This window comes from Phoca vitulina, unplaced genomic scaffold (genome assembly GCF_004348235.1).
Source record: "Phoca vitulina isolate PV1807 unplaced genomic scaffold, GSC_HSeal_1.0 scaffold1, whole genome shotgun sequence".
In the NCBI taxonomy this organism is placed as follows: Eukaryota; Metazoa; Chordata; class Mammalia; order Carnivora; family Phocidae; genus Phoca; species Phoca vitulina.
In genome coordinates, this window is record NW_022589704.1 from 33,722,891 (window position 1) to 33,985,826 (window position 262,936).

The 262,936-nt window shown below is 40.4% G+C and overlaps 5 protein-coding genes and 1 long non-coding RNA gene across 8 annotated transcripts; 2 read left to right on the top strand and 4 right to left on the bottom strand.

Moving 5' to 3' along the window:
- Positions 1 to 4,953: 4,953 nt before the first annotated feature.
- Positions 4,954 to 48,205, bottom strand: STRADB (STE20 related adaptor beta). Its single transcript, XM_032404616.1, has 12 exons — positions 47,948 to 48,205; positions 44,671 to 44,766; positions 39,680 to 39,760; positions 21,425 to 21,524; positions 18,433 to 18,554; positions 17,179 to 17,287; positions 9,126 to 9,249; positions 7,730 to 7,901; positions 7,328 to 7,432; positions 6,932 to 7,176; positions 6,280 to 6,322; positions 4,954 to 5,782 (listed from the first exon to the last, which is right to left on the bottom strand). The coding sequence occupies exons 2-12, from the start codon at positions 44,680 to 44,682 to the stop codon at positions 5,648 to 5,650; spliced, it is 1,248 nt and encodes a 415-aa protein (XP_032260507.1). The 5' UTR covers positions 44,683 to 44,766; positions 47,948 to 48,205; the 3' UTR covers positions 4,954 to 5,647.
- Positions 48,206 to 48,311: 106 nt separating this feature from the next.
- Positions 48,312 to 115,411, top strand: TRAK2 (trafficking kinesin protein 2). Its single transcript, XM_032404625.1, has 16 exons — positions 48,312 to 48,561; positions 75,667 to 75,950; positions 84,024 to 84,218; positions 91,215 to 91,291; positions 92,775 to 92,891; positions 93,901 to 94,110; positions 94,764 to 94,842; positions 96,752 to 96,882; positions 97,330 to 97,404; positions 98,969 to 99,106; positions 101,839 to 101,918; positions 102,219 to 102,422; positions 104,289 to 104,587; positions 105,920 to 106,168; positions 107,996 to 108,101; positions 111,070 to 115,411. The coding sequence occupies exons 2-16, from the start codon at positions 75,860 to 75,862 to the stop codon at positions 111,746 to 111,748; spliced, it is 2,730 nt and encodes a 909-aa protein (XP_032260516.1). The 5' UTR covers positions 48,312 to 48,561; positions 75,667 to 75,859; the 3' UTR covers positions 111,749 to 115,411.
- A 7,940-nt stretch (positions 115,412 to 123,351) lies between these two features.
- On the top strand, positions 123,352 to 155,428 carry FLACC1 (flagellum associated containing coiled-coil domains 1). Its single transcript, XM_032404663.1, has 15 exons — positions 123,352 to 123,413; positions 130,116 to 130,275; positions 130,813 to 130,887; positions 136,702 to 136,828; positions 138,282 to 138,415; positions 139,648 to 139,741; positions 140,485 to 140,546; positions 142,260 to 142,357; positions 143,376 to 143,428; positions 145,404 to 145,503; positions 147,124 to 147,227; positions 150,758 to 150,820; positions 153,494 to 153,583; positions 153,716 to 153,825; positions 155,204 to 155,428. The coding sequence occupies exons 2-15, from the start codon at positions 130,163 to 130,165 to the stop codon at positions 155,322 to 155,324; spliced, it is 1,344 nt and encodes a 447-aa protein (XP_032260554.1). The 5' UTR covers positions 123,352 to 123,413; positions 130,116 to 130,162; the 3' UTR covers positions 155,325 to 155,428.
- A 2,483-nt stretch (positions 155,429 to 157,911) lies between these two features.
- On the bottom strand, positions 157,912 to 182,359 carry CASP8 (caspase 8). Of its 3 annotated transcripts, XM_032404639.1 has the most exons (11): positions 182,167 to 182,359; positions 181,496 to 181,567; positions 179,866 to 179,935; positions 171,006 to 171,343; positions 167,069 to 167,174; positions 166,093 to 166,231; positions 165,940 to 165,984; positions 165,467 to 165,552; positions 163,492 to 163,633; positions 160,076 to 160,577; positions 157,912 to 158,760 (listed from the first exon to the last, which is right to left on the bottom strand). In XM_032404639.1, the coding sequence occupies exons 4-11, from the start codon at positions 171,308 to 171,310 to the stop codon at positions 158,625 to 158,627; spliced, it is 1,461 nt and encodes a 486-aa protein (XP_032260530.1). In that variant the 5' UTR covers positions 171,311 to 171,343; positions 179,866 to 179,935; positions 181,496 to 181,567; positions 182,167 to 182,359; the 3' UTR covers positions 157,912 to 158,624. The 3 variants fall into 3 exon arrangements, with proteins under 3 accessions (XP_032260530.1, XP_032260537.1, XP_032260524.1); XM_032404646.1 differs by lacking the exon at positions 179,866 to 179,935; XM_032404633.1 differs by lacking the exons at positions 181,496 to 181,567; positions 182,167 to 182,359 and having other exon boundaries at positions 179,866 to 179,982.
- Positions 182,360 to 193,336: 10,977 nt separating this feature from the next.
- On the bottom strand, positions 193,337 to 200,669 carry LOC116647111. The gene is made up of 4 exons (XR_004302285.1): positions 200,620 to 200,669; positions 195,475 to 195,522; positions 195,227 to 195,348; positions 193,337 to 193,362 (listed from the first exon to the last, which is right to left on the bottom strand). It is a non-coding gene; the product is annotated as an uncharacterized LOC116647111 (long non-coding RNA).
- Positions 200,670 to 215,559: 14,890 nt separating this feature from the next.
- Positions 215,560 to 248,118, bottom strand: CASP10 (caspase 10). The gene is made up of 8 exons (XM_032404656.1): positions 247,968 to 248,118; positions 246,163 to 246,516; positions 244,528 to 244,621; positions 238,378 to 238,513; positions 234,066 to 234,190; positions 226,232 to 226,340; positions 223,608 to 224,100; positions 215,560 to 220,180 (listed from the first exon to the last, which is right to left on the bottom strand). Exons 2-8 carry the CDS (start codon positions 246,507 to 246,509, stop codon positions 220,033 to 220,035), a joined length of 1,452 nt encoding a protein of 483 aa, XP_032260547.1. The 5' UTR covers positions 246,510 to 246,516; positions 247,968 to 248,118; the 3' UTR covers positions 215,560 to 220,032.
- Positions 248,119 to 262,936: the final 14,818 nt, after the last annotated feature.

Sequence of the window (262,936 nt, forward strand, 5' to 3'; positions counted from 1 at the left end):
TATTCTCCCAGTCTTTGGGTCATTTTCTGGGTTATACTGATGTGAGTGTCATCTAGTTGAATCCATGGGAAGAGGTGAGTTTAGGGCCTTCGTACTCCACCATCTTTGCTGGAAGTCCCCTGTATTGGACTTATAAGTGATTTATCTACTACCTTTATTATGTTTGTATGTACCTGTGAAGTTTTTTCCTTTTCTAATTTTCTTACTCCTGTCTATGGTTTTTTCTTTTCACTGAAAGAATTAATTCCTTTTAACATTTCTTATAAGGCTGGTTTAGTGGTGAGAATTCCTTTATCTCTCTGTCTATTCTGAATGATAATCTTACTGGATAGAGTATTTTTGGTTGCAGGTTTTTTTCTTTCAGCACTTTGAATATATCATTCCACTCCCTTGTGGCCTGTGAAGTTCCTGCTGAAAAATCAGAAGATAGCCTTATGGAGTTTCCCTTGTATATAACTTTTCTTTTCTCTTGCTGCTTTTAAAATTCTCTATAACTACTTTACCATTTTATTGTGTCTTGGTGTGGACCTCCTCAGGTTGATTTTATAGGGGGCTCATTGTGCCTCATTGTGCCTCCTGTTTCTGGATGTGTTTCCTTCCCTAGATTAGGGAAGTTTTCAGCAATTTTTCAAATTTTCTTCCCTCTTTTTCTTCTTCTGGGAACCCTACAATACAAATGTTATTATTATACTAGATGGTGTTGCTGAGTTCCTTAACCTATTTTCATTTTTCTGATTCTATTTTCTTTTTGTTATTCAGCTTGATCACTTTCCATTACTTTGTCTCCCAACTTGCTGATCTGTTTTGCATCCTCTAGTCTACTATTTATTTCCTCTAGTGTATTTTTTAGTTTTTGAGTTCATCTCTGGTTTTTTATATTTTCTACCTCTTTGTTGAGGGTCTCACTGAGATCCTCCTCTTTTTTCTCATGTCAATTATCTTAATGACCATTACTTTGAATTCTTTATCTGGCATATTGCTTATATCCATCTCATTTAGCTCTTTGGTTGTGATTTTGTCCTGTTCCTTCATCTGGGGCATAGTCCTCTCCCCCCGCCCCCGGCCCCATTTTGTCTATGTATTGGGAAAGTCAGCTACATCTCCTGATCTTAAAAGTAGTGGCCTTTTGGGGCGCCTGGGTGGCTCAGTTGGTTAAGCGACTGCCTTCGGCTCAGGTCATGATCCTGGAGTCCCGGGATCGAGTCCCGCATCGGGCTCCCTGCTCGGCAGGGAGTCTGCTTCTCCCTCTGACCCTCCTCCCTCTCATGCTCTCTGTCTCTCATTCTCTCTCTCAAATAAATAAATAAAATCTTAAAAAAAAAAAAAAAAAGTAGTGGCCTTTTGAAGAGGTCCTGTAGTGCAATGTCCCCTGTTCACCAGAACGAGGAGCTTCAAGGGTGTCTCCTCTGTGTGGTTGCATGCACTGTTGTGATTGAGTCACATTTGCCTTCTGCAATGGCTCTCTTTGCCTGTTGTGGGCAGGGTTTGGTCCCTGTTCTGTTAAGGGGCCCATCTGGGGCTGTGTTGGGCATAATAGTTGGGTTGGACCAGATGCCTGCCTTCAGCCCATTTGCTGGGGTTAAGGGTTGCATGAAACTGTGGGGCATTTTCCCTGAGTTGTCCCTTATTGGTGGGTGGTGATGGCATTCAGATTAGATGTCTGGCTCCAACTCACCCTCTCACTCTCCTAGGTCTAAGCCCACTGATCTTTAAAGTACCAGGAGTTAAGCCCTGCTGATTGTAAACTCATCAAGTTAATCCCCATTGCTTTTCAAATCCAGATGTTGTGGTAACTCATCTTCCCAGTGCAGGCACCCCGTGTCTGCGGTGCCTGAAGTGTGGTCTGTTCCTCTCCTTTCTCTATTCTTGTGGTGTCCATCCCTTTTCTGGTTAGTCTTGCTGAGAGTTTGGGTACTGACTGCATCTCTGCCCCTCCTACCATTTTCCTTGTGGCCTCCTCTCAACAATTAACTATGGAGGGCCTGTTCTGCCAGTCTGGGTTGTTTTGGGGGTTAGGTGCACTGATGTGGCTGTTATCTAGATGTATCCATGGGACAAGCTGAGCTTAGGATCCTCCTACTCCACCATCTTCCCAGGCTCCTATATGTTCTATTCTTATCAAGTACAATATTTGGATCTTGTCAGACTTTGGTTTGCTCTTGAGAAAAACTTCAATTTACAGAATATTGGTCAATTTTTCTACCATAAATCATAAAGACTATGGGGGGGCTTAAATAGAATTGGAAAATGGATTCTTGATCATTCATTTAATGGTATAATCAATAGGTAGTAATTTTTTTTTTTTGGAGACCAAGAATTTCTAGTAATCTTCAAGGTTGTCAGTATGTGTATCAATCAGGGAATTGGGAAAGTAACTCTGGATCTGTCAAGTTAGAAGGAACACAGGGAACTGGTTTCATTGGTGATGGAACTAAGGCTAAGAAACCAAAAGGGATAGTGAGGCAATCCAAAGATTAGCAAGAGCAGGAAGTGATACCAGCCCTAGGATGGAAGGGACAGCAAGAAGTGGTGTTACCTGAGTCCTAAAGCCAGAAGATGAAGAAGGTACAGCTGCTGCCAGAGACACCACAAAAAACAGGGAAGTGGGACAAAAGGTGAGCAAGAAATACATTTCTTCTGTCTCCTCTTATACTCTGATCTTCCACTGGTGCCTCCCTGGAAACCAGAGAGTGAGGGTGCATGGGAAATGTAGTTCCCAATGAAGCAGAGCAGGGGAAGAGTGAATAAGTGGATTTGAGAACAGGCAATTGACCAGTAGTACTTAAGAGGAAAACCACTGACCTAGCTTATAGTAGAGGAGATATTTACTAAATGAAAACTGAAATCCCTTTACCTCACTAAACTTCTAGAGGCAATCTTATAACATAGTATCAATATTGTAACATATCGTCAAAATTTTCCATAGAAATCAAAATTACCATAGACATCTCTCAAATTTTTTCAAGTCCTTTTTTTAAAAAACAAAAAACCCTCATAACCTTTATTCAAGGAAGAATTCCGTAAATATTTATTAAATGTCTACAATATGCCAAACACTTTGCCAAACACTAGGAATATAGTAGTGAATAAGACAATATTTCCAAGGAGTCCACAGTCTACTGGGGACATAAATACACAAGTATAGAGTTGTGTAAGTGCTGTTTGGGGAAAGTACTACAGCAGCTCATAGGAGGGCATTTTGCTAAGGTGACTGTATTAGTTTGGTTCTTTAGAAAGACACCAAGATGAGATCAGACATGTGTGGTAAGGCAGAATAATGACTCTCCTCCCCCTTCACCCCAAATATATCCACATCCTAATTCCCGGAACCTGTGATTATGTTGCCTTACATGGCAACAGAGACTTTGAAGCTGTGGTTGAATTAAGGATCTTGAGTTGGGGAGATTATCTTGCATTTTCGGGGTAGGCCCAAGAGTCCTTACAAGAGAGAGGCGGAAGGGTCAGTCAGAGGTGTGATCACTTGAAACAGAAGCTGGAATAATATTGGTCCACAAAGGCAGGCAGGTAGTTTCTAGAAATTGGCAAAGGCAGATTTCTCCCTAGGGGCCCTAGAAGGAATATAGCCCTCTCAACCCATTTGAAATTTCTGACCTTTAGAACTGTAAGAAAATAAATCTGTATTGTTTTATGCCACTAAATTTGTGGTAATTTGTTACATCAGCGATAGAAAATTAATACAGCAAGCCAGGAGCCTATGGTGCAAAATTTAAGGCAAGTGATCTCAGGATGAAGCTATCAATATCTATCAATCATGATGGTTAATTTTATGTGTCGATTTAACTGAGCCACAGGGAGTCCATTTATTTGGTCAAACATTATTCTGGCTATTTCTGTAAGGAAGTTTTTTGAGGAAATTAACTAAATCTATAGACTGAATAAAGCAGACTGCCTTCCTTGATGTGGGTCGGCCTCATCAGTTGAAGACCTGAATAGAACAAAGACATTGACTAGGCTGACTCTCCCTTGAGTAAGAGATAATTCCTTCTGCCTAACTGCCTTCAAACAGGAGCATCAGCTTTTTCCTGCCTTTGGACTGGAACTACATCATTAATTCTCCCGGGTCTCCAGGTTGCCCACTCACCTTGCAAATCTTGGGACTTGTTAGTCTCCATAATAGTATAAGCCATATTTATTCCTTATAATAAATATCCTATTGGTTCTGTTTCTCTGGAGAACTCTAATACTCCTCTAATACACAGGAGATCTGAGAAGCACTGCTTCATGGCTTCCAGAGTCCACCTTTTGCACTAACATCAACTCTCACCCAGGCTCTATGGTTCCTGTTAGCCTCTCTTACCTAGTGGAAATAGGAGGAGGTTAGTGGAATGAACTACAGCCCCCACCACTACAGGTGATCTCAGGGCCTCAACTGGTATTTATGTCCTCTCTCTTCCACCTTGGCAGGTCTTCATGGCTTACTTGATGGAGTAACTTAAACATTCTTGAGGAGAGCTGGCCAATAAACATGAAAAGGTTTGTGTTTCAAATTGTCTATTCATTTTTGCATTATTTGTCCAATTGGTTTTAATTCTTTAGTCTTAAGACAATCATCTGAATTTTTAATGTAATGTTAAATAAGATTAAGACAATCCATTAACTGAGGTAGGTCCCAATTTACCACAGTTTAAACTATATACTCTTTGAGACACATCTCTCTTTTTTGCTAATAAGGTAAAACCATTCATTAAGATCTCTATGTCCTTAAATGTTGTATCCCCTACAGGAGCAAGAATGATTATTCTTGCTCCTGTAGGGGATACAACATTTAAGGACATAAAGGGCCAGAACATCTTCTGCCTCATTGAATAAATACCAGGTTGTCCCCAATTCATGTATGTTATGTAAATAAATCCATTTGAGAAGGGGCTTTCCTTGGCAAAACAAATTAGAATCTGTGTTTTAGCTTTATCAAATCACAAAAATAAAAACAAATTCAATTCAATAAATCTTTATTGAGCTCCCACAGGGTGCAGGAATTTAGAATCTATAATTTACAGAAGTAGAAAAGTGTCACTTTAGCCTCTTAAAAATGAAAAAAACAAAGCAAATTACAATTTCTCTATATATTTCAAGTGAATCATTTAACGTGAGGCTCAGTTTGATATTACCATAAGTATTAACAGAATAAAATGGGAAAGTATAAACATTTTCCCTTCTATCAAAAAAGGGTTTTGATGCCAGGATAAACTAGCCTGTTGGTCTAAAACAGCTGATCAAAAAGGCTAGAGAATCTGGAAGTAAAAAATGTACTTGGAAGCACTGTCCTCTGAGGGCTCATTCCCCTGAGGGGGGAACAACAAAATGCTGAAAACTGGCTCAAAAATTATATTGAAAGATCAAGAAGGGGCGTTAGTCACAGCTTGGGGAAAAACAATGGAGAACAGATGACACTAAATGTAGCTAGATTCATAATTCTGAAGTTTTCCTGGTGTTATACTAGAACTCTGAGTTAACCAAATAAGGCTATGAACTCATGCTCCTTTGAAGAGAGTGGTTTTAAGAAATAGACTCTCCAGTGCACCAACTGTATTTTCAAGTATAATTCTAGTGTTTGTACCTAGCAATACAGAAGAAAAGCAGCAGGGAGAAAGTGTCAAGTATCTAGGACATAAAGGATGTGGTAGTCCTAGAATTCCCAGTTTAAGTCTTTTTCATCAGGAAAATCACATTCCGGCTCAGTCCAAGGTGACACCGGAGACAGTGCTATTGATGGCTTAGGAGGCAACAGTGAAAGTATTGAATCCTGGCTTTCTTCTTTCATCTGTTAAAGAAACTCAAAATAAGGCTGTTGGTACATAAATTCAGTACATTAGCTATGTTAGCAATAAATGACTTTTTAAAATGTAAAAAGTGTTTAAAGTTGTTTGTTTTTAGGTATTTTCACTAAAAATGCCTTTGATCATCTGAAAACAGGAAGAAGTAATAACCAAATGAACTAATTTTTATCAGAATTATTTTGCCCCTTCATCATCTCTAGCCAATATAGAAAATTAAAATGTCTCTAATCAAAATATAAATTGAGGGCATAGTAACATTTAATGATACTTTGTTTTTACTCATTTTGTTTTGCAGAATGGAAATATTTTAGAAAGTCTGTAATTGAACTACCAAAAAAGTTTTCTTGTTTTTAACTTTACTTTGTAAGGAAGTCATTATTAAGAATCTTGGTTACCAAACTGTCCCATTAAGCCAACAAAATGAAATGAATTTTTAATAGTATTTAAAAACATCTAGGCAACAGAAGATAGATCAGCTTACCTGTTTGAAGAAAACATGAGACAATAAACTGCTTGCAGATGGTCTGAAATTTTTTTAAAAGTTATAAGAAAAAAAGAGCCTTGTGTTAGAATGTGTATTTTTAGGTGTAAAAATATATTAGAAATTAGGTTTAGAGCTATAAAATTCAATACTAAAAAATTGAAGCCCAATTCTTAGCTTCAGCCTTGACTAATGGGAAAAATTAATTTGAGAAATAACATTTATTGGGCACTTACTAATTTTAAGGAAGTATTCTAGGCATTAAGAGGCTAAAAAAAGATACACCTTATTTCTGAAATACTAACACATATGTAGTTACGATAATAATTTATGCTATAGCAACATTTTTGTACTGCTTGGAAGTTTCTAAAATGTATCAACAAAAATGCAGTAATTAATGTTCAGAAAGATGAACTGATTTTTACAAAGTAACTTGGTTAAGAAGGGATACAGCTGAGACCAGACCCAGTACTCGTCCCACTTGCTCACTGCCTCTGCTTGTTCTTAGCACTGATATTTTCTGGATTAGACTAATTTTTTGATCAAAAGACTGATAGAAGAGATTTGAATTTTGTGGGAAGGGAGTATCACAAAGCTTCTATAAAATATAAAACACGTAAGTTTGATGCTATTTACAAGTGGCCAATATTACCTTTTCTCAGGATCTTGTTGCAAACAGAGCTGAACCAAGCTAAAGAAGGCAGGAGAGAAAGTTTTTGAGGATGGAGTTTGCAATCTGTCACTATTTCCTGTGTGAGTTCCACTGGAGACAAGTACACTTTCTCCAATCCCAGAGTCTACACCTGATCGGGAATTCTTCATTCTGGATTCTGACTGAGGGAAGATACTAACATCCAATGGGCTATAAGGAGGACCTTTCAGTTTCTGTAACAACATCTAAAAGAAAGAAAATTTCCTTCAACCCTTTTCAGAGAAAACATTAAAATAACAATAAAGATTCTAAGAGCAAAGATGTTTAACAAATTATCTAGAATATAAGGGATCTTATGAAAAAAAAAAGTAGTTTGGGGCTCTTAATAGCATTTACCTGAGTCCTATGCATGTCCTGGAAAGGTACCTGCCCACTGGCCAATTCGCATGCTGTAATCCCAACACTGTAAATATCTGACTTTACATTATATCCATGTAAATCCTGTAGAACAATTAATTTGAAGTCCTTTAGTGAAAATAACTTAAAAAGTTATATAAATGTGCTTTTTTGAGAAAGGATGTGGGAATAATGGAAAAAACTCATAAGTGAGAAATCAAGATATACCTAATATGTGGTATAAACATTTTAAAATCCCTAACATAATTTTGACAAGAAAGAGGAAAAAAGTCTTGCAGTAGGCCATTCACCAATCCAAATCTAAGGGCACAATTGTCCTTTAGTCAAGCTCAGAAGACACTCAAGATGCACAGACAACCCAATACGAAGGCCACACCTGACCTGTCTCAGTAGTTCTGGGCTCAGCCACGGCTGCACTGATGTGCTGAACTGTGGGAAATCATACACAGCCCTATGCCTCTGTCCGTGCTTAACCAAACTATGCAGGTGGGACAGGCCAGAGAGGGTCACTAGGCCATCACCAGAAATGAGGATATGGCTGGCTTTAATACTCCTAGAACAAAAAGAAACAATCCTAAATACTAGGAAATTGGCCAAGGAAGAATAAAAATCTGGTCAGAACAAATCCATGTATTCTCTTGGAAATTAAATACTCTTTATAAAATTATAAAATAGCACACTTATATATAAGTGTGCTTATACAAACACATATATACATATATATGTATACATACACATATGAAAAGTTTGAGGAATTAAGGAATCCTTTCAAGTATTTAATATAGCATTAGAACAAGGGAAAATACAACTGACAGCTACATTTGGAAGGGATAATATCTTTTTCAAACTAGGAATGGAATCAAATTATTAATTTCATTATTTTAGGATACTGTTGCAATATACCCAAAGAGAAGTCTAAAAAGTCAAGTAATATTTGAATTATAAAGTTAGAATTTAAAGTTAAATGCAGTATTATCCAATAAAAGGCAGCCTAGCCTCTCATGGTATTAACATCATTTACAAAGATGTTTTATATAAAAATTTCCTTTGTCAGATAAATTATACAAGAGCCTTGTTTTTCATCCAAAATACTGAATTTGGAAACTAACAGAAGTAGGATGGCCAACAGTCCGGTTAACTATATTAAAACCTTGATTAATTAGAATACAGTATGTTAGAACTCCTCTGTTAACCAGAATGTTCCTAAAAATGAATAGTAAGAAGCTTTAAAGATATTGAAATGAACAGTAAAAAAACAAGCTTATTTAAAAATAATTAAAAGGGAAAAAGTCCCAGTATATCATAGAACAACGTTGTTTTTAACATTCAGCCAATTACTTCTGCATCTATAGTTTAAAAATAAGAGAACTGATATTTAATATGATAGTTTTAAGGTGCTACAAAATATTTAAGAAATCAAAGGTTTAGTTCCAATTTGTACATGATATAAATACACAGAGCTGAAAAGCAGATAAGAAAAACAAACAAAACACAATCAGAATCACTACCTACAGCTCACACCCTAGAGTTCCACGAAGGCAGGCGCTCCACCAGAACACTGAGCACAGCATTTGGTAAACAGGATGTGGTCTGAACATTTTTGGTGAATGAACACAAAATGTAAACAATTACTGTACCTACTGACCCGTTCCTCCCTCAATTTTCACTTACGAGTTTCCTATCTCTCCTAACACTCAACTGCTCTTTCCTAAAAGCTCCTTACATTATTTCTTCCACTTAAATCCTTTCATTCTATAAAATACAAGTAAGTAAATACCTGTGAATACAGCCATTTTGATGCAGATAGCTCAACCCTCTCACTGCTCCAAAGAGAATGTTTCTTATTAAAGTTTCATTCATTCCTTCAGGAAAGTAAGTCTTCAAGAGTTGACTTGCTGATCCTGAAAGAAACACCTGAAATCTTCAATTGAACATTGAAAGTGATTTTGCTTCTAGCTATGTTTTTGTTTTTTTTTAATTTTTTTATTGTTATGTTAATCCCCATACATTACATCATTAGTTTTAGATATAGTGTTCCATGATTCATTGTTTGTGCATAACACCCAGTGCTCCATGCAGAATGTGCCCTCTTTAATACCCATCACCAGGCTAACCCATCCTCCCCCCCGCCCCAGAACCCTGTTTGTTTTTCAGAGTCCATTGTCTCTCATGGTTCGTCTACCCCTCCGATTTCCCCCCCTTCATTCTTCCCTTCCAGCTATCCTCTTCTTTTTTTTTTTCTTAACATATATTGCATTATTTGTTTCATAGGTACGATCTGAGATTCAACAGTCTTGCACAATTCACAGCGCTTACCAGAGCACACACCCTCCCCAGTGTCTATCACCCAGTCAGCCCATCCCTCCCACCCCACCCCCACTCCAGCAACCCTGTTTCTTTCCTGAGATTAAGAATTCCTCATATCAGTGAGGTCCTATGATACATGTCTTTCTCTGATTGACTTATTTCGCTCAGCATAATACCCTCCAGTTCCATCCATGTTGTTGCAAATGGCAAGATCTCATTCCTTTTGATGGCTGCATAATATTCCATTGTATATATATACAACATCTTCTTTATCCATTCATCTGTTGATGGACATCTTGGCTCTTTCCACAGTTTGGCTATTGTGGACATTGCTGCTATAAACATCGGGGTGCACGTACCCTTTCTGATCCCTACTTTTGTATCTTTGGGGTAAATACCCAGTAGTGCAATTGCTGGATCATATGGTAGCTCTATTTTCAACTTTTTGAGGAACCTCCATACTGTTTTCCAGAGTGGCTGCGCCAGCTTGCATTCCCACCAACAGTGTAGGAGGGTTTCCCTTTCTCCGCATCCCCGCCAACATCTGTCATTTCCTGACTTGTTAATTTTAGCCATTCTGACTGGTGTGAGGTGGTGCCTCTTTGAGGTTTTGATTTGGATTTCCCTGATGCCGAGCGATGTTGAGTGCTTTTTCATGTGTCTGTGGGCCAGTTGGATGTCTTCTTTGGAAAAATGTCTGTTCATGTCTTCTGCCCATTTCTTGATTGGATTATTTGTTCGCTGGGTGTTGAGTTTGATAAGTTCTTTATAGATTTTGGATACTAGCCCTTTATCTGATATGTCATTTGCAAATATCTTCTCCCATTCTGTCGGTTGTCTTTTGGTTTTGTTGACTGTTTCTTTTGCTATGCAAAAGCTTTTTATCTTGATGAAGTCCCAATAGTTCATTTCTGCCCTTGCTTCCCTTGCCTTTGGCGATGTTTCTAGGAAGAAGTTGCTGCGGCTGAGGTCAAAGAGGCTGCTGCCTGTGTTCTCCTTTAGGATTTTGATGGACTCCTGTCTCACATTGAGGTCTTTCAACCATTTTGAGTCTATTTTTGTGTGTGGTGTAAGGAAATGGTCCAGTTTCATTCTTCTGCATGTGGCTATCCAGTTTTCCCAACACCATTTGTTGAAGAGACTGTCTTTTTTCCATTGGACATTCTTTCCTGCTTTGTCAAAGATTAGTTGACCATAGAGTTGAGGGTCCATTTCTGGGCTCTCTACTCTGTTCCATTGATCTATGTGTCTGTTTTTGTGCCAGTACCATACTGTCTTGATGATGACAGCTTTGTAATAGAGCTGGAAGTCCGGAATTGTGATGCCGCCAGCTTTGCTTTTCTTTTTCAACATTCCTCTGGCTATTCGGGGTCTTTTCTGGTTCCATACAAATTTTAGGATTATTTGTTCCATTTCTTTGAAAAAAGTGGACGGTATTTTGATGGGGATTGCATTGAATGTGTAGATTGCTCTAGGTAGCATTGACATCTTCACAACATTTGTTCTTCCAATCCATGAGCATGGAACATTTTTCCATTTCTTTGTGCCTTCCTCAATTTCTTTCATGAGTATTTTATAGTTTTCTGAGTACAGATCCTTTGCCTCTTTGGTTAGATTTATTCCTAGGGATCTTATGGTTTTGGGTGCAATTGTAAATGGGATCGACTCCTTAATTTCTCTTTCTTCTGTCTTGTTGTTGGTGTATAGGAATGCCACTGACTTCTGTGCATTGATTTTATATCCTGCCACTTTACTGAATTCCTGTATGAGTTCTAGAAGTTTTGGGGTGGAGTCTTTGGGGTTTTCCACATAAAGTATCATATCATCTGCAGAGTGAGAGTTTGACTTCTTCTTTGCCAATTTGGATGCCTTTTATTTATTTTTGTTGTCTGATTGCTGTGGCTAGGACTTCTAATACTATGTTGAATAGCAGTGGTGATAGTGGACATCCCTGCCGCGTTCCTGACCTTAGGGGGAAAGCTCTCAGTTTTTCCCCATTGAGAATGATATTCGCTGTGGGTTTTTCATAGATGGCTTTTATGATATTGAGGTATGTACCCTCTATGCCTATACTCTGAAGAGTTTTGATCAAGAAAGGATGCTGTACTTTATCAAATGCTTTTTCTGCATCTATTGAGAGGATCGTATGGTTCTTGTTCTTTCTTTTGTTAATGTATTGTATCACGTTGATTGATTTGCGCATGTTGAACCAACCTTGCAGCCCAGGGATAAATCCCACTTGGTCGTGGTGAATAATCCTTTTAATGTACTGTTGGATCCTATTGGCTAGTATTTTGGTGAGAATTTTTGCATCCATGTTCATCAGGGATATTTGTCTGTAATTCTCCTTTTTGATGGGGTCTTTGTCTGGTTTTGGGATCAAGGTAATGGTGGCCTCATAAAATGAGTTTGGAAGTTTTCCTTCCATTTCTATTTTTTGGAACAGTTTCAGAAGAATAGGTATTAATTCTTCTTTAAATGTTTGGTAGAATTCCCCTGGGAAGCCATCTGGCCCTGGGCTTTGGTTTTTTGGGAGATTTTTGATTACTGCTTCAATTTCCTTAGTGGTTATAGGTCTGTTCAGGTTTTCTATTTCTTCCTGGTTCAGTTTTGGTAGTTGATACATCTCTAGGAATGCATCCATTTCTTCCAGGTTATCTAATTTGCTGGCATAGAGTTGCTCATAATATGTTCTTATAATTGTTTGTATTTCTTTGGTGTTGGTTGTGATTTCTCCTCTTTCATTCATGATTTTGTTGATTTGGGTCTTTTCTCTTTTCTTTTTGATAAGTCTGGCCAGGGGTTTATCAATCTTGTTAATTCTTTCAAAGAACCAGCTCCTAGTTTCGTTGATCTGTTCTACTGTTCTTTTGGTTTCTATTTCATTGATTTCTGCTCTGATCTTTATTATTTCTCTTCTCCTGCTGGTTTTAGGCTTTATTTGCTGTTCTTTCTCCAGCTCCTTTAGGTGTAGGGTTAGGTTGTGTACTTGAGACCTTTCTTGTTTCTTGAGAAAGGCTTGTATTGCTATATACTTTCCTCTTAGGACTGCCTTTGCTGTATCCCAAAGATTTTGAATAGTTGTGTTTTCATTTTCATTGGTTTCCATGAATTTTTTTAATTCTTCTTTAATTTCCTGGTTGACCCATTCATTCTTCAGTAGGATGCTCTTTAGCCTCCATGTATTTGAGTTCTTTCCGACTTTCCTCTTGTGATTGAGTTCTAGTTTCAAAGCATTGTGGTCTGACAATATGCAGGGAATGATCCCAATCTTTTGGTACCGGTTGAGACCTGATTTATGACCTAGGATGTGATCTATTCTGGAGAATGTTCCATGGGCACTAGAGAAGAATGTGTATTCCTTTGCTTTGGGATGGAATGTTCTGAATATGTCTGTGAAGTCCATTTGGTCCAGTGTGTCATTTAAAGTCTTTATTTCCTTGTTGATCTTTTGCTTAGACGATCTGTCCATTTCAGTGAGGGGGGTGTTAAAGTCCCCCACTATTATTGTATTGTTGTCGATGTGTTTCTTTGCTTTTGTTATCAATTGCCTTATATAATTGGCTGCTCCCATGTTAGGGGCATAGATATTTACAATTGTTAGATCTTCTTGTTGGATAGACCCTTTAAGTAGGATATAGTGTCCTTCCTCATCTCTTATTACGGTCTTTGGTTTAAAATCTAATTTGTCTGATATAAGGATTGCCACACCAGCTTTCTTTTGGTGTCCATTAGCATGGTAAATGGTTTTCCACGCCCTCACTTTCAATCTGGGGGTGTCTTTGGGTCTAAAATGAGTCTCTTGCAGACAGCATATCGATGGGTCTTGTTTTTTAATCCAGTCTGACAGCCTGTGTCTTTTGATTGGGGCATTTAGCCCATTTACATTCAGGGTAACTATTGAAAGATAGGAATTTAGTGCCATTGTATTGCCTGTAAGGTGACTGTTACTGTATATTGTTTGTGTTCCTTTCTGGTCTATGTTGCCTTTAGGGTCTCTCTTTGCTTAGAGGACCCCTTTCAAGATTTCTTGTAGGGCTGGTTTCGTGTTCACAAATTCCTTTAGTTTTTGTTTGTCCTGGAAGCTTTTTATCTCTCCTTCTATTTTCAATGACAGCCTAGCTGGATATAGTATTCTCGGCTGCATATTTTTCTCATTTAGTGCTCTGAATATATCCTGCCAGTCCTTTCTGGCCTGCCAGGTCTCTGTGGATAGGTCTGTTGCCAATCTAATGTTTCTACCATTGTAGGTTACATATCTCTTCTCCCGAGCTGCCTTCAGGATTTTCTCTTTATCTCTGAGACTCGTAAGTTTTACTATTAGATGTTGGGGTGTTGACCTATTTTTATTGATTTTTGAGAGGGGTTCTCTGTGCTTCCTCGATTTTGATGCCTGTTTCCTTCCCCAAATTAGGGAAGTTCTCTGCTATAATTTGCTCCATTATACCTTCTGCCCCTCTCTCTTTCTTCTTCTTCTGGGATCCCAATTATTCTAATGTTGTTTCGTCTTATGGTATCGCTTATCTCTCAAATTCTGCCCTCGTGATCCAGTAGTTGTTTATCTTTTTCTCAGCTTCTTTATTTTCCATCATTTGGTCTTCCATATCACTGATTCTCTCTTCTGCCTCATTTATCCTAGCAGTTAGCGCCCCCATATTTGATTGCACCTCATTAATAGCCTTTTTGATTTCGACTTGGTTAGATTTTAGTTCTTTTACTTCTCCAGAAAGGGTTTCTCTAATAACTTCCATGTTTTTTTCAAGCCCAGCCAGTATCTTTAAAGTGATGATTCTGAACTCTAGATCGTACTAATGTCCGTATTGAGTAGGTCCCTGGCAGTCGGTACTACCTCTTGTTCTTTTTGTTGAGGTGATTTTTTCCGTCTTGTCATTTTGTCCAGAGGAGAATAGATTAATAAGAGAACAAAATGCTAACAGGGTAACAACGTCCCCAGAAAATATACTCTAAACAAATCAGAAAAGACCTGAAGCAGGGGGAAAAGAAAGGGAAAGAGAGAAAAAAGGAAAAAGAAAAAAAGATAAAGATAAAAACAAACAAAAACAGAACAAAACAAAACAAAAAAAACAGAATATGATCAAATATGATCAGGCTGGTATATAGATCAGTGCCACACACTAGATTTTGGGTGTATTTTGGTCTGTTAGAAGAAAGTGCCTCCCAAAATTTTAAAGAAAGAAAAACTTATATATGTACAAAAATAAGGGTTGATATGATGAAGGGATGGAATATGTAAAGATGGAAATTATAAAAAATTTTATAAAAGGAATTGATAAGAAGTTTGAAAAAAGAAAGAAGAGGATTTTAAAAAAAAAGAAAAGAAAAAGGAGAGAATGTGATCAGGCAGGGGAGTAGAAAAAAACCATACACTAGAGATTTAGGGTATATTTTGATCTGTTAGAAGAAACTCTCTCAAAATTTTAAAGAGAGAACAACTTACTTATATATATATGCCAAAAATACAGGTAACCACTATGAAGGGATAGGATATGACTCAAAATGAAAAATAAAAATGTTTTTTTAAAAAAGGGATTGATAAGATGTTGGTTGAAAAAGGGAAAAAGAAAAATTAAAAAAAAAAAGTTAAAAAAAAAATTAACTTTGAAAGACTAAAGAATCATGGTAAAAAAGCCATGGATTCTATGTGCAGTATTCCCCTAGCGCTGGAGTTCTGCCGTTCTCATTGATGGGTAAACTTGGTCTTGGCTGGCTGTTCTCGCTGATCTTCGGGGGGGAGGGGCCTGTTGCCGTGGTTCCCAAATGTCTTTGCGGGAGGCGGAATTGCCCCGCCCCTGCCAGGAGTCAGGCTAAGTAATCTGCTCGGGTTTGCTCTCCGGAGCTTTTGTTCCCTGCAAGCTTTCCGTACAGCTTTGGAGGCGGAGAGTGAAAATGGTGGCCTCCCAATCTCCGCCTCGGAGGAGCCAAGAACTCAGGGCCCCACTCCTCAGTGCGCCCCCAGAGAAAAGCCGTCAGTCACTCCCGTCTCCCCCGTCTCCGGCCTCACTCGGTGCTCACGCAGCCTGTGACCCCACGTTTCTATCTCTGGCACACGACCCGTGTGGAGTCTCCAAACCCCGCAGATCCCTGTGGTGCGCTCCCGCGCTGCTCCGCCCGGGGGAAGAAGGTCAGTCTCCACGGATCTGCCGCTTGTTGGGTCCCTGCTGGAGGAGCAGTGGCCCGAATGTGCTGCGGATCACGGTTTATGGCAACCCCGAGCTGAGAGCCCTCGCCTCGGCTCCGTCTCTGCAGCCGGCTTCCCCGCTCCGATACCTGGGAGCTCTGCCACACTCAGGCACCCCCGGTCTTTCTGTGACCCCGAGGGTCCCGAGACCACACTGTCCCACAAGGGTTCCACCCCCCGCTTAGCCACTGGAGTGACGTCCCTCAGCGGAGCCGACTTCTAAAAGTTCCGATTTTATGCTCCGCGGCTCTATCACTTGCCAGAAGCGGCCTACGGAGGCCCCTCCCCCGTCGTCTATCCTCCCGAATATTGAATATCACCTCAGATTCACTTCTCCGCACGTCCTACCTTCCAGAAAGTGGTCGCTTTTATGTTCAGAGAGTTGTTGCTATTCTTTTCTCCAATCTCCTGTTGAGTTTGTGGGTGTTCAGAATGGTTTGATCCCCATCCAGCTGAATTCCTGAGACCAGACGAAATCCAGGTCTCCTACTCCTCCACCATCTTGCTCGGTTTGTTTCGCTTCTAGCTATGTTTTAAATGTTCTTTCAACCATAAACTCACACACACACACACACACACACACACACACACACACACACATTATGTTTTAAAGTCTAACCACTATCCTATGATGCAAAGGTAATTTTCCTTCAAGAATCTTCAAAAAGACCTTTCTAATGATACTCTAGAGATTAGAAAATTAACAATTTTCAGTATTACCGAAAAAATACTGTGTGGATGTATTTATTTTTCAATCCAGAGGCAATTCACAAAAGTTGTCCTAAAAATCAAAGCTCTAGAATCCATTAATTTATTTATTCAATACACTTATTGAACACTTTGTGTGAGGGACTATATGAGCACCAAAATGAAAAATACATGATCCTGGCCTCAAGAAGTTCAAGCCCAGTGAAAGGAGACAGGTACACACACAGATGTTTACCATACAGTAAAATAAGTTTACAATGAGAGAAATTGGGACAGAGATAGTGTGCATAGGTGAAGAAACATTCTGCTTGAAGACCTATAGCAGCTCTCCATTGATAGAGGGGCAGGAAACTGAAGGGAAGAGACAGTTTGTTCAAAGGCTTGGACTTTTAGGGAAGCAGTAGTAGTTTCACTGATGATCAGACCCATTCTGCCTTTTTCCAAAGACTAAAATTCAACATGAACCAGATACAGAAATTTATCATGAAATCTAGTCTTGGCCACCAGATCTATAAATTAAAAGTAGGGACTCATAAATCTAAGATCCCACCCATCCTTATAATTGTAGCTTCCAGGCTAAACCATGAGTTACTTTATCTAAGATGAGTTTTCTTACCATAAGCCATAAACGGAGAAATAACCCAAAGCCAGCTGCCAACAGTGAAAACAGTCCAATAAGTTGTAATATTGGGGTGCCGGAAAAAGTGGGATAGAATCACTGCTTTCTAGGATAAACACACAAGAGACAAGACATTTAAAAACAACTTTTTTCCCCCTTATGATGAAAATAACAGCAGAGGTGGCAGCTAACACTCAGCATAGCTTATTAGTACTAAGCACTGTTCTCGGGGCTGCCATCTCTTTAAATGTCACCACCACGACACAAAGCATGTCATATGATCATTCCTATTTTACAGGAGAGAAACAGGAAATAAGAAACTTAGAAATAAGTCAGAAAGCTTGTTCAAAAGCACATAATCAATAAAAGGAGTGGAAGATGTGAATTGAGTCTGACTCCTGACGTCATTCTTTTAATAACTATAGTATGTTCTTATTACAGAAACATTTAAAAATACATAAAACTATGAAGATAATCACTTCTAACACTAAATCAGAGACAACCACTGTTAACATTTCACTGTACTTTTTTTTTAAAGATTTTACTTATTTATTTGAGAAAGAGAGTGAGAGAGAGATCATGAGCAGGGGGCACAGGTAGAGGGAGAAGCAGACTCCCCACTGAGCAGGGAGCCCGATGCGGGGCTCAGTCCCAGGACCCTGAGATCATGACCTGAGCCGAAGGCAGACGTTTTAACTGACTGAACCACCCAGGTGCTCCTTCACTGTAATTTCTTTGTCTTTTTTTTTCTGTGCAAAAACATGTGCACATGTAAATACTTTAAAAATTCGGACAATATCAAAACAAAATGCTTTCCCTCTTTATATCAAAAATGATTAGTGACAATGAAAATGGTATTACAATATTCCCGAAATGCAATTCTGTTAAAATTTATCAATTCAGAAGTTGATTTTACTTAGCTGGATGAAAAGGAAACTATTTGTTTTTGTTTTTTTCTATTACCATATATGACTATTTGGGATTGGACTAGGAGCACTGTAAATCTCCAGACCAGCATTTTGAATAGGATATTCATTTGAGGGAATTTATAGTAGTTACCAAAGTTTGAATATATTTGTTCTTTCATGGATCTGGCTTCCAAGCATTATTTCCAATTCTGTTATTGCATGTTTATTAGAAGAAAGAAACAACTTTCTCTAACAGAAAGAACTATAATTTGGGAAAAAGAATTCTTACAGATGTAATCTCATCAAATAGACATTAAATATATCATTTTTCTCATATTGGTACCTGTAAAGCGTTCAGGCGTTCATCAGTGCAGTTTTCTAGATTTGTAATTTTTATAGTCACCAGTGTTCCTGTAGGAGTATGACGGGCAAGATGGACAGTCGTCAAGTTGTCAAATCCTCTTCCTATAATCAGATGTAAAACTCATGTTAGCAACCAAAGAAGAAAAAAACTGATAATTTGGACATCATCAAAATTTAAACCTTCTGCTCTTCAAGAAAACACTGTTAAGAAAATGAAAAGATAAGCCACTAATAGAAAGCATTAATGATACTTATATCTGACAAGACTTATATCCAGCATATATAAAAAATTTTTTACAACTCTATAGAATTCTATGCTACCCTATACTAAATTTAAAAATATGCAGATTAAATAGGCAATCCACAAAAGAAGATATAGGAATGTCTAATAAGCACATGAAAAAATGCTCAAGATAGAGAAATGCAAATTAAAACCACAATGATATACCATTACATATCTATTATAATGGCTCAAATTGTGACTTGATAAACAAATTATGACAAATTCAAACAATGGAGTATTATTCAGCAATCCCTGAACCATTGATGTGATTTCTGTTTGTCACATAAATGGTATCATACTTTGTGTCTGGCTTCTTTCACTTAGCATAATGCTTTTGAGACTTTTTTTTTTTTTTTTAAAGATTTTGTTTATTTATTTGACATAGACACCGCGAGAGAGGGAACACAAGCAGGGGGAGTGGGAGAGGGAGAAGCAGGCTTCCCGTGGAGTGGGGAGCCTGATGCGGGCCTCAATCCCAGGACCCTGGGATCATGACCTGAGCCGAAGGCAGACGCTTAACGACTGAGCCACCCAGGTGCCACCGCTTTTGAGACTGTTCCATGTTGTTGTGTTTCAGTAGTTTCTTTTTATTGCTGAGTAACAATCCATTGTATGAATATACCACAATTTATCCATTCACAAGCTGATAGATACTTGGGTTGTTTTCAGTTTTTGGTGACTATAAATAAAGCTTCCAAAACATTCTTTAAGTAGACATATGTTTTCATTTCTCTTTGGCAAATACTTACAAATGGGAGGGCTGGGTCATGCATATTTAACCTTATAACCTTATATTTAACCTAATTTGAAAGTGGCTGAACCACTTTTATTCCCACATGCAATGTATAAGAGCTACAACATACTTACCAGCATTTGGTGTCATCAATTTTTAAAATTTAAAACACCTGGAGTGGCACCTATCAATAGGCACCTAATAAATGTTAGTCCCTCCCTCTCTCCACAGTCACCAAATTATGCCATTTATCTTTGAAATGAAGTTAATCATAAGTTCATCCCTTCCACTCCAGTGTCAGCATGACTGCCTTAGTTCAAGTCCTGTCCTCTCTCACTGGTCGCATGCAGTGACTTCCTCACTATGCCCTGCATTCTCAACTAAGGCATGTTCCAAAATTACTTCGGAAACAATACTTTAAAAGTCTATACCTAGGTCCCACTCACCAGAAATTTTGATTCAGTAGGTCTGTGATGGGATATAGGCACTGCAATTTTTAAAGACTCAGGTGATATGGATGATCCTTCCAGTTGTAAATCACTGATGTACATCTTCCAGACTGCTGCCTGGAACTGCTGCCAGTTATCTATTGATAAAATTCAACATTTTATCAATAGAAAGGTACTAGAGTGCAGCATCTCTCCAGTCAGAAAGGTTTGCTTTCAAATCACTAGCTGTAGGGCTGTCACTTAAATTCTCAGAGCCTCACTATCCTCATCAGACAAATGGGAGTGGTAAAAGGCTGACATGAAAACATACACATGAAATGTTCAGCACAGTGCCTATTAGATGGTATTATTACTACTGTCACCATTCCACAATGTATCTCAAACACGGAGAGGATAAATTCCAAACTTGTGCCTTAAGTGCTTTGAGAAATGAAGTGGGTAAGTTGTGAGGGATGACAGAGTATGAACTTCTAAATACATCATATGAAATCTTTCACAGTGTGTTACAAACTTCCCTCTCCAGATTTGTCTCCTGCCACTGCCTACTCTCCCTCTGTTCCCACTTGTAGGCAAAGAGCATCTATGGGGTAGTTCCCCTCTAACCATCTTTCCTTAGTCATCTACCGAAGTAATTTTTTTTTTTAACCTTTTTTTAAATTGACACCATCTGAACATCCTTTCTAATTTGGGGGCATTTTCCACCAGTGCTATTTAGAAATGTCAGATCCTTATCTTCTCTTGGTATCCTTGACACTGGCATGGGAAGGTCAATGACTTAAGCTTAGCCAAATGATGGATGGCGTTAGTGACAAACAGAAGCAGAGGCAGCAGAACTCACTGCAGTGGGTTCCAATATCTGGGATATAAGTACTCTAACAGGTAGTACACGAACCAGGCTGTTCCTATGCCATGGCCCTGACTCTGGTTCTAGTTACACAGCTTTTCTTAGTTTCTTCCAAGTCTCTCTCTCTAGCCAACAACTGTGTCAGTTAGCAATACTGTTCAAAAAATTCTCCTCTTAAGTTAGGATTGTTTTCTGTTGTAACAAAAACCCTGAGTAGAACATTTAGCAAACTTTTCCTCATTCTTCAGGATCCCACTTATTTTTGTGACCTTTATTAACTCTCAGAGTAGTCAAGATGGATGGTCAGATGTTCCATCTTTTCTGTTCCCATAACAACATACCTCTACTATAGTGCCCTCTAGTACATAAACAAGACTACCTTACGAGTTCATCTTCCCAGAGAGAATACGGATTCCCCAAGTGTTTTACATGGGTTTATATCCCTAGCACCTAACATAGTAAATCTGTTTGTACTGTTTAATAGATATTTCTGAATATTCACAGCAAATGTTTCACAAGTGTACGGCTATTAATAGATCTCTCTGACACAATTAACATCTAGTTTTATGCTACAGGTGACAACAGAAAAAGACCTGCCCACAAAATAATCTTTTTGTCATCAATTTCATTTCTAACGATGAAGGGTCAATTCAGGATAATTACCTATTTCCACTTGGAGTTCATAGTGAGAAACATTGGTGGAACAGATCACATCCTTGGCTCTAGTGGAAGGAGGCAATTGGGAAAAGGTTGGCGCATCAACCTGCATTATTTTAAAAAGATGAAAACAAAATAAACTTTTTTGGTCCCCCATTTTAGTCCCCTACCCTAATATAAAATACTGATATTTTATTTTCAAACACAAAAGTGCTCATTAGGAAGGCACTGGAAGGTAGCTTACAACACCGTTTCAAGATCTAAAAAGAGTTTAAAATTGCTAATAAGTGGTTAGTTAAAAAGCTATCAGCATGTAAAGGCGGAGAGGATGGGAAAAGCAGATTTATAGGTAGCAAAGAATACTTTCCTGCACTATTTCCAGTAAGCATTTTTAGGAGTTGCTAGAAACAGCTATTAATTCTTCAGGGTATCTAATAAATACATGAAGGGAAGAAACGCAGGGACCTGTGAGGAATCTTCTGTACTTTTGCTCTTGCTTCAAGTGGTTGCCAGTTATATCTATTACACATATAAGTCCCTGCTCAGCTAATGGAGATGTTAACAAATCAAGGAAAAATTTCCACATTGCAGCCTATTAAAATTGCTGAAGTTTTTCACAAGATGAATCAGAAGGAAGGTAAGAAAGAAAAACCTCAAGAGATGGGAGAATAGGGTACAGACTTCCTGAGTTAATGACTATGTGCCAATATGAGGTCTCATGGGGGTGCTTTAGGTCAGAGTCTTAGGTTTGCACCAGATCCCAGTCACAGTGAAATAAGATGCACACAGAAGAAAGAAGAGGCCAAAACCACTGGTGTCATACAATAGCCAAGAAGACCTCCCAAAAGACAGCCGTACTCTAAAAGACACTTGGGAGATTTCACAGGCATCAGCAGGTGGCACGAACCTAGTTACTGCCTCCAAGGTACAGAGAAGGAAGAAAGGGATTAGAAATGACATTACTGTAGTAAGAGTTGTGCTGCTTTTTACATCCTTGATTCTACATGTTCCCTAAACTTTTAAAAGAGCAGAAAAAATATAAGCTCACAATTAAAGATGAATAAAGGTCAATACTGTTCAAGAGGGGTGAAAGACTGTAAAAAGAAATCCTACTATTACAATTGGAAATAATCCCAATGAAGAAATCTAAATAAATCATTTCTTCAAAACAGGTAGTCTTCTAATTACATTAGATTTAAAGAACACAAATAAGAGACAGAAAGAAGAACATATTAACAATTTTTTAAAATTTTCAAGTGATAACCTATAAGCCTGTCAGGAAGGCTAGAGCACCCAATGAACTGAGGTTTATAGCTCACTGCTAGAGAAAAATGGAATAGGTTACCAGACGATGGACTGAAATCAGGCTAATCAACCTCTTCTTTGCTTCCATCTTCTCCATTAGGGAAATAGTCGTCTTTTTTTTTTTTTTTTTTTAAATAGGCTCCATGCCCAACATGGGGCTTAAACTCACAACCCTGAGATTAAGAGTTGTATGCCCTACCAACTGAGCCAGCCAGGTGCCCCAGGAAATAGTTTTCTTTAAAATAGAAGGTGTGGGGCACCTGTGTAGATCAGCTGGTTGGGCATCTGACTCTTGGTTTTGGCTCAGGTCATGATCTCAGGGTCGTGGGATCAAGCCCCGTGCTGGGCTCTGTGCTCAGCGCAGAGTCTACTTGGGATTCTTTTCCTCTTCCTCCCCCTCTGCCCCTCCCCCCACTTGCACATGGGCACACGTTCTCTCTCTCTCTCTCTCTCAAATAAAATCTAAAATAGAAGGGGCACATATATTGTAAATATGTAGCTGAAGTCCAAAACAAAGTGTTTTAAATAGGTTTAAAGTTACAGGCCAAAGAAAATTATATCTAGAATATTATATCTAGAATATTAAGTTTGCAGATGTAGTAGAACTGAGAAGAGAAACCAGAATGAAAATAGTCAAATACTGACCCAATTTTCAAAACTGCCCGGCCCCCACATTCTCCTGCAGACCTGCCCTCAGCAGAAGTCCATCCAAGGCAAGTCACAGAATGGCATTGTGCAAGCAGTCTAGACAGTTGCCAGTACCATTCCACAGTGACTCTTGCCATAGGGAGAGGGGAATATAGCCATATACACCAATCTGACTCTGACCCCAGCAGTGGCTGGGGGCAAACGTCTGGTCTGACTATAGGTGGCCCCACCCACCAATAAAAGCTTCTCAGGAGACCATACAGGGAGAGCACACTGCAGTTGGGTATGACCCTAGCACTGGCAAATGCCTGGTCTGACCCACCTTAAGCCCAAGGCAACCCCAAACTGGCCATTCACAACACAGGGACCAAAAGCTGCCAACAATCGGCAAAGAGAACCACTGCAGATCACTGGACTGAAGGCAAACACTGCTCAGCCACAACAGGGCACATACAACACACATAGGAGACACCCCGGAAGCACTTGGTTCTGGCACAGTGCGTGGTACTACAGAAGCTCTTCTTCAGAAGGCCATTACTTTTAAGAGCAGAAGTAGCTGACTTTTCTAACATAGGGAAACAGAGAAAGTTAGACAAAATGAGGAGACACAGAAATATGTCTCAAATGAAAAAGCAGGACAAAATCACAGCAAAAGAGCTAAACAAAACAGAGATAATATGCCTGATAGAGAATTTAAAGTAATGGTCATAAAGATACTCACTGAACTTGAGAAAAGAGTGGAGGATCTCAGTGAGACCCTCAACAAAGAGATAGAAAATATAAACAAGAACTAAGCAGAGATGAAGAATACAATAACTCAAAAATATACTAGAGGTAATAAATAGTAGACTAGAGGAAGCAGAAGACAGGATCAGTGACCTATAAGAGTAATAAAAAAGCCATCAAGCTGAACAGCAAAAAGATGAGAACAGATTAAGGGAACTCAGCAACACCATCAAGCCCAGTAACATTTGCATTATGGGGATCCCAGAAAGAGAAGAAAAGGGAAGCAGAAAATTTATTTGAAGAAATAATAGCTGAAAACATCCTGAATCTGGGGAAGGAAACAGAAATCCAGATCCAGCAGGCACAGAGAGCCCCCAACAAAATCAATCCAAGGAGGTCACAGCAAAGACATAATTATTAAAATGGCAAAAGGTAGTGATAAAAAGAGAATTTTATTTTTTAAGATTTTATTTATTCATCAGAAGGAGAGAGAGCACAAGCAAGGGGAGCGGCAGGCAGAGGGAGAGGGAGAAGCAGGCTCCCTGCTGAGCAAGGAGTCTGATGTGGGACTCGATCCCACGACCCCGGGATCATGACCCGAGCCAAAGGCAGATGCCCAACTGAATGAGCCACCCAGGTGTCCCCCCAAAAAGAGAATTTTAAAAGCAGCAAGAAAACAGTTACATACAAGAGAAACTTGGGGCACCTGGGTGGTTCAGTCGGTTAAGCATCTGCCTTCAACTCAGGTCATGATCCCGGAGGCCCAGCATGGAGCCCTGTGTCGGGCTCTCCTCTCAGCAGGGAGTCTGCTTTTCCCTCTGTCCCTTCCCCCACTTGTGCAGTCTCTCTCTCTCTCTCTAATAAATAAAATCTTTAAACAGAGAGAGAAAGAGAGAGAAACTCCATAAGACCATCAACTGATTTTTCAGCAGAAACTTCACAAGCCAGAAGAAAGTGGCACATATCCTAAGTGCTGAAGGAAAAAACCTGCAACCAAGAATACTCTATCCAGCAAGGCTATCATTCAGAATAGAATAAAGAGTTTCCCAAACAAAAGTTAAAGGAATTCATCAACACTAAACCTGTCTTACCAGAAATGTTAAAGGGGATTCTTTGAGTAGAAAGGAAAGGCCATGAGCCAGAGTTTAAAAAGTAGGAAGCACAAAAGCAGTAAAATTAAGTATATCTATAAAAATCAGTCAAGGGATTCACAAAATAAAAATATGTAAATTATGAGACCATATACATAAAAGGTGGGGGAAGGAGGAGAGTAAAACTTTAGTGCTTTTAGAAGGGTTCAAATTTAAGCAACCATCAACTTAATATAAACTGCTATATGCGTAAGATATCATATATAAACCTAAGAGTAATGACAATTCAAAAACCTGTAATAAATATGCAGAAAGTAAACAAAGGAATCCAAGCATAGAAAAAAAGCCATCAAACCACGAGAGAAGAGAGCAAGAGAAGAAAGAACAGAGAACTACAAAATCAACCGTGAAACAACAAAATGGCAATAAGTGCATACCTATCAGTAATTACTTTGAATGTAAATGGACTAAATGGTACAATCAAAAGACACAGGGTGGACCAGAGAGTTTTGCAGGGTCTCAGTTCTGGTAGAGGTCGTGACAGGTCTCATTTCACAAGCAGACCAGGGCACACCTAGTTAGAACTCACCACATTCAGGCCAAGGACCAAACACTGCCCACGGCAGACAAGAAGAGCCTCTACAGAAGACTGGCCTGAAGTACAGAGCAGCCAGAACACAACAGCAGAGTGCAGGCAGCACACACCTAAGATACTCCAAGAAGCACCAGGCCTGGGCACTACATGACCTCTCCTTCATATGGCCATTACCTTTAGGAGCAGGAGACATAACTGGCTTTTCTAACACACATAAACAGGCACAGACTTAGACAAAATGAGAAGAAAGAGGAATTAATCTCAAATGAAAGAACAAGATAAGGCCATGGCCAGAGACCTAAGCAAAACTAATATAAGTAACATGCCTGATGGAGAATTTAAAGCAATCCTCATTCATAAGGATACTCACTAGGCTTGAGGAGAGTGGAAGACATGAGTGAGACCCTTACCACAGAGATTAAAGAGTTAAAAAAGAATCAATCAGAGATGAAGAGTGCAATAAATGAGATTAGAAACATGCTTGCTGCAATGAACATCAGGCTGGAAGATGCAGAGGAACAAATTAATGACATAAAAGACAGTGTAATGGAAAGCAATTAAGGTAAACAAGAGAGAGAATTATGCAACACAAGAATAGACTTAGGGAACTCAGTGACTCTATCAAATGTAATAACATTCATATTATAGGAATCCCAAAAGAAGAGAGAAATGGGGGCAGAAAATTTATTTGAAGAAGTAAAGTTGAAAATGTCCCTAATCTGGGGAAGGAAACAGACATCCAGATCCAGGAAGCACAGAGAACTCCTATCAAAATCAACAAAAGACGGCCAACACCAAGACATATTGTAATTAAATTTACAAAATACAGTGATAAAGAAAAGCAGCAAGACCAAAGAAGTCAGTAACTCACAGGAGAAAACCCATAAAGCTAGCAGATTTTTCAACAGAAACTTTGCAAGCTGGAGGGAGTGGCAGGACATATTCAAAGTGCTGAATGGGAAAAATCTGCAGCCAAGATATTCTATCCAGCAAGGCTAACATTCAGAATAGAAGAAGAGATAAAGAGTTTCCCAGACAAAAACTAAAGGAGTTTGGGACCACTAAACCAGCCCTGCAAGAAGTATTAAAGGGGACTCTTTAAGCGGAAAGAAGAGACCAACAGTGACAATATAAAGGTAGGAAACACAAAAGCAGTAAAAATGAATATTTCTGTAAAAAAATCAGTCAAGGAGCCCACACAAAAAAGATATAAAATAACATATACCTAAAATGTGGGGAGGAGAGAAGAAAAGAATGGGTTCAAACTTAAATGACCATCAACTTAATATAGACAGCTATATGCCAATGAGTTATAAATAAACCTAATGGTAACCATAGATCAGAAACCACTAATAAACACGCAAAGAATAAAGAAAAGAAATCCAAATATATCACTACAGAAAATCAACAAACACAAAAGAGAAAAAGACAAGAAAGGATCAGAGAAAAGCTCCAGGAACAACCACAAAACAAGTAATAAAATTCCAATAAATTCATAGCTATCAATAATTATTTTGACTATAAATGGACTAAACATTCCAATCAAAAGACATTGGGTGTCAAAATAGACAAAAATACAAGACCCATCTGTATGCTGCCTACAAAAGACTAACATTAGACCTAAAGTCACCTGCCGAATGAAAGTGATGGGATGGAGAAACAATTATCATGCAAATGAATGTCAAAAGAATGCCAGAGTAGCAATACTTGTATCAGACACACTAGACTTTAAAACAAAGACCGTAAGAGACAAAGAAGAATACTACATAATAAAAATAAAGGGGGATACTCCAACAAGAAGATATAACAATTGTAAATATTTATGCAAACAACAAGGGAGCACCCAAATACATAAAACAGTTAATAATACTAAGGAATTAACTGACAGTAATACAATAATAGTGGAGAACTTTAACACCCCACTTACATCAATGGACAGATCATCTAAACAGAAAAGCAACAAGGAAACAGTGGCTTTAGATGACACACTGGACCAGCTGGACTGAACAGATATATTCAAAACATTCCATCCTCAACAGCAGAATATACATTCTTTTCAAGTGCACATGAAACATTCTCCAGAATAGATCACGTATTAGGCCACAAAACAGGCTTCTACAAATACAAGAAGATCAAAGTCACACCATTGACCTTTTCTAACCACAACACTATGAAACTACAAGTCAAGCACAAGAAAGTATCTGGAAAGAACACAAGTATATGGAGATTAATTTAACATGCTACTAAACAATGAGTGGATCAATAAGGAAATCAAAGAGGAAATAAAAAAATACATGGAGACAAAAAAAATACATGGACACAAATGAAAATGATAACATACTGGGTCAAAAATCTTGGGGATGCAGCAACAGCAGTCTAAGAGGGAAGTTTATAGCAATACAAGCCGACCTCAAGAAGCAAGAAAAATCTCAAATAACCTAACCTTACACCTAAAGGAGCTAGAAAAAGAAGAACAAACAAAACCCAAATCCAGCAGAAGGAAGGAAATAATAAAGATTAGAGCAGAAATAAATTATATAGAAACTAAAAAAATAATAGAACAGATCAGCAAAACCGGGAGCTGGTTCTTTGAAAAGTCAACAAAGTTGATAAACCTCTAGCCAGATTTATCAAAAAGAGAAAGGACCCAAATAAAAAAATCACAAATGAGACAGGAGAAAGGATAACCAATACCAAGGAAATACAACTAGAGGAAATATGAAAAACTATATGCCAAAAAACTGAACAACCTGTAAGAAATGGATAAATTTCTAGAAACATATAACCTACCAAAACAAAACCAGGAAGAAATATAAAATTTGAACAGACCAATTACCAGCAAAGAAATTATCAAAAAACTCTCAACAAACAAAAGTCTAGGGCCAGATGGCTTCACAGATGAATTCTACCAAACATTTAAAGAAGAGTTAATGACCATTCTTCTCAAATTATCCCCCCCCAAAAGAAACATTTGACAAAGTACAAAATCCATTCATGATAAAAAATCCTCAACAAAGTAGGTGTAGAGGAAACATACCTCGACATAACAAAGGCCATAATAAAGACTCATTGCTAATATCATCCTCAATGGGGAAAAACTGAGAGATTTTCCTGTGTGGTCAGGAACAAGATAGGGATGTCCACTCTCAGCACTTTTATTCATCATAGTACTGGAAGTCCTAGCCACAGCAATTAGACAAGATAAAAGAAATAAAAGGCATCCAAATCAGTAAGAAAGAAATAAAACTTTCACTATTTGCAGATGACATGATACTATATATAGGAAAGCCAAAAAATTCCACAAAAAAACTGGTAGAACTGATAAATGAAATCATTAAAGTTGCAGGATATAAAATCAACATACAGAAACCTGTTGCATTTCTATACACCAATAATGAAGCAGCAGAAAGAGAAAATTAAGGACTCAATCCCATTTACAATTGCACCAAAAATAGTAAGATACCTAGGAATAAATCTAACCAAAGAGGTGAAAGACCTGTACTCTGAAAACTATAAAATACTGATGAAAGAAATTGAAGATGACACAAAGAAATGGAAAGACATTCCATGATTATGGATTGGAAAAACAAATATTGTTAAAATGTCTGTACTATCCAAAGCAATCTATACATTTAATGCAATCCCTATCAAAATATCAACAGCATTTTTCACAAAACTAGAACAATCCTCAAATTTGTATGGAACCACAAAAGACCCCCAAATAGCCAAAGCAATCTTGATAAAGAAAAGTAAAGCTGGAGGCATCACAATTCTGGACTTCAAGTTATATTACAAAGCTGCAGTGATCAAGAGAGTATGGTACTGGCACAAAAACACACACATAGAACAAGAGAACAGAATAGAAAACCCAGAAATGAACCCACAAATATATAGTCAATTAATCTGTGACAAAGCAGGAAAGAATATCCAAAGAGAAAAATACTGTCTCTTCAACAAATGGTGCTGGGAAAACCAGACAGTGGCATACAAAAGAATGAAACGGAATGACTTTCTTACACCATACAGAAAAATAAACTCAAAATGAATGAAAGACCTAAATGTGAGACCTGAAGCCATAAAAATCCTAGAAGAGAACACACACAGTAACTTCTTTGACATTGTCCATAACAACTTCTTTCTAGGTATGTCTCCTGAGCAAGGGAAACAAAAGCAAAAATACACTATTGGGACTACATCAAAATAAAAAGCTTCTGTACAGTGAAGGAAACAATCAACAAAATTAAAAGGCAATCTAAAGGAATGGGAGAAGATATTTGCAAATGACATATCTAATAAAGGGTTAGTATCCAAAATATGTAAAGAACTTATACAACCCAACACCCAAAAAACAAATATTCTAATTTTAAAATGGGCATAAGACATGAACAGACATTTTTCTAAAGAAAACAGATGACCAACACACAATTGAAAAGACGTTCGTCATTAATCATCAGAGAAATGCCCAATCAAAACTACAATGAGGCATCACCTCACACCTGTCAGAATGGCTAAAATCAACACAAGAAACAACAGGTGTCGGGGAGGATGTGGAGAAAAAGGAACACTTGTGCACTCTTGGTGGGAATGCAAACTGGTGCAGCCACTCTGGAAAACAGTATGGAGGTTTCTCAAAAAGTTAAATATAGAACTACCTTACGACCCAGCAATTGCACTATTACCCAAAGGACACAAAAATACTAATTCAAAGGGATACATGCACCCCAATGTTTATAGCAGCATTATCAACAATAGCCAAATTATGGAAACAGCCCAAGTGTCCATCAACTGATGAACAGATATAGAAGATGGTGGTGTACACACACACACACACACACACACAATGGAATGTTATTCAGCCATAAAAAAGAATGAAATCTTGACATTTGCACTGAACATGGATGGAGCTAGAGTATTATGCTAAGTAAAATAAGTCAGTCAGAGAAAGATAAATACCGTATGATTTCACTCATATGTGGAATTTAAGAAACAAAACAATCAAGCAAAGGGAAAAAAAGAGAGAGGCAAATCAAGAAACAGACTCTTAACTATAGAGAATAGACTGAAGGGAGGTGGGTGGGACGATGGCTTTAATAGGTAATGGGGATTAAGGAGTGTACTAGTTGTGATGAGCGCTGGGTAATGTCTGGAGTTGTTGAATCACTATATTGTACACCTGAAACTAATATTACACTATGTGTTAACTAATGTGAATTTAAATAAAAACTTTAAAAAAAAGAAATAGAGTGACTGAATGGATAAAAAAGCAAGATCCATCTATATGCTCCCCATAAGAGACTCATTTCAGAACTAAAGACACATGCATATTGAAAGTGAAGGGATGGGAAAATATCATGCAAAAAGAAGTGAAAAGAAACCTGGTGTAGCAATACTTATATTAAACAAAATAGACTTTAAGACAAAAAGTGTAACAAGAGACAAAGGACACTACATAATAATAAAGGAAACAATCCAACATGAAGATATACAATTGTAAATATTTATGCACCCAACAGGGGAACACTCAAATACATAAGGCAACTATTAACAGACACAAAGGGAAAAAAATCAATAGTACTACAATACAATAATAGTAGAGAACTTTTTTTTTTTTTTTAATATTTTATTTATTTATTTGACAGAGAGAGACACAGCGAGAGAGGGAACACAAGCAGGGGGAGTAGGAGAGGGAGAAGCAGGCCTCCCGCTGAGCAGGGAGCCCGATGCGGGGCTCGATCCCAGGACCCTGAGATCATGACCCGAGCCGAAGGCAAACGCTTAACGACTGAGCCACCCAGGCGCCCCAATAGTAGAGAACTTTACACTGCACTTTCTTCAATACATAGATGATCCAAAGAAAATCAACATGAAAAGAGTGACTTTTTTTTTTTTTTTTTTTTTTTTAAGAGAAGGAGAAAGAGAGAGAGTGGAGAGTGGGGAGAGGCAGAGGGAAAGGGAGAGAGAGAATTTTTTTTTTAAGATTTTATTTATTTATTTGACAGAGAGAGACACAGTGAGAGAGGGAACACAAGCAGGGGCAGTGGGAGAGGGAGAAGTAGGCTTCCCACTGAGCAGGGAGCCTGATGAGGGGCTCGATCTCAGGACCCTGGGATCATGACCTGAGCCGAAGGCAGATGCTTAATGACTGAGCCACCCAGGCACCCCAGGAGACAGAGAATTTTAAGCAGGCTCCACACCCAGCATGGAACCCAACACGGGCTCTGAGATGATGACCTGAGATCATGACCTAAGCAGAAATCAAGAGTTAACTAATGTTAATGCTTAACTGACTGAGCCACCCAGGTGCCCCAAGAGTGACTTTGAATGACATACTGGACCAGATGTTTCTAAGAGATATATTCAGATCATTCCATCCTAACACAGCAGAATACACATTCTTTTCAAGTTCACATGGAACATTCTCCAGAATACATCACGTTAGGCCACAAAACATGCCTCAACAAATTCAAAAAGACTGAAATCATATCATATGCATCTTTCTGACCACAACGTTATGAAACTAGAAATCAACCACAAGAAAAAATCTGGAAAGAAACCAAATACATGGAGGTTAATTAACATGCTACTAAGCAATGAATGAGTCAACAAAGAAATCATAGAGGAAATGAAAATATACATGGAGACAAATGAAAATGAAAATACAATGGTCCAAAATCTTTGGAATGCAGCAAAAGCTGCTCTAAGAGGAAAGAATACAGCAATACAGGCCGACCTCAAGCAGCAAGAAAAATCTCCAATAAACAACCTAACCTTACACCTAAAGGAGCTAGAAAAAGAAAACACAAAACCCAAAGCCAGTAGAAGGAAGGAAATAATAAACATTAGAGGAGAAATAAATTAATTAGAAACTAAAAAAACAATAGAACAGATCAATGAAACCAGGGACTGGTTCTTTGAAAAGATCAACAAAATAGATAAAGCTTTAGCCAGATTCAAAAGAAAAAAGAGAAATACCAACCAAAACCACAGAAATACAATTATAAGAGGATATTATGAAAAATTATATGCCAACAAATCGAACAACCTATAAGAAATGGATAAATTCCTCGAATCAAATAAATTACCAAAATTTAATCAGGAAGAAATATAAAATTTGAACAGACCAATTACCAGCAATGAAATTGAATCAGTAATCAAAAAAACTCCCAACAAATACAAGGCCGGGACCAGAAGGCTTCACAGGTGAATTCTACGAAACATTTAAAGAAGAGTTCATACTGGGGCGCCTGGGTGGCTCAGTTGTTAAGCATCTGCCTTTGGCTCAGGTCATGATCCCAGGGTCCTGAGATCGAGCCCCACATCAGGCTCCCTGCTCGGCAGGAAGCCTGCTTCTCCCTCTCCCACTCCCCCTGCTGTGTTCCCTCTCTCACTGTCTCTCTCTGTCAAATAAATAAATAAAATCTTTAAAAAAAAAAAAAAGAGTGAATGCTTATTCTCTCAAACTATTTAAAAAAAAAAAAAAAGAGCAAGGAAAGCACCCAAATTCATTCTATGAGGCCAGCATTACCCTGATACCAAAACCAGATAAAGACACCACAAAAAAGAGAACTATAGGCCAGGATCTCTGATGATCTTTGAATGTAAGATGCAAAAAATCAACAAAATATCAGCAAATGGAATCCAACAATACCTTAAAAAAATCATTCACTCAATCAAGTGGGATTTATTCCTGGGATGCAAGGGTTGCTCAGTATTCACAAATCAATCATGTGATATATTCCATCAATAAGAGCAAGGATAAAAACCATATGATCGCTTCAACAGATGCAGAAAAGCATTTGACAAGTACAACATCCATTCATGATAAAAACCCTCAACAAAGTAGTTTTAGAGAAACACCTCAACATAATAAAACCGTATATTAAGAATCCACACCTAACATCATACTCAATGGTGACAAACTGGGAGTTTTTCCTATAAGATCAGGAGCAAGATAAGGATGTCCACTTCCACCGCTTTTATTCAACATAGTACTGAAAGTCCTAGCCACAGCAATCAGATGACAAAAAGAAATAAAAGGTATTCAGGGGTGCCTGGGTGGCCTCAGTCGGTTAAGTGTCTGCCTTCGGCTCAGGTCATGATCCCAGGGTACTGGGATCAAGCCCTGCATCAGGCTCCTGGCTCAGCAGGGAGTCAGCTTCTCCCTCTCCCTCTGCTGCTCCCCCTGCTTGTGCTCTCTTTCTCTCTCTCTGTCAAAATCTTAAAAAAAAAAAAAGAACGAAAGAAAGAAAAGGTATCCAAATTGGTAAGGAAAAAGATAACCTTTCACTATTTGCAGATGACATGATACTACATATAGAAAACCCCATAAACCACCAAAAAACTACTAGAACTGATAAAGAAATTTTAAAAACTCACAGAATACAAAATCAATATAGAGAAATCTGCTGCATTTCTATACACTAATAACATAGAGAAACAGAAATTTAAAAAATAACACCATATACAATTGCACCAAAAAGAACCAAATACCTAGAAATAAAGAGGTGAAAGACCCATACTCGGAAAACTATAAAACACTGATGAGAGAAACTGAAGATGATACAAACAAATGGAAACATATTCCATGTTCATGGACTGGGAGAACCAATATTGTTAAAATGTCCATACTACTAAAAGGAATCTACAGATTTAATGCAATTCCTATCAAAATTCTAACAGCATTTTTCATAGAAGTAGAATATCCTAAAATCTGTATGGAAACACAAAAGATCTCAAATAGTCAAAGTAATCTTGAAAAAGAAAAACAAAACTGGAAGTATCACAGTCTCAGATATCCAGATACACTACAACGCTGTAGTAATCAAAACAATATGGTACTAGTATAAAAACGGATACATAGGTCAATGAAACAGAATAGAGAGCCCAGAAATAAAGTCATAATTATATGGTCAGTTAATCTATGAGAAAGGAGGCAAGCATATGTAATGGGAAAAAGAGTCTCTTCAACAGTGTTGGGAAATTGGACAGCTACATGCAAAAAAGAATGAAACTGGACCACTTCCTCATACCATACACAAAAACAAACTCAAAATGGATTAAGGACTTAAGGACTTAAATGTGTTACAGATAGTAATTTCTCTGACATCAGCCATAGCAACATTTTTCTAGATATGTCTCCAGAGGCAAGGGAAACAAACAAAAAAATAAATTATTGAGACTACATCCAAATAAAAAGCTTCTGCATGGCAAAGGTACTAATCAACAAAACAAAAAAGCAACCTACTGAATGGGAAAATATATTTGCAAAAGATGTATCTGTTAAGGGGCTAATATCCAAAAATATAAAGAACTTATACAACTCAACACCCAAAAAACAAATAATCCAATTAAAAAATGGGCAGAAGACATGAACAGACATTTCTCCAAAGAAGACCTAAGATAGCCAACAGACACATGAGAAGATGCTCAACATCACTAATCATCAGGGAACTGCAAGTCAAAACCACAGTAAGATATCACCTCATTATCTGTCAGAATGGCTAAAATCAAAAACACAAGAAATGACAAGTGTTGACAAGGTTGTGGAGAAAAAGGAACCCTCTTGCACTCTCGGTAGGAATGCAAACTGTACAGCCACTGTGGAAAACAGTATGGAGGTTCCTCAAAAAATTAACAAAGAATTACCATATGATCCAATAATTCCACTACTGGGTATTTACCCAAGAGCATGAAAACACTAATTTGAAAAGATATATGCACCCCTGTGTTTATTGCAGCATTATTTACAATACCCAAAATATGGAAGCAACCCAAGTGTCCATCGACAGATGAATGGATAAAGAAGATGTGGTATATATACCCAATACAATATTATCCAGTCATAAGAAATAATGAAATCCTGCCATTTGCAAGATTGATGGATCTGGAGGGAATGATGCTAAGTGAAATAAGTCAGAGAAGGACTAATACCATACTATTTCACTCATATGTGGAATATAAGAAACAAAACAAATGAACAAAGAAGAAGAGACAAACAAAAAACCAAACTTAAATATAGAGAACATATTGGTGTTTACCAGAGGGGTAGTGGGTAGGGGGTGGGGACGGGTGAAATATGTAAAGGGGATTAGAAGCACACTTATCATGATGAACACTGAGTAATGTATAGAATTGCTGAATCACTACACTGTACACCTGAAACTAATATAACACTTTATTTTAAATATACTGGAATTTAAAAAAATTCATGGCACACTCCTTGTTCCTGTTAAACTTTTTATTAGCCCTAAAAATTCAGAAGACCTGCTTAATGAATAATCTGCAAAAGTAATCATTAAAACATCAATAAAATACTTAGAAATTAAACTAACCAAGGAAGTGAAAGAGTTGTACAATGAAAACTATAAAACATTGCTAACAGAAATTTAGGAAGACATAAATAAATGGAGACACATTTCATGTTCATTGATTGGAAGACTTAATATTGTTAAAAGCTCAAAGGACATTGAGTAATTCAATTAATCTTGAAAAAGAACAAAATTGGAGGACTCACTCTTCCTGATTTTGAAACCTATTACAAAGCAACAGTAATCAAACAACATGGCACCAAAATAAAGACAGAAATATAGACCAATGGAAGAGAACAGAGAGCCCAGAAATAAACTATCACATATATGGTCAAATGGCATTTGACAAGGGTGTCAAGACCATTCAATAGGGGCACCTAGGTGGCTCAGTCGTTAAGCATCTGCCTTCGGCTCAGGTCATGATCCCAGAGTCCTAGGATCGAGCCCCGCATCAGGCTCCCTGCTCAGCAGGAAGCCCGCTTCTCCCTCTCCTACTCCCCCTGCTTGTGTTCCCTCTCCCACTGTGTCTCTCTCCAAATAAATAAAATCTTTAAAAAAAAAAAAAAAAAAGACCATTCAATAAAGCAAGGACAGTATATTCAGCAAATGGTGCTAGGAAAAGTGTATATCCACATGCAAAAGAATGAAGTTGGACTCTTATCAAACACCATATACAAAAATTAACTCAAAATGTATCAAGGGCCTAAATTTAATACCTAAAACAATAAAACTCTTGGAAGAAAAAATAGGACAAAAGCTTTATGACGTTGGATTTAGAGAGGATTTCTTGGATATGACAGCAGAAGTATAAGAAACAAAAGAAAAACAAAGTAGACTTCATGTAAATTTTTAAATTTTGTGCATCAAAAAATACTATCAACAAAGTTAAAAGGCAACCCATAGAATGGGAGAAAACATCTGTAAATATCTGGTAAGGTGTTAATATCCAGAAAATATACAGAACTCTTAAAACTCAACAACAAAAAAAGCAAACAACCCAATTTTAAAAAGGGCAAAGGACTTGAATAGACATTTCTCCACAGAAGACATACAGTGTCCAATAAGCACATGAAAAGATGCCCAACATCACTAGTCATTAGGGAAATGTAAATCAAAATTACAATATCACCTTACACCCATTAGGTTGGCTGCTATCAAAAAACAGAAAATAGAGAGGTGTTGGCTAGGATGTAGAGAAACTGGAATTCTTGTGCACTACTGGTGGGAATACAAAATGGTATAGCCAGTGTAGAAAACAGTCTGGTGGTTTCCCCCCAAATTAAAATATCATTACCATATGATGCAGTAATTCCACTTCTGGGTATACCCAAAGAAATGAAATCAGGTCTTGAGATATTTGCACACCTATGTTCATAGCAGCATTATTCACAATAGCCACAAAGTGAAAGCAACCCAAGCGTCCATCAACAGATGAATGGAGAAGCAAAATGTGGTATATACATATAATGGAACATTTTCAGCCCTAAAAAATAAGGAAATTCTGTGGAGCGCCTGGGTGGCTCAGTCGGTTAAGCATCTGCCTTCAGCTCAGGTCATGATCCCAGGGTCCTGGGATGCAGCCCCATGTTGGGGGGGGGGTCCCTGCTCAGCGGGGAGTCTGCTTCTCCTTCTCCCTCTGCCCCTACCCACACGTGTGCACTCTCTCTCTCTCTAATAAAATCTTAAAAAAAAGGAAATTCTGCAAAATGCTACAACACAAATGGACCTGAACATTAAATGAAATATAACTCAGTCACAAAAAAGACAAATACAGTATGATTCCACTTATATGAGGTACTTAGAGTAGTCAAAAATCATAGAAAGTAGAATGGTGGTTGACAGAGGCTAGGGAGGGAGGGAGAATGGGGAGTTATTGTTTAAGGGATACACAGTTTCAGTTTTACAAGAGGAGAAGAGTTACAGAGATGGATGGTGGTAACAGCTGCATAACACTTATGAATGTATTTGATATCACTGAACTGTACACTTAAAAATGGCTAAGATGGTAAATTTTATGTATATTTTAGCACAAGGCCAAACAAAACAAAACAGAAAAACACACACACAGCAGCATGTGTGGAAGTTTCCTGAAGTTTAAGACCTCTCTCTTGGCAATAGCAAGGAGACAACAGCAGACACTTTACCTCAATCTGAAGGGTAATACTTGAATGAAAACTAGGATTGGATAATATATTCTATTACACAAAAGGGCAGAAGACTAAAAGACTTTAGAATATTAGTGAGTAAAAAGTAAAATGAGAAAAATGAAGACAACTGAATAGAGGATCAAGATAAACTTATAAACAGGAGCAACTGGGATTACCTTATTTTGTAGGAAACAAGGCATTTGCAAGGCAGGTTCTGTTTTGTAGTAAGAATTGAAGAATAAAGTAAGGATTAAGGAAGGGAGGACCCCAGAGAAATATTTATTCCCAAGCATGTTTTTCAATATATCAGGCATTGCCCAGGGGAAATACAGATGAAAAAGGCAGGATGCCTATTTTATGGGAATCATGTTATAGTTAGAGAGACACGTATATCAATCATTGTGAAATAATATAATAAATACCATTTTCTGGGAATGTCTAAGATTTGTAGGTCCATAATGGAACAAAAAATACAAGACGAAAAGCTTCAGATATGCAATATTTGAGCCAACTCTTCACAAATGAGGAAGGATTTGGGAGGCAGAAAAAGGGTATTTCAATCAGAAAAAAAGAGTATATGCTAAGACTCAGTAGCAAGAAATGAAACTCAAAAATTAGACCTATTCTACACCAGTAAGAGTCCTTATACTATGCTAAGAAGTTTCAGCTTTAATCCCATAGGCTGCAGGAAACCAAAGAAAGTTTTAAAGCTGGAAAGTAACACAAACAGGCCTGTACTGGTAACAGGGTTGAATTCTGATCTGAGTGTGAGAGGACGTTTACCTAGGAAACTAGAGGCAATGTGTCTACCTGCAATTGTCCAGGCAAGAAATGATGAGATCTGGGTAGTAGCAGTGATGAGGTGAAGGAGGGTATGCACTCAATGGCATTTCAGAGACAGAGACAAAAGACTTGGTGTATAACTAGATGTGGGGGGTAGAGGCAACTGTTAGGATAACTTCAAAGTTTCTAGTTAGGGTGACTTAGTAGATGAGTTTTCATTAGCCAAAGAAAAAAATACAAGGGCTCAGAGAAGTTTGAGAGATTAAGGTTTTACTCAAACTGCATAGAAATGCCTTTGAAAAGTCTAACTGGAGGCATTCTATAGACACTTCCAGTGCTCAGGAAAGAGTGTGGGGTTATAGGTAAAAATCTGAGAATCACCAGTCCTGCTTGATGCCAGAGTTCCCTCATGCCCTGAAGGAAAACCTGAGGTAGCTACAGGACAGTCTGAAATTTGAGCAACTGAAACCTAGGGGGAGCCTATTTAGGCAGAAGAGGTCAACTGTAGACTTCTGGAGAATAACAGAAGTAGAGGAAAAAGAAACAGTAAAAGATACTGTAAAGAAAAAGAGATATGGAAGAACCAGAAATTACATTCTATACTATGATACTACAGAAAGCAAAGGAGGAATATTAACTGTACTTAACCATTTTCTTACCAAGTGTTGATGGATACTGGTTTCAGACTGTTTTTCAGGTCTGAGTGATTCAACTTGTGTTCGTGAAGTGCAGAAACAATCCTGGGAATTCAGAAATGCATTAAGTTAAAAAATAAGTCACAAGGTAAGGATGTGGATACAAAGGTCTGGTGACTGTGGTGAGGAACAGAGAAAGGGCAGCCTGCAGAACCCTGGAATTGCCAGGATTCATAGCATGCAGGTTCTCAGTATGGGAGAGAAGGGAGAAGCAGCTGGGTATGAAGAAGACAAATTTCATATCTGGTAGAATTTACTTGGTGCTATCTCTGATCCTTATCCTATCCTCTGGAAGTCATAATATCAATTCATTTTCACTGCTGGTGTTAATTTTCAACCCTTTCATCATCTTTGCAGTTTTGTTTTGAATATTTAGCTATAGATTATTCTGCTGTACTCATTATAATCAATTTTATTTTAATCCTCAGATTCTCTGTTTCTTAAATGTAGGAACCATGTTTATCCACATTAAACTACACAATGAGTGTATCTGGAACCAATTTTGTTTCTTAAGGTGATAAACATCTTACTTCAACTGGAAAGCAAATTAAAAGTAGGAGACTTGGGATGCCTGGGTGGCTCAGTTGATTAAGCATCTGCCTTTGGCTCAGCTCATGATCCCAGGGTCCTGGATCGAGCCCCATGTCTCCTGCTCAGTGGGGAGTCTGCTTCTCCCTCTCCCTCTCTCTCTCAAATAAATACAATCTTTAAAAAAAAAAAAAAAAAGGTAGGAGACTTAGTTCCATTATCACAATTTACATTTTCCTGCATTTTAACCCATGGTCCTATTACCACATATTGCCAATAAAGAAATGTAATACTGCCATGTGATTTATCATGTGGGGTAAAGCTGACCTCATTCTACTTAGGAAGAAAAGGTGTGTCGAAAGTATAAACAAATTGTATGAAAGAGATTTTTGTAATAAATTTTTTGAAGCATCTCATGAACATTTACTTGTGTATGAACAGTAAAGTACTAATATCAAATGAGTCTTCAAGATAAGCTCACCCATATCTACCTAACACTTTGTAGTCACTTAAAAGTAATCACACTTCCTTTCATTTAAAATAATGCCAGAATTTCTCACTAATCTGTCATTTTTTCAACGTAAATTACTGATTATTTTAAGATGAATTCCTGCAGTTTGTATACCTTATCAATCTTATCACAATAATTTGATCTAAATCTCCCGTCTTATGTAAAACTTGCCCCTGAAGAACAGAAGCTAACAATGTCATGATAGCTATAGAATCATTTCCTTTGCAAAGTTTCTAATGGTTTGTCTAAAGTGAGTAAAATGAAAAGTTTTTGAAGATACTTATTACTGTTCCTCATGGTGGTTGAAAATAACCATCAGTTAGGTCACTTACATATTGTATTTGATATTTACCTATATTTTGTAACATTTACTCTGAATCATTCTATACAATGGTATTGTACAGAAGAGTTAACATAGCAGGCCTAAAACTGCTACGCTTAGAAAAGGCTTGCTTGCAAAGTTGACTCTTGGCTGGTATCTGGGAACTTGGATTTGGGGAGGGTTCTCACCCTTCCTGATAAGAACAGATCATGTGCCTAAACTGTGTAAACAATATAGTTTCTGCTGAATTACTGCTTTTTTCCTGGAAGTCTGAAATTTGTTACCTGCTAGCAGAAGGTACCTACATGACCAATCCCCATAAAAAAGCCTGAGAATGAGTCTCTAATGAGCTTCATTGGTAGGCAACATTTACGCATGTTGTCATTACCCTGGGAGAATTAAGCACATCCTATGTGACTCCACTCGGAGAGGATTCTTGGAAGTTTGAATCTGGTTTCCTCTGAACTTTACTCCATATATCCTTTTCCCTTGCTGATTTTGCTTTGTGTTCTTTGGCTATGAGAAATCTTAGTTATGACTACATGACTAAGTTTTGCAAGTCCTAGCAAATCATCAAACCTGGAGGTGGTCTTGGGGGGACCTCTACTACAGTTATCAAAATATATTCAAACACATAAAAAAGTCTTTCTAAAAAAATGTCCATAACTTTTTGTTTTTTTTTGATGGAAGAAAAGTTAATTTAAGACATATTGGGCGTATTTTTAGAGACGCCAGGGTGGTGCAGTCGTTGAGCATCCGACTCAGGTTTCGGCTCAGGTTGTGGTCTCAGCGTCTATGGGACTGAGCCCTGCAACGGGTTCCACATTCAGCTCACAGTCTGCTTAGGGCTCTCTCTCCCTCTGCCCCTCCCCCCTGTGCACACACACACACTCTCTCCCTCTCAAATAAATAAATAAATCTTTTTTAAAAACTTATATTGACCCTAACTTATTCTCAAAATAAGAGTATTGATCCATGTTTTTGGTTTATAGAAATAAAGAAAACACTTTATAAAATAATATGGTAGACTTCCATTTCATTTTCTTTATATAGAATTTTCACAGTTCAAGAAAGTGATCACTAATGTGAAGACAGCTAAAACCAGCCAATGTTATAAGGCAAAATGTCTTTGCTGACCTCTCCTAAAAAATGTTGGCATGTTCATTAGCTGCCCAAGTTATAAAAATCATAAAACACTCATAGCTTATCCTTCAAAACATTTTTTATATCCACATTGAATCAATTAGATGCTGGTGAATAATAGCTTATGAAAAATGCACACATTAAGGTCTTTTAGGCAGCACAAATGATTTCAAACCATCCAGAAGCTGCCCCAAAATATTTTTAACGTATTTTTTTAATCCACTACCATAATAGCCAAATGAAAAGCAGTTATACCTAAAAGAGAATCTAAAGGAAAATATTTTATTTATGCTGCTCTTTGAACACACCATTTCTTAACTCTCCAATAGAGGGTAAAACTTGAATGGGGAGGAATCCTTCATAAGTATAAACATCAACTTTATCTCAGTTGTACAAATATCTCATTTAAGAAAATATTCAAAGAATTCCAAATCTTTCATCATTACAGGAAGAATATATTTAAAAGTAAAATTATTAGCAAACTGAATAAACTTATTTCACCCATTATTAAATTCTATTATTTTTCACAAAACCAATAATTATAGAATAATAGAATAAATAAGATATTCTTTTTCCAAAATTCAGAAGCTCTGGGAATCCACACAGCCCTCTAAATCTTAGGATCTTCATCTGTCAAATGCCCTTTTACAGCTCAACCAATTTACAAACTGATGTAAAATTGTTAATCTTAAGTAATCCTTTAGAACAGGGGTCCACAAACTATACGGTCCACAAGTCAGTCTGACCCACCACCTGTTTTAGTGAATAAGGTTTTACTTGAACACTAACACATTCATTTTTATTCGTTTACATATTGTCTACGACTGCTTTCACACACAACAGAAGAGTGATTTGTTACAGGGACCACAGAGCACACAAATACTATCTGACCCTTTATAGAAAATGTTTGTTCATCTCTGCGTTAGAAAATGAGGTATTTCATAACAACTTTCCAGATAGATAAATAAAGCTACCCACCTTTTTTTTTTAAGGTTTTATTTTTATGTAATGTCTACACCTGACATGGGGCTTGAACTTACAACCCCGAGATTAAGAGTCACATGCTCTACTGACTGAGCCAGCCAGGTGCCCCCAAAGCTCCCCTTTTAAGTAGAAAAGCTTTACTTTAAAAATAAAGTGAATGCATTCTGTATTTTCCATATACCAAACAAATCATACAATAAATCCAACAAATGCATTCTGTATTTCCTCACTTCATAGTTCTGCCTCTCAGACTTGGCAAATGATGGAGTGGATTGGCAGATATGAGTTTGAGCCCTGGCAATTCTTTGCCATCTTGGGCCAAACTCAAAATAAGGATTAAACCACCTGCCCTGCGATCACTTATAATTTTGAAGACTGGAAGAGATATAAGATATGAAAGTATTTATAAACTGCAAATCATCATACAAATGCACCCATCACTTTTTAAAAGATCACTACTTTAATAAAGTCAGATATTGTATTATGTTCTATACAAGACATGATGAAAGACCTGAAACTACTTAATCTAAATAATATTTTCTGTAGGTTGAATATTTTTTACCATATGATTTCTGGTTCTCAATCTAGATACCATGGATCTAATATAAACAAAAAACAAGTTAGAATCTATACATATATTATACGTTGATCCAAATATTTTTTGTCTTGTTAAGAGGCTTATTTTTAATATTATTTTGCTTGCTTTTGGTCTAATGGAAATTTGTAAAAGGGATTTTTGAAAGATTTAAGGATGAGGCATAGCTAACTAGATGGGAGAGGCATATATAAGTACAGCAAATGTATGAAAACAAGTGGGTATGGGACAAAGGAAAAGAATAATGAATATATCAGAAAAGTAAAGGAGAAGCTCTTTTTTAAAAGCAACAAAAACTCAATGAGAATTTAACTCATTTCTTAAGACCAGAAGCCATTCAGGTCAAAATAACATCTCAGCATAACAATATCATCAGAATATGCCTTCAATTATGGCTCTGCACTAACATCTAACTACTCTGATGGCACAAAATTAGACCTATGCTTTTTTTTTTTTACAGATTTATTTATGTTATTTCATTTTATATATTTTATTTATTTATTTGAGAAAGAGAGAGAGAGCACAGAGGGAGAATGAGAGGGAGAAGCAGACTCCCCACTGAGCAGGGAGCCCGATGTGGGACTCGATCCCAGGACCCTGAGATCATAACCTGACCTGAAGGCAGACACTTAACCAACTGAGCCACCCGGGCGCCCCTTACTTATTTGAGAGAGACTGAGAGAGAGACAGAGCGCACAGGGAGAGAGGGAGGGTGGAGAGAATCCCAAGCCAACTCCTCGCAGAGCATGGAGCCTGACCTGCGGCTCGATCTCACGACCCTGAGATTATGACCTGAGCCGAAACCAGGAGTCAGAGGTTTAACAGACTGTGACACCCAGGTGCCCCGAAATTAAATGTTAATACAAACTTACCAAGAGAGACATTGAATCGTTTTAGTTCACAGAAAGTGTCAAAAATCCATCTACTCCAAAAAAGATTTTCCTTTATCTTCAAGATGAAGAAATATCCTATTATAAAAAACAAAAGCAAAATAATTTAGATTTAGATAAAAGTTCCCTGAACTAGTTGCTATAAACCCTTATGATATTTAGGCAGTTATCCTTTGATGCAAGGACTAGAGACATTTCTGAAAAGTGTCTTTACAGAGCATTTCTGTTTACAGAACACAATTTGGGATCTGACGTCGCAACAGAAAGGCAGAGTTAAGTTGAAGGAAGATTCTGAGTATTTCCAAAGGCCAATATACCTGCATCTCTCCTTCCCCATCTTTTCTGTACTTTTTTTAAAGAAACTTAAGCAAATGTGAAAGCAGTATAGAAAATCAATGTTGGACCCACTTACAAATATGCCCCAATAATTTCCAATGATTCCAGTTATAAGTAAATGTTGAAGGTTCCAAAGCTTCCTGATTGGATTAGTTACCTATTAAATCATTTGGGGTCCATGACTAGCAAATTTGGGAAAGAATCTGGATTAGTAACACACTAGGAATAACATTTTCTTGTTGCCATACGTTGTTGTTTTTTAAGATTTTATTTATTTGAGATAGAGCAAGCATGCACGACTTGGGGGAGGGGCAGGGGGAGAGGGGGAAGCAGACACCCCACCCCACCCCCAGCAGGGAGCCAGACTTGGGCTTGATCCCAGGATCATGACCTGAGCAGAAGGCAGACGCTTAACCCACTGAGCCACCTAGGTGCCCCTCCTTGTCATGTGTTTTTAAAAAAAAGAAATTTCTTTTCAGTTCCACATAAAAATAATATTTTTAGGCTGAATATTTTTTACCTTATGATTCTTAGTTCTCAATTCTATTCTTCCTAGAATTTGACAAGTATGAAAGATATGAGGATTATACAAATAATTCCTGTCCACTTTCACCAGTAGAGTATTAATCTCAATAGTTTATGAAGACGCTGCAACAGATTCAGAAGTTTAAAATAGCAACTTCTTCAGATTCAAGGAACTACAAAGGCACCACCAAAACTTTCCAGATTTTTCCTAACAGAAAGGGTGGCAATGTTCTAAACTTTCTAGTGTTGGGTGTTTTGTTACACCTAACCAATATCATCTCTTTCTTCTTAATTGTGGTTTGTTATTTTAATGAGATCCCCAAGTTTAATCAAGATAAATATCTAAGCAAAATGAAAGAGAAAAGGAAGACTGTGTAAACAATAGATATTATAGAGCAGTATCCAATTTTACTGCTAAGGAAAGATATGAATTTATTCAGGATATTCACTACAAACCAGAAGTAGAGAACAGGAGGAAGAAAAACCTGAAAGGGTATGATTATTTTGTCACCTGCCATTCATTATCATCAATTTAAGGCAGTGCAGTGTCATTTGCTGTATTACAAAAGGGGGAAAGCAATACTTGCTCTGCCCACCTTCCAGGGTGATTGAGATCAAATGAGATACTTCATCTGAAAGGGCTCATAACTACCAAACACTGTACCAATATAAGAACTTGAGTGGATGCTCTGAAAGGTACACTCAAATATTACCAGTGGCAGCTCAAAATGGTAAGGCTCATTTGGAAAGCAAGTTGGCAATGTTTCAATGACCATGAAAATACTCATACCTTTTGATCCAGTAAAATTCTCACCTCCCCTAATCAACTCTAAGGAAATGTCTAAAGAAATGAAGAAACCATACACCTGTAGAAAGTCATTACACTGTTAATCTGAAGCAGCCAAGTATTCATTCCACGTGTGTTTAATGAATGGCTACCATGGTCAGGCACTGAGGACACCCACTGATGATCAGGGCAGACAAGGCAGTTTACATTCCCACAGACAGAAGGATTAGGGATGTCGTGATTAACTCAGTTTTCTGGTTATCAGGATTTCGTTTCTTTCTTTTTCCACTCCGTATCAGTAAGTTAAGTAACAACAAAAGACTTTAAATTCCATTACATTATCTATATTTCAGAAAAACTCAGAAGAAACTGACCGATTTATGAGAATTGCTAGTAAAGGAGTTGTCCCACGGGGGTGATTTAATCCCACAGATTTCTGCTTTAGATATGCCAGACTAATAAGAGATGATTTTACAAGACATTTTGAGGTCAAGGCAGCAGCTGCACCTGGTCAAGAGGGTGGTGGGGTGGGAGGGATAGATTCGCGGTCATAATTTTCTCCTGCATGCTCTTTCACTAGATACGGATACAAATCCTTCTTAAAGAAATCATACTTCAGACCTATAGTTTTAAATATATTACATTAGTGTGGTCCCTTGCATTTGTGTCTAACAAGCTAATTAGGGTATAGCTTTATAAATAATTTAAATTTGCTCCATTATACAATGGTTCGTCCAAAGGCTTTAATATCAAAGGTTAACAATTTCTGTGAAAATCATAGGGCGCATTTATTTACAGAACTCGGATTTTGAGTTAATTTAGGCATCCAACAGAGGCTATTGTTAGAGGGAATGCAAAAAAAAAAAAAACTTAACTCTGCTGAGCCTTAAAATTACTATAATTTTCAAAGAGATCTTGAGAAGCCATAAAATCTTAAAAAATTATAGCGACGCACAACTCCGTAAGATTTTCCAAACTTAGTATCGTGACTCATGCTTTCAAAAAATATTTCCTGAGTGCCTACTGTGCGCCAGACGGACTCTGTGCTAGGCAGACGCTGTGTCACAAAATCCTGACCAAGTTCTGAGGAAAAAGGTATTCGACACAACAAAGCCACGAGGAAAAAACACAACGCTGAATTTAAATACTGAGAACAAAACGAAGCTGGAGCATTTAATTGTGTAAGAGGTTCTTTCCGAGTCCTGCTTTGGGGGATCGCGACAGCGAACTCGCCGAAGGTGGTACACAGAACCTCGGCCAGAGGGTGTCTTCTGTTTGGAAACTCCTCCAGGCTCGGGAGCGCTGCCAAAGGTGAGAGGTGGGGGAAGAGAGCACTTCGGGCAGCTCGCGCCCCGCGCACCTGGCAAGCACCGCCTACACCGAACGCAGGTGCCTCCGCCACGGGGCGGCCGGGTACTTAGGGGCCGCTCGCCTCGCCACGCCACGCTGACTCCAGCCACCGCTCCGCCGGCTGCCCGGGCTTGGGTTCGAGGCAGGGGGGCGAGTTCTAGCCTCGGGCTTCCCGAGGCGTGCGCGGTACAAGCCGCGCTCCCTCAGGTCCCCGACCCAGCCCTCCCCTTTCCCCTCCCCGGCCCGGCCTCCCCTCATTACCCTGGCGGCGACCACGACCAGCGACTCTCCTCAGGCGGCCAACGGCGCGGGGCCTATGGGCCCCGGGAGCCCAGCCCGCCGTGGGGCACCTCGAGCGCACAAGACCCGCTCCTAGCGCGGGCCGCGGGGCGCAGCAAGGCGGCGCGACCCGGACTGGGGCTGTGGGCCTGGAACTCTGCCCCAGCCCCAGGCAGTCCGCCCGGAGTGCATTCGCCCCAGGGTCGCGGCCCCGCCTCCCGCCCCAGGGCCAGGCTGCTAGGGGGCGGGGCCTTCTAGCTTGGGGGCGGGACAAACGCGCAACAGCTCCGAAGGGTGAGGGGGCGGGCGGACAGGAAACCACAATTCCCGGCAGGTCGCGCGCTGGCGCCGTAGAGGCTGCCGGGAGAGTGGGTCTTCGCTCTTCTCCAATGTGTGGGGCTGCTAGAGAGCCGGCCTCGCTGCAAAACCGAAGTCGCCGAATGATGATGTTGTGAAGTCGCCCGCCCGTCCCTGCCACGCCCGGGCGGTTACTGGCAGCGGCGGCCGCTTCGGCTGCAGCTCTCAGGCTGACACCGCTTTAGATCCTATTCCCTGAGGGAGCGCGGGCGGAGGACGGAGGACGTCGAGCCATGCCAGTGAGTAACATTCCCGCGCGTGACTCGAATTTGCCCTTGCCAACTTCTCCTGAAAGCGGAGGAGCCTCCCCGCCCCGAGCTCTTCCCGGTCCTCGGAGGTGACGCGCGGACATCAGAGCCGGAGGCTGGGTATCGCAGGCCCGGGTCTTCGTCCGGTCCCCGCCCCGCGGTGGGAAGTGGTTTGTTTCCCAAGTGTGGGTGCGAAGTGATAGGCGCTGGGCTCTGGTCTGCGGGTTCATCCCAGCTGCGCCTCTGAGGATTGGCAGTATCTCATTCTCTGCCGGAGAGCATCCACCTGGAACCCCATCCTTGAGCGATGAGCGGCTTTCGTGTCTGGACGTTAAACCTTTAGCCTCGGTCACCATGTGTGATGTCAGCGAAAGGAGAGGATATTGCAAAGAGCTCTTTCTATGCTGAATTGGGCTTTTCTTGCGATTGATTTTGAGCCAGATACCAAATATGCTTTAAAAGAAACGGTTAACTTTAGTTTCAAGCGTAAATAATAGATGTTGGCAGATGTCCTTTTTAGTACCAGCGTAAAGATAATCTCCCAAACACTTAAAAGAGTTCTGGGTCATAATAATAACGGTGAATTCAGCTCATTGCTGCAATTTCTGAGCCAGAAAAGAAAGAAAGAGAAAATCCCGAAGCAGTAACTTTTCACTGGAAATTCATCAAGCTAGAATAGACCATAGAAATAAAATGACATGTACTCTTCCAGTTTTTTAAAAAATATATTTCAGGAAAATTTGTCCTGACCTTCATATCTTTGCTGTAGAATTGGAAGTCTGAGTTACAGTGATCTCCAAATAGCATGTTAATAGCGTTGACGTGACACTTCAGAACAAACTGTGAAGGACATTTGGTGGTGGGAAAGGGCAGGGATGAAGACACTTTATCATCTCAGCAGCTTTTCCAGCTTTCTGTTTTTAAAATTAATGTTCAACAAAGTCTCAAACATTCAGCAATCACATGTATAAAAGACAGTGTTTTGTTACTTTACAGATTTTTATTCATATGTTGAAAGAGTTATAAGAAAGAACAAACATTTGAGTACATTTGACCCTTGAACAACAGGGGGTTAGGGGCACCAACCCTCCTGTACAGTTGAAAATCCGTATATAATTTTTGACACTCTAGAAACTTTACTAATAGCCTGTTTGACCAGAAGCCTTATTGATAACATAAACAGTTGACTAACATATTTTGTGTTATACGTATTACATTCTGTATTCTTACAATAAAGTAAGCTAGAAAAAAGAAAAAGTTAAGAAAATTATAAGGAAAAGAAAATACAATTATTACTGCATCGAAAAAAATCTGTGTATAAGTGGACCCTTACAGTTCAAACACATGTTCAAGTCAGCTGTACTTTTAATCAGCCAGGCACACCAGTCATGAGCTCTATATACGTTCACTCAATCACTAAAATAACCCTGTTGTGCTAATTTGAGGCTCATAGGGTTTGCTTACGTTACAAGTGGAGATTCAAACCTAGATCTGCCTTGCGTCAAAGTTACAGGTCAGGTAAGTTGTACCTACATCAGAAATTACCTTAAAGTTTGGATGATTCAAAACTATTTTCCAGCATTATTTCCTAATACTGGTTCCTTATACACCTTGAATATCTAGAAGAAGTTCTGAACCCCTGCTTTAGTACTTTTGAACAAAGTGTTCTCTCTGCTTGCCATTCCTGTACCCCACAGAGCTGCTCATTTCGACCCCAAAAGCCATTCCAAATCCACCACAGTTTACTTGTGTAAGGCATGATAGGATTGGATTTTCATCTCAAAGGTCCTTTCTAGTTCAAAGGTTTATTGATTCTACAATTGAAAATATGAGCCAAAGAGTATTATTTTTCCACTGGAAACTGGAAATCATGGTTAACATCAGTAGTCACAAAGAGTAGAAAAACCAGTTTCTTAAAAATTTTACATCAATATCCAAAATATGTTAAACACCAATATAAGGAATGAGACAGATAGTAATATATTATTTCATGATTATTATTATCTGTAAGTTTTTGAACCTCTTTAGTTACCATCTTGTTTAGTTATTAAGAAATCTGAGGCATTAAGGTAATACATTTAAAATGACTTAGTAAATAAAGGGACTAAATTATTCATGGCTTCCAGTCATATTTGCTCAGACCTGCAGTGTTCATGTAGTAATAGGAAACATTTATGTAATACTTCCTATGTGTTAGATACCTATCTTAACGTTTTACCTATATTATCCTCACAATAGCACTACGAGGTGTTTTTGTAGATAGGCAAATGAAGCAGAGGGTAAGTTAACATACCCAAGGTCATTCATCTTCTATCATTCATCTACTAAGTGGTGGAACTGGGTGTCAAACCCAGGCAAGCTCAGAATCTTTAGCATTTACTGAGCACCTACTGTGAACCAACCCCACAACTGGGTGTTTTTATTATAATTAGATCATTTATCAGTACAACTACCTTAAATAGAACATAAGTTCAGCATTTGGTGACTACCCAAAGCTACAAGATAAGTAAATGGTTGAACCAAAATTTGAACCCACTCTTGCCTTTCTTCAAAGCCCTTCTTCTTTCTTCTACTTTCCCTTAATAATCAAATCTTTATTAAATACCTTTGATGGGCCAGAGACTGTGCTAAGTGCTAGGGATTTAGCCCCTGCTTTTAAGAAACACAGTCTGAAGAGGGAAAGACACAATTGTTATAGTGTATTAATAGGATAGCAGCATACAGAATGCAGCATACAGAGGTTCTATAGAAACAGAGAGAAAGGGTAGTGAACTCTGCCTGTGGGGTGAGAAGGCTTGGTCCAGTCTTAGAAAAACATATGGGAATTAGCCTGGGCAAAGAAGAGGAAAAGGGATTGTTTGGGGCTGAATTTTGCCCCACCGAAATTTGTGTGTTAAAGTCCTAACCCCTGTAACTTCAGAGTGTGACTGTATTTGGAGATGGGGCCTTTGAGGAGGTGATCGACTTAAATGGGGCATTTAGGGTGGGTCATAATTCATTTTGACTTGTGTCCTTATAAAAAGAACTTTAGAAAGAAAAAGAGACACCAAGGATGTGTGCACAGAGGAAAAAAAATATGTGAGAACACATTGAGAAGGTGGGCATCTGCAAGCCTCAGGAGAAACCAAGCCTGCCAACACTTTGAGATTTGATTTCTAGCCTCCAGAACTGTGAGGAAATACATTTCTCTCATTTAAGCTACTCAGTCTGTGGTATTTTGTTATGGCATCTATGCTATTTTGTTATGGCAGTCCTAGCAAACTAATTCAGGGATGTTCTAGCAAAAGGAATGACATACAAAAAGCCTTTGAGGTGTGCCAGGTGATTAGGTTTCATGGTAAGAAGCGTTGAGAGATGAAGCTGGAGATTAGGCTGGGGCCATATTAGGACAATTTGTATGAAATGCTAAGGAGCTGAACTTTATCCTAAAGGGGATGGCATGGAGAGGGTTTCTAGCAGAGGAAAAACATTGAATATTGATTTTAGAAAGACTACTCTGACCTTTGTGGAGGATGGATTAAAGGGGATAAGACGGGAAGCAAGAAAATTAGGTGGAAGCTGTACTAAATATTTTCTCAGAATATTGAAATGTCAAACTAAAACAGAACTATTGTTAACATAAGGGAGATTTTAAAGGGCGCAGCTAACCCTTAGGGCAAACATGGAGGATTTAGGAAGAATTTGTATGTACCTCTTAGTACCTAGAAACTGGCTTTACTTTTGACATTTTGCTTTGCATGAATAAATAAAGCTTTACTCAACTATCACAGAATATTCAGTATTTTCCCACTAATAGACACTTTTATGGTGCTTACACCGTTCTAAGCCAAGTCCTTTGACAACCTTATGAAATATCTACTATTACTATTTCCATTTTATACATAAAGATATCGAAGCACAGAGAGGTTAAGTAACTTGCCCATGGTCGCATAGCTAATGGCAGTGTTAGATTCAAACTCAAGCAGTCTGTCTTCAGAGTCTGTGCTCCTAGCCATTATACTACATGTTGCCATATATTATTTATCAAGATCTTCAACTACCTATGAAAGGAGGAGGAAGTAATACAAAAATAAATTGAGTATGTATGCTGTAGTGAGTATATAGTTTATCAGAGGAGATGAGGAATAATTATATGGTTAAAAAATGTCTTAGAGAAAAGTGGAGAGTATTGGGAAGTAATCTTACTTCAAGTTGGGGCTTCTGGGAAATCTAGCATTGGGAAAAAGTGGCATTTGAACGGGGATGTGAAGAATGGCTACACTTCGAATATGTAGAAGGAGGGAGAGATATTAAAGGTAGAAGAAATCACATGAACAAAGTTATAGGATTGGGAATTTCCTGGTGTTTTTAAGGAGCTAGTAAATACAATCCTTTGTTTTGGCTGGGATATATTGTGTGGTTGGAGAATCTAGTTTGGGGGTCATGGGGAAACAAATGTCTGGGAAAGAGAGGTCTTAGGGATTGAGGGGCAACAAAAATTGTGAAGTTTGAAGTCAAATGATTGAGGTATATGCCAGATGTAATTATCTTTTAGGAGAGGATAAAGCTCATCTAGTCCCAACTTGTAAGTTAACAAGTCCTATCTTCACTGTCTCACAGATCCCTCTTATTGTTTCCATTCAACTCTTTTATGCCTTTGTTACAATGATCCAGGCATAATGTGATAAAAATTTTTAATTATTTTTGTCTCTAATCTTTCCATTGTTGAAATTTATCCTATATTCTGACTCCAGTTTTATTTCTCAAATGTCACTTTTTAAAAAAAGATTTTATTTTTAAGTAATCTCCACTGCTTAGAGTAGAAGCACCTAATGTGGGACTCGAACTACAGCCCTGAGATTAAGAGTTGCATGCTCTCCCGACTGAGTTAGCCAGGTGCCCCTCAGATGTCACTTTCCATTTAGAAACTTGTTTCCTGTGGGATCAAGTTCAGACTTCTTAATCTGAACTTGTCAAATTCAAAGCTCCAAGTACTTTCCCAGTAATAATTCCCACTTAAATTGGTCTGTATACTGCTGCCAAACTGGCTCTGTCTGCTGTTGGCTCTGGGGCTTCTTTTTTTTCTTTGTCCTTTACCTACTGGATACGCCTCTTCTCACTATCCAAATCTTTCCATCCTTGAGGAACCCACTTAAATCTTACTCCTATATGAAACCAGACCACTTCAGCTAGAAAAGAGCTTTCCCTCCACCTGACTGTATAATTTAATACTCATTAAATATTTATTATCTGGTGGTGTTATCTTCTCTTTGATATCCTAGACCATTAGATCTTAGGTTTAATCTAGATCATAGAACTCATTACAGCTCTCCCTAATAGATCTTAAATTTCTTAGATCTTTAACCTCCCTTAGGGCAGATTGTATACTGTTGTATACTGTTGTATGCTGTTGTATACTTTTTTTTTAAATCTCTTTTCAGTCTTTCAGTTTAATTCAAGAGGCATTTATTGAAAACTGTCCAATAAGCAGCTGATTGACCAGTTGTTAGCTCAGGTAATTTTATTGACATTTCTTATGTAACAGGCTTCTTAATATGTAATGTTCCTAGCTATACTACTGACTCACATAACCTTGTGGATATCCGGTTTAACCACACTATATTATGATTTATTTGTGCTAGAAAATGAGCATACTCGTGGTATAGAGGTGTTAACTAATTCATGTTGTAAAGATCATTGAGGTCTTTGAAGCTTATCCATATACCTCTGTCAGTTTTGCCAAAGTTCAAGTTTTTTCTCTTTAGAAAGCTTTCTGACATGGGGCGCCTGGGTGGCTCAGTCATTAAGCGTCTGCCTTCGGCTCAGGTCATGATCCCAGGGTCCTGGGATTGAGCCCCGCATCGGGCTCCCTGCTCGGCCAGGAGCCTGCTTCTCCCTCTCCCACTCCGCCTGCTTGTGTTCCCTCTCTAACTGTCTCTCTCTCTCTGTCAAATAAATAAAATAAAATCTTTAAAAAAAAAAAAAAAAAAGAAAGAAAGCTTTCTGACAATAAAGAAGGAATAGCTCAAATAAAATAGGGTCTAATTTAAGAGCATTACACTATTTTGTGTTACAGTAGAGTTGATATATGCATTAATGGTGAAAGAATTCACCCACCAGTTCAGTTAATAGTTCATTTAACAACAAATATGTAATGAGTTGCTTAAGCTCCTGCCATTATACTCTCATTCTGATCAGCAAGGAAGAAGAAAGGGAGAAGGTAGGCACTTCCCCTTCCTTCCTGGAAGTAAGTTGTAATATATGTTGTGAAAGAAACAATTTAGATGCTGAGTTAGAAAATAAAGATGGCAGGGGAGGCTACTTTGGATCAGGTGGACTAGTAACTTCTCCCTGAGGATAATTTTTCAGCTGAGATTAGAAGGGTGAGAAGTAGTTACCATATAAAGAACAAGAGGGAAGAATATTCCAGGTACAGTGAACAGTTACAAAGATCCAGAGATAGGAGAGAGTGTGATGAGGAAGTAAAAAAGCCTGATACAAGGCTGTGTCTCTTTGGCTGAGTCTGAGCAAGGAGAGTGGTGCAAGATGAAGAAAGAGAAGTAGTCAGGGGCTAGACTACACCAGATGTGTGGATTTTATTCTAGGTTTTTTGTTTTTGTTTTTTAAGGAGTTTAGCTTTTAAAACATTTTTCTTGTCTTACAGAGAAGAGAGAAACCAAGAAATTGAGCATGGAGGCCTGTTAAGAGGTTGGTTTGTAGACTAAGAGATAATGATGGGTAGAATTAGGATGATAGAAGAGGGGATGAAGAGAAATGGGTAAATTTGAGGTATTAGTCTATACAGGATTGGTAATGGATTGGATGTGGAAGGTGAAAGAAAGGAGGTATCTATGGTTCAGTGGATCAGTTCAAGAATTACAGTCAGCCTGTGAGAAATTTGGATATCAGAAGAAGTCTGGTCCGAAGAGCCAGATTGGGAGTTATTAACAGTAAAGAGGTAGTTTAATCTGTGGTAGTGGTTGGTTTACACAAAGGTAAATGAAAAACAGCAGTAATAAAGAACACAGTCACGGTTGGAACTTTAGGAAATATCAACATTTAAGGATCAAGGGAATGGAGCTGGGTGATCCAATGAAGGGATTTGAGAAAGTGCATTCATTGTAAGATGTAGGCTTCAGGAGAGCCATAGGAAAATTGAAGTAGGGAGTAGTCAACAGTATTGAACCAGAGATACTTAAAATAACAACTAAGAAAGTACCATTGGATTGGTTAGCAGGGCCTCTTGGTGACTGAAGGGAAGGCGGTTTCAGGAAAACTCAGATTGTAGTAGGATTGAGGTATGAATAAAAGATGAGGAAAAGGGAAAGTAAATACTCTGAAGAAGGTTGACTGAAGACAGAAGGCAGTAGCTAGAGGGGAACCCAGAGTTTTGAGGAAGGGAGATTTTTAAATTTTAATTTTATCTGTTTTTAATCAAGTGGAAGATTTTGAGCATTATAATAGGCCAAGGAGGAGGGTGTGGCTAGTGGATAGGGATAACTGGTAGAGCAAAGTTTAGAGAAGTCAGGAGTAGAGACTTAAGTAACATATATTTCATTGTTTTTTCACTGGGTGGACATATACATATGGTAGACAAATTGAAAGGTGTATGATGAAAAATAAGTTTCTCTCCCCCTTCTGTCTTCCAGCCACCCAGTTCTTCTAAGAGGATTGCTAATTTACGCTCACATTAACGAGTGTGCAAGTACATGATTGAGGTTATGCTTATACTTAATTCTCAGAGTTTGGAGAAAAAGCTAGCTATAGATTATGTGGATTTATTGGTGTGAGGAATAAAAGTAAGAGAGATGGAGAACAGATGGGGGTTCAGAGATGAGTATAAAAGACATCTCATCTCAGAAAAGAACATTTAAGAGGGTAATGGAGGGCATGCCTATGGTGTGAGGCCCACAGGTGATGACTGAATTTACAGCAGCCCCATTTCCCATGGTTTTGTGACCTTTCCAGGAGAACTTAACTACTTCTTTATATTTAAAATGCATGTCAGCTTAGAAAATGAACTTCTCAAAAATTCATCGCTTAAGTAAAGTAAACACATGTTCGGGGTCCAAGTGCCAAAGCTCTGCTTCTATTCTTACTGCTTTGAGTCATAGGCATGTTGTGTGTGGTACTTTGAGGTTATTCAGGCCAGTGGTATAAATCAAAACAAAGGGAAACTTGTTGGTTAAGAAAGAGCATTCTCTGTCTGAAGGAAGAAAGGAAGAGGAGGAGACTAGAAACCAACTAAAATGTCTCTGAGATGGTACTACTGTTCCTAAAGCACATAATCGAACAACTTAAAATTTTTTTTTCAAATACTTTTATCTCTTTAGCTAGTACTAAGCTAAATCACTCTCTTTTCCTTTGTTTTATTTTTAGTCACAAATTAAGAAGACTACAGAGGAGACTTAGCAGTTGTGAGGTTTTTAAGAAGATATTTGATCATTTTCATTTGATGTGGGTCTATTTTTTATTAGCTTTATTTTGTCACTTAATTTTTTTTCCAAGTTTTTGTTTAAATTCAAGTTAGTTAACATATAATGTAGTATTGGTTGCAGGAGTAGAATTTAGTGATTCATCACTTAACATATAACACCCAGTGCTCATCCCAACAAGTGCCCTCCTTAATGCCTATCACCCATTTAGCCCATCCCCCCACCCACCTCCCCTCCAACAACCCTCAGTTTGTTCTCTATAGTTAAGAGTCTCTTGAGGCACCTGGGTGGCTCAGTTGGTTAAGCGACTGCCTTCGGTTTGGGTCAAGATCTCGGGGTCCTGGGATCAAGTCCCACATCAGGCTCCCCCTGCTCTGTGGGGAGCCTGCTTCTCCCACTCCCTCTGCCTGCCACGCCCCCTCAGGAACTCATAAGCGAGCTTGTGCTCTCTCTCTGTCAAATAAATAAATGAAAACAAACAAACAAAAAAGTCTCTTAAGTTTGCCTCTCTGTCTCTTTTTTTATCTTATTTTATTTTTCCTTCCCTTTCCCTATGTTCATCTGTTTTGTTTCTTAAATGGATGTGGGGCTTATTTTAAATGCATCCATAAACAGCTACAAATGCTGCTAGTGGAAAACATGATAAAACTAAGCAATGAGCCAAAGATTCCGATTTAGCCTTCCTATGACACTGAAAACTAGTTCTTTTTAGTTTTTACAAGAAAAGTGGGTACTGTGTTATTGCTATAAAAATGATAAAGCACCCTTTTAACAACCAACTCATAGTTTTTCATAAAGCAAATAAGTGTTTTCTTTCAAATGTTCAATCTTTGCTTAATTTTTCAAGGCAATTCATTTAATTGATGTTGGACTGAAATGTATTAGTAGTCAGTTTTGTTCATTAAACTATTTCTGTAATTCAGTTTATTGACATTTTTCATCTTTAAGCTTATAGTTAGGCATGTATTGCGAACCTACTATGCACCCGTTGCTTTTAGCTCTGGGGCATACAAAAATAAAATACCTTCATTTAAAGAGCTTATAGTGTTGTAGCAAGAAAGAAAGTGAGCACATAGTCTTCTGGTAACACCCAAGATGAGGAGTCAGTAAATACTGATTAAGGAGTAAATCATAATGAAAAATTTTACGATTTCCTAAACCATTTTTCCCATGTTTGTAATCCACTCTGTATTTCTCTATAGCAATTAACATTAAAATTCTCACAAAAGAGAGAAGAACCTATACTTTTCTTAGGAGACAGTAAAGAAGGGACAGAGTGTATTCTCATAGCCAGCCTACGGAAGAGAAAAAAGAACAGGTGAGAAAAGCACTTGACAAAATTGCTAAAGGAAGAGAAGCAAGCCAACTAAATCCCTAGTGCTGGAGAGATGAAAGAAAGAGGTACTTGAAGAACCAGTCAAGGGCAGAAAAGCAGGTCCTAGGGTTCAGTCTCATGCAGACATCTTCTGGGTTCTCTGATAACCTGGTTATCTGGTTTCTCAGCCAACAGCAGGTTGGAAAGCAGAGAGGCACACTGCAACAGCAAAGTGTAATGGTTGATAGCCTCCCGGTAAGGGGGCAGAACAAAATGAGAAGTAGACTTAAAATCTCCAAAAAATTAGCATTTCACACCATTTATTGTAGGAAGAAAGTGCTCTTTAAGAATTTATAATCCTGGAGGTTATAGCTGTAGTCACTATGTTATAATGCAGTGATGGCTAGTCATAGTAATGACCCTGAGTCATTAGATTCTTTTCAGTCTGTCCTATCTAAGGACTTTTTTTCCCCCTCCCATGCAGTTGGACTTTTCTCATTCGGTGTTTTAACTTTAGGGGGAAAATATCTTACTACCAACGTTTTTAAAATAAGAAACCTGGGGGGGGGGGGTTGCTATTAAATATTTTGTGGGTTTTGCCAGTGTGTCAAACCCATCTCTAGGGAATGTTTGCAACTTCCTTGTAACTGGTGGGCTTAATTGATATAGCTCTGCCCATAACTAACATCTCTTATAGAAACTCTTAAGAAGCCTATATAGATTTTTATAAATTGGGCTAAGAAACCCGTCAATTTTCAAATACTCTGACAGTCTTAGGTTTCTAATGTAGTTTCATTTTTCTCCCTACTATAGATTACAAGGATGTAACTTGACTAGAGGTTGATTCATTCATTCAATAAGTATTGAATACCTGGCATTTGTAAGATATTAAGATACAGGTGGACTTAATTTATTGGAATAAGGATTTATTTTGGTCTATATTGCACTAATTTTAGCAGCTCTGAATACATAACAGAATTATTCCCAATTTATGGTAATACATCTGCATTATTTTCTTGATACTGTAAAACAGCCCTTTTTTTTTTTTTTTTTTTTTTTTTTTTTTTAAAGCCTGGGTAGCTGAGGTCATGATCCTAGAATCCTGGGATCAAATCCTGCATCCAGCTCCCTGCTCACCAGGGAGTCTGCTTCTCCCTCTCCCTCCTCCCCTCCCCCCTGCTCCTGTGTGCGCACTCTCTCTTTCAAATAAATAAATAAAATCTTTTTAAAAAAAGACAAAATCAAACTCAGATTTGGAGTTTTATGGCATATGATATACATAACACAGATCATTCTGCTTCATTGTTAATACAGCCAACTTTGATATCAGATGACTTATTTCTAAAAATAAATTATAAAGCACTTAAGAAAAAATTGGAGACTGAAAAAGAAATTTGGAGGCTTGTTGTTTTTCTTTATTCATTAATCAATATGTGTTTTTACGAAGTGGAGTGGAGATGTAGAATTTCTCAAACCACATACACTCACTGTCCTTCACACTCCTAGTCTCTTGCTAGTAGAGCCCAGAGGTTGGAGGTCCCAGCTTTGGAAAAACATAGTCGTGGGTTTGATTCTGGGCTCTTCCTAGCTTGGGCAAGTTAATTAACCTCTAAGCTTTAGTTTTCTTATCTATAAAATGATGACAATAATAATAATCACATCTTGGGGTTGTTGTGAGAATTAAAAAGGATCATGTGCATAAAGCATTTATTCCAGTACCTAGCACATAGTAAGTGCTCTGTGAGTGTTAGCTATTATTATTAGAAAAGACTGAATTTGGAACAGAATTGAAAATACATTTCTCTATCATGCATTTTTCATTTGAAACACAGAAGGTTCTTGTGTCTTTATTATCAATTGTTTAACATAAACTGATTTTAGAAAACTTCTGTAGTGCTAGTTTCACTTGTTATATTCTACAGTAAAGTCATGAATTTAACAAGGAAGTTTTGGATTGTTTTCATTGTCAAAAGAAGTAGTTTCTGCTCAGGGAAAGTTTCACAGAACAGTGAGGTCTCCTATTAAATTGTTCACATCTAGAAACTGAAGTTTTCTCAGTATACTCTGAGTTGATAGGTCTGGAGGAAAAGACACACTAAGCAAACTCACTGAAGAAGAATCAATATGCCAGGATGTCTGCTCTTAATATACAATAGAACAATCAAGTAAACTGTCTGTTTTGGTTTCCATAGTTACTATATTTTTCCCTTATAGAAAAATCTTCAGGAGAAACCAAGTTAACAAAAGTTGTGTGTGTGTGTTTGCACGCGCGCACCCATGCGTGCTCACATTTAGACTTGGAGGACATCTGAAGCATAAGGAGCAGTACCCTAAGGGAATGGGGAGGAGTGGGCTGAGTAGCAGTAGGCATTCCAAGAGACTCACTAGCTCTTCTACATGTCTAGATATGTAGAAGAGGGCTGAGGCTGGCGGACCAGGTAGCCAGACAGAAGGGCTTGGACTAAGGCCATAGCAACAAGCTTGGAGGACAGGAATAGGTGACTACATGGAAAGCAAGTATTGAGGAGAAGAAAGATGTCTCTTAGATTTTTGGCTCTGCTGATCAGGTGACTTGATAATATTAACTAATTAGTAAAGCAGGAAAAAACATTTCATGGGAGGATATAATTTCAGTTTGGAAAGTGATGAATTTATGGTATTGATTATAAGCTGATACTGAGAGTTCCAGTTTAAAGTCATATGCCAATTTGGGATAAAGGTAGAGACTTGGGAAGTAATTATAATATAATTGGAAATTAAGGCCTTTGAAGTAGATGAGATTCCTTAGGAGAGAAAGGAGAAGGCCCATGATAAAATCCTGAAGAACTGGGGCTACTAGCTATTAATAAGGCAGGTGGTAAAAGAGGGTTCCTAAATGTTCGCAGCGGCCTACTTACTGTGCCCATCGAGCTCACTCTAATTGTCTCCTGAGTGGCAGATAATAGCCATAGCTCAAAAAATTGATCTGTTCTTACTTGGTTCCTGAATTTCATTGGCAAACCAGAATCATCCATTTCATGTCAGTTCTCCCCTTTATCTTGAAGTGCTGGAGTTGTGACAACTGGTTTGGAAAACAATGACTAATATTTAAACCTCAATGTAATTTGAACATCTCTTTGTAGAATTACAGTACTGAAATGGTTATATGTCTAGATATGCAGAATTCTAGAAATCATTCTAGAGGGCTCCTGGATGGTTCAGTCCGTTAAGTGTCTGCCTTCGGCTCAGTCATAATCTCAGGGTCCTGGGATCCAGTCCCACATCAGGCTCTGCTCAGCTTCTCCCTCACTCTCCCTCTGTGTGTGCACTCTCTCTCTCTCTCAAGTAAATAAATAAAATCTTTTTTTAAAAAAGAAATTATTCTAGAAGTATATATGTTTATAAATATGTTTATAATATTCTGTCCTGACCACTCACCCCCATTTTAAGTTACACCCTGTTCCTGGTCATATAAGATTGCACGTCCTGTTGCCACTGATTACTTTGTTGATCTGAAGAGCTGTAGTGCTTACAGTTTTTCTTTTGGCATTTTTTGGAAACTTCTACTTTGGAAGGCTTTTAAGTATTATAAGTTTAAAATAACTGAAGGATTTAGGATTATCTTAAGCCACCAAAAGCAAGTTTACATTTGATTGTTAGAGGGGACAAAAAGAAAGGAAGACATGGGTTTTCTGCCTTTTATTTAATTATTTCTGTTTTTAAAATTTGTATTTACCTATCCTGCTGTGTTAAAGTGGTGTTTCAAGGGGTCTTCTTAGCTATTTTACTTGAAAGTAAGCTCTGAAGAGCAGATTATACAGTAATACTCTTAAGTCTGCCAGCATGATTACATCTGTTCAGTTTCTTAATCTTTTGTGAACTCTTTATAGGTTTTCAGGTGATGATGTCTCTTGATTTAATCTAATACCTAAATTTTACCAGTCAACATTGAAAGAAAATACTTTCTGATTTGTTGGGGAAGGATTTATTTGATTCTAGAAATAGAGTACATATTCTTTTGTGGAATCTGTTGTATAAAATGTCTCTGCTCAAGGTGTTTCCCCCCATTTTTGGTTAAGAGAACAGAAAATCCCAAACTCTGTAATGCCATTTACTCTGCATTACTCACTTTTGAAGACCTATAATGTTTTTTCCTTTTTTTTTTAATCAAAAGGACATAGATTTCTGTTTAAAAAAAAAGATTTTTAAAATATAATAGCTATGGTGATTTTATTAATATCCCAGAATATAAATTCTTGACACCAACTGCTGTTGTGAACAAATATTTTAATATGTCTATAACCCAGATGTCAGCTGAGTGTCCAGACAGACCCTTTAAAACCTAAATGATTGGTTTGAACCTTCAGTTTCGTGTCATGGGGAAACCAAAACCCTCCCTAAGATTTCTGCAAATTGCTGATGTTCTTCTGGCCTCTGAGCTCCTGCCATCTGGATGGGGCTTCTTTCCCTTGCCTTCTCTCTCCCTCTCCAGAGAAAGAAGAAGCAGTTATTTCCCTAATCTCATGCAGAGCAGCTTAGCCTTCCTTTTGGTGCTGCAAGGCCTCACCTTCCACAAGTGGCTTTTCTGTGTATTTTCCCAAACAAAAAGCTCCTAAGAGGAGCTCTGCTGTCGTATGTTAAGATGATGAAGTGTGTACCTTATTAGGCATAATGTAATAATAATAACCCTTTTAGTAAATCTTATTTTTTCCATTTATCAAACTTTCAAATATTTAAGTAACTCATACTAAACTCAGTCTCCACTCTTTAGAAATTCTAAAAAAACCCTATCTTGAAAAGGCTTTTGGGGCGCCTGGGTGGCTCAGTCGTTAAGCGTCTGCCTTCGGCTCAGGTCATGATCCCAGGGTTCTGGGATCGAGCCCGGCATTGGGCTCCCTGCTCCGGGAAGCCTGCTTCTCCCTGTCCCACTCCGCCTGCTTGTGTTCCCTCTCTTGCTGTGTCTCTCTCTGTCAAATAAATAAATAAAATCTTAAAAAAAAAAAAAAGAAAAGGCTTTTGCAATATTAGAATTGAATATACTATATAACATCATGTAGCTCTTTTGCCAGATCATACAGAGAAGAGAGTGCTCTCTTAAAAGGTTATAGGATTCCAGATAGAGTTTAAGTGTCAAGTTGTTCTTTCTCTTGGAGAAATAAATCAACATGATTTTGTGAACGTGAGACTGAAGTGTACCCTTTTGAGGTTTGAGTTTATTTAGTATCTGAGGTATTTTCTATCCCATTTTCTTTGACTAAACTGCCATATGATATCACTAAATTATTTTTGACTGCCAGATAATAATTTGCTTTGTTTTTCATATTTCTAAGCCAATCATGATTTTTTATAGAAACAAGTTTGAAAAAAATGGGTGATAGAAAAAGGCATAAAACTAGGGATGTGTAATTAGTAGGCAATTCTATCTTAAGGATTTTACATCTGTACTATTTCTTCCAATACTTACTATCATCCTGGAATGTCAAGTAAAAGATGGAATTCCTGTCTAGTAGTAGAGTTTTGAAAAGATGACGTTGTTAATACTTATTCAGCTGTTTATTGCATTTTCTGTAAAAGTTTGGTGTCATTGCTGTTTTTTATATTCTGTGGTGCAAAATACCATGATTTGAGGTATAGACCAGAGGTCAACCAACTATAGCCTATGGATTCAGCCAGTTATGCGAGCTAAAAATGGTTTTTACATTGTTAAAGGGTTGAAAAAAACAACAAAGATAATTGGTGATAGAAGCCTTATATGTCTGCAAAGCCTAAAATATTTACTACCTGGCTTTTTACAAAAAAGTTTGCTGACCCATGTTGTGGATTCTTGAGTTTTAAAGTGGATGAATAGGGGCGCCTGGGTGGCTCAGTTAAGCATCCAACTGTTGATTTCAGCTCAAGTCATGATCTCAGCGTCCTGGGATCAAGCCCCAAGTCGGGCTCCATGCTCAGTGGGGAGTCTGCTTGAGGATATTCTCTCTCTTTCTCTCTCTCTCCCCCTCTACCTCTCCCCCACCACACTCACACACATTCTCTCTCTCTAAAATAAATGAATAAATCCTTAAAAAATAAATAAAGTGGATGAATGACCTGTTAATTGTTAGGAAGTCACTGATGGAAACTGTCAGTGCTTATATAATTGTATATTTTGAGTACTGTGTAATTCACATTAAAATAATGGCATAGATTGATAATATGTTGACATGGGAAGATGAATGAGTAGGTTGCTAAACAGCATGTTAACATTATGTCTCCTAGTGAAAGATGGTAAAAGATTACAAGTAGCTTTCATTTGATTCTTCACATTTCTCTACTGCCTGGAATTTTTTTGAATTAATATATTACTTTATAATGAGAAACAAAGGTGTACATATGCATATTTTGTGTGTTGTGTTTGTGTGTTTTGAAGAGAGAGAAACTGAATGGAAATTTCCAGGGTGGCTTATGGCTGATTTTCATCAGATAAGAAAGAAGTTTAAGAAATGTAGCTTATTCACTACTTTTAAATTCTTATCGTCTTTGAACTTAAACATTTTTCCCTTCAAAGTTTTACTAGATAACCAAGCACTTGAAAATGCCACTATTGAGGCCCAATCTCACTTTTTTTTTTTTTAATATTTCCTTAGTTGAAATCTAATTACACTGCTTTAGAGTAGGTAGGTGTAATATATAAAGCAAATGTTTCCTGTTCAGGCACATGTTCAAATTTTAAGAATTGAAGAGACACAAGAATAATTATATGAGAAGCAGTCTGCCAGAAGAACAGTAGGGTTTCCATAGGTTTTTTTTAAATTTCCCTTTTATCCCATACCTTGCTCCAAATTTCCCCCACTTTCCAGCCCACAAGGCAAGCATTTTAATATCCTTATAAATTTAATGCAGAAAAAAATTTAATTTATTGTGTAAATATCATTATGGTAGCTCTCTAATTTTGCTTCTTGCTTTATTCACTCAGCGCTGTATTTCTGGGGCTGTGTTGCTCCATGCATGTATCCACTGCATTCTACCAATCTGCTCTCTAGCAAGTAGGCCCTCACCTTACTATCACTAATAGCAATACAGGAGACAGTCTCCGACATGTCTCTTTATAGGGTGATATGAGAATTTCTTTGAGATAGGTAATTACCACGGGCAAAATTGCTGGATCTTAGGGGACATATATACTTAATTTGACTACATAGTTTCTGTTGGTTCCTTTGAATGGCTATACTCCCATCATGCATTCTCACCATGGGCTTTTTATTTGGGGAAATTTTTGTAAGAGTTTCCCTAACACCAGTAGTTAGTGACAAGAAACGATTACCCTAGGTAAGAATAATTGTTAGAACTCCTGAATTACTGCTAGGTGGCAGTGCCAGGTGAGATATATAGCCATGCTTTTTATAAGAGCATGTGCTTTTTGAGAGTAGAGCTGTTAACAATGTGGGAGGGTAGGAACTGATCTGAATCCTGAATCTTCTATGTCCAGATAACCAGGTATCATGAAATGGTATTGTTTGTATTTTTTTTTAATTAATTAATTTATTTATTTATTTGAGGGGGGGGAGGGGGCAGGGACAGAGGGAGATGGAGAGCGAGAATCTCAAGCAGACTCCCCACTAAGCGCGGAGCCCAAATGATCTTACGACCCTGAGTTCATGACCTGAGCTGAAATCAAGAGTAAGACACTTAACTGAGCTGCCCAGGCACCCTGATATGGTTTGTATTTTATAATTCTACCTCTTTATTTAACTTTTAAATTATATTTAACACATAAATAATGTTTACTGTTCAAGCACTGTTATATATGCTTTATAAATATTAACTCATTTAATCCCCATAACCTAGGAGAAAGGTACTATGATTGTCCCTATTTTATAAATGAGGAAACTGAGGCATAGAGGGATTAAGTTATCTAAGCATAGGTTTCTCAATTTTAGTATTACTAATTAGGGAATATGGAGAACTAAATAAGAATCTGTAAAAAATAAATGAGTTGTATAGTATGTGTTACTTCATAGTCCATTACAAATACAAAGGTGCTATTTAACTTTTGAATACCAATATATGTAATTCATCGTAAGGTCAGATTGGAAAGGGAAACACATCTACTAACGTGTTTAATATTGTTAATATTGTACTTCTAAGATTTGAAAATAAAATCCAGTGATAATGATAACCTTTTATTAGATGCCATAGTTGGTACTCCAGCACATTGGATGTGTGAATTTTCCAGATGGGTAAAATTTATCTTTTGATATTTTCTTTTAAATCCTGTTTTCATAACTTCTTAAAGAGTAGTTATGGAAGTATGATTTAACCTTTTCCTCATAATTGGGATACTATTTTGTTAACGGTCATTGTACTTTGATGAGGATATAAATGTGAAATATGAAACAAAATGGCTTTTGATAATGACTAGACCTTGCTTTCTTGAAAAAGTCTAATATTTTTTTGCTTTTGGATTATTTGCCTAACTTTATAAAAGGTGAAGTAGGGAATGTGCAGCCACAGTTGTATAATGTGGCTGCTCTTCTGTAAAATTGATCATTGACTCACAAGTGGTTCCTTATCTAGAAAACCTTCTTCAGTATTGGCTGTGGTGGTTTTAGTTCTTAGTGATTTGAAGACCGTGATGAATCACAAATACTTATTAGCTGTCACACATTCTTTTGCTACTCACTATTTGTTGAGGAAAGTACAGAGAAACAGTGTCCCTTTCCACTTCAGTAGTTTGGGCCAGATTACTTTGGGCTAGATGAATGTAAATTCATTATCCTTTGCAAACAAGACATCGGGCTGAAATTTTCTTTAGACCTTTAATATTTGGCTTGAAATGAAATGTCAAGCACAAGACATCTAAAATTATTATCTTTAAATGTATAGGACAAAAAGCCCTGTTCTTGCATGGTAGGTTTACTTTCTTATAAATCTTTTTAAATGCAAACTCATCTGCTTAAAATGTATAATTTAGGAACTTTCTGGCTAGGGACAGAGTATGCTCCAGAGCAGATTCAGCTCTGCTGATCATCATCAGATGGTCATTTTCAATTCAGCCATTATTGTTATTTGTAGCATGTTTGTCTTATATATATATAGTTTTGAGGTATTTTATAAATATTACAAACCCCGTTTTGTCCCTAAAAGAAATGCTAGTGATTGATTAATGGACACAAAAGTAGAAATAGTGTAAAAAATTGAAAGTGAGAAAATGACACCTGTTAAATATATGGTTAGACAATAAGAATGATTATGAAGGCCATGAAAAACAACGTACCTGTGCAATTGACAGCCAAAGGTGAAGAAATGTGAATGTTTGAAATGGTTTTGGCAGAGGATCATTGTTAAAGTGGGATGCCTATTTAGTCAAAGATTCAGTTAAAGTTAGGAGTTCAAGAATTTAAAGATTAAGCATGGTGAGTGCAAGTGCTGTTGTGGAAACTTATCAAAAACCACAGATGGCACCATGCGTTCACCGTTTGTCCTTATCTGCAGGTGAAGCTCTGGTGTGGATTCCTTAGCTGCCAGAGGTTCACTCCCTTCTCATGTTGGTAGAGATTGTGGCAGGGAGGGGTTGCCTTCCTCAGCAAATGTTCATTGTAAACAAAACAGGACAGTTTTTAAAAATGCCCAAACTATATAGTTAGGAGGCAATGTGGAGCCCGTAAGCCTAAATCTCACTCATGGTTTTGGACTTTGAAACTCATGGATTTAACAGCCTTTTGGAATCCAATTTGTTTGTAAGTAGAGTTGTCTCCATATATTTCATATTCTGAAACCCTACTGATCTTTTTTTTTAAGGTGTATGTATGTATGTATGTATGTATGTGTTTGAGAGAGAGAGCAAGGAGGAGGGACAGAGGGAGAGAGAACCTCAAGCAGATGCCACGCTGATCACGGAGGCCAGCGGGTTGATCTCATGCCCCTGAGATCATGACCTGAGCGGAAACCAAAAGTTGGACGCTTAACTGACTGTGCCACCCAGATGCCCCAACCCTACTGATCTTTAAATCTAAAAAAGATCACTAAAAAAGAGGGACAAAGTATTTGCTGGGCACAATTCCTTTTTCCTAAGGGTGAACTTTATAACTGCTGGTAGAACAGCTGTGCTGAATATAGCCAATGTAATATACTGGGGCACATTAGTGCAGCTAGACTTGGTGTTGGTATGTGGTCTCTGCCGTTGTGAGCTCTGCTGCTCACTCCTCAGGTTGGATTTTGGTAGTGACACCACCCCCCGCTTTTTTTTCCAACTCTTTTTTTTTTTTAAGATTTTATTTAGGGACACCTGGGTGGCTCAGTCGGTTAAGCATCTGCCTTTGGCTCAGGTCATGATCCCAGGGTCCTGGGATCAAGTCCCACATCGGGCTCCTTGCTCAGCAGGGAGCCTACTTCCCCCTCTGCCTGCCGCTCCCCCTGTTTGTGCTCGCTCGCTCTCTCTGACAAATAAATAAAATCTTTTTAAAAAGTCTTTTATGTTTACTTTAATTCTAGGCTCTGTGCTTCTGTTAAGATGAAGTTTCTCTGAATTGTTTTAGCCTTTTCTATAAGGCTGTTTTGGCCATAATATGCTGTTTTAAGGAAGTAGTTAAGATTTTTTTTTTAAGGCACAGGACCTATATTTTGGTATACACTGTTGACCATTTTGTTTCCATGGCTAGGCTAAACTAAATCATTAGCCATGTTGTTTTCTTCAGCAATATTTGTATCAATGACATGTTTTGGTTGTTCTTTTTAAGTCTTATTCTTGTTTAAATAAGTCACTTGGCTGTTTTACTCTGTTTTCTCCTACGTGTGCATTAATTAGAAAGGCTGGCTTCTTGTTAAATAATGCATGCTTGGTTGATTGAAGAAAAGCAGTGAAGTTGTTCCTGAAAAGAATGAATAAAGATCGAGCATAGAAAACGGTTGGTGCTCAAGGAAGTACTAAGAATATGTTGTACAAACTAGGAAGGGCACTGAAAATGTGCTGTTTGTGCTTGCCAGAGTTTGCCAGAAGTTTCTACTACATTTAGGACTCTGGCTCTGCAAGCTTTCTGTTTTATTCATGCATCGAGAGGTAGAAAGAAAAATGATTAATGGCACTAAACTAACATCACTTGTTACAGGACAGGAAGTAAATGGGATTTCTTATGTTAAGAGAAGATGACCATTTAGTGGTCAAGAGTAGGGTTTACATTGTTCCCAACTTTGTATAAGGCACAATAACAGTAAAGACAATAAAATAGTACTATTTGGTGATGATAGAAATAAAAATTAATATTTGCATAGCATTTACTGTAATCTAAGGCATTGTTCTAAGAGCTTTACATGTATTAACTCTTGTAATGCCCTCTTGTAATAGGTGTTCCTATTATCCTCTCATAACTCACTAATCCCCATAGCAACCAAATAAGTAGACCTCGTTATTAGGCCCGTTTTGCAGATGAAAAAACAAGATTAAGTAATTTGTCCATCCTACAACTAGTAAGTGGTGGAATTGGGACTCAACTATAAGCAGTCTAGCTCCAGTATCCATGTTCTTAACCACTGTAGTAGGCTAACTAATGGCTGCTGAAGACACCCAGATCCTAATCCGCTGGAACCTATGAATATTACCTTCTATGGCATAAGGGATTTTGCAGAAGGGATTTTGAGATGGGGAGATTATCCTGGATTATCTAGTTGGGCCTTAAATGTAATCATAGGTGTCCTTATATGAAGGAGGTAGAGGGTGATTTGTCCGAAGAAGGTTACGTAGCAGTGGAGGCAGAGAGATTTGACGATGCTGTGCTGCTGGCTTTGAAGGTGCAGGCAGGGCCACTGAGCCGAGGAATGCAGAAGCTAGAAGCTAGAAGAGACAAGGAAACGGATTCTTCCCTAGAGCCTTCAGAGGAAGCACAGCCCTGCCAATACCTTGGTTTTGGTCCATTGAAATCACTCCATCCTTTGATGTCCAGAACTGTAAGATAATGAATTGGTGTTGGTTTAAACCACTAAATTTGTGGTAGTTTGTTGCAGCAGCAATAGGAAACTAATATAGCTACTGTGCTATGAGTAAATGTACTAGTTATAGTTAAGGCTTTTATTATAACAGCCCTTCCCCAGAATCCTTGAAGGAATGAGCTTCAGTAGTAATCTCCCTCAGTAGTTTTCTTGCTTTATAAGGCACTTGTCACTTTATTGCTTAGTCCTTTTCTCTTTCTATATGAAGACTATTCAATCTTTAAACTGCATCTATTACATAAACAGGGTAGCTATTCTGAGCTTAGAGTTGGCTGTTGAGCCAGAAATTTAATATTAGGCAGAAGACATCATCTTTTGTTCAGGCCCAAACAGAAGGGGGAAGCTGAAGGGAATGAGCATGTTAGTGTCTACTGTATGTCAAGTACCAAACTAGGAATTTCTATTTTTTATTTAGTTCTCATACCTGACCCTCCCTATAAAGAGTAGTTAATTATCACTCTCACCTTTACAATGAAGAACTGTTAAATAATGTGCCAGAGTCAGAAAACCAGTAAATAAGATGAAAATTCAGGCTTGTCTAATGCCAAGGTGCATACATTGTTTTATACTCAGCATTGCTACTCCACGCTAATCCTACTGAGGAGCTCGGATCTAGACCAAGGCATACCCAAAGGGTTTACTTAGTTCTAAAGAGTCATTGGGAAGAACATAGCATGTGCAGATCATCCCTGACCTGGTGCACACTCTTCATGTTAGGCAGGTTCCTGGATTACCCTGGAGGTCTAGATTCTTCCTGCATGACTCTGAAGATGGACTTAGTTCTATATTCAACTTGGTTTTCTTTATTTTTGTATTTAGAGTTAACACTAAACAATTAACACTACCTCCAAAACTAATTAAAAAGCGATCCTCTAGAGTAAAGATCTAGAGTCCATAGTTGAAACTTACACAGTTTATTTTCTATTTCTGTGTAATACATATAAATATTTAAAAAAAGAAAAAATATGAATGCTAATGTAAATATTAAAGATTAAACCAGCTAGTGGGTAAGTGTCTGGCAGGTAGAATGTCCCAAGGTTATCATTAGATTTTCACAATGTTCTTTGATTAAAATATGGTTAAGAACCATAGTTCTGTTTAAAAACCAGTTTGGACCAGTATGAGAAGCACTTGCTTCTGTTCTCTCCCTTTTCATCCCCTTCCTCCTCCCTCTCTTCTTTCTTCCTTATCTTCCTCTCTCTACTTCTTTCTTCACAAGCAAATTTGTAACTTACTATGTTTTAAAAAATGCTTTCTTAGAAATTGAAATAACTTTAAATACACTTGTAAGGGTAGAAAGTAGAAGTCTGTTCATTACTGAAATTCTTCTAGAGGTAGTGATCTAATTATAAGTATCTAAATATAGGGGGAATTCCCTGTTTAAGAAGTTGATCAAGGAAATCATTGATTTAGACAGATGATTATTTGATGCTTGAATTATTTTACTACTAGATCAGTTGGCAAACTTTTTCTATAAAGGGTCAGATAGTAAATATGTTAGGCTTTGCCTGACTGTAAGTTCTCTATTACAATTACTAAGCTCAGCCATTGTAGCATGAAAACAACCAAATTGACAGTGTATCAACAAATGAGTCCGGCTGTGTTTCAGTAAAACTCTATTTATGACACTGAAATTTGAATTTCATATAATTGTCACATATTATGAAACATTTTAACTGAGATTTTTCCAACTATTTAAAGATATAAAAACTATTCTTAGCTCACAGGTTATACAGGAACAGGTGGCAGGCCAAATTCAGCTTTCAGGCAGTAGTTTGCTGACCATGCACTAGGCCTCTTATACACTACCGTGTTTATTCTTATATTTGTATTGCCATTCTATTTTTAAAAATATACTGCTGGGTTTATAATCTAAAATCGGGGTCTCTGGAGTATTATAATTTAAAAGACTTTGGTAAAGATCATAGGTGACATAAAGACTTATGTAGTAGATGGTTTTGGTTGCCTACTCAAGAATCATCATCTCCTCCCTCACTTCTTTGGTGGCGGAACCCTAGTTGAGATTTTGTTCAAATACCTGGTGGTCATATACTTCAGGGGAGGTTGTTTTCTTCCTCCTCCCAATTTCTGGGTGTGGGGGTGGGCAGATAAATTTTTATTGGTTTCATCCAATTTTAGTTCCATTCCCCTTGCAGTGATTGATTTAAGAATGGCAATTTGGACAATAAGGTACACGGGGAAGAATTCAGTTGCATACAGTAGACTGATCCTGGATATGAAAATGAATTTTTGACAACTGGAGTTAAAGTACCTAAAAAAAATACTTTTGAGTATTAACTTCATTTTGCACGGGCTAGTGCAGATTGCTGTATTGACAGACATATTTCAAGAAAACAGTTACATGTAGAATAGAATTTTTTGAAAGTTTTTATTTATATTCTAGTTAGTTAACATGCAGTGTTATATTAGTTTCAGATGTACAATATAGTGATTCAACACTTCCATACAACGCCCCGTGTTCATTACTAGTGCACTCCTTAATCCCCATCACCTATTTCACACATTCCCCCCACCCCACTTCCCTCTGGTAACCATCAGTTTGTTCTCTATAGTTAAGAGTCTGTTTCTTGGTTTGCCTCTCTCTCCCTCTCTCTCTCTCTCTCTTTTCCCCATTGTTCATTTGTTTTGTTTCTTAAATTCCACATATAAATGAAATCATATGGTATTTGTCTTTCTCTGATGTATTTTGCTTAGCATAATGCTCTAGATCCATCCATGTCATTGCAAATGACAAGATTTCAGTCTTTTTTATGGCTGAGTAATATTACTGTGTGTGTGTGTGTGTGTGTGTGTGTGTGTGTGTACCACATCTTTATCCAACCATCAGTCCATCGATGGACACTTAGGCTGTTTCCATAATTTGGCTATTGTAGATAATGCTGCTACAAACATTGGGGTGCATGTATCCCTTTGAATTAATATTTTTGTATTCTTTGGGTAAATACTTAGTAAGGCGATTGCTGGATCGTAAGATTTTTAACTTTTCAAGGAACCTCCATACTGTTTTCCACAGTGGCCACACCAGTTTGTATTCCCACCAACAGTGCAAGAAAGTTCCTTTCTCTCCACATCCATGCTAACACCTATTGTTTCTTGTGTTGTTGATTTTAGCCATTTTGATAGGTGTGAGGTGATACCTCATTATAATTTTGGTTTGCATTTACCTGATGATGAGTGATGTTGAGCATCCGTTCATGTGTCTACTGGTCATCTGTATGTCTTCTTTGGAAAAATGTCTGTTTATGTCTTCTGCCCACTTTTTAATTGGATTATTTGGGTTTTTTGAGTATTGAGTTTTATAAGTTCTTTATATATTTTGGCTATTAACCCTTTATCAGATATGTCATTTGCAAATATCTTCTCCTATTCCTTAAGTTGCCTTTTAGTATAGAATTTAAAATTTTTTATTAAAATTTTCTGAATTCAAATATAGAAAAATTAAATTTTTGTTATGTCGACATAAAATTATAAACTCCTTTTTTGGGAAGAACTGTTGTTTATTCCATTTTATCTTTTTTCCTTACAAAATGTATTTTTAAAAAAGGCAACCCTATGCCAATAACCACAGAAGTTTTTGAAATTTTACTGGTCCATGTAAACCTGAAAGTTGGTAATGGAAATCCTGGTCTGTACTCAGTAAATTCCATTCTTACCATCTCACTTCCTTACTCCTTGCAGCCTAGCTTTGGGCCCAACTTCTTGGCTGAATTGGTTTCTAGAAGGTTAATATTGATTTTATGGTCCTAGTACCCCCTTTTTTAAACCAAATCTCTCCTTTGCCTTTTCTGTAATGTTTAATTCTGTTGCTCATTTCATCTCTGAAACTCTCTTTCCTAGTATTTACTAAGAATGCTTTTCTGTTCTACCTCAGTGACCATTTTTCAGTCTCTTTTAATGCCTTTATGTTCCTTTCCATTTTGGGGGGTAATGCTTGTAAAACACTGAATGTTTACAATGCCTAAAAATAGTATGCATGAGAATGAATTAGCCACAAATAGAAGCTGCAAGTTGCTAAGTAGAGACTATTTGGTAGAGACGGTCTTTTGATATAAAGCCAGGCTTATAATTAGTATTGAACAGTTTTCCTAACTGATAACAAGTACACACACATATTTAATGCATTACATTCGTTTGTGTACCATTATTAAACCATTTCTTTATGGATATTTTCATTCCAGTTGTGTGTTTATGCTTTAAAAAAATACCATATGGGCATTCTTGTGCCTATATTTTGTCATACTTAATGAGTATATCCATATTATAAATTCCTAGTGGTAGAATTGTTGAATTATGGTGTATGTGCATTTAAAAGTTTGGTAGACATTGCCAAATAGCCTTTCAGAAAGCTTGTACCAGTTTGCACTTTTATCAACATTATGAGTGCTGCTTTTCCAACCTCTCCAACAATGAATATAATAAAACAATGTTTGCTAATCTAATAGGTGAAAAATAATTTCTTTACATTTTGATTTAGTTGTGAAGCTGAGCATCTTTTATATCAGTAGTTTTCAACTGGGAGTGATTTTGCCTACCAGGGGAGATTTGGCAATGTCTGGAGACGTTTTTGGTTTTACAGCTGGGAGAGGGTCTGGGGAGAGTATTTTGCTGGCATACTGCTAAACATCCTGCAATGCACATGACCAGGTATTATCCCCAAATATCAGTAGTGCCAGAGTTGAGAAACTCTATATATTATTCTATATCATCTCCCTTGTTGGTTTTATTATCTGTAAATCTTGAGTTATTTTATTGGTTACTTTAGGGTTTATAGTATACAGCTTTAACTTATCACAGTTTACCTTCAAGAGATATTTTACTATTTCATGTATAATATAAAAGCCTTTTAACAGTATATTTCCATTTTTCTCTTCCTGCTCTTTGTGCTATTATTGTAATACATTTTACTTCTGCATATGTTGTAGACCCCATAATACATTTATTATTATTATTATTTTACTTTAAACAGTTGATTATCTTTAAATTTTTTTAAACAACATTAATATAATTTATTATTAGATTGCATGTATTTCAAATGAACAATTTGATATGTTTTGACATGTGTGTATAATTGTGAAACCTCACCGTACACCACAATAATGAATATATTCATCATCCCCAAAACTTTTCTCCTGCCCCTTTGTAATCCCTTCCCCAGCCCCAGGAAGCCACTGATCAGCTTTCTTTTACTGTAGGTAGGTGTACATTTTTAGAATTTTAGGTAGATGGAATCATATATATTTTCTTCTTGTCTGACTTCCTTCATCCAACATAATTATTTTGAGATTTATCCATGTTGTATGAATCACTAGGAAAACATTCTTAATGACAGAGATTCCAGGTAATTGGACTGCAGTTATTAAAAAGTATGCTGAATTCTGAAGTAACTTGATGTGTTCTTTGTTTTAGGTCATGACTCCCCAGGGTATGATAATCACATGAGAGCACTCATTGCTGCAGATGTCATTTGACTCATCAGAAAAAAGCTGTTTAAAAGAAAATATCTGTACAACCAGATCCATTTTGAATGGCTTAATGGATTTCCTTTACTCTGATTCATACCAAAGCTGTCCTTGTCAACCAAAGCAAGAAAGGATCCTGCATGAGTCAATCACAGAATGCCATTTTTACATCACCAATAGGTGAAGAAAACCTCATGAATATCAATCACAGAGACTCAGAGAGTATCACTGGTAAGTCCAGTTTAATAAATATTGAAAAGCTATTCCTAGCATGTAAAATCTGCCATGATGAAATCCTGGCCTCACTTTCCAGCCTGATCTCCTGAAAGACCAACCGAATTAATCTTTCCTTCTCCTGGTCTCCTACTGAATTATCAAAATCTGCGTTGTGTGTTATGTGTTGTCTATGTTGGATTCTTCTGTACCGTGTGAGCCCTGGTCAGCTGGACCTGCTTCATACTTACCTTCCCTTCTTGTCTTTCTATTCATATCTTCCACAAGGACAGAGTTGCTTTTTTATATACCCTGCAAACACCTGACAACAGTTTGTGACACTTAAGAAGCTCTCAGGACATATAGGTTATTCAAACAACTATAGGCCCGTAAGCCCTTATCTGTAAGACCAAGTCAAAAAAACTCTGAACACCCAAAGTTATTTCTAAACTTTGGTTCTAAAATTCATTGGTGCACAAAACCTGACCTTTGTAGCTATTTCTAGACTTATTTCACTTAGTGTGAATATTTGTTTGCTGACAATGTATTAATGTATTTAAATATGGGGTGCTGCTACAAAACCAGTTGGAGTTGTTATATATCATACAGTACACACATAGCATTACTTTTCTAAAACTCCAAAAAATTCTGAAATCCATCCAAACCCAAAGTTTTTTCCATTTTTTATTCAGCTTTATTGTAACCTCTTTATTAAGATACAATAAAATGTGTCCATTTTAAGTGCACAGTTTGGTTTTCACAAATACATAATACACTCGTGTAACCATTAGTACAGTCAAGTTGTAGAACATTTTTATTGTGCCCCCAAAAGTTCCCTTGTACCCAGAGCCCCCCTCTCTCAACCACTGGCCCCTGGCAACCATTGATCCACTCTCTGTCACCATAGATAAAATTTGCTTGTTCTAGAATTTCATATAAATTAATCTGTGTCTTTCATGTCTGGCTTTTTTGTACAGCAAAATGTTTTTGAGATTTATTCACATTATGGTATGTATCAGTAGTTCAGTCATTTTTATTGCTGAAGTGCCAACTACTCACCTCTGCTGTTGTAGCAGAAAAACAGCCATAGACAATATATAAAAGAACAAATGTGATTGTGGTCCAGTAAAACTTGATTTACAAAATCAGGCAGAGGCAGCAGGCTAGAGCCTGCTCTGCTGACCTCTATTCTACAGCACCAACACTTGGTAATGTCAGTGTTTTTGATTGAAGCCATTCTAGTAGGTACGTCCTGGTATCTCTTTGTGGGTTTATTTTTCCCTGATGACTAATGATGTTGAGCATCTATTCATGTGCTTATTTGGCCATTTCAAGATCTTATTTTGAATTGTCTATTCAAATCATTTGCTTATTATAAAGTTTTTCTTACATTGAATTGTAAATGTCTTTATTATATATCCTAGATGTAAATCCTTTGTTAGATAAATGGGTTGCAGATATTTTCTCCCATATCTGCTTGCCTTTTCATCTTTGTTGTTGTTTTTAAGTAATCTCCACACCCAGTGTAGAGCTCCAACTCACAACCCTGAGTCCTATGCTCTACCGACTGAGCCAGCCAGGGGCTCCTGCCTTTTCATCTTCTTAATAATGCTTTTTGAAGAGCAAAAGTTTTACATTTTGGTGGAGTCTAGTTTTCAATTTTTTGCTTTCATAATAGTTTAAAGTTTTTTGTGTTGTGTCTAAAAAATCTTCACATACTTCAAGATCACAAAGATATTCTCCTTTGTTCTCTTTTATTTATTTTTTTAATAAAGATTTTTTATTTATTTCTTGAAAGAGTGAGAGGGCACAGAGGGAGAAGGAGAAGCAGACCCCCTGCTGAGGAGGGAGCCCGACAGATGGCGGGGCTTGATCCCAGGACCCTGCGATTTTATTTATTTATTTGAGAGAGAGAGTAAGAGAGAGAGAACATGAGCAGGGGGAGGGCAGAGGGAATGGAGAGAGAAATCTAAGCAGACTCCCCGCTGAGCAGGGAGCCCCACACAGGGCTCGATCCCAGGACCCTGAGTACATGACCTGAGCTGAAGGCAGACACTCAACCAACTGAGCCACCCAGGCACCCTCCTTTGTTTTCTTTAAAAGTTTTATAGTTTTTGTTTTAGCATTTAGGTGAGTGGTCCATTTTATACTTAATTTTGCATATGGAATGAGGTTAGGGTCCAAATTTTTTTTCTCAGTTGAATGTTTAGTTGTTTCTATACCACTTATTGAAAACACTGTCTTTCACCCTATCTTGGTAATTACTGTCTTGGTAATTTCATTGAAAAATCACTTGCATATGCATGTGTGGTTCTATTTCTGGATGCTTCACTGTGTTCCTTTAATCCTTAAGTCTGTCTTTACATAAATACGACATTGTCTTGATTTCTGTAACTCCAGTAAATCTTGAAATCAGGTAGTATAAACTCTCTTTGCTCTTTTTTCTTTTTCCAAAAATTATTTTGGCCATTCAAGGTCTTTCACATCTTTACATAAAGATGAGTCAGCTTGTCAATTTCCAATTGAATGGTAAATTACATAGACTCCAGAGAATTGACATCTTAAGACAATTTAGTCTTCCAGTCCATGAACACGATATATTTCTCCATTTATTTAGGTCTTATTTAATTTCTTTTAACAGTATTTTATAGTTTTTATTTTACAGGTCTTACACATTTTATTTAATTTAATCTTAAAAATTGTATTTATTTCTGCTACTGTAAATGGCATTTTTTATTTCATTTCATTCTCCAGGTGTTTACTGCTGGTGTATAAAAATGAAATTGATTATATATTGACCTTGTATTCTGCAACTTTGCTTTACTTAGTTTTATTTTTTTATTTAAAAAAAATTTTTTTTTATAGAGAGAGAGAGAGAACACGCCAATGGGGGGGGGTTAGGGGAGGGGCAGAGGGAGAGAGAGAGAGAATCTTAAGAAGTCTCCATGTTTAGCACAGAGCCCAGTGTGGGGCTCGATCTCATGACCCTGAGATCATGACCTGAGCCGAAATCAAGAGTCAGATGCTTAACTGACTGAGCCACCTGGGTAGCCCAGCTTAGTTTTATTAACTTTCTTATAGATTCCTTAGAATTCCCTACGTAAACCATAATGTTGTGTACAAATGGAGACAGTTTTGCATGTTCCTTTTCATTCTGGATGTGTTTTATTTCTTTTCCTTGCCTTCTTGAATAGTACAGGATCTCAGTATATTTTTTAATAAAAGTGATGAGAATAAACATCCTTGCCATATTTCCAATATTAGAGAAAAGTTACAGTCTCACCATTAATTTTCTTTAGAATGGCCTTTTTCAAATTGGAGAATTGTTTTTCTTCTCCCAGTTGGATAAGAGGTTTTTGTCATGAATGGGTGCTGAATTTTGTCAAATGCCTGTTCTCCATTACTGAGATGGTTTTTCTTTCTTAATCTGTTAAATGTGAATTCTGTTGATTTTTAATTTTTTCTATTTTTGAATTTTTAAGCCAACCTTGTGGGGAAAACCCGCACTTGGTCTTGATATGTTATCCTTCTGATAGATTGTGGATTTGATTTATTAATGTTTTGTGTGTATGTGTCCCATTCATGAAAACTATTGGTTTGTACTTTTTTTTTGCAAGTCTGTTTGATTTTGGTATTGCGGTAATGCCGGCCTCATAAAATGAGTTGTAAAATATTCCTGCCTCTATTTTTCAAAAGAGTTGGTGTAGAATTAGTATGATAGCATTTTTCATCCTTTTACTTTTAACTTACCTGAATATTTAAAGAACATCTCCTATAGAGAGCTTATGGTTAGATCGTTGTTTTTTTTTAATTCAGTTTGACGATCTCTACTTTATAATTGGGGTGTTTAGACGATTTGCATTTAATATAATTATCAGTTTGGTTGAGTCAGTAGACTCTGTACTATCATTTGTTTTCTCTTTGTTCCACTTAGTGGTTCTTTGTTTTTCCCCCATTCCTTCACTCTTTTGAACTGAGTTTTAGATTTTTGTTTTGTTTTGTTTTGTTTTGTTTAGGATTCCATTTTAATTCCACTATTGACTTCGTAGGTATACCTCTCATTTTTCTAGGTGGTTGCTCTGTGTTTGCAATATGCATTTTTAACTTATTGCAGTACATCCTCAAATAACATTATACTATTTCATAAAGTGACATCCTTACAACAGTAATCTTCTGTTTCCCTCATCATCCTATGTATTATTGTTGCTGTGTCTTTTACATCTACATGTTATATACATAATTAATTGTTATTTTTACTTTAAACAGTCAATTATAAATTAAATGAGAATAAAAGTTTTATGTAGTTACATACAGATTTGCCAGTTTTGTCAGTTTTTACTTCTTTTTGTAGATTGAACTTTGCATTTTGTATCTTTTTTCCGGAAGTTTAACATTTCTTGTAATATAGGTCAGCTGGCAATGAATAGTTGCACTTTTATGCTTGTCTGAAGAAAGTCTTTGTTACACCTTTTATGAAAGGTGTTTTCACTGGTACAGAATTCTGAGTTGACTATGCACTTCAGTGGCATCTCTTGTCATCCACTTTGCCTTGCTTCTGATGAGATTATTCTTGTCTTTGTTCCCTCAAATGTAAAGTGTCCTTTTTTCTCTCTCTCTGCTTTTAAGATTTTCTCTTTGGGGGGCGCCTGGGTGGCTCAGTCGTTAAGCGTCTGCCTTCGGCTCGGGTCATGATCCCAGGGTCCTGGGATTGAGCCCCGCATCGGGCTCCCTGCTCAGCGGGAAGCCTGCTTCTCCCTCTCCCACTCCCCCTGCTTGTGTTCCCTCTCTCACTGTCAAATAAATAAATAAAATCTTTAAAAAAAAAAAAAAGATTTTCTCTTTGGATTTTCTTTGTGTTATTCTGCTTAGAGTTGAGCTTCTTTGAACTACGGATCTATAGTTTTAATTAAATTTGCAAGATTTCAGCCGTTATTTCTTCAAATATCTTTCTGCTCTGCCTTTCTCCTCTTCTGTGACTCCAATTGCATGTATGTTAGACAGTTTGATACTATGACAGAAATCACTAATGATCTGTTCATTTTTTCCCCAGTTTTTTTTTTTTTCTTTATGCTTCATTTTAGATAGTTTCCATTACTATGCCTTCAAATCTATTACTGTTTTTTTCTTCTGGAGAATGTCTAATCTGTTAATGTTATCCAGTGAGTTTTTCAATTTAGATATTATACTTTAGTTCTACTTGGGTTTTATAAAGATTGATATAGCTTCTGTTTCTCTTTTCATCAAGTTTATATTTTCCTTTTAAATCTTTGGGCGTATTAATAATAGCTGTTTTTAAATTGTTTACGAATTTTATCACCTTTGTCATTACTGGGCCTGTTTCTATTCACTCATTTTTCAACTGGTAATGGATTACAATTTGCTTATTCTTTGCATATCTAATAATCTTTTATCAAATGCTATTTTGAATGTTACATTGTTAGATGTTTAGATTTTGTTGTCTTCCTTGGAAGACTGTTAAAATTTGTTCTGATGGGTCCTTAAGTTACTTTCTAATAAGGTCCATCCTTTTGAGGCTTGTTTTTAATTTTTGTTTGGTGAGCCTCTAGATCACACTTTAGATCATACTGTAGTATGCTTTATTCTAGCATTAATTTAATCCTACTAAGAGTAAGCATGGCCTTTCTAAGATCTTTACTGATTATCCCAACTGTTCATAAGGTTTTTCTCCAATGGCTAGATGAGATTCAGACCTCTTTTAGCCTGTGTAGGAGAGTGACATAATGTGGATATGAAGATATGGAGGAAAATTTGAGTGTAAGAGGGCAGACCAGTTTTGAGGCTCTTCAAGAGAAACAAAAGGAGTCCTTGAATCTAAATGGCCACAACGTGGCTAAAACAAAGTGGGCATATGGAGGGGACATTTGGAAGATAAAATGTTAGCAAGAGGGTTGTTAAGACTGGATAATCAGGAGAGTAGTAAATAGTACATTATCAGAAATACAGAAGGAGGGGTTCCTGGGTGGCTCAGTCTTAAGCGTCTGCCTTAGGTCGTGATCCCTGCTGGGCAGGAGGCCTGCTTCTCCCTCTCCCACTCCCCCTGCTTGTGTTCCCTCTCCCGCTGTCTCTCTCTGTCAAATAAATACATAAAATCTTTAAAAAAAAAAAAAAAGAAAAAGAAAGAAATACAGAAGCAAATAGAGGGAGCGAGTCAAGGATATTTAATCTACTAAACCTTGATTGTATACGCATTTTTAAAAGTACCTTTTGGAAGTAGGGAATTGGTAACCTTGAATTTTCACAGAATTTCATTAATGCGTATTAAAAGACAATTTCTAATTTAGATGGTTAGCGATTTTGTTAAATATGTTGTGGGGTGAAGAGGAGGTGACAGAGAAGGAATTGCAGTAAAGATTTTAAAATGTCATTTACACTAAAGATTTGCTAAGCAATTAAAATGAAAGAGCTGTCCTCTAAAATAAAATAAAATAAAATAAAAGTTTATAGGGAATAAAAGTTCTTTTAATGAATGTTAAATTTTTGTTGTTGTTGTTCGATTTTTTTTATTTATTTGACAGAGAGAGACACAGCGAGAGAGGGAACACAAGCAGGGGGAGTGGCAGAGGGAGAAGCAGGCTTCCCGCCGAGCAGGGAGCCTGATGTGGGGCTCGATCCCAGGACCCTGGGATCATGACCTGAGCCGAAGGCAGCCGCTTAACTGACTGAGCCACCCAGGCGCCCCTAATGAATGTTAAATTTTGTTCTTCATTTCCTGAATTGCCCACAAGCCTGTTTATAGCTCGGCATGTGTTTATAGTCAACTTCTTTTCTTTCAAGTATTAAACTGACAATCTGTATGTGATATATTTATGGCAGGACAAATTTGGATGATCGCATAGAATTTGTAGTAATAAAATTTGGTTGTATTTTTAGGGCTTTTAAAAAGACCTGCTAAGGGTTGAGAGCTTCTTTAGAACTATTTAAAATTTTTAATGTACCTTATCTCTGTGATTATGTAACTCATCTTTGTGATTATGAAGCCACTGCTTGTCCTAGGTAAAGAGGGGTATGTGATCTTGTCAGTTTACTCGTATTTGATTTATTAAAATGTCATTGTTAAGGTCAAGTAGTAGAAATTTACTCTTTTAAAATATGCTTTCTTAAAATGAACTTTGTTGTTCTTTGCCAGGGTAAGGATATGTTTCTTTATACCACCCACAAAGGAAATACCAGATCTCTTTATAAAGTGTGAGGGTTGATATGACATCCTGTATTTTCTCTATTTTAAGCATGTTAAAAGGGATAAATTTACTTTTTCTGTAAACTGCTAAATTTGGGAAGTGTTAAATGGGGGGCAGTATTTGGAACAGGAAGCCAAGAGCAAACACATAAAGGCAGAGAAGCCAAGTGTGTTCAGAGATGTATGCAGAAGGTAGCTAGAGGTGTGTAGGTGAGAGTATGATGTGAAGGGTATTCAGGACTTCATATGTACCACATCTTTCAAAATAAAAATGATGAAGTACTTATTCCAGTACTTGTGCTGGAACACGGTGCTGAAATGTTAACATTACTAGTTAACATTTAACCAATAAATGTTAATTTTTTGATATCTAGCTACTGTAAGAATATACTGAAATGTAATTTTTCCAAATTTTGAAGAATCCTCCCACAGCGTTCAAATTTTGTTATTAAAGAACATGTCATTTTATTCCTTTTGAACTAGCTATTTTCTGCTCATTGTTTTGTGTTGCCTTTTTCCCCCAAGCATATATGTTATTTGAGATCAGCTCTCTTTTAAGCAACACTGAAGAGACTGATAAGGAGGAAATAAGATATTTGTTCAAATTCATTTTAGTTTTTAAAAACATAGTTATATTCACCAAGCAATATATTTTTAAATAGGGTGTAATTAAAATTCATGGTATTATTTTTACATAGAAGTTTTCATATTAAAGAAACCTAGAGAAAGACCAATTATAGTACCAACATATATTAATAAAAATCACTGGAGAAATTATCCTGGCTAGTGTTTCTTTGGTTATCCTACTTTGCAAACTAATTTCACTGATGTTTTCTCTGTAGCCTAGTAAATTGGAATATATTGGCTTCATTTACATGGAATCTCCTTTTTAGATGTCTGCTCCAATGAGGATCTCCCTGAAGTTGAGCTGGTGAGTCTGCTGGAAGAACAGCTACCCCAGTATAAGCTAAGAGTAGACTCTCTCTTTCTGTATGAAAATCAAGACTGGACTCAGTCCCCACACCAGCAGCAGCATGCGTCTGATGCCCTCTCTCCCGTCCTTGCTGAAGAGACTTTCCATTATATGAGTGAGTATTTTTTTACCCTTTTAGAGTTTGTCCATTGAAATAAAGATCATAAGTATCTTGGTGTTGACTTTTAAAACATTTGGCATCCCTAGGCATTGTTAATTGTGTACCTACTTTAACTCAAACTGATTTCACAACAGAAAGAGATGATTCTGTGTTATGTCTGAATGCAGCGAGTTTGTCATTCTTATGACTCTGAGTGTCTGGGGTTACAAGCAATACTCAGATGTTTCCATTTCTCCTTTCTTTTATTTGATACTTTCCTCAAACTGAGTAGAGAAAGGAACTTAAAAAAAAGTAGTTGAAATTTTAATTTAAAATTTTAATATCCTTTATATCTCAAAACATTTATTATCCCAGTAGTTTGATATCCTGAGCCATCAGCTATCTTACTTTATACTTTCTGTTAAACACTGTCACAGGAACAAGGTCAGTCATTAAGAAGCATGGTTTTGGGATACATAAGTAGTTTTAATAATTAAACTATGGAGACCTTTTCGCTTTTGACCTCATTCCAAACATCTGCTTCAGGCTGAGCTGACTTTTTTTTATTCATTCACTATAAAAATGTCGTGTGCATAGTAGCTATTACGATATATAAAAGTCTGTAAGTTCAACATTGATATGTTTGTAAAATTCTTCTCATTTGAGTTAGATATGACATTGCATCAGTTCCTAGACATTTTCCCAGTGAGTGCTTCAGTGTCTTTAGTGATTGTTGTGAAATACTAATTTTCATAGTAATCATTAACTTCTAATGGTAGTTTTCCTAGAACCAGGTTACTTACTGCTCAGGAAAAAAAAATTGTAAACGTTTAAACTTGAATTAGAATATCAAGGGACTTAAATAAAACTGTTTCTTCCTCAATAATTCTTGTAAGTAGCTGAATATTAAATTAAAGCTCTTAAGGTTTTCTTAACTTTCAAGTTGGAGAAGTTGCTTGCTTGAGATTTTCTGAGAAGTGCTTGTTTTTTATTTCCATCTGTCTTTGTCCCATGCATTTTTAGATTTGTGAAAAGAAACTTCACATTGAAATTTCATCAGGATAAGTTTAGTTTCTGTCATTATTTTGATAAAGTAGCACAGAAAGTGCCCCTTAGTTTACCTCTTTGTCATATATGCCAGTAGAGGATGGAACTGTAGCTAGAAATCTGTCTTAGATCATAATTTCATGGAGTTACTTTTAGGAAGAATTTAAATAAAAATAAACTTCTTTGGAAAATAAATGATAATCAAATTCTAAAATACTTGGTTTTCAGGACCCCATACAAAGTAAATCATAATGTTCAAGAGAGCAACTTAAAACTTAAGATTAATAGGATGTTACAGATCCATACTTCCAGGGTCCAGAAAACTATCCTAGTCCTTTAGTCTAAAGGTACTATTTTCATTTCAACAATTTGAAAATTGAACTATATATGATATACTTAAGATCATGAAGCAAATAAGCTAGGATTATCATTGGTCCACTAATACTTTATCTCTGTATTATACCTCAATTTCACTGTTATTTTAAAGATATCAATTCTTTGGGTTAACAGTTCACTCAAATATAAGTAAACTTCATTTTGAATTTGCATCTTATGAGTGTAAAAGATAAGTGATTTACTTTATTTAGCAAATTGATCAATGTTTTAAAAAGCCAAGATACAAAACATTCTCTGAGCCTTTCCAACAGTTTTCTGTCCCTTTGAGATGTCAAGATCTGTGGTTGTGAATAATTATTATGTACCCTCACAGGCCATCCTAGGGTTTAGCTCCCTGGTACAACTTCAGCCTCTTCTTATCCCTACTTCCCTCACATACCAGTAGATACTCCTGCTCCTTAAAATGAATTTTAACAACTAATGAAAAGAGGTGGCGCAGGCGAGGCACTTTCTCTCTTTTGTAACACAAAGAAGTTGGAACGGTTGTGAGAAGAAAAATAAATTTGGAAGGAAGCATGGGCAGAGTTTTGGGTTGGGAGCCTACCTCAAGTGGATGAAAGGAGACTGGATGTTCTCAGAAGGCCCCACCAAACCAGAAAGAGATTGTTTACTTTTAAAATAGAACACTTGAGAGCAATGGGTGGGTCCAAAAAAATAATTCCATCCTAGTCCCTGCCATATATAAAATTTAAGATACTCACGGAATATTTTGCATGCAGAACAAGTCATTTCAGGATTTCCTTAATCTTACTGAGAGACCCAGAGTGAGCTGTGGGTGGGCAGTGCAGTCATAGCACATCATAACAGAAAGTACCATTTGTTCGTGGAAAGGCTAAAAATAGAAAGAAACCTCATCTGCCTTTCAGGGTATTTTTTATTTGGGCATAAGGGATCACCTTGCATAATAATGCATAAGAAAAAAGGGTTAGGGGGAAATGATTAGTCTTATAAGTTTTAGTTAGGAGCTCAACATCACTTGGGAACTTGTTAGAAATGCAAATTCTTGGGCCCCTGCCCCAGATCTACAGAATCAGAAATTCTGGAAGTGGAGCACAGCAGTTTGTGTTTTAACAAGTCCTCCTGAGTGTACTGATGCACACTAAGATCTGAGAACCACCAGTACAAAGCATTGTCAACCAAAGCTATATGGCCATTTCATAGTGATGTTCATTGGAGAGTTTAAGGAATTAGGGAGGGTGTACAATTTTGTAGAGAAATACAGTTGTAGAAATAATTACTTCTGCTTAGACTTTTCCTCAAGGTCTGCCCTCCAAAATTATTAATCTATACTGGCAGGAAAAGAAATATAACTGATAATGTTCAGGAAGCAGTAACTGTAAGTCAGATCATGGAGGTTAGCATATTTATATTTCCTCTCAACCAATTCCACAAAATAATTAAGTCATATGCCCCAAGACACCTATTGAGTATTATCTGTGGGAGAATTGAGAAAATTGTCTCACTCAAATCATTATATGTAGGGCTTAATTCTCCCCTGGAACCCTGTTGAGAAAGGCTGTCCTAGATGGTATATATCATCAGACACCTTCTTTTTGTTCTCAGTGCTTTTGAAGGCAGTTTTTTGTATTACAGAAACGTTCTCCATATTCTAGCAGCAAGAGCAGTGGTCACTTCTTTGGGATTAAAACCAGAAGACCTGTCTGTAGTTACCAGGAGCTCTTGCGGCTTTGACTATGCCACGTGGGTGGTTTGTCTTTCATTTCTGTTTTTTGTTGCTTGTTTTTGATTTTTTTGCTGCGAGAGGGTTGGAGAGATTAGAAGTCTTCTTAAATTTCAGTAATTGTGGTAAAAACTCTAGATCTCACCGATATGAGGAATTCTCAATCTCAGGAAACAAACTGAGGGTTGCTGGAGTGGTGGGGGGTGGGAGGGATGGGGTGACTGGGTGATGGACATTGGGGAGGGTATGTGCTATGGTGAGCGCTGTGAATTGTGTAGGACTGTTGAATCACACACCTGTACCTCTGAGACAAATAATACATTATATGTTAAAAAAAAGAAGAAGATAGTAGGAAGGGAAAAATGAAGGGGGGAATCGGAGGGGGAGACGAACCATGAGAGACTATGGACTCTGAGAAACAAACTGAGGGTTCTAGAGGGGAGGGGGGTGGGGGGATGGGTTAGCCTAGTGATGGGTATTAAAGAGGGCACGTATTGAATGGAGCACTGGGTGTTATATGCAAACAATGAATCATGGAACACTACATCAAAAACTAATGATGTAATGTATGGTGATTAACATAACATAATAAAATAAAAATTTTTTTTTTTTTAAAGATTTATTTATTTATTTGAGAGAGAGAGTACATGAGAGGGGGGAGGGTTAGAGGGAGAAGCAGGCTCCTCGCTGAGCAGGGAGCCCGATGCAGGACTCGATCCAGGGACTCCAGGATCATGACCTGAGCCGAAGGCAGTCGCTTAACCAACTGAGCCACCCAGGCGCCCCAAGATTATATTTATTTATTTGACAGAGAGAGACACAGTGAGAGAGGGAACACAAGCAGGGGGAGTGGGAGAGGGAGAAGCAGGCTCCCAGCTGAGCAGGGAGCCCGATGCGGGGCTCGATCCCAGGACCCTGGGATCATGACCTGAACCGAAGGCAGATGCTTAACGACTGAGCCACCCAGGCGCCCCTAAAATAAAATTTTAAAAAAATGAGAGAACTATCAAGCACCATCTCATATAAATTACAGAGATGTCAAAATGGATTAACATTGGCCCTTCCCATCCTCAAAAAATGTGAGGTTGAGTGGTCGATGTGAAATTATGCAGAATTAGAACTTAAAGTAAGAATTGGTAAAGTACTTAAGTATATCCCCCCCCATATTTTTTCAGGAACATAAGATTCTCCAAATCTTACACCAAAAATGTTGAACATTAATTAACAACCTTTGAAAACCAACTTGCAAAATTGTTCTGTAAAAATGTTTAAGCATTTGAAAATTCATTTTTGCTCTCTGAACGAGAGCTGCTGTTTTTTGATTGCAAAGATAACATTTATTCTTCCTGGAAAATTAGTAAAAGATTAAAAAGAAAACAAGAGATCAGCCTAATCCCTACCCAGAGATAACCACTATAACATTTTAATGTGTATCCTTCCAGCCTCTCTTCTGTATCCATATGTAGAAGATATGCTCACAATTTTAAAACAAAATTGGGATCTGTGTTTTGATAACCTGCATTCACAGATGGATACTGGTTATTTCATCAGATGAAGGCCTTCTGATCTTGGTGGCACTGTGACAGGAACAGCAGCATGGTGCAAAGAGCCCATTACTGAGAATGAGCGGACCCAAGTTTTTTTTATGACCTTGTGAGATGGAAGTTGTTATCACCTCATTATTATCCTATCATTAGTTTCTCCTCCCTAAAACATGTTTTATTCTAAACATCTCTTTTCTGTCTTACTGTGTCCTTTATTTTCTCTTCCCCTTTCTTCATGCGTGACTTGTAGCTAAGCTCTTTATTATAGCCTTAACTTACTGGTTTTACTTCAAAATAAATTTACCACTTCACCTTCAACTCTGGTCAATCATGTAATATAAACTATATCATATATTGTTTCAGTTAGTTTTATAAAAACTGTTTTTAACGGAGTCTCTAGGATTCCTGGTTCTTGCTTCAAGTGTTACTTCTGAATTGGCAGTTTTCATTGCTAGCTCCATGTCTGAACACCTGGGCATCTTTTACTTACTGCGTGTGCCCTGGGGCTTCTTCAAATCAATTAAACTAGACTCTAGAGATGAGACCCACCACCCTAGGTTGCATTTAGGTTTGTAACCATTGGCTGGTTTCCTGTAATTAATTTAGAACATAGATATGATTTGATTTTTTGTCTCATTATTGAGGCCAGAAATAGTGGAGACCTCACACTGGAAGTAAATTATGAAGATTCCTTTGGCCCAAAGGCCTGTTTCTCTTATCCCTGTGGTTAAATTATGGAGCCAGTTTTTCTACTTATAAATATAGATCCTTTTGGAGTAAAATTGTTTCTATCCAGATCTTTTTAGTTTTCTATCTCCTATTACTATTAATCCAGCACTTTGTTTTACTTTTAGCTAGGAATAAGATGTCATTAATAATTAAGTTCTAGGTAATTCCCAGATTCATTTTAAGCAGTTTTACCAGAAAGGAAAATAAAAAGCTCAAATAACAGTAAAACATGTCCTGGGGTGCCTGGGTGGCTCAGTCGGTTAAGCATCTGCCTTTGGCTTGGGTCATGATCCCAGGGTCCTGGGATCGAGCCGCGCATCAGGCTCCCTGCTCAGCTGGGAGCATGCTTCTCCCTCTCCCGCTCCCCCCGCTTGTGCTCTCTCTCTAATAAATAAATAAAATCTTTAAAAAAAAAAAAGTAAACATGTCCCATGGTGTCTTTTGGGCAACCTCAAGGAGAAGATGGGACTAAGGAACTACAAGTGACTTAAATCATAGTATCTGCTGCCAACACAGTGCATTATTTACAGAGAATTTTAAATCAGTGCTATTTCATACATACCAGCTGTGTTTAAAGAGTAGTAACTATACACACTTGTATGACACTTAGCAGTAGATTAATACCGCTCATTAAATGATCCTGTTTCATCCTCCTAATGACCCTGTGAGATGAGTGTTATCACCTACATATTGTAAAGAAGGAAGGTGAATTTCAGAAGTGTTAAGTTCACTCAGATAGCGTGAGTTCAGCTTTTCTGCTTCTAAAGCCTCTTATTTTTCCACACTTCACAGCAAACTAATTATAAAATCAGTCTCAGTCAAACACAGATCTGTTTCATGTAATGCACTCCAAAGTCAAAAGATCCCTCTTTTAGGATGCATCATTAGCTTAAAAGGGTATTGCTTATTGTGACTGTGGAATCACTGGGGTCATACTTGTCTTTCTCTTTGGAGCTATATTATTCAATGCCCTGACAGTTCCTGAATTTAATGCAGAAATCCTGGACTTAAATTATGCAAATAATAGTATAATATACAGTTTATCTTATAGCAGAGGCCTAGATATGGTAGAGATTTTCATAAAGAGTTTTTAATTATGCTTCGTAACAGAGTTACAGAAGGTCCTACAAGTCCTATTCCTTGTTTATTGGTATTAGCTCACATGATAGGTGATCACAGATATTGAAGATAATCACAACAGAATTCTAATTAAATATATTTCCCCTCACTAACTTGCCCCTCAGGAACTTTAATTGAGATTAGGGCATAAAACAATCGGTGATTTAATGCATTCTTCAGGCCCACAGTCTCTAGTGTGAGTGGACTAAAGTTCTGATCTTACTGAGGGAGGGGGAGATAGTCAGGAAGTGGCTGCCTTATGATCATTTGATAACTTTCTTAATTCATTGTATGATGTACATTTTGTTTGTAATAATTGGTCCATTTCTCGGGTGTCTAATACATAAGCATTTCTTTTCTTCTTTCACATATATTTTTATTCTCCTGAATGGCATTTCGTAAAAGCCTGGGTTTGTTGTTGTTATCTTTCAACTCTTATGAATATTTAAAACTTTATTTCTAAATACTATAAACAGTTGTTTTTAACTGTCTTAGTTCTAGGCACAGACAGGGTGGAGCAGATGACCAAAACTTACAATGATATTGACATGGTTACACACCTCCTGGCAGAGGTAAGAATGTATCTTTTCTTTCTCCAGGACTAAAACTTGACAGTCATTTAAAATCTATCAAGTTTGCAGATCAAATGAAAAACAGTGATGTCTTTGTTCTGGGTTATTTTGTATAAGGTTGTTATAAGTGGACCGGCATACCAACTGGCATTCCAAAATAGAATGGCTCCTGAAGTTTATTGTTAGGAAGTTGCAGAGGGTTTAATTTTTGTTGTTGTCGTTATAATGGTGCTAGCTTCCCTATCCTAGAAAAGCTATGTTAAAAAAAGAAAAGTGTTGTTTTGTTTTGTTTAATAAATCCTTGCTGTTACCCTGGAGCAGATTTACCCATTCAAGAAGCAGCTCCATTGCAAATCAATACCAGCAGTTTGCAGCATCTTCCTTTCTTTACTTTCGGTTTGGACTATTATTTCAGCTCAGTTTGTCCATGACATTTTTAATATGTGCAGTGTATCTCTTCCAGTTGGCATTCTTAGAGTTGTCTCCTTATACGTCAACTTCAGTTGATCTTATAGAAACTGTCTTTCTCTTTGAAGTACCCTTCTCCCCTCTCCCCACAGCTCCCTAGAATGATGTTGTGTATGCCACTTAGCCTATATTGAAAATGAGGAGAGTGGGCCTTGAAAATTTGGAGATAATTCATCTACCTGTTTTCATATGTAAGGATAGAAGCTTAATTTTATTTACAGTGATTAATATAAATGGAATCCATGCTTGTATATAAGGCAGCTAGATGTATATTGACAGTTTTCATCCTACAGAATACAATCACCACCACCACCACATAGGTGGGATTCCTACATGCTTGCTAAGTATCACCATCTACGTAGGAGTAACTCTTGCTTTGCTTGGCTTTTCTATAGGCCTCCTTGCATCATTACCACTGACTTCTTTAGACTCCTTTATGCTTTAGCAGAACCTGTAGCCTCAAAACTTCTAGTCTTCTATCTCCTCTTTTATCTCACATTATCATTTTTGCAGCAATTGACAGTAGGGCTCTTGATTATGCTTTCCTTTAAGCCTCTGGCTCTGAATACATAGAAACTTTGCCTTAATTGGAACTGTTTTCAACACACGTACTGTATCATTACCATGCATAATAGGCAAATGCATGCAACAAATATTTGTTGGGCTTTCACTGTGTGCCAGGCCCTATCTTCGTTTTTTAAAGACCCTGTTGATTTTTTAATTCCCCCAAATCATAAGTTTAAAGGTTGGGTTGTTTGATTCAATTAATAGGGTGATCAAAAAATCTCACTTGAAAAGAAATACCCCCTTTATAACTATGGTGGCCATCCATTTGACCAACATATATTAAACACCACCCGTGTGTCAGGCCCTGTGTTTATTTGTGATATCTGAACATTAAAATGAATCTTGATGCTTTCTAGGACATTGCTTTTGAGTTTAGGGAAACTGAAGAATTTCTAAACTACCATTTAATTTTGTTTGTTCTCAAAAGATGTGTTTGGTATTTTAACAGAGAGATCGTGATCTGGAGCTAGCTGCTCGAATTGGACAAGCTCTCTTAAAACGGAACCATGTCTTATCTGAGCAGAATGAAGCCCTGGAGGAGCAACTGGGACAAGCCTTTGATCAAGTAAGTCTTTGATCAAGTATTTGTAGCATGAAATAATTACTTCTTGGGCAATGAAGAAATTTATTTTTCTGGGTGCCCCTGAAGTGTTAACAATAGGTAGGTAAATAACACCAGCACATGTTGACTTTGTTGGCAGCCATTGAACTAACCAGTAGAGAAATGAAATGTTATTGTACAGAGGAGTGCTCATGGGACTCCACCTTAGTCGGTATAAAAGCCTATGTTCAGGACCTACCAAACATAAGGCACCCTGCTTAGATTCTAACGCTTTTCCTTCATCCCTTTATGTAGACTTTCTGTGTGATCTTATCTTAAATTTATTTTGAAAAAATAACCCTAAATTATAGATACCCAAATGAGGTATCTTTATTCAAAAACCCAAACAGAAGGAAAAGGTAAAGAAATTTATTTCGTGCAATAAATATTTTTTAGTGAGAACTGATTGATTATTAACTTGAATGGTTGCGTTTAAAACTTCCTGTAATTTGTTATTATCTGGTTTCATTTATATTTTATAAATGCATTATGTTTAATAACATTTGAACCTTTGCATTGGAAATATTTATTTTCTAAAACTAAAGTTAGGAAGTCATGCAGAGTTATACTTAAAAGCTTAAAAGTATAAGCCTTTATTTAGGATGAGACTTTGAAGGAGGGGTCTATTCTGACACTTTGAAGATTCTTCAGTTTTGTTTTGTTTTTAAGTGTGAATGTATCATTATCTTATGTTAAATTTTCTTCCTACATTCCTATTATATAGAATATAAGAATTGGCTTTTCATCTAGTACAGAAAAAGCTATATTGGTTGAGTTAACGCTCTTAACATATCTTAGGAAGTATCTGAAATTTGTTATTCTCTTTTTAAAACTTTAGTCAGTAAAATCTAGCAACTGATTTTATGATTTTATTTTATGGTAAGAAACAGTTGTTCCATGAATTAAAAGCAGTATTACATGGAAATAATGCAAAAGAAAGACCATCTTATCAATCAAGCCCTTTGATGTGCAGGTTAATCAACTGCAGCATGAGCTGTCCAAGAAAGATGAATTACTTCGAATTGTCTCTATTGCTTCTGAAGAGAGTGAAACTGACTCCAGTTGTTCTACACCTCTCCGGTTCAATGAGTCCTTTAGCTTATCTCAAGGTTTGCTGCAGTTGGACATGCTGCAAGAAAAACTCAAGGAACTGGAAGAGGAGAATATGGCTCTTCGATCCAAGGTACATTCCCACTTTCCCACTAATTCCCACTTTCCTTTTCCTTGAAGGCCATAGATTCAGGTCCATGTAGCATTGAGGTAAAATAGGACATAACTAAGGATTTGCTATTGACATTCCAATTAGGGGGTGACAGCCAAGGCATGTGTATTTGCCTTTCATTGTCACTTAGATCCCATTCATTGACAAGTAGATAATAGCAAGCTGATAGATGAAATAGAGAAAACCACAGCATGGAATATATATCTTAGGGAGTTTACACAAATAACTAAATAATTACAACTGTGATAAGAACTATGTTGGAAAATTACAGGGTTTCCTGAACTTGTATAATGGGGGGTGGGGGGCGGGGGATCAAAGTCCTACTTAAGTAAGTGACATTTTACCTGAGACTAGGGATTAGCGAGGCAGAAAAGTATGTGGGAGGGGAGGCACCAGGGGGATGAGTAGGCTTGTGCAAAGGCCCTGAGAGGAATGAGGGGGAGATGTTTGTCATATCCTGTCCCATATCTTTATTTTAGATAAAGCTTTTTGGATTTTATTTTTCCTTTTCAACTGGTGAACTTTCACCTTCAAATGAGAATTAAAGGTTTTTTAAGTTAATACTGTAAAGTCATTGGAAGATATTATCACAGACTGATTTTTTTTTCTCAAAGGCTTGTCACATAAAGACAGAAACTATTACCTATGAAGAGAAGGAACAACAGCTTGTCAATGACTGTGTTAAAGAACTTCGTATGTATTAACACATTTTATTTTATAGTTCTTGGGCAATTCTTTGGTGGTCTATCACCAACTCAGAAATTAAATCAATGGTTTCAGTAGAGGCATCTCAAGAAACAATTTTATTTATTTATTTATTTTAAAGATTTTATTTATTTATTTGACAGAGAGAGAGACAGCGAGATAGGAAACACAGGCAAGGGGAAGAGGCAGGCAGAGGGAGAAGCAGACTCCCCGCGGAGCAGGAAGCCCAATGTGGGGCTCGATCCGAGGACTCTGGGATCATGACCCGAGCCAAAGGCAGATGCCCAATGACTGAGCCACCCAGGCGCCCCACAAGAAATAATTTTAAGGGCGCCTGGGTGGCTCAGTCATTAAACGTCTGCCTTCGGCTCAGGTCATGCTCCCAGAGTCCTGGGATCAAGTCCCGCATCCTGCTCCCTGCTCCGCGGGAAGCCTGCTTCTCCCTCTCCCACTCCCCCTGCTTGTGTTCCTGCTCTCGCTGTCTCTGTCTCTGTCAAATAAATAAATAAAATCTTTAAAAAAAAAAAAATTTTTAAATACTTACTGAAAATCTTGGAATATCACATTGAGCCCACAACTCTAGACAAAACATCATATGTACTTTTAATAAATATCTTTATTTCAAATTGCCATCATCATTAAAGAAAGACCTAGACTTCTATCAGTTATAGCATGTTAGAGTGAAAGGAACTGAAGCTTTCATTTTGTCAATAAGGAAATAGTCCTGTAGACAATATAGAGAATATGATTTGCCAAAGTTAGAAAACTGATAAGTGGCAGAGCCAGGGCTTAAATAATGGCATAAAACTTAACATTCAATGAGTATTTATTAAGTGCCAACTATGTGTCTATAACAGGACGTATTTTGGTATGATATTGTTAATTAAAAATATTTTTAAAAATAAATCAGCTAGGAAAAGGCTTTACTAGAGAAAGATACCTAATTTCTCTATAAATATATAACCTTTTATGTTGAAAGAGAAGATATGAAACATCATGCCAGTTCATCTGGGCTGTGGGCATCAGAATGTGATAGCTTAGAATAACAATGTTAGAGAACCAGAAAGAATGTCAATTGAATCTTCTCCATCAGAACTCCATCATGCACCTCTTATGCCTTAAAAAACAAAAGAGGAAATGACTTGCCCAAGAGCTTAGATCCCAGCCTCCTGCCTCCTTATTGCCATCCTTTGAAATATTATAGACCTTCTGTGAATTTTAAAATAGTTTTATATAACACTGAGAAATAGTTTTGCCACTTGTGTTTGATGTCAGAGTTTTTATATGCAAGATTTCCTTTCTCCGTGGAATTCTAAAGGTTCTATTTTATGTGCATGTAAGAATGCTAGGCTCTAGGGATTGCTTCTGAGGCCTTGCTCAGTTTGCTAGGGATCCTGGAAAGTCTCTCTTGTACAAAAGCATCTCATAGCTTTAACAGATTGTGACTGTTTCATTTGGAAATGTTCCTTTGTTAGATTTGTTAAGTTTAATTTTCGTTGCTTGTGGGAAATTATTGATGTCCCTGAAGAGTTCTCAAAGACATAAATGAAATGATGTCTTGGTACTTGGAAACATACATAATTCACCTATCTCTTTCCAGCCTTCTTGTCCTTCATAAAGAAAAAGATTGAGGCAAAACTTTTAGCTTGCTTGCCTTTACGAGTCACCTCTTTTAGCTTCATTGCCTCCTATTCAATTCTCAGCATTAGCTTATTTCAGAAGAACCTTTATTTTCTTGTACTCAATTATCTGGGTTTATTTTTTAAATTTATGTTACAAATCTATTTGTGATATAGTCCAGTGCTTGTTACAAAATAGGATTTAGCCTACAGGACATAGTTTGCCAACCCCTACCCTACATTTATATTAATTTTTAAATTTCTCTTTTGTTTCCCAGGTGAAACAAATGCTCAGATGTCCAGAATGACTGAAGAATTATCTGGGAAGAGTGATGAACTGATTCGGTACCAAGAAGAGATCTCCTCTCTCTTGTCTCAAATTGTAGATCTTCAGCACAAAGTTAAAGAAGTAGGTTCATTCATTCATTCAACAGATGTTTGTTAAGCCCTGGCCTAGTACATGCACTCTGCTAGGTGCTAGATACATTAAGCAAAGTAAACATGCTCCCTACCCCTTTACAGTGCTTTAGTCTGACTGCTGGTATAGCCCTTCCCTGTCATGAAATATATGAATAACTTCTTTCAAGTTACTATTTCTCTCTTTCAAGTGGGGTTAGATTTTCCTTAGAAAACTGTGATGTGGATTAGTGACTCATGCTCATTGACCTCTGAACACCTTAATTAAGATTTTGTATTCTGCGCATTTTATTGCTCTTATTTGGCTTTTGAAAGGTTAGCTTTTTATAGGCCTCTGGACCTTACCCCTGAGAGACACTCTTAAGATGTCTTTAAAAAAGGGAGAGTAGCCCATATTTTATATGGGAAGGCTCATTTTTCTCTTTTAATATGTTGTTAGCATGTAATTGAGAAAGAGGAACTGAGACTTCACCTACAAGCTTCCAAAGATGCCCAAAGACAGCTGACAATGGAGGTAATCAAATCTTCCTTTATCTTGTGTAATATGGGGGGGAGGGGGAATTAATAGTTTCTTGCATTTTCATGACTAAGAATGATTAAAGGTGATTGCCAGATTTTAAATAACAACAAAAGAGTAAGATTAAATTGTGAGATCTAAGAAGTAAAGCAATTTAAAGATTCTGTCCCTAAAATTAATAACATGAAAACATCTTTCTTGATTAATAGAGAAAACCTTGTCTTTTGTAAGATTCTTTAGGAATATGTGACCCTTTTACCAGTCTACCTTAACCCAACAGTTTTGTTTTTTTTTTCTTCTTTTTTTTTTCTTCTCCCCCAACCCAACAGTTTTTAAAATAATTTCTTATAATAAGTGTTTTTGCAGATATGTCAGGAGAAACACCAAAAATCTTTTACTTTTTATCTATAAAAATTCTATGTATTAGATATAATTTAGTGGTCCCCTAGCATATGCTAAGAATCACCTGGCAAAATGAGTTATAAATGAAATTCCCAAGCACCATCCCCAAAAGTTTCCGATAGAGTAGTTCTACAGTAAGGGTTTAGAATCTGCATGATCCAGTCCACATACTGCACTTGAAGAAATTTTTGAAGTTAAAATGTACTCTGAAAAGGGTGCCTGCGTGGTTCAGTCGGTTGAGCGTCTGCCTTTGGCTCAGGTCATGATTCCAGGGTCCTGGGATCCAGCCCCACATAAGGCTCCCTGCTCGGTGGGGAGTCTGCTTCTCCCTCTGCCTCTGACCCTCCCCAATGCTTGTGCTCCCTCTCTCTTTCAAATAAATAAATAAAATCTTTAAAAAAAAAATGTACTCTGAAAATTATATACTCTTTTACCATGCTTGCGTACCTAACTATAAAGAAGATTCTGAAACAAGGGAGGAGAAACTACTTGTTTGGGATGATTGAGGACCCTGGCAACATATATAGTACTTTGTAGACTTGATCTTGTCATTTACAGACTTCAGAGTGACATTTAAAAGTACGCACATCTAACATTATGCTAAACCTAACTTGACCCATAGCTATTATTCTTCCTCTATAAGTTTTTTGTTAAGATTTTATTTATTTGAGAGAGAGAGGGAGCACGAGCAGGGGGAGGGGCAGGGGGCAGGGGGAGTGGGAGAAGCAGACTCCCTGCTGAGCAGGGAGCCCAACATGGGGCTCAATCCCAGGACCCCCAGATCCTGACCTGAGTCAAAAGCAGACGCTTAACTGACTGAGCCACCCAGGTGGCCCCCTCTATAAGTTTATTTTAAGGATATGAAACATTAAATATTGAATTCACGGTTATGGTTATTTCAGCTACATTTCATATTTTTAGGAAATCATGTTTATGATAGCCAAAACATCCCTAATTCTGGTGACTTGAAGTATATATATACACACACACACATATACTCTCCTTGCTTAGTTTGTTTTAGAGCTTTTCTATTGAAATTATATTCATAAAGTTATCTAGCCCTCTGGATAAAATTAATACTTATCCAAATGAGGTTTATTTTCCCCATTGTCATGTTGAGAATGTGATGAAGTGCACTAATTATCATCCTTTTTTTCAGCTGCATGAGTTACAAGACAGGAATATGGAGTGTCTGGGAATGTTACATGAATCCCAAGAAGAAATAAAGGAACTTCGAAGTAGGTCTGGCCCTGCTGCTCATCTTTACTTCTCACAGTCATATGGAGCTTTTTCTGGGGTGAGTTTTTCCTGGGAAATATGTTACTTGTTTAAGAAAACTTGCTTAAGATTAGATTGTTCTGAGAGTGATATGGTTTCTGGTGGTATAAAGTATCTTGAGAAGAGATAATGTGGTTTGTCCTTGTTTCTGGAATTCATATATTGATTTAGGCCTTGATTTACATATTTACATCTATCTTAATACTCTTATTTATTACAGCCTTTCTTCTAACAGACAACCTTCCAGGTTTATTGTAATATATGAGATGAACCCTAAGGAAATTAGGTTTAGGTCTGTGTACCATAGAGCTACTTAAATTTGGGTCATCCTTACCCTAGGCTACATGCTACTTATTCAAATAGAACTCTGAACTTCTAAAACTTCATTTCAACAGATCTTGAGTTTCTTGGTATATTTAATTTCAGTTAGAGTGTAAGTGCCATGAGGGCAGGATTCATGTTTGTTTAATTCATCAATATATAGTATTAAATTAATGAAAACTTGTGAGTTTATGCCAAAATTTGTAATGTTGGTTCAAAGAATTATTTTAACAATCTAGTTCATAAATACTTTTAAGCAATACTGTGACGTTTTTTTAAAAACAAACTATAAATTATAATAGATTTTTTTGAAGAATATGGGAGCAGGATTTTTGTTTTTTAACTTTTTATTTTGAAATAATTTTAAACTGAGACTAACATTGCAACAAAAGTACAAAAACTCTCATATATCCTTCATCTAGATTCCTCAGTTTTTAACATTTTACTACATTTGCCGTATCGTTCTCTTATTTTTTTTTCTGGACCATTTCACAGTAAGTTACAGATACACTCGATTAACTGTGTATCTACTAAAAATAAGGACACTCTCCTATGTAACCACACTACAACCATCAAAGTCAGGAAATTGTCATTGATATACAATACTACCATCTCATCCACAGAGCCCATTTAAATTTTGCCAGTGATCCCAACAATGTCCTTTGAAAGATATGTTGTATTTGCTTGTTTCAACTGGAATAGTTCTTCTATCTCTGCTTGCCTTTCATGACCTTTGTAGAATGTCCTCATTTTGGGTTTATCTGATATTTCCTCATGATGAAATTCAGGCAATGTATTTTTGGCAGAAATAATGCCATGTTCTTCTCGGTACACTGTAATAGGAGGCTCACATTGTCTATTTATCTCATTACTGATGATGTTAATTAATTTTGACCATTAGGTTAACGTAGTATCTGCCAACTTTTCCCACTCTAAAGTTAATCAATGCTAATTGATAGTTAATCAAATTAATGTTACAAATTAACTTTACAATGATGAAAATTGGTAGATGCTACCTTAGCCAAGTGGTCAAAGTTACTCTTTGTGGGAAAATACTATACTTTGAGACTATTTAAATATCCTGTTTTTCTCAGCAAATATTTATCCACTAGTTTTAACATGCAGTGATGGTTCATATCTGACTCAGTCATTACTATGATGATTGTCAAATGGTGATTTTCTAATTCCATCATTTTTTTGACATTTATTTTGTCAGAGCCTTTCTGTGTCATTCATTCATTCATTCATTTATTGGGTCGGGGAGGCATAGAATCTTAAGCAGACTACACACCCAGCATGGAGCCTGATACAGGGCTCGATCTCACAACCCTGAGATCATGACCTGAGCCGAAATCAAGAGTCAGATGCTCAACCGACTGAGCCACCAAGGTGCCCCATTTCTGCCTCATTTATTTATTCATTTGTTCATTTAGTTATGTCCGTATGGACTCTTAGACTCCTATTTTAGTCAGTGGATTATAATCCATTATTACTATTTTTGATTATGATACTTAAATTGTTCCAGATATGGCCAGTGGGATCTCCTTAAAACTCATCTTGCCTTTTCCTGTCCCAGTCCTGGAATCAGCCATTTCTCCAGGGAGGTCTGGTTAGTTTTAATGAGGAATGATACTTAGAATTCAAGATCTGAGTCCTGTATATCCATTGCCACTAGAGCGTCATTACGTCTAGGCCCTCTCAGCAGATAGAGCTAGGAAATATATGTGCGTTCATACATACACCCACTCAAACACATCAATATCTGTGTTTCCATCCATATTTATGTTCATATATATACATATATATGTATTTATATATATATATATACATATATGTATTTATGTATATATATATATATAAAACATGAGTTCACACCCAGTATCTCCAGTTCTAGTCATTGTCAGCTCAGCTTCACTGAGCATGGCAGCCATGCTAGTTGAATCCTCATCTCTGACCAGGGAAAGGGGAAACTTGCTTATTTTTCCTTTAATGATTTTTCTACATTATAAAAGCTATACATGTTTATTATAGAAAAGTTAGAAATTAAACAAAACAAAAAGAAATTGTGAAACACCGTCAAATCCTGACCTCCAGAGAATCATTATTGGCATCTTGGTTTATAGCCTTTCAGACCTTTTGTTTTTTGTGTCTCCATATGTAATATTTTCTATTTATCATGTTGGTTTTTTCCACTGTTCTCCTGTAAAAATACATCATGAAAAAGAAGTTGGTTCTTGTTAAAAGTTATATTTCCAAAATGTCTCTTTTTTCCTTGCATTTTGGCCTGTGACTATTTTCTTGTGTTTTCTTTTATTCCAACACCAAAAGTATTGGATTCTGGAGACTCTGTTAATTAATTTAAGGATAATTCATTTCTCCTAACAAGCTTCTTACATAATCATTATAGAAATCTCAAACTCTTTTTCTTAGGAATCTCTGGCAGCTGAGATTGAGGGGACCATGCGTAAAAAGTTGAGTTTGGATGAGGAATCTTCTCTCTTTAAGCAAAAGTAAGTACAGATCACCTGTGTTATTACCCAAGCATTAGGATGGAATTAAAAGGAAGCCACAGTCCTAAGTGATAGGTATTTTGAGATTCAGTTGCAAATCTGCTTAGTATTCAGTGTTTTTTTCATAGTGCTCACATTTGTAAGAGTACTCTCTTGTTCTGAAGTTTATTTTCTAATAATTTCTCCTAAAGTTTAGAGGCTAGTCAAGGTGGCTTTATTTTTAATGAATTGCATATACATGTCTCTTCTAAAGCACTCCAGTGTAGGCAGTGGCAATAATGAATGCTTCTCTTTTGACAGAGCCCAACAAAAACGGGTATTTGATACTGTCAAAGTTGCCAATGACACGCGGGGCCGCTCCAACCCATTCCCAGCTCTGCTACCCATTCCAGGGTCCAACCGTTCAAGTGTCATCATGACAGCAAAACCTTTTGAGTCTGGTTTACAGCAAACAGAGGACAAAACACTCCTGAGTCAGCAGAGCAACTCAGAAGAGGTTTCAGAGTAAGAAACATAGATCGTGGCACTGATTCTATAATTTTTATGGCATTGACATACCAGATTCACATACCTATATTCCAGCATTGTTCTGTGCTATTCCAAGGAGGTTCTGGAACTGTCAGTTTTCATTCAGTAACAATCCCCTATAGCATTATTTGTAAGACAGATCATTGACTTCATAAAAGTTTTTAGAGTGAGAAGGCTACATTTAATTAAGTATATTCAAAGTGGAACTTGCATTGAACTATAAAATTCTTTACTACTTTCTTCTTTAGTATGGCAAAGTTTGAGTCTAAATCTTCATGTTCTAAGTCAGATTTGTTTGACTCTGTTCGGTCATTGGCAGTTGTGCATAGCATCAGATGACACTTTCTTATAACCCATGCTCATAATCTCAACTGTTTTGGTGCCTTTAGGATAAATGATAAGCTTGAATACCTATGGAGGAAAAGTAGCTTGCTCTTAACTTCCTATTTGTTTAAACTTAGATTTTTTTCCAGTTTTCATTAATTCATCTTACTGAATTACATATATATAACTAGAGTTAAACAGAATCCCTGGAAAGTCGGCAGAAGACTTTTGAAAGGTAGATGTTTGGCATCTGAGAGAAATCTTTCCTAATGCAGAAATCTATCCTAGAACATACCAAATACCCAGTAAGTATTAGCTGTTATCAGTAGTAGATGGGGTAGTATTCTTACCATTAGTGAACGCTAATTGTGGACTAGGAGCTTAAGTCTTAGTTAATCCTGTCAACAACAACCCTGTAGGGTAGGTACTATATCTTTTCAATTTATAGTTGAGGGAAGTGAGGCTTAAATCGTTTTGTAACTTGCCCATGGTCACTTCATAGGAGGGTATTGGTCACATTTCTGTAAACTACAGGTTTGGTCCATGGATGCAATTTGTTTGGTTCAAAAATAAAAATATTTGTGTTGCCAAAAAAAAGGAAGAAACCAAGAAAGAAAAAGATCCATCACCCTGGGTTTTCTTTTGTCTTTCAGTTTGTACCTACAGTAGCTTTATGTGCCAATACTATGTCATTGTACACAATTAACTTAGGAGAAGATCAACAAACAGATCTTTGTGAATTCACATCTAGTAGCCAGGAGCAACTACAGCTTGGCTTGCTACTCTTTCTTTTGATATCAATTGTAAGAAACCTCTAATTTCAAAAATATTAAAAACTGAACAAATGTGTTCGCGGAACTATGAGGATGTAGTATTTACAAATCTTGGGGTTTTTTTAAATGTTCTACAATATTCAAAGAGGATTCAATGGCCCAAAGCAAATTTTTTCACATTTTAATATTTTTGAAATTATTAATGGCATATCATAGTTTAATGGGTAGCATTTTTTTCTCTCTGAGTAGTGCATAAAATAAAATAATAGTACCTCTTGTAATCAGTGGTATTATAGATTCAATGCAATATGATAAAGTTTACTTTTCTGGCTACCTAAACTAACTTTATAGATAGTCATATCTGTAGTTTCATAAATTAAGTGACTACACTTATCATGGTGAGCATTGAGTAATATTTACAATTGTCAAATCAGTATATTATATACCTGAAACTAATATAACATTGTATGTTAATTATACTTCAATATAAAAATTAAATGAAATAGAAAAGTTAGTAAACATAAAATAAGTATATTTTTGCTTGTCTGAAGTTGCTTGAAATGATCTGTAAAAAATGATGTATTAGTGATTTTGGTTTATTATTATTTCTGTATTCTTGATACCTAACGAAAAAAACACTATGATTTTAAGATCAGTCTCTTGAACATTCACCATTGTAGAAAAGAGAAGTCTAGATTGTGCTTATCACCTTTACAGATCTAGTCAGTGAGTGATTTTCCCACAGGAACGTTCAGAAGGTGGGTCAAGCAGGACCCTCTGGAGATAGTGATTTGGCTACAGCACTGCATCGCCTTAGTCTGCGGCGACAGAACTACTTAAGTGAGAAGCAGTTCTTTGCTGAAGAATGGGAGCGGAAGATCCAGGTTCTGGCTGACCAGAAAGAAGGGGTTAGTGGCTGTGGCACCCCCACGGAGAGCCTTGCCTCTCTCTGCACTGACCAGTCGGAGATCGCAGACCTCAGCAGTGCCAGTTGCCTTCGAGGTTTTATGCCTGAAAAATTGCAGATTGTCAAGCCCCTTGAAGGTAATAATAAGTAAGGGCCATTCTTAAGCCACGTTGCTTATTAGCCTTTCCTTTCCTGGAATTGAACTTCGTATTGTAATTATAAGAGGACTATGTGCAGGAGACACCTTTATTACCCCTAAACCACATTTGTGGGACAGTCCATTATGGTACTTACTTTGTGGAAAAAGAATGAAGAGATCTGCTTTCTCCAAGTTATCAGCCATCAGTATTGTTTTCATATAAATGTGAGGGAGGAGGAACATCCTTTCTTGTCCTTAGCTAAGATATATCATTGACAGCAGTTTTTATGGTAAAATAAATGGGATATGATAAATAAATAAAAATAATATAAATGTAATACGTCATCTCTACCTTCCTTTTCAAAAAAGAGTCCTTTACCCAGGAAGTGTCATTTACTTAGAGATATGTGTGTCTGGGTTGGTGGTTTTGTGTTTTGTTTTTTTTTTCCTGTTTTGATAATTTCCTTTCAGTTTCTGTTCCCTCTGAGGATAGAACTTGAATTCAAAATAAATTTGTTTTAGGGAATATTGATTACCTTCAAATGGTTCTATTATTATCATAAAGGAATCTGCATTAGACAAAATTTTGAGTAGGTAATCTATAAGGACCCTTCAAACTCAAGGATGCAATAAGTTAGTTTCATTCATTAATGATCAGTGCAGGTATTTGTCAGAGTTGCCCACTCTAGGGTGAAATGTCTATAGTGACATAATTAGACATTGCAGGAGCAGGCGCTTGGATGGTCATTCACCAGGGTTCTTAGACCGGAACCACGGGGATATATCCTCCTTTTAGCATCTCCTTCACTTTTGTACTCTCCCTGGAGAGCCTGGGGAACGGAGAGTCATGAGCAGGGTGGGGAAGAACACAAAAAACAAAACAAAACACTGAAATTCAGGTGTCTTTCGATCTAGAAGCCTGGCTTTTCACTTCGAAGTTCGTAAGTAAGGAAGTCTTGATTTTTGTCACCTGGGGAAATACAACCCCACCTCCAGGGTGCATGTCTTCCTTCTCCTCACTGCCTCAGCATCCTAGTTCCCATTAAGGGTGTTGTCTTGGCTTTTTCACTGCTGCTTTAGATGTCTTTTTAAACTTTACTTTTGAAACAGAAAGATTATTGCTCATACCTTTAGCATCTTGTCAGTCTTCCACAGAGAACTTTATATAAATTTTACCAAAATATTAAGACTAAATAAGTAGTTTTATTATTATCCTTACTTTTTTACACATATAATTTTAGCCTCTGTTTCAAGATTGAATATTTGTGGGAAGTTTAAAACGTGCCTTTTGGGGTTTTGTTTTGTTTTGTTTTTGGTCTTTCACATTCAGGATCACAAACTTTGCACCACTGGCAGCAGCTTGCTCAACCAAATTTAGGAACCATTCTTGACCCACGACCAGGTGTCATCACTAAAGGCTTTACCCAGTTGCCCAAGGATGCCATCTATCACCTCTCAGATTTAGAAGAGGATGAAGAGGAAGGTATCACTTTTCAAGTGGAACAGAAACCTTCAGTATCCAAGCCAGTAACAGGAATCTTCCTTCCAGCCATTACTTCAGCTAGTGGTCCAGTTACAGGTAAGAACAGTGCTTGGTGGGGTGTGGTCCAGTAATTCTGCATTCTGACTTGCAGGATGGCCACTTGACCACCTCCACTTAAATCTAACTCGAATGCACTCAGTCTTGAAGAAAAGAAAGATCTATAATGACAGTGGCCTTTCTCATTCTTCCCACCTCTTAGCCAGCCTGTGTAAGAGAAAGATCAATTCAGTCAGTGGTTCATAAGCCTTTTGGGCTCAGGATTTCTTTATACCCTTAAAAATCATTGAGAATTCCAGACAGCTTGTCTTTGTGGGTTGTATCTATTGATATTTACCATATTAGAAATCAAAACTGAGAATCAAAATATTTATTAACTCATTTAAAAATAATAATTACATGTTAACACAAATAATATGTTTTATGAAAAATAGCTATTTTCTTTAAGTAGTGAGAAGAATAGTTTTGTTTTACAATTTTACAAGTCTCTAATTTATGGCTTAAAAGAAGATGGCTGGATTTTCATACAGCTTCTACATTCGGTCTGTTATAGTATGTTGCTTTGTTTAAAGAGTATGAAGAAAATGCAGGCTCACACAGAGGTATAGTTGTAAAAGGAGAGAGTATTTTAATAGCCTCTTCAGGTATTTGTGGATAATTATTTGATATTACACCAAAACTTGGTGAGTGGTAGTTTCTTTAAGCTTTATAAAAGCAATATGGAATCCAAAAACCTATCAGTGAACTTTTCATACTTAGTTACACAATCTGTTGATCTTTCCTACACTTTGAATGCATCTTTTACCCATCATGCACTGGTCATTTGGAAAATATTGGTTCACTGAGTTATGCAGATCTTCCAAATGTTAACATATTTCATTATATAATATATTAAAATTACATTAATATCACCACGTATCTCATCAGATAAATCTTTTTAGTATTAGGAAGCTTTAAAGCTCGCAAAGGTGGATATGAGTTCTCCAAAACTCTAATTTTCACTTGAAGGTAAAATTTTGTCACTGACAGCAATCCTGTAAGCTGTTTTTGTTGAAGAGATAGGCTCACTACCTTCATTTCCAAGAAAATTTCTGCCAGATAGCCAAGTCTGAATAAACGAAGTTAGTTGTTCTTTCAAGTAAAAAATGGTGTTCCTTGAAAAAATTTCAACTCAACTGCCCATCTGCTTTTGCTTTAGATAACCATTGTATCTTGGTATGCAGCGGAGTGCTTAATGCGCACTTCCCACTTAGTCGCACAGAATATTAAGATAGAGGGTCAGGAATCTGGCTTTTTTTTTTTTACTGTTGCAGGTGGGCAGCAGTGAAGAATATCAGCATAGCTTGTGTAGCTTGGTGCTGTTGCCTTGCTTTGTGCTAAGGAGTCAGCAGTTTTGCTCAGCGTTGCTTTTGCTCCGATAGTGCAAACGCCAACCCAGTCAGAAAGGCAGATAACGTCTTAGCATTGCTATGAAAGTAGTTTTGACCTGTGACCTGTGGATTCCCACAAGGTCTGCAAACCACACTTTGAGAACTGTTGAAGTAGATAGTTTGGCTAGAAAGACTGAATGACTAGATCTTGTTGGGGGCAGGCCAGGGGGGAGGGGAGATTTTCAGAATATGTTTTTCTCTTATTTCTAACCTATTTTTAATCCTTTTGGATTACAGTTTTAAAGTATTGAAGGATTCAGCTATATACCAGCCAGTTGATACTAATACAATATTTATGTATATTTCATTTCCAAATTTGGTGATTTTTGTACAAAAGACCCTTTACTAATGCTTAATTAATAAATAGTGATGAATGTTTTACATTATTAACCTAACCTTTCAATTTTGTTTGATTCCATTAAAATCTCTACTTCAGTTGCAACCTCAAACCCAGGCAAGTGTCTGTCATGCACAAACTCGACATTCACCTTCACCACCTGTAGGATATTGCATCCTTCTGATATCACTCAGGTTACCCCCAGGTAAGGGGTCTGGGCAATGTGAGGCCTAAAACTTATTTCCTTAACTATGTTTTCATGAATTTATTTTAAAAATTACTTTCATTTTAACTCCCAGAAATTTAATTAATGTTCTGTGATCATTTGTCTTTAGGATATTTTCACATTGTATCTTCTCCTTTGATCATTATAACTCTTTGAAGTTGGCAGGGCAAGTGAGTATGTATTGTGTAAGTGAAAAACTGAGGCATAGGTAGTTTAGGTAACTGGTCCAAAGGCAGAGAGGTAGCAAATGACCCAGCTGCAACTATACCCAGAGTAAGCTAAACTGCAAGATTTGAGGGATCAGTCCTCAACACAAGACTGTCCTCACTTGTTTTTTTGTGGGTTTTTTTTTTTTAAGATTTTATTTATTTATTTGTCAGAGAGAAAGAGAGAACGCACAGGCAGGGGGAGCAGCAGGCTCCCCGCTGAGCAAGGAGCCCAATGCGGGGCTCGATCCCAGGACCCTGAGATCATGACCAGAGCCAAAAGCAGGTGCTTAACCAGCAGAACCACCCAGGTGTCCCACTTGCAAGTTCTGCAAGTTCAGGATGTTCCCAAAACCACTCTCTGGTGTGATAATTTGCTAGAAAGATTCACAGAACTCACTGAAAGCTATTAGGCTCATGGTTGCTGTTTATTACAGGGAATGGATACAGGTTAAAATTAGTCAAAGAAAGAAACATAGGTCAAAGTCTGGGAGAGTTCCATGTGAAAAGTTTTCCTTGTCCTTAGGATTCATTGCTTTCCTAACATCAATGTGTGATAGTACATGCAGAGTATTACCAACTAGGAAAGCTCATGCAAGCCTCAGTATCCAGATTTTTTATTGAGGTTTCAGTGCATAGTCATGATTAATTGATTGATCGATTGCCCATATAGTTGAGCTCACCTCCAGGTCCACTGACCTAAAGCCCCCACCCTAAATCACATGGTTGTTCTCTCTGGCATGGCTAACTCCCACCCTAAAACTATTGGGTGTGGCCAGCTCACCCCATGATCTAGTATGGCCAGCCTTCATCCCAAACAAAGACACATGTATCAGACACGGCATAGATTACCTCCCAGAAGCTGAGGGCAAAGGCCAGAACCCTCTGGGCAAGGCCAAATTATTTACTATACAGGCTACAACATGCATATTCTAACACCTAGTTGAGGGATCTTATTAAGCCATATTGCTGCTATTTCTGTCCTACGGATTCCCAAAAGAATCTAAGGTGGTTTTCAAAGGTACGTACAACATTGGGATAATGTTAACTAGGAGTAGTGAAGAAAAATGAAGCGTAGAGGAATGAAGAGTAAGGATATAAAATGGATAGAAGAATAAAACTAGTATACAAATTATAACATAAAGTCTTATATACTTGCTACTGTGAACCATGTATTTGAGTCTTAACTTTCTAGCTGCCAGTGTGGAAGGAAATAAGATTATGATTCACAACGTATGTGTAAGAGCAAATCATTTATTTAGGGAAGCATTGGGTTTCACCCAATAAAGATCTTAGTAAAGTCTGTAATGAACAGGCATAGCTGCAATTTTTCCACATTGTCCTTATGTCAACAAGACAATAAGTTTTATAAAATTGGTCCTTGAGAGGACTCTCAATACAAGTTGATACCATATGAAGTATACAGTTTGGGAAAGGACAGTCAGTTCTACAGTAAAGTAGGAACAGGGAGGTGGGAAACTGGGAGTATAGTCTATAGACTACATCAAATTAGAGGTTCTTAGTTGGATTTGTTTAACCACAGAGTCAAACGTGTTTGTTTGTTTCTTTCATACCAGTTGGTGCTTTAGAAAGTTTATTTATTATTGAATTATTAGTTCTAATAATAACTTTGTTCATAATCATTAAAAATTTTGTTATCTTGATATACTGAGTATTTTGTGTTAAAGTGAAAGTAAATACTGGTAACATGTGCTCAAGGGAGGGAAATTGGCTAAAGATGTCCCTTCTCTGCTCTATCACCATTTCCCTGAGTACATGATTTCTTAGCATTTTTTTGTTTGTTTGTTTCTAACAAAACATAGAATAATAGTTGTCAAAGCTTTTAATTATTTTTTTTTTAAGATTTTATTTATTTGACATAGAGAGACAGCGAGAGAGGAAACATAAGTAGGGAGAGCGGGAGAGGAAGAAGCAGGCTTTCCACTGAGCAGGGAGCCCGACGCGGGGCTCGATCCCAGGACCCTGAGATCATGACCTGAGCTGAAGGCAGACGCTTAATAACTGAGCCACTTAGGCGCCCCTTTTAATTATTTTTATTTTCCCAGAAACACATGTTTGAAGTCAAGGTTAAGAAAAATTTGTTTCATGGGTATCCTTATACTACTATTGTTTGGAATTAACATTTTTGAAAATAGAAATTTTAACAATTTCAACTTTTATGAGTTTTTAGTAATATAAAATTGAAAGATTAAAAAGAAAACAATTTCTCCTTAGAAGAACATCTTAGGTTTAATATAAAAGATTGTATGTTCTAAAAAAGTTGGAGAATTATTTACTCATGGATTATTGTTTCTGGTGTATTTCACTTTATGGAATGAATATATAAAAATAAAAATTTCTGGTTACTTTCTGTAATATTTTATTTTCTTTGATTTCTATCATAAAATTTATTCATATTCCCAAAGACACATATTTTGAGTTATAATTTAAGAATAAAATTATCTGAGAGTAAACTTTCTCATATCCTTTGAAAAGAAGTATGTTTCAATGAGTTAGTGACTTAGTTATAAATTACAAATAATTAACCAGTCACTGAAGTAACATCAAAATTCTTATTGTTCAGATCTTTCCAAAGAGTACAGTTACTGATGTATAGCCTGTTGTTCTATATTTACTACGGATAACTAACGTAAATGCTGACTTGGAAATTACTTTTTATTTTTAAACACTCTCTCCTGCTCTTTCTTTCTTTCTTTTTTTTTTTTTTTCCCCCCCCAAAGCTCTGGGTTCCCTTCGTTATCCTGTGGAAGTAGTGGTAACAGTTCATCAAACACAGCGGTGAATTCTCCTGCTATGTCCTATAGACTCAGCATTGGCGAATCTGTTACCAACCGACGAGATTCCACTATAACCTTCAGTAGCACCATGAGCTTGGCCAAACTTCTGCAAGAGCGGGGCATTTCTGCTAAAGTGTATCACAGCCCAGTTTCAGAGAGCCCCCTCCTCCAGCCTATCCCTAAAGCCCTGGCTATTCCTTCTACACCACCAAATTCACCATCTCACTCACCTTGCCCTTCTCCTTTGCCCTTTGAGCCTCGAGTTCATCTCTCCGAAAATTTTTTGGCCTCCCGACCAGCTGAAACATTCCTCCAGGAGATGTATGGTTTGAGACCTACCCGGAACCCTCCTGATGTTGGCCAGTTGAAGATGAACTTAGTGGACAGGCTGAAGAGACTGGGGATAGCCAGAGTGATCAAGACCCCTGATGCACAGGAAAATGGAAGAAGCCAAGAGGCAGAAATTGGTCTTCAAAGACCAGACTCTGCTGTTTATTTAAATTCAGGTAGCAATTTATTGAGTGGATTGAGGAGGAATCAGAGTCTTCCAGTCATGATGGGTAGCTTGGGCACCCCAGTTTGCACAACTTCACCGAAAATGGATATCCTGAAGGAAGACTGAAGTTCAGCAGTTAACTGACCTCTTAAACAAATTAGCACATGAAGGATAGATTTGCACTGATGCATGTAGTCTGGTCTGACTGAGAGACAAGGAATGTTGCAGATGGGTTGTGAATGTGGAAAGGGGAGAATGGAACAATGGAAACAGAATTGGGATGAGGCCCTAATGAATGAGGTCTAATAAATTGAAAGTATAAATGAATGGGTCATGAGTGTTTGGAGCAGAAAAGGAAGAAAAGTTTAATATACTTCAGTTGGATGTTCCTATCTTGAGAATAAAAAGTGACTGGACAATAAATTCAGTAATATCAAAATATACCAGTTATACTGAACTTGCTAGCACATTTACTTCTAGTAAGCAAAAGCAGCAAGAACCCAGCTTAGGAGATGGGAAGAGAAAGGGAGCAGCTTTGATCATTGCCTATGAAAAGCTGAACTGCAGGGTTGCCGGGCTAAGCCCCATCTGTTACTGAGGCTTTTATGTTTTACCCTTTTATGGTCTCCTTAAATTACATATCCATCAAATGGTATGTACACAGCAGTAGCAAACAAGGAATTTTATCTTTTTCATAAAATCAGAGTAGTGGAAACTCCCTTTTGCTTTCTGTTTTCAAGCCTTTGAGCCACTGGGAGCCCAAACACCACCCACATTCCTTTTGTATTTGTGATTAATAAAAGTTCATTTTAAAATTTTTATCTTTATACAATACCTCCAAAAAACCAATATGAATTGGGGGGTAGGAAGGATTTACTTAAGAAGGAAAATATGGGTAAGTTGGAACCAAGGAAACTTGTTTTCAGAATATTTCTTTTAGATAAGGACAGTGGCCAAGGCATATGAACACAATTACATGTCTTTCAAATTTCCTTGGAGGCTGGAAGGGGTTAAACCAGAAGTGCAATCAATAGGAATTAGGGAATGTTATGTATTTATGTCTGTATGTTTTTTGTAAGGAAAGTTACTTGCAACTAAACTTTTTCCAAAGTGCTATGCATATTTTTCAGTGAAGATGAGATGTATTTGCACAAAAATTCTCAGGCATATTAAATTATTATAAGCTAAAGTAAAACCCAGGTGCTTGCTTTGAGATTGTGGTTTTTTTAAATGTAAAATTAAGACACATCTGTCTTTTTCTTGATATCTGTAGAATTCGAGAATGAACATTTTTAATGGGAAAGTCAAAGCTTTTGCTTTTTTTCCTGGGATTCCTTTTTTTTTTTTTTCTTTACAAATTCTGTGAAATGGCAAAGTGAAACTCATGGATTAGGTTTCAGCATTCAGCAGTGTGACGCAAGGCTGTGAATTGGGAAGAAACGGATCTGTTTCGCTGAGTGTTGCTGATCAAGGTCTGTTCATCAGATGACATGGCTTTCTCTACACAGTACAGTTCAGAAAAAAATACCATTATATGAAAGGCATGATGGAGAAGAAATGAGGGAGGGGGCTAATTATTTTGTTTTTGAAAATGGAAGGCATATTGATCTTTTTGGAGCTTAATTTGCAAATGTTTTGCTCATTTCTTCTGACTTAACTGAAAGGCAGTTTTCTGAAGAATTCTTGATGAGAGTTTTGCTCCTTTGGTTCCCATTGATACACCTATTCTCATGCCTGAAGAGGGTCCTTCCTTTCCCCTCTTGAGGTGCCTCTCCTACCTGAAGAAGCTATGTGCTCAAAAGGGTAGAAAAACCAACCTGCATGCAGTAGTAAGAATTTGTGAGTTTACCATGCTTTTTAGAAGCTTAATAAAACTTTTCTAAATTTCTTAAAAACAAAAAGTGAAAGTGTCCTCTCCCCTTCTGTCAGTCATGCTGAGGTCATAACATGTTCAGAAAGGATTCCAGCAGGTCCATAAGTGAATGTAAGTGTCCCTGAATGTGGTAGGCACTAAACAGAAGAATTCCTTGTTTAAAGATGTTTAAATTTCCAGAATATTCCAATTCACTTTTTTAAAAAAATAGTATTTGAGTTTCTACTTCCTAAAGTGACTCTGGGGTGCTTATTTTAGCCAATTCTTAAAGCTTTTTATTTATTCTCTAAGAAAGTAGTCTTCCTGTTGCCAGTTTCCAAGAAACATCAGGAAGTAGGAAAATGTAGGGCCAGAGAGTAGTACAAAGTGTTAAATTATCAGATTTGTGTATCTTACATAAATAGCTCTAAACTAAGCTAGATTTTGGAGTATTCTGTATAATTAGTATACTTTTTTTTATAACTGATGCTAAAATGATCATTCTGGAGGCAGGGTGAGGGCATATTCACAGCCAAATAAGCACATCTAATTAAAAGAGACCCAGACTTAAGTTTTTGAAAATTGGACTGATGTTACTGTTCTGCCAGAAACATGATGATTGTATACTGGCACATGCTTGTCTCTAGAAATGAATCTGTTTGAAATTGGGGTTTGCTGTTTTTAAGATTCCACCTAAAATCATTTTTGGTACAGCCTGAGAATCTCTATTATAACAAAGCTGTGCAAAGTATAGTAAGAAGACCTGGAGCCTTGTAGGAAGTTTCTCTTCAGCTTATTTGTTATACTTTAGTCCTGTCACATTTTAGTTTTTCAGTATCAACTGTGTATGTACTTTTATGCCACTATAGGAAACTCTAATCTTTTTTTTCTCCTTCAGGAAGGTTCTCAGTGATTATACCTCAGGTATTTCTGAGTATCCTACTATCTATAGGAGGGATACCTTTGTGAGCTCAGAATGAAAAGTTTTCCTGAATTATGATGATCCCAAATCTTATGTAAATAGCCTTAGGCTTGGGTCTTAGGGAGAACTTAATGACCATCGTTAGAGTAGTTTTTTAAAAGATTTTATACTTTATGTCCTTGACTTGACATGAATGAACAGACTTTGGCAAAGGGAGGAAATAAAGAGACAGCTCATGACTAGAGCTTATTCTCTAGAAAAGGTGTATTTTATACAGTATTCAAAGTCTGTTCTTTTGTTCTGACCATTCTAGTACATAATTAGTACTTGTTGGTTGCTCACATTGACTTTAGACATCTGGAACGAGAGCTCTCAAGTGTTTAATGGTCCACTCGTTTGATGTCAGATGCCCACAGGCCTGTACTCCCAAGTGTAATTTGGAGTGTCTACACCCAGGTGGCTGCATTGCAGAACACAGCTGCCGAGGGGTGGTGGTTCAGTGCCCTCTGGGGCCACCAGGGAAATACTGTTGTTGGATATCTAGGGCTTGACTTCGTCAAACAGTTCTTTGTGCACTTACCTTTGCTTTGTCAAATGTAAATCAGTTAATAAACATGAGTATCTTCTTAAATTTTTATTTGTCTTTCTGTGTTTTTGTCCCACTTCTTCTCACAGATTATCCTGCATTGAGTCTTTCCTTTCCATTATGTTGGTTTTGGTAGAGAAAACAACCTCTCTTTGCCAAACGAATACAAAACAAACCAACAGTAGTCATAAGTATTAAACAGATCTTACTGTATTTTCTGAGATATATTTTTCAAAACAGAGGGGATGGAATGTCTATATTTGCCATATTGTTTCCTTAGCAAAATAACAGCCACAAAAAGTCATTGCAGATCTTTAATTTGGGAAGACTGAGAAAATGTGAAGCAATTTTTTTCCTAAACTCCACAATTTACTGTTGATGCTCTTAGCTATTTAGAAACTGTTTTCAGCAGACAGTCTCCCCTTTGGTGTCCTGCCTGCTACTCCCTTGTGGTGTAGTCAATAAACTTCTATCTCTTTTGTTCTGCCTTGGGTGAATTCTTTTACCATCCACACCGCTGGCCCCTACCCAACTGGAGCACCCCACACTTGGTGTCCTGTATGGGGAACTCTGCTGGCCTGGGACTCTTCCCAGATTCTCCAGGAATTTCTTGGAACTTTCCCTCAGTGGACCTACTCTAGTAGTCCTTGGGAAACTGAGGATCCAAAGCCCCAGGGGGAACCCACCAGACCACCCTTGCCCGAAAGGGTGAGGGATTTTTCCCTCTTGCCCTTCAGAGGGACTCTTCCCTCCCTCTCCTCTCTCTTTTCAGCCCCTTGGCGCCCTAACCCTAGTACTCCTCAGACAACTGAAGATCTCTGGCCAGGGCAACTCCCTGATGTGGTCTAAAGGTCTGAAGGTGAACAGGTTGGACTGCTGGTGCCTGTGACGGCAAAGGACCCCTTTCCCTTCCTCTCCCACTCCATCTCCTTTAAGGTCTCCATTCCCATTGTGCTTCTTTTGGAACTCCCTCCCTCCCCTTTTCCTTTGTTCCCATGGATCCAGCTGCCATCTTCATCTATAGGCAAAACACATTCCTATGCATCTGAGTGGCACATCCTTTCCGCTCCTTTTTCCAACCCAGTCTGGCCACCTGGTGTCCAGCTTTCCCTGTTGCGGAGGATGTCCCAGCAGGGATTTCTATTGCCATTTGCTGCAACCCTCCCCTTGGTAGGATGCCCCAGTAGAGTCAGTCATTCCATATAAGGTTCAGTCCTTTTTCAGGTCAGTGGGATGCCCTGACTGAAATTGCAACCACGAGTCAGGACCTCCATTGCCTTTGGTGGGATGCCCCTTTGGGAATCAGCAGCTAGTCTTTCCCACTATGGGACAAATTCCCTCTTTTCCTTTGGACTCACCCTTGGGCTGTATTCTTAAAAAATGGAACAAATGTGATGCCCAAGGCCTGTGAAAAATGTCTCATTTTTTTAATGTAATGTTTCCTGGCCTTAGTACAAACTCCCAGATCAAGAGGTATGGCCCCTCCACGGAACCCTTTCTTATTATTTTCCAGCTTGACCTCTTTTGCCAGAATTCCTCCAAATGGTTGGGAGTCCCACATGTGCGAGCCTTCATGTCATTGTCCCCAAATCCTGACCTCTGCAAAAACTGTAAAGTGTGTTTTGCTAGGTTTCATGGCCATCTGATCCTGCAGATAGCTATCAAACCTGAAACTTTGAGGTTTTGCTAAGTTAAATGATAAGTTGGATTGAATTCATTGGATAGCTAAGTCATTTCCAAATAAGATAAACTCCTAAAGCATTGGTTAATGATGTAGGTCTCTCTGCTTTTGACTTCTTACTGCAGAGAAACTAAAAATACTTGGGTCTGTTGGAAAACATGCTTTGTGCCTTATTGAAAGATTATACTTTGAAAACTGCATGTCCCCAAAAATTATGAAATGAATTCATAAATTTGCCAATCTAAAGAATTTTGGTGTAATAGTTCACAATTGGTTACTACTTAGTTTTCACTGGAGACTAAGGTCCTAAGATTTAAAATTTTGCTATATGTAATTAAGACTGATGGAAATGATAAGGAAAGCAACTCCGTATGTAAGAAAGTAGGAGACGTGTAAGAAAGGTGTCAGGAATGAGAATACATTTTTGTTGAGGGAAAAAGAAGGTAATTTTGTCCCAAAATGAGACTACTTATGTGGGGAGAAAAGACTTAGGACAAAATCTGAATACAAAAGAAAGTTGTAGGTCTGTGAAGGGAAAGCTCCAGAAAAGAACTTTATGTGTGGTCAGGATGAACTAAGATTGAAACAAATAGTACCTGAACCCTCTGAAATTCAGAAACTCTCAATGAGTATTCTTTGTTCAATGGCAATTATAATTATTTGCATAAGTCCAGTGAGAATCTATTCTTCTTGTAACAAGACACCATTGGAAACATTGGTTATATTACCAAGGTTTTGACTGGAATGTCATATTTGAGAGAGACATGCATAGACTCAGATATAACCAGACATCTGTAAGGAATTAAGGTTGACTTTATGAAGCCAATAGAGCCCCTTGGAAATGTTGGTCTGGTACCTTGCTTACAGAATTCCCAGCAGCCTTACCAGGTGAGTAAAGAATATCACTTCCTGGGAGGTGCAGGAACCTCAGGATTTGGGGGGGGGGGGGAACCTCGAGGAGAGCAATTTGCCCAAATCTACAGGTATTGCAGGCATGTCTGATGGCAAACATTTGGTTTGGCTTCTCGCCTCAAGAGTCTATTAAAAGTTCAGCCTGCAGATTCCTTGTGAAAAGTTCCAGTAAAGCAAATTTTAAAGGATCTCTATGGTCAATCACTATTCTTGTTGAACTTATGTAAATAATTAGGCCAAATTTGTTAAAATTGGACTTGTTTTTCAAATGAATTAGTCTTGATTTGGATACAAAATTTAGTGATTTAGTGATATTCTCAGCATCTTTAATTGTGTTTTCTTTCACAAATGAAGAGCAGCAGTAGATGTGTTTAAGTCCCAAAACCTTCTGATGAGGGCAATATTTGAGGGCATTCTGTTGACTTACATCTCTGTTTTTACTATATTAAGTTTGATTTATGCTAGTATCAAGTTTTGTTTTTCATTGGTGTTTATAAAATAAGTACCTAAATGCCATAGAATTTTCAAATGAACAAATGTTGCTGTGCAGGTTTGGTAAAGATGACAAAATACAGCTGCTGGCTGGCAGGCATGAAGAGTTTTATTCTAAAAAAATGAGAGTAAAACACACCAAAGATGTGAGATATTAGCAAAAAATACATAAAAGTCAAATAATTTAAAAAGTGTTCCATAACATTTATTTTTCTTGCCTTCTAGCAAAATCACTAAGTTATTTAAAGGCAAGATTTTCACATTATATTTAAACATTACAACAAAGGGCCAGAAAACTTTACAAAATATTTTAATTGTGTGTAATCCACTACCACTTAAAAAGCTATTTCACCACCTTTCAAGGGACTCTCTAGATACACACAGTTCCATACAATAATGTGAAGAAGTAGCGCATTGCTTCATCCATGTTCCATCTAGGCCTATACATACATATATATAAATTTTAAGGTAATCAGAATTCATATTGCAAAATATTCTTCAGCCACAAAATGCAGGTCTTGCAAGTACCACTCCATTATATAAGTACCTGTGGAATTACAAATTAAAACATTAGGGGGCGCCTGGGTGGCTCAGTAGATTAAGTGTCTGACTCACGATTTCCACTCAGGTCGTGATCTCAGGGTGGTGAAATCAAGCCCCCCATGGGACTCCACCCCCAGCTGAGAGTCTGCTTGAGATGCCACTTGTCATTCCCTCTGCCCCTCCTCCCACTCGCGGGCGCGCGCACACAAGCTCCCTCTCTCTCCACTAAATAAATAAAAGTCTTTAAATAAAAAAATTAAAATGTTAAAAGAAGCGAAAAATGGATGCTCGGCACCACTGGAAAACAGTATTTCATTATGCATGGATCGATGCATCCATACTGAGAACTTTTGACAAGTTACCTTTCCTCTCTCCTCGCTGCTGCTGCCCTCATTCCTCCTGAATTCCAGAGCAGTGTCTGTCTCTGACCTTAGCAGCACAACCCAGAAACCTTCCTAGCATTTAAGAAAAAAATTGTATTCTTGAACTATAGCTGACCCACAATGCTATGGTAGTCTCAGGTCTACAACACAGTGATTCAACAATTCTATACATTACACAGCGCTCACCAGAAGTGTGGTCACCATGCAAGGTTAGCACAATATTATTGGCTATCTTTCCTATGCTGTACTTTATATCCCTGTGACTTATTTCTTTTATTACTGGAAGTTTGTACCTCTTGATCCCCCTCCTCTATTTCGCCCATACCCCATCTCCACCCCTCTGGCAACCACCAGTTTGTTCTCTGTATTTATGAGTCTGTTTCTGTTTTTGTAAGTTTCGTTTTTTGGATCCCACATTTAAGTGAAATCATATTGTATTTGTCTTTCTCTGAAAAGATTCTCAGCATTGCTAATCATTAGGGAAATGCAAATCAAAATCACAATGAAATATCACCTCCCACTTGTCAGAATGGCTATTATCAAAAAGAGAAGAAATAAGTGTTGGCAAGGATGGGGTGTAAAAGGAACCCTCATGTCCTGTGGGTTGGAATGTAAATTGGTGCAACCACTGTGGAAAACAGTATAGAGGTTCCTCAATAAATTAAAAATAGAAATGCTGTATGATCCAGTAATTCTACTACTGGGTATTTACCCCCCAAAAATGAAAACACTAATTTGGAAAGATACCTGCACCCCTATGTTTATTGCAGCTTTGCTTACAAGAGCCAAGATATGGAAGCAACCCAAGTGTCCATCCACAGATGAAAGGAGAAAGAAGATGTGGGTATGTGCAATGAAAAATTACTCAGCAATAAAAAAAAAGAATGAAATCTTGCCATCTGGGACAATATGGATGGACCTCGAGGGTATTATGCTAAGTGAAATAAGGCAGACAGAGAAAGACAAATACCTTCATAGCATTTTGACATAGTCATCTTTTGTTTTGAAGATAAAGGGTAAGAGGTGAGGAGAGGCATTCCCCTGGATCCTGAATGGGATTACTGATGAGAACAACAGATGTTTAGGGTAATGGGTCCTGCTGTTCCAGTGCTGAGCCCCAGATCAAGTGCCCGTAGGCGTTTGTATGACTCCTGTGGTTTCCTGGAGAGGGACCATTTGGGAACAGCTGAATCACTCACTTAGCAGAGCACCCTAAAGTGAGATCTTCAAAGACAAGAAACAATCAAAGGAAACCGAGCAACTTGGAGATAATGATAAGCTCCCTGAAAGAACACTGTCTTTTCAGAGTATTGTCAGAGAGAATTCTCAGAGAAGTATTCTCAGAGAGCCACAGAAGGCTTACCCAAATGGAAAGCTTCTGAATACTCAACTGGCTGATCACACTTGTCACTTCCTGAGGGCCACAGCATCCCACAAGGTGGTGCCCATTTCCCAATCCAATGTGCAAGCTAATTTTGTTGATATAATTGGATTAAGTCACAGTTTCTCTCATTTACTTACTCAACCTCTACTCTCTTATACTGTTGGTATTCTGGCCTCTCCCACCTCCATTCCAAATACTAAGGCACATTGCTTTGGGGAACATTACTGACAATGTTAGTAGCATCAGTCCCCTTTCTGGGTCTTTGGAAAGAGCCTTTTGCACAATCCAAAGTTTCCCTAAATTCAATCAAAGAGCAGTTGACACTTAGCCCCTAAAAGCCTTCCTTTCCTTCCCCTCTGCCGTTTTGGATCTGACAAAGTTGTACTCATGTCTAAATAGAGGAAAGGAGGAAAGAAAAATCCTAAAGTAGTGGTAATTAGTGCCAAGCCTTGGCCAAGTCAAGTGACCTCCTTCTGTGCCTGCTTCCTTTGTATCTTTGCTGTTAGCCACTCTCCCCATAAGACCCAAATCCTGCTTTTTATAAATCATGAGAAAGCATTTAGATATAAAATTTCACACAGACTCCAAGTAATATCCAATCTCTAGATAGAGATGGATTTAACTGGATTAGTCAAATCTATTCCTTGTTCTCTTTGTGACTTTTTTGCCTCCCCTTTAGTTTTTGAAGTTGGTCTTCATCTAGTCTGCCCATGGTGCTTGGAGTTGGGGCAGCCAGAGTGTAACCACAAGGCTCCCCTCAGTTGACACCCTGAGATGGGCATGAGAGAAATATGGAAAAAACCCAATTCTCCAATGACATTGCTGAGTCTGCATCAATCTGGTAGCACTACTTCCAGACTTTGTATTTCATGAAACTAATGAACGTTTTTTATTTAAGCCATTTTCATTCAAGTGATGGCTGTACATATTTGAGCTATAACATGGTCCACCTTTAAGAAATACTGTTGTAAATATTGGTGGCGTTCCTCAGGGCTCTGTTCTAGACCCTATTTTCTTACACCATTCCCCTGTGTGATCTCATCCACTCCCTTGCCTTTAAATATTATTTACCCTGAAGACTCCTAAAGTATTTCTGGCCCAGACTCTTCCTTTGAAACCCAAATCATGGAACAAACTCTGTAATGGACATCACCACTTGGGTGTCTCCCTGGCACCTCAAACTCAACATGTCCAAGTTGAAGTCATGATCTGCTCCTTTGAGCCTGTTTATCCTCCAGACTTTATCATCTCAATAAAATGACACTGCCATCTATTCAATTGCTTGAGCTAGAAACCCATGAATCGTTGTTACCTCCTCCTTTTCTTCATTGTGACATCTGATCAATCTCCAAGTCTTATTGTGTCCTCTCCTCTCCATCCTTACTGCTGTTCCCTCAGCCAAGGCCACCACTGTGTCTCATTTGACCACTGCCACGGATTCCTAACTGGTTTCCCTGCCTCCTGACTTGGCCTCTCCAGTTGTTTCTCTACATTGCAGTCAAAATGATCTTTCTGGGGGCGCCTGGGTGGCTCAGTCATTAAGCGTCTGCCTTCGGCTCAGGTCATGATCCCAAGGTCCTGGGATTGAGCTCCGCATCGAGCTCTCTGCTCAGTGGGAAGCCTGCTTCTCCCTCTCCCACTCCCCCTGCTTGTGTTCCCTCTCTTGCTGTCTCTCTCTGTCAAATAAATAAACTCTTTTTAAAAAAATGATCTTTCTGTTCAAAACTAGTCAAATCCCTTCTCTTTGACTCATAAGAAGTCCCTGCTGTCCATTCCCACTGCATCTGGTGATGCCTGTAATGTAAGCTTCTTTGTGCTTTTATTGAATTTATTGTCTGCTTCCACACCAGTCTCTAAGCTCTATGGAGCACAGGAACTGAGGTATATCCCCCCCACCTCACAACAGTGCTTGGTACACAGTAGATAATAAATGTGAAGTCAAATGAATGGATGAATTTATAACATTGTTTTGTAAACTATGGGTCGTGACCCATCAGTGGATCATGAAATCAACCAAGTGGATTTATAATGAGCTTTCATTTTAAATAGAAGAAAAAATAATAGATGAGAATAGTACATAATAAAGATATTATTTCATGCAACTTTTTGTTATAAATGTGTAAAATATATTTCTTATAGTGAGTTGCAATAGAATAAAAATGAAAGCCACTGGTCTATCATAAGCAAGCATTTTTTTTCTGTTATGAGAAAAAGCAGCTTTTCTGCTTAGGAAAACTTAGGAAAAAAAAATTGTCGAACTCCCTGGTGACTGAAAAGGATTCTTGCCCTAGGGGATTTGTACTTTTACAGATTTCAAAGCCTGAAATTCAAGGAAGAAATTGCCTCCTTTAGAGTTTTAGGTTTCTGTAAGCAAATGACAAAAGAACTTAAAATCCTCCACAGATCCTGCCTTGCAACTATGGTCACAGGCCAATTAAGCTTAGGAGTGCTGTTTAATTCTATTTCCTCTGAAAGTATAGCTTAAGCATATTTTGTCTTGTGTCTTGGAGAATTTGTTAACTGGCTGCTTCTCTCGGCCTTCTCTCTTTGAGAGCAGAGGGCCTGAGCCAATGAGGTGCTGCCGTTCTGTTTCCATAGCAATAAAAGAAACAAACCTTTGCCTACCACCTCCCAAGGACAAACCTCACAACTCAAGGCCCAAGTCAAGAGAGTCTGAATGGTAGGCTGGCTTTCTCCTCAGTTTGACTTTCATTGCAATATTGAAAGACTCAAACTGGACTGTTCTTAGATGGGAAATTTGTACTCACGCCAGTTCAGCCTTTGTAAAAGCCTTTGATTGGATTCACTGAAAGTCTGTCTCCTCGCCCTACACATACTGTGGATTTTCTGCTTTGGCATTTCAATCACTTGGAATGACCACTAACGTCTTGGGTTCTGGAACCTCTGGATTTGATCTAAAATGAATGCTGATTTTATGTTGATGAGAAACAGTTTCTCTATAAAATTGTGGTGTCTTTAAGACTCTTGACTTGGAAAAGAACCACATGAGAGAAACAAATCTTTGAGCAGTCCAAGGTAAGCTCTTTGGAAAAGATGTTTTATGTAATTTTCTTTGTCTGGTTATTAGTCCAAACCTGTGACCTTTCTGAAGGCTCAGCTGGCTCACTGGTAACGACAGCGTCACCACTGGACACATTCAGTGACACGTTTACCACTGAGCCTCAGGTAAAATCATCAGAGAGAAATACAGGAAAGGAAAAGAGTAGGGAGAAAGAATCCTAAATCACACATGGGTGTGCATGCATACACACACACACACACACACACCCCTCTATATTCTTAAAGCCATACAATGCAACATCAAGCCACTGTGAATGCAATAGATCTATCTATGCTGATATGGAAATATCTACTAGATATCCTGTTATATAACAAGTGCAAGACATGGCATAGTGTGTAAAGTATACTCTCATTTATGTAAAAATTTTTAGGGATTTTATATATATTATATATAGTCATATTCATAGAACATTTCTGGAAGTATACCCTCAATAAAAGCCTGTTAACAGTGGTTCCCTCATGGGAGAGTACTGGAAGTAGAGGGCTGATGTTTAGCTGGTAGTATGTATTCATTGAAATATTGAAATATTGCCATACTGGTTGTATATAGAGTTGACCCTTGAATAACAATCTTGAACAACGCCAGGGGTTGGGGCATTGACCCCTGTGCAGTCAAAAATCCTAGTATAACTTTAGACTCCTCAAAAATGTTGACCTGCTGGCCCACTGTTGACCAGAAGCCTTATCCATAACATACAGTCAATTAACATATATTCTTTCTAAAAGAGTTATTTATTTATTTGAGAGAGAGAGCGCATGAGCATTGGGGAGGAGGGGCAGAAGGAGAGGGAGATTATCCAAGCCCCTCAAATGTCCTCCTTGCCACCTTGGTTGCCCCAGGTCCTCCTCTGGTCCCCCAGACCTCCTATGATTAAGTAACTAAGGGTTTAATGGCCGGCACAAAGGAGTGGAGTCCTGCAAGGCCCCGTTCCAGCCCTACAGCCCATGTCTATTCTGATTGTTCAACAGCCTTGTCTTACTAGTTGTTAAATATCTTGAGTATTTATCCCCATCGGTGTTCAGCAGGAGAGGCCTTCACTTTTTAAAAGCAAAAGATTATACACCAAGGCATTGTTTACAATAGAAAAAAAAAAGGAAACAACCAAATGTTCATGAATACACAACTGGCTAAAAATATAATGGGTACGGTTGTAGCATAGAAATTTATACAGTTATGATAAAGAAACAAATCTTAGACTTGTTTTATAGATTTGCCTTAATATAATTAAAATTATGGATTTGCTTTAAATTTGTTTTAAAATATTTGTTTAAACAGACAATCTGGTATTAGAGGAGTGGGCTGGGTATAGACGAATGAGATTAGCCACAAATTGCTAATTGTCCAAGCTGAGTGACAAGTGAGTTCATTATACTGTTTTCCCTACTTTTGTACTTTTAAAAAATTTATCCACAGTAAACTTAAGTTTAAAAAATGATGATATGTCTATAGTTACCAACATTAAAAGAAGCTCATGACATTGTTGATAAAAAGTATATGTAGAATGTATGTATAGTTTCTTCCCATTTATGGAAAATTATATGAATCTGTTTCTTTAGTCTAGAGAGAATTCTAGAAGTTATTAACCAAAATATTTCCAGTGGTCATCATGTTAGTATTTCGGATAATTTTTACTTCCTTAGGCTTTCCTGTATTATTATTTTCTTTACAGTGAGCCTATTTCAGTTTCACACACACACACACACACACACACACACACACACACAAATAAACCTATTCTTTCAAAATATTAGAAATAAAAGCTTCTGTATACAAAAATATCACTAGGGTTTGTAATGTTCCTAAACTCAGTTACCAGTTTTTGAGAACCTAATGTGTACGAGGCAGTGGGCCGAGAGCTTTTCTGACATGGTCTCATCTCGTGTGCATGACCTCCCAATGAGGCAGAACTTCCACGTCCCTATTTTGCAGATGAAGAAACCAAGACCCAGAAAAGTAAAAGTAAATGTCTTGAGGTCCTGCAGCTATTAAGTAGAGTAGTAATTATGCAAAGTCAGGCCCACCTGACTCCAAAACCCAAGGAAAATCTTAGTAAAGAATGTTGTAAAAAAAAAAAAAAAAAGAATGTTGTAGAAGAAAAAAACCCCATAATCCTGGTATTTGGGCCCAATTTTCCTTTTTTACCATATTCTTTTCTAACTTTTGTGCATATAGGTACATACTTTTACATAATTGTATCCATTGCATATATACCATTTTATATCTTTGTTCCTAACCATTTCTTCATGTTCCCACAGGCTTTCAAATAATCTGTTAAAATCTATGTAAAACTCCCATTGAGTGACTGTACAATAATTTACCAATCATTTTGGGTTTTTTAACTCTAATTTTTCATATTATCTATACCATTGTAACAATGATGACATTTTTGCAGTTCCTCTGTGGATCTCCTTCCTCCTTGTCGAGTCGGTCCCTGTGGTGAGAGCCACTCAGTTAATCAGTCAGGCCACAAATATTTATCCAGGACCCATTGTGGACAAGTCGCTGGGCCAGGCTCCATGCGGACACAGAGAATGACCTGGTGGAGTCCCGCCCTTCAAGAACCACACAGTGCGGTTGGTCAGGCAAGAAATAGAATAAAGGGGGCGCCTGGGTGGCTCAGTCGTTAAGCGTCTGCCTTCGGCTCAGGTCATGATCCCAGGGTTCTGGGACCGAGCCCCACATCGGGCTCCCTGCTCAGCGGGAAGCCTGCTTCTCCCTCTCCCACTCCCCCTGCCTGTGTTCCCTCTCTGGCTGTCTTTCTCTCTGTCAAATAAATAAAACCTTTAAAAAAAAAAAAAAAAAGGAAATAGAATAAAGAAGGGAGTTGCTGGGAGCTGGCCTTGGTCTCTCACCGTCTGCGCCAGGGACTCCTGCCAAGTCGCCCAAGCTCAGGATCGGCTCCTGTCCTCGCAGGAAGCAGATGCCAGGTCTGAAGCAGCAGCAGAGCTTCCTTCTTGCCGCTGCTACGTCCGCCTTGCAGACTCTCACCCGAATTCTAGCCCCTGTGGCATCGTCTTCTCGGCCTGGGTGCCCCACCCCAACTGCCTCCCTGACCCTGTCTCCCTCAGATCTCCTGACTAGGCCCCCAAGCACACAGAACACAGCTAGATGTGGGGGGTCCTGTCGCCCGGTCTTTAGGCGCGTGCTGTTTACCCAGTCTCTTGGCCGGGGGGCACCCTGGGCCCAGACCTCTGGCCCAGCCCATCCGGCAGGCCTACCTCCACCTGCACATCCTGCCTTTCTCCCAAGGCCAGGTCTCCTGCCCTGGCTCCACAGCGCACTCAACTCCCTTTCTGATGGCTACCCTCCTGACCACAAGTTCCCCAAGGGCAGGGTGCAAGCGTGCAGTATCCCGCAGCAACTAGAACGGTCCTCACGGCAAGAGCCTGTAAGTATTTTTGCTGTTATTTTTTTTTAAAGATTCTATTCATTCATTTGAGAGAGTGACAGAGCACAAGCAGGGGGAGAGGCACAGGGAGAGGAAGAACAGACTCCCCACTGAGCAGGGAGCCCGACATGGCACTCAATCCCAAGACCTGGAGATCATGACCTGAGTGGAAGGCAGATGCTTAACCATCTGAGCCACGCAGGCGCCCCAGTGTTTTTGTTGTTAAATGAGCATTTACAGGCAGCCCAGGAGTCACTTCATTTTGAATCTGTTTCTTCATCTGTAAAATGGACTCAATGTTAGGGTTACCTTTTGCTCTAAAAGTCATTAAAACATACAACTGGGTTTCTCAAGCATTGGTCACGTTACACAAAAAGGTTTGTTTCATTTTTCAGTTGATTCTTAAACAAATTTATTCCAGTGTACTATTGGAAACCAGCCACTGACTTAGAAATTTGAGTTAAATCTGCTGTCGTTGTAATCCCTCTGTGGGTCTGTTGGTTCTCCTAACATTTTTGGGCATTGGTTTTTATTTTCTATCAAATAATCCACTGATATCATTTAAAAAGTAAGTTGTGTTATGAGTTTATTAATGAAAAGTTAGCGTTTCTGCCCCCTGCCCCTCACTTCTCAGTTCTACTCTTCAGCATGCTCCTTAGGGGCAACTATTTTCAGCTCTTGAAGCTATTTCTTTTGGAATTTAACTTCATACTTCTCAATAATTTGCCCCCACTCCATTTGTTAATTTTTCAGTTTGAGCCGTTGTCTATTGACTTCTTGGTGTGGTAGATGAGGATTTGGCCCTTATATGCCCTCCCTCCGTTCCCCTCCCCTTCTCTGCCAATGTAGTCCCAATTCACTTTTTGGTTAAATCACTATTAAGTGTTTACATTAATATATATGAGTGCATACCTTACTATAACCATGTTTACTTTCTTCCATAATATTTTGTAACCTGGAGTCATTATGCGATTTTTATTTTCTTAGGTTTCTATGTTTCTATTGGTAATTTCACCTTGATTGCTCTGTTTCCTATTACAACTGCTCTGTAACAAATGACCACAAATTTAGTGGCTTAAAACAACACCAATTTATTCCCCTGCAGTTCTGAAGTCACATGTCTGAAATGGGTCTCACTGGGCTAAAATCAAGGTGTTGGCAGGACTTGGTTCCTTCTGGAGGCTTTAGCAGAGAATCATTTCCTTGCCTTTTGCAGCTTCTAAAGATGCCCACATTCCTTGGCTCGTGGCCCTTCCTTGATCACTCTTACCTCCTCTTCCATCATCACATTTTCTTCTCTGATTCTGACTCTCCCTCTTATAAGGAGGTTTATGATTACCTTAGGCCCACACAGATAATCTGGGATCATCTCCCTTCTCAGGATCCTCAACTTAATCATAGCTGCAAGTCCTCTTTTTGCACAGGTTCCAGGGATGGACACACGACATGTTGGCAGGGAGGGCTCATCATCTGGCCTACTACATGCTCTAACAGATCTGCCAGAGGCCTGTCCATATTATCCAACAATCCACCAGGTCCAAGTCCCGAGTCTTGGGGGCCTTTGATTCGTGAATTCGTCCCTTCTGGTTTGTACCCACTTTGCAGGCGTGTAGGCTTCAGCTTCCAATGGCGTGCTGAGTGGGGGACTTATTGTGTCAAACTTGCATGGACAACCCTTGTACAGTTCTGTCTCCTCTCCCACTCTCCCTGTTCTTGTCAAATTAAACCTCTTTTAATCCTTGAATTAGGAAAAAAGCCAGTCCTTCCTCCTATGTGTCTCTTTTGCTCGCACACAACTACCACACTCACAACACTTATGACACCAGATGTATGTGGGTCTTCCCCCACCAAGCAATTCTCTACAACATCAGCTGGGAGTCCTATAATTTACCTCAATTCTGACACTCTACCTGTAGGTAGCTCCAGATCCCACAGGTAAGGACTCAGTCCCGCAAGACTGCACACCATGCCCTGCCCCGTCCGCCAGAGATACCAATTGCAAATCCATGTTGTCATCTGTGCTTCTGACCCATCAGTTATAAATCAGAGGTTCCCATGACCCCTTCCTTAGGTGCAGTTAATTTGCCTAGAACAGCTCACAGAACTCAGGAAAAAAAGTTACTTGCATTTACCCGTTTATTAAAGGATATGATAAAGGATACAGATGAACAGCCAGATGAATCGGTACAAGCAGTGAGGTCTAGGAGGCTCCCAAGCGCGGGAGCTTCTGTCCTCATGGAGTCTGGGTGCATCACCCTCCCAATGTGAATGTGTTTGTCAACCCTGAAGCTCACCGAACCCCATACTTCTGGGAGTTTTATGGAGACTTCCTCACGGTATGATCAGTTATTAACTCCATTTCCAGGCCCTCTCCCCTCCTTGCAGCATGGGGGCAGGGACTGAGGCTGAAAACTCTTAACTTTTTAATCATGTCTTGGTTTTTCTGGTGACCAGCCCCCATCCTGGAGCCCACCCAGAGTTGCCTCATTAGAACAACGATGCTCCTAGTGTTCTTATTACTTGGGATTCACGAGGGTTTCCTGTGTCGGGAACTGGGGGCAGAGACCAATATATATTTTTTTCTAGTATCTCACAATCCTATACTATCATTTTAGTGGCGTTCTGGAAAATAAAGAAGATAAACAAGTGTGGTCAAGCCTCCCTGTTTATCTGATAGTTGTCTTCCGTGCGGACATTTATAATAGGGATTTTTTGGTTTTGTTTTCATGGAGCCAAGAAGGAAGAGTTTTGATCTAAATTCGGGCAGGTGAACAGGAATGAGAAACTAGGACATTCACTTGTACTGTAATTTGAGTAACAGAGTTAATTTTCTAGGAAATTCTGTGCAAGACCTACTGTAGGAACTTCTCATTTCGGTGAGAGCTAGTGTAGCCTGATGGAACAAGAGCTTGGGAGTCCAGTAGACTTGTGCTTATTTCCAGCCCTGCAACTTGCTACCTCTGTGATCATTCTGAGCCTCAGGATCTTCACCTGTAAAATTGGGATAGCAATAATCGATCATTTGTTGTGCAACTGGCTCACAGTAAGCACTCAATGGAGGCAAAATTTAAATTGCTTTAGAGTCAAGTCTACGGGGTACCAAAGGGTGAGATGTTATTGTATAATCAAGACCTTACACCAGATCAACAGCTTCCAGAATCTACCATCTGTGATTTGGGCCTTTGCTGGGTCCTTCCTAATTTGTTTCTAAATGTTTTTGCTTTGACTATGAATGGTGTAACCCTCTGCTGTTACTTTCCAACTTCAGCAAGAGCCTCCTGATCTAGTGGCCAAGACCACCTCTGACCTCCTGCCATGTACCCCAACCCTCTCATCTACTGCACCTGCTGGGACCCCTGGAACTTGGGACCACGGAAGCTAATCAAGACCCCTCGGCCACCAACCAAGACCTCCATAGGGAAGCCCAAGTAAGGATAATAAGGATGGAGTTCGACCTGGGGACTAGGTTTCCATTTGTAGGCTTTTTTCTCTTACAATATTTCCAGTCAACTAGGCAACAAAATCCCAAGAAGATCAGAAATCCTAGCTTTCCACAGCTTTTCCAGCCAACCTGTTGGCAGCACATCACTCTTGCCAGTCCTCCTTAGGCTCAGTGTCATTTTTTTTCGGTGTCATTTTAAATGAGGAAATCTCAGAGTGAGTGCAGCAGGGAAAGGGCGACTTCCAACCAAAGGGCCCCAGAGCCCCCCATGGGGGACGAAGAGCTTTGGGAGCTGGGGGTCAAGCTATGCTGCCAACCCCGGGTCCCCTGGGAAGTGAATCTCCTCAAGTAAACCTCCTTCTGCTAGAGACTCCCCAAGACCTTCCTGACTTTAAAGATTTCAGCAGTTGGAGCATGTAGTCCAATTTTGGGTCATCATGGCCATGTACCTAATCTGGGGGTGCTAAAAGGGGTTTCTGAATTTCTAATTTTCTCCCTTCCATTATTTATTTTTCACTTTCAGGCTAACTCCTCTTCCTCCAGCTGCAAAAAAACAAAGTTGTGTTCAACCAACAACAAAACCTGTTGTTGCCCCAAAGTGAGTATTTTTACATCCATGGGGGCAGGAATTACCAGAATCCGCTATGATTTCCCCCACACCTCAGATCCTACATGTAAATTGTGTGACCCTCTGCACCCACAGCTTTCCAAATCTCAAGAAATGAGCTCTCAGTTAGGGTGCCCTTGAGAGCCGCTATTTCCTGCCCTAAAAGGAAACAATATGTGATGCACATCATAGGCAAAGAGCCTTGGGGAGCCTCCCTGGCATTTATGGTGGTGACTCACTTTTACTGGTTACTTTTCTACATCTATTGTTTTCTGTAGATTGCAGATCTGTTTTTACTCAACAATTAAATTTTTATCCATATTTTGTAAACTTAGAAGTATAACTTAGTTTTAGGCCTTTGCATGAATCTTTGTATTCAATGTCTTTATTTATTTGGAAAATATTTATTGAGCCCTATTATTTTCTGGGCATTATTTCAGGTGCAAGGAAACAACAGTGAACACAGCAGAGTCTCTGCTCCTAGAGCTTACATTCTAGTGGGGAGAATAGATTTACACAAGTTCATACACCCAATGCATCAAGGGCTAGGTAGGAAATAACACAGGCAAAGGGAGGTGGGGATGCTGAGGGTGGGGTTGTGATTTTATATAGGGAGCTCAGGGCAACCCTTGTGTAAAAGGGACAGCAGAAGCCTGCTGATATCTGGGGCTAGCACTCCTGGCAGGGGGAACAGCAGGTACAAAGGCCCTGAGTGGCAACCCGTCTGGCACATTTGGTCTTTTCCAGGAAAGCATAGAGGCCCATGTGGCAGGAGTGGAGGGTGTAAGGAGACAGTGGTGGGGAATGAGGTCAGAGAAGCAACAGAAAGGATGAACGTGGGTGGCAGAATAATGGCCCCCCAAAGACATCCACATCTTAATCCCCGGAAACTGCCATTATGTTCTGTTACTCATCAAGGGGGAATTAAGGTTGCAGATGGAATGATGTTTGCTAATCAGCTGACTTTGAGATGGACAGATCACCCTGGATTATCTGGGTGGGCCCAATGTCATCACAAAGGTCCTTATGCCTGAAAGAGGAGATGTGATGTGGTCGTTGGCTTTGATGGAGAAAAAAAGGCCACTAGGAACACAGGAAGCTTCTAGGAGCTGGAAAAGGCAAGGAAACAAATTTTCCTGTGGAGGCTCTGGGAGGATTATAAGCTTGTCAACACCTTGATTTTTAGCCCAGTGAGACCCATTTCAGACTTTGGCCTCTAGAACTGTAAGGTAATGAGTTAGTTTTGTTTTAAGCCACTGAGCTTGTAGTAATTTTTTGCAGCAGCAATAGGAAACTCATACAGTAAAGTTTGGTGGACAGTGTAAGGACTCTGGCTTTTACTTCCAAAGGGACAGTGTATTCGCTGCTAGGCCTGCCATACCAAAACAAACAAACAAGCAAGCACACGAAAAACACAGACTGTGTGGCTTACGCAACAGAAATTTATTTTCTCACAGTTCTAGAGGCTGGAAGTCAAAGACCAACGTGCCCACAGGGTTGGTTTCCTCTCGGGACTCTCTCCTTGGCTTATAGATGGCCACCTACTTGCTGCCTCTTCATATGGTCTTTTCTTTGCGGGTGCACATCCCTGGTGTCTCTCTGTGTGTCCTGACTCTCTTACAAGGACACCAGTAAGGTTGTATTAGTGCCCACCCTAAGGGCCTCATTTAACTTAATCCCCTTCTAAAGGCCTTGTTTTCAATACTGTCACATTCGAAGGTATTGGGGGTTAGGGTTGCAACATATGAAATTTTGGTGGACACAAATTTTCAGCCCATCATAGATGGGAAAACATCAGAGGATTCTGAGAAGAGTGACATGATCCAACTTGCATGTTGAAAGGACTGTTCTGGCTACTATGTCGAGAATGGACTACAGTGACCAAGGGTAGAAGCAGGGAGGCCAATTACATCTTATCTGGATGTAATTCTAGGGACCCAAGCAAGAGAAGATGGTGCTTAGACCTGGTGGGGAAACAGCACAGGTGGGGAGAAGTGGTTGCCTTTGAGATATATTCTGAAGGTAGAAACCGGTAGGATCTGCTAATGGGATGGGTGTTAAGTACGAGAAAAAAGCAAAAGGAGGAGTCAAGGATGACTTCAAGATTTGGAGCTGAGCAACAGGAAGGATGGAGTTGCCATTTTCTGCAACTGGGGAAGACTGCGGGAGGTGCACATTTGTAGGGGTTTGAGCATAGAAAGTTCCAGATGCCTCGTACTATCCAAGTGGCAATGTCAAGTAAGCAGTTGGATATGTGGGTCTGGGAGAGAGGTCTGGGCTGCAGATACACATTTGACAGTCATCAGCATATATGGGATACCTAGAGCCCTGGGCCCAGATAAGATCTCCAAGGCAGGGAGTGGAGCCAGAAGTAGGAAGAGGTGGGAGAACAGAGACCCAGAGCACTCCAGTGTTGAGAGGTTGGAGAGACCCCAAAAAGAAGACTGACAAGGAGTGGTCAGTGAGGTAGATGAAGAATCATCTACCTGGTGTCCTGGAAGCAAAATGACAAAAATGTTCCAAGAAGGAGGGTCTAATCATCTGTGTCAGATACTGCTGATAAGTAATTAAGATGAAGGCTGAGATGAACTATTGGATTGAATGGCCTGAAGTTCACTGGCGACAGTGAAGAGGATTGTTTCAATGGTGGAGGTGATAAAGTCTGATTAGAGGGGGACCCATTCATAGCAAGGGATCAACTGAATGGCCGTGTAGGTGAGCTGGTTCCTAGTGCCTGTCTTCTGTGTGCTAGCTAGCACTCCTGGCATGATCGCCCCCGACGGCCTTATCTGACCCCTATTCATAGTCAAACTCTAGGCCTCAGTCTCCCAGTGCCTCTTGTTGGGAGCGACCTCACTCATATCCACCCTGCCCACCAATTAGCCCCTGCTAACACTGTCCTAGTCCTGCTTTGCAATATGGTGAGGGACACTTTGTGGGTACTTTTAAAATTCAAAGACCTGGTCACTGTATTTATAACTTTCCAGTGAGACCCTGCTGGAGCTCCACATCAGCCAGTCTCCAAGTCCTGCGGAGTCAGCACTGAGTGAGGCTGGGAAATGGAGCAGGGGGGGACCAGGAGGGCCTCACTCTCAGGAAGGGGCTCAGGTAGATGTTGACATGACCTACAAATGGGAACATGAAGAATCTGTTCACCGGTCAACTTTTAACTTGGGCCTCCAGCCTCAAACACACATCTCTATGAATTACATCCTTTCTGCCAATCCTATAATTTTCTTGCAAACATACAATGTACTTTTTGTATTTCAAAAGTTTTAATTCTTACATGTGAACTGTAACACAATTGTCATAACCTTGTTTCGGCAATTTTTTTTTTTTTTTTTAATATATCAGTCACCTTGAAAAATGGCAGTAGGCAGACTGCTCTCAATTCCTGGGAGACACAGTTGGCAAATGCTTTATCTGCAATTTTATCTGCAACTTTTTCTTCTTCTATTTTCAGTATTTATGTGCCCCCCCCCCCTTTTTTTTCTCTTCTTAAATAAGAAGTATCACATTCCATTTCTCTTGGTATGGAGCACTGTGGTTTGCATACATTAACCACTCATTGAATTCATTAAATGAGAAAACGTGAAGCCCTTTGACTGGCATCAATAAAGTCTCAAAATTTGGTTAGTGTAATCGGAGTAATCTGAGTAGGTTGACAAGGAAAAGCAAGAGTCAAGGAAGAGTCATTCTGGACCGACCACGCCTTTTACTTTTCAGACAGTGAAATACAAACCCAACAAAATAAGTGCCCATAAGCCACACTCGGACCCTTGGAGCAGTTCTGAAGTGAGTGCAATGTTGAGGAAGGTCTCTGTTTGCGCTCAAGGAGATCTACCAACAACAAAAAAAAGACATAAATTCAATCCATGGTCAGCTTTTTAAAGACCCAGGCTACTCAGTGATTCCCCCACCACCATCACCCCAAGGCTTTCCTAAATTCAGAGTAAGCAAAAAAATTTGCATTGTAAAGAGTTTCCGGTTTATGGATGGGAGCATATGGTTGAGAGTTGAGTTGTATTTTAAGTGGCTTTAAATCTTTTTTAAAAAGATTTATTTATTTGAGAGAGAGAGCACACAAGCCGGGGGGAGGGGCAGAGGGAGAGGGAGAAGCAGACTCCCCACTGAGCCGGGATCCCAACGTGGGACTAAATCCCAGGACCCCGAGATCATGACCTGAGCCCAAGGCAGACACTTAACCAACTGAACCACCCAGGTGTCCCTTGAAACTTAATTTTTTAAAAAAAGATTTATTTATTTTAGAGAGAGACAGGGGGTGGGGGCAGAGAGAGAGAGAGAATCCCAAGCCGACTCCCCACTGAGCACGGAGCCTGACTCAGGGCTCGATCTCACGACCCTAAGATCATGGCTGAGCTGAAACCAAGAGTCAGATGCTTAACCAACTGAGCCACCCAGGCGCCCCAGTGGTTTTAATTCTTTTAAATTTAATTCTTTTAAATTCTTTAAATTTAAATCTTTTAAATACATGTAAGTCCCATTGTATTATCTTTTTTTAATTTAGATTTTTTTTTTTTTTTGTCAGTGAGAGAGAGAGAGCAAAAGCAGGGGGAACGGCAGAGGGAGAGGGAGAAGCAGACTTCCCGCTGAGCAGGGAGCCCACTGCAGGACTCCATCCCAGGACCCTGGGATCATGACCTGAGACGAAGGCAGACACTTAACTGACTGAGCCACCCAGGCATCCAGCCCCATTGTATTATTAGTGTATATTGTGCATTCATGCCCATTTTTTATCACAAAGAGTAATGTATTTGCCAGTTAAAATAAAAGGTTGGTGGTCGTATCTGGAGTTGACAAATCCTTGGGCTGGTTTTCTCAAGAGAGTTTTCAATGCTTCTCTGGAGGCCCCTTTTCGGGGTGGGAGATATAGGATCAAAACCAGACTTTATTAACCCAGGTGGAACTGCCTCCACCAGGAAAAATCCTCCCAACCCTACACCCCACACCCAGCAGACTTGGGAAGAATCTCATCCTGGTAACCACTCCACGCCCTTAAAGATACTGTGTTTGAGCATGGGGAAAATGGAACTCCTAAAGCAGTTGCCTGAAGGAGGGGTAGAGGGTGGGGGCGGGGTGGGGTGTGTGTGTGTGTGTGTGTGTGTGTGTGTGTGTGTGTGTGTGTGTTGAGGCAGAGGGAAGAGGCCCTGGCTTCATATACCTAAGCCTAACTATTCTTGTCAGCATGTCGGAAGCTTGTTACTCGTATTCCAATCTTTCAACCTTCCAGGTGAGCTCCCTTACAGCTACTCTTGATATGTGGACACCTGATATGTTCATGTTTCTGCACCTGAAAACAACAACTAATTATGACCAGGATTAACACCGGATCTCAGAATAGTAACCATTTGCTTATCCTGAATTCACTTCACTGACTGTTTCAGGTCCCATATCACCAATTTCTGGTGCAAATAAGAAAGGCTTTTGTGAAGACAATGTAAATGTCCCTCATGGGTGCATTTGAGATTATGCACCATGGGAGCCCTTTGGATTCTCACGCCAAGTCTGCCGGCTCTTATTTTAGGAGTGGTTCTAATAGGCGTGATTAGTCAATTCCCCACTTTTTTACTACCTGCCTTTTGATCACAATCTGTATGCCAATGATCCCTGGACCGTTGAACATTCCCTAGTCCCTGAGTAGAACACTTTGAGAGCTGAAAGGGGCCTCAGAGATCATCCTGGTAATGTCACTTTTTACAGATGGGTGGGATCAGGGTGTAGCTTCTAAGCTTCGACCGTTTCCTTGCTCCCTGGGTGCTTTCTGAGCACGCCTTTCTCTTGCAGAGTGACAGTCGATTTAGGAAAACAAGAGGAGAGCGACACATTACCTAATGTGAGTAAAAACAGCAAGAGGACCGTGGGACTAACATTTATTGAGTGCCTGCTGTGTGAGGGCATAGGCCTTTTACACGTACCTACCTCATTGAATCTTTGCAATGATCCTCTGAGGAGGGGCTATAATTACTGCATATAACGTAGCTGGTAAGTGGCAGAAAAGCTGGAACTCAGGTCAGCCAGACACGAGAGAGGGCGTCTAATTGCCACGCTCTACTGCCTTGTGTAGGGCAAGGAGAGTGTGCTGGGGCAACCAGGTCCAGGCGAGGGTCCAGCTCATGCCCACATGTCAGAATCCTGCTGCCACACTTGGGAGCCCACACATGTGGCGGGGAGGGGCATCAGGGCGCTCAAGGGGAGCAGGGCCAGGACCCTGCTGGAGAAAGAGATGGGGACTAAACCCAGAAGGATCTCGATAGCTGCCGAAGAGTTTGGGCCTAATCCTTCTGGTGTCTGGGAGCCTTCACAGGTCTGACGCAGGCCCAGCACCAGGTAAGATTTACCTTCTAGAAACAAACATTATTTGATGGGATATTATTGATGCTTTTCACTACTTTCTGCTTTTATCTATTTTCTTTTTTTTCCCCCCTTAAACAAAAATCATGCAGTTCCTTAATAGTCAGGAAAAAATAATAAACAAACAAAAATGTAATTGCCCTCCAGATGGAGAGGATGATGAACTTTTGGGAAGCCAGAATGCAGGCGGAGAGGCCAGCTGGGGAGGTATGGCCCAAGCCAAAGAGAACGGTGAAGGGGGCCTCGGGCTCTGGCAGGGACAGGAGTATGGAGAGAGGAGAGGAGAAGAGGAGGCTGGGGTACATTTAAGAGATAACGGTGACAGGGCTGGTGGGGCCTAGGGCTGTCCTGCACAGCCCAAGAAGGTACGGTCTCATCCTGGTCCCCGCCAGCTGGGAACCCTGCCAGATTCCTGACTTTGATCTAGTGGGGAACAGAGGAAGAGCTGACTAAAATAGGTATGTTTGTTTGTTTTCATGACTGTGCTAGACATTTTCTCGTGTTATTTTGGTTTTCCTCACAAAAGTCCTCAGAGGAAGAGTTATTATCCTCCTTTCCTGATGCGGAAACTGAGGCACACAGACATTGAATAACTGTGTTTGGGGGCAGAGCCAGGACTTGAACACAGGCCTGTCTCGTTCCAAAAACTGAGCAATTTCCATGGCACCTGACCTCCTCCCGGCCTCTGGCCACGTGGAGAACGCAGATGAGGTACAGGGCTTGGGGCAGAGTGCCTAATGGGGCGTCAGCAGTTAAGTTTTGCACATGTTGAGCTTGAGGGATCTTTGGGGACATCCATGAACCACTTGAGTCTTGCAACTGGATCTCAGGGAGACATCTGAGCTGGAGGTATGAGGGTGAGTGGTATCTGGGGGAGGGCGCAGGAGAGACGGGGGCTCTGGAATCCTACCCGGCTTTTATTTAAGATGTGAGTAGCACTCTAGTGAAAGATTTAGAGGAATCTCAGCACTCCAAGTCCACAAGATTATCTCACCTTCCACCTTGATGCCCAGGAAGTAATAAATGTGTCACCTGGCTATCGCCTCATTCGAAATAGGGAGCAGATTTACGTCACCTTGGGAGATGAAATGTTTGATAAGAAAAAGCGGTCGAAATCAGAGATCGTGGACAGAATCAAAATTTCCAGGTAATATCCTTGGACCTATATATCCAGCTCCTCCGAGCTATCCCCACTGCGCTAGGCCTGGCCTCAAGGAGAAGCCCCTAACTTCCATGCCCAGTCCACCGAGGCCCTGTTCTGAAGGTAGTGCAAGGCCACTTCACTCCTCCTCCCCGTGAGCTCCTCTCCCCGCCCACCTCTCTACCTGATCCCATTCGAGACAGGATGAAGGTCAAATCAGGAAGCTGATCTGGAAAATGACCGGGTGTAGTATAGTTTGTACTAAAGGAAAGCAATTTTTCCTAGAGTGATGAACAGATGAAATATGCATAAAATAGTATAGTCTGAATTTGGAAGGTGAAAAGTAAGAGTGAAGTCAGGGTTTCTGGGGGCTGAGATGCATCTCTTTCTCATTATGCCCAAAGATCACTCAGTTCATGCTTCTGGGAGGCAGTGTGGAAGACTCTGGCTGAGTCCCCCCCCAGTGCCATCCTCTCTATCATTCAGGTCCTACCCACTCGATCCTCCAATGCCCTAGAAAGTCAGTTCTCGCGTCTTTTTCCATGCTAACTCCTAGATCTCTCATTCATGTCTCTCCCTCCCTAACTCCTCCTACATTCTCTCTCTCGTTTCCTCGCCCTCTTGAATGGAGGACCTCATCTCTGCTGCCCCACACACAGCTCCGCCCGCTGCCCTGTCTACTCCAGCTCAACCAAATAGAGCTAAATAACTTCCAGAGATCATGGAGGCTTCAGACCTGGAAACGCAGAACAATCGTTATCTATTCTGAAAGCCATGCTCTGAAATCCCCTCTTCGTCCTGTGTCTGAACAATTCCTCGTCTATGATTCACTGTCAGCCTCGATCCCATCCCCCACCTTCCCATTTCCCAATCCTCTGAATTCTTCCTCCTCCATTTCAACTGTCATTACTGAATCAAAGTCAAACCCTCACAGATTTCTGACATTTTCCTTTCTATTCAACAGGTAACCAATCCACTCCTCCACCCTACTACCCCTCCCCCCACTTCAGGCTAGCTTACCCAAAAGGGCTGGGTCTGAGGCTCAACCACCCTGCTGCCCAACTCCCTCTCCCAGACTACCCTTCCACCCCGGCCCCCAGCCCCATGATGATGCAGCCAGTGCAGAACATGGCCTGGCCCTCACCTGCTCCCTGCCAGGGACAGTCACAGACCAGGAGGTGCCTGACTGGCACGGGATGGAAACTCTGTGGGTGATGGAAGGATGATTTGTCCTGTAGGACTGATATCATTACTGACCTCGAAGAGCAGATCTCAGAGCTGACCGTGATCATTGAGCAAATGAACAGAGACCATCAGTCTGCCCAGAAATTGGTGAGTGATCCTTGAGTTAGCTGACATCTCTATGGGTGGGGGAAAGACCAGCGTTTTCAGATCAGCTGCTATGTTCCAGGCAAGACACCAAGCACTTTACTCGTGGGAGCTAACTCAACTTCCAGGAGTTCTTCAGGGGCTTCCAGTGTGTTCATTGCCACAAACTCACCACACCAGGGGGTGCCGGCCATTTCCCCTTGGGCTTGCTGTGGCTAGTTAAACTTCAGAGAGTGCTAAGGCTCTTCCTCATGGCAACAGTGTGGTTAATGCATCCACCGTGGTCCAAAATCTGCCCAGAAGCCTTCAGTACCCACTTCCTGTTGCTGTTAAAATTGCCAAAGCCTACTTTGGAATCTGCTGATGTCAGCTTGCGCACTCCGTGTTTCCTGGGGATTTTGGTGACACTTCCTTTAGATTTTACCATCTGTTTAATCACAGTCTCTTCTTCGCCACCTCAAGCAGGGGTGCCTGCTGGCCTGGTCTGGAGTGATAAACCTGAGCAATGCTCAAAAACAGCCTCTACCACGCCCCACTTGCCTGTGCTTATTGAAACCCACTTGTGAAGGTCACTTTCCAGCAGGCCTGCTCTTCAGTAGCGATGTGCTCTCTGGGACTGCCGAACACAAACAGGGGAGGCGGAGGGGTACGGCATACCCCGTGAATGGGAAGGCTTATCAGAAATTGCAGCTTGCGTGGGAGTGGGGTCCTCCATCCTATATTGTTAATGCTGGCCTTGTTTCCAGCTCTCCGAGGAAATGGCTCTCCACTGTGCTGAGATGCAGGAGAACTTCGAAAACAAGAACAGGTATGCTTTCTGGACAAGCCCTAAGGCTCCTGCTTCCCTGTGGGAGGGATGTCAGTTCACTGGGATTTCAGACGGTGCCAAATGGAGCTGGGTGGGCACAGGTGGGGGAAATGGGCAGGACGGTTTGATTTGAAGCCACCCAAATGTAGCCCAGAGAAGGTTGTTCCTGGCGTTGCACTTTCTCATCCCATCATTTCCTTTCAATTATAATCTCCTTTTTTTTTTTTTTGGTGATTGCTGCGGAGAGCCATTTTTTGTTCTTTATGAGAGTTCTGTGGTAAACAACTGTTGTTCTCAGCCCAGGCGCCTCCTCCCATTTCCCCTGCCTCTCTACTTCCTCCCCCTCTTTCTCTCTCTCTCTCTCTCTTTTTTTTTTTGTTCTGTCGTTTCTACTTTCCTTGGCTGCTCCCAGGATGTGGGCAGAATGGGAAGAAGGTATGGGAGGGGCAGCAGAGTCACAAAGACAAGGCGAGGGGAAGTAAACGGAGGTGTATTGTCTTGTGGGTGAGGAAACCTACAAAGCCCCCAGGAGCTGGGCACCGGAACCGCCTCAGGAGTCCTGGCGGAAAGAAGTACACATGGTTGAGTCATAGCCTTGCTTTCAAAAAATAATGAGTAACTTATTTGTTTTATAATAGATCTCATTATTTTTTCAGAGCAATTTAAGGCTCATAGTAAAATAGAACATAAAGTACAAAGAATGGCCGTAGACAGCCTGAGCCCACCCTCCCACAAGCTGAGTAATCTTCCTGCAGCCCTGTGGTGCCTTTGTTACAGCTGATGACCCTACATGGATGCATTATTATCACCCAAAGTTCCTAGTTTACATTAGGGTTCACTCTTGGTGGTGTATATTCTATGGGTTTTGACAAATGTATATTGACAGTGTCTACCATTATTGGATCATACAGAGTAGTTTCACTGCCCTAAAGATCCTCTGTGCTCTGCGCATTCATCCCTCCCTCCCCCATAGCCCCTGGCCACCACTGATCTTTTTACTGTCTCCATAGCTGTGCTTTACCCAGAATGTCATACAGCTGGGGTTGTACGGTATGGAGGCTTTGTGGATTGGCTTTGGCCACTTACTAATACGCATCTCATGTTCCTCCATGTCTTCTCTTGGCTTGGCCGCTCAGATAGCCTCTCACTTCCCTCAACTTGAACACTGCCAGCTTCTGCCTCCTGGAATGGAGGTTAAAGAGACCTTGGGCTCGGGGCACCTGGGTGGCTCCGTCAGTTAAGCGACTGACTTGCTTTCAGCTGGGGTCATGCTCTTGGGGTGGTGGGATCGAGCCCTGCACCAAGCTCTGTGCTCAATGGGGGGTCTGCTTGGGATTCTCTCTCTCCCTCTCCCACTGCTACGCCCCCCCAAATAAATAAATAAATCTTTAAAATGAGAGAGAGACCTTGGGCTCTAAAATTATCCTGGATGCTAATACAGCCCACAGTTTCCCAAGACAGCCATAAGCAAAGACTGTGCTCTTAGCAGGGAGTCATGGCCCCTACTGGCTCCATTCAAATAATGGTTGGTAAAAACCAGTCTTCTCACCTTCTTCTGGGTGAATGCCAGGAGAAACGCATCAGGAAGCGAGGGCCCTGCAGGCTGCCCACAGCTTCCTGTGTGAGTAGGATCCGCTGAGTGTAACAGCTCAGCTCAGCTCTGGACTTCTTTTCACTGATTGATGACTGTAGCCTTTTCCCCGGGTCACACAGGGAGCTCAAAGAGGCTCACGCAGCAGAGCTCAGTCAGTTGGAGAACAACTACAAAGCATCATTGAAGGCAGAGAAGCTGGCTGCCCAAGAAAAACTAGGTACTGTCTGGACTGGGGAGAATGACCTTGGTGAAGGGCGAGAGGCTGACCATGGTGGTGGATGAGCTGTGGCTAAGCTTTCCAGATGTCCTCCTAAAGCTCAGGGAAAGGGAGTGACTGAGAATGAAACTGCAAACAGGGAAACCACGTCACCAATGTCCTTCCTACACCCAGGAGATAGACTGGCCTGTGACCAAGTGTTGGGATCTGAGCAAGTCCCTTAATCTCATTTATCCCATCTAAGAATTGAGAACAATAATACCTGCCTCCATCAGAGAGATAAGATTGTGAAAGCACTTTTTAAAATATATTTTTTAATTCTATAAATATACTATTATAATTCAGCAAGTTACCTCACCTGTAAAATGATGGTGTTTCATTATATTTTAATGGACACACTATGATTTGTATGGCCTTATAATACATTAGGGTTGTGTTGGCCGTTTATCCCATTATTTATGCTACCCTCGGGAAGGGCAAAGTGTATATCCTTCAGAATTCTGAGGTTATAGACTAATCTCTACAGGGAGAAGGAGAAATTCTATAATCTTCTCTCTTTCCTTTGCCTTACATTTTTAAAAGATGGTATTTATAGCTTGCTGATTTTCCAATTTTCTAAAGAGGACATTTATCATTTTCAAAATCAATGTACACTAGGAAACATTATTTTAAAAAGAGAGAAGCAGATGCATACTACAAAGTTTTGTGCCTCTTTTCCCCCCAGGGATTAGTTCTCACATTTGGTGCGCATCAGTATCACCTAAAAAGCATATTATCCACAGATATTGGGCCTCTTCTCTGAGACCAAAATTCAGTAGGTTTGGCCGGGGTGGGGGGTGGGCAGCACAGGCATTTGGATTTCTAATAAGCTTCCAGAGTGATTCGTAGGTACAAGATGGTTTTAACACGTAGAGGATGAGTTTGAGGTGGAAAAGGTATACATGAGAGCTCATACTTGACTTTGAAAACGTGCATTTCAGAGGAATAATGATGACCCTGTTGTTTTCCTTTTGTCCAGATGAGATGGGAAAGGAATATAAGTATTTGAAGAATATGTTTCATATGTATCAGGTGAGATTCAGAGCTCCTTGGTGGATTATGAAAGTAAAAGAGGCAAGGCTCATTCCTGGCTGATAACAGTGGGCTAAGTCTAGAACTCTTGCCCAGAAAATCATGTCCTGAGATTCCCAGCATCCTCGGACCTAGGTAACACTGAGTACACCCAGGGAGAAGAGTGAACTGTGGACTGTGGTGGTTTCCATGTGTGACAAGTCAGTCTCTCAGACACCAAAGAAGCCCATTGAAAAATATGTTTGTGATTACAAAAGTCATACCTGCTCATTGTTTTTTAGAAAATGGAAATACAAAAACCAACTACAACAACAACAACAAAAAAGAAAGAATAATCACCACCCCAAGACAACCACTCTTAGTGTTTGTACTTGGGAACTTCTTTGATTTTAGTGGAGTGCTGGGTCAAAAGGGATAAACATTGGGGCGCCTGGGTGGCTCAGTCGTTAAGCGTCTGCCTTCGGCTCAGGTCATGATCCCAGGGTACTGGGATCGAGTCCCACATCGGGCTCTCTGCTCGGCGGGAAGCCTGCTTCTCCCTCTCCCACTCCCCCTGCTTGTGTTCCTGCTCTCGCTCTCTCTCTCTCTGTCAAATAAATAAATAAAATCTTAAAAAAAAAGGGATAAACATTTTAAAGGCCTTTGATACATTTGGCCAAATTACCATCCAAAAAACTCTATCCCTGCACCCCCCACAAGCAGAGCATGGGGTGCTCTGGCCATCTCAGAATATAACTCCTTCATTTAAACTGGTTAATCTGCTGGAGCTGCAGGGAAACAGGCCATGATTTCTTCCTAGGAGGGTGAGAGAGTGGAGAGGAGAGGAATGGACAGGACAGGCTGAGGCAGCAAACCCCCATCCTATTGTGACCAGCTGCTCATGGTTTGCCTGGGACTTTCCAGATTTTAGCATTGAATGTTCAGAGACCCAGGACACAAGTTAGTTTCAAACAAACAAGGACAGTTAACCACCGTATAAAAGAAAACCAAGTTAAGTACCAGCACCACCTCTGAAATTCTATTTACCACAATTTCACTTTTGAGCTTCCATCTAAAACTTGTTTTGCAAGATGTATCTTGATACGTCAGGGAAGACATCATAGAGCAAAGCCTAAGACAAGCATCAGGTGGATGCCCCAATTTCCTAGGTAGGCCTTAACGTTTGCTTCAGGCTGGACCTCTCCAGAGAGTTTGACCTCTATCTGCCCACCAGTCTTGCAAATGATGAGAGAGAACCTTTATCTAAATGGCCACAAGCAATTACAAATGAGCTCTGATGCTTGGCCCCAGTGTGACTTGTACCGCTAACCTGGAACAAAGGGGGTCAGGGTCCTGAGACCTTACTGGCAGCATCCAGGTTCTAGGCCTTCTTCCTCCTGACGTCCCACTCCCACGAAGTCTGAGCCAACCAATAGGACTGGCATCGGGTTAGGCTTATTTAACCTCAACCACAAAGGAAGCTAGATTTGCTGAGGAAAAATAAACACAGTCTGAAAAACATGCCATTGTTTTCTAAGTGTTCAAATTAACTACTAGGCGTTTCCCTTGTTTCTCCATGGGCTACTGATGAGTGATTGATGATTCAGGGAGCTGACATGTGAATCTTCAACAGGGGAATCCTACCTGTCCTCAAAGAAAACCCAGTTCCAGTGGGACAAACACCAGGCAGAGCTTGCCCTTGACTTTGAGGGTTCTGCAGGCTCGCAGGTGGGCCGGGCTAGAATTTGCTGCCACCGGCCGCCCCCAGAGGGCCTCCTAGCAAGCCTTCCAGGTGAGGGAAGCTGCAAGGGGCCGCCCCCAGAGGGCCTCCTAGCAAGCCTTCCAGGTGAGGGAAGCTGCAAAGGGCCGCCCCCAGAGGGCCTCCTAGCAAGCCTTCCAGGTGAGGGAAGCTGCAAGGGGCCCCAGGCTGTGCCTGGAGCTGGTGTGCAGCCTTTTTCAGGACCCTTTTCTTCATGGTGCCTTTGTGCCTCCACAGGACAGCATTTATGATGAAATGGAGGACAAGTGGTCGAAGAAGAAGGCAGAATGGGAAAAGGAGGAGAAGTTGGAGCGGGAAAAGATCCTGCTACAGCAAAGTGAGTACAGAAATTTCTGTCTTTTTGATGGCACGTGCACCGAAAAAACCTGCCATTAAGTTTGGTCTCAACTAGAAAGGCAGCCTTGGATCCACTAAGGGTGACGGCCGCATGGCTGGACTCCTGAATCAGAGGTGCATGGAGTTTTCAAGAAGGTGACAACCAGGATGGAGTCTTTATAAAGTTCAGCCACTTGATGGTCTAAGCCTATACCTTCCAAAGCTCACTCTCCAAGTTTGGCCGTCACGGGCTGGAGCAAGCTCTGGGACATCGGTAGGAGTGCTGACTTGTTACGTGGATGCAAGTGACCCCAAAGTTCCAGAAAAGATGTTCTTGAATTAGAGTTTCAAATATTCACTTGTTGGGGGAGGGACAGCACAATCGATTATACTGAGAGCCTCTGGATTCCCACATCCTCCACCCCAAAAAGGATCTCAATCTTTGAGATACAATTGACATATAACATTGCATATGTTTAAAATGTACAACATGTTGATTTGATCCATTTATATATTACTTTATATTTTTAATATTTCCAACACCTAGCACAGAGTTTGGATCATAGAAAGTGATTTATAGATGAGCCTTCTACCCACACTGAGCATCTTCATAAATGGAAAAAGGAGAGACGAATTTACGGAGACTCTGCTCCCTGACCTAGAGGACTGGTTGAGGTAGGAGTAGGGCCTCTACAAACCTGTACCACATCCTGCCTCAACCCAATTCGTATCAGATTTGTTTGATTTCAACAAATTACTCATTTAAATGCAGAAACCCCCTGGGGAAGTTGATCCTCAAGGCCATTGCCACCCCACTGGGGACTCTGACTGCCAGAGGCAGCGGGAAGACCCTGGCATTAAGCTGAGGGAAGGAATGCGGAGCTGCACCTATTTGAGGCTTTAGCTAGGACCCTGGTGTAGCATGACCCTGTCTTCTTCCAGACTTCTAGCTACCCATACTATACTCATTCCATGTTGTCAAAATCTAAGTTAAGATGTTCACTCAGTTTTGAAAAAGCAGATTTTAGCTGTGCACCACGTAGCTCAGCCCAGACCCATCCTGTGAGCCTAGAGGTTGCCTCCCTATCCGTCCCCAGCACCATGAGGCTGCAGAAGAAATTTGTGTCAGCCCCTTACCTCTTCCTTCTACCCCCTACTATCCCCTGTTTGGTATTGGGCCTCTGTTGGCAGGATCCCCTGCGCCAGAAACAGTTTAAGCCTATCTCTACCCCAGAGCTAAATACAGGATAAATATTTATGCTGGAGGCATCACATTAGCCAAGAGCTGTATTTTAAGGTAAGGATATCGAAGAAAGCATACTGGTTACTTTGGCGGTGAGAATGGACAAAATAATAAGCAAGAGATCTAAAATAAATTACACATACACAGAAAAATCAGAGACATTGGGGTAAGTCCCATACGACTGACATCCCTGAAAACCACCGCCATGTTCACCTGACTCTCACACTCCAGGTAAACGTCAGAAGCCGAACGCCAGGCTGAAAGGACCTTGAGTTTGACCCAGTCTGGAATTTGTATTATCTTCAAACATTTGGAGTTTCCTTCGCATCTGCTTTCCCCACATTACCTCATACGTGTAATTTCTTCTCACCTCCACAGAACATAAAATGACAAAAAAGTTTGAGTTAGAGTCAATAGAAGAAAAGAAGAAAATAAATGATTCCTACAGTGCCGTCTTTGAGAACTTCATTCGAGAGAAGGAGGTAACTTAGGCCCCATGCACGTGAGGGGTTGAAGGTGCAGCCTTGCTGAGACATCCGGGTCCCAGGGGTGGCTCTGTAATTAGGCGAGCTTTCTGTCTTTGTGGGCATATTCCTCCTTTCCCAGCTTCCCTGGAAATGTATCCAAGTGGACTGGCAGTCTTGCTGTCTTTATCTAGACGGTCTTACCACAGGGTTATGGTGGAATGAAAATTTGAATTAACGGGGAATAATAGAATGCTAAACACATACAGAACCCGAAATTCCCTATTTTGCCAAAACCCCAGTCTCTGAATGTTCCTCCTCATCCTTGACTGGAGCTGAAGAGAAAGAGCAGTGGAGCAAACTAAACTAAGCAAGTTTGGTCATGTACAGCTCTGAGTAAGTACGAGGAGCTACCTCAAAGTTAGAGGCGGTGAGGGTGAGCTCCTCCTGTTCATCACTCCCCCACCACCTTGATACTGCTACCAGGTCATCGTGAAAGCAGGTCTCAGACATATGGGCATTTACTAAACAAACCTGCATTAGCAAGCAGGCCCCAAGTGGTTATACCACCAGCTCTCTGAGCTTTTAGGTCCATGAAAGATTCATCGGAGGTATCTACAAAGGCATGACAGGGATAGGATTCTGCAACTCCTGGAGTCAGCCTCAGGCAGCCAGGGCACCTCCTAAGCAGCATAGGACCATCTAGGAGTTAAGTCTTAGACGCCATTCCTGAGTGCGCAGCCTACAGGTTTTGTTAGATTCCTGTACTCTTTTCCTGCAAAGTGGACTGTGCCTCTAAAATAGTATCTACCTTGAATATTCCATTTTTAAGAGCCCATTTCCAATCATCATGCTAATTAAAAAACCACTAATTTCACCAATCAAATCCCATTTCTGGCATTCACTATAACTGAGCAAGACAGTAATGAGGATATGGGGCACGCTATGCAGTGTGGCTAGCGCTTCTGGGGTCCGGAGGGCTCAGACATCTGAATAAGAAGGAGCAATTCCTCTAATGGGGAGGGATTTGATCACCCGCAAGCATCCTTTCCTCTCTCCTATTTTCTCTTCAGCGACGCTGACTATAAATCTGTAAATGCTGCTCTGTGTCTCACTCTCTTTCTCATGAAAGCATAGTTTACAATTAACAAAATGCACAGATCGTAAGTATACAGTTTGATGAGTTTTGACAAATGTACGTATCCATGTAACTAACACCCAAGTAAAGATCTAGAGCATTTTATCAACCCAGAAATCACTCTTGTATTCCTTCCCAGTTAAGCCCTCTCTCCCTCAAAACTTGCCCCAAGACAGCCACTATTTTGATTCCTACCACCATAGATTAGTTTTGTTTTGTTTTTTTTTAAGATTTTATTTATTTATCTGACAGAGAGAGAGACAGCGAGAGAGGGAACACAAGCAGGGGGAGTGGGAGAGGGAGAAGCAGGCTTCCCGACAAGCAGGAGCCCGATGCGGGGCTCCATCCCAGGACCCTGGGATCATGACCTGAGCCGAAGGCAGACGCTTAACGACTGAGCCACCCAGGCGCCCCCCACCATAGATTAATTTTACCTGTTTTTAAGCTTCATATAAATGGAATCATGCAGTATATGCTCTTTTGTATATAGCTTCTTTTTCCTCAACACAATGTCTGTGAAATTTATCCATTTGTTGTTTATATCAGTAATTTCTTACTTTTTATTGCCCATTAGCATCCCTTTGTAGGAATATCCCACAATGTGTTTACCATTTTCCTGTTTTTGGAGGTTTAGGTTGTTTCCATTTGTTGTCCTCCCTATTTTATAAAGGTTTTGTAAACACCCTTGTACAAGTATTTCTGTGGACACAATTTTTCATTTCCTTTGGGTGTATACCTAGCAGTGTTATTATTGGTTTCTAGGGTAGTTATAGGTTTAACTTTATAAGAAATTGCCAAGCCAGGGCACCTGGGCGGCTCAGATGGTTAAGCGTCTGCCTTCAGCTCAGGTCATGATCCCAGGGTGCCGCGATCAAGCCCCGTGTCCAGCTTCCTGCTTAGCAAAGAGTCTGCTTCTCCCTCTCCCTCTGCCTCTCCCCCTGCTCATGCTCTCTTTCTCTGTATCTGTCTCAAATGAATAAATAAAATCTTTAAAAAAAAAAAAAGAAAGAAAGAAATTGCCAAGGCACTTTCCACAGTAGCTGTGCCATTTCACTCTTGCGTCTTAAACATGAGAATTCCAGTTGCTCCACATCATCAGCAACTAGTATTGGCATCCTTTTTATTTTGACCCTTCCAATGGGTATAAAGTGATATTCCATTATAGTTTTAGTTTCCCTGGTGACTAATTATGTTGGGCAATTTTTTTGTATGCTTATCAGACAATTTATATGTCTTCTTTTGTGAAATGCTGGTTCAAGTCTTTTGCCATTTGAAAAAACTTAGATTGTTTATCTTTATTATAGATATGTAGGAGCACTTTATGTAATGTGGATACAAGTTCCCTGTTAGGTACATGTGTCACGAACAGTCTCCTAGCCTGTAGTTCGCCTCTTCATTTTGCTCATGTTATCTTCTGATGTGCAGAAGTTTTTTATTTTGATGAAAGCCAAATTATTAATTTTTTCCTTTTTACAGGAAAGTTACAGCTTTTTGTGTCCTTTCTATGAAATTGTTGCCTAGTCCAGGAATACAAAGATCTTCTATTTTATTTATTTTTATATTTTTTGAAGATCTTCTATTCTAAAAAAAAGCTTTATAATTTTAGTTTTTATGATTCTATGATCCATTTTGTTTTGTTTTCTTTTTAAATATTTTATTTATTTATTTATTTATTTATTTATTTATTTGAGAGAGAGAGAGAGAGCGTGCATGAGTGGGGGGGGGGTAGAGGGAGGAGGAGAAGCAGGCTCCCTGCTGAGCAAGGAGCCCAACGCAGAGCTCGATCCCAAGACCCTGGGATCATGACCTGAGCCGAAGGCAGACGCTTAACCGACTGAGCCACCCAGGCACCCCTCTATGATCCATTTTGAAGAATTTTTATGTATGGAGTGAGGTAGAGGTCATAGGCCATTTTTTTCTGTATAGATATCTAGTTTTTCCATTCTATTCCATTGAACTCTTTGTCCATACCTAGGTCAAGACAACCATTGTCTCAGTTACTATAGTTTGAAATCAGGGAGTAAAAATCCAGTTTTGCTCTTGTTTTTCAAGGTTATTTTGGCTCTTCTATATCACTTACATTTCTATATAAATTTCAGAATTAGTTTGTCAAGAAAGTATTCTGACTGGAATTGTACTGAATATAAAGATCAATCTGTGGCAGAACAGAATATTCAACAATGTTAACAATATTCAACAATAGTAACCCTACCAAGGTTGCACATAAGTAAGATTTTCAAAATTTAACTTCAACATGTCATGTCATTAGTTTATAATGTGTGCTTCATTATACCAATATCTAAACTTTGGTGAATATGGTATTCCAGAATCCTATTCTGGCTTTCTTAATTCTCTGAAACAAGTACTAGAAACCCCAGTGCTGACCCTTTCCAAATAAAATTATTTTTAGGAGCTACTGAAACAACATGAAAAGGATACCTTACAATTAGAGGAGCTAAGAAAGACCAAACAGGTAAGTTTTTTCATTTTTCCTGTGGAATTAGCATCTTACAAATGCATCAATAAAATTATGTACTCCCAAAAAATGGAATCTATGATAATTTTCCAAAACCAAAAAAAAAGGATGGGGGGAGGCCCTAAAGCTGAGTTTGCTGGATTCAACAGGTCAAAAAGAACTTTAGAACTATAATACAAAGTCATCTGTAAAACAAAGCCCTTAGCATCTTTTTAGAGCGATTTGAAGAAATATATAAGCAATATGCTTGTGATTGTCAGTGTCAAATGCCTTCCATTTCTAGTAAGGCTCAAACCACAAGAGTCTTGACTTCTGAAATACCAAATTCTTCCTTTAAGCTCTAAAAATTACAATACTGCCCCTGGGAACTCTAACTCCAAGCCTCTCCTTAAGATTCTGAGTGTGCCTCATGTCCAACAGTTTCTTCAAAGAATTCTGTTCTTCTGGGACAAATTATGGCACTTCATGTGGGAGACACCTGAAGGGAAACTGTTCAAACCCATGGTTTTCTTTCACAGAGAATTTAACTTGAATCCAGAATGGACATGTTTGGGAAAAGACTAGCCGTTATAAAATCGTGGAATGATATCTTAGAGATTAGGCAAGACTTCATCGTTGTTGGGTAAACAGACCTCAGTGTCCTGCATGGTAGAGGGATCGGTCAAAACAAGGAACAAGGAAGACCCAGTGTATTATAATAACTGCTTTATTGAGCTTGTCTTCTAATTCTACCATTCCTTTCTGGATCTGTTTCTATTAATTGACTTTGCTCCTCATTTGTGGCCATATTTTCTCACTTATTTGCATGCCTGGTAATTTTTTATTGGACAACCACCATTGTGAAGTTTAACTTTTTGGGTGCTGAATATCTTTGTATTCTTTAAATATAGTTGTACTTTGTTCTGGGATGCCATTAAGTTACTTAGAAACAGTTTGATATTTTCAAGCCTTACCTTTAAGCTTTGTTAGGCAGAATTAAAGCAGTCTTTGGTCTAAGGCTAATCCCCCACACACACAGAGATAATACCCTTTTGAGTAGTCTACCCAATACTCTGTGTACTCTGGCTTGTGGGAATATAACTATTCCCAGTCCTGTGTTGACCCTGAGGATTGTTCTACCTGCTCCATGCTCGTGGTTCTTTCCCCCATCCTCATCTCCTTCTACATCTTCTCCTCCTCCATCATGCTACCCCAGTGGCACTGGACCCCTTGCTGTTTCTTTAACACACCAGGATCCTCTACTTTGAGGTTTTTGCAGTTGACATTCTGTCTTCCTAGGAAGCTGTTTCCCAGATATCCACATGACTAACTTCCTTACCTCTTTCTGGTCTTTGCTTAGATGCCACTTCTGAGGGGCCACTCCATTTAAAGGCTTAACAACCCACCCAACACTTCCTTTTCCCTGTTTTATTTTTCTATACAGATTTATAATTGTCTAACCTGATAAACTCAATGAAGGCAGAGATTTTTGTCTGTTTTCTCTACCACTAATCTCCAGTTTCTAGAACATGCCTGGCACATCAAGACATTCAGTGACTACCAATTGATTTTTTGAGTGAATAAGTGAATAAAAGAATGCTAAGTGAGTTGGTACAGTGCTTTGTACAATGTGGTTGCAGTAAGTGATGGTACCTCTCTAGTCTATACATCTTGGGAGGATGCTTATCCCATGGGAAGAGCTCTGAGGACATGTAGGAGTTAAACGGAGCTGACACCTGAAAGCAGAGACCCATCTGGTTCATTCTTATAGTCTCTTCAGCATCTATCTAATGTAAATTCCACATTTGTCCCTTCCCTGCACTTACACTGCATCTTCTATCTTATCCTTGCTTTGTTTTAAATTTATTATTGTAATTATTTTATTAACTTTTATTTAATTTTTTCCATCCCCCTCACTAGAATGTACATCCATAAGAGTAGGAATTATATTTTTCTTGTTCATCATAATACTCCTGGTGCCTACAACAGGAGGGGCTTTTTTTTTTTTCCTAATTAAAAGACTATTTTTTTTTAGAGCAATGTTAGGTTTACTGAAAAATTAAGCAGAAAGTGCAGGGATTCCTCATATCCTCCCCCAACACAAACATACAATTTTCTCTATTATTAACGTCTTACATTAGTGTGGTACTTTTGCTACAGTTGATGAACCATTATTGATACATCCCTTTTAACTCAAGTCCGTAGTTTACATTAGGGTTCACTCTTTGTGTTATACACTCTATAGGTTTTGTCGAATGCATCAAATGCAGCGTGCCCCGTACCATTGCAGTATCATACAGAGTAGTGTCTTTGCCTAAATGTTCTCTGTCCTCCACCTATTTATCCCTTGCTTCCCCTCCCAGCCCCTGGCAATCACTCCTCTTTTTACTGTCTCTGTAGTTTTGCTTTTTCCAATAATAAGTATTTGTTTAATGAATGAGTGATCGGTAGCTATTGTGACGACCCATGCAAGCCCCGGTGAGGGCTGGATCTGAGACAGTGATAGTGAGTCTGCAGAGGGGAGTATAGATGGGCAAGACATACAGGAGGTAGAATTAACAGGGTGAAGTGACTGAACAGTGTAAAGAGTTGCTAAAGTTGACGCTTCACCTTCTAGTCCAGGTGCCCTGCAGAAGAGAATAAATGGGTAGATATTGTCATGTTGTCCTGAAACAGTTTCTTCTTACACAGGTCATGGAGGAAGAGTTGAATACACAAGCTGTTATCCTAGAAACACTTAACACAACCCTCTACCAAACCCAGATGGAACTTCAGAGAGAGGCAAGTCCTGGCTGGAGTGGGGATGGGAGTTGTGCAGAGGAATCCAGGTCTCTGGGCAGCTCTACCATGTAGCTCTGCTCTGGGTGACTCTGGTTTGGGAAAGATGGCTATTAAAATTTATATGTCCTTCAGAAAGCTACTGTGGGAAATCTGGAGAAAATGTTCCAGATCAAGCTTGCTGAAGCTGAAGAAAAGTTTAAATATACCATACAGCTTCTGACAGAAGAAAACATTCATCTAAGGTATGAAGGACGCTGCTCAAAAAGATATGGCTGAGTTATCCTTAGAAAGTGGGAGGGAGTTTGGGTGAGGAATAGATGAAGATGAACCCAGGTATTCCCTGATAAGGTCAAGGCACAGGGACTTTCAGGAGGGAGATACTCACTCAGAGCCAGGCCACAGAAATCACCTGCGAAGGTCAGACAGTTCATCTGAAGTGGTGTCGGGAATGTGTCTAGACTCCTCTCTCTTACCTACATCTTAGTTTTAACGTAAAACGGCACATGAAATTTATCTGAGGGTCTCTGAGTTTATTCAGTTCTGTGTATATATTTTAAATCCCTAAAGTCCTCTGCCCTTCACCTATTCATGCTTGGCTTCCCCTCCCAACTCCCGGCAATTACTGATCTTTTCAGTGTCTCTGTAGTCTTGCCTTTTCCAGAATGTCATATGCTTGGAATCCATAGTAGATGTATAATAAATACTTGTTGAATGAATGATTGGAAACTGTCATGACAACACATGTGAGCTCCGAGTTTTTACCGTGTCCCCTGAGAGTTTAGGGGTTTAGGTGTCGGTGCTTTACACTTAGATACAGCTGCATTTATTTCTTGTGGAAATCAACTTCAGGTCAGAAATTATACTGTTACCTGAAGATGCATTTTAAATCACTGAGATAAATTTTGGTCAGTATTTTAATAAAGACAAGTGATTCATTGCACTGATTTGGTGGTATAGGAGAGTAAAGCTTTTCCCTTCTTCCCTTGTAGGTTGTTTGGTCTAATAGTTAAATTGACATGAGACAGATTAACAGGAGAAAAACAAATTAAATTTTGAATGTACAGGAGCACATAAAAATATGAGACTCAAAGAAGTGACCAAAGTGGGCAGCTTTTATACCTTTTAGACAAAAAGACAATAAATCTGTAAAGAATTGACAAGACAAAGGAGTTTGGGCTCGGGGTGGTAAATGAGTGAGGAAGTAACAAGGTCTGTTTATACAGCCCCCTCGGCCCTAAATTCCCTGTTTCTGGTGAGAAGCATGTCTCTTTACCTTCTTGTGTAGGGCGGGTAATTTTATTTCCTGCTTTCAGGGGGACAAAGGAGGGTCAGAGTATCTTTCTTGTACTGGCTGTTGGCTTAAGTAACTTTAATTCAAACTAATCAATATGCAAGGTAGCATATTTTGGGATGGCATACTCTGTTTCCCCTCAGAAGAATATTCCTCATCTGGGAATTTGGTAACATAAATATCATATCTCACTAAATTCAAAACCACTGCAAGTAATGTGTGCGACGTCCCCTAGTGAAGGAATGAAACCATGTTTCTCTCCCCCCAGATATCGTAGAGGCCCTTCTACCCTTTGAGTCTATAGTGATACATCTTCTCTTTCTTTATAGGCAAAAAATAATTGCCAAGAATGAAGAAATTTATGAAGAACGATCTGGGAGGTCAACCTCTATTTATGAGGATGATTCTGACACTTTAGAAGATGACAGCAACGAAAAACAAGAATTGTGAGCAGAAAAGTTGTTCTCCAGTACAAAAGATGGTAGGAACACCATCTCTGTAGACTTTGAGAACTCTGGTGAGGTTTTCTTGAGAAGTGTGTATTATGAATTTAGTTCCTGGGTTGCCTTGGTTCTACCTTTGTCTTTTCACAATTTGCTTTCTTCTAAGTGGTTGGGAATGTTTGAATTCTCATCTCAATTATACAGATTTTCAAGACTCTTCAATGAAAGGTGATGTTCTCTGTATCTGGATCTGAGCTTTCTCTGGGCATCGTACTATTTTCTTTTCCACATTTATGTATTTCATTACAAAAACACTAATCTGAAGAACTTCTCCCTATTAAATGTTGACTGTACTTTGAAGTTTAGCTTTTGTCCCCCAGGGGCATTTAACTAGCAAGAATGATAATTTATTGATTCAATTCCAAAAACCTTTTCTCTTATGTGTGTCCCCACTGCTCCACTTCTCAATCATCTTCCCTGTAACTATGATTTGGGAAAAGTTTCTGATGATTCTTGCCACCTTCTCTAAATAATCACCAGAATTCAAATCCCCACAGTGCAGGCAATATAAGTAAGTGAAGTGGCCTGGACATAAGGAAAAATAACCACACAAACAAGCACGGTGATAAATGGTCATTGGCATCAGCCTAAATGTAGGGGATTGAGCGGGGTGGACCCATTCCACACAAGAGCATGGGATCAATGTGGTCAGATATTCTGATTTTTCAAAAGAAAGTATTGTGGGTTTTTTTTTTAAAAGATTTTCTTTCTTTATTTGACAGAGAGAGACACAGCGAGAGAGGGAACACAAGCAGGGGGGAGTGGGAGAGGGAGAAGCAGGCTCCTGGCTGAGCAGGGAGCCCGATGCGGGGCTCGATCCCAGGACCCTGGGACCATGACCTGAGCCGAAGGCAGACCCTTAACAACTGAGCCACCCAGGTACCCCAGTACTGTGGTTTTTATGTGATATGTCCCAATCTTTAAATATGGGCAAAAAATTTTCTTAAAAATACAACTGCGTCAGCCAACATTGGGAGGCTATAGGATACAAATGTTTTCCACCTGTGAGATGCTAATGGTAAAAAAACAAAAACAAAACTAACAAAAACAATCTCCAAACAATGTAAGTTAAAATTTTATTTTCTATTAAAAATATTATTTAAAAAATATATTATTGAAAAAATATTCTTTTTAAAAAAGCTTTAAAAAAAGACATTCATGCAGATTTAGAATGAACTAAATATATAAAGAAACAAAATGCAACTGCATGAATGGAGTACAGCATCACTAGCAAAAAAGCAAGTCAGGTATTGATTATATAGAAGCAAATAATAAGAGAAAAGGCTGTTAAAATCTTTTAACATAAGAAATAACAACTCCAAACTTATATATTTTTTTAAAAACTTGTAAATTAGTGTAGAGGATGGCTTGGAAAGGGAGAGACTGGAAGTACAAAAAGATAAAGTTAACATGCTATTAACATCAGTCTTTTCAAATATGGATTTAATGGTACTTATAAAGAGTAAGAACAAGGAAACTAATTCCTGGATTTTGTGAAATCTAAATCTAAACAGAGTTAGGGTGTCTTTTACCACTGAAACAAGGTCTCCTCGTAGCTCAGGAGAGGAGGCTCAGGTGTTTCTGGGATTGCCTGTCACACACATCAGAAGAGATCAGGTTGGATGTAGGAGCATTACACATGAGGTTTTTTTTTAGCTAGGTCAGATCACAAAAATCTCCCTCAGTGACCTTTGAGAGAGGGTCACTGGCATCCCCCTGCAAACCGTTAAACAACAGAAATTCAACTGAGTAAATTTAAAGATCAGATTGGATCAAATTGCATTAGGTCACTTTCCTAAGGGGAATGGAAGGAGTTTATCAGGCAGATTATTTCACCAGTGCTAACCAGGTAATTCCATGTTGACTGCTTAAAGATTACATTCCTGGGGAATTAAAACTGCATTTTGGTTAGGTGTTAAGTCTTGGTTTGCTGACATGGGGTTTAGCACAAGTGACTCTATTTGGGGCTGCTGTCTCTCTCTCTCTCTTTTTTTTTTAAAGATTTTGACAGAGAGAGAGAGAGAGAACGCAAGTGGGGTGAAGGGCAGAGGGAGAAGCAGGCTCCCGGCTGAGCAGGATGCCTGATGCAGGGCTCGAGCCCAGGACCCCAAGATCATGACAGATGCTGGAGCCAAAGGCAGACGCTTAACGACTGAGCCACCCAGGTGCCGCTGCTGTCTCTTTTTTTTTTTTTTAAGATTTTACTTATTTGACAGAGAGACACAGTGAGAGAGGGAACACAAGCAGGGGGAGTGGGAGAGGGAGAAGCAGGTTTCCCACTGAGCAGGGAGCCCGATGCGGGGCTCAATTCCAGGACCCTGGGATCATGACCTGAGCCGAAGGCAGATGCTTAACGACAGCCACCCAGGTGCCCCTCTCTCCTTTTTAACAATACCTTTTAGGGGTGCCTGGCTGACTCAGTTCATAGAGCATGTGACTCTTGACATTGGTGTTGTGAGTTCAAGCCCCATGTCGTGAGGTGGGGGTCAGCGGGGTGGGGGTGGGGGGGGAGGTGGTGGATAGAGCTTACTTAAGAAAAAAAAAAGTCCCAACAGTACCTTTTAACAATTTTATCTCACATTCTGCTCCATAGAAGCATATCCAGTTAGCAGGAATGTAAATATGACTAATTCTCATAAGAACCAGGAATGAGGAATCAGCCCTTTCACAGAAAGGAGAAGGATTATGGTTTTCTTGAATGTGTCTCCCAGTACTTGAACAACATTCACTTATTCTGAGGTCTCAAGTGGGAAATTGCTTTCCTCATTCCCCATCTCCTTATGCCTTATAAAATCTCTGCACCACCATTAACTCTGTGTTCCAGGTTAAAGCTTTCGCATGATATCCTTAACTTTTTTTTAAATGCTTAACAATTTGAAGGGAATCAAATTATTCCAGGCTGGAAGCAGATGAGAGATGTGCAAAGAACATTCATTCTGCCACCATTTTTGAACCTAAATTTATGATGTTACATTTCTTTTAAACTTTCTATATTTTCTTATCTACTCTAAGTTTTTTAAAAACTTTTTCATCGAATCAAAAATAAAATTAAAATCCTACCTAGGGCTATAAATCTCTAGCTATTACTGCAAAGCCAGAGATTTAGGCTTAAATTTGCATAGGAATTAGTTTGTCCTGACTCTGATTCTCTCCCCTTCCTGCCATCCAAAAGAAAAAAAAAAAAAAAAAAAGCAGCATTTTACTAACAAATAAATTAAGCATAGTGTTATACAGCTAAACAGTAGCATCAATTAGGAGGGAAGAAGAGTTTTTTCCTCAGTGTGAAAGTAGGTTGTGGCATTTGCTTCCCCATGTTTTTTCTGTCATCCTTATTGCTCACTTCAAAGTTCACCTCGGTAAGGATGGTGAGAATATCTTCACCCCTGAAAAACAACAACACTGTGACCATCTGTGGGGAAACAATACCAGCAAACCCTTTCATCCACTCTACTTAGTTAATGACAGTTCCTTCCTTCAAAATGCCAGGCATTTGAAATCATAAGCTGCTAAACTAAGACGTGTCAAAGCTTTCTAGGAAAAGGAGTAGTTTCAGAGCTTAATAACTTACCTTTGGTTTACTCAAGATCTCTACTGATCATCAGAAACCTCAGAGTCAACATCAGATTTGGGTTCTTTCCCTCCTGATCTGTTTGTACCTTACTCTTCCACGTACTATGCCACTTGCCCCCATAATCACCTCAATGCCCCCCCGCCAAAAACATCCTCTGCTTCTGTGATCATCTACAATCACTTTGGGCAAGGGAAAACCCAATGTCTCCTGCAACCACTCCACCCCTTTCTCACCAGCCTCTGTAGGACTCGTGGTCTAAGTTACAAAAGGAAAACATGGTGGTGATGTTATGTTTCACTCCTTGATCTGCCATGGGAAATTTTTTTTTTTTTTTAAGATTTTTATTTATTTATTTAACAGAGATAGAGAGCACAAGTAGGAAGAGCGGCAGACAGAGGGAGAGGGAGAAGCAGGCTCTCCGCTGAGCAGGGAGCCCGATGCAGGGCTCGATCCCAGGACCCTGGGACCATGACCTGAGCCGGAGGCAGTCACTTAACTGACTGAGCCACCCAGGCGCCCCTGCCATGGGAAATTCTTACTCTTCATACACTTAAAGCATGATGAGATATAGAGCTAGAAGATTTCTTGCTATTCACCTGTCAGTTATGTGTGCATTTGGGTGAACTGTGACTACAAAACCATCATTTAACTAAAGGAGGCATAGGGTATAATAAATGAGGGAGGGATATTTTCCCACATTTTGTAGCTTCACATCAGGCCAAATTAGTGGGAATATAAAGGGTTTCTACTCTTTGGTACTTCTCTCCCACAACACACCAAGAGGGTTGATTAGCTATGATAGAACTTTAACAGAGCTGGAGGATGTTAACCATTGAAATGGGTTATTACCTTGTTGGAAGACTTCCAAAACTAGTTGAGTTGGCTGAGTCATGTTTCTGCCTAAAAACAGAGCTGAACTGACTTTACCATCACTCCCTGCTTTATGATACCCCGACTGTCCTTTCAGGCACTAAATAAAAGAAACTCTGCTGTAAGTGTCTCTATGAACTAACGATGTTAACACTTGCCCCCCCTCTCCCACTTTGCAACTGACCTGGGAAGTACAGCTATGTCATCCATAACTAGAAATTTAGAAACGAATGAAGGGCAGAGTAGGCAAAAATTACCTAGGACATCTTTCTCTTAGGCTCTGGCAAAGTGACTGGATATACCAGGTCCCCTCCATGGGGTTTCGGTAGGAAACACAATTGTTCACAGTGGCCATCCCCAGCAGAAAGTCAGCATCTTCTGGGATATATCTCTTCTGCCGTGACGAGTCCATTTCTAAATAAGCTTCCTTCTGTTCGGAGTCAGTCTCAACAGCTATACCTTTCTGGTAGTTATCCCCTTGACAAGCCTGAATAAAAAAGATTTTGGGCTTGCCTGCAAGGGAAGGGCACTTTGAGCCAGTGAAGTAAGAGGTCAGCTCATAGATGGGGACTTCCCGCCCATCAGAGCCATAGATGATGCCCTTGTCTCCATGGGAGAGGACACAGCAGATAAAGCAATCCCTGCTAGTGTGGTCCATGCTTTGGTAGGATTTCAGAACCTCACAGATTTTCATGGCTGTAGAGTCTCTGAAAGGCACGATCTCAAAATGAAGCTCACTAAAGGTCTGACACAAAGCATCTGAAAAGTGAAACAAGAAAGGTCATATTACACCAGAATAAGCCCCAAACCACAGTCCAGAGCTAGAGAGAACACTGATCAGATTAAGAATCTGAACCAGAGGGCGCCTGGGTGGCTCAGTTGCTAAGTGTCTGCCTTCTGCTCAGGTCATGATCCTGGGTTCCTGGGATCGAGCCCCGCATCGGGCTCCCTGCTCAGCGGGAAGCCTGCTTCCCCCTCTCCCACTCCCCCTGCTTGTGTTCCCTCTCTCACTGCCTCTCTCTCTCTCTCTGTCAAATAGATAGATAGATGAGAGAGAGAGAGAGAGAGAGAGAGAGATGCTGGAGTACAAAGAATCTGAACCAGAACTGAAGAACAAGACCCTTTATATCACTGGCTGAATTCCATAGTTTTCTAATATTTATTGCCCCCAGCTGAAAACACTTCCAGTCCTGAGGCAAATGAGAAAGGGGAGAGTGCTATTGTTGGCCTTCTGTCTTTTCTCAACTAGTCTATAAGATGGGTAAGCTATTATTTAGGCTTACTACCAAACCAATCTAAATAATGATTGTATTACTTACATAATCAAAATAAAAAGCAAAAAAAAAATTTTTTTAATAGAAGCTTCATACTTATTTTATCTTGAACTCTCAAATTTGTTTATCAAAATACAAAATATGAGGGGCGCCTGGGTGGCTCGGTCGGTTGAGTGTCTGACTCTTGATTTTGGCTCAGGTCATGATCTCAGGGTCGTGAAGATTGAGCCCCATGTCAGGCTCCACGCTCAGCATGGAGTCTGCTTGTCCCTTTCCCTCTTCTCCTCCCCTCCCCCACTCGCACTTGGTCTCTCAAATAAATAAATCTTTTAAGAAAAATACAAGATATGAATGTTTAAAAAATCAAGTAGAACTAAAAGGCCTACTACAAAAAGCTATCCCTTCTCTAACTCTCCCTATTACCCAGTCATGTTCCATGAAGGCAACCACTTTCAACTTTTTACAACTATTTTTTGGTATTCACCTCCATTTTGTAATGAATTTGGGCTCTTTGCTATTTATTTACTTATAAATTTTAGACTTTGTGTTGAGTTCTTATTATGGAGGATGAGCATTTGATGCTCTTATACAGTTATTTACAACTTTTAATCGAATCAATAGTACTATGTAAACAATATTCTTTAATTATGTTTCCTTTTTTATTAAATTTTTTGTCTTTCCTGGAATTAGTAATTGCATTATTTTTTCATTGCTTTGTTTTCCATATGCATAACCTTATTTTTTGTCCAAGTTCTCTAAGATCTAGTCAAAATCTTTCAACATTTTCAGGGTGCCTGATTTTTTTTTAACTAAAAATTGTATATACTTAAGGCATAAAACTGATTATATACACAGTGATGTAATTATCACAGTCAAGCTAATAACATATCTCCTCACATACTTAATTCCTTTTGTGTGTGTGTATGTGTGATGAGAGCACCTGCAATACACTCTCTTAGCATATTTCTAGTATTCAATACAGTATTATTAAGTATAGTCATTATGTCATTCATTAGATCTCTAAATAAGTGACATATCTGCAACTTTGTACCTACCCTTTGACCAAAGGACAGAAATACAATCAAATATTATTTTAATAAAAATGTTTTGATAGTGGGGCACTTGGGTGGTTCGGTCAGTTAAATGTTCAACTCTTTTTTTTTTTTTTAAGATTTTATTTATTTATTTGACAGAGACACAGCGAGAGAGGGAACACAAGCAGGGGGAGTAGGAGAGGGAGAGGCAGGCTTCCCGCTGAGCAGGGAGCCCGATGCGGGGCTCGAACCCAGGACCTTGGGACCATGACCTGAGCTGAAGGCAAACGCTTAACGACTGAGCCACCCAGGCGCCCCCATAAATGTCCAACTCTTGATTTCAGCTCAGGTCATGATGCCAGGGTCGCGACATGGAGCCCCGCAATGGGCTCCGCACTGGGTGTGGAGCCTGCTTAAGATTCTCTCTGTTCCTCTCCCTCTGCCCCTCCCCATGCTTGTGCTCTCTCTCTCTCTACAAAAAAAAAAAAGTTTTGATAGTAAAAGAATGGCAATCAAAGGCCTGAATTCTCTTCTTCAAGACCAAGGTATATGATGATGAGTGATATAGCCAATGGACTTAAAGCTCTGTGGCTTTTGAAATCTTAGAATAGATTTGCTTGAATATGTGTTAAGAGACCATTAGCAGAGTCTTGATGATTAAAATCAACCTACATTAATTTTCTAAACTTTATTCAGTTAAAAAAATAAGGCATTACCTGATGTTATGACTCATAAACACCATTTTCAAAAATATATTGGATGAGTTGGATTATTTCTGTCACTTTTAGTAGTAGCCATTTCTATGTTCACACACTGAAAATTATTTTTTCGTTTAAATTATAAGTTCTCACAAGTTTTCATTTAACTTGTAAGTTCTTATAAGTTCTCTTTTAAGTTGCTCCTCCTAAAGAGGCTGAGCAAAAGAATTTCTGGCTAGTTTAATATTTGAAAATGGTATTTCTATTAAAGACTCACAATTTCATCTGCCCAACTTTTATAATTACAATATGTGTTCTTGATCCCAAGGCAATGTTTTCACCTAATACTTAATACATTCTACAGAAGCACTATTCATTAAGTTGAATTAAAAGCAAAGCTTATTGTTGTTGCTTTTTACTATAAGCCTTTTAGTAAGATTTGATATTTTATCTTATATACATTACTTTGATTAAAAAATGAATTTAAAAAAAAAGCAGAAAATTAGCAAATATATAAAAATGTTCTTCATTTCCACAAGGAAATATGGTTTTATCCATTTTTTTTCCTGAAACATGAGGCCCTATTGGTACAGTTTTTGTTCTCCCCTTTTGATAAAAAAACTTAGGTATTAGAAATATTTCACTTCTTTTCAGCGTCCTACTGTACCTGCATCCAAGTCTGTTCCATTCCTATCCTTAATGTTCTGAAGTTTGGGTACTTCCTTCCGTGCTATGCTAAAGTCATAATTGTTAAAGATCACACAATATCCTCGAGGTTTGCTTTCCATTCGGTAAACTTTCTCCGATGCCTGGAAGACAAAAATCCAACCCAGGAGCTGACTCTGAGGGTCAAACACTTGAGATGTGAACAAACAACTCCCTAGTAAGAAGTTGGGCTGTCCCCTTAGCCAAACTGGGATGCAAGGGTCCTTTGACCAGCCCTCCCTCAACTTGACGTCATTTCTCTGGTGAACCAGTTTCCACCCGTTCCCTTCACGCAGGATCCCCAGACTTCTGCCCCACAGTTAGTGTGTAAAATCAGGGTCCCAGCACTTGGGCCTCTTGAGCACTTTGCACATCTATTAATACTGTCGTCATCAGAACATATTTTCATATGTTCTTGTTTCTGCTCAAGGCAGCTAACATTTGCAGCAGGAACTAGAATTTATTAATTTGTGAGAGCTCAATCAGGAGTTGCTGAATGAATGAACGTCTTCATGCTATCTTTGGGCTGCCTCTCTGTCACCTTGTTATTCTGTTGGCCATCTAGTCAACTCATCTGTTTTTCTGGGCTAACAGCTGAGGGCCTGCCCTTCACACGGGACATAGCACGGTCCCAGGACTTTGAAAGCCGACGACTTAATTTGGTTCTCAGGACCACAGGGTGTGGAGGAGAGAGACGGACTAGCAGGCAGGTCTTGGCTATGTTGCAGGTTACAGTACCCAGACTCTCGTATCTGACAGCATCAGTCAGAGACGGGCCTGCGTCCTGACTTTCCCGGGGCTGTTTCAGTGCCGAGATACTCAGCATTTGTCGGGAAATTCATGCAGCTCCTCAAGGTAGAGAAAAGTGCTCTGCGCTAAGGGCTCAAATTCCTGGCTCTACTACGTAATAACCTTAAGACTCTGTGCAAGTTACCTAATCTCTCTGGCACTCAGTACAGTTAGCTGTTCAGTGGGGACGACACTCGGTAGAGTGCTTTGCTATTTGCAAAGTGCCACATGACTTTGGCAAATCCTTGGTTTTCAGACCTAGAGAGGTCTGGTAATTTGCTCAGGAGCCCACCTGTAACTGGTCTCTCTCAGCTTAATTTCAAGTCTCCCACTGGACTGATAGCATTCAGGGTTTCCTCTGCTTCCCATCACAGAGAGGAGTGAACAGGCTAATGAATCAGAATGTGGCTGGTGAATCTTTGAAGGTTAATAAACTAAAGTGATTGTCTAGAAAGGCAATTCTTGCACTGGCTCATTGAGATGAGAACATAGAGATGGCTAGATCATGAGCCTTTGCTGCTTACCCCTAAATCACCGTGGAGAAACAGTTTTGAAATGTCAGCCTAAAAGAAAAGGCTTTGCTTTTCCCGGGCCTGCTAGACTTTTCTCCCAAAGCCTTCTCCCACTTCGGCTGAGGCAGCTGCTGAAAGGGTTGCCAGGAGGCTTCTTGCTTTCTCGGCCCTCCAACTATTCCAGTGCCTTTGTCTTTGGTTTTAAAATAAAATTTTAGGGGTGCCTGGGTGGTGCCATCGGTTACACATCTGACTCTTGATTTGTGCTCAAGTCATGGGATTGAGCCCCGCATGGAGCCCCACATCAGCCTCTGCACTCAGCGAGGAGTCTGCTTAGGATTCTCTCTCTCTCTCTTCCTCTGCCCCTCCCCTGCTCACATGCGCTCTCTCTCTCACTCTCTCAAATAAATAAATAAATCTAAAAAATAAAATAAAATAAAATTTTAACACTTTTTTTACTTTTGAAACTTAAAAAATCACATTTTAAATTTGTCTGTTTCTGAAAATTTTCTATAGTTCTCCAAATTTCCAGTAAGCATCTGCCCCTTACTAGTTTATCTGACCGCTTAAAAGCTGAGGAATGCAAGAACTAGAATGAGCAACTAAAGAGAAAAAGGAGTCCAAATTTCTACACACCTCCGATTCATAGTCCTGTTCTCCTGGAGAGTCGGACATTGGCAGTACCCTTCGGGAGTCCTCCCCTACAAGCAACTGAGACATATCTGGAATGAAACATAGCAGAGAAGGGATTTTGGTAAAGAAACACAGAGCACCCAGGATATCATAAGGTCCCCTTTAAAATGAAAACTCACAGACCGCCTTGAACATAATATCCTTGCAGTCCACAGAATAAAAATCTTTTTACTGACTGACTCTTCACCTATTTTAAACTTGTCAGCCTAGGGCTGCAAGGTCTATGTCTTTTGACAGCAGGTGTGTACCTTTCAATGTGTAAAGAAGGTGACAAGGAGGCACGGAGCCTTCTTGATTTTAGGAGAGCAAGACCATTAAGATGTGGATGTGTGAGAAGGTTGTGGGGAGAGGAGGCAATGGGGGTATCTGATAGTAAATTAACTGAGTAAGTCTTAAATACGTATTTCGCATATTACCATTTGAAACTTCATCTAGACTTCTTTGAGGGCTCATTGTTTGCTCTGAATTAAAAAACAAACACATATTTGATTAGAAACAATCTCGACATAGAGGGATTTGTCAATTTAAGAATACATTTTGCTAATTCACAGCTGTCAAGTTATTTCTACCTCTGCTTAATTCTTCATAATCCGTGATTTTCTTCAGCAGGCTCTTGTTAATTTGGTCACAGATTCTTTTCAGGGTGTCCAAATTTCTTTCCCCGAGGATGACCCTCTTCTCCATCTCTATGAAAATATCAAGCAAGTTCTAGAAGGAAGAGAAATAAAGTTGGAAGACTGGGTTGAGGCATACCGGCTTTTAGATGAGATTTTCTTTTTTTTTTTTAAGTCCACTTTGTCCAGAGAGGGCCCACCCTAGCTTCCCAAGCTGACCCTCCTGACAGGATATCCTGGTCTTATAAAGCCAATAGAGCACCAGAGAAGCAATTTTGTCTTTTCTGGCCCAGGAAGAGAGAAATGAGAAGGTAGAGGAAAAGTGACATCAGGTGTCACCCAGGCCCCAGCCCCCAAGCCCTGTGCTGCAACCACCCGGGGACACCTTTAGGGGACGTCTGTGAAATAGCCTAGGTGCATGGTTGAGACAACTGTAGCCTGGTCCCCAGAGTGACAGCGCTGAGGACTGCATCTCTCCCGACACTGCCTCCGGTACGTGATCCACGTCCAGTCCGGACGCACGCACGCACAGAGTCCGCACGCACGCACGCACGCACACGCATGCACGCACACGCACAGAGTTCCAGGTCCCAGGTGGTTGCAGAGCCTGCAGAAGTGGGGAGATGTCTCCAGCTCACCACTGTCTTGCCTGGCTCTGCAGGGCTCCGCAACGGGCTGTGCCTCCACAACCAGCCTTCTTCCCCTCGCTACTGACCCTGCCATGCTCCTGACAATTTGAGCAGCACTTCTCAGTATACGAAGGAATCGTATCTGCAACACTGCTGTCTGTCCAACCACTCTTTTCTTCTCCCCTGGTTGAAAAGTGAGAGTCCAGGTTGCTTTTACTGGACCAGCCCTCTCTCCAGTCGCAGCAATCCCCACCGGCTAACTCAACCTCAGGACCAAATCTTGGTGAAACACCAGGTCTTACCAAATCATCATGCAGTTTACATCTGGAGATCTCCTGGCTCAAAAGGAACTTAAAGGACCTCAATTCCAATTTGCTTACATCTTCTGAAATCTGAAAAAGCATGACCCTGTGGTGGGAAATGGAGACACTTTAGAAATGGTTTCTCAAATAATTTCCCATTTGATAAAAGAAGTGGCAGTGGAAACTTGATTCCGGTCACCTCCCCTTAAATGAAAGACAGCTAATGACATAATTTATGAGTTGAATCCTCGCAGAGAGGCTGCTGCAGTGACATGACAGACTACTGACTCATGCCCAGCTACTCCACCCTTAACAGAGTTAAGGTCCGCTAACTATGCCGTTCAGTTAGTTTCAGTTAAATGAATTGTATTTTTCCTTGGTCCTTCACTATAAAATCAGGAGCTTTTTGCAGTAGGAAAAAAAAAAAGTTTTTATTTTGGAAATTATGCTTTTCAAAATGCAAACTGGATCATCACCTCCTGGTCTTTTTAAAAGATTTATTTATTTATTTGAGAGAGAGTGTGTGTGCACAAGCAGGGGGAGCTGCAGGCAGAGGGAGAGGGAGAAACAGGCTCCCCACCAAGCAAGGAGCCCAACGCGGGGCTGATCCCAGGTCGCCAGGATCATGACCTGAGCCGAAGGCAGACACTTAACTGACTGAGCCACCCAGGTGCCCTGGATCATCACTTCCTAAATTAAAACTTGTTAGTGCTCTCCTGGCCATCAACATCAGTAGGAAGGCCCCACACTTGGTTCTGGAATACAAACCTTTGTGCACTGAGCCCAGCCTACCTCTTCAAGCTTCTCTAGCAACTCCTCAGCACCTGCCCCCATCTCCTCTCCAAACACACACAGCTGCCCTGCCCCCACCCCTGTATGCTGTGCTGCTCACACCCCCATTCCCTTGTCCCATCTGCAGACACAGACTCACCCACTAACAGCTCAAGTACTGCCTGAGTGTCCTCAAGGCTGCATTCACCACACTGTGCCTTTGTATCACCAGAAAGTTTACACACATGTTATAATTGTCTGCTTATGAAGCCCTCTGAGTCCCCTGAGAGCAGGGTATGTGCCCTTTCTGTTTCCATAAGCCCGGTGGGTCATGAGGTGCAGAGGTTAAGTGCAGAGGACCTGGGCTACTGGCGTTGGAACTTTGATTCCATCATCTAAGAACTGTGTGACTGTAGACGTGTTGTACACTTTTTCCCCTCATCTGTAAACTTGTACATGATACAATATACCATTGGGACATATTAAGAATAATACGAATAAATTTATCTGAAGTGCTTAAACCAATCTTTGGCAATACATTGAGTGTTCGATACACAACAGGCATTATTATTTCCTAATCCATGAGAGGTTCTTGGGATATGTCTGTTGAAGGAACAAAGGAATGTTTAATAAGTCAGCAAACCTTTCACCATTGTGGTGTAAAGGAAAATAACACAAAAACATGCTAACTTCAAATTAAATTAGAAAATTAAAGTTCTGAAAATAAAAATAGTGTACAAACAGAAGTTTCTCAGGATTATCATCTATTTCATCCTTCCTCTCCTGGAGTCTCTACCCTAGAAGTATTTCTCCAAAGTTTTCTCAGTTTGGCCAAGATTGGGTCCAGTCAAAAGTTACCGGCCCTTTTACCTTTCTTATAAGGTGTTTTGCCCTCTTACTTTCCTCATTACTAAAATCTACTGGCTTTCTTGTACCGTCACTGTCTAGAAATAAACCTGGGTAGTTTATAAGATACTGATTTTATAGGCAGCAATTATAATTTGAAAATAAAAATGTCTAGTGCTTTCTCGTAAATGGAAAGTGGCCACTCTAGCATACTTTTTATTTCCTGGCTAATATCCAACAATGATGAACAGTAGATTGTATTTGTGCTGACCCTTTTGTTCCCAAGCTAACGTGTTAAAGATTTAACAGACAGGGACACCTGGGTGGCTCAATCGGTGAAGTGTCTGCCTTTGGCTTAGGTCATGATCTCGGGGTCCTGGGATTGAGTGCCGCATCGGGCTCCCTGCTCAGCGGGGAGCCTGCTTCTCCCTCTCCCTGCTGTTTCTCCTGCTTGTGTTCTCACTCTCTCTCTCTCTCTCTGACAAATAAATAAATAAAATCTTTAAAAAAAAAAAAAGATTTGACAGACAGATCCTCCCTTGTTTGGGACTCAGCCTTCCACCAGAGAAGTACAGGTCACTGTCTGACATTGACAATTTGCCTTAGCCTTGCTTACCTGACAGAAGGAGAGCAACCTTCAGAAGACCAAGATGGTGGGCACAAGATAAGACCCTCCTAGTTCTAAGGTTGTTGTTTTTTAAGATTAATTGCTGCCTTAATGAAATAAAAATCATTAGGAAGATGTCACAGTCCCATTAAAACAAAGTTATCCAGTATTGAATGATGTCCTCCCCGACTCTCCTCCCCAATTCATGTCCACCCTGGATGGATGAATGTGACTTTATTTGGGAAAAGGATCTTTGACGATATAATCTTGTTAAGATGAGGTCACACTAGACCAGCGTTGGCTCTAGTCCAACGACTGGTGGCTTTCCAAGAAGAGGAAATTCAGAAAAACAGGCACAGAGAGGAGATTGGAGTGATGCATCGAAAAGATGAGGAAGACCAAGGATTGCCTGCAAACACCTGAAGCTAGGGAGAAAGGAACATGAAACAGACTCTCCCTCAGAGCTCCAAAGGAACCAACCCTGTTGACACCTTCATTTCAAACTTCTAGCCCCCAGAACTGTGAGAGTATGAATGTCTTTACTGTGGTAAGCCACCCAGTTTGTGGGACTTCCACAGCAGCCTTTGGAAACTCATACACCCAGCATATCTCTTTTGTCACTTATCAAAATGCTCAAGCTTCGAGCAGAGAAAGATATGGTAGGGAACATGCCAGAATCTCAGGTCTCTGAGACTGAGGACCAGGGCATTCATAAATAGGCCAGGCTAGTAGGGGATAGTGAGAACGTACCATCACACTTGCCATCATTACTGACAAGAGAGAAGAGGCCATGAAATGCGTCACAGCTAAGGCTGGAGTAGAAGTTTTCAGAAGGGAAGCTAAAAATAACGCTGAGGAGCGTCTGGTAATAGGGCATGTTGAAAGACAAAAGTTGGTAATGTGTGCCTGTTTTTAAAGTCTGTTACCTATATAATCAGTCATCCCTCACAACTCTGGTGCTGCTCTTTCTGCCCGTGTTTTAATAAAATCACCATTTTGCACACACACACACACACAAAAAAAAGTCTGTTACTGACTCGTGAAGACGTAAGAGAACATGGCTTGTTATCAGCCCTGGGTCCCACTGCCCCACAGGCAGGGAGAGGCCCAGCTGCAAGGCAGCGGCTGGACAGATGACTGAGGTCGCCACTGTCCTCCTGGCAGCAGCTGGGCTCACAGGGGCTCGGCAGTCTTTGTGGGGCCCAGCCTGGCCGGCCCAGCACGACGGGCAGCACACAGCCCCCATTGGAGAACCTTATGAAGCAAGTCTTTCAGGGTGGAGTAAAAGCCTAGAACCCCACTGAGAACGTCCACAGTCAACCACATGCAGGTGGGAGGGGGATTTCGGAGAAGCAGCAGGGATGCTTTATCCAGTAATGGGCAAAGTAAGCACAGGACGTGGACATCAACAGAGCAGAGGCAAACAGAAGAGTAGACAGAACGGGGAGAGAGACAATTCAGAAGATGGCTGTTTTAATATCAGCATACCTACAGGTCATATTTCACTTTGGAAACAAATTTTTTATTTTATGGTTTAACTTTTTTTCTGAATTATATATAAGATCTCTAAATTTCTTAATCTGGCCCTGGTGGGACATCTTCGAGGAACTTCCAAAGTCATACGACACAGACACCCGCAATCAGCCCTACCCACAAAGATGTGTCCATTGCACCCACACCTCCCAGTGCCTGAACTGTGGAGGTTGTCCCCACCTGTAGGCAGAGATCTGGGCTCTGCCTGGTATCTGAAGTTCCTGCTCCATCTCCTCTTTGCTGGTGTCCAGGTAGGTGACCAGCAGATCCAGTCTATTAATTCGGAAAAGCAGCTCCTTCAAGAAGGACAGGTTGCTTTCCTCCAACATTCTCTTTTCCTGGAGTCTCTGGAATAACATCAAGGGATCCTTGATGGGTTCCTGCTTTTTCTGTGGGATGTAGTCCATGCTAAGGAATTTGAGGGAGGCCAGCTCATCACTGTCCAGCTGCTCTCCAATATTATAGAGGCATTTGCTGAAATTCATGTTGGTCAAGTATCAGGAGAGTGTCGTCGTAGCCTAGGTCAAAATACAATATTATGTTCAGATGAGGAAGAGAAGTACCATTTACCAGTTCCTTCATTAAGTGCTATTATCTACTATACACTAGACATTTTACTGAGGACACAGGGAAGAAAAAAACAAACAGGACACGTTTCTGCTCTCAACTAGCTCACTATTTTGGAAGGTAGATACACAAATTAGCCAATAGTCAGAGAGTTGTGACCAGGGCACCGTAGGAATATAGAGGAAGGAACTCAACCAGGGAGAAGGGCTTCCTGGAGGGAAGGCATCTTTGGGAAGGAGGTGGGAAAGGACAATTCTTGCAGGAAATAATTTATGCAAAAGATGGAGGCGAGAATGTTCAAGTCAATTCAAGCAACCACAAGGAGCTCAAAAAAGTAACCATGAAGTGTCTGGGAGGAGGAATGGTGGGAAAAGGGATGAAGCCGTGGCCAGGAACCATTACAAAGGGCCTTGTACTGTGGGGGAAAGGGCTCAGGTTTCATCCCAGAGGTGATGGGGAGCTAAGAAAGGACTGTAATGTCATCCAGTTTGGGATTAACATTTCAAGCGTGGCGGATAGGGGCGCCTGGGTGGCTCAGTGGGTTAAGCGTCTGCCGTTGGCTCAAGTCACGATCTCAGGGTCCTGGTCGGGCTTCCTGCTCTTCGGGGAGTCTGCTTCTCCTTCTGCCCCTCTCCCTGCTCATGCACTCTCTCACGCTCTCTCTTTCTCAAATAAATCAAAAAAAAAAAAAAAGTGTGGAGGATAGACTGGAAGGGCTGGAGGCTGGAGAAATGATGGCGTCTGACTGAAACAATGGTGCTAGGAAAACGTGATGCAGTGCCGTCCCCCAAAGGCCTCGGGATCAGCCCCCACAACCGACCAAGGACCCACAGCTGGAAATGAAACCAAGTCAACTTTGTCAGCCTTCCAATGCAGAAATGAAACCAAGTCAACGTTGTCAGCCTTCCATTTCAAACAGTCTCCAAATCAGATGACGTGATATTTTCACACACTCACATGTTTGAGCAGATAGAAAAGGAGAGGGCAGTGTTTGTGGACACCCCGGACAACCTTCACGCAAACAGCCCAGAATCTGGGGGTCTTCCTCCCGTGAGCCCCTTGAGTCACCCCTCCTCCTCCCTGCTCTGATAGGCCCATGTTGGTGATAAAACAAGCCCTCGGAGCAGGGTTTGTACTGGATTCTTCAGAGGAGCAGGTGTGGGACCCAGCTCATAAGACGGCTGCAGTATCATCATAAACAGCAGGAAGTGGCAGGAAGCGCACCTGCAGCTGACTGTCGGGGAGGGGGAAAGTGCAGTGGTTCAGATTAGGGGGCGTTAGGGTCTGACAAAACTTAGATAGAAGCTGTCTGGGGCACTGGCCCCAGGCCTAGGCAGCTCAGGTCCTCTGAGAGTTAGGTGCTCCCTCTGTAACATGGGGATCAGAACACCTACCCCCTAAAGTGTTTGACTAACTAAGTCCTGTAAGGCATGTGCAGTGATGGTCAGCAATTAATGAACAAATGAGGGTTAACCCAAAAGAAGGAAACAGATCCTGGCTGTGGGGACCCAACAGGAACTGGGCACTTGAGTACTTTCCTCACCCTCCTGGTTTCCCATTTCCCCAGTGGAAAACTCGTTGGGAAGAAGTGTTTTTCAAACTCTGTAAAGTTGAAGAACTCTTGGTTGACTCCTTACTCAGATGCTCCCGTACCTTAGGAGGTGGTCCCGGAGGGCTGCAGTTTGAGAAACTTGAACTAGAAAACCTTTAACTTCCTGTCCACCTCCACCATTTCCTAGATCCCACAGACTCTGTGCTCCTGGGCACTTTCCTTAACCTCAAATGACCTTAACCTGTTTGTACCTCTTTCCTCCCAGAAGCAAAGTGGATGAGTTCCTGGGTCCTTAAGCTCCCTGAACTAACATTCTTGGATGAAAACACAAATCCTGATTCTATCACTTGAAATAATGATCAAGTGAACCAGGACCCATGTATTTTCTATATCCGATGTTAAAATAGAAGTATTTTGGGGGCGCCTGGGTGGCTCAGTGGGTTAAGCATTCGACTCTTGATTTTGGCTCAGGTCATGATCTCAGGGTCATGAGATCGAGCCCTGCATAGGACTCTGCACTGGGCATGGAGCCTGCTTAAGATTCTCTCTTTCCCTCTCCCTCTGCTCCTCCCAACTCCCTCTCTCTCTCTAAAAATTAATTAATTAATTAATTAAAATAGAAATATTTTTTATTTGCACAATAAGGTTAAGTTTTAATCTTTTTATAAAGTACCTTGAAAGACTAGGAAATTTTTAGTTTTTCCTTTAAAAACAACTTCCCTCTCCCCCGACCCACTCTGATTGTAGAAGGAGTGTTTTTTGTGTGCGTGAAAACTGAGAATATAGTAAATTATAAAATGGTCACAGTTATCATTATCATACACACACACACACACACACACATATGCACACAAGATAGCATACATCACACATACACGCAAAGATACATTTATATAAAAATCAGAAATCAGGCTGCTTATCCAGGTGTATACACCTATTTTTTTTCCCCACTTAATATTTAGAATGAATATTTACCCCACCATTAAATATTCTTCTTTGGCATATTTTTAATGTTTCTTGATCTCCAGCATGCAGATATAGCAAAATTTAGTTTAAGGAATTTTCAATTTCTTTACTCTTAAAAATAATATTGTATTGCAAAGCTTTTTCACATATCCTGTGCATATCTCTGATTATTTCTCTCTTAGAATTGGAATTACAGGGCAAAACCCTTTTTCTCCCTTTTAATCTAGAATTTACATCATTATTTAGACAAGTTTTCTTGACTCTGGAAACTAGAAGGAAGTGTTTTGGACAGATACACTTTGCACTGGATTCCCAAAGCCTGCAGAGCCTAAATCTTTCACAAAGCAATCAATTATCATGAAAATACTTTTATTTAGAAAAGACATCTTAAATATGTGGCTAGCACCTAACAGCATATGTTCAAAATGTAGCAAACAAAACCTACTGGACCTATAAGGGGACAAACTAGCAAGTTCATTCCCTAAATCACACTCCATAGAAACACATGTGTACTCAACAGGATATGTGCACGGACTGTCACCACAACACAATGTGTAACCCTGAACAACTGGAAACATCCCTAATGTCCATCAACATAGAAATGGCTAAATAAACTAAGGTATAGTCACACTACAGAATATTGTGCAGCAGTTAAGAAAATGCCCTCCATCTTCTGAAATAAAACCGATAGCTATCTAAGTCATGTTATTATGACAGTAAAAAAAAAGTAGAAAAAAGCAATTGCAATATAAAAAAATACATCTACTTTTTAAAAAATACTCAAAGCAATACAATTAGATTTTCAGTGGTTACAGATACATATGCAAAAGCAGAAAATAAAAAGGTAACAGGGTTCTGGGAAGAGACTTAACAAATTCAAAAGTTTCTTCTGGGGAATGAAGGAGAAAACTAGAATTTGGGGGTGAAGGAGTGAGGAAAGAGAATTGCTCTTTTCCTGTAATATGGTAAGAAGAATGTATGCACATATTCTCAGGTAAATGAAACTACTGTTAAAATACTTGAGTGTGTTCTTGGGTTTAAGGTTGTGTAAGAGAATGAATGAAGGAGAAGGCAAGAAATGACAATCTTTGGAACAGGAAATGACATACCATGGGCACATTAACCAGGAAAGGAGACCAGATCAGAGGAGCGAGCAACACAACCACATTTGTGTTTTGTTTTGTTTCGTTTTGTTTTTTTTTAATTTTATTTATTTATTTTTTATTTTTTTTAAAGATTTTATTTATTTGACAGAGACAGAGATAGTGAGAGCAGGAACACAAGCAGGGGGAGTGGGAGAGGGAGAAGCAGGCTTCCCGCCGAGCAGGGAGCCGGATGCGGGGCTCGATCCCAGGACCCCGGGATCATGACCTGAGCCGAAGGCAGACGCTTAATGACTGAGCCACCCAGGTGCCCCTGTTTCGTTTTGTTTTTTAAGTAGGCTCCACACCCAGCACCCAGCGTGTAGCCCAACGGGGGCCTTAAACTCACGACCCTGAGATCAAGACCTGAGCTGGTATCAAGAGTCGGTCGCTTAACCGACTGAACCCCCCAGGTGCCCTTACATTTGTGTTCTTAAAAGAAAAGAAAGTATTAGATGAACTTAAACTTTAAAAAAGAACTTAAGAGAACTCAGAGAACCTATTTGCCCCCAAAATAGCAGGAAACTTCCACACACCATTCTCAGAAAATAGAAATCTAGTAGAAGAGACTGGAAGATTGAAGTGGCCCAAGTGAAAACTCTGTGTTTCCTCCCAGTAGCAAATACACGTCCTTTCAAACACATACCAAATAGTCACAAAAATTGTCCACAAAGAAAATCTTAATACGAGATTTCCAAAGAGCACAAATAGTACAGTCCATATTCTCTTTTAGAAGTTAACGATGAAATTAGAAATTAACATGTTAATTAGAAGTTAACAATGAAAAATAACCAAACTGAACACACCTACAAAAAGGGCTATCGACATTGAGGTGGCTTTTTCCACACGTGCTGTTAGAACAATTGGGCAGACTTCTAGAACAAACTGAAATGGATCATAACTGAACTCTTCACATTAAAATAAGCTGCAGATGGATCAAAGCCTCAAACCTGAAAATTAAAATACTAAGGAAAGAAACATTGGAGAATTGTTTAAAATAATCATGCAGTGGTAAAGAACCTTTCTAAGTACAACAGAAAACCTGGAAGCCATTACAGAAAGGTTGATAAATGTCCTTAAATAATAACTAAAATAATCTGCCAAAATAAGCCAGACAAAATTTAAAAATAAATAAATCTTGCACTTGGGGGAAAAAGGACTGATTTTCTTAAAGTCATTTTTTTAAAAAAAAGATAAAGACCAACGATCCAATGCATAAACAGGTAAAGATCATAAGTACACAGTTCAGAGAAAAGTAAGTACCAGTGGCTTTATTTTTTAAAACCAATGGTTTTAAACATTTGAAAAGATGTTCAACTTCATTCACCAAAAAAAAAAAAAAAAAGGCAAACTGAAATTACAAAAGACCATTTTTCAACTACCAAATTGGTGAAGCACAAAACTTGCAATACCCAGTGTTTTGAGATGGTGGGAAAAAAAATAGGTAGGTGGGTAATTTGGCCCCTATCGGTCAAAATATAAAATGACCCCACAATTTAACTTCCACGAGTTTCTCCAGCATTAGCTTAAACGTGCTGTACTTAAAAACAGGTACAGAGCTGCTCATGGCAGTGTTGCTCGACAGAACAAAGGGGCAGAAACCACTCGTTATCGGTATCAGAAGTTCAATGAAACCTTACTCAGATATTTAAAAAGAATAGGAAGACCACCATGATTGGATTTGTGTGATCTATACAAGGTCTTATGAAGTGGTGTGTGGATTTGTGTATTTACAGATCTTTGAACAGAACCAACACACAGGAAGCTGCTTCAGTGATTGCGTGGGAGGAGAGGAACTAGAAGCCCCGCGGTGGAGTGGACGCCGGGGCGGCAGGAAAGTCAGGCTTGCCGCTTGAATTTTTAGGAGGTGCATGTATTACTTATTCTACGTGGACTTATATGTAGATGAAAATCACTACTTTTTTTTTTTTTTCAAAGATTCCATTCATTTATTTGACAAAGACAGAGAGCAGGAGAGCACAAGCAGTCGGAGAGGCAGAAGGAGAAGCAGGCTCCCCACCGAGCAGGGGGCCCGATGCGGGGCTCGATCCCAGGAACCTGGGACCATGACCTGAGCTGAAGGCAGATGCTTAACCAACTGAGCCACACAGGCGCCCTAAAAATCATTACTTAAAGACCCATTTTCATTCATAAGGTGGAAAGGATCTAAACTAGGCCCAGCTCTGTTTAGCACCATTAGCTCCAATGTCCTTAAAATTTTAAATCAGTTCTAACCTCTGTTAAAATCTCCTTTTACAGAATTAAATGATTATCAAACGAAAGCGGAATCTTTTTCCTTCGATATTTTTGTCTGATAACAACGCTTATTGTATTCATTTTAGAAAGTACAGAAAAGATAAAAAGGAAAATAAAAATTACCTATAATTCCACCATCCAAAGATAATCACCTAATAATATTTTACTATCTTTCCTACCAAGCATTTTATATATATATATATATTTATAGTTTATCATACCACATTTCTGAGGTATAAGTGGAATTTTCACTGGTAATATTGTAAGTACATCTTGATACCGTCCCTTTTTTCTTCTACAGCACAGATTTTAAAATTTGTAAAGTATGAAATCATAGGATTGGACCATAATGTATGTAACCAGTTTCTGCTTATATTTAGAATAAGATCTTAAGATGTAAATCTCCATGTACACCTCTGATTATTTTCTTAGAATAATTTCCTAGAAGTAGTAATTACTGAGCCCAAAGGAATAAACCTTCTTTAAGTCTTTTGTTACATATTTAATAGCATTTTCTGACAGTATATAATAATAATAATAATAACAACAATAATAATACAATCCAAGGCCAGGATGATATGAGTTTGGTTATAACATGATTGGCACTTGGCTCCTGTCCTCTGTAGCTGCCTCATCTCATTCATTTTATTATCTTTGCAGTAATTAGAAAATGCTTTCTAAATGACTTCTGCATCACATGAAAATGGAGAGTTAGTAGGGAAAATGTTGGCAAGGCCTCTTTCTGGTCCAGGTTTTACAGGACACGCTATCACATAATATTCAGTCTTGGTTTGTTTACGTCACACACCTGTCTAGTCATAGTGCCTGGAAAGCAATTAGCTGCAACAGAATTTTATACCTTTGACAAAGGGCCGCCTCTGGGCACTGAGATCCATGGGTACACGGACCGTGGGATGGTTCTTGTTTTATGGCACCGAGGTTTACTGCATAAGATCATGGGCTAGAAACTTTGTTACAGTAATATTTTTAAAAGAGCATTTATTGGGGCACCTGGGTGGCTCAGTCGTTAGGCGTCTGCCTTCGGCTCAGATCATGATCCCAGGGTCCTGGGATCGAGCCCCACATCGGGCTCCCTGCTCGGTGGGAGGCCTGCTTCTCCCTCTCCCTCTCCCCCCTGCTTGTGTTCCCTCTCTCACTGTGTCTCTCTCTGTCAAATAAATAAATAAAATCTTAAAAAATAAATAAATAAAAGAGCATTTATTGTTGTATTTTTCTGATCCTAAAATAGTAAAAGTCACACTTATTCCTTAGAGAAAGTACAGAAAAGTATAAAAAGAAAAAGAAAAATCACTTAGAAACTCATCATTTAGAAGTAACTCTTTTGTTACACTTAGTGGTTTCCTTCCACTTATATTCGTGTGCATGTGTGTGTAAATACATATATATAATGTGTTCATATACATACATAAAAGATATAAATTTGAATATTTTCATATATAATGCATACAAGGCAGAAGAAAGAGATGGGGATGCAATACCGCCAGGAAGTTTTCTTTCACTTTCAATTATATGATATCTGTTAAATCATAACTCTATATAAATAGATTTGTATTATACAATAAGTATCTTTAATATTTTTAATAATAAATTTATGCCCCGAAGTATTTGATATAAATAAATGTTTGTATTATGATATACAGGTGTTTATATCATGTAAACGTAAAAATATCTTTTTGACTTATTTTACTACCAGTCTCTGAAGAAATTGGTATTATCGTCTTCATGTTACCATTGTGAAAAATCAGTTTAGAAATAAGCTCGTAGGAGAGGTGTCAGGCTCAGATTTGAGCATCTCCCTAGAGGGTTTCAACGACAGGCCCTGCAAAGATTTAGATTTTATTCTGCTTGCAGCTGGAAGCCAGTGAAGGAATTTAACCAAAAAAAAAGGACATGTAATCATAATATTTTCAAAGATTAAAATATAAAGAAATTTTTGAAAGACAAAAATACTCCCAAAACACAAAACCAGGAATTCTTGGGGCGCCTCGGTGGCTCAGTTGGTTAAGCGACTGCCTTCGGCTCAGGTCATGATCCTGGAGTCCCTGGATCGAGTCCCGCATCGGGCTCCCTGCTCGTCAGGGAGTCTGCTTCTCCCTCTGACCCTCCCCTGTCTCACGTGCTCTCTCTCTCTCTCTCAAATAAATAAATAAAATCTAAAAAAAAAAAAAAAGACAAAAAACCAGGAATTCTTAATAAATCCACTACAGCAGAGAGAGTGACCCCACAGAGCCTGACGAATCAGAGTGGTATGTGCCGGAGCCCAGATTTAGATGGTGTCCCCGCCTTCCAGAGTCCCAAGTCTACCCCTGCTTAGGCCACGATTCAATTAAGGATAAGGTCTCTGTACAAACAGTCATACTTGGAGCATTCCAGAAAAACCGCACCTAAGCTGGAGAGGGCCTTAAGCTCTGGAATCTACGGGGCTCTCGCCATGGCTCTCAGAGGGACTACTAATTCTTATGGTTTTCCCACCCTCAGCGGCCTAGAAAATTCTAGAATCAAAGGTCTTTCTCCCGGGAGGCCCAACCAACCTTACCAAAGAAGCCAATCCTGGGACCCTCACAGTGGCAGCAGCTTCTTCACAGGCCTGTTTTCTCCCGAAGCGACTAAAACAAGAGTGAAGGGCCGCAACTGAAACAAGAGTGAAGGGCCGAGGAAGAATAGGTACTGCTCGCTCTACTTCCTGTTTACGAAATGACTGACTCATTTAGGCTGAGTAAGGCCGGCTTGCGCCTGAGCAGCACCTCCTCCCAGAACGCAAGAATCTGAGAGGAACAGGGGACAGGGTGTTCGGGGCCGGGGGGGGGGTGCGGGTACGGGGCCACCTGAGCTTTGGCTCTGGCTGTGTGACTTTGGATGGGTCATTTTGCCTTTGGGGCCTCTTTTACCACATTCCAAAATGAGGAAGTTGGACTGGATGGTAATCAAGAGCCTCTTCATTCCGTATTTCAGGAATTTACAGATTTTTCTGGGTTCATTATGAAGACTTGAATGTTTTCATTCAGTAATATTGATTGAGCACTTCTGAGAGATCTGAAAACTGTGGGGTCCTCATCATGGCTCTCAGAGGGTCAGCTAAGCCCCACAGCTAACTCTCATGGTTTCCCATCTACACTAGAATATGGTGGCCCTGAGCCCACCATATCCTACCCTCAGCAGCCTGGAAAACTCTAGAATCAAAGCCCTTTCTCCTGAAAGGCCCAGATGACCTTACCAAAGAGACAAACAAATCCTAGGGTCCTCAGCATGGTCTGGGCCCTGGAGATATAACTGCACAAAACACACTTAGCCCAGCCTTTTTGCTGTGAATCAACTGAAATGTTTTCTGATGTTCAAAGTAGAAAGAAAAAAAATCAAACACTGCTCTTCTTTGAAATTGTCTTTTTTCTTTCCCCAAATAGAATATAAGCTCTCAGAAGGCTGAGACCCACCTTAGAGCTGAGAGCATTAAAGGAGGTGTCTGGAAGTGCCTCTTCACCTGTAGAGGGCCAGGTAAAGTACTATCGATGCCCTTCACTCCCACTTCATTCTGCCCATCAAGTCTGAGTGAGAACACAGCAACACAAGGAGTTAAATCCTAACCTAGGAGGGATTCCCTGATGTTCTTCCTGAGCATCGCCCCAAGCATTCATTCCACTGTTTTGTGACCAGTTCCTGTGCTGGGCTGTGAGCTTCACAAGGGCAGGAGCACATCTTTCATGTCTGTGTTCCCAGAACCTACCACGGGAGGAGCAATATCTATGACCTCCAAACAGTTCCTACAAATCGACGAGAAGAAGAAAGCCTGTAAAGAGACAATGGGTCTGAACATGGAGTTCCTTGACAGGGACTTGCTTACAAAGCCAAAGTGTACGAGGTGATGCTCAGACACTTTAATAATCTGAGAAATGCAAAATAAGGCAACATGATACCCACTTTCTACCCAACAGATTGGCCAAGGTTTGCAAGTGGGATCAGACCAAGGATTGGTGGGCAAGTTCTTATGTCGTCCTTATAGAGGATTGTGAAGACTGTCCAGCATGTAATACCCCATAGGGCTTAGAAAGTGGGACCTGGCAAAACATAGAACTTCAAGTGCAAGAGTGCTCCCTTAAAAAAAAAGAAGCAGAATGAGCAAAATACAATCCAAATAATACTAATAAATAGTAATAATTGCAAGTACTTACTGAGAATTTAGTAGCGCCAGTCACTGTTGCAAGTGGTTAACGTGTATTATCTCATTCAATCCTCAGGACCGCCTCATGAGGTAGTACGAATCCCATACGATGTTGAGGAAACAGAAGCACAGAGAAATTACTTACTTGTTCCAGCTCATAGTTAAAAAAATAGTGTGTTCACACAAAACAACGATACATTTTGCAAAGATACAGATCAATTCAGTGATAGTTATCAAAAGATTTAGAGAGCTGTCTTTTGGGAGGCAGCGGGGGGAGGGGCAATGGAGGAGGGGTAGGAAGTGGCGGGGGGAGGAGATGGAAGAAAGTGCCAATGAGGCGGTGGGCGGCATCTGAGAGATTAACTCAACCCTCTGCCCAAATGGAAAAGAAAACCAATGAAGTAGGTAAAGGATGTCTCCTGGAATCTCTAAACTGATCCGGCGGGAGAGACACACTGTGTCTGTATTTGAAGCAGCAGGGGAGACACTAAGAAGAGAAATGTAGCAGAGTATTGGAGATCCCTCAGAGTTAAAATGTAGCAAAGCCCTCGGCTGTGGTGCAGAGAGAAAGCCCACTCAGAGATGTGGGGCCCTGGCAGGATCCTGAGGTGTCCCCACTCTGCCCACTGAGTGAGTCCCGGAAACATGGTATTCAGAAGCCATTCTGCTCCAGGCACTCACCTGCTCCACCCTGTCCCAGTGACATCACAGAGTGCCCAGGGCCAAGACCCCTGAACTGCCCAATTTCACCCAGACTCTTAAGTCCTGTCCACCCAGCCAGAGAAAAGTCCCTTGAAGGAGGGTGGGGATAGAAACACCTCCAGGAAGAAGTTTCCTTTTACTTTCGCTAACTCCACTTTCTGCCTCCCTCAGCGGATTCACTTCTTGTTCTCCACATTCAGAATTTAGTAGTGAATTCAGCAGGGCTTAAAAAAAAAAAAAATCCCAAGAGACAAGAGCAGAATCTGGTCTTCAGCAAGCAAGGAAGAAAATTCCTCAACAGAAAGATCTAGAAAATAAATTTGATTCCCAAAGTGAGAGGACAGAGATGACTCACTCGAACAAGAAATGTTTCTTAAAGGAACAGGTGTCCAATTTCCAACCATTCAGAAGAGGGACTTTGGCAATTTGTCAACATGTAAACTAACTGGTTAGTGAGGGGGGGCAGAGTATGCCACCCCAAAATATACCACTTTGCATATGTATTATTTTTAATTAGAGTTTCTTGAGAAATAACCAGTGCAAGAAGGACAGTTGGAACCTCCTTTTCCTCCTGAAAGCAGAAAATAAATCTCTGATGTGAAAGCTACCCTCCCTTAGCAGGAGGTAGAGAGACATCCTTACAACCAGAGATAGGGAAGTTAGAGCTGAGAAGACTGGGTAAGCAAACCTTGTTGCTTCCTCACTAATTTACTACCCCAAGCCCAAACTTTTTCTCTTGTCAATTTTTCACAAATTTATTATTTGTCTAAAAGATATAAAAGCTGCCTGCTTGGGGGTGCCTGGTTGGCTTAGTCGGTTAAGTCTCTCTCTCTCTCTTTTTTTTAAGATTTTATTTATTTATTTGAGAGAGAGAGTCAGAGATAGTGACCGAGAGCATGAGTAGGGAGGAGAGGGAGAAGCAGGCTCTCTGCTGAGCAAGGAGCGCCTCGTGGGGCTCGATCTCAGGACCCTGGGATCATGACCTGAGCTAACAGCGGATGCTTAACCGACTGAGCCACCCAGGCACCCCTAAGCCTCTGACTCTTGATTTCAGCTCAGGTCATGATCTCAGGGTCATCGGATGGAGCCCTGCATCGGGCTCAGTGGGGAGTCTGCTTGAGATTCTCTCCAGCTCCCTCTGCCCCTCCCCCCATTTGCTCGCACATGTGTGTGTGCATGTGCCTGCTCTGCCTCCCCCTCTAATAAATAAATAAATCTTTAAAAAAAAAAGCTGACTGCTTCAGTCATTTCTTTGAGTCTGATATTTCTATGAGCTCTTATACATATGAAATTAAATTTATTATTCTCTTGTTACTCTGTCTTTTGTCAATTTAATTATTAAACCGGCCAAAGAACCTAGGAGGGAAGAAGAGAAAAGCTCCCCGCAACCCCCCCCCCCCCCCGCTACACCTGGAAGCTGGACATGCTTTATCAGAAAGCATTTATACTGACTACACTTAATATTAACAACCCCTGTAATTTTCAAACCCCTGTAACTTAAAGACTGCCTGTGGCTAGTAAAATGCCATTCTCCTTTGAAAGGGGTCTAGGGAGAGGAATTGTCCTCTGTTCTCAAACCTCAGCACTGATGCCATGGACCACCACCCGCCCCTACACACACACACACCACCCATGGGTTCATATGGCAGGGGCTCTTCTAGGGTCCAAATGGGCCTCTAGCTGAAATGGGAGATCCTGCACAAGAAAACGGGTGGGTCTGGCCCAGTCCTAAGTAGGGGTAACAACACTGTTTGCCTTAGGCTGTGCTCTTAGGTTTAGTAGTAACCAGTGCTTCCTCCATCACTGGGCCTGGAGTCGTGGTAACATGCAGATTTGTCTCCCAGGCCCTCCCCAGCTTTTCCTCATCCTCTAACTCCTCCCCACCCTCCCAGAGCCCCAGGCCCTCCCCAGCTTTTCCTCATCCTCTAACTCCTCCCCACCCTCTGCCCATGTTTCCTGTTTGAATGTTTTTAAGGGCTTTCTGTCCTTTTGCTTTCACATCTTGCACATTTTAGAACCAAAACACTGGCAATAATACAATTCCTGTATGCTGTACCCTTAACTGGATTATCTCTAATTCGCCTCACGGTGTGGGGGATTAGTCTCCCGTGTTATGGATGAGGAAACTGAGGCTCAAACACATACGCAGATTCAAACTCAATCCTGTTGGACCAAACATAAGGATTTTTCTGCTGAAACACACTAGTCTCCCTTCCCTAGGGAATTTGAAATGAACAATGTGGATGGAAGAGCAATAAATTTAAACTAAGCTGTTAGTCAATGTCTACACATTAATACACAACCACGGTTCTCAATATGACTGATCTGAGAACTAACTGGGAATGTTGAAAAAAATACCAATCTTCAGACCCCACCCAGCTTTGGAATTCCAACCTGAGCAGAATTATAAGAGATAGAACAGATCGAGCACTTAAAAGAGTAGTGCCTGGGCCTTCGACAGTTGTCGGTAAGTATTTACTGCCATTGCTACCCAAGTTTACAACATCTGTATGATGGCTATAAATTATTAGACATATTGTACAGGGAAGCAAACAGTTCAGTGTCAAAGAGCTGATAAATGGCAAAGTCAGCACACAAACCCAGGAAGGTCTCGCTTGAGAGGCTCGTTCTCCCGTCTGCACCCAGGCCCAGCCTGGCAGAAATGGATGAGTTGCCGGAGGCATCCAGGGGGCTGTGCTGAGAATGAACAGAGGGGTCTCAAGGGCTTCAGCTTGTATCATTTGTAAAGTATGGATCCTAGGCTCCCCCAGTCTTAGCTCTTTCTAAAAAGGGAGATGCCTGCGTGGCTCAGTCGTTAAGCGTCTGCCTTCGGCTCAGGTCATGATCCCGGGGTCCTGGGATCGAGCCCTGCGTCGGGCTCCCTGCTCCGTGGGAGGCCTGCTTCTCCCTCTCCCACTCCCCCTGCTTGTGTTCCCTCTCTTGCTGTGTCTCTGTCTGTCAAATAAATAAATAAAATCTTAAAAAAAAAAGGGAGATGAATAATTAACAAGGGAAATGTGAACCTCAAGCTTGTTAAACTCTTCTTGCGGTCTGCAAGGATCATTATTAATTCACTTGCTTTAACCAGTTTCTTGCTTCCATCTTGAGATATGTGTGTGTGAGGATTTGTATCAAAATGAATGATGTCCACAGTCCTCTGTGCCAGGGGAGGTGGCAGACTGAGGCGTTGCCCCTGCAACAGGACTTGGGGGAGCCAGTCCTCACCCAGCACAGGGTAAGGACAGCCTTGTTTGCCAAGTGCTTTCCACCCTCCTGAATCTCAGCTCCCACCTGAAGGCCTATTCCACAGACTTGTGTCTACTAATCTGCTAAGCAAGTTTGACCCTGTAAATACCTCTAAGAAAGCCTAGGATTAGAGCTCCTTCCAGCCAACTGTGGCGTACCCTTCCCATTGACCTAGACTTGCACCAGAGGACATTAGTCCAAGACAAATACTGTCCGCGAAACAAAAATCCCCAGAACACGCATATTCTTTTGTTTGTTGCTTTTGTTGCTTCTTTATTAAGTGGTTATACCTGATCCACAGGCCAGGTGGCCTGGATTGGGGATTCGATTGGACCCCTCTCCGCCCTTCTTTGACCCTGGCAGCCAGCCTTGGCTCTGGCCCTAGACTCTTTTTAGGCCGTGGGAAGAGAAAAGAAAAGCGATTGCATTCCAATCAGTCTATTTCATTCCCTCCTGGGCCTTGTAGGGACTCAATTAGTTATCTAAAATTTGTTAACAGTTGGAATTTTAAGTCTTTTGATTTTTGTTTCGATATCGAGATGATTAGACAGACAGTCATGGACAGAAGAGTTGAGAGTCACTGATTTCAATTTATATATTCTGACTTGCTGGTTGCCAATCCCTGCCTCCTCAACTTTTTGAAAAGAAACTACTGCAGACAAGAACACACACCACTGATCTAGAAAGGAGGAAACTGAGGTAATTATTGGGCTGTGATGCCAATATCCATGTCACCAACCTAACTTTTTCCATATTTTCTTGGAGGCCTGAGCATAAACAAGGTGAGGGGCCTCCATGTTCTTGCTTCACTGTATGCCCACATACCCAAGAAATGGGGCACCTCAAACCCTGCAGACAGGTGTCAAGAGTCATTTAAAAAATTGTTTTACTATAGTAAAATATGCATATCATAAAATTTACCATTCTAACCATTTTTAAGTGTACAGTTCAGTGGCATTAAGTACACTCGCATGGCTATACAACCATCACCACAACCCAAGAGCCACTTCTAGTAATATAACAACATATTCATTAGGCACAATGCAGTTTCCTTTATTTAAAAAAAAAAAGATTTATTTATTTATTTGAGAGAGATAGAGAGCACGAGTGGGAGGAGGGGGAGAGGGAGAGAATCTTCAAGCAGATCTCCGCCAAGCACGGAGCCCAATGCGGGGCTCAATCTCGCAACCCTGAGATCGTGAGCTGAGCTGAAACTGAGTCAGATGCTTACCCGACCGAGCCACCCAGGTGCCCCAATGCATTTCCTTTACATTTAAATTTCTTTTCATTTAAAGCGTTTTTCTTAGTTTATCTCATTTGATCCTTGTCAGTAACCACACTTCTTGGTCTAAGGCTGGAAGGGCAGGTGCTACCAAGACATTTAGGAAACCAAAGCTCAGAAAGCTGCAGTGACTGGGCTTCACAACTGCTGGTGACTGCTTCTTTAAAAAAAGATGGGTGGGTTATTCTCCGAAACCGATATTTTCTCTATCTTAAAAGAAGTCACTCCTCACTTTCTGCAAAGGACATTCATTTTACTTGTTCCCCATATAGAAGGATTTCAAGAATGTCTATAATAGTAACAATTACAAAGTATTCAATTAGAAAAATGGGCAATGATTTTTTTTTCCTCAACACGATTAGTAAAAATAATAATATACACGTCGTCAGTAGGACAGTGGGCCCGCAGGCAGCAGCCACCCCCAGGTGAGACAGCTGAGAAGGCAAGGCGTGTTTCTGGTGTCTTCCCCACACAGGACGCTGTTCCTTCCCCCAGAGGTGTCCTCTCAGGTTCACAGTCCATATCCTATTCCTACCAAATCCTGCTCTGCATAGACATTCAACTAAAATGACAACTCACCTGCTGTATTAGGAGGGTTAATGCAGTTCCTTACTTATCTTTCTTGAGATAGTCTATACAAAACCAAAAGTAAACATATATTGGCATTAACTTTAATTTCTGTGCAAATGATTTGCATATTTGTATAAAGATGTGCATTCTACAATTTTTTCATCTAACTCCATCTTGTGGCTCTTTCCACAGCAGGACGTATGAATCATTTCAATCCTTTATTACCACGCCGTGCTTCTAGGCTAGAGTTTAACACTGCTTGGGACAACGTGCAGTTAAGTCAGAGTCTCTGTGAGCCCACCTGGGCTCCTTAGAACAACAGTGCTGAAGAGTAAAAATGCTGCGTTGACCCTGAGGCTGACCCTGGGAGCCATGGCTGTTTGATTCCCTCACAGTCAGTGACAGTTGGTTAGTGAGCAAAAGGGCCAGATTTTAGAAATGGGTCTTCTGCCACCAGGGTTGGACATGTTATGAACTCTTCAAATTAGACTGTTACTTTTCTCTAAAGCTATTCAGAAGGAGATTAAATGAAAGAGTCCTGATGATAGTCATTCCAAATAACATATTAGAGGTGTTGATAAAAGTTATATTCACTCATTGTTAAACAAACATTGATTAAGCGCTCAGTAATTGTTTATTGTCTCACAAAAGAAAAAGAAAAAGTCATGAGTAGACATAGAAGCTAGGTTATAAAATTAACTCTTTTGTGATTTACCGTATTTGTTTTACAGACTTCCACTTTCTGAGAGAATGAGTCATCTCTCACCTGACACAACATATAGGGGACCAGAATATGCCACCCCAAAATATGCCAGTTTGGCACAAAGATTATTTTGAGCTAGAGGCAAATGAGAAGGCTTCTGGAGCATCCCTTATCTGACTAAAAGTAGAAGCTTCTGAGAAATGAGAACTTCCATAAATTCCTCTCTCTCGGAGTTTTTATGGCCGTGAAAAAGAAGGAAAGTTGACACCAGCTTAGTTTGCCCCATATAGTTCCCTTCCTACAGTTTGCTGCTCTTGGAAGTCTAAAAGCCTTTGCCTTCACTTCTGTACATATTGTTCTTTGCGAAGATGCTATAAAAGCCCTGGCTTTAACTACCCTTTTGAGTTACCAGTCACTGGGGTTTCTCCTACTTGATGTGCTTTGATGCGTTAATAAACTGTTTTTCTCTTGTTCATCTGTCTTTTGTTGGTCAAGTTTTCAGGGCCCCAGACAGAGAACTTAGTAGGGTAGAGGGGGAAAGTTTTTCCTTCTTTACAGTGTCAACAATCATCCCACCGACAGAGCAGAGGAGAGGCAAAGTATCATGGCCAGCCCTGTTGTCTCTCCATCTTGTTTCTTTCTTTTATGCAAGGGCAGTAAATGAAATTTTCCTGACAGCTCAGACTTGCAGCTAAATATTCACTGATAAGGACAGTTGTATCCCCAAATACTAGAGGATATGCTAGACACATCCTCATAGAAATAATCAAAGACAGTGTATTAGTCATGTCTTTTATTTTGTACTTTTGATGCTTTGACATTTTGAGGCTTTGCTGATCCTGGAGAGACTACCCCTCCCAGAGTTAGTTAATTCCTAGAGAGAGCAAACAACTTGCCTGTGAGCATGTCTTTCAAATGCACATCAACTAATGGAGAGTCCATATCCCCCAATCACCTCTTTCATGAGATCTCTTACTCCAGGCCACTATTCCTCTGCCCTACTCACTGGAGGCCAGGTACCAGATGACTAGGGATGGCCCCTACATCCTGAAGGGACAGTCCCTACATCCAGCCCTACATCCCCTTTTAGTTCACTGAAGTTATGCAAACTAACCCACCCTAAGCCTGATTACCCCGTCTTACCCACTCCTTCCAATAAAAGCTCTTGCCCACATTTCCCCTTCATTCCCTCTGCCTCCCGAGCAGGCTGGTACTCTCCCATGTGGACCTGCGTGGTATGCCCCTCCTCTTGGGATCTGTGAACAGAAACTCTTCCCTCAAGACCATCATTTGCAGGTCTGCTTGTCTTCCCATAGCTGACTAAAACAAATCCCAGGTACCCTTCACAAAGACAGCCACCCTGGTTTTTCAGCAGTTTCAGCCCCACTCTGTATAGTCTACAGGAGCAGAAGATGAAGTTCCTTGAGAGAGAATCATGGCAGAAGGTGTGAAAATTAATAAAAGGAAACCTTGTTTAGAGTGGAGTCAGGAGGCTAATCAGCCCTGCCACTCATTGTCAATTGCACCCAAGGGGAAGAGAAAGATCTTATACATGGATACTACTTTACTATATCAGCAGGAGGAAGGAAGGCTTTCCTCCTCTCCCAGCAACAGCCCAGCCAATGAGAGACTGTCTCAACCCAGCCAGTGAGAAGCTACCATACTCCAAACTCCCAATTTATTCCAACGGATTTTTTGTTTAAAACGACCTTCCCAACTTACCCCCCTTTCCTCTATAGAAGAGTGTTCCTCTCCTTTGTTCTGTGGACTTGCCTATGGTTTTGCCACTGCTTGCTTGTTCTGGATTGCAATTCTCTGCTATTCCCAAATAAACCCATCTTTTGCTGGTAAAATAACTGGCAGTTTTGTTTTTAAGGTTAACAAAGGACAACTGAAGTGTGGGTAAGAGGGGGTCCAGTGGAAGAGAAAGGACTTGCACTTGTCCACAGTGTCCTAGTGAGGAGGGAGATGGGGGAAATACTTAGTGTAAAGTTAAGGTGATGTTGTGATTTACAATAAATATATAGTTTAGTCTTCATTCACTGTTCCTGGCTCACAACTCGCAAAACACTTGGAAGTTCTGATAAAAGCAATAAGAGCTTATTTTGTTATAATATTTGGTCTTTTGTCATCTGTTCTGAAATTACTTCAGAGCCATGAAGGTGAAATGGGTGTCTTGTTATTCATAACAAGCCCCTTTCAACCACAACTGAGTTTACGTTAATCAGGTGACTTTGGGAAATCCCCTAAGGATGGGGGAGCTGGTTGCCAGGGGAACCAACCACGAATACAGGGTTGGAATTTTGAGTCCCATCTCTTGACCTCTGAGGAGGGGAAAGAGGCTAGAGTTTGGACCAATCACCAATGGCCAATGATCTAATCACTTATACCTATATAATGGAGCTTCCATAAAACCCCAAAAGGAAGGGGTTAGGAGAGATGCCAGGTTGGTGAGCCAGAATGCATCCATATGCCAGGCCCCAAACTCCACAGAGACAGAAGCTCTGGTGTTTAAGACCCTTCTGGACTTCACCCTGTGTATCTCTTTATCTGGCTGTTCATTTATTTCCTTTAATATCCTCTGTAATAAACTGGCAATCTAGTAAGCAAAATGTTTATCTGAGTTTCATACGCCACTCTAATAAGTCAGTTGAACCCAAAGAAGGGATTATAGGAATCTCCAGTTTATAACTGGTCAGAAGCACAGGTAAAAACCAGAACTTGCTATAAGCATCTGAAGTGGGGGTGGAGGGAGCAGTCTTCTGGAACTGAGCCCTTCACCTGTGGAATCTGACCCTATCTCCAGGTAGATAGTGTCAGAAATGAGTTAAATTTGTGGGACATCCAGTCAGTATCCACAGAAAGTTGAGTAAATGGCTTGGTAGTGTGAGGAAACACACACACACACACACACACACACACACCAGAGTTAGGAAACTGTCCACAAACTACCCTCCCTTCTGACACTAATTGCAAGTAGAGAGGGTTCCCCAAAACGCCCTCAGGTTTGATCATTGAAAGCTGTTATAGTCATGGTTGTGGTATTATTACATGGTTGTGGTTGTGTGTATCTTATAAAAGATACAGATTAAAATTAGCCAAGGGAAGAGACAGATGGGGCAGAGTCCAGAAGGATTCCAAAAACTGAGCTTCCAGTTATCCCCTCCCTGTGGAGTCATGGAGAGCATTAAATCCTCTCAGCAATGAGGTATGACAATATACACTGAGCATGGCCAATGAAGGAAGCTCATCTGAGCCTTGGTGTTCAGAGTCTTTACTGGGGATCTGTAGCCATCAGCCTGCATGGCTGACCTCAGTCTCCAGTCCCTCTGGGAGGTTGAGCTGATACCCAAAACCCCTACCATAAATCACATTTTTAAACTTTCTGGCTTAGTTCAAGTCCTCTAGGCAAAAAAGACACCTTATCAAGCAGGACATTCCACATCACAGAGATTACCTCCCAGGTGGCCAAAGGTAAAGTTCAGCCCTCTCTTTGGGCAAAGTTCAATTCTTTATTACATACTTAAGTTGATCAGGGTGCTTGAAAAAAGATAAGACTTGCACCTCACTCCCTAACAGGAAGCTTGATGAACCACAGAAGCTCAGAGGACCATTATAGTATGTCCATTGAAGTGGAATGCTTTGAGGAAGTTCTGGGGAGAGCCTCGCTTGCAATCCCTGGTATTTGGGGGCAACATGAATGTGTAGACTGGTGCCTGCATCCCACTTAGAACATGAAGAAGGTAAAAAAAATTATTGACGTTACCACTACTCAGCAGAGGGAAACCAGGGAGGAAATGAGGTACAATTCAGGATTTTCCTATGGGACAAAAGTTGCCTGGCTCAAAACCTCTGGTTGGATCCCAACCAGAATAACTGCTTCCCAGGGTCTTGATATTGTGGAGTTCATCCCAAGGGCTAGGAGCTTGATTGTGATGAGCAGGATTCTGTGTTCACTCTCAAAAACTCCATTGTAACTGTGGAAAGTTGGAATTCCTCACACATCTGTGTGTGACATTGTCAGAACTTGGTTACCTATCATGATAGTAGACATTGACTCACAAGAGAGATCTACAGCTAAGCAGAAGGGCTTTTGCCTGCTTTACCTTCTCCCCCTGCACCACTCTGGGGGTGCCAGAGACCGTGGCGTGGGTGGAGAGTGAAATGACAAAGAAAATAGTCCCCTCCCCAACTGAAGGTCCCCTAGCTAGGATTCACCCCTGAGCTGAGGGTAATGGAGATCCTTTGACTTCTGTTGAGATTGAAATCTTGAAATATCTGAACTAAATTTTTAATGGGTGAAAATGAGCAATAATTACTTAATATTACTAAATAATATCCTTCTTATAACCAAAACAGAACCGAAAGCTGTGGGATCTGCCCAATGTCAGGGCTGTCACAGAAGATATCTCATATCATCACTGAAAGTAATGATGGGAGATGTAACATTATGTGTCAACTATACTTAGATTAGACTATACTTAGATGTAACATTGTGTGTCAACTATACTTGAAAGAAAGGAAGAAAGTTAAAAAGAAAAAGAAAGGAAAGAAAGAAAGAAAGTGATGGAAGAAAAATAAAGGCAGTTCCTATTGGTAGGCCAGTGAGTTCAGGCCAATCAATACAATAAACATTAGTTTTGGAGGATAGAGGTTGGTGTAAAAAGATCAGCATCGGAGCGCCTGGGTGGCTCAGTCGTTGGGCATCTGCCTTCGGCTCATGTCATGATCCCAGGGTCCTGGGATGGAGTCCCACATCGGGCTCCCTGCTCCAGGGAAAGCCTGCTTCTCCCTCTCCCGTTCCCCCTGCTTGTGTTCCCTCGCTCACTGTGTCTCTCTCTGTCAAATAAATAAATAAATAAAATCTTTAAAAAAAAAAAAGATCAGCGTCTGCTAGAGCTTAGGGGAAGGAGGGCAAGTAGGTGGAGCACAGGGAATTTTCAGGGCAGTGAGACTATGATACTGTGATGCATTTGACATTTTGCATTTGACAAAACAAAACCACTAGCGATGTACAATGAATGCAAAGACTAAACCCTCATGTAAAATATGGACTCTAGTTAATAATAATAGTAATAATAATAATGTGTCAATATTGGTTCATCAGTTGTAACAAATGTACCACACTAATGGCAGATGTTAGTAATAGAGGAAAGTGTGTGGAGAAAGAAAGGCCGGGGAGACATATACAGGAACTCCGTGCTTTCTGCTCAATTTTTCTGTAAACCTAAAACTACTTTTTAAAAATAAAGTCTTGGGGCGCCTGGGTGGCTCAGTCAGTTAAATGTCCGACTCTTGATCTCAGCTCAGGTCTCGATCAGAGGGTCGTGAGTTCAAGCCTCGCATTGGGCTCCATGCTGGGTGTGGAGCCTCCCTAAAAAAAAAAATTAAAATTAAAAAATTAATTCTATTCCTTAAAAAAAAAAAAAAGTCTCACAGATTCATGATCCCTGGATTAACAGATAAAGATGACACTGCTGTGAAGTGAAAAAAGGATAGTCTTTATAATAAATAAGGACAGATCATTTGGATCCAGCCATATAAACATAAAATGGGCCTTTATCTCCTACCTACAGAAAACTCACATCCACATGGATCATAAATCTAAATAAGAAAGGGAAAGCAATAAAGCTTCCATAAGAAACCCTAAGAGTAGGTCTTCATGGTATTGAAGTAAATGAAGACTCTTAAATAGGATACAAAAAGTACTAACCATAAAGGAGAACCTGATCAGCTGGAGTGTTTGAGAATGAAGAGCTTCTGTTCAGAAGCATGAAGGCCGGCCAGATAGTAGGGGAAGAAATGGTAGGAAAGGGAGCAATCTTCCAGATGGGTTGATAAGTGAAAGGGGTGTTGCAGAGCAGTGTAACTAGAACAATAAACATTTACATACAGGGCGGTCACCAGAAAACACATAATGACATCTCCCCTGCATCCCAACCCCTTTGATGTCATAGCTCTAGAGTGAAAAACCTTCAGACGTTTTTCTGAGGGGAAATTTGCATCTTGCCTTGAGGTGAGTATTAACTGACAGAGTCACTCAAGCTGAAAACCTAAACGGATCATGTTGCCACTCGCGATCATTGCCACAGCCACCTCAGTCAGCCATGTCCCCATCTATGAGATAGTAGAAAAATACACATGTTGGTCTCTACCCTGGTTCCTGGCGCAGAGCTCCTAAGCCCCTTATAAATCCCCAAGTGCTATGAGCATTAGGAGCATCTTTTGTTCTAATGAAGTGACATTAGGTGGGCTGCTGGATGAAGGCTGGCCACCAGAAAGACCAAGCCGTGATTAGAAGCTTGGAATTTTCTGCCTAACCCCCTCCCTCATCCTCCAGAAAGGGGAGAGGGGTTGGAAATGGAGTAGTAATTGATCAGGCCCTGAGGAAACCTCCATAAAATGTGTGAAAAAAGGATAGTCTTGTGGGAACTTCCACATGGGCAAACACATCCACACCAGGAGGGTGATGCACCCCAATGCCATGAGGACAGAAGCTCCTGTGCTTGGGACCCTCCCAGACCTCACTCTAAATCTCTTCATCTGGCTGTTCATTTGTATCCTCTATCATATCCTTTAATTAACTGGTAAACCAGTTAAAAGTGCTTCCCTAAGGTCTTCGAGCCCGTCTAGCAAATTAATTGAACCCAATTGTTCTGGATATTTGTCTTTATCTTGTTAATTATTTAAATAGTGGGGGGGAAAGAGAAATAATTACCATGACTAAGGAAATAGGGTATTTGGACCTCAAAAATTGAAGCTGTTATTCATTAATCAATTGTGCAAGGGAATTCTGAGAAATCCAGCAACCCCTGGGGAAAGTAGAGCTGAGGTAAAGGACAGAGCCAGGAGGAAGGACATCCAACCTGAAAACTACAAGGACTCAACTGGGTTGTCAGTTGGTTACAAAAGCAACTTGTAATTTACATATATTCAGTTCAAAAAAAATACATCATCTGAACATCTCAGTGGCTACCAGCCTAGAAAATTCTAGAAGAGATTGGTTCCTTCCTAAAATCCTAAATAAGGGGCATCTGGGTGGCTCAGTGGGTTAAATGTCTGCTTTCGACTCCAGTCATGATCCCAGAGTCCTGGGATCGAGTCTTGCATAGGGCTCCTTGCTCAGCAGGGAGTCGGCTTCTCCCTCTGCCTCTGCCTGCCACTCCCCCTGCTCATGCCCGCTCGCTCTTTTTGTCAAATAAATAAATAAAATCTTTTTTTTTTTTAAGAAATCTTACCAGAGGGCAAAGATAGGTGCTTCTTTCTGGGATGTGTTCCAAGAAATGCCTCCAAAAATGTAATGAAAGTCTAATAAAGAATATTTGGCCAGTGTTCCCTGTGAACACAACTTCTGGAATTTCTGCAGGCAGAACAGACCCAGCAAATCAATGTGAGAGGGTGAGGATCTGAGAAGGAAATGAGACACACCTGTTTCCATGTCATGGCAGCAGGACAGGCCACGTCGCAGAGGGGAGAGAGCACAGACCAGAAAGTGAGGTACCGGAACTGCGTAATTCAGCTCTCAGTCCAATGTCTACCTTCCCAAACAGGGGAGTTAGGGAGTTAGACTAGACAATTTTTAAGAATACTTTCAGTCCAAACATTTAATGAGTACATAATGATATGCTTTTTTTTTTTTCATTCAGTGTCTTACTTTTCTTCCAGGATTCATCCCCCTACTCATCTCCCTTCTGGTAACCACCGGTTCTCTACAGTTAAGAATCTGTTTCTTGGTTTCCCTCTCTCTCTCTCTCTTTCCTTTGGTCATTTGTTTTGTTTCTTAAATTCCACATGTGAGTGAAATCTGTCTTTTTCTTTTTTTTTTTTAAGATTTTATTTATTTATTTGACAGAGAGGGACATAGCGAGAGAGGAAACACAAGCAGAGGGAGCGGGAGAGGGAGAAGCAGGCTTCCCGCGGAGCAGGGAGCCTGATGCGGGGCTCGATCCCAGGACCCTGGGATCATGACCTGAGCTGAAGGCAGACGCCCAACGACTGAGCCACTCAGGTGTCCCAAAATCTGTCTTTTTCTGACTGACTTACTTCACTTAGCATTATACTCTTTAGAGTGTTATGGATTCATATTGTTGCAAATGGCAAGATTTCATCCTTTTTATGAATGAGTAATAGTCCACTGTGTGTATATATGTAACACATCTTCTTTATCCATTCGTCAATCAATGGACACTTGGGCTGCTTCCATAATTTAGCTGTTGTAAATAATGCTGTTGTAAACTTCGGGGTGCATATATCCCTTTGAACTTAGGTTTCTGTATCTTTTGGGTAAATACCCAGTAGTGCAATTACTAGATCATAGGGTAGTTCTATTTTTAAGTTTCTGAGGAAACTCCATACTATTTTCCACAGTGGCTGCACCAGTTTGCATTCCCACCAACAGTGCAAGAGGGCTCCCCTTTCTCCACATCCTCACCAATGCCTGTTGTTCCTTGTGTTGTTGATTTTAGCCATTCTGACAGGTGTGAGGTGGTATCTCATTGTGGTTTTGATTTGTGTTTCCCTGATGATGAGTGGTGATGAGCATCTTTTCATGTGTCTCTTGGTCATCTGGATTTGACAGTTATTTTTCAAGTTAGGAACTCTTCCTTCCAACTTAAGCTCCCTAGCTTTTTTTTAATCAGGAAGGGGTGTTAAATTATCAAGAAAAAAATTTTTCAGGATGTTTGATGTTGATTATAGGATTTTCCTACCTCAGTTTCCTAAAAATAAATTGCTTGCATTGTGCTTATAGATCCAGGGCTATGTGCACCTCACAAAATGAGTTGAAAAAAATCTCTTTTTCTGTATCCTGTAATTTCTTCAACAACAGAAATTTTCTTGTATATAAATTGACTGTTCATCTATTTTTGTCACTTATTATTTTTTTGTCACTTATTAAATGGATGTGAGGTATTGGCTTTGTTAGGCATATGAATTCTTAATATAGATTTACTAAGCTTTTCTTTCCATTATCACATATTTTTCCAATTTTGTTGTTTTCTTTTGTTTTATTTGTGAGAGGGACAGAGTTTAAATTTTTGGATATTGAAACCTATTTATTTTATCTCTGGTATTGATCTCTAATTTGCCACTCAGGAAGATTTTTAGGTATACGAAAATGCTTTGTGTTTATGAAATTATATCTATTGTAGGTGTAGAAAACCTCTCCCTTCTTCCCTTCTAGGTTCTTTGGCTGGCCTAATAATTAAACTGACACAAGACAGATTAACAGTAGAAGAGCACATTTCTTTTTTTTTAACATGTTATTTATTTATTTGAGAGAGAGGGAGAGCGGGCAAGAGAGCACAAGCAGGGGGAGCAGCAGAGGGAGAAGCAGGTTCCCCGCTGAGCAGGAAGCCCAACATGGCACTTGATCCCAGGACCCCCAAGATCATGACCTGAGCTGAAGGGAGACGCTCAACCGACTGAGCCACCCAGGTGCCCCTAGAAGAGCACATTTCTTACATATGGGAGCCCCATAAAAATATGAGACTCCTCAGCAATCAGGTAATTGAGGTTTATATATCATCCTGAGCTAAGGAGAACCAGGTAGGGGTCTGGAGCTTCAAAGTGGAGGAAGATTGTTCACAGGAAGATGAGCAGAGCAAATGTTTGGTAAAGAAATGTTTGCGGTGCCAAGCAGGTAAGTCTTTCTGATATAAAAAGCTATTTCTGGTATTAGCTCTCTTCCCGGTACAGGCTCCCTAAGTTCTTTTAGGCAGTTAAGGGGGGAGGTAAAAAAAAGTTCCTCCTGAGTCCGCTGGGCCCCAGTTGTCTTCAGCTGGAAATAATCCACATGTGGCACATTTTGGAATGGCGTATTCCACTCCCCTCACTATATTCCTTTGTCAATTTCTCTAAATGTATTCAAGCCTAGATAGATGTTACCTACACAGAGATAAGAAATTCAATCAAAATTTTAATTGATTTTTTTTGTATTTAAAAATTTTTTCCAAAGATTTTATTTATTTGTCAGAGAGAGAGAGAGAGCACAAGCAGGCGGAGCGGCAGGGAGAGGGAGAAGCAGACTCCCCGCTGAGCAGGGAGCCTCAGGGAATCAATCCCAGAACCCTGGGATCATGACCTGAGCTGAAGGCAGACACTTAACCAACTGCGCCACCCAGGCATCCCTGTATTTTAAATTTAAATATCCAGTTCAATGATTTGCTTTTGATGTACAATGGAAAGTGAGAGTCTAGCTTGACTCATTGTCCAAGTGGTCAGCTAGTCGTCTAGCACCTCTTACTTTGTATTCCCATATTCACTGTGGATTTGTGCTACCCCTTTGCCTTTATGATGCTTTTGCCTATTTTAGGGATTATTTCTGGGCTATCTACTCTGTTCCATTTTTCTGTTCATGTAGTTCTTCTCTTAGCCTTTTCATTACTATAAGTCTATATTTTATCTGGTCAACGGAGAGTATAAGTTTAATTTTTTTCCTGAGTTCTTTTTTTTGTTTTTTTTCCCCTCTTAGATGACCAGCATAAGCTGTTTCACAGGGTAAAATAAGACTGAGGACAGGAGGCATTATTTTATGTCTGCTCTTCTCAGGGAGAATGACTCCTGATGTTTCTCTGGGGGTAGAGGAGGAAAGGAAGAAGCAGAAAAATAACAGATAATGTGAGCTGGTAAATCGGCTTTGAAATTTTTCTCTCTTTTGAAGGCAATGGGCCTGAAGGAGAAGAGCACCTCTTCTCTGTATCCCTGCACGGGATTGGGTCTGTTTCCTTATGAGACGTTGCAGGTCTAGGCCTTACCTCCCGCATGCTAGAAACGGGCCCGGCTTCAGTAACGTGGGGACTTCAGGAATATCTATGCAGTAATTTGAGATCATTTATTTATAGACTAACCTCTCAGGAAGGAAGAGAGACAAATAAACAGGCTAAAAGGGATCAGAAGTCTCCCTAGTGCTCTGAGAGTAGGGGTATTGGGGAAAAAAGGCAGAGGAGAGTCCAGTCATGAGTTTGGTTTCATTTATCAACAGGCACATGCTGTACCAGATTGCACCTGAAGCCACCAAGGGACAAGGTCAAAAGCTTCACAATTCTGCTGCAGTGGGAGCTTCACAAGAGCAAACTCAGAGACGATGGGGCGATGATCGCCCGTTGCCAGTGACAGCTGGACCGGGAGGAGTCTCTTGCTTGAAAAGGGTGAAAATTGCCAAGCCAGGAGGGAAGGGAAACAGAAAGATGTGATCACCAAGGGAAAGCAAATTAGCCCACAGCACAATCAGCCCAGAGACCTGAGATTTAAGGAGAAAGCATGATAGAAAAGTAAGCTGATAAGGTGTCTACAAACTTCTAAAAAGGTCTGTTATTAAACAAAAAATAAAAAGCAGTTTAGGCAACAAAATAAAGAAATTAGGTGAAGATACCTAACAGCTGAGGAGAAATGCATTTCAGAAGACAAAAGAGAATAAAAGTGTAAGTGCCCCTGTGTGGAACGGGGAGTGACTCTTCCTGAAATTACCTCATAAATAACCCTGGGGAACTTTCAGTGATACCCCACATATTCAAGGCATAGTTTTCAAATAGAGCCACTTCTCTGCTTGTCCCAAAAGATAACCTAAGTCTTCTCGGGACTCTTCTACAACATCTCAACTCCAGCTCAGAACTGGCTCCTTGGTAATATCATGCTACTCCACCCACCTTTCTCTCTTTTGTCCCCATTATTTGTTGTCCCAGCTTGGAATACTCTCCATCTGATACTCCAAAGTGTGAATCCACACAACACTGTTCACTTCCTCCAGGAAGCCCTCTGGGACCACTCCAGCCTAGGCTGTCTCTTTGGTCCAAGTACTTCTTGCTTGTTTATTCAGGACCCCACAGGGAGTTTGATGAGAATGCAAAATGCCCCTTTCCATTGTTCCGCAGGCTAGCCTTTTAACCCTTGTCGTGCCTGACGTCTAAGGCTGCGGCCTCATCATCCCCCAAAGTCGGCCCACAGGTGGCGATGACACAGAACCGAAGACTATCGTTCTCAACTCTTCTGTCCTTCTGAGCAGGATGAAGCTGGACGACAGAACCATCCCCCGAGGCACAAATAAACTAAATGACTTTACAAAGCAGCCTGCTTTCTTGGGGGATGTTCTGTATTGGTTTGATATGATTTTAAATCCCCTTGTTTATGGCAAAGATAAAAAAAAAAAGAGAGTGAAGTAAGCTGTAGCAGGAGATCCTCATCTTATCTGTTGTTGTTGATAAGCACTCAATAGCTCAGCTCCTGAGGGGTGCTGCCGGGGACTTATCAATAAAAACATTAGAGGAGAGGCACTTGGGTGGCTCAGTTGATTAAGCAACTGATTCTTGATTTCGGCTCAGGTCATGATTTCACGGTCACGGTGAGATCGAGCCCCATGTCGGGCTCCACATGTTGAGCGTGGAGCCTGCTTAATTAAGATCCTCTTTCCCCTCTGCCCCTCCTCCACCCACCCTGTACTCTCTCTCTCTCTTCTAAAAAAAGAAAAAAAATTAGAGGAATCAACTATGGCCAGGGGACATTTAGACTTTAAATACTGAGAGCTTGTGAGGACCGTCTGAGAGTGTTCAGTCTTGGGAAGGCGATTCTGCTAATCTAGCTAGTGCTCCAAAGACCTTGGGGCTTTGGCTCCTGCTACAGGAAAGGCAACTCTTACCTGCAGGGGTGAGAACCGTGCAGCAGGCTTGCGCATCAGTACTGGGGCACATTCCCGATCAATGTGCTCCAGCAACAGGGGACTTTCACGTTTGCCCTGGCGGGGTCAGTTTGCTATTGGCTAAGCCTTCTCTCCCCATTGCCAACTTGCATAAAGGTACATCCCAGCTAAATTTGGACTTTCTCTCTTTCATCTCCTCTTGCCTGAAACAATAGTGTGACTAAGCTATCATTAATTTGGAGTATGTTATTTCTTTATTGGCTTATTAAGAGATATTATCCTGTATGCTATATTGGCTTGTAAAATTCCCGCAGTGAACCTGTGTTAGATGAACTACTGGCAAAGACAACGTCAGTCTCTGAGCATTAGTTTGTCCCCCAGACAAAACAGGGGAACAATGTACTTGGTGGAAAAAGTGAGACTCTAGGTCTGGAGAAGAAAAAAGTAAGTGGGGGGGAAAAACTTGCCTGAAAATCAAAATGATTTAAGCTGTACATTTATGACTCTTGTGCATCTTCAGTATTTATGGAATATTTTGAGGAAAAGTTTACATTTAAAAAAACCAACAAAGGGGAACCTGGGTGGCTCAGTTGTTAAACGTCTGCCTTTGGCTCAGCTCATGATCCCGGGGTCCTGGGATTAAGCCCCGCATCAGGCTCCCCACTCAGCGGGGAGCCTGCTTCTCCCTCTGCCCCTCACCCCACTCGTGCTCTCTCTCCCTCTCTCTCTGTCTCTCGCTCTTTTTCAAAAATAAATTAAAAAAAATAAAACATGACTCATTTCTCGTCTCCTGAGTCTCAGTTTTTGCTCCTAGGCCTTGCTGGATGTTTTCATAAAGATAGAGAAAAGGATTCTACTGGAGAAAAGAAATTAGACACACTGAAAAAACTCCAACTAGTTAAGAACCTGATGAAGAAAGTCAAAGGCTATTAAGATTTAAGTAGAGACTAGAAATAACTGACACTTTTTCAACTAAATTCATTCTTTCTTTGAAAAATCATGTCACACCATTTTTCTTATTTGTTTTATATTGTTTTTGTCTTTCAATTCAGAGGGTAGAATGTGCCCTGAAAGAGATCTAGGTGAGCATTTAGAATTTGTTTTCTTCATCCCCTCACCTCAATCCCTCCTCATTTCACCATTCACTTCTTTTTTTTTTAGCTGAGATATAATTGACTTATAATATTACATTAGTTTTAGGTGTAGGACATAATGATTCAATATCTGCATAGATGTGAAATGCTCACCACAATAAGTCTAGTTAACATCACTGTTCACTTCTTGATAGACATGCCTTACAAAGTAGAAGCTCAGTAGCTGTCTTTCATGTTTTTGCTATGTGAAGGAAAGCTTGGGAGTTGTTGAAAAGCCAAGGCCCACCAATGTAATTTAGGTTAATTGTAAATAGAAATTTCTCCCTTCCCACCTAGGGGCTTGCTAAATTCCTTTATGTTGTCAACTAGTTAAAACTCAGAGGTTTTTTTTGTCATGAGTGTCTTTAGTCTGCTCAAATTACTTACATTTATGAACCAAATATGCCAGTTCAAAATATTATTCAAAATGGCTACTTAACTCAGAAAAAAAAAAAATCTGCCATTTGGGTCTGAGGCCTTTTGGCTACAGTACATATTTCTTCTCTGGCCCCCTTACCAAATAAGGGGAGGGTGAGTGGTCTCCCTGGCTTCCCGTGGATCTCAGCTCCCCATCCATCTGCCTACCCCATATCTGATGCTCCAGTCAAACCAAACACAGTCACTATTCCTGACTGAGAACTGTGTCCAGATTCCTGTCCTTTTCCCTCCCGAAATAAACAATTAAATCTTAAGGACCTCAAAAAAAAAAAAAAATCTTAAGGATCTCATTTAAAATTCTGGTCAGTAAAGGTTTTTTTTCCTAATTATAAAAGTATTATATACTCACCACAGATGATTTTGAAAATGCCAAAAAAATAAAAATAAAAAATATAAAGTTCAGCAGCCATCCCTTTACCCATAGGTACCAACTTTGTGTGTATGTGGAGATGTGAAATCTAATGGATCATAATGAGTATAGAGTTTTTGGTCAACTTTCTCCCTGAATTTCACCCCAGCCTCCTTTCCCTTTGCTCTTCTTGAAAGAATAGCCCTGAGCAGAGTCCATTCCCCAAGTTTCTTCCTTCTCTCCTCCATGTCTTGTCCCCATCTGCTTGACTGGATCACAGACAATTTCTGAATAGAATGCTCATGTTGACTTGCTGTCCTCTGGTGAGTTTATTAAAGTATGTATCACAAACGCTGTGAAATTCACTCTGGCAATGACCACTGACATGAAATACCTATGGTTCTGGGTATAATCCTCCCTCTGAGGAATAGGATCTCTGACTTCAAGTGCCAGAAATTTGTTATTGGCCTGGACAACAGAAGAATATGGGGAAAATTCCCAAATATTTGGAAACTAAGTAACATATTTCTAAATAATCCATGGGTCAAAAAAGAAATCAAAAGGAAATTAGGTAGTATTTCTGAATTGAATTAAAATGAAAACCAAATGTATCAAAATTTGTGGGATGCCGCTAAAGCAATTTTTAGGGGGAAATTTATAGCACCAAATGCATATAAGAAGCAGGGGTGGGGAAGAGCAGCAGGGCAGGATGAAAAGGGGCACATAGAATATTTTGGAGGTGATGAATATGTTCACTATCTTACTGTGGTGATGATCTGATCTCTCAGATATACATAGATATGTTAAAATTTATCAAATAATATACTTCAAGTATGTGCTATTTGTTGTTTATCAGTACACCTCAGTAAAACTGTTTTAAACAGACATGTGGGGAGGGCACCTGGGTGGCTCAATCAGTTAAGCATCCAACTCTTGATTTCAGCTCAGGTCATGATCTCAGGGTCATGAGATTGAGCCCTGTGCTGGACTCTGAGCTTGGTGTGGCGTCTGCTTGAGATTCTTTCTCTCCTTCTCCCTCTGCCCCTCCCCTCGCTCACTCTCTCGCTTGCTCTCACTCTAATAAATCAAATCTTAAAAAACAACATGCGGGTAGTGGCTGCACTATCAGAAGCAGATCAAAAGCAACCATGAAAAGAAAACCAAAAGAATAGATAATTAACAAGCTAGGAAAAGGGTAAGGTAGACTTTTTAAAATTACTTAAATTATCTAAGTAGAGAAAATTGAACTGGTGCCACAAATAGAAAACAACTAGAAAAATAGCAGCTTTAAACCCAATTATATCAATAATTACATTAAATGAAAATGAACTAAATATTTTAACTTTAAGAAGAAACCAGACTGGATTTTGAAAGCAAAAACAAAGCAAAAATTGTAAAACCTGACAATACATTGTGAGGAAAGGCAAAATATACCATCCCAAAATATGCCACTTAGCGTATTTGGTTATTTTGAATTAAAGTTACTTAAGAAACAGCCAGTGCAAGAAAGACACTCTGACCCTCCTTTGTCCCGCTGACAGCAGAAAATAAATCTCTGATGTGAAAGATACCCTCCCTGTACCAGCAGGTAGAGAGACATCCTTATCACTAGAAATAGAGAATTCAGGGCCAAAAAGAGCATATAAACAAACCTTGCTACTTTCTCACTAATCTGCTACCTCAATCCCAAACTTCTTTGTTTTGTCAATTCTTCACAAACTTTTTATTTCCTTGTCTAAAAGGTGTAAAAGCTGTCTGCTTTGGTTACGCCTTTGAGTCTGATATTTTTGTGAGCTCCTGTACGTACAAAATTGACTTTGTTTTTCTTTTTTAAAGATTTTATTTATTTGACAGAGAGAGACACAGCGAGAGAGGGAACACAAGCAGAGGGAGGGGGAGAGGAAGAAGCAGGCCCCCCGCCGAGCAGAGAGCCCGCGGGGCTTGATCCCAGGACACTGGGATCATGACCTGAGCCAAAGGCAGACGCTTAACGACTGAGCCACCCAGGTGCCCCTGTTTTTCTTCTGTTAGTCTGTCCTGTGTCAATTTAATTATTAAGCCAGTCAAAGAACCTACAAGGAAAAAAGGGAAAAATTTTCCTCCCCTACAACTGTTTACAACAGACCCATTTCAAGTGTAAAGACACATGAAATCCTGAAAATATAAGGATGGAAACCTGGTATCATTATACTAATATCAAACCAAGCAGACCTAGAACAAAGTGATCAGAACTAAAATGAGAAATAGACAATCCATGATTGTAGTAGGAGGTATCTGTGTGTCTCTCAGTAATTGACAAGACAGAGGAAGAGCACTAGAGCTATTGGCAACTTGCATCACATAATTAACCATCTTGACCTAAATGACAAATTGATTAATCAAAAGCTAGAAGGATAAGCATGTTACATAGAAATGTGGAATTAAATACCAGAAGAACAAGTTTAAGTGTCCAAAGTAGACACCACAGGGAGAAGGACTGGAAGGTGGGGACTGTGGGATCTCCCACTGGTGAAGAGATGCTGCTGTGTCCTCTTCCCAAACAGCTAGGATATCTGCTAATTCCCACTCCTTGTGTCCAACTAGAAAAACCACCAACTTCCTGCCACTTGTTCATAGTCTGGTCCATTCCACACCTCTCAATTTTCCCAGATTGAGAAAGCACATGGGCAGCAAGAGACTCAGATATGAAAGAACTCCTTAATATTATCCTAAAATCACTGATCTCTACACAAGGCTTATTCTAGAAGTTTCCCTCAAGAGTCTGGGCTTCTGTAGCTGAATCACCACGTGGGCAATTTAGATGCTGTCTGTCACAGCAGGCTGGCCTTCATCATGAATGGCACCAAGTTGCTCCCTTCAGTCATTTCTAAATGACTGAAAATTTTTGTCATAGTCCCTGTTTATTTATTCTCTTATTCATGTAATTTTTAACTAACTCACTTTCTTTCCCTAAATAAAAATTTACATAAATGTTATTAAAAAGGAAGTTTTATATCACTACCATAAATGGAAGAGCATTACATTTGCTACAGAAGAGGAACTATAAGAGTAAATAAAATGAAAATGTTGCTATAACTAAGTTTCTAGCTAGATACTATTGACCCTTCTCTCCTTTGTCAAAAAGGGAAGTTAGCATATTTTGAAATATATTAAAGATAGATTAGCACTGACAGTGGATTTTGTTCCCCTGATGTAAGAGAATTATAAAGAGAATGACTTTTCACTATGTGATCCGCTGTTGTTTAATGCATAATGACTACACACTGCCCAGTATCGCCAGTGGGCCCCAGGCTAGAAGGGAACATTGCGTGAGCTCATTGGCCCCGGTATCAAGAACGTGGCTGAAGAGCGCCCCCTCCGTGCATACCCAGCCTGTGGGTAACAATAGTGGACTCCTAATGAAACAGACAGTGGGTAGGTCCCAACTAGCAGCTTTCTCTGTCAGCCCCTCGGGCAGCAGTGCCCACCACTTCTTTTAAGCCCATCTTGGAAATTCCAGGCTCATCTCAGTGGTCCCAAGGTTCAAGTGCCAACTGTGTTTCGGCTGCCCAGGCCCAGCCCCACAGTCTGAAAGCGGGTGTAGCCCAGGGGGGTGCACTCCTAGAAGGAGAGATGAGTTGAAAGCCAATACCAGCCCTTCGGCTGGGCTCTCCACTGACACTTTGACCTGAAGCCCTCTGTCTCTGCGGAGGGATCTAAAGTTGTTGAGCGGCCACCAGGGTCCGCATTCCTGAAGCGGGCTGTTAGGGAAAGGAGCCCGGTGTTTCACCATCTGGAAAGCAGCTGGGTGTGTGGACTGAGCCTGGACTTGGGAATCAGACCGGATCTGGACTCCAACCCGGACTCCGCCTCTTGCTGAGGATCCGGATACCTTTTCTGCTTCACTCAGCCTCGATCTTGTCCTGTGGGAAGTCGGAATACTGATGACTTCTCTGAGGTTGCTGCGTGTTGCGGGGGATAAGTAAAGCAGTATCTGTGGTGTTTGCATGTATTACCTCACAGAGAGCAGCTGCTTGGAAGTGCTGCTCGTTCCTTTGCCCTCTGGCTTCCCTCAGGCAGCCACTAGCCACCTTTTTCCCTGAAGCTGTCGGGATGAGAAGGGCAGAGAGCGCAGGGTGGATAACCAGCCACGGATCACACCCGACACCGTGCGGCTGGGACTGGATGACTCACCCTCTTCTAAACCTTTGCTCAGGCCCCTGCCCCTCCCTCCAGGAATGCCCTCCTCCCACCGAGAGTTCTCTCGTGCTCTCGGGACACTTGGTTCTTACCGCCCCGCACAGACAGGTGTCATTTATCAATTATTTTTGTTTCTTTGGAAAATAACCCGCTCCCCGAAAAAGCCCCCCCCCACATATACAAAAACAAAATAAAAAGCAGTCGTTTATCATTGTAATTGTGTATTGAAGCACTGATTTAAAAAAATAAAATAAAATAAAAGCCTCTTCCGTGACCTCTTCGATACGGACTTGAGAGATCACACTGTTGCTTTGATTCTTTCCGTCTATACTTATGAAGCATTCACGATTCTTGCTCCGCCGCGTACCAGTTGCGTGACCTTGGGCAAGTCACTTCACAGCTTGGTGCTTCCGTGTCCTGACATTAATATTAATGTTAATATTAATTCCTTTGAGGAATTTGAGGGTTATTGTGAAAATCAAATGAGTTAACACATGCAAGAGTTAGAACAGCTCCTGGTGTACAGAGTAAATACCAAAGAAGTGTGAATATGCACATACATCATATACGCCCTTTTGTTTGCAAAAGCAGGCTCAGTCTACTATGAGAATCAATCCACTCAGCACTGCCTCTCAGCTCCAAATCCACTCTCCTACCGCCTGCTTGGTGACCCTGTAGCTACACCCAATGACAATTGCTCCTTCGCCCGCCGGTACAATTTTCGGTTTTGTCCCTAGAGGACGCTGGAGAGCGCAAGGCAGAGCCGAGGAAGGGCTTCTCCTCCAAGTGCAGCGCGATTTTCTTCCTGCTTCTAAGGCACAGCTGCCAGCCACTTGCGGAAGCCCGAGCGGGGCTCGCACTCCGGAGAATTTTGTCAGCGTGCCAGCGGGAAGTCTGCTCACCAGCCTCCATTTGCACGCGGCTGCCGACCTCTGACCCGTGACACGCCCGTGAACTTCTCTACCGTCAGTGGGCACGGCCACAGCTTCAACAGGTTCTGACTCCCAGCCTTGGTGGGCTGGGGAGGAGTCTTCCAAATGTCTTCCTTCCAAGGGTACTCGCTTTTTCAGCCCTAAAGGGATTTTACTTTCAGTAGTTAACTTTCTTTTACTGGTTAATAATGCTTCCTATTAAATTTTCCATTTCAAATTACAGGTGTGGTTTCCGGCTCACACTGGACTCTGAGTATCTATATCAATATATATATGGCTTATAGTTTGCTTTCTTTTTAGTTATCAAGATATAATGGGCATCTTTTTCGTCTTCCCAAATGTCATTGCCTCTCTTTTAATGCAGTTTTGTGGCTTTGATTACACAGATTTACACTTTTATGTAGTCAAATGTATCTGTCTTTTCCTTTGTGACTTCTAGCTTCTGCGTGGTGCTTAGGGAAGCCTTCTCTGGTCTTTTATTGCCTAAATTTCTCTTAATGCCTTTATAGTTTTGTTTTAACATTTATATTTTAGGAGTTTTGTGTGTTTTGGAGTTTTGTATATGGTCTGAGGTAGGCATCTAACTTTATTTTTTTCTTGATGGTGGAGAATCAATTGTCCTAATACCATTTTTTAAATCCTTTCTTGATCATGTTGTTATGTCACTTTTGCCAAAAAAGCACCTTTCTTCTCTCCCCAACCGGATTATAATTTCCCAGAGGGCAGGGACATTTTTGGCATCCATCCGTTCTCTAACTGCCTGATACCTGGCAGAGCCAAGTACCTATTGGTTGATGGTGTGGCTGATGAGAAAACTGAGTGAGAACTAGCTCATTTCCAGAACAGCAAACAGCAGATGCAGAACTAAGGGCTAAAAAAAATAAGAGCTGTTCCCCAATTTGCATGAATGAGCATGTCTGTGGTTTGTGTTTGTGTATTAATTACTAAATGATTCTGGCAGAGCACTGTTTTAGGTTGGAGCATAGGAAACAAAGGATGGGTAAGACCTGGTTCCTACCCTCATGAAGTCTGCAATCCCTGAGTGCCCGTCAGCAGGAGTCTCGTTAGACCACCATGATACATGGGTGTGATGGAACACAGGCCACCGTGAAAAGGATCAGGGAGACCTAGAGGTTCTAATATAGAATTGGCTCTCTGGGATCTCTTAAATTTAAACACCCAAGCGCAGAACAGTCTGCTAGCATTTGGGAAGGGAAAAAACGAGAGGAAGACACAGACACATATGTGTTTGTATAAGAAAAAATATCTCTGAAGGATATTCAACATATTGGAAACAATAATTACTTCTGGGGGCACCTGGCTGGCTCTGTCGGAAGAGCATGCGCCTCTTGATCTCAGGGTTCTGGGTTGGAGGCCCTGCATTGGGTGTAAAGATTACTGAAAAATTTAAAAACAACAACAACAATAATTTCCTCTGTGGAAGGAACTGGGGATTTGGGGGACGGGGATCCGTGTGAAACCTACTTTTCCCTGTGTATCCTTTGGCATTGTTTAAATATTTTACCAGATGCTTGTATTATATTCCCAAATAAAGAAAATAGGAATTTAAAAAAAATTTTTTTTATTTATTTATTTGATAGAGGGGGCGGGGCACAAGCAGGGGAGCAGAGAAGGAGAAGCAGATTGAGCAGGGAGCCCAATGTGGGGCTTGGTCCCAGGACCCTGGGATCATGACCTGAGCTGAAGGCAGACCCTTCACCGACTGAGCCACCCAGGGGCCAGAAAACAGGAATTCTTAAAAGAAATGAGATAGAAACATAGACACATGAAACAAAAGTGTGAGAAGTAAGAGGGAAGAAGGGTGACAAGTTCGGAATTCTAAAGTCCACGGCTCCAAAACGGAAAGGTGGCGCCGGCAAGGGGCCAGGTACATGTCTCGCTCCGGGGCTCGGCACAAGGCTGATGGCAGGTCCCGCGGCTGGCGGGTGGCCGGAGGAGCAAGCCTCTGGAAAAGACTGACAGCAGCGACCGCCCGGCCTGTGCCGGGTCGAGTCATCCGAGCAAAGGCCGGCCGAGGCAAGGAAGTTGTTGAGATCTGTTCAGGCCCTGATATGTGTTCTCTGACAGCCACCGAATTCGCTTCCTTGTCCTTCCCGGAAGTTATAACCTCCTACTGAACACAGAGCAAGAAAGGGGGCACCTGGCTGAGTGCGCTGGTCACATGGAGGGATCCCAGACCTACAGGAACAGTGCCAGGAACCTGAGGAGGCTGGGCCCGCCTAACTTCTGCACACAGCTGTGCTTTTGATTACTGGCAGAATGAATCATCATTCTTGTAAGTGGTAGAACTATTTTAATATTTGATCACAATCTTTAACTTAGGCCAAGCCCCCTTTTTTTTTTTTTTTTTTACCGGCCTGAAACTGTTGATAAAATTGGCTTCTCCAGGACATTTCAGGGTGATAACTCAAGCAGGGAGGACAGGCTCCTGTCGCCAAGCCCCGAGACGGGGCACAAACTACTCGTATATGCTTGCCCCCTGCCTCTCAGGAAATATTTTCACAAGAACGGTGTGGTACAAAGAGGAAGGACAGGCCCCTGGATGTGGAGGTCAGCCAAATGAAGTTCAAGTTTGGTTCTTCCCCATTTCTAGTCGTGTGACCTTGTTTCTTATTCAGCTTCCCTGAGCCTTGATTTTCTGATCCATAAAATGGGCACCGTAACACTTCTCTGTCATGCTCACAGAGTCATCATTTTCAGCATTGGCAAGCGACTAGACCCAAGGGCTGAAGTTGCTAAGTTGGCAACAGCAAGAAGCACCTCGCCGAAAGTGGCTCACTGTCTCCTTGAAGGGTCGCCAGAGCTGGAGATCCAGGCAGACGTGAGGAGAGGGACAAGGATGCTTTCAAGTGGTAGAATAAGCAGAAATGTAGGATGATCAGATGTAGCCCTGAGCTTCTGATTGTGCATTCTGGGGGTGGAAAAATGTCAGCAGCAACTGGGGTGGGAGTGGGGGTCACAGATGAAGAGGGTTGAGTCTGCATTTGAACCTGATTTTATGAGAACAGGTTTGGGGCACTCAGAGGCATCACAAGGGGGTTTCTCATCTGCAGCTTGCTTCCTCTCCAGACTAAACATGCAGCAATGATGGTTCTAAGAAGTGAGCCCACGCCCCTCACGCCTGTCTTGGCAACATGAGTTACATCGCTGCCACAGAAATAACTACCACCAAAAATACAGACAGGTACGGAGTGGAAGAAACTCAGTCTGCCCCAACCAAGAGGGCAAAACCGCCCTGTGCACCTGAGCTGGCCAAATATTCACAGTGCAGCAAGCTGAGAGATCGCCCTGTCTGGTGGCCAAATTACATTAACCAGCATCGACCACACAAAAAGACTTTATTTTTTATTTTTATTTTTTTAAAAGATTATTTATTTATTTATTAGAGAGAGAGAGAGCATGAGAGGAAGGGAGGGGCAGAGGGAGAGGGAGAAGCAGACTCCCTGCTGAGCAGGGAGCCTGACCCCGGGGTGGGGGTGGGGGGGGCAACACAAAATGATTTTAGAAGAAAGACCCACAGATCCAGCACCCAGCCGAAGAAATAAACATGACCAGTGCAGCTGAAGCACCTGCATCATTCCCCCCTCTTTCCCCAAATCCCAGACCCACCCCAGGTAACAGCCAAAATTTATCTATCACCCCCATGCATATTATTGTATTCATGGATATGAATGTACAAGCAACCTCTAGGACTGTCATGTGGGTTTTTAACTCTGTATAAATTATATCATATTGCATATGCTCTTTTTTGATAGACTTTTAATTTCATTTACCATTTGAACAATTTAAAGTGAATAGTTCAGTGGCATTTAGTACATTCACAATGTTCCCATTGACCACTACTCAGTTCCGGAAAGCACCGTGCTGCAGTGCATGTGTATGACCGACCCATACAAAACTGCCAGCATTCATGTCTGACCTAGCGAATGGCAATTTCAATGGTTCAACCTAATAATCCCAATTCATTTTGTTTCACTGTTTGGTGGTATTCCTCTATGTGACTATACCCCAATTCATCTAACCTCCTATCGATGGATATTTTGGTTGCTTAAGCTGCTTCCTTTTGTTTTTCCCCTCTCTCTTCTCTCTTACAAGCAATGATGCTCTGAAAATTCTCCTCTGTGTCTCCCCTCGCAGGTGCAAGAGCTTCTTTTGGGACAGAGACCCAGACATGGAATTGCTGGTTCATACTACTCATCTAGGCTTGCCCCCTGCCTCTCAGGAAATATTTTCACAATGAATATGAATATGAATATGTGCACATATTCAACCTTTATAGATATTGCCAAGTTGTTCTCTAAAGTGATTGTGTTGATTTACATTTCTCTGAGCAGCATAATTGACTCCCCTTTGATCTATATCCTCACCCGTACTTGCTACTGACAGGTTTTTAAATGTTGTCAATATGATGGGTGCAAAATGGTAACTCATTGTGGCTTCAGTTTTGCAGTTTTCCGATTATTTAGCGGATTATGTTCCCATTTGTTTATTGCTCATTTGTATTCCTTTTCTTTTAACCAATGGTTCATATTTTTTGCCCATCTAACTAGACTGATTATTTTATAGAATTGTATAATATATATACTTATGTACATTTATATGTATTTACATATCCCTTGTCAGTTATATATGTGGTACATACCATGTCCCAGTTTGTGGCCCATTCTTTAGTTTTTCAACATTGTTTTTGATGTTTTTAAATTGTTAAAAGGAAAAAGGGCATTTTTGCTTAAATTCACAAATGACAGATCCATAGGGAATTAGTTAAGAAAAAGGTGGGCCTATCCAAGAAAGTGCTCTAATCTTTTAGTTTGAGATCATAAAAAATTCTTTCACAAAAATCTGGGCTGAAGAGTACACTGATCCGACTCTGTGTGACCTTTTTCATGTTCTTTTGCATCTATTAGGGCATCAGGTAATCTAGAAGGACCTAGGGGTGGGAAGAGAAAGGCACAGGCTGTGGACCAGAGGCAGATACTCTGTACACCATAACAATGATAAATTCTAACCTGGCCTTTCAAGTCATTCCAAAGCAAGAGTAGGAGTACAAGTTTGTTGGCGAATGGATAAAGAAGATGTGGTCCATATGTACAATGGAATATTACTCAGCCATCAGAAAGGATGAATACCCACCATTTGCATCAACATGGATAGAACTGGAGGGGATTATGCTAAGTGAAATAAGTCAAGCAGAGAAAGACAATTATCTTATGGTTTTACTTATCTGTGGAACATAAGGAATAGCATGGAGGACCATAGGGGAAGGGAGGGAAAAATGAAGGGGGGGAAATCGGAGGGGGAGACGAACCATGAAAGACTATGTGGACCCCGGGAAACAAACTGAGGGTTTCAGAAGGGAGGGGGGTTGGGGATTGGGTGAGCCCGGTGATGGGTATCAAGGAGGGCACATATTGCATGGAGCACTGGGTGTTATACGCAAATAATGAATCATGGAAAATGATTCAAAATCTAATGAAGTACTGTATGGTGACTAACATAACATAATAATAAAAAAAAACCAGTTTGTTCATATTCCTATTTCGACATATAGGTTATGGGCCTCAGATTATACTGTTGCCCAGGCCCTGCAAATGTTGGATGAGGTTGAGGGCGGGAGGATAAGATAGGATATGGGGTCAAGAGGGGTGTAGGGGGTGCAGTCATGCTTCAGGCAGATCTCTTCTGATCCATTTTAATCCTCCTCTGCCTGCCCCCACCCCAGCCCCACCTGCCAGCCAGTCTGGCCAGCTTGCCAGATTGCAGGGGCTTTGCTTCTAAAGAGTCTCACCTTTGTGCCAGGAGAGTACCCCATCAGACTGATGAGGAAGCACAAGGCAAGCGGAGGACACCCCGCACCGGCACAAGCTGACACCCCGCCACCCCACCCCCACCCCCACCCCACCCCCAACTCCCAGGTGGGACAGGTGCGACATTCCTCAGGCACTCCTGGCTGCCCTAAAGCTAAGGGAAGGGAAAAAACAATGGTTAACTGACCGAGATCACAGTCCTGCAAGACAGGAGTCTCCCTCAGTTTACAAAATGTCTTAGCAATTTACAAGAGAAAAGCATTCTTATCCACAGCCTAACTTCCAGAGATCCATAGACTCAATTTCCTGGAGCCCTAACATCACCCACCCATCCACAGTGATGTGGGAACAAAGGTAGAAGGGAATGTAAATAAAATAAAATTTCCTCATAACCCGCAGCCTATGGACAAGGACTTGTGATAGGTAGAGTATAACATTCCTCCAGGAAACTCCCAACTGTCTTAATGTTAATGCTCTACTAGAGGGGAAAACCACCTTAACTTGACAACGGCAAGGCCTCGAATATCTGGTAGGACCTCTTCAGCATACAAAAGTTATTTTGAAAACCTCCCTTTTCCTTATGTCCCTCAACTCCTAGGTATATAATGTCACCCCTCATGACCCCGGTGCAGCGGCTCTCTCTGCCTACAGGTCCTGTCCCCGCGCTTTAATAAAACCACCATTTTGCACCAAAGATGTCTCAAGAATTCTTTCTTGGCTGTCGGCTCTGGACCTCACCCCACCAAACCTCACCTACGTTCCAAAACTATATCAAGACCACGGGAAGCGCCTCGAAGTTTGAGGTCTCCCACCTGGGGCAGCTCTTAGGAGAGGATGGAGGGCTGAGGGAGGATGGAAGCCCAGTTTTCTTACTCCTTTTGGATAGAGAGCAATTCCTGAACAGATCGCTCGCACACGAATCCTCCTCTCGGGGTATGACTCTGAGCACGTGACAGAAGATCTGCATTCAGGGGTTTTGGTTCTGTTTTAGTTTTAGCTTTGAAGGAAGAGAAGTTACAGCATGTTTTGTGGGCTGAGGGGGATGATCTGGGTGAGAGGGACAGTTAATAGAACAGGAGAGAGGAGGAAGGGCTACCTGAGTGGTGTCCTCGAGTGAGCAGGATGGGACGGTCCTGCACAAGATGGAAACATGGACTCTTGCGAGAAGCATGGACCGGACGGTGCACCCACTGTCGACAGGCGAGAAAGCAGTAAACAGGGTTAGGGCGCAGGTGGATCAGAGGACTCGGTGGTGGGAGGTAGAACGCTTTTCGGATTACTTCCCTTAGTGAGGCCACTGAGACCATCAAATTAAAGTGAGGAGAGTGGAGGATGATAGAGGTCTGAAAATGCAAAAGAGAATTCAAAAGAAAGTGTAAAATAGACTGAGAAAGCAGAGGGTGACATAACCAGGGAAATGTTAACAGGATTGCTGAGAACTACCCAAAGCCTGTTTGAAGTTTATGGTCATTGGTTTTAAATGAGACCAGCCTGGAACACTGTATATTTTTACACCAGCCTCAACCAGGAATTCCAGTACAAACATGGGGGTAAGTAGGCATATGTGATTAACCAGAGCTTGGATCCTGCCCCATGAGGACTGTGGGAAACGCAAGGGTTTAGAGGGTGGGCATGAGAAAGTGAGTTCAATGATGACACATGGGACTCCAGCTGGATAAAGAGGGAGGGAAGAAGTGAGGGGTGGTGCTGACATTGGAAAGATGGCAGATAGGGTCAATGGACTAACCAGAGGCCCCAGGGGCACTGAAGACTGTTGGGGGCAGGGTCCTAGAGAAAGTGAGATGGACTGGTAGGAGGCAGCTGTCAGAGAGGCATGTCTGCAGCTGAGATGTGGGTGGAGGTACCAATATTGGTAATGACAGAGTTTACCGGGAGCAAGACAGGGAGGACACGGTGGTTAGGCTGATTTAAAGGTGGTGGGGAAGCTCAGGGACAAATGCAGAGTGAAATCATGGGAAAGTGCACGCCAAAATGGAATCATAAATGAATTAACTCTTCTTTGTGGGTTCTTCTACTTCCCAAATATTCCACAACGTGTATATGTTACCACGTAAGCAGAAGTCAAAGATATTACTCAAAGGTAAAAAGGAAAAAAAATCTCTTTATTTATTGGTCAGACAATTACTACTATTTACAGGTACTCAGTCCACAAAACTCATAAAGTTATTCCAATGGTAGAGATGCACAAGTATTTCCAGGCATCTTACAGAATCACTTAAAATGAGACCAAATGAGGGTTTTGAGTTTCACACTGTATGTCCTTTGTTTCAAGAAATGCCTCCTTTAAAATACATATATATTTGTATTTGTTGTATTTCCATCTGCATTAAGAAATCCTGAAATTACCTCTGGGATTCAGAGGTGGGAGGACTGGGCATTTGGTGGACAGAAATTCAGGCAAGACTAATCTTGAATACCTTTTTGTATTGTCTTTGAGCAATGTAAAGATATTACTTATTCAAAAACAGATTTAAAAAGTAAAAATTCATACAATTTAAAAATTTTAAAAGAGGAAAAATCCTCTTAAAAACTCATATCTGCAAAAGTTATGTTACAAAGTGGTTGTTTATACTGGCAAATCAGTCTTTCTTTAAACAAGGAATTTCTCCTAGTACTTTTTAAAAAGGGTTCCATTTTCAGGAATTTAGCTGCTGTTTAAAGATACAAACGTGTCCTTACCACACATGCGATATTCTTACCAGGTCCTTAAAGGCAAACTGCAGACTTTTGAGGAGAGCCAGACCCTACCAGAAACAAAGTTAAATAACTTGTCACCAGCAACATGTACTTCACCGGAAGATAGTTACAATTGTTTGGCAGGGCTTCAGAGTTCAGAATGAGAGGCAGGGTTGGTTTAAGTACGTTCTAAGCAGGTTCAAATCACAACAGGGAAAAGGATAAATAAAGCTGTCTCACAGTGAAACCAGCTGGCAAGACGGCAAAGCCTGAGATACACACAACTGCAAATCCCACACTAAGAGCTGTAAGACTTGAGTAAGCCATTTGACCCCGAAGGCTGGACCATGGGTTCCCTAGCCACGGTCCTTCCAAGCTCCCAAATCCATGATTTGGGGTGTAGTGTGAGTTCCCTCCGCTGAGTTCAGCAGGGGCTGAGGGATGGTAGACCAGGAGTCTGTCATGACTTAAGAGGATGGACAGGAGCAGGTTTCAGGTAGATTAAGTGCTGGTACCTGACAACAGGTCTGAGGACCTCTAGCCCTGAACCCTAATCCATGCTACATTAGAAAGTTCGATATAAAGTTCATCACTCCCGTGGGCACCAGGATGCGGACACAAAAGTTGTTTGTCAGTGCTCAAATACAAAGAGATCATGCAGAAGAGCCAGGATCCACCTCTATTAATTGAAGCATTTCAAGCGGAAGGTGGAAGACTCATAGATCCTGAGAATAAATCCACAAACATCCAAGGACCCAAGAATTCCAGGTTAAGAACAACATGACTAAATCATTCAGAAAGTATCGGTCCTGGAAGATTTTAGGACTCAAATATGGCACAGAAGTTATCTACCAAATGAGGTCAGCTTCTCATTTGGTCTACCTCAGTGGAGACGGGATCACTGATAAAGAGCTGCTCTGCAGTGGCATTCCCCATAGTGTTATACTGGTCAGTGGCTGTTCGGATGGATCAGTAACCACATCGTATCAGCTGCTTGTAAGTCTGCATTACCTGAGCACTGGCTACGGGGAACCCTGGCAATAACCAACCTGCCCGCTTGCGTGGTGAGGCCCTGCAGCAGAGAGCAGGAGGATGCTGCGGTGACTAGGATCTCTAACAGTCACACCAGTAGTATCATTCTTAAACAACTAAAGTCTGCATAATATTCTATAAAACGTTTCCTCACCCTTCATTTTTTTGGTAGAAGCTAGACTTTCGAGAAAAAAAAAAAAAGCAGAAAAGAAAGAAAAAATTAACCATAGCTCTTGTAGGTTGAAGACAACTACTCAAAATATACAGAGACCTCACTCGATCTGCACATTTCTTTCATAAATGTCTGGGCTGACGATGGCCATTGCCAAATACCTGGGACCAAATCACCTCCAGTGTTTTGCTCTAAATTCCCATACACACACACACACACACACACACACACACACACACAGACAAGGGACAAGTGTGTACACGCTCCGTTTAGGAGAAATGACTGAAGGATGGGTGTGTTCCCGGTGTCCGCACAGGCCCATGACTTACAGTCATCAACGTCTCCAGTGACTCCTCAAGTGTTTGCCGGAGAAGTCTGAAAAGAAAGCTCATGGGCTCGTTTCCTGATTCCAGAATTTAACCCTACATAAGCACTAAGCTCCAGCACAAGGGCAATATGGACTAGACCCACAGGACCGGGGCACTTCAGCATCGAACCCCAGAGGCTGCTGCTGAAGGAGAGCTCCTTAGCGGTGTTTCGTCCAGCAGGACTCAGAACCGAGAGCTGGCCTGTTACTGCTGGGGACACTGTGATCAGTGAGGGAAGAACCAGCGCTTCACTCAGAGGACACCGGTGGGGACTGCTAGGGTTGATCTGCGGCTAAAACTCAGCTGGAATTAGACGCAAAGGAACTCAAACTCTGCTGTTTCCATTGAGGTTACTGCCAGAGGTATCTGCCACCTAACGGTCTTATAGGACCTCGCAACAACTGGATTTAAATGGAGAGATATATATTTATTATGATATACATATATTATATATTCCCCTAAATCCTTATCTTAAATAGGTCATTTTTCTCTACTTCATAGATAAGGCTCGAAAAACTACCTTGATTTAGTGTCTCAGAGCAAGGGAGTCACAAGGAAACCCAAGGCTTCCCTCTCCAGATTCTTTGCTTTTTTGTTTTGAACCACACCATCCTTCACTCGCAGAGAAGCTTTCATGAAATGGCCAAAAGCTGTGTATATTCAATTGGGCAAAGACTGTAACCACCAGCAGTTAGCTTTGACTTGTATAAACACTGGTTTTGGAAGATTATTCTGACATATCTATTAGATTCCTTTCCTTGGTCAAGCTACATTCAAATCCACGTAATGACTAGCTCCATCTACATAATTACTATTATAAAAAACTTCTTATGAGTAGTTCTCATAGCAAATACACCATAAATTAATGCGACTTTCACATGAATAACTGCAAAATCAGGCATCACTGGGAGTTATTTTTCTTCATTCCCTGACATCTTTCATGAACATCTGAATACCCAAGGAAATGTTCCTAAAGCCCTGCTATGTCCATGATATTCCAGTTCACTCCAGTGGGAAATAAAATCCTATAAATAGTAACCATCTGGGGGACTGTAGCAAATCACTTTGCCTCCTGGGGCCTCAACTTCTTCATCTGGAAATAAAGGCCTTAAGGAGAGGACTTTCAACCTCCCTCCTGCAGGAGCTGAAAAAAAAAAATTCTTGAAATTGAAAAAAAAAAAAAGTTCACATAAATAAAGATATTCAAAGCCTTAATGTAAGAAGTATCAAGTCTTCCAGACAGAACCACACCCTCCAAGGCACAGCCGAACAACTCTCTAAGGAGAGAACAACATCCCCTGTGAACAGCTTCAGACCCTCAGGCTGCCTCCCTCCTCCATCCTTTGGGCCAGAGGAACAGAGAGGGGCTGTTGACCGTAGTCAGCACAGCACAGCCATCGAGAGACCCCCTGACCAAGAGAGACATGCTATCGTGCAGACTCAGTCCTGATTCAAGCCTCATCGGAAGCCAGCACCACCCATATGTGTGTTTTCAGACGACTAAGACAATAAATTCCCTTCTTTGCTTTAGTTGGCTTGACATGGGTGTTCGGTTATCAGCTTCTGACAGGGTCTGACCAACATGGGATTTAATCTCAGGCTGTAAAGTCTCTGCTCCCAGAGTTGCTGAGTGTGTCTCTCTTCATTCGGACTATCAGCATCCTAGAGCCGAACCTGTTCCCGACCCAAGAGAAACAGTTCCTGCAGGAACACCTTCCTTACACTAAAGCAGGAAATGAGCATCGTATAGACCAAATTTTCACCTAGGTAGATGTGCAGGAGAGGAGCCTTAGGAAGGGGAGAGCAGAGAAGGTCAATGAACCATGCGTGATCTCTACCATTATCCAATGTCCACAACAAGGCCACGCAGAGGGGATGCAGAATGGTAACAAGGGGTGGTCACGTAGAGAGGAAATCGAAGCTCAACTGAGGCTAAGAACAGTGGTTCTTAAAGCTCAAAGGAATCTTAAAATGTACGTGGTTCCACCCGTTACCTCACGGATGCACAAACCAAGGCCAACTGCTTTTTCCCAGGGCGTGCAACCAAAGCCAAGACTACAATCCGAAGCTTCAAGAAAGAAAGTGTTCAAACATTCAGACTTGTCAAAAAGAACAAGGGAAAAAAAAAGAATTTGCTGCATGAGAAAATAGGGTATTTCCAATAATTAGAATGACATATGCAGGCCAGCTCACCATCTATCATTGATTCCTGTGATGGGTGGGAGACTGGAATGGATGACCAAAGCCTCATTTCAAGTCCAAGAGTCAATGAGAACTCTCTACTATTAAAGTTTTTCCTGTGGCACAGGGAATACTAGCTTTTTCCGTAGTGTGAAAGCGGGTTGGGGCATTTGTTTCTTTGTTCCTTGTCTGTCTGCTTGTTGACTCACATCATTGTTGACAGCAGTGAGGATGGATAAGATATCTTCATTTCTGCAGGCAGAGAAGAAAAAATATTTTCAATCAGGAGACAGAAATCACATCATAGAAAGGTCATAGGAAGAAACCCTAAAACATGTGGCTTCTTCCTAGTTGAATAGGCCAAGGTGCTAACTGGAGTCCTGCCAAATATAAAGAAATGCTTATTTCAAAGTTGAAAAAAGAAATGCTAAATTATGTATGAAGTTTTTCAGTTCTACATTTAGTGTTTAAGAACACTATAACAGTCACATGTTGCATTTTAATTTTTTTTTTTTTTAAGATTTTATTTATTTGAGAGAGAGAGCATGAGCAGGGGGAGGGCCGGAGGGAGAGGGAGAAGCAGACTCCTCCCTGAGCAGGGAGCTGATGTGGGACGCGATCCCAGGACCCCGGGATCATGATCTGAACCGAAGGTAGATGCTTAACCAACTGAGCCACCCAGGTGCCCTTTTTTTCTTTTTGTTAAGCAGTCTATACCCAACGTGGGGCTTGAACTCATGAACCTGAGATCAAGAGTCTCATGCTCTTCTGACTGAGCCAGCCAGGGGCCTCACATATTGCATTTTAAGGCACTTAGTCCACAAAGGAAGTTTGCATATAATTATATATATTTTTCCTTGTTTCTCCTGGTGGATATAGACAGACAGATAGATGATACATGCATAGATAAATAGGATGAATGGATGGATGGATGGATGGATGGATGGATAGATGATAAATAGATAGAGAGAGAGAGAGAGAGAGATAGAATAGATAGGTAGGGGATAAAGATAGAGAGGGACCCTACTATTAAGACTGCCCTCTCTATTCTTGGTTTGAGGAGGGATACAAAGATAAACATGACACCGTTCCTGAGCTTAAACACTTCAAATGCAGACATGAAGCACATACCAAGTATGGTATATACACAAAATTCATAATACAAGGCAGAATGTGATCAACACCATATAAAAAGTGGACAAATCCTCTGTTGCGGCACCTGGGTGGCTCAGTCAGTTAAGCGTCTGCCTCCGGCTCAGGTGATGATCCCGGAGTCCTGGGATCGAGTCCCGCATCGGGCTCCTTGCTCGGTGGGGAGCCTGCTTAGATTTCTCTCTCCCTCTCCCTCTGCCCCTCCCCCTGCTCGTGCTCCCTCTCACTCACTCACTCTCTCACTCTCTCAAAGAAATAAATAAAATCTTAAAAAAAAAAAAAGCAGACAACGTCCATTGCAAGTTCAGAGGAAGAAGAGCACTTTCCTTCTGGGAGAAGATGACTCCACAGAGGAGGTGACTTTTGAGCCTGGGCTTGCAGGATATGTAGCATTTCCCAAAATGTTCCAGGGGTGGGCAATTCATATCCTTGGAAGCAAAGCACAGGCTCTGGAGACAGACCTCGGGTGTGAATCACGGCTCCATCACTCACTGTGCAGCCGTAGACACAGTGACTGACTTCACACTAAATTCACTGAGCCTCAGTGTTCTCAGCTCTAAAATAAGGACTCTAAGAGTACCCATTTTAGGGGCTGCATGAGACGTAAGTGAGGTGATTTATGTAAAGCACATAGAACGCTGACCGTAACAGTCCACTGACCATCATTTTTAGTATCATTGTATTACTACTACTTACCTTCATCATGATTGCTATTTTCAGGTGGGAATGCAGGCCCTGCCTGGTTCTTAGTCCTTGCGTCGTGTCTCACACCAGCTGAGCCCCCTGCCCCAGGCTCTTCCTGCGGCTACTCCTTCCGATCACTCAGTCTCACTTGGAATATCACCTCTACCAAGAAGCCTTGCTCAAGGAGCTCCCCACCCCATTCTCTATATTATCTTCTTTGCTTTCTTCACAGCAGGTATCCCTTCCTGAAATTATCTTATTATTTTAAATATTCACTTACTTACATTTTTTTAAAGATTTATTTACTTGAGAGAAAGAGAGAAGAAGGGGCAGAGGGAGAGAGACTCTTAAGCAGACTCCTCACTAAGCGTGGAGCCTGACATGGGGCTCAATCCCATGACCCTGAAATCACGACCTGAGCTGAAACCAAGAATCGGATGCTTAACTGACCGTACCACCCAGGCGCCCCTCACTTCCTACATTTTCATTACCTCCTTTCCTCTCACTACACAATAAGCTCCATGAAGAGATTCTGTCTCTCTTGTTCACGACTGTACCCCGAGTTCCTAGCTCAGTGCCCAGTACAGTAGGCAGGTAGTAAGACCTTGATAAATACTGCCTTGTCCCTGAAGTCATAGGACACTGGTCTTCGACGGCTATGGTGGGGATGGAGGGATTAGCGAAGAAGAAGGAAAAGCTAAAGTTGAGTCAAGATTCCAGTCCTGAGTTTCCAATTCTTAATCCCCAGAAGATCATGGTGACCATTCCTAGAAATGGGGATTCAGGAGTAGGAGGCTGCTGGAGAGGGCTGAGCAGATGAATTTAGGACTAGGCATACTGAATGTGAGGTCCAAGGGCACCAAAAGGGTGGGATGTCTGGCATGCTGCAAGAAATATATAGGGCTGACCTGAAGAAGGAGATTCACTCAGTCAATCATTAATTGATCCAGAAAATATTTATGGAGCTCAACAGCAGAGAAGGTACTGTGTCAGGTATGAGGATATAAAGCTGAATGAAACAACTCTGCCCTCTAAAAATTCAGAGATTAATGGACCAGAGATAGCAATCTGGGAGACATTTTCATGGAGAAAGTGGCTTCCAGGGATAGCTTAAGCTGCCAAGAGCTATAGAGAGCCGAGAATGGGGTCTGGGACTAAACCATGGTGAAGGCCCATTTCCAGAGTAGCACGTAAGCAGCATGTGACAGATCCAGAAGGAAAGTTGTCAGAGCAGTGGTAGATCAAAGGTATTATAATGCCAAAGGCAACACACAGGCACTCAGCAAATATGAGTCACTGACAAACGAACAAATAAAAGGCCCTCCTACCTTTACTCATACTGTTCCCTCTGCCCAGCATGCCTTTCATCCCAATTATTTACCCAACATCTATCTGTCATCTCTAGCTTTTCCTGATCCTTCAAATCTGGGTGAAGTACTAGTTCTATGTGTTCCCATAACACCTATGCTTTACAATGTGCGTTGGCCACAGGGGATGCTCTTCCCCCCATCTATTTTTTCTATCCCTCTAGACTGTGAGCAACTTGAGGGCAGAGACTGTGGGTTTTTTTCAATTTCTGTATCTTCTCTTCCAGTTATATGCTGGTGCTCAATACAGGTTTATTGGATGGACAGATGTTTGGATGGATGGATGGATGGATGATGAATGAATGGATGGATAGATGGATAAACAGATGGACAGATGGATGAATGGATGATGGATGAGTGGATCGATGGACGGACAGATGGATGGGTGCATGGGAGGGTGTGTGAACAGACAGATGAACAGGTAGACAGATGGATGGATAAAGAGGTAGGTGGATGAAACAACTCAAAACTCTCACCTTGGGACCAAGCTCTTCAGATGATTACACAGAGATTGAATATACCAGCTGCCTTTCTCCACATGCCGAAAGGATACGTAGCCAGGGACAGTGGCCAGGCCAAGAAGGAAATCCGCCTCATCGGGAATACTGTCCTTAAGGGAAGGGGATACACGCTCAGGATTTACAGCATCTGCTTCAACGATTACAGAACGTTGTATCTCTTCACCTTGACAGGCCTGGATAAAAAAGAGTTTGGGCTTATGAGCCAGACCAGGGCATTGCTGGGCTGTGAAGTGAGACGTGATCTCCTGAATGGGAACAAGGGTCCCATCTGAAGAATAGACAGCTCCAAATTTCCCATGGGTCAGAACACAGAACACGAAGCAGTCTCCGTCAGAATGGCCTGGATGACACTTATATTCCTGCAGAACCTTGTCCAGATGTCCTTTGGTCACATTATCATATACATGTACACTGAACCCAAGCCACTCAAACACATGCCTCAAGTGCTCTGTAAAAAAAAAAAGGAGAGAAAGGGGAAATGATAAAATGAAATGAAATTGAGTGGAATGCAATAAAATGAAGGGATGAAACAATGTGAATAGTTATAAAACTTGCACAGCCAAGAGCCTGAAGCTTGGAGTTTTTTTACTTTCATAACAATAAAATTTTACAACTTACTACCTGCCTTCTTATAGTACCCACCGTGCTATCACAATGGTCCTGAGAGCCGGCAGAGGCCCAAGTTTCATCCTATTTCACAGATAAGGAAGCCAAGGCCCCAGGACTCTCCCACAGTCACAAACTGGTTAGTGATGGAACCAGAACTCAAATATGGATTTTCTCTAGCTGACGCACCATGCTTTCCCCCAAACCACAGAGTCCTAACTGGTCAGGGACTCTTGTCACTCTCAGCAGGTTGGTGACACCCCTGCTATGGTTTAAATGTTTATATCCCATGAAAAGATGCTCAACATCACTCATCATCAGGGAAATACAAATCAAAACCACAATGAGATACTATCTCACACCTGTCAGAATGGGTAAAATTAACAACACAAGAAACAAGCGGTGCTGGAGAGGATATGGAGAACGGGGATCCCTCTTGCATTGTTGGTGGGAATGCAAACTGATGCAGCCACCCTGGAGAACAGTATGGCGGTTCCTCAAAATGTGAAAAATAGAACTACCCTGGGACGCCTGGGTGGCTCAGTCGGTTAAGCATCTGCCTTCGGTTCAGGTCATGATCCCAGGGTCCTGGGATCGAGTCCCACATCGGACTCTCTGCTCAGCAGGGAGTCTGCTTCTCCCTCTACTCCTCCCCTTGCTCCTGCTCTCTCTCTCTCTCTCTCTCAAATAAATAAATAAATAAATAAGAACTACCCTATGATCCAGCAGTTGCACTACCAGGTATTTACCCATAGGATACAAAAATACAGATTCAAAGGGATACATGTACCCCAATGTTTATAGCAGCATTATCAACAATAGCCAAACTACGAAGAGAACCCAAATATCCATCGGCTGATGAATGGATAATGGAAGATGTGGTATGTGTGTGTGCATACATATATAATGGAATATTCCATATATATATATATAATGGAATGTTATTCAGCCATCAAAAAGAATGACATGGATGGAGCTAGAGAGTATAATGCTAAGTGAAATAAGTCAGTCAGAGAAAGACAAATACAATATGATCGCACTCATATGTGGAATTTAAGAAAGAAAACAGATGAACATATGGGAAGGGGAAAAAGAAGAAAAGGAAAGAGGGAAACAAGTCATAAGAGACTCTTAACACTAGAGAACAAACTGAGGGTTGATGGAGGGAGGTGGGCGGGGAATGGGCTAGATGGGAGATGGGTGTTAAGGAGGGCACTTGTTATGATGAGCACTGGGTTGTTGTTGCTTTTTTAAAGATTTTATTTATTTATTTGAGAGAGAGAGAGAGCATGAGAGGGGAGAGAGTCAGAGGGAGAAGCAGACTCCCTGCTAAGCTGGGAGCCTGATGCAAGACTCGATCCTGGGACTCCAGCATCATGACCTGAGCCAAAGGCAGTCGCTTAACCGACTGAGCCACCCAGGCGTCCCTGAGCAGAACCACTAAATTCTACTCCAGAAACCAATATTGCACTATGTTAACTACCTAAAATTTAAATTAAAAAAAGTTTGTGTCCCCCAAAATTCCTATGTTGAAATCCTAACCCCTAGGTTAGAGTATGAGGAAGTGGGGCCTTTGGGAGGTGATGAGGTCGGGAGGGTAGAGCCCACAGAGAGACCCCAGAAAGCTCTCCCGCCCCTTCTGCCAAGTGAGGCCGCAGCACAAAGACCGCCATCTAGGAAGCGGGCTCTCACCAGCCATCAAAATGTCAGAGCCTTGCTCTTGGACTTCCCAGCCTCCAGAACTGTTAGAAATAAATGTCTGTTGTTTATAAGCCATCGCACTTATGGTATTTCGTTAGAGCAGCCCAGGTGGACTACAACACCAGGGACATACAAGAGGCCAGAAACATTTATGATATCACCCTTACATTTAAACGGAAGATTAAAATTACAGAAAGAAAATGTGAAAATAAAAAAGTGATTTCTTTAAGATCCCCAACTTGCATGTGATATACTATTCCAGATTTTCTTACCAGCATCTTTATCAGTCCCTGGTCTATCGGACATTGAGGTAAACTGGTGGTTATTGACAACAACACAGTGGCCTCTGTGTTTCCGATCCATCCTGTACACATTTGCCTCCTTGAAAGAAGAAGAGATAGAACCACTTATTAGGGAATCGTCATTTTAAGGGTTTCACGTTTCTAACCAACCACTCCGTTTATCAGTACCAAAGGCTGAGAGTTCTCCAGATTCTGGTCCTGGCCTGGAATTAAGCACTTAAGTCTAAGGTGGAATGCCAGGTACTGATTAAAATTCAGACTGCAGACTGTCAATTAGCAGCGTCAAATAACAGAATATGTATTTTAACTTTGGCAAATCAAGAGCTTATGCAAAAGTGTCTTCCTTTTTGGATCAGCAAAGTGAAGAAAGCGTAAGTAAGGATCTAACGAGACAACAAATCTATCAAATGCTTATCACTTGTCGGACAGTAAGATCCTGGAGTGATCTGACTCCTCTGAAAACACAGAAATCTCTTCTGTAGAGATCACAGTGAGAAGTTTAAAATACAAGCAATTTTTTTTTAAAGATTTTATTGATTTGACAGAGACACAGCGAGAGAGAGAACACAAGCAAGGGGAGTGGGAGAGGGAGAAGCAGGCTTCCCGCTGAGCAGGGAGCCCCACGCAGGGCTCGATCCCAGGACCCTGAGATCATGACCTGAGCCGAAGGCAGACGCAATTATTTTTGAAGGCTATTGTTAACAGCATGTGATGACAAATAAGCTGAGTTGGCTTCAGTGGGGCCTCTGTGTGGCTAACACGATCTCCTAAAAACATGGTATGTCTTTGATCCAAGGAGAAAAGAAGTCGCATCGGTCAACGGAAAAGAAAATTCTACCCGGAAATCATTCAAAGGCCCTGTGAGGCTGTGAGGGCAACAGCACAGCCTCCCTCCTGGCCAAAGGTCAACACACCTCTGAGTGTCTCAGAGAAAGGTGGGAAGGGCAGAGATAATCACAGAGAGAGGAAGAAGAACAATGACAGAAACAAACAGCTCTGAGCCCTCAAAGTCATTAAGGGATAGACCCTCGAGGGAGAAGACCTGAAGAAACCGTCTAAACCTCTGTGCTGGTTTCAGAAGGTAGAGTGGCAGCAGATGCTCCCAGCATCTCCGGGGGGACCAGGGAAAAAGAAGTTCTCAGACTCTTCCAATATGCGTCCCCAAACATTTAGATATCCTGACAGAGGATGGGCTGGGAGTCAGGATCCCATGAATCCGCTCCAGGGTTTCTGCCAGAAAGCTTGGATGGGCTTTAGCAGCACGGGTCTGTTACTGGATACAGAGGGGCTATGCGAACACCACGAAGCAGAAAGAGGGGAGACAAGGGAAACCCGGAGACCCAGTCTGGGTAGGGGGAAAATCAGTCCACAGCCCAGGGATTAATGTAGTCATGTCTTGAGCCCTGGCTAAGGAATGCATTGCTCTGAAGTGTTCTTGCAAACTCCCTGGCTCCTCTAAATAAGAATCCACCCCAGAGATGAAGCCAATGATGGGTTGTCACATGACAGTACAGGAAAATGAAACTTGAAGCTTTTCTCCTCCCACACCCCACAAGTTTTCAGTAGAATCCAGTTAGCTCTGCCCCGGTCTCTGAGGCCTGAGTTAATTATTAACCATAGTTAAGGGTCAGTCCTGGGTGCGCAGCTCAGGCTGAGTGAATCCAGTTTCCCCAGACCACAGAACACACCAAAAGGGAGCCAAACTGTAGTCGTGCAGAGCACCTGTAAATCCCTCCTCACCTGAGGAGAAGGTAATGGTTCAGGGAAGTCATGGCCAAACTTCCAAACCACAGAATTGCAAAACTGAAAGAAACTCTTACTTTGCAGAGAAGTGAAGCCATTACCTAAGCTCCTGGAGCTACACGGTAACAGAGCCAGGGCTTCGGAGGGGGAGCCTTGGAGTCACGCTGCCGGGTTCAGATCCCAGCTTCACTCCTTTCTAGTCGTGTGACCCTTCAGGAAAGTACTAGACCTCCTGAGTCTCCACTTCCTCATCATTAAGCAAGGATAACCGTGGTACCCATCTCCAGGTGACTGAAGGATTCAAGGAGATAAGCCCTAGAAAGCTCTTAGGACAGGGCTGGCACCTGACAAGTGCTCGGTAATAGTAACTCTCATTCAGGATTGTAGCATGCAATCTCCTACTCAGGCTGAAAGCAGAGATTCCTAGGAAAGCGAAGTGTTTGGACTCTGAAGTTTAAATTTCCAGAAAAAAAAAAAAAAAATAAGGAATGTCCTCTAATAAACTTTACATATCATGGAGAGACTACACCAAAAACTTGTTCATAAGCCATTCAACCCTGTAGCAGATTCTGGAATATTTTCCCCGAGGTCATGGTTTTTGGGCAAGGATTCAGGGCACTAAACACACCAGTGACCTCTCTCCCTCTGGCCTTTCTCCCTCCAAAAAATACAAGTAGCATCTGGAGCCACACACCAGACGTTTCCACAGAGTCAGCATTCCGCTCTGTCATGCTGGCCTGTGGGTTCCAGCCTTACCAGGGCTTCCCATCCCTCCTTCCAGAGGGTGAGCTCATTGGGGGCGGGGGGAGGTAACGGGTGGAAGGAACTGCCGCATTCCCCAGATGCTATTGCGCAAGGGTTTCAAAGCAGAAACCACTCCGCCCTTTCCATCCTCCCACAGAAAAGCCTGGTATAATCCATGCCTGAATGGAGATAAGAAATGAACTCTCCACTCATTTGTTAACCTTCTCCCAAGTCACCTCAAATTGCTTGGTGTGTATCAGATGTTTCTATTCCTGCCACACTGATCCAAGTTACGTAAAGTAGAAACACCTACCATTACTCCTTGAAGGCTGATCTTGCCAGGAACCCTTCTGTTGAGGAGACAGGAAATGAATGAAACGCAGGAAATCCACAGCTAGGATGAGGGTTGAAAAGCTGGACTTGACGCAGAGAAGGACGGATACCTTGTCCCCAGCCACAGAAAAGAGCCGCAGAGACTGACAAAAAGAGAATCGACTCTGCTTTCTCAGAGAGGAGGTTCACAAAGACACAGTGACAAAAATATGATGTATGGCACATGCACAAGGATATTTATTCACTGCATTATTTGGAAGAACTAAAGACTAGAAATAACCCGAATGCCCAGCAACAGAAAGTGCAGGAAAGAGCTGTGGTCCATCCACACAGTGGAGCAGGACACCGAAGACACTGTATATTCTCCAGGAGATACTGTTACATGAAGGAAGTAAAGTGAAGAACAGTATTTTAACGGGCTCCCTCTTATAATAAAGGGGAGAGATGGTTGGGGTTTTTTTCCCGAAAGTAGCAATAGGATAAATAAAAAAATAAACTTAAAAAAAAAAAAAGGCAACCTATGGGGGAGGGGAAGAGGGGCAGGAATACAATGCAGACTCCTCTGAGTATACTCTGACAGTTTTGACTTCAGTCCCACATAAACGTTCTAGATCATCAAATACAAAATTGAAACATCACCGAGGGCCCTCATCGTTTGTGCATGATCCTCACCACTCACTCCACCCCCAAACCCCTTGCCCTCAGCCTGCAACAGAAAGCCACAAAAGTGTTCTGGGGAGGTGTTAACCCTGCCGCTGGCCGTGTGGTGGGCACCCCCAGGAGACCTGTCTGAGGTGACCGGCAAGTCGCCCCCAAGTCTCTAGGGATGCCTCCCTGCTGGAGCCCTCCGGGCTTCCGGCTGCAAGAGCGGGAATTTATCTTCAAGCCTGACCAAAGCTGCACTGCCTCACTCCCAGGCTGCACAATACCAGAATTCCCTGACTCTGAGGGAACAAAAATGCAAAAGAACTTCGGTTTCACTTTCCAAAACACTTCCGGCCATTCTTTCCCCAAGCCCCGTTTTCCTTCCTGCAAAATGCTAGTTTCTCTCAGCAACAACCAAGGGCCAAGCAAGCCCTTTACTGGGTTTGTCCATTTGGTTCTGAAAGCAGCTGAGTGAACTTTCTGGGATTAAGGGCAACACGGATGCCTCCCCAGGTTCTGCCCCAGGTTTTCTTGATTTGTCTCCTTTCTTGTGCTGATAAAAGCAGCCAGAACAGGGACGCGAGATCAGCTTTAAGGTCTGCCTGGCTCTTTCCCTGAAAATGCTGCATCTTCTGTTGACACCCCCAAATCTGTGTGTCAGAGAGGAAGGAATGAATGACCTGTGGCCTGGCCACATTCAGTCTTCTTTCCACTGTTTACAAATAATAAGGGCCCAAAATAAAGCCTTAAAAGGAAGCTGTTGTTAGGTCTCCTCAATAGAGAGACGTGGCTCTCCTTAAGAAAATCCTATGCCACACTCAAAAATATTAATTTGGTTTTTAATGTTAAATTCATTAATTAGGGGGTGTGATACCTTCATTAAATGCAGTGGTTGGCAGTGCTCTTTTACATGAGAAAATCTGTCAGGTGCAAATGAAACATGAGATGATTTACCAAGTTTCATTTTATCCAGGGGCAGGATTGCCTAGATAACTTTTAAGACACCTTTCAACCCCGAGAGTCTAGGAAAAAGTATGTAATGTGAGGTGCTGCCTCCCAGAGCCTCCCACACTCTCAGCACCACGACAGCCAGCCCCCTCCACCAGGCCATGGCCAGAGTCCAAGGTCCGCAAAACAGCTACACTTCAGATACCAAGGTTGAGCCACACCCCTTACAAACTACTGAATTTCTACAGCAAAGAGCAAAGTCCTGTGTGTGTGTGTGTGTGTGTGTGTGTGTATTTTCTACATGCATGTTAAGTATCTGAGCATACACAAAACTAGTTGAAAAAGTGGGTGGGGGAGGATTGAATTTAGTGGGCAAAAAAACTTCTGGGGGAGAAAGGAGGGCTCTTACATATAGCAGAATGCTGAGTGCTGACATAAACGTGGAGAAAATACTGGAGTTTGAAAATCATTGCTTTTCTTTTTTAAATAAAAGATTTTATTTATTTGAGAGAGAGAGAGAGAGAGCACAAGCAGGGGGAGCGGCAGGCAGATGAGAGAGAGAAGCAGACTCCCTGCTGAGCAGGAAGCCCGACCAGGGGCTCGATCCCAGGACCCCGGGATCATGACCTGAGCCGAAGGACTGAGCCACCCAGACGCCCCAAATCATTGCTTTGCAACCAACAAGGTAAATATTGAATCACACTAGAATCATCAATGGATACTCAATCTAGGGGAAATTCTTAATGCAGAGTGGGATGTTTGTACGGTCTTAAAATGTCTCCCCACCACTCGCTTATTAGTTGCAAGGGAAAAATAGTAACTATACAAAACTAACGTGTACAACGAAGAAATCAGACAACATCTTGACCAAATAATCAAAATTAGCATCACAAATGGGGGGCAGGTGGGCACCGCTGCCTCCACAAGTAAGACCCTGAGAAGGGTACCTCACTCAGGTAATATTCTGGTAAGAATATGTAGCTTGAAACACATCATAGGCAAACCACACACCAAAAATGAGGAAAATTCTATTTTTTTTTTTTTTTACAAAAGATGATAGTGGGGGTGACTGTATTCTTCAAAAATGTCATAAAGAAAAGTTGTAGAAATGTTTAAGATTAAGGGAGACTAAAGAGACATGACAATACCATAATGATTCCAGATGAAGTATGTATTGGAGGGGAAAAAGCTGTAAAGGCTATTACTGGATCAACAGACAAAATTGAAATGTGGCACCTGAACGTGGTGGAAGTATTAAGTAAACTTTCCTGGCATCGATAACTGTACTATAGTTCTGTAAAAAAAAAATGTCCTTATTCTTAGGAAATACACAGTAAAGTATTCAGCAGTAAAAAGCCATGATGTGTGCAAGCTACTCTCAAAAAGTTCAGAAAAAAATTATGTGTTTACATAAATGGATGATAGAGAAAGATAGAGAAAGCGCGCAGAGGTTAACGCACATGGGGTAAAAGTCAACAGGTAGGTGAATCTGGTAAAACGGTATACAGCATTCTTATTATTATTCGCATTCTTTCAACTTTTCCGTAAGATTGAAATTATTTCCAAATTTAAAGATTAAAAATGGTAAGTGTAAAAATATGAAATCATGAAAGTAGTAAAGAAGCTATCAAAGAATTTAAGAATAAAAAATAAAACTTCCACAAACAACCCAATTAAAAAATTGGCAAAGGACTTGAATAGACCTTTCTCCAAGAAAGATAATATAAATGGCCAACAAGTACATGGAAAGATGCTCAACATCCACTAATCATTAAGGAAATACAGATCAAAACTACTATGAGATACCATCTCACACCCATTAGGATGGCTATCATTAAAACAAGAAAATAGCAAGTGTTGACAAGGATGTGGAGAAACTGGAATTCTTATGCATTACTGGCAGAAATGCAAAATGACGCAGCTGCTATGAAAAACAGTACGAAGGTTCCTCAAAAAATGAAATAGAGAATTACCACGTGATCCAGCAGTTCCACTTCTAGGTACATACACACGAGAATTGAAAGCACGATCTCAGAGAGGTATTTGTATGCCCATGTTCATAGCAGCATTATTTCACAAGAGCCAAAAGGTGGAAGCAACCCACACGTCCACTGAAGGATGAATGGATAAACAAAATGTGGTAGATATACACAATGAAATATTAGTCAGCCTTAAAAAGGAAGAAAAATCTGACATGGATGAACCTTGAGGACATTATAGTAAGTGAAATATGCCAGTCACAAAAAGACAAATACTGTATGAATCCACTTACATGAGGTAAATTGAGTAGTCAAATTTATAGAGATATAAAGTAGAATGGTGTTCGCCAGGCACTAGGGGGAAGGGGGGATGGGGAGTTATTGTTTAATAGATATAGCGGTTCAGTTTTGCAATATAGAAAGAGTTCTGGGGGGCGCCTGGGTGGCTCAGTCATTAAGCGTCTGCCTTCGGCTCAGGTCATGGTCCCAGGGTCCTGGGATCGAGCCCCGCATCGGGCTCCCTGCTCCGCGGGAGGCCTGCTTCTCTCTCTCCCACTACCCCTGCTTGTGTTCCCTCTCTCACTGTGTCTTTCTTTGTCAAATAAATAAAATCTTTAAAAAAAAAAAAAGAAAGAGTTCTGGATATTGGTCATGCAACAATATAAATGTACTTAACAGTACTGAATTGTACATTTAAAAATAATTAAGATGGTAAATTTTATGTTGTATTTTACCACAATTAAGAAGAAAAAATTTCAAGGCCAAGATAACTTCATTGATCCTGACTGATGTTAGCAAAATAAAACTGCCCAAATCTGCTGGGAAGAAACATAAATCCCAGGAAAGAATGTCATATGTGTCTCTCAAGGATCATGATCATGTTGTTAAGAAACAGACTGCAAATCTCCCGGTGTTTCCCCTGTACTCACCTTTCTACTGCTGGGCACTACAGGAACCCAAATCTTGTCCTCTGGAAAGGACAGGCTACACAATTCGTGGGGCTCCATGCAAGATAAACTGTGAGGCCCCTTGTTCAAACATTATTAAGAATTTTGAAACAGTGACTGCTGAGCATTAAAAAAGCACGGGCCGTGTGGGGACTACCCAGGCTCTATGTTCAGGAAGCTGGCCTTGATCAAATCGCATCGAGAAGAACAGAACCATCTCACAACAACCCAGTGGTGTCCTGGAGTCAACTCAAACCAGCTAGTGAAAGCCATCTGTCAGAGTTTCAGAAATTCTGCAATCGAATTGATGTCATGTCGGTAACATGAAATCAGCCATGGCGGGAACATTTACACCAAACACTACACATCAGGGTCTCTCTCCCTCTCTTTCTTTTTGGGGTGGGGTGTTGAGGGTGGAGAGAAGAGCTGGTGGTTAAACATTTACCAACACACCAATGAACCTACCGGTAAGGCTGGTAAGGCTTCTAACAACTGTTCAAAGTCTGAACGGGAAAATGGTTCTTCCCCTCTGTGATGCAATGACTCGGGTTCTCTGTCTATTGGAGGTCTCTGGGAGACTACCTGGGAGGCTGCAAATAGAATCACAGACAGTAAGACAAAAATCATCATCTGACTAGTAGCGATCCAAGATAACCAATCATCAAAAGAAATTATTTTATAGGGACCTGAAGATTTATAGTGCCATTTGCTTAAAGAGGCCTACACATACACCTAGAAAAAAAAAAATGTGAACTTATAAATTGTTTTTCTTTATCATTACATTCTCGTTCCTTTTATTATATATATATTTTTTGTATTTATGTTCTTATTATTCTTATAATTTTATTAGTTCCTTAAAATTACTATATGCTTTACTAAATACTATTTCAGAACTTATGGTATTTTTTTTTCTTAAGATTTCATTTATTTGACAGAGAGAGACACAGTGAGAGAGGGAACACAAGCAGGGGGAGTTGGAGAGGGAGAAGCAGGCTTCCCGTCGAGCAGGGAGCCCGATGCAGGGCTCGAACCCAGGACCCCCCCGGGACCATGACCTGAGCCGAAGGCAGACGCCTAACGACTGAGCCACCCAGGCACCCCGAGAACTTATGGTATTTAATGTATCAGATAATGGACAAGTAGAGATTACAAAAGCATTACCTCAAAAAATAAAACCAGAATTCAGACTATAGCAAAAAAGATAAAGAAAGAAGAAAAGAAGGAAGGGAGGAAGGAAGGAAGAAGGAAAAGAAAAAAAACCATTCAAGAAAAAAACATTCAAAAGTGGTGATTAAATAAATGTTATGTATATAAAATGTATTTCTATGGAACCATTAATAACAATGAGCTATGTCTGTATTATGTACATGGGGAAATGTGAGATACATTAGGTGGGACTAAACCACGTTATAGGATATGATTAGCATGATTTTAGTTAAATATATATTCATCTAGCTATCTACACATACACACACACACACACACACACACAAATTGTCTCTCTATATATACTCCAAACAGCAAACAATGATTATCTCTGGGGAATGGGCTGACAGTAGATAAACTGTATTGTCATTATTTGAATTTTTATTTAATTTTATTCTAATTATGATACGTTATCTTTAATAAATTTAAAACACTAAAACAAACACCAAGGCTAAGAAAACTCAGGAAATTATCCTGGTGGTCCTTAAATAGAGCTTGTGTCCTAATCGGATACAATGGACTTTGTCTTTGGATCACATACACTTGAGGGAAAGTCCAAAATCTGCACACTTACCATCTTTTCAGTTCTTTAGTCCTTCATCCTAAATGGAAGAATTAAGCCCAAGCTCTCAGGACTATACTAAAGTCAATACTGAAATATTAATTGATATCTATGATATAGTAATAAATATATATATTTGATCTCTGCCCTCTTTTTCCTGGCACAGAGCTCCTAAAACTCTTGGAATCTCGGAAATGCAAAGTGTCTCTTGCTAATAAGAGGCTAATGATGACTGGTGATTGGGGCTCCTGGGCAGCCTCCAGAGGGGGATGGGCTGGGAGCCAGAGGAATAAACCTGTGGTCAGAGGATTGGAACTTTCCACCCGACACTCAGACCCCTGGGAAGAGGAGAAGGGCTAGAGGTTGAATTAATCATAACGGCCAACGATTTACTCAGTTGTGCCTACATATGAAGCCTCCATAAAAATCCCTAACTGAAGGGGCTTGGAGAGCTTCCAGGTTGGTGAACATGTAGAGATGCTGGAAGAGTAAGCTGCCTGGAAAGGGCCTGGAAGCTTTATGCTCCTTTCCCCATACCCTGCCGTATGCATTTCTTACATTTGGCTGTTGCTAAGTTAAATCTTTTTATAATAAACAAGTAATTTAGTAAGTAAACAGTTTTCCTGAGTTCTGTGAGCTGTTCTAGCAAATGACTGAACCTGAAGGGGGTCATGGGAACCCTCAGTTTGTAGCCAAATCGGTCAGAAGCCGTGGGTATTCTGGGGACCGACTAACTTGCGACTGGTGTCTGAAGTGGGGGGCGGGGCAGTCTTAGGGCACTGAGCCCTTAACCTAATTTAGTTAAGGTCTGTGCTAACTCTGGTTAGTGTCAGAATGGGATTAAATCATAGGACACCCAGCTGGTATCTGCAGAGACTTAAGAGAATTGCTTGGTATGGAAAAATCCTAGCCATCTATGTCAGAAGTGTTCCAGAAGTGTTGGTGTGAGAGTAGCAGAGGAAAACAAGTTGGTTTGTTTTCTTTTGACACCCAAAAGAGATCACACAGCAGGGAGGTTGTAGAAAAGAAAAATCACAATCAGAATTCTTCTTCTGATATAAAGTTCAGGTCTCAAGACTCACTGAGGCATTTACTACATAAACACTAGAGTGCCTTCTCCAGAGTTCAAGTATCCAAAATCACCTGACCACCTACCCTGTTTATTTTGTGGGGGATACTAACTACAGGAAAATGGCAATTGTAATCAGAAAAAAAAATCTCAGCATTCAGCGTTCAGTGAGGATTCTAAATGTACTTTTGACATCAACTCCCTGCTTTTTATTTCTCACTGATAACTTTGGTTATAAGAATCATTTTTATTCTTCATAACTTTTACTTAAATTATGCATTTATTCATTGCTTTAGTTATTTTTTGAGATTTTATCAATTTAACAACAGGATATTTTGTTCCTCAACTCATTTTGTATTTATAGAATTCATTTTTTTTTTTTAAGATTTTATTTTTTATTTACTTGACAGAGTGTGAGAGAGAGAGAGAGCACAAGCAAGGGGAGTAGGAGAGGGGGAAGCAGGCTCCCTGCTGAGCAGGGATCCCTATTTATAGAATTCTTAGAGAGAAGTTTCCTTTTAGCTAGTTTCGTTTTTAACCAAAGACATTTGTACACCAAATTGACTCACTGAATTAAAATATGGGTGTGGTATAAAAGCTTCATGAATATACTCATACATTTTTTTTAAATTTTTTATTTATTTGACAGAGAGAGAGAAAAAACAGAGGGAGCAACAGAGGGAGAGGGAGAACCTGAGCCGAAGGCAGGTGCTTAACCAACTGAGCCACCCCGGCACCCCTACACTCATGCATTTTTATTTGTAGCTCCTGTTTAACAGAGGAGAAATAGGACCTAGAAAAACACAAATACTTAGCATATTGATATATGGTAAGGCAACCAGGTTTGATTTCCACCTTCTGCTATCACCTTTAGTGATATTACCTTTACAAGACAGGATTAAAAAAAAAACAAGGAAATAAAATTCTTCTTCTTCTCTGATAGTAATTTCTGAGAAAATTAAAGTTTTCATGACTTTCTGACAAACATATTCATAGCAACATGTTTTATTCTATGCCAGACATGCATTTTACAGGCATTACTTCATTCGATCCTCAAAACACCCATGAGGTAGGTACTGTTATTATCCCCACTTTACAGATGGGGAAAGTGAAAGGTTAAGAAAAGAACCACTACCCCATTAATAAGTGGAGTCCTGGCAATCTGACTCCATAGACCTCATTCGTAATCCCTATGCTATCCTGCCTCCTTCTTTTTTGTTATTTCATTCAAAATGTTTTTTCTATACTCTCACCCCCATGTAAGAAGGAGGAAAAGACATTTATCTAAAACTACTTTTCTTGGGTGTCTGGGTGGCTCAGTCGTTAAGCGTCTGCTTTTGGGTCAGGTCATGATCCTGGGGTCCTGGGATCGAGCCCCGCATCGGGCTCCCTGCTCGGCAGGCAGCCTGCTTCTCCCTCTCCCACTCCCCCTGCTTGTGTTCCCTCTCTCGTTGTGTCTCTCTCTGTTGGATAAATAAAATCTTTAAAAAAAAATAAAATGAAACTACTTTTCTTCACTAGAATATAAGCTCCAAGATAGCAGGAGCTTTGCTTTATATACATTTCTGTGTCTCCACCTTCAAAAACTGAGCCTAGTTCAGAGTATGTATTCAATAAATATGTCTTGAATGAACAGATGGGGAGAAAGTTCTGGCTTTCCTAAGAGAATATTATCAGAGTGATGAGTAAACGTCATATAGGACCAATTAGTTTAAGAATTCCCATGGTCTTGGGCACCTGGGTGGCTCAGTCGGTTAAGCATCTGCCTTCAGCTCAGGTCATGATCTCAGGGTCCTGGGATCGCTCAGCGGCAAGTTGGCTTCTCCCTCTCCCTCTGTGCTCTCTCTCTCTTTCGCTCTCTCAAATAAATAAAATCTTAAAAAAAAAAAAAAAAAGAATTCCCATGGTCTTGTGCAAGCAAGCAAGTGTAAGCTAGTTACCTTTCTCTCTTTTATATTTTTCTATCTTTCTCATAAGGTTAGGTACAACTCTTCTGCAGAGATCCTCCAGTAACCTCAGATTATCTTCATCTATTAGACCTTGTTTCTCCAGATATGCCAGGAAACTTAGAGAGGTCTGCAAGAGAATCAATGGAGTCACATTTACTTGCCTTCTGATGATCCATTCATTCTTGAAACATTACCTGCACGGCGACTAGTCACCAGGTTTTGCAATGATGAATAAGGAACAGTGTTTGTCCCTGAGGAGTTCAATAGTACAGGGGAAGAGGCATTTCCAAGTAAGTTATCTATATTAATAACAAATACCAAATATACATAACTTACTACGTACCGGGCAGTGTTTGCTATATATTAACCTCAAAAACAAGCCAATAAGGCTAGATACTATATAACCCCCATTTTATTTATCTTTTATTCAAATTCAATTAATTAACATATAATGTATTATTTGTTTCTGGGTATAACCCCCATTTTAAAGATGAGATAACTGGGATTCAACAACTTGTCCAAAGTCACAGAGCCAATAAGTGGCAGAGCTGGTATTTGAACCCTGGCAGTCTGATGTCAAAGTCCCTCTAATTAGCCATTAAGCGACGCTGCCTCTCACTCACAGCTGTAAATGATATACTTAGATTAGGGCGGCAACAAAACAGAGGCACCAAAGACACGGGGGGCAAATATTTAGTATTTTAAAAGAAAAAAAATTTCTTAAATGCTGCTGGGAAAAATCACAAATTGGCTAGTATTATTTTAATATTGAATTACATGTGGGGTGGAAGGCACCATAATCTTTTCAGTGAACAGGGCTTCTCAGCGTATTAAGCTGGTTATGAAAAAATATATACGAATGACCTTACACTAGAGCCCACAGAAAAGAGTAATTCATCAAAAGTGAACCTCTGCACACTATCTCACTGGGTACATGAGCATCAGCAGGGTGGGAACTGGGAAGAGGTCTCCAGACATACTGAACAGCTGAATGGCTGAAAAGGGACAGTATGTTCAGGAACATTGAGAAGGAGGCTTGAGTGCAAACCCTGAATAAGAGCTAGGTCATGGTCGGAACAGGGGGCTGGTATGGGACCGTGAAGGAACACACAGACACACAGTATGTGAGGAGTTTTGCATGTGTCCCATGCATCAAGGAGTGTCAGTAGTGGTTTTTAAGGAGAATAGTAACGTGAGCACATTGGTTTTTGAGTGGAAGTCTTGAAACAGGTTGGGGGAGGAAGGGAATTAGAAAATACTGGCAGTAATATTAAATACTCTGGCAAAGAGACGATCAAGACCTGGTCTAAAGCCAGTGGTGGAAACACAGAGGAGGCACTGGGTTTGAGGAGTATTTCTGAAATAGAATTTGGTGAGTTGTGGAGATCAGTTGGAAGTGGGTGAAGAAATGAAGGAAGACTCCAAGATAACTTTCAGTGGTGATACCACTCATTTATTCATCATTCATCTATGGCACAAAGCAGACTTCACACAAGCTGCTCTGGGAGGGAATTCTTGAAGGATGACTAGGTCTTCATTGCCAACATGGAAAAGGACATTCCTTTGCCATGTTGGCAATGGAAAGGAAAGGGCAAAGTAAACCACACGTGGAAATGATGTGAAACTAAAAACCTGGTTATGAGGAGGTTCATGTTGGCTTCAGCGGAAGTTTCATTGGAATGAAGGAAGCTGAAGTCATATTGAAATGCACTGAAATGTGACCCAGAGTTGAGTTAGTGGAGAAAGAGTTTTTACGAACTATCCTTTCAAGAAGTTTGGCAGTAGAGGGAAGGAGGGAGACTGAGCAATAACACAGGATGAAGAAGGGTTACTGAGCGCGTGCGAGCGTGCGTGCGTGCGGTGTTTCCAAATAAGGCACTCAAGATGGCAACAAACAAGGGAAAGCCCAGAGTTACAAAATCTTACTTGATTTCTGTTCTCAACCGATCAAAGAAAGATTATAAATTTTTTTCAGAGATTTTTATTTTTAAGTAATCTCTACACCCAATGTGGGGCTTGAACTCACAAACCCAAGATCAAGAGTCACATGCTCTACCAAATGAGCTAGCCAGGCGCCCCTGAGAGATTATAATTTTTCAAGAAATTCCAGGGACAGGGAAGAGAGCCAAAAAGGCAAAGAAGAGTGCATGTCCCCACCTGCAGCCTTAGCACACCAACAGCTTGGCCAGGGAATAAAGCAGAAGAGAGAAGGGGATGCAGAAAGATTTGCCCAGAGTTGATCAGTTGGGCAAAGGGGTCAGAGGGAATCCACCAAAGTTCTGTGGTAAGTCACATGCAAATGAGCTCTCACTGAACCTTAAAACAGAAACCCTATTTTTGACAGCATCCTACCAGGAGGAAGAAAAGGGACTAAGACATGATTCTAGAAGCAATGATGGAAATTCTTCATACTTTGAAGACAGTTTATGAGATGTTTGGTAAATGACACCTTCTACACACACACACACACACACACACAGTCGAAATGGAGTCCGTACTTTAAGAACACCACCCCAGTAAATACTAGCAGGAAGTGTCTGAAAGCTTTTGTTCTGCTTCTTTGCTAAGCTAGTAGATTTAGGTGTGGCTTCCTTTACATCCAACGGTCATTTGATTACTACCCGAGAACGGATTTCCGGACTGTTTTTGGGTCTCTCGGAAGGTGTGAAGGCAGCTATACTCCTATGAACTTGTACGAAAGTTATCAAAAAGGAATCCCAGAACACCCTACAATGGTCATTTTTCTAACTCGAGAGAGACCCTGTGAATTTAGAACCTTTCCTTTTTGACTGAGGGAAGTTTAGGCCCTCCCCACCTGGCTGCTAAACAATTTATTTCTGTGACAAAATATTTTGCAATCGCAACAGCAGATAATGCAGCCTTAGGAAGCCCTGGTACTAAAACTTCATCTGGGTTGCTCAGAGATTGTCCTTTACCCACTTCAAGAACATCCAATAGAGATCAATCTGGATTATCTAGGGCATATAACTCAGCCACAATTCTCACATGAAGAAATAGATCTCCTTTGGAATAAAGCTGAGATCATTTGGAACCCAAGCAGTGTACTTTTCCTGAATCTGACCGGCTATTCCCACAGTTCTATGCCACAGGGAAATACCGTGATTGCTCCTTTTACTATCGTACTGAATGAGAAAAGCATAAAATCCTTTGGCCACTTGAGCATGGGCCTTCAATGACTTAAAAGCTAATTTAGCAGGGGGCAAAATGTTTGGAATGCTTCTGGCCACAAACCACAGATGCCTGCAAGCTAAGGTCTAAGACCCACGTAGGAAGTACAGGAAGAAATACACTCCCCAGTTTTTCCTACTAGAAAATCATGGCTTGGTGTGAAGCATACCAGGGACTCCTGCCCATCTCCTCATCCCCCACCCTGTCGTGGTTAGTATGAACTTCCTTTCATGACACAGGGAGAGGTATAACCACAGAGAGTGGTTCATTGTATTTATAAACCCAGAGACTGGAGAAATTGTGAGAGGCTGCTCTAAGCTGGAAGAGAATATTATCAGAATAACCTGGAGAGCTTTTCAAACTATAGGAAATCTCTTCTAATGCTGAGACATTTGGCCTCTGAATCCAGCTGCCAGTTTGCAGGAAATGCGGAAGACAGGAGCGTGCTGAACTGTACCAAGCACACACAATCAGCAAAACTCAGACTGGGAGAAATTCTACCCGCCAATTGTCCCAGGCCTCTTCAACAGATAAATGTTAAAAAAAAAAAAAAAAAGTGGGCGCCTGGGTGGCTCAGTTGGTTAAGCGACTGCCTTCGGCTCAGGTCATGATCCTGGAGTCCCTGGATCGAGTCCCGCATCGGGCTCCCTGCTCAGCGGGGAGTCTGCTTCTCCCTCTGACCCTCCCTCCTCTCATGTGCTCTCTCTATCTCATTCTCTCTCTCAAATAAATAAATAAAATCTTTAAAAAAAAAAAAAAGAAAGGGAGGGGTTGGAGGGAGAGGAGTTTAACCTGTAGATTAAAAAACACTCAAAAGAAAAAAACTGGCCAAGACTAAACTTGACATCTAGGGATGCACAGGTAAATGATAAAACCATAAAGAAACATCAGAACATTGTTACTATAAAAGCCAGGACAGTGGTTCTTCTAGGGGGTGGGAAGGGTTGTGATTGGAATGGGGTAAATGGAGGGGTTTCTCAAGTGACTGGCAAAATTCAAATTCTTGACCTGGGTGATGGTTTCAAAAGGATGAGCCTTATAATAATTCATTAATCTGTATGTTTGTTTTATGTCATTTTTCTACACTTGTGTCTTGTTGGTTTTTTTTTTTAAAGAATAAAAAGATAAAAAGAAAAGAAAAGAAGTGTAAAAAACAAAAACAAAAATGTATCAGAACTTTCAGGGGCTATCTAAGGGAGAAAATTACTAGATTCTGACAAGTGGCAGTAAGTATAAGAATGTTAGCCATGTATCTTTGCCCATCCCATCAAGGTGGCTTAGTTCATCCTGCTAATCTCTCTAGTTATTCATTGTAAAAGCATATAAACAGAAAGGGTTCAGGCCATTTTCTCAGAAAGAGAAAAGGAAGATTATATCCATCCCATTCATTCATGCTTTCATTCAGAGCACCATTCTGTAACAGATTCTACAAGGTTCTGGACCTATAATGATGAGTAAGCCTCAGTCCCCAACCCCACAGAACCCACAACCAACCTCAAGAAAAAATGAGCCTCAAGAAATGACTAATCAAAACATATAGAGGCTAAAATCCCTGAGGGCTCTAAAAGAGGAAAAAAGATCTCAAAGACTGTGAGCAATGTAAACAAAATGAACCTACTCAGGTCTACAGGTCAGACACCAGGAAATATATTTAATGAATTAGTTACACAGGCCTCATTTGACCCACCCCATGTAAAACAGCTTCCCACTCCTCAGTGATTTTTCTGAAAACCAATTTTATTTGTCAATAATATCAGTTGATCTCAGGAGAATGTGATATGGGAGGGCTACATGTGCAATGTACGCTCGAGAGTGTGGGTGATACTCGCATTCCTAAGTTGCATGGGGGGTGGTTCATGGCTGTTCACTTAGTACTACATTTCATAACTTCTATACACGTTACTTGTTTTTTGTATATCAGACATTGCATAACTTAAAATCTAATAAAAATAGCGGTTGATGGGGCGCTTGGGTGGCTCAGCTGTTAAGTGTCTGCCTTCGGCTCAGGTCATGATCCCAGGGTCCTGGGATCGAGCCCCGCATCGGGCTCCCTGCTCCTCCCTCTCCTACTCCCCCTGCTTGTGTCCCTGTTCTTGCTATCTCTGTCTCTGTCAAATAAATAAATAAAATCTTTAAAAAACAAAATAGCCGTTGAATAGCACAATTATAAAGTAATGTTAAAGGGTAAAATTTGAAAAGTGGCCCCTTCCTAAGTTAACTAACTTGCTTGTTACAAGTTGATATTAGACTCAAAAGAAAAACATATAAAGTTTTGAGGCCTGGAAGAGAGACCTGCTGCTACTTTGCTACCCTTAAATATGACCCATATAGCAATAATATTAATAGACAGCAATTATGTTATTATTAAAAACACTACCATTAGTTCAAAACACCTTTACAGCCCTCTACAAAGCACATCCTCAAACATATGTCTCATTTGATTTTCACAAAAACCCTAAACAGGAGATAATGCACAGTTCCTCAAAAGGACACGCAGGGCCCCTCAGAAAGCACACCTAATGTAGATGATGAACGACTCACTCTCACTCTGCCATGATTTCCTGCCTCCTCATTTCCACACATTTCTCTACGGGAAAACACAGTGGGTGCCAATAGCAGTTTAACCACTCACCACCTGATTACTAGGTGCCAAATTTTACCCACATTATGTTGTCTAATTCTCCCAACAGTCCTAGAAGGAAGGAGTGTGATTGTCCGCAATATGACACATGAGAAAACAGAGACTCAGAAAGCTGCAATCACTCGCCCCACATCAAGGCGCTAGAACCAGGACTAGAATCCAGACCCGTCCAGCACCGAAGTCCATGTTTCTAAGCGCTGTATGACATCATCTCCAGCAAATAAAAACCCTTCCTGAAAACCCTGTCCGGCATATTCCAACACTGATTACGGCAGTGCTCACAAATACCCTACTCTATATGACACACTTACCATCTGGATTTTGGGAATCAATTCCCTCAGAAGGAAGATCATGTCCTTTAAGTTCTCTGAGCCGATGCTTTCTGACAGTTCATAGAGCAGGTTTCTAAGACACACATCCAGAGAGACAAATAAAACCTCACATTTGCAGAGGACAGCATAGTAAATCAAGTGCTTTTTTATAAACATTCTCTTTCATGTGAATGATCACAACCTATGAGTAGACAATTTTGAATCCCACTGTACATACTACCTATGAGTAGTACAATTTTGAATCTAGTTTAGATTCAAAACTAAAACTCTGAGCTTTCAGTGGCCTATTACATTAAGATAACACAGTAAGGGGGCGCCGGGGTGGTGCAGTCGGGTAAGTTTCTGACTTGATTTTGGCTCAGGTCATGATTTCAGGGTTGTGAGATCAAGCCCTGCATCAGGCTCCACACTGAGCATGGAGTCTGCTTAAGATTCTCTGTCTCCCTTCCCCCCCCACCCTGCGCCCCCGCGCGCACACGTGCTCGCTCTCTCTCTCAAAAAATAAGATTAAAAATAAAATAAAATTTAAAAAGATAACACAATAAGCGGTAGAGGCAGGCTCAAAGATCAACTAAACTGTGTTATATATTTAAAAGTTGCTAATGAGTGGGTTTTAAAAGTTCTCACCACAAAAATAAAATTTATAACTATATGTGGTGATGAACGTCAAATTTACTATGGCGATCATTTCACAATATATACATATATCAAATCATGATGTTGTACACCTAAAACTATTATAATGTTGTAGGTCAATTATATCTCAATTACAAATAAAAATCTTAAATAAATAAAATCGTGTTATCTAAGGTCTGACCCATGATAGACCAGATGCCTGTATGTCACCCCATGGGTAAAATGTCTGTATTTTACCTCTCTGGGCTTCACCCAAAAATGTATGAAAATTTGAAACTGGACATGGCATAAATGCTGTCCTTCCCTGCCCCAGAGACACATCTCCTTTTTCATTTTGCTTATTTGGCCGCAAGAACACATGCATTCCCTCCCTTTGAGTCCCCACAGTGACTCACAGGAAGGGCTGTCTGTGAATGGGAGAGTAAAAGGAAAGTGAAGGCCTGCTTTGTTGAGGCAGGCTTCCTTTGGCGGTGAGAAGCCAGCCAAGGGCAGCCACTGGCAGGTCCAGAGCGGGGCTTTGAAAACCCTTGCTGACCTCCCAACCTCTCATCTCATGAGTACCTGCCTTGGAGAGATCTCCTGGTTTAGAAGCATTGTGTCATCCAAGAACATAGATAAGAAAAAGATCTTAATCCCAGCCTCCTTTCTTTTTTTTTTTTAAACAGGTTTTTTTTTTTAAGATTTTATTTATTTGACAGAGAGAGAGACAGCGAGAGAGGGAACACAAGCAGGGGGAGTGGGAGAGGGAGAAGCAGGCGTCCCGCGGAGCAGGGAGCCCGATGCGGGGCTCGATCCCAGGACCCTGGGATCATGACCTGAGCCGAAGGCAGACGCCCAACGACTGAGCCACCCAGGCGCCCCCCCAGCCTCCTTTCAAAGCCCAGTGGCCCGAATGAACACGAACTAGATGGAACACCCGCGCCCCGCACCCCGCGCCCCCCACCCCCCGCGCCGTCTTGATCACAGACCCCTCCTCACCTGAACAGAGAGACCCTCCCTCGGGTAGGCAGCAAACTCTCCACTTGCTCTTTGCTTTGGTTGAGGTACCGCAGCAGCGATTTCTGCTTGATTATGTAGAGGAGTTCCGCTAGAAAGAAGGGGTCTTCCTCACTCAGCAACTCCTCTTCCAACAGATGATCAAATATGTCTGAGGCTGAGCTGGACTTCTCCAGGTTCTTGTGGGAGACGCAGTCTCGGCAGAGAAACTTTAAGCCCTCCACATCTTGGTTCCCCAGCTTTGAATCAATAGTCAGAAGCTTCCCACGGAAGCTCGATTGACCATTATCATCTGAACGGAAACCCGAATTTTGACCTTGAGATGTCATGGCCAGCCTGAAAGAGACAGAGGTGGGGCAGCACATGAGAGAGGAGGTATACACAGAACCCCAACTTCCCAGGCCTCCTCCGTTCCAGGCATGAGACTTTCCCAAAAGTGCTGAAAAATAAAAATTCCTGTGAGCTTGCTTCAAAAACCAATAGTCAAAAAAATGAGCCCAACACTTGCGTGGTGACCCTTTTGGAGGTCTGGAGGGAGTTTTTTTTGGAACCCAATTTACCTTCATTTCTCCCAAATCAAAATGTCCCTGGTGAAAGCTAGTGAAAAGGGAAGATGACAAAGCACAATCTCTCCCTGTTAGAACTCTTAATTCATTTCCACCAAATGGCAGAAATAGTGCTTAGATTTACACCTTTCATTTTAGAAATAAAGCAGTCTGGGGATTTATATTTCAGAAGTGTCCACTAATCCAAGAACAACCATAACGGGACAGGTCCATACCGCACAAAAAGAGAAGCCATAATCCTAGACCCCAAAAGAAAGGGTGGTTTTGGACAAGAGTTGCTCAAATCATTGAAGGAAGTCACAAATTGCCTAAATTAGTATTTCCACCCGATCAGTTCATAAAGTTCATATGGTATTTTCTATACTAAATTCCATTCTAATCAGAGGAGCAATGAACGAATAAAATTTTTCAGTAATATTATTCATTCTATAAGGCCTCAAGGTATATATTCTCTTTGCAAGACTTGGCTATTTAGAAACAAGAAACCACTTTCCAAAGGAAGGAGAATATTAACAAAAAACAACATCAGTAACAAAGAGTGGTTATATCTAGGTGGTATAAATACAGATACTATAAATTCTCTTTTTGGCTCCTGTCTGAGTTTCTCGCATTTTATGCAATGAACACACATTACTTTTATTGTTAGAAAAAGAAAATAGAGGGGTGTATGGCTGGCTCAGTAGGTAGAGCATGTGACTTGATCTCAGGGTTGTGAGTTTAAGTTCCACATTGAGTGTGCAGCTTACTTAGAGAGAGAGAAAGAGAGAGGGGGAGACAGAGAAAGAAAAAAAATGGTATTTTTAATGTGATCGTCCATGAGGTCTTCCCTTCTCGGAGTAGTCTGTGATACCAGAAACCAAATGAATGGCTTCTTGGAGACGGATTCCAATTCTAAGGTATCGTACGTTTGCCCTGCAGTTTCCCAAAAATTCCAATCTGTAGTGGGCCAGACTTTGTCTCCACTTCAGTTGACCAGACTTCAATGAGTCCTCCGGACTTTGTTTGCATTTATGGACTAGCATATTTCCGCCTGTAAAAGTCTGTGTTGGAGCTTTCCTAAGGCTTTTTAAACCTTCGTTTTCCCTGACATGGCTAGTAAATCCAGGCAGAAATAATGCCATTGCCCACGAGAGTTTTTGCAACACAGTTTAGTCTGTGACTGAAGCAAGGAACAAGGCTAGAGTGCAAGACCTCAGCAGGAGAAAGGTGCTAATCACATACCTTCAGATCCAATTCCGTTGATCCTCTGGAGGTAAATGGTTCCAGGGGAAATTGCCTGAAAATAAAGTTTTAAAGAAATTAGAATCCTCTGCGTAATCCAAGTTCCAGAGAAACTCCCATTTGCGCGGGAAGAGAACCCAAGACTTGCTGCCTCTGCAAGTGAAAACTGGATCTTCTCTTTGGGTAGCCTTACAATTTATTTCCTGCCTACGTCATGGCTGCCTCGCCTGCCTTTTCCCCCCTCCCTCTTCCAGGTTTAGGATAACACTGACAAAGAGCGCCTCCTACAGGCAAGAATCACAACTTTCCACAACTGGACAGCTCGGGATTTTCCCAGGTTAAACCAAGGGCTCCTACAAATGTACTTTTGGAAGTCACTAAGTGTTCTAGTTAATTCCCTTGGATCACTGAGGTTGATGAATCAAAGAAGAAAGAGAGAGGGAGGGAAAAATAAAGAAAGAGAGAGAGAAAGAAAGAAAGGAAAGGGAGGGAGGGAGGAAGGAAGGAAGGAAGGAAGGAAGGGGGCACCTGGGTGTCTCAGTTGGTTGAGCGTCTGCCCTCGGCTCAGGTCATGATCCCGGGGTCCTGGGATCGAGTCCTGCGTCGGGCTCCCTGCTCAGCAGGGAGTTTGCTTCTCCCTCTGCCTCTCTCTGTCTCTCATGAATAAGTAAATAAAATCTTAAAAAAAAAAAAAAAGAAGGAAGAAAAAGAAAGGAAGAAAAGAAAGAGGGAGGGAGGAGAAGAGGAAGGGAAGAAGGAAGGAAGAAAAAAGAGAGTTTATTTTCCTAACCATCTCCTTCCCCAAACTCACTTCACCTTTAAAATAAAACCCAAAAAGCACGAGAAATAGTGGTCAACCATCTTAACTCTCAAAAAAATAAAATTTTAAGGCAGAAAAAAGGGAGGGAGTGCAAATAAAATTTTAAGGCAGAAAAAAGGGAGGGAGAGCTGGACTAAAAGCCCATTTGGAGGTATTTGCAGGGAACACATCAGCAGACAAAACTGATGAACTCTTTGGCCTCACATCACATTCAAGTGCAGCAGGAAAGAGACTTTGAGGACATTATTTCTAAGAATAAAAACAATACCTAATACTTATATGCCAACTACCATGTGTGAGGCACTATTTTTTCAATTAATCATCCCAAATCTCTAAGATAAATACTATTAGTATGACCCTCTTTTAAGATGTGAAAACTAAGACATAGAAAGTTTAAGTAATTTGTCCAAGATTACACTGTGAACTAGCGGGAAAGCCAAAATTTAAACCAGCAAATCTGAGTCACTACACTATAATTCATTCAGCTAATTCAAATGTGCAGGGCTCTGAGAAGTGCAGAATCTTAGAAAGATATTTTATCTCTGAAAAAAAGTAAGATTTATGATGCTTTATTAACAAATATATTAAAGTGCCATTTTCATATCCTTGGCATCATCCAGAGAACTTCTATGTTTAAGAAAGATAAGCCCTATTACTCAGCCATAAAAATGAATGAAATCAGGGCTCCTGGGTGGCTCAGTCGGTTAAGCATCTGCCTTCGGCTCAGGGTATGATCTCAGGGTCCTGGGATCCAGCCCCGCATCAGGCTCCCTGGTCAGCGGGGAGCCTGCTTCTCCCTCTCCCACTGCCTGTAGCTCCCCCTGCTGGTGTGCTCTCTCTCCCTGTCAAATAAATAAATAAAAAATCTTTAAAAAAATGAATGAAGGGCGCCTGGGTGGCTCAGATGGTTAAGCGTCTGCCTTCGGCTCAGGTCATGATCCCAGGGTCCTGGGATCGAGTCCCACATCGGGCTCCCTGCTCCTTGGGAGCCTGCTTCTCTCTCTCTCTCTGTCTCTCATGAATAAATAAATAAAATCTTTAAAAAAAAAAAAATAAAAAAAATAAAAAAAATAAAAAAATGAATGAAATCTTGCCATTTGTGAAAACATGGATGGACCTAGAGGTTAGTATGCTAAGTGAAATAAGTCAGAGAAAGACAAATACCATGTGATTTTAATTATATGTAGAATCTAAAAAATAAAACAAACGAAACAAAACAGTAACAGACTCATAAATAGAGGAAACTGTTGGTTACTAGGGTGGAGGTGGGGACACCTAAAATAGGTGAAACTGTTGGTTACTAGAGTGGAGGTGGGGACACCTAAAATAGGTGAAGGGGACCAAGAGATACAAACTTCCAGTTATAAAATAAATGAGTGATGGGAATGTAATGTGTAGCATAGGAAATATAGTCAATAATTTTGTAATCACTCTGTATGGTGACATGGTAACTAGACTTAACATGGGGATCATCTCATAATGTACAAAAGTATCAAATCACTATTATGTACACCTGAAACTAACAGGCTATTGTATGTCAATTGTACTTTAATTTTCAAAAAACTTACAACTTAAAGCATACTACGGGCAGAGCAGTTTAATCGATTTAGTAAACCGTTCAAAAGATACACCTCGTTGGTCCTGGAAACAAGTGTGAAAAACCCGATTGTGGCTTTGAGTGATGAGGAAATGATTGTGTGGGTATGACTTCTATAAATCCCCTACAGACAGGCATGAGCATGGAGATAGGGAGTTCCATTTATTTTTGGAGTGTATACCATTTGGAAATGTTCTTTACTACTACCAATAATACATAAATGGTTCGGAGAAGGAAGAAAGAAACGAGGACAGACAAGCCCTAGTGGAGATGGTTGCACAACCAGGTAAGTGTACTTAATGCCACTGAATCGTATACTTAAACATCGTTTGAACGGTAAATTTTATGTTATGTATATTTTGCCACAATTTTTTTTTTGAAAGATAAAGATACACAAGCCCTAAGTCTTAGTCTTCTATTCAATTCCTTGCGGCATTTCAGAAGGTAGTTTGGCAAAACTACCACTCCTCACCCAAATTTTTCAAATTTGATGCAACAATATTAAATATTTAGCAAGCCCTTCCTCTGTGTACAGCACGGAATTGGGCACAATTAGAAAGGAAGGTGAATAAAACACGTCTGCCTTCAAATAATTATGACTTCTCCCATTTCTTGGCCCCTTCTTTTCTGATGAACTGTCTAAAGTCAGTGTTATTAGCTATAGTCAGTAGATGAGGAAATCAAAGTTCGCGGATGCAAAGTATCTTGCCATTATCCCAAAGCTAGGAAGAGATGGGGATTCTAGGTCTCTCTGATTCCAGATCCCATGCTCTCGATCCCAAGGCCACGGCCGCCTGTACCTCCAAGTGCCATGGTACCTGTAACCACCGGGCAGGGTGTGGCGATTCCGCAATGAGGCTTCGCCTAAGTGCCACAGGAGGCCCAGGAACAAGGGAGGAATCCTGATGAAGATGCCTTGGAGGAGGAGGAGGTATCTGAGCTAAGCGTGGAAAGTAGAAGTAGAATAGAGATACATGCAGTAAAACTTCACCTTTTATCCCAGTACTCAGTGGAAACACTCGAACCAAGTTACGGAGGTGAGATGGTGCTCCATTTTATTTGTATTCAGTATTTCATACTTCTTCCAATTTAGAGCACAGTCACTGAGGACATGCTGATGGCAAGTTGAGAGTGGTGGAAAGAATAAACATTTCTTACAGCATCTTTCCTGATTGGTTGCCGTCAACTGGGTCTACATGAAGAACCAGTCAAAACCTATATAGCCTTTTACAGTGGTGAGAGTCTGCCACTGCCCTGGTGACAAAAGGGAAACACTGGATTGTTTCTCTTTAGTTCCGCCTTCAGAGTGGCTGGTGGTGGTAGTAGTAGGCTTTCCTTTACATCCAGGCTTTGGTCCAAGTTCTCCACCCTCAAAGTTTATGAAGGGGAACTTTGTAAGTGTATACTTGTGAATTAAAAAAAATGGACACGAGTAATGGGGAAGATGGGTATGCCAGCTAGAGAAGAGCTCTGTGCCTTGAAATTTTCAGTCCCACCCCTGGTCCTGAGGTAGCAGGCCCTCCCCACTCCCTCACTCCACACCTTATCCACACACTCCAGACCTTGCCAGAACCAGTTTTATTCTCAGTATATGGGAGCATGGTGAAGCCAAGAACTGAAGGGGAAGACTCTCTCGGGTAAGGATCCCAGCAAAGATGTCCAAATAGTGAACTGGCAAGAGATTGTAACTAGACAAGTAAAGTGTGACCCATTTTGGATTCACTATACTACAAAGTGATCTGTTTTAGCATGTCTCTTTTCTTATTAAAAAATTCATAATAAAAAAAAGAGGGGGTGGACTTCCAATATTTAATGTAGAAAAGCTGAAAGATGGAGAAACACACAGTCACTTGTAGTCTATAACTACCTTATAATTTTAGTATATAGGGGCACCTGGGTGGCAAAGTCAGTTAAGGGTCTGACTCTTGGTTTCAGCTCAGGTAGTGATCTCAGGGTGGTGAGATCGAGCCCTTCGTCAGGCCCCACACCTCAAATCGGGCTCCACTCTAAGTGTGGAATCTGCCTAAGACTCTCTCTCCTTCTCCCCCTACCCCTTCCCCCCAACACACTCTCTCTCTAAAATAAATAAATAAATATTTAAAAAAATAAAATTTTAGGGACGCCTGGGTGGCTCAGTCGGTTAAGCATCTGCCTTCGGCTCAGGTCATGATCCTGGGGTCCTGGGATCGAGTCCCACATTGGGCTCCTTACTCAGCGGGGAGCCTGTTTCTCCCTCTGCCTGCCGCTTCCCCTGGTTGTGCTCTCTCTCTCTCTCTTTCTCTCTGACAAATAAATAAATAAAATCTTTTTAAAAAAAAAAGAAAGAAAAGAAAAGAAAGGGGCGCCTGGGTGGCTCAGTCAGTTAAGCGCCTGCCTTCGGCTCAGGTCATGATCCCAGGGTCCTGGAATGGAGCCCCGCATCAGGCTCCCTGCTCAGCAGGAAGCCTGCTTCTCCCTCTCCCACTCCGCCTGCTTGTGTTCCCTCTCTCACTGTGTCTCTCTGTCAAATAAATAAATCTTTAAAACAAAAAAAAAAAGGAAGAAAGAAAATTTTAGGGACACCTGGGTGGCTCAGTCAGTAAGCTTCTGACTCTTGATTTTACTCAGGTCTCAGAGTCATGAGACAGAGCCACGCGTGGAGCTCTGCGCTCAGTGGGGAGCTTGCTTGAGATTCTCTTTCTCCCTCTCCCTCTGCCCCTCCCCCCACTCAATGCTCTCTCTCTCTCTCTCTCTCTCTCTCTCTCTAAGTAAATAAAATCTTTAAAAAAAAAAGAAAAAGAAAATTTTAGTATATATCCTTTCACTTTTTTTTTTTTTAGATTTTATTTATTTATTTGAGAGAGAGAATGAGATAGAGAGAGCATGACGGGGGCAGGGTCAGAGGGAGAAGCAGACTCCCTGCTGAGCAGGGAGCCCGATGTGGGACTCGATCCCGGGACTCCAGAATCATGACCTGAGCCGAAGGCAGTCACTTAACCAACTGAGCCACCCAGGCGCCCTCCTTTCACTTATCTATGTGCATATTATTTGCCAAAAATTGAATTGTGCTGTACAATTTTCTTTTTTCACTTAATGACACACACATATTTTTCTCCATATCATTAAATGGTCTTTGAAAACATGATGTATGGGGTGCCTGGGTGGCTCAGTCATTAAGGGTCTGCCTTCCGGCTCATGGTCCTGGGATGGAGCCCCGCATTGGGCTCCCTGCTCAGTGGGAAGCCTGCTTCTGCCTCTCCCACTCCCCCTGCTTGTGTTCCCTTTCTCGCTGTGTCTCTCTCTGTCAAATAAATAAATAAAATCTTAAAAAAAAAAAAAAACATGATGTATAGTGGCTACATGATATTCCCTTCCATGGATGTACCATATTTTTTTAATCGATTTCTAATTATCAGTCATTTAATATGTTTCCAATCTTTTGCTATTGTGAACAATGCTGCATAGAAGATAGTTATAGATAAATCTTGGCACATATTTTAATTATTTTCATTGGATGAACACAAATGTAGAATTAGTAAGCTGATCTTTAAATCCACCCTTCCACAGTATGTGAACACTGAAGGTCTTCCATCTTACTTTCTTATTTAGGTGAGTTTGGGACAAGAAGCTAGGTAAATCTGAAGTAACAAAACCTCAAAATTCCATGATGATATTTCCTAAAAGAGTTTATTTAATAAACTAACATTAGATTGTCTAGGAAACTAGGTGGATGTGGTTAAAAGAGTAAAAGATATTTTTTAAGGTTTTATTTATTTATTTGACAGAGAGAGAGAGCACAGCAGGGGGAGCAGCAGGGAGAGGGAGGGGGAGAAGCAGGCTCCCCACTGAGCAGCGACCCCAATGTGTGGGAGGGAGCTTGATGTGGGGCTCAATCCTGGGACCCTGGGATCATGACCTGAGCCGAAGGCAGACGCTTAATGACTGAGCCACCCAGGCACCCCAAGAGTAAAGTATTTTTAATGCTGTGGTTTTTTTTTTTTTTTTAAGATTTTATTTATTTGAGAGAGAGAGAGAGTGAGAAACAGCAGGAGAGGAGAGAGGGTCAGAGGGAGAAGCAGGCCTCCCGCTGAGCTGGGAGCCCAATGTGGGACTCGATCCCAGGACTCCAGGATCATGACCTGAGCCGAAGGCAGTCGCTTAACCAACTGAGCCACCCAGGCGCCCATATATTTTTAATGCTGTTTAAAGAAAATCAAAAAATAATTCAAAATGTGACAGAGACCTAAATGTAAGAGCTTAAATCATAAAACTCTTACAAGAAAATATGTGTAACTCTTCATGACCTTGCAGTAGGCAATAGTATCTTACATATGATGCCAAAACTTTTAAGCAACAAAAGAAAAACAGGTCAATTTTGGACATCATCAAAATATACACATTTTGTGCTAGAAATATACCCTATCCAGAAAGTGAAAACACCTAGAATGGAAGAAACTATTTGCAAATCTTATATCTGATAAGAGACTAGTACCCAGAATATATAAAGAATAATTACGGGGCACCTGGGTAGTTCAGTCCGTTGAGCTGAGCGTCTGCCTTCAACTCAGGTCATGATCCCAGGGGTCCTGGGATTAAGCCCCGCATCAAGCTCCCCCACACACATGGGGCTCCCTGCACAGCAGGGAGCCTGCCCCCCCCCCCCCCCCCCCCCCCCCGCCTGCCGCTCCCCTTGCTTGTGCTCTCTCTCTCTGTCAAATGAATAAATAAAAAATCTTAAAAAAAAAAGAATAATCACACCAGAATAATAGAAAGACAATCAGTTAAAATGGGAAAGGATTTGAATAGATGTTTCCACAGCGAAGATATACAAATGGCCACTATGCATATGAAAAGATGTTCAACAACATTAGTAGTCATTAAGGCAATGCAATCAAAACCACAATGAGATACCACTTCATACCCAGGAGGGTGGTTATAATAGTTTAAAAAAAAGAAGACAAAAACAGGTATGTGAAGAAATTGGAACCCTTATACACTACTGATGGGAATGTAAAGTGCTATAGCCACTTTGAAAAACAGTTTAGCAGTCCTCAAAAAGTTGAACATAGAGTTACTATATGATCCAGTAAGTCCACTGGACTTATATATACCCAAGAGAACTGAAAACATGTATCCACACAAAAACTTACATGAATACTCTGAGCAGCATAATTCATAAAAGCCAAAAAAGTGGGAATGATCCAAATTTCCATCAGTTGATGAACAGATAAACAAAATGTGCTATATCCTATACAATGGAATATTATTCAGCAATAAAATAAAATGAAGTACTTATGTATTCTTCAACGTGGATGAACCTTGAAAACATTATGCTAAGTGGAAGAAGTCAGATACAAAAGGATACGTACTGTATGATATGAAATATCCAGAATAGACGAATGTGTAGTGATAGAAAATAGATGAGTGTTTGTTCAGGCGTTGGGGAGAAGGGGAGAATAGGGAATGATGGCTAACAGGTATGGAGGTTCTTTTTAGGTAGATGAAAATGTTCTGAAATTAGATTGTGGTGATGTGCACAACTGTGAATATATATTCAGTGAGTTGTACACTTTCAAAGGATCAATTTTATAAAAGGTGAATTATATCTCAATGAAAAAATATGTCACTATCAGATGTCACAAACAACCTTGTGATTGTTAACTGTGTGTCAACTTGACGGCTAAGGGATACCCAGAGAGCCAGTAAACATTAATTCTGGGTATGTCTGTAAGGATGTTTCTGGAAGGGATTAGCATTTAAATCAGTAGACTGAGTAAAGAAAATCTGCCCTCACCAATGTGGGTGGGCAATATCTAACCCATTAATGGTCTAATAAACGGGAGGAAGGGCAAATTCTCTCTCTTTTTGAACTGGGTTGGTTATCTTCTTCTACCTTAGGACATTAAAGCTTTGGACTCTAGGACTTACACCAGCAGCTCCTACTCCCCACTTCATCCCTCGCCCCACCCCCCACCACACTCTTATTTTGTATGCACTGGAGAACCTGGAAGGTTTTAAAGGAGGGAGGTGACAAAGCTGTTAGGGAGATTCTTCAGGTTGCCATGTATGAAGTAATCATAGAATTAAGAGGCTAGAGGCAAGATCAGTGAGAAAGCTATTATCATAGTTCAATGGAGAGATAATGAAAGCAGGGCAAATTGTAATGATGGAGATAGATGGAAAAGACATTACAGGTACAGAACCAACCAATTTGGAAACTAGCTGGATGAAGAAACATAGAAAACGGTGGATCAGAGCGAAAATGATATTCTGGAGGTGCTGTTAAGTGAAAGTGGAGACACAGGGAGGAAAGCAGATTTGAAATGGAGGTTTTGCTTGTATTTGGAGTATACTGAGTTTGAGGTCCCAAAGAGGATATGAAGTGGAATGGAAATATTTTCCAGGAAATTGCAGGGTGAGATTTGAATTTGAAGAGTCTGGACTAGAAATATCCAACGAGTTAGCAGCATAGGAGTAGTAGCTGAAGCAACAAGGCTGTTAAAAGAGAACATATAAAGAGAGAAAGGAGTGATCCTTGTGCATATCCATATCTACAGATCTGGAGGAGAAAGATACTAAGAAGACTTGGCCTTGATAGAACTCTAGGGTGGGATACCCTGGAGAAGTAGGAAGGGGACAGTGACCCCATAGAATCTAGGAACTACTAGTTTGGTAACTATGGTGCAAGTCACCCTTGGATCTTGTAGATTTGGCAGAATGATTAAGGTGAGATCCAGATAGCAAGGAAGTATGGCATAAATGGGTGAAAGAAGAGAGAGTATAGAGTAGTCTAAAACATGCATAAGACAGTGGTTTGAAAGAGAGGGACTTTATTTGATGGGGAGTCAGAGCTTGTTTTTGGACTGAAGGATCAAAAACAGAGAGAGAGAGAGATTAAAGATGCAAGACAGTTGAAATAATGAGACTGAGCTCCGCCAGAAGAGACACTAAGGATGGGATGGGAATCCTAGGTTTGGGGCAAGAAGTCCTTACCAAATAAGGAAGAAAAGATGTTACTCGTATCATCATTTAAACAGTGAAAAGTTGTGAATAACTTAAATATGATACAAAGCATAGATACAGACATGACTACTTGAATGAAAAGAAAGAACAGTGTTAAATATTACGCCATTTATGTTTAAAATAAATACATTAAGTGTGTTTATATATTAAACAAACTGGACCCTTTTACAATATGTAATTTTTATTTTATTTTTTTTAAGTCACAATATGTGTTGTGTATACAAAGAAACAAATAATACAATTGCATTATTTAAAATTCCCAACATGCTACCTATATGGGGTATATTGGTATACTCAGTATTAAGCTCTAAACATAAAGATCAAAACAAAAGAATGAATACAGACATAGACCTTAACACCTTTCACAAAAAGTTAACTCAAAATGATGATAGGGGCGCCTGGGTGGCTCAGATGGTTAAGCGTCTGCCTTCGGCTCGGGTCATGATCCCGGGGTCCTGGGATCGAGCCCCGCATCGGGCTCCCTGCTCAAGTGGGGAGCCTGCTTCTCCCTCTCCCTCTGCCATTCTCTCCACTTGTGCTCTCTGGCTCTATCTCTCTGTCAAATAAATAAATAAAATCTTTAAAAAAAAAAAAAAAGTCCATCTCTTTAAAAAAAAAAAAAATGATGATAGACTTAAAGCAAAATGCAAAACTCTGGTTAATAATATATGAAAGGCGTGCCTGGGTGGTTCAGTGGTTAGGCGTCTGACTTTAGCTCAGGTCATGACCTCAGGGTCCTGGGATCTGGCCCCGCCTTAGGCTTCGCACTCAGCAAGGCGTCTGCTTGTTCCTCTGCCCCTACCACCCCCGCCCCCGCCCCCCGCCGATTGTGTGTGAGTGCACGTGCAATCTCTCTCTCTCAAAAAAATAAATAAAATCTTAAAAACAATAACATAGGGGAAAGTTTAGGTGACCTTGGGTTTGCTGATGATTTCTGAGATACACACTAAAAGCACAATCCAGGAAAAAAAATAATAATAACTGTAAGTTGAGTATCATTAAAATTACAAACTTCTACCATAGACTGGGAGAAATAATTTGTAAAACATATCTGAAAAAGGGCTTATATCCAAAATATACAAAGAATTCTTTAAAAAAAAAAAAAGGTTTTATTCATTTATTTGACAGAGAGAGAGAGAGCGCACAGCAGTTACAGCAGAGGGAGAGGGAGAAGCAGACTCCGGGCTTAACAGGGAGCCTGATGTGGGGCTAGATCCCTGGGGTCAGGATCGGAGCCAAAGGCAGACGCTTGACCAACTGAGCCACCCAAGTGCCCTATATAAAGAACACTTAAGGGGCACCTGGGTGGCTCAGTTGGTCAAGCGGCTGCCTTCGGCTCAGGTCATGATCCCGGGGTCCTGGGATTAAGCCCCGCGCAGGGTCCCTGCTCGGCGGGAAGCCTGCTTCTCCCTCTCTGCCTCTGTCAGCCGCTCTGCCTATCTGTGCTCTCTGTGTCTCTGTCAAATAAATAAATAAAATCTTAAAAAAAAAAAAAAGAACACTTAAAACTCACCAATAAGACGGGCACCTGGGTGGCTCAGTTGGTTAAGCATCCGACTCTTGGTTTCCATTCAGGTCATGATCTCAGGGTCTTTTTTTTTTTTTTAAGATTTTATTTATTTATTTGAAAGAGAGAGAGAATGAGAGAGAGCACATGAGAAGGGGGAGGGTCAGAGGGAAAAGCAGACTCCCTGCCGAGCAGGGAGCCCGATATGGGACTCGATCCAGGGACTCCAGGATCATGACCTGAGCCCAAGGCAGTCGCTTAACCAACTGAGCCACCCAGGCACCCATGATCTCAGGGTCTTGAGATCAAGCCCGGAGTTGGTCTCTGCACTCAGCAGGGAGTCCGCTTAAAAATCTTCTCCCTCTCCCTCAGCCCCTACCCCCTGCTCTCTCTCTCTCTGCCTCTCTCAAATAAACAAGTCTTAAAAAAAAAAGTCACCAGTAAGAAAACAAATAACCCAGTTTAAAAATGGGCAAAAGATTTGAACAGACATCTCAACAAAGAAGATATATAGATTTCAAATAAGGATATAAAGAGATGCTCACTATCATGCCATTAGGTAATCACAAATTAAAACGTGTTATCACTATACATCTATTAAAATGGCTAACATCCAAAACACTAACATCATCAAATACTGGCAAGGATGTGAAGCAACAGGAACTCTGCAAAATGCTATAGCCACTTGGGAATACAGTCTTGTGTTCCTTCCAGAGTTAAACATAGGCCTGCCATACAATCCAACAATTGTTCTCCTAAGTATTCACCCAAATGAGCCAAACACTTATATCCACACAAAAATCAACATACAAATGTTTATCACACCCTTTTTCACAATGCCAAAACTTGGAAGAAACCAAGATGCTCAGATTTTAAGTGTGCATACATTTTTAAACAATAATCAGAAAATTAAAATCATCTAGACAAATTTTTCTTTTAAGCTTATAACATGCATAAACATTCTAAACATTTTAATCAGATAATAATGCATCAGTTGGACTGTGTTAGGAAAGAAGTATAAATCCTACATTTTTTCTCTCACATAAAAATCCAGACTCTGTCCTCATCCAAGAAGGCTCCTTCCTGCTCACCACTTAGCTATCCCTACAGTGTAGCCCTTATCCTCACAGATGGCTCCAGCCAACTACATTCTAGTCAGCAAGATAGAGGAAGGGACGAAAAGGTGAAGGGCAATAAACAACTGCCTTTTTAAAATTTCAATTCTAATATAGTTAACATACAGTGTTCTATTAGTTTCAGGTATACAATATAGTGATTCAACATTCTATATATTACTCAGTGCTCATCATGATAAGTGTACTCTTAATTCCCTTCACCTATTTCACCCATCCCCCCCACCTCCCCTCTAGTAGCCATCAGTTTGTTTCCTGTATTTAAGAGTCTGTTTGCCTCTTTTTTTCTTTGTTCTTTTGTTTTCCTTCTCAAATTCCAAAAAAATCATACGGTATTTGTCTTTCTCTGACTGACTTATTTCACTTAGCATTACACTCTCTAGATCAATCCATGTTGTTGCAAATGGCAAGATTTCATTCTTTTTTATGAATGAGTAATATTCCACTGTGTATATGTATATACCACATCTTCTTTATCCATTCATCTATGGATGGACACTTGGGTTGCTTCCATATCTTGGCTATTGTAAATAAAATGCTGCAATAAACATAAGGGTGCATATATCCTTTTGAATTAGTGTTCTTGTATTCTTTAGGTAAATAGTAGAATTACTGGATCATATGATAATTCTGTTTTTAATTTTTTGAGGAACTTCCATACCATTCCCCACGGCAGCTGCACCAGTTTGCATTCCCACCAACAGTGCACGAGGTTCCTTTTTCTCCACATCCTTGCCAACACCTGCTATTTCTTCTTTTTTTTTTTACTTAAATTCAATTTAATTAACATACAGTGCATTATTAGTTTCAGAGGTAGACTTTAATGATTCATCGGTTGCATGTAACACCCAGTGTTCATTACATCAAGCGCCCTCCTTAATGCCCATCACCCAGTTACCCCATCCCCCCACTTTCCTCCCCTCCAGCAACCCTCAGTTTGTTTCCTAGAGTTCAGCGTCTCTTATGGTTTGTCTCCCTCTCTGTTTTCGTCTTATTTTTCCTTCCCTTCCCCTATGTTCATCTGTTTTGTTTCTTAAATTCCACATGAGTGAAATCATATATTTGTCTTTCTCTGACTGTCTTATTTCACTTAGCACAAAACCCTCTAGTTCCATCCACGTGGTTGCAAATGGCAAGATTTCATTGTTTTTGATGGCTGAGTAATATTCCATTCTTTTCATGTATCTGTTGGCCATCTGTACGTCTTCTTTGGAGAAATGTCTCTTCATGAATTCTGCCCATTTTTAATCAGATTGTTTTTTGGCTGTTGAGCTAAGTTCTTTATATATTTTGGATATTAACCCTTAATCAGATATGTCATTTGCAAATACCTTCTCCCATTCAGCAGGTTGCCTTTTAGTTTTCATGATTGTTTCCTTTGCTGTGCAGGAGCTTTTTAGTTTGATGTAGTCCCAATAGTTTATATTTGCTTTTGTTTCCCTTGTCTCAGGAGACACATCTAGAAAAATTTTGCTACAGCCAATGTCAGAGAAATTACGCCTGTGCTTTCTTCTAGGATTTCTATGGTTTCTGGTCTCACACTTAGGTCCTTAATCCATTCTGAGTTTGTGTTTGTGTACAGTTAAGAAAGTGGTCCAGTTTCACTCTTGCATGTAGCTATCTCATTTTCCCAACACCATTCGTTGAAGAAACCGTCTTTTCCCCATTGCATATCCTTGCCACCTTTGTCATAGATTAATTGACCATATAATCATTTATATGGTTTATTTCTGGCCCTTTATTCTGTTCTGTTGATCTATGCGTCTATTTTTGTGCCAGTACCATGTTGAAAAAAAACAACTGCCTTTGGAGGAAAGTTCTCAGCAGCTGCCAAATGATACTGTTGCCGACATGTTATTGGCCAGGACCTCGACACATGACCACATCTAGCTACAAGCTGGAGCTTGGCCAAGTAGACTATATTCTGTGAAGCTTTGTGCCCCGTTACAAATCAAGTTTTCTATTACTAAGGAAAAAGAAAATGAGTCAGTGGGGACAGCAAGTGGAGTCTGAACACAGACAAATTGACACAGTTGACCTCAAACTCTGACCTCTTGGCAGCATAAATAACACCTCAATCCTGAACACTTGCTCCTAAAATCTCAGAGGGCAAGAAGAGATTCTCATATCAAACACTGCAGAGGGAAGAAGGTTTCAAGTGACCCCAACGATGACCTATTCAAGGAAGAGAGTTGAAGGAACTGGGGAATGGAACAGAACAGTGGATGGGATAGAACAGGGGTAGGGATGAGGGTCAATGAGGGGTTGACTAATCAGTCATCCTAACCAGTGGCTCAGAAAAGCAGCCCTGAGACTAGGGGTCCTGCCTCTGGAAAAGAGGGGCTAGAGAGAAGTGAGGACAAAGGTAAGAAGAGAGGGGTAGTTTTGTTGGTGATGAAGAACCAACTACTTGAAAGTTGAAAGGAATTACCTAGGCTTTAGGGCAGAAGCCAATATTCTCAAATGTGTAGACAAAAGAGATGAGAATTTGGGAAACAGAAAGAGAAAATATCAGCCAGAGGTCTGTCACCCATATGCCATTTGAACCATTTCTTTCTGGCCTTTTGTTTTCCTATGAGAGGTTTTTTTTCTTTTAAGCATAGTTACAATAAACAGACTATTTTGTACTCTTTCCCAGGTAACATGAATATATGAGCATTTTTCTCATTATGATGTTCTGTCAAGGCCATATTGTGAACTGGTTAAGGATTTGGGCCCCAAAGTGGCTCTCTTTATATGGCTTGAGTTTATATCCTAGTATGGGGTGACCCTGGGTAAGCTACTTAACATCACTGTGCTCATTTTCCTCATCTATAAAATGGAAGAAAAAATGAGAGCAGTAATACCTACCTCAAAGAGCTGTTTTTGAGGGGGAATTAAATGAGATAATCCATGTAATTTATGTAATGA

Coding starts and splice junctions, on each gene's coding strand:
- CASP8 (XM_032404646.1), bottom strand. CDS start 171,310: ATGAATTTCAGCAAATGCCTCTATAATATTGGAGAGCAGCTGGACAGT. Junction 160,578..163,491: donor TGGAACAGACTTGGATGCAG/GTACAGTAGGAC, acceptor TTCACTTTTCAG/ATGCTTTGTGTCAGACCTTT. Junction 158,761..160,075: donor CTAAGAGAAAGATGTCCTAG/GTAATTTTTGCC, acceptor GTTGTTTTTCAG/GGGTGAAGATATTCTCACCA.
- STRADB (XM_032404616.1), bottom strand. Junction 9,250..17,178: donor TTCTCCGTTTATGGCTTATG/GTAAGAAAACTC, acceptor TGTTTCTTTCAG/GATCAGCAAGTCAACTCTTG. Junction 7,433..7,729: donor GCCCAGAACTACTGAGACAG/GTCAGGTGTGGC, acceptor ATTGTTCTACAG/GATTTACATGGATATAATGT.
- CASP10 (XM_032404656.1), bottom strand. CDS start 246,509: ATGACATCTCAAGGTCAAAATTCGGGTTTCCGTTCAGATGATAATGGT. Junction 224,101..226,231: donor AGGGACTGATAAAGATGCTG/GTAAGAAAATCT, acceptor TTTTTTTTACAG/AGCACTTGAGGCATGTGTTT. Junction 220,181..223,607: donor CTGAAGAGCTTGGTCCCAAG/GTGAGAGTTTTG, acceptor CTCTGCCTGCAG/AAATGAAGATATCTTATCCA.
- TRAK2 (XM_032404625.1), top strand. CDS start 75,860: ATGAGTCAATCACAGAATGCCATTTTTACATCACCAATAGGTGAAGAA. Junction 94,843..96,751: donor TGACTGTGTTAAAGAACTTC/GTATGTATTAAC, acceptor TTTGTTTCCCAG/GTGAAACAAATGCTCAGATG. Junction 97,405..98,968: donor AAAGACAGCTGACAATGGAG/GTAATCAAATCT, acceptor CCTTTTTTTCAG/CTGCATGAGTTACAAGACAG.
- FLACC1 (XM_032404663.1), top strand. CDS start 130,163: ATGTACCCCAACCCTCTCATCTACTGCACCTGCTGGGACCCCTGGAAC. Junction 136,829..138,281: donor AGGGCATAGGCCTTTTACAC/GTACCTACCTCA, acceptor CTTGATGCCCAG/GAAGTAATAAATGTGTCACC. Junction 145,504..147,123: donor AAAGATCCTGCTACAGCAAA/GTGAGTACAGAA, acceptor TCACCTCCACAG/AACATAAAATGACAAAAAAG.